This window comes from Loxodonta africana, chromosome 23 (genome assembly GCF_030014295.1).
Source record: "Loxodonta africana isolate mLoxAfr1 chromosome 23, mLoxAfr1.hap2, whole genome shotgun sequence".
Taxonomy (NCBI): domain Eukaryota; kingdom Metazoa; phylum Chordata; class Mammalia; order Proboscidea; family Elephantidae; genus Loxodonta; species Loxodonta africana.
The window spans coordinates 30339037-30627394 of NC_087364.1; the positions used below are offsets into that span (position 1 = coordinate 30339037).

Consider the following 288358-nt stretch of genomic DNA (forward strand, 5'->3'; position numbering starts at 1 on the left):
GCCTCATTAACATAACTGCCTCTAACCCTGCTTCATTAACATCATAGAGTTAGGATTTATAACATGTAGGAAAATCATATCAGATGACAAAATGGTGGACAATCACACAATACTGGGAATTGTGGCCTAGCCAAGTTTACACACAATCCATAACTCACATTGAGCTCAAACAGGTTGGAGTCTCGAAATCACATGTGAGATACCATCGGGCCAGGATGGTGGCAAGATGAGAGCTATTAAACGGCCATCACCCAGGAGGGAGAATGAACATGAGCATCGATTACAAACGACCCCACTCACCCTGCTTCTGTTGGAAGCCCCCTGCTTGTCTGAAAGCTGCTCTCCTGGCCTGCTGTGGAGGGCACACTGGACAGAGCTCCACTTGTGCCCATCACTTCAAAGTTTAGTGATCTTGTTAGCCCCCACATTCACCCTGATAGGCAGGCCAAGCAGGCGGTGTATGAATGGGTCAGCCTTGCTGTCTGCTGGGGTCGCCTTCTGAGGGAAATGCTATACCCTCAGCTCCGCTGTGCCATTGATGGGACCACCCCAGCCTCTAGCCACAGCTCAGACAACAATTCATACAGACCCAGGACTCACGAAAACACATGAGCTGTCCTGATTTTTTCAACTGGGAAAAACTGAAGTTCAGAGAGACTTAGGAGTTGCTTTAGGTCACTGTCGCTATGAGTCAGAATCGACTCAACTGCAACGGGTTTGTTTTGGTTTTGGTTTTAGGTCAGGATGGCGCAGGACCAAGCAGTGTTTTGTTCTGTTGTACATAAGGTTGCTATGAGTCAGAACCGACTCCACGGCACCTAAAACAACAAAAACTTAGGCCACACCAGGATGTGGTAAATCTAAGAAATAGCTGGAAATGGCCATAATTAGTTAATAAGTGTAGTTAATAACTGGCAGATCCCAGACCGAAGCCCAGGTCCTTCTATGCAAAACCCAGACTCTTTGAGTCTACGCTGTGGCTGACCTACGGACCTTGGACACGTCTGCAGGGGCCCAAAGAATCAATCCTTGCTGCAAACAAAGGTAGTATTGCAGGGAGGTAGAGAAGGGAGGTGAGTGGAAACAAGGGAGGGAGCAGGAGTCAACACCCCCAAATTCAAGACAGACACAAAATTTCATCATCTAGATGCTGGAGCAGCAAGAGCTTGGTCTGGTCATGGTTGGGCTCGCCTCTGGTGAGGACCTTCTGTAAATACCAGAGAATACCTGTATTTTGAAAACACTCGCATCCTAGAAACCAGGATGATGGTATGAAAGACACTTGGTGGAGAGCATAGTGTGAAAGGGTGACCATGACCAGGGCCTCTCTGAATGGTGTGTGAGCTGAGCACTTCCTCCCTCTACAAGCTCTGTTGCATAGGAATCTAGTGGTTCTCAGACTTTAGCATGCACAAGACTCACTGGAGGATTGTGAAAAACAGATTCCTGAGCTCCATCCCCATGTACTCTGAGTCAGTAGTCAAGGTAGTTTATGAATTACATCTCTAACAGGCCCACAGGTAATGCCAGTGCACTAGGTGGCTCACTGAGAACCACGCCAGAGTTGTACAGTGAACAACCTATACAATCTTATACAACAGCCCAGATTATCACAAAAGCATCCTTAAAGAAAGTTTCCAGTCCTGCATATGGGCAACTAAACCAGACTGAGTAAATGACAGCACATATAGGCACAGATAAGTGTAAAAAAAAAGCCCAGTGTATGACCTACGTAATCCCAAAGGTGACTTGACTACTTCCATTTTAGGTTATTGATCATGTGACCCTTTTGACAAGCTTACTACAGAAATGATGGTGTGTCCTTCTCAGTGCAATGTATCCAGGGAAATATGATGGCAACCTAACTCACTACTGATGACTTAGACTGACCACTGGTTATGGTGATGTCAGCCAGATGTCTTCACTGTAAAGTTGGCAAATGACCGGGGCGGGGGGGATTAGCAAATGACGGGGAGAGATACTTTGTGACTGTGCAAATCCTGTTCTCAAACTTTCCCCTCTGATTTTAGCATCCATCAGTGGATTTTGTCTGCAGCAATTGCTTATGGCCAATTTTCTATTTCCCTCTTTCCTTATACATTTATTAATTGGATCATTCCTTCTCTTTAACTGCCATAGTTTTGTTGTTGGCTTGCTGTAGGCTTGCAGACAACAAAATCCCAGGTCTTTTTCTGATAAAATAGCTAGTTTGTAAATTTACGCTTTACAAAGTGCTTTCACTTATATTACCTCATCTGATTTACTCGCATCAACATCTGCCCTGAAAGGCTTCTGAGTTTCTGGCCCCTGCAATCGTCTTTCCACACCTAGCTTAAATGGAAAATCCAGCCTTGTCCTGGCTAAACTCATCTTGTTGATGGGGTACCAGCGCCCTAGACCATTCGAGATTGGAACGTTAAGTCTGTCATTTACTGTTATAACTTGGTGTCACCTGAAAATTAAGTAAACAGACTTTCTCAGTCATCATTCAAGACACTGGTAAAAAACATTGAACAGAACAGAACTAAATTTATATATTTTCAGTTTTAGTAGCACATTTACTGCTAATTGGACTGCCCAAAGATATAAAGAAACTTTGTAGTGGGCAGTATTATAAATTTTCTTACATGTATTATTTCCTAATTTTAAAGTCTATTTAACAAATTTTGAAGTCTATATTTAAGCAGATCACATGCTGAGCAGCTGATGGTAATTTCCTAATTAAGAGAGAATCGTATGTCTTCAGTTACTGCCTCTGGCATCTGTAATAGCCACCTTGTGATAAATGAAAAAAAAAAAACTCTTTGAAAACATGTATGTATCCTTAGCATAGAAAACAAATGCAGAGACAGCCTGCATTATCTTACCACTTCAGAATAATTACAGACCTACTATGTGCCTGGCAGAGCCCAGGTGGCACAGTGGTTAAGAGCTCAGCTGTTAACCAAAAAATTGGCAGTTTGATTCCACCAGCTGCTCCTTGGAAACTCTGTGGGGTAGTTCTACTCTGTCCTATAGGGTTGTTATGAGTCGGAATCGACTCAATGGCAATGGGTTTCATGGCCCTGGCAAACAGTAAGTGTTCAGCAGATGTTGAACTAATAAATGGGTGGATGAATGAATATAAAATGTAAAAGGTAAGAGGTGCAAAAGCACAGGTTTGTTTTTATTCCCTTTAAGGGAATAACAATTAAATTAATAGTGTACTGCTTAAAATTGCCCTGGCAGTAAACATACTATATAAGGTTTAGAAATGTTCCAGTAAGTAGGAAAAACAATGTCAACATCCCAGGTCGTCTGTCCTTGAGCAACAGTGTGCCTTCTGCTTCTGAGGCCCAGCCCCTCTCATACCTCCAATGTTAGGACACTGGTCCCAGTCACCATCATCACTCCTGGACTCCTGAGTGGGCTTCTCATTACTCTGTCTGCTATGCCCTTGTCTCCCAACAGTCTATTCCCAACACAGCAGCAAGAGTGATCACGATACAACGTAAGTCAAATCAGACCTCTCATCTGATAAAGACTCTCCAGTAGCTTCTACGTCACGCAAAGTAAACACCAAAGCACTTGCACAGTCCAAGAAGGCCCTCACAACATGGTCCCCATTACCTCTCTGACTCCTCTCCTGCTGGCCCTCAATTCAGCCGAGTTCCCTCTGCTAGGGACACTCTCTCTCCACTGAGAGGTACAGTTCCCTGTGATGGTTAAGATTGTGTGTCAGCTTGGCTGGGCAATGATTCTCAGTGTTTATATGTGATCACTCCCGTGATTAAATCTTCTGTGAGTAGCCAATCAGCTGAAAGGGAATTTCCTAGGAGGTGTGGCCTGCATCCAAATATAAGCAGACGTTCTAGCTTTTTTGCTTACTTTGGATCCTGCTGCTGCCTCCTGTTCATCTGACCCCTAGCTCTTGGGACTTGAGCTACCAGCTTATCTGCAGACCTTGGAATTCCTTGATCTTCACACCCTGAGAGTAGGAGCTCTGCTCTCCAACCTGCCAATCTCGGGTTTGCCAGCCCCCAGGGCTGCATGAATTAAGAGAAGCCTCTATCCTGATCCATGGAGTTGAAACGTTCCAGCCTCTACAATTGTGTGAGCTGTTTCCTTGATATAAATCTCTCTACCTGTATATATATATTTACATACTTTTTTGGTTTTGCTTCTTTAGAGAACCCAGCCTAAGATATTTTGTACCAAGAGTGGGGTGCTGCTCTAACAGATATCTAAAATGTGGAACTGGTTTTGAAACTGAATGGACTGGCTGCAACAGAGAAGTGGCAGCAGCAGAAAACCAGCAACAGTGGAGACCCAGCAGCAGCAGAACCAGGAGAACAGTGCCAGACAGCACTGGAGCCGACCCATGGAGCGAGGAAGCTGAGTGTCTGTGCACAGGAGGGTTTCTGGCAGAGTGTGGTGCCCCTGGGGACTTATTGGTGGAGCTAGGCTTGCTGACCCACAGAGCAGGAGTGAACTGAGTGCCTTCCTGCCAAAATTCACTGGCAGAGTAGGGTGCCTCCAGGCACTTATTGGTGGAGCTACAGAGCTTCGGAACACTTGCCCCAGCAGGGCAGATGTGGGCGTGAGGCCCGAGAAGCTGAGAGGCCAAGAAATCAGGAAGCAGAAGCTGAAGAGACAAGGAACAGCTGCCTCAGTTTCAAAAGCTATGGCCTGGACCTCTGGGGTTTCTAACTGAAGTTGCCTCTCAGATGGATAAGGAGAATGGTGCACCTAAAGCTGAGGGAGCAGAGTTGCTGTCCCAGTGGCCTGGAAGGCAGAGCTGAAGTCCAGGACTGAAGGGCCTCCACTCAGAATCTGGAAAGTGTGGCCAATACCTAGAGTCTGAAGGGCAGGGCTATTGTGTAAATGGTCTCAGAGAACAGAGGATTATTTTCAAAGCCTTGAAATGTAATGTGTTTTGCTGACTTGCTCAATGCCTGTTATGCCTCCTTTCCCTCCAATTTCTCCCATTTGTAATTGAAATATCTAGCTTGTGCCTGTTCTGCCATTGTACTTTGGAAGCAGTTAACTTGTAGTCTAGATTTCACAGATGAAGAGGAACTTTTGAATTTTGTAATTGAATTAATACTTTTCCTATAATATGATGGAGTGAATATGTTTTCCATGTGGCAAGGACATGAATTTTTGGGGCCAAAGGGTAGAATGTCATGGATTGAATTGTGTCCTCCCAAAATATCTGTCAACTTAACTGGGCTGTGAGTCCCAGAATTGTGTGATTATCCACCATTTTATGTGATTTCCATATGTGTTGTAAATCCTATCACTATGATGAAATGAGGTGGATTATTGGCAGTTATACTGATGAGATATATAAGATTAGATAGTGTCTTAAGCCAACCTCTTTGAGATTTAAAAGAGAAAAGTGAGCAGAGAGACAGGGGGACCTCACACCACCAAGAAAGCAGCACCAGGAGCAGAGCATGTCCTTTGGACCCGAGGTTCCTGTGCTGAGATGCCTCAGACCAAGACTGATGACAAGGACCTTCCTCCAGAGCCGACAGAGAAAGCCTTACCCTGAAGCCGGCGCCCTGAATTCAGACTTCTAGCCTACTAGACTGTGAGAGAATAAATTTGTCTTTGTTAAAGCTATCCACTTGGGGTATTTCTGTTGTAACAGCAATAGATGACTAAGACATGGCCCTTTGCATCTAGGCTGAAATTTCACCTTCTCAGTGGGGCCTTCCCTGACCACCCAATTCTAAATTGCAACACCTTCCTCCCACTTCATCTCCCCTCTCCAGTTTCATTTTTTCCCTAGCACTTGGCATCATCTCACATACTATACATTTTATTTATTTTGGTTATTGTCTTTATTTTCCCCATAGAACATTGGAAATTTTGAACTGTTTTATTCACTCCTCTTCCCTTAGCACCTAACATAGAGCCCCATATGCCTGACTATAGTAGGCACTTTAGAAATTGTTTTAATTCTCCTGGAATCCAGATGTCTGGGTTCATGGAGTTGGGGTGACCCACCCAGGCCATTTGCCCTTAGATGCCCTTTTGAACTTTGAACCTTTCAGGAACTGGCTTTCCTGGAGTCACTTTCAGGTCAAATATTAGCTTAGCGGAGATCTTTTTGCCTTAGGCATTGGGCTCTTTTGAAGAATTATCTATGTCCAATTAGTTTCAAGAAGCAGAAACTCCAGGGTCCAACTAGAAGCTGTGTCTTAGGAACTGAAAGGTGGGCCATTTAAACCCACCAGCCATTCCTTGGGAGAAAGATGTGGGAGTCTGCTTCCTTTAAGATTACAGCCTTGGAAACCCTATGGGGCGGTTCTACTCTGTCTTATAGGGTTGTTGTGTGTGGAATTGACTCCACAGCAATTTGGGCATGCCCTTAAAGACTGTTTTTACAGCTGACTGACCCTGAAGCCCTTCATGTGCCCTGACTCTATCTCCTGAGAAACCAGTGTGAAAAGAATTTACAATGACCTTCAGGAGACTACCCTGCCCAGACCTGGCCTATGTAACCTGTTTTCACTATCTGCTCTTCCGAGCTCCTTCCAGATACCTTCAGTCTGATACTACCCAATTTGTATCTTGTCTACCCACAATAAATATATTGTTACACTAGTTCCTGGTGTTTTTCTGTGCATTTGGGTTTTAACACACTCAGTAAACATTTGTTGGATAAATGAATTATATACTTCCATATTTATAAAGTATTTTTGAGCTGCTTACATTGGCTCTAGTGTTTATAGCTAAGCACCAGAAATTATGTCTAGTTCTGGGGTTAGCCAACATTAGTTAAATACCTATTTGGAAATAAGGGCTTTGCCTACATGAGATTTAGTTTTTCTGTTTTTTTCTCTTTAATTTCATCATTTCTTCTGCAAAAATACCTCAGAATATTCTGCAGTGGCTTTTTCCCAAGTAAAAATCAAACAAACAAATAAATGATAGTTAACAATAACAGGAAAAATAATTAAGCTTAAATCTTTGATAAGTATGTACCTCATTTTGATTTCTTAAAAATACTAGCAAGTTCTTCATGCTTATTGCATTGAAAGTAGAAAGTAGCTCTTGTGTAAATCCTCTTGAGAATGCAAAGAATAAAATGTTTGTCTTTCTAAGTTCCCTCTAAAAATCCTCCTGCTTGTGGAACACCATGGACACATAGAACAGAGGAGTTCCACGTTGTGGAACCTAGGGGCCTAGGATGACTAAATCTACTGATAAGAGGATAGGAAGGACAGTGTCCCATGGTATCTCTCTTTCTTCATAGAATAAATTGAAAATTAATTACAATATTCCATTCTTCATTACCTCGAGTGCATTCTTCAAAGGCTTCCCTTTAGACTGAAAAGCCTTTCATAGGTTAAAAATCACAAGATATGAAGCTGTAGAGAGTCTTGGAGCTGGTCTCATCCAATGATCTTATTTTATAGAATGGAGAAGATCAAAACCAAACCAAACCTATCTTTATTGAGTCGATTCAAACTCCTGGCAACCCCACATGTTACAGAGTAGAACTTTGTTCTATAGGATTTTCTTGGCTGTAATCTTTACAGAAGGAGATCGCCAGGCCTTTCTTTTGTGGCATCACTGGGTGGGTTTGAATCACCAACCCTTAGGGTAGTAGTCAAGTGCAAACCCTTTGCACCACCCAGGGACCTTAAGGAGAAGACAGGGTCCCACAAAGAACACAATTTTTCATCAGTTCATGATCCAACAAGCTCTTTTTTTATTATACTTTACATGAAACTTTGCAGAACAAACTAGTTTCTCATTAAACAGTTAGTATGCATATTGGCATGGGCTGCCAAAAGAACGAACAAATCTGTCTTAGAAGAAGTACAGCCAGAATGCTCCTTAGTGGCAAGGATGGTGAAACATACTTTGGACATGTTGTCAAGAGGGATCAGTCCCTGGAGAAGGACATCAGGCTTGGCAGAGTACAGGGTCAGCGGAAAAGAGGAAGACCCTCAATGAGGTGGATTGACACAGTGGCTGCAACAATGAGCTCAAGCATAACGATTGTAAGGATGGCTCAGGACCAGGCAGTGTTTCGTTCTTTTTGTGCACAGGGTCGCTATGAGTCGGAACCGACTCGACGGCACCTAACAACAAAAACAACACGTGTATTGTTTTGTGACATTGGTTAACAACTCCACGACATGTCAACACACTCCCTTCTCAGCCTTGGATTCCCTGTTACCAGCTTTCCTGTCCCCTCCTCCCTTCTAGTCCTTGCCCCTGGGCTGTTGTGCCCCTTTAGCCTCGTCTTGTTTTGTGGGACTGTCTACTCTTTGGTTGAAGGGTGTGATTCAACAAACTCTTATTAAGAAGCTACTGTTTGGTGTTCTGGACACTGGAGATACAGGAGTGAAAAAAACAAAGTCTCTGCTCTCAAGGAATTTCTATTCTGTTGGCAAAAATAGACAATGGAAAAATAAATGTGCAATGTCAGGTGATGATAAAATGATAGAAGTGGGTGGGTGAGATAACAACTACAGCAAGACTGGAATGAAGTGAGGACAAGGGCTGTGCAGATATCTCAGGAGGAGCATTCCGGTCAGGGGCAGAAATGTACTCAGTGTGTGTGAAATAGTATGAACCATCTGGGGCTGGGGAGATTGAGGAGGGAAGCAGGAGTCAATGGTCAATCCGGATAAGGAGTTTGTGTTTTATTGCAATAGACAGGGGAAGTCAAGGAAGCATTTACAGGGGAGAAACACTGCCTGGTTTATATTTGTAAAGGCTCACGCACGCAGGCTGCTGTGCGGAGACTAGAGCAAGGGGACCAGTCAAGAGACTATGGCAATCACCCAGGCAAAGGGTAATGAAAGCTTGATGAGAGTGGTTGCAGAGGAGATGGCGAGAAGTGAAAAATTCTGGATACTCCCTGAAAACACAGTCAGATGGATTTGCTGATGGAAATGTGGGATATGAGATAAAGAGAGGAGTCAAGGATGACTCCAAAGTTTTTGGCTTGAACAACTGGATAAATGAAGGGGTGGACACTGCAGGAGGAAAATAAGAATCTGTTTTGGATTTAAGTTTAAAACACTTGTTGTTAGTTTTTGTAGAGTCAGCTCTGACTCATGGTAACCTGATGTAAAACAGAAGTGAACATTTCCCAGTCCTGAAAACCATCTTCATGATCATCGATATGTTTGAGTCCATTGTTGTGGCCGCTGAATTTTCAGTGCCTTCCCTTCCAGCACTATATTGGACAATATCCTGTTGTAATTCATAGAATTTTCATTGGCTGACTTTCACAAGTAGATCACCAGGACTTTCTTCCTAAATCTGGAAGCTTTGCTGAAATATGACAACCATGGGTGACCCTGCTGGTATTTGAAATACCAGCGACATAGCTTCCAGTATCATAGCAACATGCAAGCCACCACAGTGCTACAAACTGGCAGATGAAGTTTGTCACACCATGACATTCAAATGCCCAAAAAGCAGTTACACGTATAATCTCGAGTTCAGGGGAGAGGTCAAAGCTGGAAGTATAAATTTGAGAGGCATCGGTGAGTAGATGGAAATCAAAGCCAAGGCAGCAGGTGTAGCTAGAGAGTAACTGTGAGGACTGAGCTCAGGGGCATCCCAACGTTTAGAGAACAGGAAAATGAAGAGTGTATTAGTAATCAATGCTGTATAACAAATCACCCCAAACTTGTGGTTTAAGATACCAATATTCATTTATCATCTCATGATTTCTGTGAGTTTGGAGATGGACGACTTGGCTGGGAGCCCTGGCTCAGATTTCTCATAAAGATGCAGTCAGCTAGGACTGCAGACATCTGAAGGCTTGCCTAGGACTGGGGGATCCACTTCTTAGGTGGCTCACTCACATGTCTAACAAGCTGGTTCTGGTTATTGGTGGGAGGCCTCAGTTCCTCTCCAAGTGGACCTCTCCATGGGGCTGCTTAAGTGTCCTCATGACAAGGCAGCTAACTTCCCCTACAGCAAGCAACCCAAAAGAATAGGCTGCAGTACCTTTTTTGACCTAGCCTTAGAAGTCACACACCATCATTTCTGCCATATTCTAATGGTCACAGAAACCCTGGCAGTGTAGTGGTTAAGTGCTACTGCTGCTAAGCAAAAGGTCAGCAGTTCGAATCTGCGAGGTGCTTCTTGGAAACCCTGTGGGGCAGTTCTACTCTGTCCTGTAGGGTCGCTATGAGTCAGAATTGACTTGAGGGCAGTGGGTTTGGTTTTAGTTTTCAATAATGGTCACGGGGCCAGCCGTGATTCAGTGTGGGAGGATGCTTTGCTACACAAGCGCATAAAGTCCAGGAAGCTGGCTACCACAGGGAGCATCCAGCAAAGGGGACTGAGAAGGAGCAGACAGTGAGGTAGGAGTACAACGAAAAGAATATGACAACCCAGAAGTGAAGTAAAACAAGGGGGCAACTGATCAGTGGTGTTAAATGCTGCTGAGTTAGATGAGAATGAAGAGTTGGATTGGATTTGGCAGCTTGGATGTCACTGGTGACCATCCACATTCAGGATGGCTGAAATGGCAGCAATGACAGAACTGCTTTTCAATTTCCTGCCCAAATGCAGTTGTTTCAAAAATGAGTATCTTCACAAATTTGAGCGGGCAAATTACCATAGCTATTCTCACTGTCAGACCATAAGCCTTTTGACCTCTCAGGTATAACACCAGTACAAGGAAGATGTGGTGCTGCTAAGAACAAAACAGAAACAGATATTTATTGAGTATCTATTTTGTGCCAGATGATATGTTTAATGCTTTCCCGTACATTTTCCTCTGTTAATGATCACAAATTCCCTGTAATATTGGTATATTGTCCTCACTTTGGGCGGTGGCAGTACAGTGGTAGAATTCTTGCCTTCCATGCGGGATCCCTGGCCAATGTACCTCATGCATGACCACCATCCATCTGTCCGTGGAGGCTTCTGCATTGTTATGATGCTAAACAGATTTCAGCAGACCTTCCGGACTAAGACCAACTACGAAGAAAGGCCTTGCAATCTACTGATGAAAATCAGTCAAAGAAAACCTTATGGATCACAACAGTCTGATCTGTCACCAGTCATGGGGATGGCGCAGGACTAGGCAGCGTTTTGTTCTGTTGTGTAGGGCGTGTCCAAGAGTCTGGGCAGACTCAAAGGCAACTATCAACAATAGCCCCACTTTGCGGATGTGGAAGGTGAAACTCAGAGATATGAAGTAAATTTCTGAATATCACAAATTAGTAAAAGAGCTGGGATCAAACCTATTCATTTATTCATTCAAACCCCCTTTTTATTCGGTGACTACATTTTACCATGTACTAAACAAAAATCAAACCTGTTTTGTGGAGTTGATTCCAACTCATAGGGAGCCTAAACGACAGAGTAGAACTGCCCCATAGGATTTCCAAGGAGCAGCTGGTGGATTAGCAGCTGAGTTCTTAACCACTGCACCACCAGGGCTCCTTAAAGAGAAACAGAAAGGGAGAAACAGTAGTCAACCAGTCGTAATTATGAGCTATGATCAGTGCTATGAAGAAAAAGCACAGGGAACTATGAGCACATGTAAAGGTGCCGTCCTCTGGGGAGTCAGGAAGGCTTCTCTGAGGAGGTGACATTTGAGCTGACACTGAAATACGTGCAGAAATTTGCCAGTTAAGGAGCGGATAAGCTCTCTGTCTGGTTCCAGAAAGTTTTTTCTCTCCAGTACATCCCTGTCACCCTCGGCAAAATCTTGAACCGTGTTTGAGTCTTTCACAAAGAAAAGTTAACTTTACGTCCTAGAGTTTACGTGTATTTAAACAGTACACATTTGTCGCTGTGACTTGCTCTCCAGAAGAGCAACGGGTGGCAAGCTGCCCCAGTTCTCGCCTCCCTCCTCACTCGCAGCGATCTATCCACTTGCTCCTCCAGTCCTTGCACCAGTGCTTCTCCCTGGACCACACCTGAAGCTGCGGCCAACTCTAAAGAAAGGTCCTTTGCACCTGGGAGCTGAAGTGTTGTTAGGGAGTAAGGGTCACATACTGTGGGCGTGGGGGCACCCTATGGCCGAGAGAGCCGGAGCCCTCTCCGCCAACCCCTCCGCTGATCCTGGCCGGTTGCTAGGCGCTGAAGGTGGAGCTTGCAGCGCGGCGCTGACAGACTGGCAGCCAGGACACGGCTCCGCCCTGCTCGCGGTCTCCGCCCCGCTGCCGCCCTCTCCGAGCGGGCCACCACACCTGGGGACTTTCAAAGCGTCCATCCAGAGGTGGAACTTTCTTACCTCTCGAGGCTTCTCTGCCTAAAATAAGAATGGCTTTATGGATTTTGTCAAGAAACCCATCACTAATAATAGGAGTGATTCGATTTTGGAGCACGCTTTTTCCAACACCGGGCGCCTTGAACCACAGAACGTCCCATACAAACGAAATGCTACATGGAAGCACGCTTTGTAAAGAGAAGAAGAGGCTCGGGTGGGGTCTAGAGGGGCGGCAGCCTGTCCCCACGGCTCCGGACCTCCCCCGGCCACCCCAGGGTCGAAATGCCGCGGGGCCGGACCGGGCTGGGATCGCGCGCGGCAAGGCTTCCAGCGGACACCTAAAGGAGGGATGGGCTAGAGGCAAAAGTAACAAACATGGCCCGAGCCACCTCCGCCATCGCACGGATAGAAGACCCCCGGTCCCGGGCTGGGGAGGGCGGTGGACGCGGGCCTGGCGGCCGCAGGGCCCTTTAATCCTCATATTGGGAGTCTCCACTAGATGAAGATCTCGGCTGAAGTTCATCCACCAATTCCAGCTCCACCCCAGCTCCTTGTGTGGCCTCTGGCAAGTCATTCATTCACTCACCAACTGTTCACTAGACCTTCCTGGGGCCTAGCCACTGTTGTAGGCGCCCCCTGGTAGGGACACTCGAATGACTTCCACCCCCTAACCCCGTCCCAGAGTGCTCAGGAGCCACTTGGTGAGTCCTAAAGCTACCCAGTATGACAGAAGATTTGAGTTACATCTCAAACACCCTGGAATCTTACCATTTCAGTGATACAGAAACGCACCATCACCTCGCTGACATCTAATCCATTGCCGTCGAGTAGATTCCTACTCACAGCGACCCTATAAGACAGAGAAGAACTGCCGCTTAGGGTTTCCAAGGAGCCGCTTGTGGATTAGAATTGCCAACCTTTTGGTTAGCAACGGAATGCTTAATCACTGCGCCACCAGGGCTCCATGTATATGTGCATGTACATGCATATCCATATGTATATGTATAGAGCCCTGGTGGCCCAGTGGTTAAGACCTATGGCTGCTAACAAAAAGGTCGGGTTCCGCAGTTGGAATTCATCAGCTGCTCCTTGGAAACCCTATTAGGGCAGTTCTATTCTGTCCTATAGGGTCGCTATGAGTCCCAATTGACTCAATGGCAACGGATTATAGGTATATAGTTGGCGGTTTGAACCCACCCAGTGGCTGTGTGAGAGAGGCCAGGTGATCTGCTTCAGTAAAGAGTATAACCTAGAAAACCCTATGGTGCAGTTCTACTCTGTCAAAGTCACATGAGGTCACTCTGAATAAAAATTGACTCAGCAGCACCTAACAACAAATATATGTACACTCATGCCCGGCATAACATCCATTCAGGCAACGTCGGACCCTGTATGGTCCCATAAGGTTATAATAGAGTCAAGAAATCCCAAACTGGACACAGTGAACAGAACCGGATGTGGCAAATACAACAGTTTCCTGGTGGCTATTTCAACACAGGTACACTACAGTATCTTATATAGCTTTGCTAAGTACAGGCAGCCTTCGGGTTACAAACATCTGACTTATGTACAACCCATAGTTAATAACCAACCCCTGTAAAGCCAATTATATTAAAAATTCAAGGTACATACAATGGGTTGTAATAACAAATGGGCACTGCTTTTTGATGCACACCAAAAGATTATTGTTACTGTATTATTACATTAAAGATGTTTTAGTGTATCTGGAAGTGTTTCTTTAGTTGTTTTATGCATAGAAATTCAACTATATACTAGTTATTAAGACAAACATTTGACTAACTGATGTTAGATACAAACTGTACCTAACTGTCCCGATTTACACACAAATGAGACTTAAAGACAGATTTAGGAACAGAACTCATTCATAATCCACAGATTGCCTGTATATACCATGGTGTTCGCAAAACGTCCAAATCACATAACACCCTTTTTAGCAGAATGTATCGTGATGCTAAGCAAAGCATGACTATACATATATATATATTTTTTCTTCTGTACATCTCCCACCAAAATGAAGCAGCAGTATAATAGTCCATCTTCACAGGACCTCCAGGTAATAGAGGATCAGATACCACTCTTACCACTGCCTCCACCCTTCTACTCCTCTCATGTTGTTGTTGTTAGCTACCATGGAGTTGGCCCCCAACTTGTGGCACCCCTGTACCCAACAGAAAAAAAGCTGCTTAGTCCTGTGCCATCCCCGTGATAGGCTGAGGATAGGACCGTTGTGATCCATAGGGTTTTTTTGTTTGTTTAATAATATTTTATTGTGCTTTTTTTGTGGTGAAGGTTTACACAGCAGTTTAAGTTCCCGTTCAACAATTTCTGCACAAATTGTTCAGTGACTGAGGTTACGTTCTTCACAATTAGTGAGTGTTCTTATTATTTTGGTTCTGGTTATTCAGTTTCCATTAATCTAGTTTCCTGATCCCTTATATTCTCATCTTTGTTTTTAGGTAATTGTTGACCTTTTGGTGATTTTTTAAAAGAGTACAGTACTCACAGGTAATATTCATTATTTTGTGAGCCAATCTGCTCTTTTGTCTAAAAGGTTACCTCAGAGGCTAGTTTTGTTTCCAGGTTTAAAGAGTATCTCAGGGCAATTGTCTCAGGGAGTCCTCCAATCTCTATCAATCCAGTAAGTTTTATTTTCTTTTTTTAGGAATTTAATGCTCTGTTCCACATTTTTCTCCCATTCTATCAGGGTTCATCTATTGTGGCTCTGATCAGAATGGTTGGTAGTTGTAGTCAGGCACCATCTAGTTCTTCTGGTTTCAGGGTAGATGAGGCCATGGTTTGTGTAGACTATTTGTCCCATAGACTGGTTTCTTATTTGAGTCTTTCATTTCTTTTCTTCTGTTTTGCTCTGGATGAGTAGACACCAATAGCTGTATCTTAGACGGCCACTTACATGCTTTTAAGACCTCAGATGCTATTCACCAAACTAGGATGTAGAATATAATTTTATGAACTATATTATGCCAATTGGCAGAGATGTCCCACTAGACTATGGTCCTAATCCTTCAAACCCAGAAATCCAATCCCTTAAGGTATTTGGTTAGGTACAGGGTTTTCATTGGCTGATTTCTGAAAGTAGATCACCAGGCCTTTTTCCCCAGTCTGTCTTAGTCTGGAAGTGCCACTGAAACCTGCTCAGCATCATAACAACACACAAGCCTCCGCTGACGGTTGAGTGGTGGCTTCAAATGAGGTGCACTGGTCAGAAGTCGAACCTAGGTCTCCTGCATGGAAGGCAAGAGTTCTGCCACTGGACCACCACTGCCTTGCACCCGTTTCACAGAGGGATTGAATCTGAAGCTAATAAAGCCTAAGTAACCTTCAAGCCTCTCCTGTGCCTGGGCTCCTTCCAAGGCCCTTAGAGGACCTGTAGTAATACATTTACATGGTCAGGTGCTTTTGGAAAATTTGCAAAAGTAAGGTATTTTATCTACAATTAACCAAAACCCCATCTCTTTTCCCACTCTGAAGTAAATATTCACTTTTAATTGAATTCACTTCCCCCCCAAAATTTACTTTCATACCTAATTTTATATTCATGCTTTTGTATTAGAAGCCCTAACGGCACAATGGTTAAGTGCTCTGCTGCTAACTGAAAGGTAGGTGGTTTGAACACATCAGCAGCTCTGTCGAAGAAAAGACCTGTCAATCTGTTCTTGTAAAGATTACAGCTTAGGAAGCCCTATGGGGCAGTTTTTCTGTGACATACAGGGTCACTATGAGTTGAAATTGACTCAACAGTGCACAACAACAACATCAACAACTTTTGTATTATTTTTCTTAAAGAGCTTCAGGCTCCACAAGATGAGGCTCCACCCCTGACCCCACTGCCTCTTTTGCTCAAACAGCCTCTGAGTTGACTCTTGGGAACCTGGCAAGTGGAAACTCCTCTGTATCCACTCCCATGGCGGATATGCCTCTCCAGTCTAGAACTTAGTCCAGAACTCTTCAGACTGTCTAAGAACCCACATGGGCAGAGGGCCTACAGCAGGGGCAGCATATCCAGTCATTGCCTGGAATGTTTCTGACAGGGAGTGAAGGGAGAGTGAAATTTTAGGGCCCTGAAAAATATACTTTTCCTTGTCATCTGTATTGGTTTCCTATTGCTACTGTAACAAATGACCATAGTGGCATAAAAAAAAAAAAACACAAATTAATTATTGTACAGTTCTGGAGGTTAGGTATCTGAAATGGGTCTTACTGGGCTAAAAGCAAGGTGTTGGCAGGGCTGCATCCTTCTTGGAGATTCCACAGGAGAATCCATTTCCTTGCCTTTTCCAGCTTCTAGAGGTCACCTGCATGCCTTGGCTTATAGCCTTTTTCCTCCGTCTTCAAAGCCTTCTCATTCTGTCCTTCTTTTCTGTCTCCCACTTCCATTTATAATAACCCTTATATTATTGGACCCACCCAGATAATCCACAATAATTTTTCCATCTTTTTTTTTTTTTTTTACTATTTTATTGTGTTTTTGGTGAAAATTTACACAGTAAATTAGGTTCTCATTTAACAATTTCTATACATATTGTTTACTCAACAGCAGTGGGCTCGAGTGGGCTGGATACATATTGTTTAACAACATGGGTTACATTTTCCACATTGTGTTAACATTCTCATTATTTTTGTTCTGGTTGTTCCATTTCCATTAATCTGGCTTCTCTGTACCTTCCCCCCCCACCCCCATCTTTGCTTTAGGATAAATGTTGACTGGTTTCATACAGATGATTTAAAAAAATTTTTTTTTTATTGTGCTTTAAGTGGAAGTTTACAAATCAAGTCAGTCTCTCATACGAAAACTTATATACCCAGCCCAGTGCCGTCGAGTCGATTCCGACTCATAGCGACCCTATACACCTTGCTATATACTCCTAGTTGCTCTCCCTCTAATAAGACAGCACACTCCATTCCCTCCACTCTCTCTTTTCGTGTCCATTCGGCCAACTTGTGCCCCCTCTGCCCTCTCATCTCTTCTCCAGACAGGAGCTGCCCACAAAGTCTCATGTGTCTACTTGATCCAAGGAGCTCACTCTTCACCAGTATCATTTTCTGTCTCATAGTCCAGTCCAATCCCTGTCTGAAGAGTTGGCTTCGGGAATGGTTCTTGTCTTGGGCTAACAGAAGGTCTGGGGACCATGACCTCTGAGGTCCTTCTGGTCTCAGTCAGGCCATTAAGCCTGGTCTTTGTACAAGAATTTAGGGTCTGCATCCTACTGCTCTCCTGCTCCCTCAGGGGCTCTCTGTTATGTTCCCTGTCAGGGCAGGTACCAGTTATCTTTGGACCCCAGTTGTGGGTGGCTGGGTGATCTGAGTGGATCCACCAGTCCTTAGGCCCCTGATGTGGGTAGGTAAAGACTCTGTTTAATAGGCAAAGTGGTGTCAAACATCAAACAGCCACCTCTCCACCACACAGCTGAAACAGTTGCAGTCTGCCAACAAGGGCCTATTCTCCTGAAATAGGCCCACACAGGTCCCCGCAGGGTGGAAAAGTATCAAAGTCCACAGAGCATTTATGCCTGGACGGGAGCCACTTCTGTCATGAGCTCCCCAGGTTAGTGGAGACGGCAGATTATCTTTTCCCCAATTGTGAATTTATTCCTTCCCCAAGGCTGGGAGACTGGCTCAGGTCACACAACAGTACCTATTTCAAAAAAAAAAAAAAATCTCAGGCCCAGGGAAATCAACAGCCATTGAAGATGGCTTCAGGACAGTGGGCCGGTAAAATATACTCAAGTATTTGGCTTTTGCGAAAAGCACTGTTCTCTGGATCAGGAGGTGTGAGTAGGCTTTGCGGCTGGCTGTTTTTCCCTGAGGAAACTGCTACTGAATGCTACCACCAGCCTGCCGCAGTCGTCCCTGGGAATGGTGCCTGAGGGTTCCCGGTGGTTCAGGTCCAGCAACTCCTCTCTGCTTCTGAATCATCTCTCCCTCCGCCTGCTACTCAGTCTGTTTTCTAACTTTACCTTTGCTATTCAGGGCTTCTAGCTTGTCATAAAAGTAATCTTTTCACTTGTTTTTCTGGTCTTGGGTGTAAGAGGGTTCACCGGAAGCATCTGACTACTCTACCATCTTGGCCCCACCTCATATAAATGATTTTAAGATAATCTTTCCATCTTAAAATCAGCTGATGAGAAAACTTCATTCCATCTGCAACCTTGCTGTGCGACATAATGTATCCATAAGTTCTAGAAGTTAGGATGTGGACATTTTTGGAGGGGGGCATTATTCTACCTGCCCCATCATCCAAAGAACCAAAGTAGGGTCTGGCTCAGGAAGGGAAAATGGAGGCAACCTTAATTTCCGTAGGCCCCAAACAATGTGATATAACTTCTCAGAAAGTTGGCATTTGGTTTCATCTTGTTTTGCTTGGCTTGATTTCAGTCTTGATTTCTGGGTTCTGTTCTGGATTATCACTTGTCAGACAAGTCACCTGGTGTGTGAAGTGTTTATCATTATTAGCAAAGAAGTTGAAATGTTTTTGATTGCCTGGTTAACTTTATACAATGATTCCTAATTGTGTTTAGAATATACATGTTAATCCTGTGACCTCTTCTTTCTCAGTGCTTTCAACTGGTTTTGTAAGAACAACACCCAATCCCAACCCCATAGCCCAGGCAGGCAGTGTAGGTAGAGATACTGCTTTTCTTGTGTCTTTTTCTTTTCTTTCCCCTCTCCCTGTCTATCCCTTTTCTTTCCTTTATTCAATTCCCAGCTTTTAGTCAACTCTTCTAGTCTCCTCATCCTAGTTAAGATGTAGAGTTGTGTACCTTGTGCTTCAGCATCTGAAAAGTGTATGGTTGAATTTGAATTCCATCACTAGCAAGCTGTTGGACCTTGTACAAGTGACCTGACATCTCCAGCCTTAATATTTTCCAAATGTAAACACAGGGTAATAACTCTACTTCTTGTGGTTGCCACCTGATTAAACAGCTCAGCACACAGAAAAGTGGAGGCAGCACAGCCTCGTCAGGATTGGAGGAAGACTAATTAATAACTTGCAATATGCAGATCACACAACTTTCTTGCTGAAAGCCAAGAAGACTTGAAGCACTTACTGATGAAAAGCAAAGACTACAGCCTTCAGTACGGATTACACCTCAACACAAAAAAAAAAAAAAATTTTTTTTTTTTAAGAAAACAAAAATCCTCACAACTGGACCAATAAGAAACATCATGATAAACGGAGGAAAGATTGAAATTGTCAAGGATTTCATTTTACTTGGATCCATAATCAACACTCAGCAGTCAAGAACTCAAATGACGCATTGCATTGGGCAAATTTGCTGCAAAAACCCTCTTTAAAAGTGTTAAAAAGCACTTTTAAAGAGGGCTTTTTAACACTAAGGTGTGCCTGACCTGAGCCATGGTGTTTTCAATCGCCCCATGTGCATGTGAAAGCTGGACCATGAATAAGGAAAACCAAAGAAGAACTGATGCCTTTGAATTACAGTGTTGGTAAAGATACTGAATATACCATGGACTGCCAGGAGAAGGAACAAATCTGTCTTGGAAGAAGTATAGCCAGAGTGCTCCTTAGAAGCGAGGATGGCAAGACGTTGTCTGTCTTAATCATCTAATGCTGCCATAACAGAAATGCCACAAGTGGATGGCTTTAACAAAGAGAGGTTTATTTTCTCACAGTAAAGTAGGCTAAAAGTCCAAATTCAGGGCATCAGCTCCAGGGAAATACTTTCTCATTCTGTCTGCCTTCTCATCAATCTTCCCCCAGACTAGGAGCTTATTTGCACAGGAACCCTCGTCCAGAGGATGCGCTCTGTTCACCGCACTGCTTTCTTGGTGGTATGAGGTCCCCCTCTCTGCTCGCTTCCTTTTCCTTTTTATCTCTTGAGAGGTAAAAGGTGGTGCAGGCCACACACCAGGGAAACTCCCTTTACATTGGATCGGGAATGTGACCTGGGTAAGGGTGATGTTACAATCACACCCTAATCCTCTTTAGCATAAAATTACGATCACAAAATGGAGAACAACCACAGAATACTAGGAATCATGGTCTAACCAAGTTGATACACCCTTTTTTGACACCATCTTACGTACTTTGGACATGTTATCAGGAGGGACCAGTTCCTGGAGAACGACATCATGCTTGGTAAAGTAGAGGATCAGTGAAAAAGAGGAAGACCCTCAATGAGATGGATTGACACAGTGGCTGCAACAACGGGCCCAAACATAGCAATGATTGTGAGGATGGCGAAGGACTGGGCAATGTTTCATTCTGTTGTACGTAGGGTCACTATGGGTCAGAACTGATTTAACAAATTTGGAAAGTGATTTTAACATTACTAAAAAAAGTTGTTAGAAACTAATTGTTTCCCCACAAAAATTTGCCCTATTAAATGTTAACTGCAAGACTATATCCTCTATTGCACCCTTTATTAGACAGGGTTGTGGCTGGATTGGATAAGACACAAAACAGCTGATAAAAAATACTAAGGTTTTATAATTCATCCATTAGGTAAATCCAGCCAAGGTTGAAGATAGCTCTTTCCTGTTTGTGTTAAAGACCTCGTGAAATTGAAGTTTGTTTTTAATTGTCTTTAAAAGTCTCTGTCTCGAAGACAACTCATCAGACATGAAAGGAACTGGACAGTGGGTAGGAAAGAGATGCTGATGAAGAGTGAGCTATTTGTATCAGGTGGACACTTGAGACTGTGTTGGCATCTCCTGTCTGGAGGAGGGATGGGAGGATAGAGAGAGTTGGAAGCTGGCAAAATTGTCACGAGAGACTGGAAGGGCTGACTCATTAGGGGGAGAGCAAGAGGGAGTACGGAGTAAGGTGTATATAAACTTATATGTGACAGTTTGACTTGATTTGCAAAAGTTCACTTGAAGCTCAATAAAAGTTAATAAAAAAAAAAATCATCTTGTGAAGCATCCTCTATAAAAGCTGCTTGGGGCATTGTGTTGCTTTTCTAGGTTCACAATTGTATAGATCAAGTGAAGGACCTCCAGAGTATATGTTAAAAATACACACTAAGCTTAGCTCAGACATCCAAGCCACTATATATGACGTTGACTGGGATAAGACCAATAGCTAACAATTGCCTAACCTCTGGTTTGCTGTATCACCTTTTGAGTAAGTCATTTATTAGTACCCTATATATTACAGGGGTAGGAGATGGGAACTGTTGGCATTACTGCCTGGAAGTAGAAAAAGAACCAGTGAGGAGTGTTCGCCATTGTTCCTCGGTACTCCCAATGGGCTGGAATTGAATATGTCTGGCACATAGCAGGCACTTAATCCTTAATCTTAATTGAGTTGATTCAGACTCATAGAGACCATATAGGGCAGAGTAAAACTGCCCCATAGGGTTTCCGAGGAGTGCCTCATGGATTCAAACTGCCGACGTTTTGGTTAGCAGCCGTAGCTCTTAACTACTACGCCACCAGGTTTTCCAGGCACTTAATAGTAATCAAATTGGTGAACGAATGAATGAAACCTTGGATTCTGCTTCACCACCTAAACTTCATCTGATGCAGACTGGAGCATCAAAGAATATGATATTAGAGAAGCTTATTCCCTTGGGAGAGCTGGCTAATTCTTCTTCTCTCTCTGCTTTTTTTTTTTTTTTTTTTTTGTTATGGTGAAAATATTCCAACAAAACATGCACCAATTCGACAGTTTCTACGTGTACAATTAAATGACATTGATTAAACTCTTCATGTTGCACTACCCCACCACTATCTTTTTTCAAATCATTCCACTACCTTTAACATAAACTCAGTGCCCTCCAAGCAAAAGCTCCCTTTCCCCCTCCTTTATACCCCTGATAACCACTAATAAACTTGGCTTTTATACATTTGTTTATTTCATATAAATGAGGTCATGCAGTATTTGTCCTTTTGTGTCTGACTTACTTTGTTCAGCACGATGTCGTCAAGGTTTGTCCATGTTGTAGCATGTATCAGGACTTCACTTCTCTTTATGGATGAGTAGCATTCCATTGTGCATATGTACCACATTTCATTTATTCATTCACCTGTTGACTGACATTTCAGTTGTTTCTACATTATAGTTATTGTGAAAAGTACTGCAATGAAGACTGGTGTATAGGTTTCTGTTTGCATTCCTGCTTTCACTTCTTTTGGGTATAGGAAGTCCCCAGATTATGAACAAGTTCCATTCCTAAATCTGCCTTTAAGTTGAATTTGTACTCAAGTCAGGACAGTTAGGTAATGGTCCCTTTCTAACGTCAGTTAGTCAAATCTTTGTCTTAGTATATAGCATTTAGTAAAACGTTAAAGAAATATTTACAGATACGCTAAAATATTTTTAACATAATAATACAGTAATAATAACAATAACATTTTAGTCAAAAAGTAGGGCTCTTTGTTTTTACAAACCATTGTATGTACTTTGAATTCTTAATATAATTGGCTTTATCCAGTTGGTTCTTAAACTACGGGTTGTATGGAAATCAGACGTTTGTAACCCAGGAACTGCTTGTATATAACAAGCATTGGGATTGCCAAGTTATACATAGTTCCATGTTCAACCTTTTAAAGAAATGTCAAATTGTTTTGCAGAGGCAGGACCAAGATGGCAGAATAGCCAGACTCTTCTGGTGATCCCTCTTAAACCAAAGACCCCAAAAAACAAGTGAAAAGATTATATTAATAACAAGCTAGGAGCCCTGAACATCAAAGTCAAAGTTAGAAAATGGATTAGGTGGCAGGGGGAGGGAGAGACAGTTTAGAACTGGAGAGCAGTTACCAGACCTGAATCACCAATATCCCTAAGGCACAATTCCTGTGAGTGGCTGTGGAGGTCTGGTAGTAGAGTTAGGCTGCAGTTTCCTCATGGAGAAACAGCCAACCACACAGCCTACTCACACCTCCAGAACCAGAGAAGGATGGCACTCTCAGAAAAAGCTAAGTACTTGATTATATTTTACTGTGCCCCACCCCCCCACCCCCAAGCTAGCTTCAGTGGCTGTCGATTCCCTGGGCCTGAGATACACACTGCTAAGCACTCTGAGCCATTCTCCCGGCCTTGCAGAAGGAATAAATCCACAATTGGGGAAAAGATAATTTGCTAGCTCACTAACCTGGGGATCTTAGTGCAGAAGCAGCTCCTGTCCAGGCGTAAACGGTCCGTGGACTTTGAATACCTTTCCCCCCTGCATAGATGTGTGTGGGCATATTTCAGGAGAATAGGCCCTTGTTGGAAGACTGCAACTATTTCAGCAGTTGTGGAGAGGTGGGTGTTTGATGTTTGACACCACTTTGCCTATTAAACAGGGTCCTCACCTACCCACAACTGGGGCCTAAGGACTGATAGCTCCACTCAGGTCACCCAACCACCCACGACAGGGATCCAAGGATAACTGGTACCTTCCAGTCCTTACAACCCAAAGCATTGAGTGCCCATGGTCTGTCTGCAGAGCCCACCCCCCTGTACATTCTAGGGACCAGGGATGTGCTTTCTTCACAAACACTCGGGGGGTGGTTGTCAGCCCCCTGCCTTGTTCAGAGCATGATCCCCTGCTGCAGCCAGATACCAGTACCTACACCCATCACCCCTGCCCCTCTAAGTCTGTGTGAAAGTGCCTGTACCACACACTTGATGACCAGCTATCTGGACATCTAAGCTGAATCCATACAAAAAAAGTGAATGGACTTCTAGACTCATATACCTGATAACAGGTCCAGGCATCTGGTGACAAGACATTAGAGCTTAAAAGGCAAAAATAACCAAGCTAGCTTACTCAAACAACCTATCTGGGCATATGAAAACAAAACAAAGAAGCTACGATACAGTAAGCAAACATAAAATAAACTAAAACAATAACTTCTAGATGGCTTTGAGACAACAGTCAATATCAAATCACATAAAGAAGCAGACCATGGTCTCTTCAACAAGCTCTCAAAACAAAAAATCAAGGGATCTTCTTGGTGAAGGTGCATTCCTGGAATTACCAGAGGCAGAATACAAAAGATTAATATACAGAACTCTTCAAGACATCAGGAATGAGATCAGGAAATATGTAGAAAAAGCTAAGGAACACACAGATAAAGCAGTTGAAAAATTGAAAAGGTTATTCAAGAACATAATGAAAAATTTAATAAGCTTCAAGAATCCATAGAGAGACAGCAATCAGAATTTCAGAAGGTTAACAACAAAATTACAGAATTAGACAACTCAATAGAAAGTCAGAGGAGCAGAATTGAGCAAGTGGAAGGCAGAATTGGTGAGACTGAAGATAAAGCACTCGACACCAATGTATTTGAAGAAAAATCAGATAAAAGAATTAAAAAAAATGAAGAAACCTTAAGAATTATGTGGGACTCTATCAAGAGAAATAACCTATGAGTCATGGGAGTACCAGAACAGGGAGTGATAACAGAAAATACAGAGAGAGTTGTTGAAGATTTGTTGGCAGAAAATTTCTCTATCCAAATGCTCATTGTACTCTACATAAGGTAGATCTGAAAACAAAGTCACCAAGACATATTATAATCAAACTTGCCAAAACCAAACACAAAGAGCGAATTTTAAGTGTGGTTAGGGCTAAACAAAAACTCACCTACAAAGGAGAGTCAAAAAGAATAAGCTCAGATTACTTGGCAGAAGCCATGCAAGCAAGAAGGCAACGGGATGACTTATATAAAGCATTAAAGGAAAAAAAATGCCAACCAAGAATCATATAAGCAGCAAAAATGTCTCTCAAATATGAAGGTGAAGTTAGGACATTTCCAGATAAACAGAAGTTTAGGGAGTTGGTAAAAACCAAACCAAAACTATAAGAAATACTAAAAGGAGTTCTTTGGTTAGAAAATCAAATAATATCAGGTATCAACCCAAGACTAGAACACTGGACAGAGCAATCAGAAGTCAATCTATACAGGAAAATCACAAAAATAAATAAAGATAAAAGAAAGAAAGAAAGAAAAAAAAACCCAAAACAGGGAAACAGCGATGTCATTACGTAAAAGAAGACAACATTAAAACAATAAAGATGGACTAAGAAATGTAGTCATAGATCCTTCATACAGAGAGGAAGACAAGGCAATACAAAGAAATAAAAGTTAGGTTTAAACTTAGAACAATTTGGGTAAATATTAAGGTAACCACAAAGGAGACTAACAACCCTACTCATCAAAATAAAACCCAAGAAAAAAATAGAGACTTAGCAGAAACAAAATCAACAATGATGAATAACAGGAAAACACAATATATAAAGGTAAACTGCGCAACACAAAAAATTGAGTGGGAAAAAGAAACTGTCAACAAAACACAAGAAAAGACATTAAAATGACAACACTGAACTCATGCCTATCCATAATTACACTGAATGTAGATGGTACAAATGCACCAAAAAAGAAACAGAGACTGGCAGAATGGATAAAAAAAAAATCTGTCTATATTCTGCCTACAAGAGACATACCTTAGACTTAGAGACACAAACAAAGTAAAACTCAAAGGATAGAAAAAATACATCAAGCACACAACAATCAAAAAAGGGCAGGAGTGGCAATATTAATTTCTGACAAAGTAGACTTTAAAGTTAAATCCACCACAAAGAATAAGGAAGGACACTACATAATGATTAAAGGGACAATATACCAGGAGGATATAACCATATTAAATATTTATGCACCCAATGACAGAGCTGCAAGATACATAAAACAAACTCTAACAGCATTAAAAAGAGAGATAGACAGCTCCACAATTATAGTAGGAGACTTCAACACACCACTTTTGGTGAAGGACAGAACATCCAGAATGAAGCTCAATAAACACAGGGAAGAGCTAAATGCCACCATCAACCAACTTGACCTCATAGACATATACAGAACACTTCACTTGACAACAAGCAAGTATACTTTCTTTTCTAGTGCACATAGAACATTCTCTAGAATAGACCACATATTAGGTCATAAAGCAAGCCTTAGCAGAATCCAAAACATCAAAATACTACAAAGCATCTTCTCTGATCATAAGGCCATAAAAGCGGAAATCAATAACAGAAAAAGCAGGGAAAAGAAATCAAACACTTGGAAACTGAACAATACCCTGATCAAAAAAGACTGGATTATAGAAGACAGTAAGGAAGGAACAAAGAAATTCATAGAATCCAGTGAGAATAAAAACACTTCCTACCAGAAACTTTGGGACACAGAGAAAGCAGTGCTCAGAGGCCAATTTATATCAATAAATGCACACATCCAAAAAGAAGAAAGGGCCAAAATCAAATAAATGTCCCTACGATTTGAACAAACAGAAAGAGAGCAACAAAAATGCTCAGACGCCAGAAGATAGCAAGTAATAAAAACTGGAAATAGACAACAGAAAAACAATTGAAAAAGTTAACAAGACAAAAAGTTGGGTCTTTGAAAAAATTAACAAAATTGATAAACCATTGGCCAAACTGAGAAAGAAAAACAGGAGAGGAGGCAAATACCCAAATAAGAAATGAGATGGGCGATACTACCACAGACCCAAATGAAATTAAAAGAATCATATCGGATTGCTATGAAAAATTGTACCCCAACAAATCTGAAAACCTACGAGAAATAGATGAATTCCTAGAAACACACCACCTACCTAAACTAATACAAACAGAGGTAGAACAACTAAATAGTCCCATACCAAAAGAAGAGGTTGAAAAGGTAATCAAAAAACTCCCAACGACAACAACAAAAAAGCCCTGGCCTGGACAGCTTCACTGCAGAGTTCTATCAAACTTTCAGAGAAGAGTTAACACCACTACTACTAAAGGTATTTCAGAGCATAGAAAAGGAAAGAATACTCCCAAACTCGTTCTATGAAGCCACCATATATATCCCCGATACCAAAACCAGGTAAAGACACCACAAAAAAAGAAAATGACACACCTATATCCCTCATGAACATAAATGCAAAAATCCTGAACAAAATTCTAACCAATAGAATTTAACAACATATCAAAATAATAACTCACCATCACCAAGTAGGATTCATACCAGGTATGCAGGGATGGTACAACATTAGGAAAACAATGTATTTCATCATATAAATAAAACAAAAGACAAGAACCACATGATCTTATCAATTGATGCAGAAAAGGCATTTGACAAAGTTCAACACCCATTCATGATAAAAACTCTCAGCAAAATAGGAATAGAAGGAATTCTCCTCAACGTAATAAATGGCATTTATACAAAGCTAACAGCCAACATCATCCTAAGTGGAGAGAGTCTGAAACCATTCCCCAAGAGATCAGGAACCAGACAAGGACACCCTTTATCACCATTCTTATTCAACATTGTACTGGAGGTCCTACCCAGAGCAATTAGGCTAGATAAAGAAATAAAGGACACCCAGATTGGTAAGGAAGAAGTCAAAGTATCTCTATTTGCAGATGACATGATCTTATACACAGAAAACCCTAAAGAATCCCCAAGAAAACTATGGAAACTAATAGAAGAGTTAAGCAGAGTATAGGATTCAAGATAAACATACAAAAATCAGTTGGATTCCTCTACACCAACAAAAAGAACATTGAAGAGGAAATCCCCAAATCAATACCATTTACTGTAGCCACCAAGAAAATGAAATACTTAGGAATAAGTCTTGCCAGAGATGTAAAAGATCTATACAAAGAAAACTAGAAGACACTGCTGCAAGAAACCAAAAGAGACCTACGTAAGTGGAAAAACATACCTTGCTCATGGATAGGAAGGCTTAACATTGTAAAAATGTCTATCCTACCAAAAGTGATCTACAGATACAATGCAATTCCGATCTAAATTCCAACCACATTTTTTAATGAGGTAGAGAAACAAATCACCAACTTCATATGGAAGGGAGAGAGGCCCTGGATAAGTTCAGCATTACTGGAAAAGAAGAACAAAATGGGAGGCCTCATTTTACTTGATTTTAGAACATATTGTACCACCACAGTAGTCAAAACAGCCTGGTACTGGTACAACAACAGATACATGGACCGATGCAAAAGAATTGATAATCCAGGCATAAATCCATCCACACATGAGCAGCTATATATTTGACAAAGGCCCAAAGTCAGTTAATGGGGAAAAGATAGTCTGTTTAACAAATGGTGCTGGCATAACTGGATATCCATCTGCAAAAAAATGAAACAAGACCCATACCTCATTCTATGCACAAAAACCAACTCAAAATAGATCAAAGACCTAAATATAAAATCTAAAACGATAAAAATCATGGAAGAAAAAATAGGGACAATGTTAGCAGCCCTCATACATGGCATAAACAGCATGCAAAACATTGCTAACAATGCAGAAGAGAAACTAGATAACTGGGAGCTCCTAAAAATCAAACACCTATGCTCATCCAAAGACTTCACCAAAAGATTACCTACAGACTGGGAAAAAGTTTTTAGCTATAACATTTCCAATCAGTGTCTGATTTCTAAAATCTACATGATACTGCAATAACTCAACTGCAAAAAGACAAGTAAGCCAATTAAAAAATGGGCAAAAGATATGAACAGGTACTTCACTAAAGAAGACATTCAGGTAGCTAAGCGATACATGAGGAAATGCTCACAATCCTTAGCCATTAGAGAAATGCAAATCAAAACTACAATGAGATTCCATCTCACTCCAACAAGGCTGGCATTAATCCAAAATACACAAAACAATAAATGTTGGAGAGGTTGTGGAGACACTGGAACACTTATACACTGAAAATTGATTTGGCGTTTCCTTAAAAAGCTAGAAATAGAACTACCATATGATCCAGCAATCCCACTCCTTGCAATATATCCTAGAGAAATAGGAGCCTTTATACAAACAGATAGATGCACATGCATGTTCATTGTAGCACTGTTTACAATAGCAAAAAGATGGAAGCAACGAAGGTGCCCATCAACAGATGAATGGATAAATAAATCATGGTATATTCGCACAATGGAATACTACGCATCGATAAAGAACAATGATGAATCGATGAAACATTTCATAACATGGAGGAATCTGTAAGGCATTATGGTGAGTGCAATTAGTCAGTTGCAAAAGGACAAATATTGTATGAGACCTCTATTGTAAGAACTCGAGAAATGGTTTAAACAGAGAAGAAAATATTCTTTGTTGGTTACGGAAGTAGGGAGGGAGAGAGGGAGGGGGAGAGGTTTTCACTAATTAGATAGTAGATAAGAACTATTTTAGGTAAAGAGAAAGACAACACACAATTCAGGAGAGGTCAGAACAACTGGACTAAACCAAAAGTAAAGAAGTTTCCTGAATAAACTGAACACTTTGAAGGCCAGCGTAGCAGGGGCGGGTGTTTGGGGACCATGGTTTCAGGGGACATCTAAGTCAATTGGCATAATAAAATTGATTAAGAAAACATTCTGCATCCCACTTTGGAGAGTGGCATCTGGGGTCTTAAACGCTAGCAAGTGGCCATCTAAGATGCCTCTATTGGTCTCAACCCACTTGGAGCAAAGGAGAATGAAGAACACCAAGGGCACAAGGTAATTACGAGTCCAAGAGACAGAAAGGGCCACATAAATGAGAGACTCCATCAGCCTGAGACCAGAAGAACTAGATGGTTCCCAGCTACAACCGATGACTGCCCTGACAGGGAACACAACAGAGAACCCCTGAGGGAGCAGGAGAGCAGTGGGATGTAGACCCCAAATTCTCATAAAAAGACCAGACTTAATGGTCTGACTGAGACTAGAAGGTCCCCAAGACAGGAACCATTCCCAAAGCCAACTCTTCAGACAGGGATTGGACTACACTATGGGATAGAAAATGATACCGGTGAGGATTGAGCTTCTTGGATCAAGTAGACACATGAGACTATGTGGGCATCTCCTGTCTGGAGGGGAGATAAGAGGGCAGAGGGGGTTGGAAGCTGGCTGAATGGACACAAAAAGAGAGAGCAAAGGGAAGGAGTGTGCTGTCTCAGTGGGAGAGCAACTAGGAGTATATAAAAAAAGGTACCCCCCCAAAAAATTGACAAAAAAAATATAGCAGGGTGTATATAAATTTTTGTATGAGAGACTGACTTGATTTGTAAACCTTCACTTATACACAACAAAAATTTTTTTTAAAAAAGTGCTTTCCATAGTTGCTGTACCATTTTGCATTCCCACCAATAGTGGATGAGGGTTCTAATTTCTCCACATTCTCACCAGCACCTGCTGTTTTTCTTTTTTAAATCATACCACTCCAATGGGAGTGATGTGGTATCTTATTGTAGTTTTGATTTGCATCTCCCTAAAATTTTTTTTTTTTTTAATGGCTGCTAGGAAACCCTGGTGGCATAGTGGTTAAGAGCTACATCTCCTAACCATAAAGGTCGGCAGTTCAAATCCACCAGGTGCTCCTTGGAAACATATGGGGCAGTTCTGCCCTGTCCTTTAGGGTCGCTATGAGTTGGAATCGACTCGATGGCAAGGGGTAATGACTACTTAGCAAAAGGTTGGCAGTTCAAATTCACCAGCCACTCCTTGGAAACCCTATGTGGCAGTTGCACTTTGTCCTATAGGGTTGCTACGAGTCGGAATCAACTTGACAGCAACGAGTTTGGTTTTGGTTTAATGGCTGATGAAAGAACCCTTGTGGTGCAGTGGTTAAGCACTTGGCTGCCAACCCAAAGGTTGGCAATTCGAACCTACCAGCTGCTCCTTGGGAGACAGATGTGGCCATTTGCTTCCGTAAAGATTACAGCCTTGGAAACTGTATGGGGCAGCTTTATTCTGTCCTAGAGAGTCACTGTGAGTCAGAATAGACTTGTCAGAAATGGGTTTGGTTTTGAATGGCTAAGGATGCTGAACATCTTTTCATGTACTTGTTGGCCATTTGAATATCTACTTTGGTGAAATGCTTGTTCAAGTCTTTTGCCCGTTTGTTTGGTTGGATTGTTTGTCTTTTTGTCTTTAAGATGTAGGAGTTTTATATATATATTGGATTGGATATTAAGCCCTTGTCAGATGTATGATTCCCAAAATTTTCTTCCAATCTGTAGGTTTGTCTCTTCACTTTTTTAAAAAAAGTTTTTTGTGCTTTAAATGAAAGTTTACAAATCAAGTCTGTCTCTCATACAAAAATTTGTATACACCTTGCTATATACTGCTAGTTGCTCTACCCCTAATGAGACAGCACTCTCCTTCTCTCCACCCTGTATTCCCCGTGTCCATTTGGCCAGCTTCTGTCCCCCTCTGCCTTCTCATGCCCCTCCAGACAGGAGCTGCCCACGTATTCTCACGTGTCCACTTGAGCCAAGAAGCTCACTCCTCACCAGTATAATTTTCTACCCACAGTCCGGTCCAATCCCTGTCTGAAAAGTTGGCTTTGGGAATGGTTCCATGTCTCTTCACTTTTTGATAAAGTCCTTTGATTAGCAAAGTATTTAATTTTTATGGGGTCCAAGTTATCTATTTTGTTCTTTGCTGCTTACAGTTTTGTTGTTATTTCTTTATCAGCTTTTTTGATATATAATTTAAGTTTTGACAGATGTAGATGCCCATGTAGCCATCACCACAATCAAAACATTCCATTACCCCAAAGGGTTCCCTTGTGCTCTTTCCCAACCAAGCTCCCTTCACCCCCAGCCCCAGGCAATCACTGATCTGCTTCCTGACACTATAGATTCGTCTTTTCTGGAATTTCATATAAAAGGGATCATACGGTATGAACTCTCCTGTGTGCAGCCTTTTTTTGCTCAACATAATGTTTTTGAGATTCACCCCTGTTGCTGCAGTTTCGATGGTTTGATTCTTCTTATTCTGAATGTGCCATTGTTTGTCCATTTACCTGTTAATGAAAATTTGGGTTGTTTACATTTGGAACTATTATGAATAAAGCTCTTATGAACATTTGTGTACAAGTCTTTGTGTAGATTATTCTTTCAGTTCTAAGAGTGGCTGGGTTGTATGCTAAGTGCATATTTAACTGTTTAAAGAAATTGCTAATTGTTTACCAAAGTTGTTATATAACTTTGCATATCCACCAGCAGAATAAGAGAGTTTCAACTAGAGCTGGCTAATCCTTGGTAAATAACACAAATGTGGAAGATAATATATATTTATTGAAAATAGAGGAATCATGAAACATATACAAAGATATCTCAGTATTTTTACTTGCTATTTTGATATGATTACTTATTTCATTTGGCAGTTAAGCAGTGGAAAAGGAAAACCCAGAATCACCTTTTGGAAACCCCAGTGTGTCAGTCATTTGTTGCCACAATAATGCTGTATAACAAACATTGGCATAGAACAATAAAAATTGTTTTGTTTATAAAATTTCAGGGCTGGGCTTATCTGGGCTGGACTCACTTGGGCTCAGTTGGGCCTTGGTCCTTTGGTTAACAAAAGCATTTGATTTTTGCAAAGTCCAAGTTACCTATTTTGTTTGTCAGGCAGATTTTTTTTTTTTTTTTTTTCCTGTTGGCTGAACTCACTCACATGACTGAGTTAGCTGGCTTTTGGCTGATCTAGGATGCCTCTGCTGGAAGAGACTGGGGTGACTCCACTCTGTTCCCATGTGTCTTACTCAGGGTTCTCTACAGAAACAGAACCCTGCCATATGTGTTTGTGTATGTGGGGCATGTTCAAAGTACATAGGACAGGCAACATGGTAGAGACTCTCCTACTTTGGTGAGTAGCGTCTGGAGTCTTAAGAGCTTGTGAGTGGCCATCTAAGATACTATTGCTCTGTACTCATATGGAGCATAAGAGAAAGAAATCTGTTGCTGCTGAGTCAATTCCGACTCACAGCAACCCTATAGGGCAGAGTAGAATTGCCCCATGGGGTTTCCAAGGAGCACCTGGTAGATTCGAACTGCTGACTTTTTGATTAGCAGCCAAGTTCTTAACAACTATGACATCAAGGTTTCCAAAGAGGCAGAAGGAAATCAAAAACTCAAAGAAAAAACTATTATTCTACAGGAGACTAGAAGAACTAGATGATGCCCAGTTACCACCAACGATAATTCTGACCAAGGTCGTGATAGATTGTTCCAGATAGAATGGGAGAAAAAATGCACAACAAATCTCAAATTCCTAAAGAAGGCCAGACTTACTGAACTGGTAGAGACTAGAGGATCCCCCAAGACTATTGCCTTGAGATACCCTTTAAACTTGGAGCTGAACCCACTCCTGGAGATCACCTTTCAGCCCAATAACAGTTTGGCTCATAAAATAAACAATAGCACTGGTGAGTACCGTACTTCTTTAAATAATCATCTATATGAGACCAAACAGTCAATATTTACCACAAAGCAAAGACAAGAAGGTAAGGGGGTGGGGAGTAGAGAACTAGATTAATGGAAACAGAACAACCAGAATGGATATAATGAAAATGCTGACACACTATGAAAAATGTAGCCAACATCACTGAACAATGTGTATACCAAAAAAAAAAAACCAAACCCATTGCCTTCGAGTCAATTCTGACTGATAGCGACCCTATAGAAATGCCCCAAATTTTCATTAACAGGTGAATGGACAATGGCACATTCAGAAAAAAAAGGATCAAACTACTGAACCTGCAGCAACAAGGACGAATACAAGTGTGACTCTCAAAAGTGTTATGTTGAGCAAAAGAAAGCCAGACACAGGAGAGTTCGTTTTACTTCTTTGTGATATTAATGATATTGTTCCATAATTTCCACATTCTGTTGCATCACCTTTCTTTGAAATGGGCGTAAATACAGATCTCTTCCAGTCAGTTGGCCAGGTAGCTGTCTTCCAAATTTCTTGGCATTGCACCCATTTGTTGAAACATCTCAATTGGTATTCCATCAATTCCTGGAGCCTTGTTTTTTCCCAATGCCTTCAGTGCAGCTTGGACTTCTTCCTTCAGTGCCATCAGTTCTTGATTTTTATGCTGCCTCCTGAAATGGTTGAACATTGACCAATTCTTTTTGGTACAGTGACTGTGTATTCCCTCCATCTTCATTTGATGCTTCCTGGGTCATTCCATATTTTGTCCATAGAATCCTTCAGTATTGCAACTCGAGGCTTGAGTTTTTTTTCTTCAATTCATTCAGCTTGAGAAATGCTGAGCGTGTTCTTTCCTTTTGGTTTTCTAACTCTAGGTCTTGGCACATGTCATTGTAATACTTTGTCTTCTCAAGCAGCCCTTTGAAATCTTTTGTTCAGCTCTTTTACTTCATCATTTCTTCCATTCACTTTAGCTATTCTTTATTCAAGAGCAAGTTTCAGAGTCTCTTCTGACATCCGGTTTGGTCTTTTTTTTTTTTTTGTCTTCTTAATAACCTTTTGTTTTCTTTTGTATGATGTCTTGATGTCATTCCACAGCTCATAGGATCTTTGGTCATTAGTGTTCAATGCATCAAATCTATTCTTGAGAAAGTCTCTAAGTTCAAGTGAGATATGCTCAAGTTCATACTTTGGCTCTTGTGAAATCATTTTAATATTGTGTATAGTTGCGTAGTATTCCATTGAATGTATGTACCACAATTTGTTTATCCATTCAGCCATTGATGGGCATTTAAGTTGTTTCCATATTTTTGCTATTGTGAATAATGCTACAATCAACATAGGTGTGCCTATGTCTATTCCTGTCAGTGCTATTAGATCTCTAGGGTATATAAGTAGTAGTGAGATTGGTGGATCTTATGGTATTTCTATTTCTAGCTTTTTGAGGAAGCACCATTCCATTTTCCATAGTGGCTGTACCATTTTACAATCCCACCAGCAGTGTATAAGAGTTCCCACCTCCCCACAACCTTGCCAACTTTTGTTGTTTTCTGTTTTTTGATCATTGCCATTTTTGCAGGAGTGAAATGGTATCTCATTGTAGTTTTGATTTTCTTCTCTCTTTAAGAGCTAATGATCACGAGCATCTTTTCTTGTTTTTTAACCTCCTAAATATCCTCTTTGGTGAACTGTCAGTTCATGTTCTTTGCCCATTTTTTGATTGCATTATTTGTCTTTTTGTTGTTGAGTTGTTGAAGTCTCCATCATCTTTTGAACTCCATTATGGTGGTAAAAAGTTAGTTGTCCAACATAAGTCTAATTGTTTTCCTTTGTAGTTAATCTGTCTTTCCCTAAGAGTTGTTTTCTTTTTTTTGGTGGTCAACATTTTAACTATAATGAAATCAGGTGTGGATTTCTTGTTAGGATTTCTGTTTCCTAAATGTGAGAATTGCTGCCTTTCATCAATTCTGGAAAATTCTTGCCCTTTATTTCCTCAAATATTGCCTTTTTTCTCCTGGAATGCTGTGGTGGTTACTGTTATGCATCAACTTGACTATACCGTGATTCCCAGTGTTGTGGCAAACATTGGAATGGTTGCTTTTCCGTAATGTAATATGAAATAATCAGTTTCCATGATATATGTGGTCTGATAAGAGCAGACAATCTGTTGAATGAGGAGTTTCTTTGGAGTGTGTTCTGCCTCCAGTATATAAATGGATATTCTGGCAAAGCTTGCTCTCTCTTTCTCTCTCAATCCTGCACTCTTCTCGTCACCTGACTTCTGGTTCTTGGGATGTAAGCCAGCATAGGTCTCCAGCCTGCCTCGACCTACAGATCTCAGATTTACCAGCCACTGCAACTCCATGAGCCAGCAGAGGTCTCCAGCCTGCTGCCTGAACAATGGGTTTGGGACTTGACAGTCCCCACAACTGCATGAGTCATTTCCTTGAGATATGTTTCTCTCTATGTCTCACTGGTTTTACTCCTCTAGACAACCCAGACTATGGGAAACACCAATTAAATTCACGTTGGATATTTTCACAGCAACTCTTATATCTTCTCCTCATCTCTTTGTCTCTCTAAATGGTTTCCTGGGTAATTTCCTTGGTTCTATTTTATCTTCTAGTTTATTTCTAGCTGTGCCTAAATCTGCTATTGGAAACCCTAGTGGTGAAATGGTTAATTGCCACAGCTGCTAACCAAAAGGTCTGCAGTTCAAATCCACCATGCATTCCTTGGAAACTCTATGGGGCAGTTCTACTCTGTCCTGTAGGGTCACTATGAGTCCGAATCAACTTGACAACAGGTTTTGTTTTGTTTAATCTGCTATTTGGAACCCCGGTGGCTAAGTGGTTAAACAGCTACTAACCCAAAGGTCAGTTGTTCGAACTCATCAACCACTCCGAGGGACAAAGATGTCACAGTCTGCTTCTATAGAGAATGCAGCCTTGGAAACCCCATGGAGCAGTTCTATTCTGTCCTATAGGGTTGCTACGAGTTGGAATCAGGTTTTTAATCTGCTATTTAAACAAGGCATTGAGTTTCTGACTTCTATCAGTACAGTTTTTAGTTCTGAAAGTTCCATTTTCTTTATTTTCTAATCTTCCAAATCAAGTTTGTCATATTTTCATCCCATTTTATTTCTTTGAACATTTATTTTATGCCCTTCATACATAAATTTCAGTATCTTCAATTTTCATGGATGTGCTTCTGTAATTTTTAAAATTTCTGCTGACTCTCATTCTTTTCTGTGCATTCAGTGATGTGTTTGTGAGCTTTTGATCTTTAGAACTTTATCTGTTGGAGTTCTTTGAGGTCCACTTTTTGTTCTATATATTTTTTTTTTTTGTTTGTGCTTTAAGTGACAGTTTACAATTCAAGTCAGTTTCTCATACAAAAACTTAAACACACTTTGTTATGTGACCCTAGTTACTCTCCCTGCAATTTGACAGCACAGTCCTTCTCTCCACCCTGTATTTCCCATGTCCATTCAACTTGCTCCTGTTCCCGTTTGCCTTTTCATCTTGCCTCCAAACAGGGGCTGCCAACATAGTCTCATGTGTCTACATGAGCTAAGAAGAACACTCCTCACCAGTATCATTTTATGTCTTATAGTCTAGTCTAATCTTTGTCTGAAGAGTTGGCTTTGAGAATGGTTTTAGTTTTGGGCTAACAGAGAGTCCAGAGGCCATGACCTCTGGGGTCCCTCCAGTCTCAGTCAGACCATTACAGACCATTAAGTCTGGTCTTTTTACTAGAATTTGAGGTCTGCATTCCATTTTTCTCCTGCTCCATCAGGGATTCTCTGTTGTGTTCCCTGCCAGGGCAGTCTTTGGTGGTAGCTGGGCATCATCTAGTTCTTCCAGTTTCAAGCTGATGGAGTCTCTGGTTTATGTTGCCCTTTCTCTCTCTTGGGCTCATATTGTCCTTGTGTCTTTGGTGCTCTTCATTGTCCTTTGCTCCAGGTGGATTGAGACTAACTGATGCATTTTAGACGGCCACTTGCTAGCTTTTAAGACCCCAGATGCCACTCACCAAAGTGGGATGCAGAACATTTTCTTAATATACTTTGTTATACCAATTGACCTGTATGTCCCCTGAAACCATGGTCACCTGACCCCTGCCCCTGTTACTCTGTCCCTCAAAGTGTTTGGCTGTATTAAGGAAACTTCTTAGCTTTTGGATTAGTCCAGTTGTGCTGACTTCCCCAGTAGTGTTTGCTGTCCTTCCTTTCACCTAAAACAATTCTTGCTTACTATCTAATTAGTGAATTCCCCTGTCCTTCCCCACCTTCGTAACCATCAAAGAATGTTTTCTTCTGTGTTTAAACCTTTTCTTGAGTTCTTCCAATAGTGGTCTCATACAATATTTGTCCTTTTGCAACTGACTAATTTCGCTCAGCGTAATGCCTTCCAGATTCCTCCACGTCATGAGATGTTTCATGGATTCATTGTTGTTCTTTATCGTTTTGTAGTTTTCCACTGTGTGAATATACCATAATTTGTTTATCCATTCATCTGTTGATGAGCATCTTGGTTGTTTCCATCTTTTTCCTATTGTAAACAGTGCTGCAATGAACGTAGGTGTGCATATATCTATTCATGTGAAGGCTTTTATTTCTCTAGGATATATTCCAAGGAGTGGGATTGCTGGATCGTATGGTAGTTCTATTTCTAGCTTTCCAAGGAAGTGTCAAATCAAATTCCAAAGTGGTTGTGCCATTTTACATTCCCACTAGCACTGTATAAGTAAGTGTTCCAGTCTCTCCACAACCTCTCCAACATTTACTATCTTCTGTCTTTTTGAATTAATGCCAGCCTTGTTGGGGTGAGATGGTATCTCATTGTAGTTTTGATTTGCATTTCTCTAATGGCTAATGATTATGAACATTTCCTCATGTATCTGTTACCTGCCTGAATGTCTTCTTTGGTCAAGTGCCTGTTCATATTCTTTGCCCGTTTTTTAATTGGATGATTTGTCTTTTTGTTCTTGAGATTTTGCAGTGTGTTGTAGATTTTAGCCTATAGGGTCATTGTGAGTTGGAATCGACTCGATGGCAGTGGGCTTGGTTTTAGGTTTTTTTTTTTTTTTGGAGATTTTAGAGATTATATGCTAGTTGGATTTGCCATAGCCAAAAAATTTTTCCCATTCTGTTGGTTGCCTTTTTACTCTTTTGGTAAAGTCTTTGGATGAGGATAAGTGCTTGATTTTTAGTAGCTTCCAGTTATCTAGTTTCTCTTCTGGTGTTTGTGCATTCTTAGTAATGTTTCGTACACTGTTTATGCCATGTATTAGGGCTCCTAGCATGGTCCCTATTTTTCCCTCCATGCTTTTTATCATTTTAGATCTTGATCCATTTTGAGTTAGTTTTTGTGCATAGTGTGAGGTATGGGCCTTATTTCATTTTTTTTTTTTTTTTTTTGCATATGAATATCCAGTTATGCCAGCATCATTTGTTAAAGAGATTGTCTTTTCCCTGTTTAATGGACTTTGGGCTTTGTGAAATATCAGCTGCTCATAGGTGAACAAATTTATGTCTAGGTTCTGAATTCTGTTCCATTGGTCTATGTTTCTGTTGTTGAATGAGTACCAGGTTGTTCTGACTACTGTGGCTGTATAATAGTTCCTAAAATCAGGTAGAGTGAGACCTCCCACTTTGTTCTTTTTCAGTAATGCTTTACTTATTGGGGCCTCTTCCCTTTCTACATGAAGTTGGTGATTCGTTTCTCCATGTTATTAAAAAATGGCATTGGGATTTGGATTCCAAATGCATTGTACCTGTGGGTCGATGTAGAATAGACATTTTCACAATGTTGAGTCTTCCTATCAACGAGCAAGGTATTTTTTCCACTTATGTAGGTCTCTTTTGGTTTCTTGCAGTAGTGTCTTGTAGTTTTCTTTGTATAGGTCTTTTACAACTCTGGTTAGATTTATTCCTAAGTATTTTAACTTCTTGGGAGCTATTGTAAATGGTATTGATTTGATGATTTCTTCTTCACTGTCTCTTTGTTGGTGTAGAGGAATCTAACTGATTTTTGTATGTTTATCTTGTATCCTGATACTTTGCTGAACTCTTCTATTAGTTCCAGTAGTTTTCTTGTGTATTCTTTAGGGTTTTCTGTGTATCAGATCATATCATCTGCAAATAGAGATACTTTTACTTCTTCCTTACCAATTTGGATTCCCTTTATTTCTCTTTCTAGCCTAGTTGCTCTGGCTAGCACCTCCAACACAATGTTGAATAAGAGTGGTGATAAAGGGCATCCTTGTCTGGCTCCCGTTCTCAAGGGGAATGTTTTCAGGCTGTCTCCATTTAGGATGATGTTGGCTGTTGGCTTTTTATAAATGCCCATTATTATGTTCAGGAATTTCTCTTCTATTTCTATTTGGCTGAGAGTTTTTATCATGAATTGGTTTTGTATTTTGTCAAATGCTTTTTCTCCACCAATTGATAGGATCATGTGGTTCTTGTCTTTTGTTTTATTTATGTGGTGGATTACATTGATTGTTTTTCTAATGTCGAGCCATCCCTGCATACCTGGTAGGAACCCTACTTGGTCATGGTGAATTATTTTTTTGCTATGTTGTTGAATTCTATTGGATAGAATTTTGTTGAGGATTTTTGCATCTAAGTTCATGAGGATATAAGTCTGTAATTTTCTTTTTTTGTGGTGTCTTTAGCTGGTTTTGGTATTAGGGATATGCTGGCTTCATAGAATGAGTTTGGGAGTATTCTGTCCTTTTCTATGCTCTGAAATACCTTTAGTAGTAGTGGTGTTAACTCTTCTCTAAAAGTTTGGTAGAACTCTTCAGTGAAGCCATTGGGCCAGGGCTTTTTGTTGTTGTTGTTGTTGGGAGTTTTTTGATTACCTTTTCAATCTCTTTTGTTATAGGTTTATTTAGGTGTTCTACCTCTGTTTGTGTTAGTTTAGATAGGTAGTGTGTTTCTAGAAATTTGTCCATTTCATCTAAGCTTTCAAATTTGTTAGAGTACAGTTTTTCATAGTATTGTCATTATTCTTTTAATTTCAGTTCAGTCTGTTGTGATATCACCCATCTCATTTCTTATTTGGGTTATTTGCTTCCTCACCTGTTTTTCTTTTGTTACTTGGCCAAAGGTTTATCAATTTTGTTAATCTTTTCAAACAACTTGCTTTTGGCCTTTGTAACTCTTTGAATTGTATTCCTATTCTCTATTTCATTTAATTCTGCTCTAATCTTTATTATCTGCTCTCTTCTAGTGCCCAAGAGTTTCTTTTACTATTCTCTTCCTATTTGTTCAAGTTCTTTGGTTAATTCTTTAATTTTGGCCCTTTCTTCTTTTGGATGTGTGCCTTTATTGCTATAAATTGACCTCTGAGCACTGTTTTTGCTGTGTCCCAAAGGTTCTGGTAAGATGTGTTTTCATTTTCATTTGATTCTATGAATTTCTTTATTCCGTCCTTAATTTATTCTATAACCCAATGGTTTTTGAGCAAAGTGTTGTTCAGTTTCCATGTGTTTGATTTTTTTCCTTGCTTTTTCTGTTATTGATTTCTACTTTTATGGCTTTATGGTCAGGAAAGATGCTTTGTATTGTTTCGATGTTTTGAATTCTGTTAAAGCTTGCTTATGGCCTGACATTGGGACTATTCTGGAGAATGTTCCATGTACGTTGGAAAAGAAAGTATACTTGGCTGCTGTTGGGTGGAGTGTTCTGTGTATGTCTATGAGGCTAAGTTGGTTGATTGTGGCATTTAGATCTTCTGTATCTTTACTGAGCTTCTTTCTAGATGTTCTGTTCTTCACCCAAAGTGGTGTGTTGAAGTCTCCTACTTTTTTGTGGAGCTGTCTGTCTCTCTTTTCAATGCTGTCAGAATTTGTTTTATGTACTTTGGACACTTGTCATTGGGTGTGTAAATATTTATTATAGTTGTGTCCTCCTGGTGTAATTTTCCTTTAATCATTAGAGCCCTTCCTTATCCTTTGTGGTGGATTTTACTTTAAAGTCTATTTTGTCAGAAATTAATATTGCCACTCCTACTCTTGTTTTATTGTTGTTCGCTTGATATATTTTTTCCATTCTTTGAGTTTGTTTGTGTCTTTAAATCTAAAGTGTGTCTCCTGTAGGCAGCATATAAACAGGTCATGTTTTTTCATCCATTCTGCCACTTTCTGTATCCTTATTTATGCATTTAGTCCATTTACATTCAGCATAATTATGGGTAGTTATGAGTTCAGTGGAAACCCTGGTGGCTTAGTGGGTAAGTGCTACTGCTGCTAACCAAAAGATTGGTGGTTCAAATGTACCAGGCACTCCTTGGAAACTCTATGGGGCAGTTCTACTCTGTCCTATAGGGCTGCTATGAGTCAGAATCGACTTGACGGCAACGGGTTTGATTTGGTTTTGGGTTATGAGTTCAGTGCTGTCTTTTTGCTGTCTTTTTTTTTTTTTTTATGTTGTTGACAGTTTCTTTGTTGCACTTAATTTTCTGTGCTGAGTCGTTTTTCTTTATATATTGTATTTTCCCTTTTTTTCATTGTTGTTGATTTTGTATTTCCTGAGTCTTTATGTCTTTCTTTTTTTTAATGTGTATGATTGTTAGTTTCCTTCATGGTTACCTTAATATTTACCCCTATTTTTCTAAGTTTAAACCAATCTTTTATTTCTTTATATTGCCTTGACTTCCTCTCCCTATGAAAGATCTATCACTATGTTTTTAGTCCCTCTTTTTGTTTTAATGTTGTCATCTTTTACATAATGATGTCTCTGTTTTCCTGTTTTGAGCATTTTAGCTTTATTTTTGTGATTTCCCTACTTGGGTTAATATTTGGTTGTTTTGTTCTATTTTCTAGTTTTGGGTTGTTATCTGATGTTATTGACTTTCTAACCGGAGGACTCCCTTTAGTATGTCTTGTAATTTTGGTTTGGATTTTACAAATTCCCTAAACTTCTGAATGCCTAGAAAAATGTCCTAATTTCGCCAATCATATTTGAGAGACAGTTTTGCTGGATATATAATCCTTGGTTGGCAATTGTTTTCATTCAAGCCTTTATATATGTCATCCCATTGCCTTCTTGCCTGCATGGTTTCTGCTGAGTAGTCCAAGCTTAGTCTTATTAACTCTCCTTTGTAGGTGACTTTTTGTTTACCCCTAGCTGCTCTTAAAATTTTCTCTTTATCTTTGATTTTGGTGAGTTTGATTATAACGTGTCTTGGTGACTTTCTTTTGGGATCTACCCTGTGTGGGGTTCAATGAGCATCTTGGATAGATATCTTTTCACCTTTCATCATATCAGCGAAGTTTTCTGCCAGGAAATCTTCAACAATTCTCTCTGTATTTTCACTTATCTACCCCCACCCCCCCACCCCATTCTGGTACTCCAGTCACTAGTAGGTTATTCCTCCTGATAGAGTCCCACATAATTCTTAGGATTTCTTCATTTTTTAAAAACTCTTTTATCTGATGTTTCCTCAAATATATTTGTGCCAAGTTCTTTATCTTCAATCTCACTAATTCTGAATTCCATTGCCTCAATTCTGCTCCTATGACTTTCTAGTGAATTGCATAATTCTGAAATTTTACTGTTAATATTCTGAATTTTGTTTGCTGCGTCTCTATGGATTCTTGTAGCCTATTAACTTTGTCATTATGCTCTTGTCTAATCTACTTAAGTTCCTCTAATTCTTTGTCTGTGTGTTCCTTGGCTTGTTCTCTGTTTTGCCTGATCTCCTTCCTGATCTCTTGAAGAGTTCTGTGTATTAATCTTTTATATGCTACCTCTGGTAACTCCAGCAAGTTGTCTTCATCCAGAAGATTCCTTGATTCTTTCCTTTGGGAGCTTGCTGAAGCCTTCTTGATCCGCCTTTTTATAGGATTTGATATTGACTGTTGTATCTGAGCCATCAATAAGTTATTGTATTTCTTATTATTTTATTTTTGCTTACTATGTCCTAGCTTCTTGTTTTGTTTTGCTTTGCTTTGATAGGCCCAAATAGGCTGCTCGAGTGAGCTATCTTGATTACTGGTGCCTTTGAAGTTCTAACTTCCTGTCACCAGGTGGTTAGAGCTGTTACTAGTTATGTGAGCCCAGGAGTCCGTTCACTTTTCTTGTATGGATTCAGCTCAGGTGTCCAGATAGTCACCAAGTGTGTGGTGCAGGCTCTTACCTACAGTCCTAGATGAGCAGGGGTGATTGGTATAGGCACAGGTATCTGAGTGCAGTAGGGGGTCATGCACTGAGCAAGGCAAAGGGCTGACAACTGCCCCTGAGTGTCTGTGAGGAAAGTGTGTCCCTGTTCCCTAGAGTACATATGTGGGTGGGTTTTGCATCTGGACTATGGTCACCCAATGCTGTTGGCTGTAAGGACTGGGAGGCACCACTTATTTTTGGACCCCTCTTGTGGGTGGCTAGGTGTCATGGGTAGAGCCACCAGTCTTCAGGCCCCTGATGTGGATAGGTGAGGACCCTGCCTACTAGTCAGAGTGGTGTCAAACGACACGTACTTGCCTCTCCACCACATAGCTGAAACAGTTGAAATTAGACCTCAGGTATATACCTTGTTATATTTGTGCTAATGAGGGCCTATACTGTTGAAATGGCCCCACACAGGTCTACGTGGGATGAAAGGATTTCAAAGTCCGTGGACCCCTTCTGTCTATGCCTAGGCAAAGGAGCTGTTTCTGCCCTGAGTTCCTACTTAGGGGAGCTGGCAGATTATTTTTTTCTTTTTTGTTAATTTGTTCCCTCTCCAAGGCCAGGAGAATGGCTCAGGGTGAGGGCAGGGTCCTTCTTCCGACCCACGGCATACAGCCAGTTGGGACCCAGTGCAGAGCCGGAACGGAACAGGTAAGTGGGTGAGAGGTTTTTCCCAAAGGGGAACTTTTGGATTGTGGTAGGTTAAACGCGAGTAATTAGTGTTTGCCAATTGTGGGCCGATTCTCGCTTGTTCTGGAGGGTTGAGCAGACTTTCCACTATTTGGCTCCTCTGATGTGGAAAACGCTTCCACGCATCCCAAACACCTCTGCTTGCCTCATTGCACCCAAGGCAGTGGTGGAATAGGCTTGCGGGGTGCTGGTTCCCACCAGGTCAGGTCTGGCAACTCCTCACTGCTTCTGAACCATTTTTTCCTCCCCGTGCTGTTCAGTCTGATTCCTCAACTTTGCCTTTGATGTTCAGGGCTCCTAGACTGTCATATATAATCAATTCACTTGTTTTTTCAGGTCTTTGTTTTAAAAGGGACCACAGGAAGCGCCTGACTACTCTGCCATCTTAGCCTTGCCTCCTGTTCTATATTTTTTGCTTAGGTTTTTTCAAGATATTCAAATAGTGTAAATTCTGATCCCGTACCATGTGAATGAGGTTGTGGTTTGGATTTCTCAGTAGAGAGTGAAATAAAAATCCTTTCCATCCTGAAACAGCTTGCATTCTAGTGGAACAAGACAGACAAAAAGAAATAAACATAGAAATAAGAAAATGACATACTTAAAATCTGGTAAGTGCATGGAAAAAAGAAAACGTAGAGCAGAGTAAGGGGAATTAAGAGTCTAGTGAGTTGGGGAATGTTTCACAGTATTTAATGGATTCAATAGGATAGAGCTCACTGAAAAAGTGACATTTGAGCAAAGCCTTAAAGGAGGTGAGGGATATCTCAGTGAAGGGTGTGCCTCCCATGGTCAAGGAGGTCATTGGCTTGAGCAATAGTAGTCAATAAGGTTGGAGAGGTAAGGTGCTGGGGAGGTCCAGGTTCCATTTCGTCTAATAAGGCATTGTAAAAACTTTGTTTTTTTGCTCCAAGTGAAATGGGAGAAAATTTCAGGGTTTGAGCAGAGTAGTGATATGACCTGACTTACAAAAAGCCCACTGTTTCTTCTGTGTTGAGAATAGACTATCAGGGTGCAAGGGCAGAAGCAGGAAGACCACTTAGGTGACTATTGCAGAAATTCATGCTACAGACTATGGTGGCTCAGACCAGAGGTAGCAATTGAGGTGATGTGAAGCAGCCAGGTTCTGGATATAACTGAAAAATAAAGCCGACAGAACATCCTGTCAGATTCCACATGCAAAATGGAGAGAGAAAAGGAGTTAAGGATAAATTCAAGCTTCAGATTTCATGGTCTTGTGGGGCACTGGAGCCAAAGGTAAAGTCCAGGGCATCCCAAAGGAAAGCACCCTCAGCTTAAAAATTAGGACAAAAAAAAAAAGTTAGAAATTCCCCTCCCCCTTCAAATACTGCAGGAAACCTTGCCAGTGTTAACCTTGGTGTGAGTGGGAAGGGGGCATCCTGCCAGGACAACTTGTACCCACAAGCCAGTGCTCATGCAGATTTGTAGCCTAATTCACATGAGCTGGGTGAACAAAAACACTTCAAACCGAGAGTTGGGTTTCAGGTCTCCCAAAGTGGGAGGAGGAGCTGCAAACCCTCTCTGAGGACTCTACCATCATCCCTCATCCCAAAGAATCCCAATAATCTGCCAGTCAGCAGCTATTGAGGAAATAATGGTCCATTTCCCTTTTGACAGCAGTAAAAATTCATTTTTTAGTTTACCTTTACACAGGACACAGATAAAACGCATTGCATGCACAAAGAAAGAAGGCCCCAAAGTGAGAATGAGCAGGACAAAAAGTAAACAAACAAAAAACACACCAAGACATATTATAGTGAAAATACAGTAAAACCTTTGAAAACCAGCACCTGCGTAAGACAAAAACCTGTCAGAGAAGGAAAACTCAAATATTTTCCACTAGTAGAGAGTGATAGAAAAGTGATAAGACTGTACCCTGTTTAAGGCAGAAAACTTGCAACACCCAGAAGAACAAGGCAGTCTGGTTGAGTTCTGGCTCTCATAGGCTTCACTATACAAACACCAAAGCATGAAGAAAAACATAAAACGTATTTAATATCTCACCACCCAGAGATGACCTCTGTTAACATTTTGACGTATTTTCTCTGAGGAATTTTCTAAGTGTGTACTTATACAAAATGAGAATCATAATGTATATTTATCCTGATTTTTTTTATTTAATATATTATGAATATTTCTCCATGTTAATAAATTTTAAGGGCTTCATAGTACTCCACCATACAAGCATATCTTTAAGTAGATTCCAATTATTGGACATTTATTTCCAGTTTTTGACTAATATAAATAATGCCTGTTGTATATCAATCTTTTCCACATCACGTATTATTCCCTTGGGACAGATTCCTGGAAGTAGGATTACTGGGTTTAGACTTTTTGATGCATATTGCCAAGCTGCTTTGCAAAAAGACTGTACTGATATATTCTCCGATCCACAGTTCACAAGAGCAACTATCTCACTGCAGGTCAAGTCTTCTCACCTAAATTTATCATTGTTATTAGCTGCCATCCGCTGCTCAACTCATGGCAGCCCCATTCACAATAGAACAAAAAGCTGCCAGCCCTGCACTGTTCCCATGGTTGGTTGTAGTTGGAAATGTTGTGATCCACAGGGTTTTCATTCCCTGATTTTCAGAAGTAGATCACCAGGCCTTTCTTCCTAGGCCATCTTAGCCTGGAAGTTCTGCTGAAGTCTGTTCAACAGCATAGCAACACACAAGCCTCCAAGACAGACGGGTGGTGGCTGCACACTAAGTGCATTGTCCAGGAATGGAATCCGGGTCTCTCACTACCACTAAATGACCACTGTCTCTAACCACCTAAGTTTACCCAGGTAAATTCAGGATAGTTTGGTGGGCTTACTTCCCAAATGTTAATTGACTTCCATTTATGCATCTATCCAAAAGCAAAATACTCCAATGCTTATAAACTAGTACAAGAATACCACTTCACATCTTACTTAGGAACAAATCCCTCGGTAACACAGAAAGAGGAGAATTTGAAAATCCTTTTGCTTATTTTTAAGGTTTTGCTTATCTGCTTTCGGGAAAGGCTACGTTTCATTTACTTGAACAAAACATTTTAAAATGCAGTTGTCATCTATTCTATCTCCAAGAGCTGGACAGTGTGTTTTATAATACATGGTGACCTTAGTTCATATCACGTGGTGAAAGATAATTTATCCACGTTAGAGCCTCTAATCAAAGCCTATAATCTCGTTTCCACATTTCTTTCTGGTATATCCTACTTGACCCTGCTAACTGACGCACTTTTATTGTGCTGGTTAAAATGACAAGGGATTGAGCAGAAACAAAAGTTAGGTCTGAGAATTGTTTGTATAAAACATGCCCTGTCCAGCTGTACAGCTACATGAACAGAAATATCTGGGATCCAGCCAAAGCCACCAGATGGAAAACTCTGACTTCCAAAATGTATTCCTGTGCTTTTTTAATATACCACGATTCACCCAGGTTGAAAGAGAAAAGTTCGTCTTTTCACAGTAATACCAGGTATAGCTACCTAGGTGTTGTTACCTGCCAATGAATCACCCCTGATTCATGGTGACCTCTCCTACAACAGAACAAAACTACGTAGTCCTGCACCATCCTTATGATTTGTTGCAGATTGGGCAATTGTGATCCCTAGGGTTTTCATTGGTTGATTTTCGGAAGTAGATTGCCAGGCCTTTCTTCCTAGTCCATCTTAGCTTAGAAGCTTCACTGAAATCTGGTCAGCATCAGAGCAACACACAAGCCTCCATTGACAGATGGGTGGTGGCTGCACATGAGGTGTATTGGCTTGGAATCAAATTCAGGTCTCCCACATGGAAGGCAAGCTAGCTAGGTAGACAGCTCTAAAATCCAGGGGTTAGCAAACTTCTCTGAAAAGGGCTGGATAATAAATATATCAGGTTTTGCCAGCGAGGTGGTCTCTGTTGCAGCTACTCAAGTCGGCCATTATTGCTTGAAAGCAGCTATAGATAATACATAAACGAACGGGTGTGTCTGTGTTCCAACAGAAATTTACTGAAAAAGGCAGGGGTGGGATTTGGTCCACAGGCAGCCAGTTTGCCAATCCTTGCTTATAATCTAACAGCTAAGCTTCACCCAACTTTTAAAACCTTCAAATCTGTTACTAGACTCAGGCCTTTGGGGCAGCTGGTATTTGAACCTTGCCCATTATTTTAAGTGTTCAGTAATATCTGGTCAAATGAATGACCATGAATGAAAGAAGAATATTGTTTTCCCATTTCTGGCAAGAAGATTCACAAAAGCTTTTTTGCGCCTTTTAATCACAGACTTGCATGGACATATTTCATTCTTAACAAATATAAAATTAGTCTTAATAACAGCAATGAATTTGTTAATAACAGCAACAAAAAAAGAAAAACAGAAAGGCAGCCCCTTCCCAATGACCTTATACTTAAAAAAATGTTTAAGGGTGTGTAGTAAACTATGGAAACCCTGGTGGTGTAGTGGTTAAGAGCTATGGCTGCTAACCAAAAGGTCGGCGGTTCGAATCTACTAGGCACTTCTTGGAAACCATATGGGGCAGTTCTACTCTATCCTACAGGGTCACTATGAGTCGGAATCAACTTGACAGCAACAGGTTTGATTTTTTTTTTTTTTTGGTTTTTTAGTAAACTATAGAAATACTTTGGGTAATTGAAAATCCTAGAAGGAACTATGTAAAAGCACTTAAGATACATCAGTGAAAAAGTGGAATATAAAAATGATTGTATTTGTATATAAACAATATGTGCATATGGATAAAGAACAGGTGGAAGAAAAACACTGCTATGCTACGATGGTGAAATTTCAGATATTTTGTTGTCTTAAAACGTTTCCGCTTTATGATTACTATTTTATTCTTCACTGCTTTTACAAAACAGTCTTATCCACAATGTTAAAAAATATGAAGCAGGATATTTCGCAAAATGAATGAGAATCATCCAGAAAGCTGTTATTTAGAAATCCAGTAAATATTTAATCACTTTCTACCATCTCTGGCATGAAACTGTAACATCTTTTCTTCAGGCTTTTAGTTTCCTGCAGTTCACTGGAAGGTGTTTCCCTCGGTTTTTCACTATAGAGTGTCAGTGTGTAGCTGTAGTGCTCTGCTGTGTTGACACCTGATTTTTTCAGACATTGAATTTGGTAGGATAGAGAAGCTTCTGGCCAAAATCATGAGACTGGGGGAAAAGTAGAAAGAGATTTTAAACAATTCTCATTCTGAAGAATCGGCACTTCATAGGAAAGCCTGAGCAAAGCTCACCTAGGTTTTGAAGGCTTCTAGAATTTACCACAGACTTGAGATTTCAATTATAAAATAAACCGATTTCCTTTTTGGTTGACACTCAAACAAAGGAATCCAAATATTGTCAAAGAGAAAATCCTTTTCTTCTTTCATACAGTGGGGAAAAGTAAAGTTGTAAACGACGCCTACCCATTGTTATTGTTGTTGAGTCAATTTCAGCTCATAGCGACACCACGTGTGCAGAGTGGAACCACTTCACAGGGTTTTCAAGGCTGTGATCTTTCAGAAGCAGATCGCCAGGCCTATCTTCTGAGGTGCTCACTGTTTGCACCACCCAAGGACCCAAAGGAACAAGTTCAAGTGTGTTCAGACAAACTCATGAAACAAAAGATTATACTTATTTTTTTCTATATCCAATTTCATTTATTAAAATGTAAGCATGAGTTTTAACAAGAAAATGTTGCTGTTGTTTTTAGTTGTCATAGAATTAGCTCTAACTCATGGTGACCTTCTGTATAACAGAATGAAATGTCGCCTGGTCCTGCGTCACCTTCATAATCGTTGGTATATTTGAGTCCTTTGTTTCAACTACTGTGACAATCTATCTCACTGAAGCTTTCCCTCAATTTAATTGGCCCTCTACTTTACCAACATGATGTCCTTTCCTAGTGATTTGTCTTTCCTGATGACCTGTCCAAAGTAAGCAAGCTGAAGTCTTGCTTACTTTGGACCATACTTGCTTCTAAGGAACATTCTGGTTGTATTTCTTCTAAGACTGATTTGTTCATTCTTTTGGCAATACATAATATATTCAATATTCTTCGCCAACATCACAGTTCAAAAGCATCAATTCTTCTGCATTCCATTTTCATTATCCAAATTTCATATGCATATGAGGCAATTGAAAAGACCATGGGTTGAGTCAGGCACACCTTAGTCATCAAAGTGAAATCTTTGCTTTTTAAAACTTTAAAGAGCTCTTTTATAGCAGATTTGCCCAGTGACGTACATTGTTTGATTTTTTAACTGTTGCTTCCATGGATATTAATTGTTCCAAGTAAGGATTTTGTTTTCTTCAAGTTCAGGTTTAATCCATATGTCATCTTCGACTTTCATCAATAAGTGCCTCAAGTTCGTCTTCATTTTCAGCAAGCAAAGTTGTGTCGTTCATCTATTGCAGGTTGTTAGCGCATCTTCCTCTAATCTGGCTTCTCATATTATTTGTTCAGCATACAGATTGAATAAGTAAAGTGAAAGAATACAACCCAGCTCTAAGCCTTTTCCAATTTTGAACCACGCAGTACCCCCTTGTTCTGTTTGAACAACTGACTCTTGATCCGTGTATAGGTTCCTCATGAGCACAATTAAATGTTCTGGAATTCCCATTCTTCATAATGTTATCCATAATTGTTAGGATCCACGCAAATGCCATCCGTCAGTTTTTTGTATTGTAGTTGATTGCGTGTTGCTATAATGCTGGAAGCTGTGCCATGGGTATTTCAAATACCAGCAAAGTAAATTGGCGAAAAGGTTTCAGCATAGCTTCCAGACAAAGATAGACTAGGAACACAGGCCTGGCTACCAACATCCAAAAATTAGCCAGTGAAAAAACCCTTTAAGTAGCCTTCTTCACAAGCTTTTCAATATCGTTAGTTTTACATGTGTGTTCCTTATAGATAGCCACAAATGCATTACAGCCATCTGGTGGTGGCTCATCAGCTGCAATCTGTTGAAACATTTGAATAATCAGAGAGAAAGCAAACTCTAAGTGATTGATGTGCAAATTGTCTAGGATTAAACTCTAATAAGAGTAATCTCATTCTGTTTGCTTAGAAATTGCTAATTCCTGTACAGTTTCCAAAAACTGCCAAAATTTCTCATTGCTTTCTTCTGCCATAAAATCACTCATGAGGTGGTTTAGTGGTTCTCAAACTGTGTCGCCTAGTACAGTCTCACCTGGGAGGGCCTGATGCCCAGCCCACCAAAAAACCAAACCCTTTGCCACCAAGTTGATTCCGACTCATAGCCGCCCTGTAGGACAGAGTAGAACTGCCCCACAGGGTTTCCAAGGAGCGGATTATACTTGTTTACGTGCAGAATTTTTCCCTTCAGATTTAGGAAAAAGGGCATAATTTTACTTTTGCTATTTTCCAACTGAAGAATTTTGTAAAACTTGTCAACTTCCTATACAATAATAGTAACAATGGCTGCTATGCCTGAGTACCTGCTATGTGCCAGATACTTTCACCTACTCCAAAGCCAGTCCTCACCACTATAATCAGACACGGGGGGGCGCGGGGGGGGGGGTGGGGGTGGGTCAGGCAGCCAGTTGCTAGGACGCCAATCTCCAGAAATGTCCCAGGACAGAGAAAGCTGTACTTGGCAGCATCCCTCTCAGCAAGAGTAGACACTTGATAAACTACCTGGGAGGTAAGGTCCCCAGGGGAAATTCTAAACCATAGTGGGCAGCTATGGTTGGGTGGCCCTTGGGCTGTGTGACATGTGCTGATGTGAAGCCATCAGGGAGTTCCACTCTCTTTGCAGGGCTTCCTGTCTCACCAACTCCGTTCCCACTCCCAGGTCAGTATCTCTTTCAAATTAAAATCGAGCAGATGATAAGGAGCACTGAGTTTCTGTTAAGCATGAAGAAAAGATTTCGGAACAAATAGTGGCAATGGTTGTACAACATGGTGAACATAATTCATGTCACTGAATTGTACATGTAAAACATGTTGCAATAGCAAATGCTTTGTTATATATATTTTTACAATAAAAAAATTGCATAGATGTTTAAAGAATATTATTATTTCTTAAAATAATTTTTATTGTGCTTTAAGTGAAAGTGTACAAATCAAGTCAGTCTCACACAAAAACCCATATATACCTTGCTACACACTCCCAATTACTCTCCCCTAATGAGACAGCCCGCTCTATTCCTCCACTCTCTCTTTTCGTGTCTACTTCACCAGCTTCTAACCCCCTCTAGCCTCTCATCTCCCCTCCAGGCAGGAGATGCCAACATAGTCTCAAGTGTCCACCTGATCCAAGAAGCTCACTCCTCACCAGCATCGCTCTCCAACCCATTGTCCAGTCCAATCCATGTCTGAAGAGTTGGCATTGGGAATGGTTCCTGTCCTGGGCCATCAGAAGGTCTGGGGGCCATGACCACTGGGGTCCTTCTAGTCTCAGTCAGACCATTAAGCCTGGTCTTATGAGAATTTGGGGTCTGCATCCCACTGCTCTCCTGCTCCCTCAGGAGTTCTCTGTTGTGTTCCCCGTCAGGGCAGTCATCGGTTGTATCCAGGAACCATCTAGTTCTTCTCTTCTCAGGATGATGTAGCCGCTGGTTCATTTGGCCCTTTCTGTCTCTTGGGCTCGTAATTGCCTTGTGTCCTTGGTGTTCTTCATCCTCCTTTGATCCAGGTGGGTTGAGACCAATTGATGCATCTTAGATGGCTGCTTGCTAGCGTTTAAGACCCCAGACGCTACTCTTCAAAGTGGGATGCAGAATGTTTTCTTAATAGATTTTATTATGCCAATTGGCTTAGATGTCCCCTGAAACCATGGTTCCCAGACCCCTCCCCCTGCTACGGTGGCCTTTGAAGCATTCAGTTTATTCAGGAAACTTCTTTGCTTTTGGCTTAGTCCAATTGTGCTGACCTCCCCTGTATTGTGTGCTGTCTTTCCCTTCACCTAAAGTGGTTCTTACCTACTATCTAATTAGTGAATGTGCCTCTCCCACCCTCCCTCCCTCCCCCGTCTCCTAACCACAAAAGAATGTTTTCTTCTCAGTCTAAACTATTTCTCAAGTTCTTATAATAGTGGTCTTATACAATACTTGTCCTTTTGCAACTGACTGATTTCACTCAGCATAATGCCTTCCAGGTTCCCCCATGTTATGAAATGTTTCACAGATTCCTCCCTGTTCTTTATCGATGCGTAGCATTCCATTGTGTGAATATACCATAATTTATTTATCCATTCATCCATTGATGGGCACCTTGGTTGCTTCCATCTTTTTGCTATTGTAAACAGTGCTGCAATAAACATGGGTGTGCATATATCTGTGTAAAGGCTCTTATTTCTCCAGGATATATTCCAAGGAGTGGGATTGCTGGTTCGTGTATGGTAGTTCTATTTCTAGCTTTTTAAGGAAGTGCCAAATCGATTTCCAAAGTGGTTGTACCATTTGACATTCCCACCAGCAGTGTAAAAGTGTTCCAATCTCTCCACAGCCTCTCCAACATTTATTATTTTGTGTTTTTGGATTAATGCCAGCCTTGTTGGAGTGAGATGAAATCTCATTGTAGTTTTGATCTGCATTTCTCTAATGGCTAATGATCATGAACATTTCCTCATGTATCTGTTAGCTACCTGAATGTCTTCTTTAGTGAAGTGTCTGTTCAGATCTTTTGCCCATTTTTAATTGGATTATTTGTATTTTGCCAGTTGAGTTTTTGCAGTATCATGTAAATTTTAGAGATCAGGCGCTGATCAGAAATGTCATGGCTAAAAACTTTTTCCCAGTCTGTAGGTAGTCTTTTTACTCTTTCGGTGAAGTCTTTGGATGAGCATAAGTGTTTGATTTTTAGGAGCTCCCAGTTATCTACTTTTTCTTCTACATACTTTATAATGTTTTGTATACTGTTTATGGCATGTATTAGGGCTCCTAATGTTGTCCCTATTTTTTCTTCCATGATCTTTATCGTTTTGTATTTTACATTTAGGTCTTTGATCCATTTTGAGTTAGTTTTTGTGCATGGAGTGAGGTATGGGTCTTGTTTCATTTTTTTGCAGATGGATATCCAGTTATGCCAGCACCATTTGTTAAAAAGACTGTCTTTCCCCCCACTTAACTGTTTTGGGGCCTTTGTCAAATATCAACCTCTCATATGTGGATGGATTTATGTCTGGATTTTCAATTCTGTTCCATTGGTCCATGTATCTGTTGTTGTACCAGTACCAGGCTGTTTTGACTACTGTGGTTGTATAATAGCTTCTAAAATCAGGTAAAGTAAGGCCTCCCACTTGTTCTTTTTCAGTAATGCCTTATTTATCTGGGGCCTCTTTCCCTTCCATATGAAATTGGTGATTTGTTTCTCCATCTCATTAAAGAATGTCCTTGGGGATTTTGATTGGAATTCCATTAAATGTATAGATCAGTTTTGGTAGAACAGACATTTTTATAATGTTAAGTCTTCCTATCCACGAGCAAGGTATGTTCTTCCACTTATGTAAGTCTCTTTTGGTTTCTTGCAGAAGTTTACTGTAGTTTTCTTTGTATAAGTCTTTTACATCTGTGGTAAGATTTATTCCTAAGTATTTTATCTTCTTGGGGGCTGCTGTCAATGGCATTGATTTGGTGATTTCCCCTTCAATGTTCTTTTTTTTGGTGTAGAGGAGTCCAACTGATTTTGTATGTTTATGTTTTATCCTGATACTCTGCTGAACTCTTCTATTAGTTTCAGTAGTTTTCTGGAGAATTCCTTAGGGTTTTCTGTGTATAAGATCATGTCATCTGCAAATACAGATACTTTTACTTCTTCCTTGCCAATCTGGATGCCCTTTATTTCTTTATCTAGCCTAATTGCTCTGGCTAGGACTTCCAGCACAATGTTGAATAAGAGTGGTGATAAAAGGCATCCTTGTCTGGTTCCTGATCTCAAGGGGAATGTATTCAGGCTCTCTCCATTTAGGGTGATGTTGGCTGTTGGCTTTGTATAAATGCCCTTTATTATGTTGAGAAATTTTCCTTCTATTCCTATTTTGCTGAGAGTTTTTATCATGAATGAGTGTTGAACTTTGTCAAATGCCTTTTCTGCATCAATTGATAAAGTCATGTGATTCTTGTCTTTTGTTTTGTTTATGTGGTGGATTACATGAATTGTTTTTCTAATGTTGAACCATCCCTGCATACCTGGTATGAATCCCACTTGGTCATGGTGAATTATTTTTTTGCTATGTTGTTGAATTCTATTGGCTAGAATTTTGTTGAGGATTTTTGCATCTACATTCATGAGGGATATAGGTCTATAATTTTCTTTTCTTGTGGTGTCTTTACCTGGTTTTGGTAGCAGGGATATGGTGGCTTCATAGAATGAGTTTGGTAGTATTCTGTCCTTTTCTATGCTCTGTAATGCCTTTAGTAGTAGTGGCGTTAAGTTTTCTCTGAAAGTTTGGTAGAACTCTGCAGTGAAGCCTTCAGACCAGGGCTTTTTTTGGGGGGCTATGGGTCTATTTATTTGTTCTCCCTCTGTTTGTGTTAGTTTAGACAGGTAGTGTGTTTCTAGGAATTCATCCATTTCTTCTAGGTTTTCAAATTTGTTTGAGTATAGTTTTTCATAGTAATCTGATATGATTCTTTTAATTTCTGTTGGGTCTGTTGTAATACGCCCATCTCATTTCCTATTCAGGTTATTTGCTTCCTCTTCTGTTTTTCTTTCGTCAGTTTGGCCAGTGGTTTATCAATTTTGTTCATTTTTTCAAAAAACCAGCTTTTGGTCTTGTTAATTTTCAATTGTTTTTCTGTTTTCTGTTTCATTTAGTTCAGCTCTAATTTTTATTATTTGTTTTCTTCTGGTGCCTGTGGGTTTCTTTTGTTGCTCTCTTTCTATTCATTCAAGTTGTAGGGATAATTCTTTGATTTTGGTCCTTTCTTTTTTTGGATGTCTGCATTTATTGATATAAATGGGCCTCTGAGCACCGCTTTTGCTGTGTCCCAAAGGTTCTGATAAGAAGTGTTTTCATTCTCATTGGATTCTCTGAATTTCTTTATTCCATCCTTAATGTCTTCTATACTCCAGTCTTTTTGGAGCAGGGTATTGTTCAGTTTCCAAGTGTTTGATTTCTTTTCCCTGTTATTGATTTCCACTTTTATGGCTTTATGGTCAGAGAAGATGCTTTGTAATATTTCAGTGTTTTGAATTCTGCTAAGGCTTGCTTTATGACCTAATACGTGGTCTATTCTAGAGATTGTTCCATGTGCACTAGAAAAGAAAGTATACTTGATTGCTGTTGGGTGCAGTGTTCTGTATATATCTATGAGGTCAAGTTGGTTGATTGTGGCATTTAGATCCTCCGTGTCTTTATTGAGCTTCTTTCTGGATGTCCTGTCCTTCACCAAAAGTGGTGTGTTGAAGTCTCCTACTAGTATTGTGTAGCTGTCTATCTCACTTTTCAATGCTGATAGACTCTGTCACTGGGTGCATAAATATTTAATATGGTTATATCTTCTTGGTGTATTGTCTCTTTAATCATTATATAGTGTCCTTCCTTATCCTTTCTGATGGATTTAACTTTAAAGTCTATTTTGTTAGAAATTAATATTGCCAGTCCTGTTCTTTTTTATTGTTCTTTGCTTGATGTATTTTTTTCCATCCTTTGAGTTTTAGTTTGTTTGTGTCTCTAAGTGTAAGATGCGTCTCTTGTAGGCAGTATATAGACGGATCTTGTTTTTTTAATCCATTCTGCCACTCTCTGTCTCTTTATTGGTGCATTTAGTCCATTTACATTCAGGGTAATTATGGATAGGTATGAATTTAGTGCTGTCATTCTGATGTCTTTTTTTGTGTGTTGACAGTTTCTTTTTCCCACTTGATTTTATGTGCTGAGTAGATTTTCTTTATATATTGTCCTTTCCTCATATTTGTTGTTGTTGATTTTGTTTCTTCTGAGTCTGTATTTTTCCCTTGTATTTTATTTTGATGAGTAGGATAGTGTGTCTCCTTTGTGGTTACCTTATTGTTTACCCCTATTTTTCTAAATTTAAAACTTTTATTTCTTTGTATCGCCGTATCTTTCTCTCCATATGGAAGGTGTATGATTACATTTAAAGAATATAATTAAAAAAGAACCAAACCCATTGGCGTTGAGTCGATTCCAACTCATATGAACCCTTTATGACAGAGCAGAACTGCCCCATAGAGTTTCCAAGGAGCACCTGGTGGATTCGAAGTGCCGACCTTTTGGTTAGCAGCCATACCTCTTAACCACTATGCCACCAGGGTCTCCTAGTATTTTAAAGAGCCCACCCATCCACCAGCACAGCTCAAAAGATGAGGTGATTTTCCTATTTAAAATGGCTGTGGTTTATAGTGGAGTGCCTGGGTGGGGCAAATGGTTAAGCACCCAGCTGCTGACCAAAAGGTTGTAGGTTCAAGTCCATTCAGAATTGTCTTGGAAGAAAGGCCTGGTGATCTTCTTTGGAAAAGCAACCATTGAAAATCCTGTAGAGCACAGTTCTACCCTGACCCACATGGGGTCGCAATGATTTGAAATTGACACCATGTTGAAATCGACACCACAGCAAATGGTTTGGCTTTTTTTGGTGGTTCATAGTGTGGAACTAACCAGAGTAGGACTGAGGGATGGCTTTGTTATTCTGTGCCTATAGTCCTTGTCTCTAAAAATGGATGTATTTAGCCTCATAAAACCCCAAATGCCTAAATGTCTTAATCTTTACAAACCCTCCCTCTCCCCAGTAAAAAATAGGGAAAGAGGCAGCCAGAGGCAAACACTGTGACAGCCATACCAGACAGTCCCCTGCTGACCCTGGGTCCTGTACAGAGGGATGGAGGTAGGGAGCATCCCACTGAACCCTGCTGGAATTGAGAGTTGCAGAGGGCAGTGCCTCAAATTGTGCTGCTGGAATGCGGAGTGCTGAGCTGGCTAGGGTCAAAGGACTGCTTATCTGAACTCCCAAAGCTGTGCGTTGCTTGTGCATGGCTCTTTCAGGTGCAGAGGTCATTGAGGGCCTGCAGTTGGGAACGGATGCTGCCAATCACCTTCCCAGAGCCTCCTGGACACTCAGTGCAGTGCCCGGCTGAAGTCAGGGGAGGTGCAGATCCCTGAAAGAACTCCACGTTCTTTCCCTTTTACTACGTTGCCTCCATTTCTTTCCTAAATACCACTGAGACAAATCTGTTCACAGCAGGAAACCTCCCAGTCACACTAGCTGATGGGGATGACACTCTCTTCTGAAACCCCCTCACACACATGTTCTCTATCACCTGCTTTGACCCTTTTTCCTTGTAACAATGGCGTGGGGACTGTGTCTGACCTCCTCCAACCCCATGAGGGGGGAGAAGAACCAAGATCAACATCACGAGGCTGACTCCTGCGAGACAGAGGCCACACAAGCCTTCTGTCTTTGCCATCTTGACTAATTCTGACGCCAACTGTCCATCACACAGCACTCTCTACTTCTCTGCTAGGTTCAGTAATTCATTGCAATGGCCACACAGAACTCACAGACCATACTCATAATTATGGGGTTTTTATTAGGGAAGTAACAAGTCACTACTCAGGCTCAGAAACACTCAGGATACAGTTGTTTCATCAGGAAAGCCTCTTCTCAACCATGCTCACAGGCCACACCTCTCTCTGGCCCTAAGCCTCTCTGCAAAGGCACTCAGCTTTCTCTCTCCACGGACTGGGAAGCCCACTATGCAGTCTCCTGCTGCTGGTCTCTCCTGCCACTGTTTCTCACCATCTTCAGGGTTACAGCTTGCGCTCTATCTCCTGGTTCCAGGAGCTTCTCAGTGCAGGGATTCCAGGTCCAAAGGACACACTTTCCACTTTGGCTGTTCCTCCTTGGTGGTGGTTGGATACTCCTCTCTTCTCTGGAATTGGCTGTCTCTTAAGGCAAAACTGACCAATCCCCTTGGTGGGTCACAATTACCCTATCACACAGTCCTGCCCAATCACCTGGGTGGCTGTTACAAGACCATGGCTAGAAAGGCCAAACACAAAAGTCCTTCTTGAGTAAGTCTCTGCTAAGAAGTTATAGCTCCCCAGTGAGACTGTGGCTCTCTTCTGCAAACTTCCTGAGGACATGCTGCTTGGGTGCCTTCTGCGCTTCCAGCATGGTAACGTGCTGCAGAATAAGCATTTAACACAGCATTTGTTAAATTGAATTAAATGTCACAGCTTTATGAATGCAATTTAGAGATAAACTAACTTACAGCAATGGGGCAACGATGTTTTAGTGGTAGAATTCTCACCTTTCTCAACTAGATTTGATTCCTGGCCAATGTACCTCATGTGCAGCCACCACCCATCTGTCAGTAGAGGCTTGCCTGTTGCTATGATGATGAACAGGTTTCAGTGCAGTTTCCAGACTAAGACAGCCTAGGAAGAAAGTCCTGGTGCTCTGCTTCTGAAAATCAGCCAATGAAAACCCTATGGGTCACAATGGTCTGAACAGCAACTGATAATGGGAATGGCACAGGATCAGGCAGCATTTCATTCCATTGTGTGTGGGGCCCCCATGAGTCAGGAGCAAACTCGATGGCAGCTAGTAAGAATAATTTACAGCAATAACAGATAAGGAAACAGGAATATGTATAGAGTGTTCACAAGATGCCAGCATTCTCAAATTTGGCAAGTGTCCACTTCACCAATTCAAAGTTGTTCCCATGATCACATGACAAACACCCAGTTCCAGCTCTCTATGAAACTCTTCCTAACCTCCTCTCTTATCAAACCGACCTAATCGTGCACTTCTTGTTCTACCACTACACATCGTATTACAAAACAATGAGTCCATTCCGACTCACAGCCACCCTATCGGACAGAGTAGAACTGCCCCATAGGGTTTCCAAGGAGTGGGTGGTGGATTCAAACTACCGACCTTTTGGTTCTGTTGAACTCTTAACCACTGAGCCATTTATTTTTACCTGGCTGTCTTTTTATCCTGTTAGATTGTGTACCCTTTTGAGAGAATATTATTCATCTTAGTTTTTCCAGTGGCTAGCAGGGCTGATACATTGCGGATTCTCAAATAATTCCTAGAATGACATCTAACATGTCCTTTCAGCCAGTAATGAATGTTGTTACAGATTGAATTGTGTCCTTCCCAAAATATGTATTGGAATTCTAACCCCATACCTGTGGATATAATCCTGTTCAGAAATAGGGCTTTCTTTGTTATATTAGTCAGCCATGAGTAGGGTAGGTTCTAAACCTAATCACTTCTGAGTATGAAGAGAGCAGATGAGACACACACACACACACAAGGAAGAAAAAATACCATGTGAGGATCATCAAGGAGCCAAGGAACACGTGGGGCTACTGACAAAGGAATTGACACTTCTGAGACCTGTGTCTTGGTTACCTCGTGCTGCCATAACAGAAATACCACAAGTGGATGGCTTTAACAAAGAAAAAATTATTTTCTCACAGTCTAGTAGGTTACAAGTCCAAATTCAGGGCCTTGGCTCCAGGTGAAGGCTTTCTCTCTCTGTTGGCTCTGGAGGAAGGTCCTTGTCCTTAATCTTGCCCTGTTCAAGGAGCTTCTCAGGTACAGGGACCCAGTGTCCAAAGAACGTGCTCTGCTCCTGGTGCTGTCTTCTTGGCAATATGAGGTCCCCAAGTCTCTGCTTGCCTCTTTCCTTTCATCTCTTAAAAGATAAAAGGTGGGGCAGGCCACAACCCAGGGAAACTCCCTTTACATTGGGTCAGGGAGGTGACCTGAGTAAGGGTAGTGTTACAATCCCACCCTAATCCTCTTAACATAAAATTATACTCACAAAATGGAGGACAACCACACAATACTGGGAATCGTGGCCTAACCAAGTTGATACACACATTTTTGGGGGGGACATATTCAACCCATGACAACCTGATTTGGACTTCTAGGCTTCATAACTGTGAGAAAATAAATCTCTGTTCTTTAAAGCCACCCACATATGGTATTTCTTTTATAGCAGCACTAGGAAAATAAGACAAATGCCATATTGTTGACATATATATGTATTTCCCTCTGGGTGTGAAATAATGACTGAAACAAAGGAAGCAAGGTAGTGGTCCTTTAGTGAGTAAAACAAAGCTAGAGAGGTTAGATAACTTTGGCATGGTAACTAATAAATAAAATGAAATCCCCAATACATCTCATTCTCAAGCTAATATTTACTCGCAGATGTTAATATTGCAAGTCATCAGGCACAAATTAATGTTTTCTAGCAGCGATCCATATTTCAAATGCACTACTTTTATTAAATTAAAAAGTTTTAAGTAGTACATTTACATCATTAAAAAATAAAATACCAAAAATAGTAGTCTCCTGTCCCACTCTCAGTTCCTCTCCCATTGCTCCCCAAAGGCAACAACTTTATCTCATTTAGCTCTTTCTTCTGATCATTATAGCCATATCCCTAAATATATTTGTACTGCATTTTGATGAGTTTTAATTTTTTTAGTATCATCTATTGACTTCTGACTATAGAACTAGCTCTCCTACATACACCTCACATATCCATTCAAACATATTTTCCCTCTGCTATTGTCCCAATACTGCTATACCATGTTGTTGTTAGGTGCTGTCGAGTCAGTTCTGACTCATAGTGACCTTATGCACAACAGAACGAAACACTGCGCCATCCTCACAATCGTTGTTATGCTTGAGCTCATTGTTGTAGCCACTGTGTCAATCCACCTCGTTGAGGGTCTTCCTCTTTTCTGCTGGCCCTGTACTCTGCCAAGCATATCCTTCTCCAGAGACTAATCCCTCCTGACAACATGTCCAAAGTATGTAAGACGCAGTCTCGCCATCTCTGTCTCTAAGGAGCATTCTGGCCGCACTTCTTCCAAGACAGATTTGTTCATTTTTTTGGCAGTCCATGGTATATTCAATATTCTTTGCCAACACCACAATTCAAAGGTGTCAACTCTTCTTTGTCTTCCTTATCCATTGTTCAGCTTTCACATGCATATGATGTGATTGAAAATACCATGGCTTGGGTCAGGCACACCTTAGTCTTCAGGGTGACATCTTTGCTCTTCAACACTTTGAAGAGGTCCTTTGCAGCAGATTTGCCCAATGCAATGCATCTTTTGATTTCTTGACTGCTGCTTGCATGGCTGTTGATTGTGGATCCAAGTAAAATGAAATCCTTGATAACTTCAATCTTTTTTCCATTTATCATGATGTTGCTTATTGGTCCAGTTGTGAGGATTTTTGTTTTATGTTGAGGTGTAATCCATACTGAAGGCTGTGGTCTTTGATCTTCATTAGTAAGTGCTTCAAGTCCTCTTCACTTTCAGCAAGCGAGGTTGTGTCATCTGCATAACGCAGGTTGTTAATGAGTCTTCCTCCAATCCTGATGCCCCGTTCTTCTTCATATAGTCCAGCTTCTTGTATTATCTGCTCAGCATACAGATTAAATAGGTATGGTAAAAGAATACAACCCTGGCGCACACCTTTCCTGACTTTAAACCAATCAGTATCCCCTTGTTCTGTCCGAACAACTGCCTCTTGATCTATGTAAAGGTTCCTCATGAGCACAATTAAGTTTTCCGAAACTACCATTCTTCGCAGTGTTATCCATAGTTTGTTATGATCCACACAGTCGAATGCCTTTGCATAGTCAATAAAACACAGGTAAACATCCTTCTGGTATTCTCTGCTTTCAGCCAAGATCCATCTGACATCAGCAATAATATCCCTGGTTCCACATCCTCTTCTGAAACCGGCCTGAATTTCTGGCAGTTCCCTGTCGATATACTGCTGCAGCCGTTTTTGAATAATCTTCAGCAAAATTTTGCTTGTGTGTGATATTAACGATATTATTCTATAATTTCCACATTCAGTTGGATCACCTTTCTTGGGAATAGGCATAAATATGGATCTCTTCCAATCAATTGGCCAGGAAGCTGTCTTCCATATTTCTTGGCATAGACGAGTGAGCCTCTAGCGCTGCATCTGTTTGTTGAAACATCTCAATTGATATTTCATCAATTCCTGAAGCCTTGTTTTTCACCAATGCCTTCAGAGCAGCTTGGATTTCTTCCTTCAGTAGCATCCATTCCTGATCATATGCCACCTCTTGAAATGGTTGAATATCGACTAATTCTTTTTGGTATAATGACTCTGTGTATTCCTTCCATCTTCTTTTGATGCTTACTGTGTCATTTAATATTTTCCCCATGGGATCCTTCACTGTTGCAACTCGAGGCTTGAATTTTTTCTTCAGTTCTTTCAGCTTGAGAAACGCTGAGCATGTTCTTCCCTTTTGGTTTTCCATCTCCAGCCCTTTGCACATGTCATCATAATACTTTACTTTGTCTTCTCAAGAGGCCCTTTGAAATCTTCTGTTCAGTTCTTCTACTTCATCAATTCTTCCTTTTGCTTTAGCTGCTTGACGTTCAAGAGCAAGTTTCAGAGTCTCCTCTGACATCCATCTTGGTCTTTTCTTTTTTTCCTGTCTTTTCAGTGACCTCTTGCTTTCTTCATGGGTGATGTCCTTGATGTCATTCCACAACTCGTCTGGTATTCGGTCACTAGTATTCAGTGCGTCAAATCTATTCTTGAGATGGTCTCTAAATTCAGGTGGGATATATACTCAAGGTCATATTTTGGCTCTCACGGACTTGCTCAGATTTTCTTCAGTTTCAGCTTGAACTTGCATATGAGCAATTGATGGTCTGTTCCACAGTCGGTCCCTGGCCTTGTTCTGACTGATGATATTGAGCGTTTCCATCATCTCTTTCCACAGATGTAGTCAATCTGATTTCTGTGTGTTCCATCTGGCGAGGTCCATGTGTATAGTTGCCATTTATGTTGGTGAAAGAAGGTATTTGCAATGAAGAAGTCGTTGGTCTTGCAAAATTCTATCATTCGATCTCTGGCATTTTTTCTGTCACCAAGGCCATATTTTCCAATTACTGATCCTTCTTCTTGTTTCCAACTTTCACGTTCCAATCACCAGTAATTATCAAGGCATCTTGATTGCATGTTCGATCAACTTCAGACTGCAGCAGCTGATAAAAATCTTCTACTTCTTCATCTTTGGCCCTAGTGGTTGGTGCATAAATTTGAATAATAGTTGTATTAACTGGTCTTCCTTGTAGGCGTATGGATATTATTCTATTACTGACAGCATTGTACTTCTGGATAAATCTTGAAATGTTCTTTTTGACAATGAATGCATCACAATTCCTCTTCAAGCTGTCATTCCTGGCATAGTAGACTACATGATTGTCTGATTCAAAATGGCCAATACCAGTCCATTTCAGCTCACTAATGCCTAGGATATTGATGTTTATGGGTCCCATTTCATTTTTGACGATTTCCAATTTTCCTAGATTCATACTTCGTACATTCCAGGTTCTGATTATTAATGGCTGTTTATAGCTGTTTCTTCTCATTTTGAGTCATGCCACATCAGCAAATGAAGGTCCCAGAAGCTTTACTCCATCCACGTCATTAAGGTTGACTCCACTTTGAGGAGGCAGCTCTCCCCCAGTCATCTTTTGAGTGCCTTCCAACCTGGGGGACTCTTCTTCCAGCACTATATCAGACAATGTTCCACTGCTATTCATAAGGTTTTCACTGGCTAATTATTTTCAGAAGTAGACTGCCAGGTTCTTCTTCCTAGTCTATCTTAGTCTGGAAGCTCAGCTGAAACCCGTCCTCCACGGGTGACCCTGCTGGTATCTGAATACCGGTGGCATAGCTTCCAGCATCACAACACACAAGCCCCCACAGTACGACAAACTGACAGACACGTGGGGGTTGGTGGAGAGTTCCAGGAGGTCCTGAAGGTGGGGCCGATGGGTAGAAAGCCCCACTCCCCTGAGGTGTCAGTGAAACTTGCTAGAAAGCTGACCACTGGGGTCTTTCTGGTAGCTTTGCCGTGAAAACAAGTAAAACCTGAAGACAAAGGGAAGCCCCTTCCTCTTGTGTACCCCTAGTGCCTTCTACTGACAAGGTTTATGATGATGAACATTATGACAGCTGGGTATTTGGTCAATATACACGTGATACCCTGCAGGAATTTTGATGGGTTTGAGGTTTCTTTTTGTTTCAGTATGCCTTTCACCAGGTACTTGTTTATACTGGTAAGCAAACTGAAGTCATCCATGCTTGGCCCATGACTATTTTATCCTCTGAAGACGAAACTTTTTTATAGTGGCAGATGCCCTGATGGCTCTTAAGTGTCTGACTCATGCCCACTGTGTTAAAGTTATTTGTATATTTGTGACCGAGATTTTTTAGTAAATTAAATGTTCACACACAGTCTCTGGTGATGTAGGATTAAGCACTGGACTGCTAACTGAAAGGCGGTCGGTTTAAACCCACCAGCTGCTCTGTGGGAGAAAGTAGTGGCAGTCTGCTTCCATAAAGATTACAGCCTCGGGAACCCTATGGACAGTTCTACTGTGTCCTATAGAGTCCCTATGAGTCAGAATCAACTCGATGGCAGTGGGTTTGTTTTTTGGACACCATGTCTAGATTGAGTTAGAGAAGACTGGCAACAAAGTACATGAATAGCACACAGAGGTATATTACAAGTCCATTAGTAGAGAGAGTTGTCAATGAGGGTCGATGGGAAGGCCACCCAGAGGGACAAGCTCAACCAGTAGGTGGGGAGCAAGCCAGGGAGTAATGCAGGGGCCGCAGCCTGTACTGGGGTTTTGGGCATTGCTCAATACATTGCCCATGAGTTTGTGGGTTTGGTTGGTTTGAATCATGTGCAGTGAGAATTTCTGGGGGCCTGGGAAATTGGGGCATAAGGTGAGGAACATGTTATCTAAACAAGCAGCCGAGGGTGGGGGTGGTTGAATGGGTGACTTATCTGTGTGGGACAGGGGCAGAAGAGGAGCTGAAGAGAGCAACTAAGATGCACGCTGTTTTAGTTATCTAGTGCTGCTCTAATAGAAATACCACAAGTGGATGGCTTTAACAAAGAGAAATTTATTATCTTGCAGTCTACTATGCTACAAATCCAAATTCAGGGCGTCAGCTCCCAGGGAAGACTTTCTCTTGTCGGCTCTGCAGGAAGGTCCTTGTTATCAATCTTCCCCTGGTCAAGGAGCTTCTCAGTGCAGGGACCCTGGGTCCAAAGGACACACTATTCTCCTGGCTGGTGGTATGGGGTCCCCCATATCTCTCTTCTTGCTTCTCTCTTTTATATCTCAAAAGAGATTGGCTGAAGACACAATCCAATCTTGTAGATTGAGTCCTGCCTCATTAACATAACTGCCACCAATCCATCTCATCAGCATCATGGAGATAGGATTTACAACACATAGGGCAATTGTATTAGATGACAAAATGATGGACAGTCACACAGTACAGGGAATCATGGTCCAGGCAAATTGAAGCACATATTTTTGGGGGACACAATTAAGTTCATGATAGATGCCAAGGCAGCAAATATGTAAGCCACAAATTGGCTGTATAAAAGAATCTAAGAGGTAATCTTTCTGGTCATTTGCATATCTGAGAATGTCTTTAGTCTAAACTCACTCTTGATTTGGCTAGATATAGAATTATAGGATTAAAATGATATTTCCTTAGAATTTTAAAGGCATTGCACCATTATTTTCTGACTTCTGGCATTGTTGTTTAAAAGCCGGATAACTCCATGAACAACTGTCATGGCAAAGGCCATGAGACCAGGAGAACTGAATGATGCCTGGCTACCATTACTGAACATTTTGATCAAAGATTCTATAGAAGAGTTCTGACCAAAAGGGAGGCAATGCAGAACAGAATTTCAAATTCTCATGGACTCCAGACCTTCTGGAGCCAACGGGGCTGGATGAACCCCTGGAACTATCGCCCCGAGATAATCTTTAAACTTTAAACCAAAAATATCCCCTGAAGTCTTCTTAAAACCAAACATTAGTTTAGCTTAACTAGTAAGAGATAAAAGCTCTTTCAAGAACTACCTAAATGGGATCAAAGTGACAACAGCAACTTGAAAGATTAGATAATAGCCTTAGGGGGCAGTGAGTTTGTGTTAATGGAGAGAAAGACTCAGAAGAGGGTGAGAATGGTTGCATAACCTGAAGAATGTAATCAATGTCACTAAATAGTACATGTAGAAACTGTTGGATTGGTATATGTTTTGCTGTGCATATTCTCAGCAAACACAAATTAAAGGAAAAAAATCTGATTCCTGATCCTTTGTATGTGATCTGATTTTTTTCTTTCTTTCTTCCTCTGTGGAACCCTTTAGGATCTTTTCTTCATTATATAGATTTTTGAAATTTCACAGTGAGGTGTCTTGATCTCGATGTTTTTATATCAATTATTCTTGGTACCCCTGAGCCCTTTCAATTTGGATAATGATCTTCTCCAGTTTTGGAAACTTTTTCTTTCTTATTTCTTTGCCATTTTCCTCCTCTGAACTTTGTTTCCTCTTTCTGGAACGTTAATTGATGTTGAATCACCTGGGTTAAACCTCTCATTTTCTTCTCTCTTATTTCTCTCCCCCCACCTTTTCTTTTTGTTCTTCCAGTGAGATTGTCATTAATCTTTTACTGAAAGTATTATTTCTGCCATCGTACTTTTAATAGTTTTCTTGTTTAATATTCCTTTTAGTAGCCTCTGATTCTTGTTTCCTGGATATGTTTGAGTATCAATCCTACTTTTGTAAAGTTTTCTTTTATCTCCTACTGTGTTTCCTTCTCCTATCTTCCTTTAGCTTTGATCTGCATATTTCATGTTGAAGGCTTCCCTCAAATGTCTAATTATTATTTGAGAGAGATAAAAAAAACTGAATGAAAGCTCTGTGGGCATAAGTATGGTTTTCTGACTGTTGGAGTTCACTGTAAATTAATTGCACAAGATTATGATGTCAATTGTTGTTGTTAGTTGCTGGTGAGTCAGCTCTGACTCATTAATGACTTTACATATAACAGAATGAAATGTTGCTCCGTCCTGTGCCATCTTCATGATCGTTGGAATGTTTAAATCCATTTTTGTAGCTATTGTGTCACTCCATCTCATGAAGGGCTTCCCTTATTTTTTGCTGACCCTGTACCAAACACAATGTCCTTTTCTAGTGATTCGTCTTTTCTGATGTTAAGTAAGCTGAAGTCTTGCCAGTGATGTCAGTAACTGTAGGTATTTTGTCTTTTATCTTGGGATAGTATATTTCCCCAGAGAGAAATCCTCAAATCTTCTGACAAACAGGATATAAGCCTGGCCTCAAGCATCCTGGGAGCCAAGGGCTGGGGTTCTCACTTTCAGTATGCAGATTTTCATAAATCTTCCTATTTTCAAAACAGTATTTACTCCTGCCTGGTATCTCCGAGGCCCAATCCTCTCTGTTTCACCCTCTCTAGAAAATAAACCTCCAGACTTCTATGGGTGTGAGAAAGGCTGCATAGACCTGGGGAGGGGATCTGGAAAGGGCTACGTGGCTCTCCTTACAGATTTCTAAGCAATTTTTCTACACTCACAGTATTTGGTACCTCTGATTCTGATACTTTTTGAGGTTCTGGAACATAAATCACTAGGCTTTAGGTAGCTTTTATTTTTGAAGACGTTTAATTTCCAAGGCAATATAGTGTAATGTAGTGATTGAGAGCAGATTTTGGAGCCAGACTGCCTGTTGGAATACCAGTTTTATCTCTTACTAGCTGGTAAACAGAGTCCCTGGATGGTGCAAATGGCTAACACACTTAGCAGCTAACTAAAAGGTTGGAGGTTTGAGTCCACCCAGAGGCACCTCAGAAGAAAGCCTTGATGATCTACTTCTGAAAAATCTGTCATTGAAAACCCTATGGAGTTCTACTCTGACACACATGGAATCACACAGCAACTGGTTTAGCTAGTGAGCTTGGGCAAGTTATTAAACCTTTTTGTGCCTGTTCTTCATATGCAAGATAGGGATAATAATAAAACTACCCCATAATACTTATAGCAGGGGTCAGCACACTAAGGTCCATAGGACAAATCTGGCCCATGATTTTTTTTTATTGCCTGTGAGCCAAGAATGGTTTTTACATTTTTAAAGGGCTGTAAAAAAACACAACAGCAAACACACAAATGACATGCAACAGAACTTAAATGCCCACAACCTAAAATACTATCTGACATTTTACAGAAAGTTTTCTAACCCTTGGCTTATAGGGTAGTTGTATTAACTGAGTAAATAAGTACAGGTAAAGCACTAGAACAAAATAAGGTCACTAACTCAATCATTTATTCCCCAGGTTGGAGATACATATTTTATATATGTAATGGAGCTTCTCAGTACATCTATGGCATTCAAGGCCACTGAGATCACATAAGAAATCCAAAGGAGGGGGTGGGGCTAAGATAGCAGAGGAGTCAGATGCTTCTGGTGGTCCCTCTTACAACAAAGCCCCCACAAAACAAGTGAATCCATTATATACATGACAAGCGAGGAACCCTGAGTATCAAAGGCAAAGTTAAGAAATCGGACTGAGTGATGGGGAGGAAGAGATGGTGCAGAAGCAGCAAGGAGTTGCCAAGTCAGCAGCAGTGCCTCAGCCTCTCTTCTCCTGGGGCAGGGTTGGCAGTAGTGTTTGGGGAGCAGCTGATTCAGCAAAAGAAGATAAGTGAGGTGTCGCAGCCCCAAACCCTGGTGCGACAGTGGGAGGGACCGAGTCAGGGCACAATCTACACACGCCTCTGGAATCTGAGATAAAGCAGCACTCTTGGCACAAAATAAGTGATTTTGTCTAATTTACTGGGCAGATCTAATAGCTCCTCCTTTTGAAAGAACTCTCTCCTATCTATTGGATCCCTCCTCCCTCTGCCCCAACTGGCTTCATTAACAGTTGATTTCCCTGGGCCTGAGATAGGTCCTGCTGTGCTCCCTGAGCCATTCACCTGGCCTTGGAGAAGGAACAAGTTAACAAATGGGGGAAAAATACTCTGCAAACTCCCCTAATCTGGAAACTCAGAGCAGAAGCAGCTCCAGTACAGGCACAAGGGGTCCAAAGACTTTGTGTTTCACCCCTGCATAGATCCAGGTAGCCCCATTACAGCAGAGAGGATCTGGCTGTTATATTGCAATGGCCAATCTGTTTGAGGTCTGACTGTAACTGTTCCAGCTGTGCAGTGGAGAGGTAGGTTTTTGAAGTTCGATACTGCCAGCCTCTTAAACAGGGCCCCCACCTACCCACAGCAGGGGGCTGAAGACTGGTGGCTCCACCCACACCTCGCCACCCATGACAGGGGTCCAAAGATAAGTGGTGCGTACCAGTCCTTATAGTTAAAAGCATTGGATGCCTATGGTATGGCTGCAGAGCCCACCCACCACAGCACCCTAGAGAACAGGGATGTGCCTTCCTCACAGACATTTGGGGGCAGGTTGTCAGCCCCCTGCCTTCCTCAGAGTGTGACCCCCTGCTGCTACCAGAAACCTGTGCATACACCAATCACCACTGCTCCTCTAAGATCATAGGTGAGAGCTTGCACCACACACTAGGTGACCGACTACCAGGACACCTGAACTGAATCTCTATTAGAATAGTGAATGGACTGTTAGGCTCATATACCTGGTAAAAGCTCTAGCCATCTGGTAACAGGATATAAGCTACCTCACTTTAGTAGCCTATTTGGGTATATTAAAACAAAACAAAGCAAGAAGCTAGGACATGGTGAACAAACAAAATAAATTAATACAGTAACTTATGGATGGCTTGGAGACAAGAGTCAATATCAAATCACATAAAGAAGCAGGCCATGATTGTGTCAAACTCCCAAAACAAAAAATCAAGGACTCTTCCAGATGAAGATGTGTTCCTGGAATTATCAGATGTAGAATACAAAAGATTAATATACACAACTCTTCAAGACATCGGGAAGGAGATCAGGCAAAACACAGAACAGGCCAAGGAGCACACACAGATAAAGCAGTTGAGGAAATTACGAATATTCAAGAACATAATGAAAAGTTTAATAGGCTGCAAGAATCCACAGAAAGACAGCAACTAGAAATTCAGAAGATTAACAATAAAATTTCAGAATTTGCTTAGTAGAAAGTCAGCGGAGCAGAATTGAGGAGCTGGAAGTCCGAATTAGTGAGATTGAAGATAAAATGCGTGGCAAAAATTTATTCGAAGAAAAATCAGGTAAAAGAATTAAAAAAAATGAAGAAACACTAAAAATCATGTGGGAGTCTATCAAGAATAACCTACAATGATTGGAGTACCAGAACAGGTAAGGATCACAGAAAATACAGAGAGAATTGTTGAAGATTTGTTGGCAGAAAATTTCCCTGACATCGTGAAAGATGAAAGGATATCTATCCAAGATGCTCATCGAACACCACAAAAGGTAGATCCCAAAATACAGTCACCAAGACATATTATAATAAAACTTGCCAAAACCAAAGATAAAGAGAGAATTTTAAGAGTGGCCAGGGATAAGCAAAAGTCACCTACAAAGGAGAATCAATAAGAATAAGCTCGGGCTATTAGGCAGAAACCATGCAGGCAAGAAAGAAATGGGATGACATACACAAAGCAATGAAGGAGAAAAATTGCCAGCCAAGAATCATATGTTCAACAAAACTGTCTCTTAAATAAGATGGTGAAATTAGGACATTTCCAGATAAACAGAAGCATACGGAATTAGCAAAAACCAAAATAAAACTACAAGAAATATGAAACGGTATTCTCTGGTTAGAAAATCAATAATACCAATATCAACCCAACACTAAAACACAGGACAGAGCAAACAGATATCACAAAAATAAATCAAGATAAAAAAAACACTCAAAACAGAGAAACAGTGATGTCATTATGTAAAGATGACAACATTAAATTAATAAAGAGGGACTAAATGGTCAAAGATCTTCCCTATGGAGAGGAAATCAAGGCGATATACAATGATACAAGTTAGGTTTAAACTTAGAAAAATAGGGGTAAATATTAAGGTAATGACAAAGGAGATTAACAATCATACATATCAAAATAAAATGCCAGAAAAACATAAAGACTGAGCAAAAACAAAATGAACAATGAAAAAGAGGAAAACAGATTTACAAAGAAAAACTACTCAGCACAAAAAATAAATGGAAAAATGAAACTGTCAACAACATACACAAAAAGACAGGAAAATGACAGCACTAAACTCATACCTATCTATAAACACGCTGAATGTAAACAGACTAAAAGCACCAATAAAGAGACAGAGTTGCAGAATGAATAAAAAAACATGATCCATCTATAAGCCGCCTACAAGGGACACACCTTGGACTGAAAGACACAAACTAAAACTCAAAGGATGGAAAAAAAAATGTATACCAAGCAAACAACAATCAAAAAAAGGCAGGAGTGGCTATACTAATTTCTGACAAAACAGACTTAAAACTTAAACCTACCACAAAGGACTAGGAAAGATACTATATAATGATTAAAGAGACAATATACCAGGAAGATATTTCCATATTAAATATTTATGCCCCAATGACAGGGCTGCAAGATACATAAACTCCAACAGCATTGAAAAGCGAGATAGACATCTCCACAATAATAGTAGAAGACTTCAACACACCACTTTCAGTGAAGGGCAGAACATCCAAAAATAAGCTCAATAAAGACATGGAAGAGCTAAATGCCACAATCAACCAACTTGACCTCATAGACATATACAGAACACTCCACCCAACAGCATCTAGGTATACTTTCTTTTCTAGTGCGCATGGAACATTCTCTAGAATCGACCACATATTAGGCCACAAAGCAAGCCTTAACAGAATCCAAAATATTAAAGTATTACAAAGCATCTTCTCTGACCATAAAGCCATAAAACCAGAATAACAGAAAAATCAGGGAAATCAAATACATGGGAATTGAACAACACTTTGCTCAAAAACGATTAAGAATGGAATAAAGAAATTCATAGAGTCCAATGAGAATGAAAACACTTCCTATCAGAACCTTTGGGACACAACTAAAGCAATGCTCAGAGGTCAATTTATATCAAAAAATGCACACATCCAAAAAGAAGGGCCAAAATCAAAGAATTATCCTTACAACTTGAACAAATAGAGAGCAAAAAGAAAACCTCAGGCACCAGAAGAAAGCAAATAATAAATATTAGAGCAGAATCAGAGAACAGAAAAACAATTGAGTTAACAAGCCCCAAAGCTGGTTCATTGAAAAGATTAACAAAATCAATAAACCACTGGCCAGACTGACAAAAGAAAAACAGGAGAGGAAAAAAATAACCCAAATAAAAAATGATATGGGCAATACCACAACAGAGCCAACTGAAATTAAAAGAATTATAAAAGAATACTATGAAAAACTGTACAAATTTGAAAACCTAGAAAAAATGCACAAATTTCTAGAAATATATTACCTACTTAAATTAACACAGAGACAGAACAATTAAATAAACCCATAACAGAAGAAGAGATTGAAAAATTAATTTAAAACTCCCAACAAAAAAAGCCCTGGCCCTGATGGCTTCACTGGAGAATTCTACCAAACTTTCAGAGAAGAGTTAACACCACTACTACTAAAGGTATTTCAGAGCATACAAAAGGACGGAATATCCCCAAACTCATTTTATGAAGCCAGCATATCCCTGATACCAAAACCAGGAAAAGACTCCACACAGAAAAAAAGAAAATTACAGACCAATATCCCTGAAGGCACTGGGTTGCTGGGTGATCCCTGATGAACTTAGACACAAAAATCCTCAACAAAATTGGTTGCTGGGTCATCCCTGATGAACTTAGACACAAAAATCCTCAACAAAATTCTAGCCAATAGAATTCAACAACATAGCAAAAAAATAAGTCATCACGACCAAGTGGGATTCATACCAGGTTTGCAGGATGGTTCAACATTAGAAAAACAATCCATGTAACCCATCACATACATAAAACAAAAGACAAGAACCACATGATCTTATCAATAGATGCAGAAAAGGCATTTGACAAAGCTTGACACCCATTCATGATAAAAACTCTAAGCAAAATAGGAATAGAAGGAAAATTCCTCAACATTATAAAGGGCATTTTTGCAAAGCCAACAGCCAGCATCATTCTAAATGGAGAGAGACTGAAAGCATTCCCTTTGAGAACAGGAACCAGACAAGGATGCCCTTTATCACCACTCTTATTCAACATTATGCTGGAGATCCTAGCCAGAGCTTTTAGGCAAGATAAAGAAATAAAGGGTATCCAAATTGGAAAAGAAGTAAAGGTACCTCTATTTGCAGATGACATGATCTTATACACAGAAAAACCTAAAGAATCCTCAAGAAAACTACTGAAACTAATAGAAGAGTTTAGCAGAGTATCAGGATACAAGGTAAACATACATAAATCAGTTGGATTCCTCTACACCAACAAACAGAATGCCAAAGAGGAACTCACCAAATCAATATCATTTACAATATCATTTACAATAGCCCCTAAGAAGACAAAATACTTTGGAATAAATCTAACCAGAGACGTAAAAGACCTACAAAGAAAACTACAAGACCCTACTGCAAGAAACCAAAAGAGACCTATGTAAGTGGAAAAACATACCTTGCTCGTGGATAGGAAGACTCAACGTTGTAAAAATGTCTATTCTACCCAAAGCGATCTGTAGATACAATGCAATCCTGATCCCAATACCAGTGACATTTTTTAATGAGATGGAGAAACAAATCACCAACTTTATATGGAAGGGTAAGAGGCCCCAGATAAGAAAAGCATTACTGAAAAAGAAGAACCAAGTTGGAGGCCTCACACTACCTGATTTTAGAACATCTTGTACCACCACAGTAGTCAAAACAGGTACTGGTACAACAGCAGATACATAGACCAATGGAACAGAATTGAGAACCTAAACATAAATCCAACCACATATGAGCAGCTCATATTTGAGAAAGGCCCAAAGTCTATTAAACGGGGAAAAGCCAGCCTCTTTAACAAATTGTGTTGGTATAACTGGATATCCATCTGCAAAAAATGAAACAAGACCCATACCTCACACCATGCACAAAAACCAACTGAAAATGGATCAAACACCTAAATATAAAATCTAAAATGATAAAAATCATGGAAGAAAAAACAGGGACAATGCTAGGAGCCCTAATATATGGCATAAACACTATAGAAGACATTACTAACAATGTACAAAGACCAGAAGAGAAATTAGATAACTGGGAGCTCCTAAAAGTCAAACACCTATGCTCATCCAAAACTTCACCAAAGGAGTAAAAAGATTACCTACAGATTGGGAAAAAGTTTTTAGGCATGACATTTCCAATCAGCATCTGATCTATAAAATCTACATGATACTGCAAAAAGTCAACAACAAAAAGACAAATAACCCAATTAAAAAACAGGCAAAGGTTACGAACAGGCACTTTACCAAAGACGACATTCAGGTTGCTAACAGATACATGAGGAAAGGCTCACGATCATTAGCTATTAGAGAAATGCAAATCAAAACTACAATGAAATTCCATCTTACTCCAACAAGGGTGCCATTAATCAAAAACACCCAAAATAATAAATGTTGGAGAAGTTGTGGAGAGACTGGAACACCTATACACTGCTGGTGGGAATGTAAAATGGTACAGCCACTTCAGAAATCAATTTGGCATTTCCTTAAAAAGCTAGAAATAGAACTACCATGGCACCCAGCAATTCCACTCCTTGGAATATATCCTAAAGAAATAAGAGCCTTCACACAAACAGATATATACACTCGCATGTTCACTGCAGCACTGTTTACAACAGCAAAAAGATGGAAGCAACCAAGGTGCCCATCAACAGGTGAATGGATAAATTATGGTATACTCACAAAATGGAATACTGTGCAACGATTAAGAACAATGATGAATCTGTGAAACATTTCATAACATGGAGGAATCTGGAAGCCATTATGCTGAGTGAAATTACTCAATTGCAAAAGGACAAATAGTGTACGAGACCACTATTATAAGAACTCTAGATAAAGTTTAAACACAGAAGAAAATATTCTTTGATGGTTACGAGGGTGAGGAGGGAGGGAGACAGATATTCACTAACTAAATAGTAGAGAAAATTTTTTTTAGGTGAAGGGAAGGGCAACACATAACACAGGGATAGACAGTACAACTGGACTAAACCAAAAGTACTTTCCTGAATACAACCAAAAGCTTCGAAGGCCAGAGCATCAGGGACGGGGGTCTGGGGACCATGGTTTTAGGAGGCATCTAGATCAGTTAGCTTAACAAAATGTATTAAAAAAATGTTCTGCATTCCACTTTGGTGAAAGGTGTCTGGGGTCTTAAACAACAGCAAGCAGCCATCTAAGATGCATAAATTTGTCTCAAACCACCTGGAGCAAAGGAGAATGAAGAACACCAAAGACACAACGTAAATACAAGCCCAAGAGACAGAAAGAGCCACATAAACCAGAGAGACTCCATCAGCCTGAGACTGGAAAAACTAGATGGTGCCTGGCTAGCACTGATCACTGCCCTGACAGAGAATATAACAGAGAGTCCCTGATGGAGCAGAACAGTTGGATGCAGATCTTAAATTCTCATAAAAAGACCAGGCTTAATGGTCTCACTGAGACTGGAGGGACCCTGACGGTCATGGTCCCTAGACCTTTTGATAGCCCAAGATTGGAACCATTTCCAAAACGAACTCTACAGACAGGGATTGGCCTGGACTATGATACACAATGATGCTGATGAGTGAACTTTATGATCCAAGTAGACACATGAGACTACATGGGTGACTCCTGTCTGGCGGTGAGATGAGAAGGAAGAGGGTGACAGGAGCTGGTTGAATAGACATGGGGAATACAGGGTGGAGAGGGAGAACGTGCTGTCTCATTAAGGGGAGAGCAGCTGGGAGTGCACAGCTTTTTGTGTGAGAGACTGTCTTGATTTGTAAACTTCCACCTAAAGCACACACACACACAAAAGAACTCCAAAGGATTAAGTTAAATAAAAGAGAACTAAAAACTGAGCTCTGGGGGCACTTCAACTCAGGTCAGTGGATAAGGAGGGTATCAGTAAAGAACACTGAGAAGAAGAGGTAAACGAAAAAAAAAAATGAAGTAGGAGAAAAATCAGAGGAATGTAGAACACTAGAAATTAAGTTTAAAAAAAAATTCAAAAAGGAGGAAGTGATTAGTGCTAAATGTTCATAATAAATTAGGTGTATTGCTGACTAAGAATTGCCCACTGGATTTAACAACACACAAGCCATGAGTGACATTAACAAAAGCAGTTACTGGAATGAGACAAAATACTTGTAAAGAAAATGGCAAGAGAGGAACTAGACAGTGAGAGCTTTCTCCTGGATTCTGCTACAAAGGGGAGGAAAGCAATGGGGCAGTAGGGAAGTAGTGTTAAAAGGGTTTTTCTAAAAAATGAGATCAACAATGGCATATTTGTATGGTAATGAGACCAATCCTTATACTTACAAGCAGGTGGATGTGATCAATGGAAGTTTGTTTTAAAACTTGCATCAGTTTTGTTTTTCATTGAAGTAGGGGGCAAGATAAGCAATTTAAGCAGGAGTTGGCAAACTACAGGCTGCAGGCCAAGTCTTAGCTGCTGCCTTTTTTTTTAAATTGTACTTTAGATGAAGGATTACAGAACTAGTTTCTCATTAAACAGTAGTACACATATTGTTTTGAGGCATTGGTTAACAAGCCCATGACATGTCAACACTCTCCCTTCTTGACCGTGGGTTCCCTATTACCAGCTTTCCTGTCCCCACCTGTTCTCATCCTTGCCCCTGGGTTGGTGTGCCCATTTAGTCCCACTTTGTTTCATGGGCCTAATATTTGGCTGAAGGGTGAACCTCAGGAATGACTTCATTACTGAGCAACAAGAGTGTTTGGGGGGCCATATTCTTGGAGTTTCTCCAGTCTCTGTCAGACCAGTCTTTTTTTTTTTTTTTAGTGAATTAAAATTTTGTTCCACATTTTTGTCCAGTTCTGCCTGAGGCACTATATTGTGACCCTGTCAGAGCAGTTAGTGGTGGTAGCTGGGCACCATCTTATTGTGGTGGACTCAGTCTGGTGGAGGCTGTGGTACTTGTGGTCTAGTCCTTTGCACTAATCTTTCTCGTGTCTGGTTTTCTTCATTCTTTCCTGCTCCAGATGCGGTGAGACCAGTGGAGTATCTTAAGATGGCCACTCACAAGCTTTCAAGACCCCAGATGCTACTCACCAAAGAACACTTGCTTTTTAAACTATGTCAGTTGAGCTACATGTTCTCCAAGACCATGGTCCCCAGAGCCCTCAGCCCAGTAATTGGTCCCTCAGGGAGTTTGGATGTGTCTATGGAGCTTCCATGACCTCGCCTTGTACAAGTTGTGCTGGCTTCCCCAATATTGTGTTCTGTCTTACTCTTCACCAAAATTATCACGTATCTATTGTCTATTTAGTGTTTTTCCCTCCTACTCCTCCCCTGCCTTGTAACCATTGAAGATTTTTTGTATGTAAACATTTTTATAGTAATGGTCTCATACGATATTTGTCCTTTTGTGACTTCTTTCATTTGGCATAATGCCCTCCTATTCACTGCCTTTTTTGTATGGCACACTAGCTAAGAGTGGTTTTCACATTTTTAAACGGTTGAAAAAAATCAAAAGAATTGTATTTGGTGACACATCAAAATTACATGAGATTCAAGCTCCAGTGTCCATAGTTCTATTGGAACACAGCCACACTCACTTGTTACTGTATTGTCTATGGTGGCTTTTGTGCTACAGTGGCAGAATTGGGCAATTGTGACAGAGACCATATGTGACGCTCTCAACTTTGCAAAGCTGCACACTACAAATCACTGTGATGCAGTTATGACAGTGTTTGAGTGCCATGCGTTTTGCCATATACCATTTTTTTTTTTTTTTTTACCAGTGTATGACCATCATGCCAAAACAAGAAAAACCCGTACCAAACCAAACCTGTTGCCATTGAGTCGACTCTGACTCACAGCGACCCTATAGGACAGGGTAGAACTGTCCCAACAGGACAGGGTAGAATCGCTCCATAGGGTTTCCAAGGCTGTAATCTTCACAGAAGCAGACTGCCACATCTTTCTCCTGTGGAGCAGCTGGTGGGTTCATTGGGTTTAAACCACCAAACTTTTGGTTAGCAGCTGAGCTCTTAACCACTGCACCACCATTGCCAATTTCTGTAAATTTTGTCAGATATAGAAGCTGAATATCCTGACTTGCCGTACCACACAGCAGTTGGATGACTTAGCAGTAATAGTTTTACTGTGATTTTTTTAAAGCTCAGGGCCAGATTTTTTAAGCTTTTGAAATTTGCTGTTGTTAGACTTGATGTTTCCTAATGAATTCAGCCTAAAATTACAACGCAAAAAAGTCCTTATACGCAAAACTCATACTGCAATAAATTCATTTCCAAGAACTAATGTTTGAATCACAAGTGATGTTATGCTACTTTATATATACATGTCCCATGCTGCCAAAAGTTAAAGGAGGCGAGCTCTCCATCCCACACAAATTTACAACAGATATATTTTCCAAGCTACAGTACCAGTTTTTCAGACCTTGATCCAAGTGCAAAGGTAATTTCATATTTCAAAATCCACTTAACCGTGCATTGAGAAGGAAACCCTACAGGGCAATTCTACTTTGTCCTACAGGGGTAGCCGTGAGTTGGAATCGACTTGATGGCAACAGGTTCAGGTGCACTGAGGAATTATAAAAAATTATAAAAAAGTGTACTCTATTTTGAATTTTGTCAATAAAAATCGTGGACATTTGTTTTCTCTGGTTATATAAATACCTACAAAATACCCCCGGTTTTGCTCTTGGTCCGCAAAGACTAAAATATTTACTCTCTGGTCTCAAAGAAAAAGTTTGCTGAAAACTGAGCTTGTGGGGGAGGAAGTGTTAGAGATTTGAGGAGAGAGAAGGAACGAAATAGTAATTTAGCAGGGTGAGACATGAATACACGATAGCAGCATTGTTCATGTTTATGAATTTACAATGAGAACAATCAGCTTTCCTCTAAGCCCATTCAACTCCACAGACGTGGGTTGGAATAGGCAGAGTAAGTGCTTTAAGTGTTATTATTAGCTCTAAGCAGAATTTCCATTTCCAAAAAGTTCCCAGGCGATGCTAATGCTGCTGGTTAGGGACCAATTCAGAGAACCACTAGTAGAGAAGTAGGTCTCAAAATTTATAAGAATTCATAAGAATCATCTGGGGATCTTGTTAACATGTAGATTCTGATTCAGTATATCTGGGGGCTGGACGACTCGACAGCACTGGGTTTCTTTGGTGGGGGCTGGAAATGCAAATTCTCAGCAGAGGTTCAAACAGGAAAGAAACAGAAACCCTGCTGCTAAGTCAGTTTCCACTTAATCATTATCTAAAATTTTGCTGTATGTTCACTGGTTACTTTTGTCTCTGGGTGTTTATACCCAAAAACCCCAGGGCCGTCGTGTTTTATACTCTTGTTTTTTCCTTTACTGTCCTTTTAACAGGGTTTTCGAGGGACGCATGTATTCAATCTGCCAGATGTAGGCATTCAATCTGCTAAATAGAACTCACCAATTTAAAATTGACATTTATAAATACCCTTATTTTTGCACCCACTTTAAGCAAGGTTTTAATGACTATTGAAACTTGAGCATCACAACTCGTTTGTTTACAGAAAAACTACTTGAAAGGCAACTTATTGAAACAACTTTCCAATATAAGTTCAATATGCCATGAATCTGGAGGTCTTTCTAATTTAACTTAATTTCCAACCTGGATTTGTGGTTCCTCGGGAAGAGTCAGGTATACAATTATCACTTTATTTGGGACAATCTAGCTTTTTAACTGTGCGTTTGCACTCATTTATTTGAAAAATAGCTTAAATTTGCTTAGTGAGAAAATGCTACCATCACTTCAAGATGGTTTGTATGAGGAACAACAGTAACTCTACCTCTCATGGATTCTACCTTCAAAATATATCTTCAATCTATTCACTCATCTCCAGTTCCACTACTGCCTTTATCCAAGCTAGTATCTTTAACCAGACTGATCCGATAGCCTCCTGACCAAAATATATCTACAATCTATTCCCTTTTACCACCACCTTATCAAAGACAGTATTGTTAGCTGAGATACTGTAACTCTTGCCCTCTCCACCTTATAGCCAAGTGGTTTATTTTAAAATTGTTAGACATCACTTTCTTCACACAAAACAATAAGTTCACCTTGCATTTGAGATAAAACCTATAATCCATAACATGGCTTGCACACCCTGCATCAGCCTTTTATTTCAAGCCAATGTCCCCTTCCCTCACAAAAACATTACTTTATCAAGCCTCCTTGAGCATTAAAACCTTCAGAAGGGTTGGTGTTCAGTAGGCCGAGAACATACCTCTCCAGGTCTCCTTCAGTTCTCAGCTTAATAGGACTTTTCCAATTCCCAGATCTAAATTAGTAGTTCATTATATTCTCAGCACCGTGTTTGCTCTTTTTACATGTATTACAACAAATTATATATTTGTCTTTGTTTAATGTGTTCTTCTCTACCACTCTCTAAACTTCTCTTATGTCTTCTGTTCATTAACATATATCCAGGACTTAGTGCAGTTTATGCCATGTTTAATGAACAATTGCTGTATCAATGAAAAGAAGTCCAGGGCTGACTGGGATAGAAATTGGATGGATTATCCATTTTATGTCTATCACAGTAAAAGGGACAGCAAATTGATGATGGAACACGTATGTGCTTTCAGATATAAAGACCTACCCATTTGGATCACAATTTACTAGTTGTCTGATCCTGGGCATTTACTCATCTTTAAATTGGGGATAATAATACCAACAATACCTCATGTGTTGGCACCGTAAGCACTCCAATAACTATAGCTATTATTCCCACTGCCAACTCTTGGCTGGAGGGGAACATCTGAAACTTACAGAAAACAGGCATAGAAACAGGACTCTTTCAAATAATTCACCAAATTAATTGTGACTAGCTACTTAGCAACATTATGGCAGAACAAAACGCATGGGTCCCAGTAGTTTCCATCTCTCTAGACATCAATGTTCATGAAATTAAGAAAGTGGTGTTTGAAAATAAAATTGGAGGCACATACTAGTATCAAATCCTTCTGGTGTTTCTTAGTGTGATCTGTGATCATGAAACACCTTCAAAGAACCTCCTAGGGGAAGACAGCAAAACTTTAACAGAAAACCGTAAAAAAATATACAGGTAGTCCCCAGTGTTACACTGAACTGCACTTAGCTTTTTTTTTGTATGTCTTATCTTTAGTAATATGCACCACATACAATGTTGTGATACATAATTTGCTGATGTCATCGTATCTGTAAGCTTATATGTAACATTCCTAATCCCCAAAAGTGAGTATCAGATTTATAAAAATACTGAAAATATAAGGCAATAATAATGAAAATTGAAAAAAAAAAAAAACAACAACAACAACAAAAAAAACTATTCGACTTACATCAGAGCCAAGTTACAACAGGGTCATCGGAATGCAACCCTGTTGTAAGTCAGGGACTACCTGTATTTTATATAGCCACTTGTTGAGTATGAAGCAAATTTCATTGAAAAACAAACCTTTATTATGCTCTAACCTGTTCAATTCTATTCATTTAAAAGAAAAAAAAAATGCTAGTGATCCAACTTATGCACTGTAGGTCTTTAGGTTTTTTACTCAAGTGTTAAAAATGCAGCCCTCTGGGACCCACCCCACATCTACTAAATCTGTCTCTGGGGGCAGGGGGTGGGGGGATGTACCTTAAAACAAACTGTCACAAGTGATTTTTAAGCGTTTGTATTTTGAGCACCACTAGAAACCTTTAAGCCTGAGATCCCAGTCCCCCTGACCCTCACAAATGGAAGAACTTAAGAGGTAAGAGTATGCAGGGCAAGTCAGGCACATAGGCAGCCCCATATAGACAGACACATGAGAGACACTCTCAAAAGCACACCAAAAAATAGGCATTTCTTCATGGATAATAGGTTATATTTCCAATATCTTCAAAGTTTCTAAATTTAAAAGTATTTATAATCATTGATTCATTCAACATTAACTCCTGTGCCAGAAACTTTTCTAGGTGTGTGGGATACAGCAGGAAGAAAATAAATTCCCTATCTCCATGAGTTCCAATAAAATATGTTCTGCTCTTTAAGAGCAAGGTAGCTGATTAAAAATTGAATTGGAAAACAACAATAACCTCTTAAGATTTTTGAGTCTTCAATGTGTATGTATACATACATACATGTTGTGTGCCACAGAGTCGATTCTGACTCATGGTGACTCTACAGGACAAAACAGAACTGCTTCATAGTTTCCTAGGCCGTAAATCTTGGGAGCAGATCGTCTCTTCTCCTGTGGAGCTGCTGATGGGCTCAAACCACTGACCCTTTGATTAGCAGCTGAGCACTTAACCATTGCACCACCAGGGCTCCTATACACACACGCATATATTTTCAGTTGTCATAGTGACCCCATCGTGTCAGAGTAGAACTGTGCTCATAGGGTTGTCAACAGTTGATTTTTCCAGAGTAGATCACAAGGGCTCTCTTTTGAGGTGCCTCTGGGTGGACTCAAACCCATCAGTTAGCAGCCAAGCATGTTAACTGTTTGTACCAGACAGGGACTCCAAACTGGTAGATGTTCACTACTATTTTTCAATTTTCACCTATCCCTGCATTCTAAAAGTGGCTGGTACCTCTCCCTTTCCAGAATGGGAAACACTGTTGTAACAAAATCTGGAACTGCATGTAATCACAAGACACATGAGCTGGTCTCATTAAGAATAGCATCTTGGATAAATTACTTGACCTCAGTCATTAGTCCCTTTACCTGTATGCTACTAGTTAAGGAGCCCTGGTTAAGAGCTTAGCTGTTAAGTGAAAACTTGGCAGTTGAACCCATACAGCTGCTCTGTGGGAGAAAAACACAGTGTACATGCTTCTGTAAAGATTACACCACAAATTCCAACTCCAGTGACCCTGTCAGGCAGAGAAGAACTTCCCTACTGGGTTTCCTAGGCTGTAGTCTTCACAGAAGCAGACTGCCACATCATTCTCTCCTGTAAAAAGATTATAGCCTAGAAAACTCTATATGGGGCAGTTCTATCACATAGGTTGCTGAGTTGAAAACCGACTCAATGGCAACTACCAGTGATTGTGCTCAAACAGTTGTCATCTAACAACTCCAACTTTCCATCATACTTCCATTTCTCCCCAAATAGACCAAGTCCTTTAGAGAAGGGGATAGGTTTTACATCTTCTTGTAGTCCCAGTACCTAGGTTAGTACCTGAAAGAATAGTCGGTTAAGTACTTGTTGAATGAATAAACGTCTGGCTCCATGACATGACTGCAGCTGTTCATTAAGGTATATTGCATTTATGAATACTTATAACGCAGCAAATTGGAGCAAAATAGAAAGCGTAAGAAAACAAAGTTATTTTAAGTGCTTCAGAATTCAATAATGACTCAATACTGCCACTGATATTAATGCCTGTTCTAGGCATTCCATGCATTTTTCTTAAAACCTAATATGCAAAATTTTCAGAAAACTTTCAGTTATTTTTATCAAAACTAAGCAAAAAAAAAAAAAAAAAAATCAGCTTTCTTACACAGATCCACAATTCCTTATCCACAATTCTCAAACGCAAAAAACTCTGAGAAACTAGTTTTTTTCTTAAGTTTGTGACAAAAAGGAACCTGAACTATATACATAAGGCTATCTACAGACTTAATACAGTTAGTATATCTGATATACTGCTGCAAAATATTGATGTTTGATTATGGGATGTTGCTCTGGCTCCACTGAAGGTTAATACATAATCATGGGGAGGTCCTGAATTTTGAAGCCCCAAGGGTTTCAGATAAGGGATTAGAGTATACTTATAGTAGTATAAGGAGCCCTGGTGGCACAGTGGTTAAGTGTGCAGCTGCTAACCAAAAGGTCAGCACTTCAAATCCACCAGCCAACTCCTTGGAAACCCTATGGGCAGTTCTACTCTGTCCTATGGGGTAGCTATGAGATGGAATTGGCTCGACAGCAATGGGTATAGTAAAAAATAAAACCAATTAAAGCTTCATGCTATATACTATCACTGTAAGCTGACATCAATTTAGAACCACAACTATGTAATCAAAATGTAAAGGTTTCATCTTGCTTACTGGGTTAAAAGTAAGTACACTCATGACTTAGAAAATATTTGAGATTCTATTTCCAAAAGCAATGGCTATTAAAAAAAAAAAATCCTTAGTGGTTTAAATTAAAAACACACACACACACCTATATTATATTGAACCTTGTAACCATCCATACTAGGTAACCGAGAAGTTGGATTACTCACCTTGATTCAATGTGATTTAATACATTTTAGAATTATCTTTAATGCATAGTGAGAGTGCTTGCTATTTTTTAACAACTCCTGTATTCAATAGTGTCATCAAAATGGTACCATTAAAGTATCAGAAATTGCTCTACTGACCATTTCTTACAGAGCTAAAATTAATGTTAAAAAGGCTATAGGAATCTAATGTTTTACATAATCACAGGTGTTGATAATACTCTCTATGAAACCTACTCTAGATCATAATAGCCTGTTAAGGCATCTCTGAGGGTATACAACCTTCTCTGCTCTGAACTATTTTGAATATAGTCTTTGCATGTTCCCTAGGAGTTTAATGAATGGATTTATCTTATTTACCTCAAAATGTTGTAAGCTTCTAGAACACCAGTGTCTTCCTAATGTTCTTTTCCTCCCTAACTACCATTGTTAGCAATATGCAATAAATGTTTGTTTTAAGCTTTCTCATAATAAATTTTCATGTACCAAATTTATTTCTGAGGAGTTACAGAAATAGGACTTTTAAAATTTCTGGTCTAATACACTCTCAGTGTTCAGGCTATTTAAGAAAAGATCTTTTCCCTTGACAAGAAAATGTGTTTCTAGATATATCTTAAGGATTCAAACTTAAATCTATAAATTTTACTAAGTCTTCTAAGTATAACTATTGAAGTGCTCAATTTGAAACTCCAGAATCAGAAATCAAGGCAATGCCTTCATCTTACAGATAAAGAAATTGAAGCCTGGAGAGAAGATAGTCTAAGGTGCTGGAAAGAAAAATTAATATTAGGTCATTGCTCTTTTTATATCACTACAACAGAAAATAAGCTTAGTTAGAATTTGTATCTCTTATCCTCACTCTACGATTATGATGATTTCCTGTGGTGGAAATACAGGTAGCATCAGAAGCCTGTATTTGGTTCTACTTTTAATCTTCATTTACATCATAAACCTTGGATTTTCAAAGACCTAAGTTTATGAACTTGCTTAACTCGGTAATTAATTAGAACACCATCTACACAGATTTTAGGTACGACTTTTTCTAGTCAAGTTTTTGTTGCAAAGCAGGGGAATCACGACCATTCTTATTTTGTGTGTTCCTCTAATACTTAGTTTCCAAGTAAAGAAAAAAAAAAAAAAAAAAAAAGGTACAGTTTGGGATACAACTTTAGGAGTTTCTACTCTCAGACCCTGACTGACATAGCTAGCCTGCTCTGGACATCAACTTTTAAATTTATAAAATTGTTAGTATTTCATCATTTCAAGAATAATTCGCCCAGAAACAACAAAAAAGTACTTGAAGAATTATCAGGGGAAAACACCATTAAAATCAATCTAAGCCTAAGAACACAGTAGAATGTAACAATTCAGATTCAAATAACTTCTCTAAAAATTGAATAAGGGGCTTATTAAGGGGGAAAATCCAAAAGTAATTTAAATAAATTTATTATTCAAAAATATTTTCATGTACATTTTCATGAGTGTTTTGTTCGAAGGAAACGAGATTATCCTACAGTCAGTGTTCACTTAGAACATAAGTGACATGTATAATGATACATTTTGGAAATAACTGTCAAAATAAAAATGTAAATTTTTATAGTGATTTTAAACTGCAAGATATTTAAAATCTCAGATAAATGGACCCATGATGGGGAAGCGTAAACAAAAATCTGCAATTTTATGACTTCTCCATTACTGTACTGTATTTAATACTATACATAAACAACTTACCCCATTCCTAAATCGCAACTGGCCAGGACCAAGGATAATTCAATCGGAAAAACTGTGACATTTAAATGCATAATATGCATCCTCTCCCCCAATATATTTAATATACTGATAACAACTCTATATAATTAAAGAAAAACATGAACTACTATTAAACAAGTAGTATTTTTATGAAAAAAAAAAAAAGTTGAGCACTTTCTTACCTTAAAAGCCTAAAGAAATGTGCTAACGAAGATTTAATTTGCCTGGGAAATCCACTTTCTCAATATGGATAAAAATTTTTTCATTAGCTCATTTTGAATGGCAAAATCTCCAAAAGAGAAAAATATAGCATCTCCAATAGATATCTCAAAACAATAAAGTTATACTTACAGGACGCTATAATCAGAAATCACCAAAAAACAAAAAGTATCTATTATTTCACTGTCCTTTTTCTCAGCAGTCAGCCACGACCATACAAACTAAATATATCCAGAAGTTAATGAAATGTGTTCTGGGCGAAATGTTTCACAGGGCAACACAATTCTCATAAAACAGATTTTTCTTTCCCTCTGAGAATCAAGTTAATCAACCCTTGGACTGCAATCAAGATAAAATGTGTAAATCTTGAATCATGTCAAGATCAAAACTACACAGACATTTCCTTTTAAAAGTGCTACAATTTACAAGTAAAAGAAATGTAAATAGCAAGGTGTTTAAATCATAGTACCATGTTAGAAATTTATGGTGCTTGGTAAAATATACAATAACTGATATTTGGAAAAAAACTGCATTGCTCTTGATGGAATATAGCACCACTGTAAAGATTAAAAAACGGTTAGAGTTAACCACCTTTTAATCAACAATATGCACTTCTAAGAAAAGTGCTTAAAGACGTAGTATTGAAAAAAGAGAAGTCTGAGATGTATTTTAAATATGCTACCCACTTTTCTTCATTAAAGAGACGATGAGCAATTTACTTTAGTAAGGTAATATCAGATTTGCTACTGTCTGATTATTAGCCAAAAATTATAAAATCTATTTAAGGGGCAGAAAAGTTATTCAAACTTGTTATAAAACAAGTTAGAACAGTATAAAGTAATTTTCTATGCCAAAAACATTTCAGATACTTATTGCTTAAATATACACCGATTACACCTGTGAAATTTTCCAAACCATGAACGAGAAAATTTCTTTTGTGGCTAACATTCATTCTAAGGGAGAAGGCAATATCTAAATGACGTGTAGACACTGCATAGCCATGGTGGAAAACAGACTGATTTTCATGAATTTTTAAAAACTGATGTCACCATGGTGGTTCGGGAACTAGGAACAACATGATTACATACATGCTACATGAAGTTAGCCATAAGATTTATAATATGTGGCTAGCATTTTTGCTCAGTCTTTTTAGAAAGTAGGATTTTAAATAAATTTCCTTATTCTAGAAGATCTGAATGGATAAACTGCTATGCAGAAGCACAAAGCCTTTTTTTTTAAAGCAATCTTCTATAACAATTATTTTTTAAAAACCAAACAATTTAACATCAAATGTAATTTCCTTTGAGATATACTTTAACCATCAGTTTCTTTGTTCTTCAATCACCTGAGATATCAGAATTATTACACTGGCAATCTTCATAGTAAGATGTGATAATACCTTACTTAAAGTAGCTTGAGTTTCTATAATAACTATTTCAGGAGTGGCATTTCTAAAAATAATTTTATTCAATGTATGAATCAGTCATATTTGAGGACAGGCATGAGAATTCTAATAAAAAACTGGTAAAGTTTTATAATATTCTACTCAGGTAATATTGCAGCATGAGCCATATGCTAAAGACAAAAAAATAAAGAAAAGTCAAACCTCTGTAACTGAAGATTTCAGATACTTAAGGTTGATATGGGGAGGAAAAAAAGGATTTTATACTTTCATCAGACATTTTTACAAAGAAAATGTCTTGATGATCATGTTTTCAACTTATAGTCATTCTTTATATATATATACATATATATACACACACACACATATATATACATATACATATATATACTTATAGGGGTGATGCAGAAAGCCACAAATGAAAAAAAAAAAAAAAGACACTAAGGTTTTAATATGAGAACAAAAAGTTGTTTTCATCAGTATAGATTCACATTACAGTACACCAATATTGACAGCATTCTCTTGTCTATTTTTGGTACAGAAGATGGTATTCTCTACATAACCTTGTAAGGCTTCAGTAACTAAAACATAAAACAAAACAACAAAAATAACAAACAAACAAAAAAAAAACCCCAACCTATTAGTTTACAGTTTATTTTTAAAATTCTGAAAGACACTGCAAGTTCTAAACTTTTAGTAGTGCTACCCATACACAACCATCTGGTTAAGAACCAGTAAGAGAGTCCCCTTTCAAGAAAGCTTTGCAACAGCAGGGTTGTGCAATATGGATGTTTCTTACTATGAGAAAAAAATTACACATGGCACATTCTCATTCATATTTTGTAATGTAAAAAGTTACAAACATACCTAATCAAATAAATAATAATAATAATAATTAAAAAAAAAAAAAAAAAAAAACCCTTTGTATTTGTTAAGTATCCTAAAACCACTACATAGAATAATGGCAACTTTCACTCACAGATTATTTACATGGTAATACCCCATTTGGGTACACTGCTACAAAACTCAAAACAGAAGGAGTAAACTTGAAATGTTTTCTGTAATAAAGATCTAGCAGCATGACTAGCTAATGCTGTTTCATCCTGGTTGTTTCCAAAACATTCCATTCTAGTCTGTGTCTTCATCCAGTTCGTAATTGTCTTTATCATAAATATCTTTTACTAAAAGAACCCGTACAAGCATATTTTCCAAGGTGTTTCGGTCCAGTGAAGTAGACGTGTACCAGACAGGGCTATCTGTAGAACTAGAGCATTCTGGTTGCAAATAAAAAACATCCGTTCTCTGGTTAAGATTCTGTGGACTTTGGGGGAGAGGAGGAGAGAAAAGAAGAAAGCCAAATCACAGTAAAAAAATCACAGTACATACATAAAATTTCCCACAAATTTTCCTCTTTCAAGAGTAATTCTGATCCCACTGATTACATTATGTAGTTAAACCATATGCCTCACCGTTATTATTTTTAAAGTTCATTTCCATGCTAAAAGAATTATTTCCCTACCATGATTTAAACTTTGTATTTTACTGAATCTACCATCAATTAGAAGTTACACTCTTGTCCACAGGGTCGCTATAAGTTGGAACCGACTCCATGGCACCTAACAACAACTATTATTTTTTTATTTTTTAATAATTTTTATTGAGCTTTAAGTGAACGTTTACAAGCTTATATACACCTTACTCCATACTCCCACTTACTCTCTCCCCCTAATGAGTCAGCCCTTCCAGTCTCTCCTTTCGTGACAATTTTGCCAGTTTCTAACCCTCTCTACCCTCCTATCTCCCCTCCAGACAGGAGATGCCAACACAGTCTCAAGTGTCCACCTGATACAAGTAGCTCACTCTTCATCAGCATCTCTCTCCAACCCATTGTCCAGTCCCTTCCATGTCTGATGAACAACTATTACTTTAATGTTACTGCTAAACAAGTAAAACACTGCCAATTACCACTTTAAGATGAACCCCAAATTTCAGAGATATTAAAATGTAAGTCTTAGAACTGATGATATATGATAGTACGTAAAATTACTTACAGCATGACATGATAGACTATTTAAAACATACCAACAAAATAATACTGAGATAGGAATTTCCAACTAACAAATAGTTACTACTACTGGAAGACCCTGATATTGTTGCAGCCTAAGGAGCTACCCCAAACCATGGTCAGAAATATTGCTATAATACTGTATGTGACATTGTTTTTATAGGTTCTTGGAGGGTTTCCTGGGGATCTAACTATAGTTTATAAAATCTTTTAGATAATGAAATACGCTGAGTCCATACTAATCTCTTGAAAGTTGGAGAGCATTTAAATAAAATAACAGACAAGCATAAAATAATCTATGGTCCCAAAACATTTCATTAGATTAAAAAAATTCTTCTAATGTTTTTTGGTCTCAGACTGGGGAAAACAGCAGTGATACAGGTGAAAAGCATAATACAGGTAGTCCCTGACTTACAACAGGGCTCCGTTCCAATGATTCCGTCTTAAGTCGGTTTTGACATAAATACCGTTTTTTTTTTTTTTAAGCTTTCCTTATTATTGCCTTTATTAGTAGTATTTTTATAAGTCTGATCTTTGTCTTTTGGGGTTGGAAACATTACATATAAACTTACAGATATATTTTAATACATACATACTACTAACAATAAGATGTACCAAAAAAAACCAAGACAAAATAAAACGAAATAAACAAAAAACACAAAGATGGTCATTAAGTGCACTTCGTGGTTAACTTGAGTATGTCATAAGTCGGGGACAACCTGTGCTTTCAGAACACTCTTGAATCTTTCTTTCAAAACTTCTTAAAGGATTATTTTCTAAGTACTTCATTCATCTCCATCAATCTACTCTATCTTTGAATGTATCTTTACACCACGGGTTAACAAAGTATAGCCTGCCACCTGTTTGTGTGAATAAAGTTTTATTTTAACACAACCATGCCCGTTCAATTACATATAGTATATAGCTGCTTTCTGTCTACAACAGCCAAATTGAGTAGTTATAATAGAGATTCTATAGCCTATCAAACTAAGAAACTAAAAAAAATTTACTCTCTACCCTTTAGGAGTCCCTGGGCGGCACAAACAGTTAAGCACTTGACTATCAGCAAAAACGTTGGTGGTTTGAACCCACCCCACAGGTGTCTTGGGAGACACGTCTGCCAATCTGCCTCTGAAAGGCCAGACTTGAAAACCCTATGGAGCAGTTCTACTCTGCACACATGGGGTCACCAAGTGTCGGAATCAACTCATCGGCAACTAACATCATCATCTGACCCTTTACAGAAAAAGTTGTGGCCCCTGCTTTACCCAGTCATTGGAATCATTGTACTTTTTAAACATATACTTGAATTCTAAAGTAAAAACTATAAGCTGGATATTTTATAATAATGGAACTAAAAAAGTTATAACCAGATGGACTTGGATAACTGAAGAACGAGGGAAATCTGAAAAAAATATCAGTGAAAAAAAACATTGCCTCTTGGTAATGGTAAATTTGAAACAATCAACTTATACTACCACGTGTTAACAAAAAAAATTAGTATCATTAACACTTACCTTTTAGACAAGTAGCATTCAAACATTTTCACAGGACATCTAGAAGGATTGGCTGTGTTTTCAATTTGTTCAAATACTGGCTCATCATCTTCATGTTTTCTTTTACCAGCAGTAATTTTATCTTAAAAAATAAAAGTTGAATAAACCTCATGTGATCAATTTTCAAGCAAGAGAGCTTTATTCACTCCTAGTATCTGTTATACCAAAGAATGGAAATAGGTATCTTTCAGAGTTCTAAGTTGTGGCTCTTGGTAACTCGTAATTTTTCAAACAAAACAAACTGAGATGTTTTAAGAAGATAGAGGTTGCCTTATTTTATCAAAAGAACAGTTTTTAGGCTCTGAACAAATGATCCAGGAGGTCCCCAGTAAGGCAAGGTGTAGATATCCCTGCCACAGACAACACCAAAATAAAATCTGTTACACTACCTTCATTATCTGTTCCACATAAAGAAGACACTTGGTATCGAAGACATGCTTTGTTTTCCATCGTTAAAGGATTTTTTTTCCAATGCCTAAACACAGTGCCAAAGGAAAGTCTTAAGTGTTGTTCTACTGTTTTCAGGCCAAAATACTTAGTGTTAAAGTAGAACAAGGTGTTCAGAAGAGCTACTGGAGAGTGTGATCCTAGTTGTTTTATCCTCCAGAGATAATCTTCTTCAACTCGAGAGAATATTGATCCTTAAACAGAGAGAACTATTTTAAAAGAATTATAATAAATAAGACATATTTCATTTAATCACCTCAAAAAAACCAAACCCACTGCCATCGAGTAGATTCCAGCTCATAGCGACCCTACAGGACAGAGTAGAACTGCCTGTAGAGTTTCCAAGGAGCGCCTGGCAGATTTGAACTGCCAACCTTTTGGTTAGCAGCCTAGCACTTAACCACTACGCCACCAGGGGGTCCAATTTAACCACATAAAAAAGTTAATTCAAGAACAATCCTTTATCAATCCTCTATTCACAGCAGGAAAACTGGAATGAATTTCAGAATTGCCTGTGCAGCTCTCTAGGGAGGATACCAGGCCATTCACACCAGACTAACACCTCTGGAGTAAGGAACTCGATGTTTATTTCTTAAGTACTCCAGTGCAGATTCTGATGTAAATTTCTCTTAAACCACTATTCAAGATATATGAGGAAAATATGTGAAAGTGAATGGAAACCACCCATCTTTTCAGGCTTCTTACAGATTTAAATCCCTTCCTGATAATTGTCTGCTTTTTCTACTAAAGAACAGAAGTAGGTCACATTTCTTAAAGTTCTCCATAAACACTGGTTATTGAGCAGATTTATTTCTAATTAAACAAAACATGAACAGATGAGAGCTCATAAATTAAATACTCTAAAAAATATGATATCTAATTAAAATTTTTCTCATTTAACATACTTCAATGAGAAAAACTGGAACATACTTCTGCAAAAATAAAAATGCCAGTATGAAATTAGCAACAACTTTATTTAAAAATTTATTTTCCCTAATTACAATATACATTCAATTTAGTTTATATTATTTTGTACACCTTACAGTAAAATACTGTTAAGATTCACAATAAAAGAGCATTACCATCTGGAAGTATGCTTGGTTGCCAACTCCTAAGTATTTTATTCAATTCTTGCTCAAATGTCTGGTATCCTGGATCAATAAATATATTGTCTTTTCGATTACTCCCACACAAGTACTGTAAATGAAGGAAAAAAATTTTTTTGAATGAAAAACACCTAAACAGTGAGTATATTAGTTGCACTCCGTATTTCTCAAGAAAAATAAAGCTTTTCGGCTGTACCTAACCTACTCCACACCCCTAAAAAAAAAACAAAAACAAATTTTTTTGAGAATTATGTCTAAGAAAAGAAAGTAAACTAAATACAAGAAGAGAGATTACTGGCTTTACCTACATGTCTAGAAATCATGAAGAATAAAATTACCAATTAATCTCTTGGTTAAAAAATTCAAAGCTGAAATACACACCTAAAAATCCAGAATGTGCAAACTAGCTAAAAATCTTCAGCCAGACAAGGAACAAAGCAAATGACCACACAGGAAATGGAGAAAACAAATTTAAATTTTAAATTAACAGTAATTAAATTATTAATACTGAAGAAAAAGTCATAAGGATGAGATAAAAATGTTAATCTGTAGCAGACTGAAGCTCCTTTTTTAGCATTCTTTGTTAGCCTATGGCTCTTTTCTCCTTATTGTCTCTTTATATGCTTAACTCTCTCCCTGTGTGCCAATACAAATTTATGAATCTTAAAACTTACTGTGACAAACTGTGACAGTGAGGGTGTTAAAGAAAGGCACAATCACTAAAGTTTGCAAAGTCCACCTCCACTGGGTTTTAAAAATAAAATATGCAAAAGTAAAATGCATGACACAATAGAATTTATTGTTAATAAATATTAAGGAAGGAAGAATTGGGAGTATACTGTTCTAAGGTTCTTATACTTCACGTGAAGTGGTATATTATTACTTGAAGGCAAACTGATTAAAGATGTATATTATAAATCCTAGGGCAATGACTAAAGTTTTTAAAAGATGTGTGTGTGTGTGTGCATGTGTATATACACCCATACATGGATGATACATACATAAAAAGCCCTGGTGGTACAATGGTTTAGCGCTTGGCTGCTAACTGCAAGTTTGGCAGTTCAAATTCACCCAGTGGCTCTGTGGGAGAAAGGCCTGAAGATCTGCTTCCATAAAGATTACAGCCTAGAAAACCCTGCGGGGCAGTTCTATTCTGTCACATGGAGTTGCTGAGTCAAAACAGACTCAACAGCACCAAATGACAACAGCACACACACATATATGCCATATTACTGTTGCTGTTTATTTCCCATTAAAGGCTGTTTCAACTTACAAACACCTGATTTAAACATATATGACTGCGCTTTCACAAAAGCCCTTACAACCAATGGAAACCTATGGAAGAAAAAACAATCTTTAGGATAGCCTGTGGTTTCAAAAGCACAAGAAAAGGAGAATCTATCAAATACATCAACAACCTAGAGAAAGCAACTGTAGGAAAAACAGGCCCATTTAAGTAACAGAAATCTTAATCAAAAAGTATCTTCAGGACTCCACAAGAAAACTGCTGGAACTAACAGAAGAATTTAGCAACACTGCATGATACAAGATCGACACCAAAAAATCAGATGGGTTCCTCTACACTAACGAAGACTACTCCGAAAAAGGAATCAAGAAAACAATACCATTTGCAACAGCCCCCAAATCAATAAAATACCTAGGGATTAACCTAACCAGGGACATAAAAGATTTATACGATAAGAAGTATAAAACACTACAACAAGAGACCAAGAGACATAAAAAATGGAAAGACATCCTGTGCTCATGAATTAAAAAAACCCCAAACTCGTTGCCATCAAGTTGATTGTGACTCACAGCAGGCCTACAGAACAGAGCAGAACTGTCCCCCATAAGGTTTCCAAGGAGTGGCTGGTGGAACCAACTGCTGACCTTTTGGTTAGCAGGTGTAGCACTTAACCACTACAACACCAGGGCTCACGAATAGCAAAGATTAATATAGTCAATACTATATGTCAGTATACTACAAAGGTCAACATACTATATATGTCAACATATGTCAGTACTATTTAAAGTTATCTACAGATTCAACGCAATTCCAATACAAATCCCAACAACATTCTTTACTGGAATGGAAAAACTGATGACCAACTTCATATAGAAAGGAAAGAAACCCCAAATAGCAAAAGCAATACTGAAGAAAAAAGAACAAAGAAGCAGTCCTCGCACTCCCTGATATCAAAAAATACTATACAGTCACTGTAATAAAAACAGCCTGGTACTGGTTCAATGACAGACACATAGACCAATAGAACAGAATTGAAAACTCTGAACTAAACGCAAACATCTATGGACAATTGATCTTCAATGAGCAGTAAAAGAACATCCAGTGGGGCAAAGACAGTCTTTTTAATAAATGGTACTGGCAAAACTGGATATCCACCTGCAGAAAATTGAAAATATGACCTATACCTTATGTCAAACCCAAAAACTAACTCGAAATGGATCAAAGATCCAAATGTCAAACCTCAAACCATAAAATTCCTGCAAGAAAACTGGGATCTAATCTTCTGTAAAAATTAGATAACAAGCATTACAACAAATGCATGAATAGAAGAAGACCAAACAGTTAACGTCATAAAAACTATAAACTTCTGCTTACCAAAAGACATTATCAAGGGAGACAAGGCCAAGATAGTGGAGTAGTCAGACGCTTCCAGTGATCGCTCTTACAACAAAGACCCAAAAAACAAGTAAAACGATTATATATATGACAAGCTAGGATCCCTAAACCCCAAAGGCAAAGTTAGGAAATTGTACTGAACTGCAGGGGGAGGGAATGACAGTTCAGAAGCGGCGAGGAGTTGCCAGACCTGACTTGGCGGGAACTGGCGGTAGCATTCGGGACACTGTTTCCTCATGGAGAGATAGTGAGCCACAGTCTACTCACACCTCTGGAACCAGAGAAAAACAGTACTCTCAGCAAAAGCTAAGTACTTCCGTTTATTTTACTGTGCCCACAGCCCTCACGGCGGCTTCAGTAGCTGTCAATTTCCCTGGGCCTGAAATAGGCACTGCTGCGCACCCTGAGCCATTCTCCTGGCCTTGGAGAAGGAATAAATTAACAACTGGGGGAAAAGATAACCTGCCAACTCCACTAAGCTGGGAAGCTCAGGACAGAACCAGCTCCTGGCTAGGCAAAATGGTCCGTGGACATTTAATACCTTTCACCCCTGCATGGATCTGTGTGGGCCATTTCAGCAGATTAGGCCCTTGCTGGAAGACTGTAATGGTGTATGTGCTTTAGATTTGACTTCAATGTTAAAGCTGTATGGTGGAGAGGTGGGTTTTTAATGTTTGCCATCACTTGCTCATTAAACAGGGTCATCACCTACCCAACTGCAACAGGGGTCCAAGGATAAGAGGTGCCTCCCAGACATTACAACCAAAAGCACTGGGTGCCCATGGTCTGGCTGCAGAACCCACACACCTGTGCACTCTAGGGAACAAGGATGTGTTTTCCTCACACTCAGCCCCTCGCATTGTTAGAGCATGATCCCCTGCTGCAACCAGATACCTTTTCCTACACCAATCAACCCTTCTCCTCTAAGACAGCAGAACAGAGCCTGCACCACACACTTCATGACCAACTACCTGGACACCTGAGCTGAATCCATACAACAAAAGTGAATGGACTCCTACGTTCACATACCAGGTAATAGCTCTAGCCATCTGACAACAACGTTAGAGTGTCAAAGGCGCAAATAATCAAGCTAGCACATTCAATCAGCCTATTTGGGCATATCGAAAACAAAACAAAGCAAGGAGCTAGGATACAGTAAGCAAACGTAAAATTAGTACAGTAACTTATAGATGGCTCAGAGACAACAGTCAATATCAAACCACATAAAGAAGCAGACCACGGACACTGCAACAAGCTCTCAAAACAAAGAATCAAGGAATCTTCCAGATGAAGATATCTCCTGGAATTACCAGATGTAGAATACAAAGGATTAATATACAGAACTCTTCAAGAGAGGAAGGAGATCAGACAACAGGCAGAACAAGCCAAGGAACACACATAAAGCAGCTGAAGAAATTAAAAAGGTTATTCAAGAACATACTGAAATATTTAATAGGCTGCAAAAATCCATAGAGAGAAAGCCATCAAAAATTCCGAGGATTAACAATGAAATTTCAGAATGAGAAAACTCAGTAGAAAGTCAGAGGGCAGAATTGAGGCAATAGAAGGCAGAAGTAGTGAGACTGAAGATAAAACACTTGGCACCAATATATTTGAAGAAAAATCAGATAAAAGAATTAAAAAAAATGAAGAACCCCTAAGAATCATGTGGGACTCTATCAAGAGAAATAATCTATGAGTGACTAGAGTAACAGAACAGGGAAGCATAATAGAAAATACAAACAGAATTGTTGAAGATTTGTTGCCAGAAAACTTCGCTGGTATCAAGAAAGGTGAGAAGATATCTATCCAAGATGCTCATCGAACTCCACATAAGGTAGACCTCAAAAGAAAGTCACCAAGACATATTATAATCAAATTTGCCAAAACCAAAGATAAAGAGAGAATTTTAAAAGAGGTTAGGGATAAAAGAAAAGTCACCTACAAAAGAAAGTCAATAAGAATAAGCTGGGACTACTTGGCAGAAACCATGCAGGCAAGAAGGCAATGGGATGACTTATATAAAAAGCACTGAAAGAAAAAAACTGCCAGCCAAGCATCATATATATCCAGCGAAACTGTCTCTCAAATATGAAGGAGGGACACAGCAAAAGCAGTGCTCAGAGGCCAATTTATATCGATAAATGCACACATACAAAAAGAAGAAAGAGACAAAATCAGAGAACTGTCCCTACAACTTGAACAAATACAAAGTGAACAACAAAAGAATCCATCAGGCACCAGAAGAAAACAAATAATAAAAATTAGAGCTGAACTAAATGAATTAGAGAACAGAAAAACAATTGAAAGAATTAACAAAGTCAAAAGCTGGTTCTTTGAAAAAATTAACAAAATTGATAAACCATTGGTTAGACTGACTAAAGAAATACAGGAAAGAAAACAAATAACCTGAATAAGAAACGAGAAGGACCACATCACAACAGAACCAAATGAAATTAAAAGAATCATTTCAGATTATTATGAAAAATTGTACTCTAACAAATTTGAAAACCTAGAAGAAATGGATGAATTCCTGGAAAAACACTACCTACCTAAACTAACACATTCAGAAGTAGAACAACTAAATAGACCCATAACAAAAAAAGAGATTGAAACGGTAATCAAAAAACTCCCAACAAAAAAAAGCCCTGGCCCGGATGGCTTCACTGCAGAGTTCTACCAAACTTTCAGAGAAGAGTTAACACCACTACTACTGAAGGTATTTCAAAGCATGGAAAAGGACGGAATACTACCCAACTCATTCTACGAAGCCACCATCTCCCTGATACCAAAACCAGGTAAAGACATTACAAAAAAAGAAAATTATAGACTTATATCCCTCATGAACATAGATGCAAAAATCCTCAACAAAATTCTAGCCAATAGAATCCAACAACACATCAAAAAAATAATTCACCATGATCAAGTGGGATTTATACCAGGTATACAAGGCTGGTTTAATATCAGAAAAGCCATTAATGTAATCCATCACATAAATAAAACAAAAGACAAAAACCACATGATCTTATCAATTGATGCAGAAAAGGCATTTGACAAAGTCCAGCACCCATTTATGATAAAAACTCTTACCAAAATAGGAATTGAAGGAAAATTCCTTAACATAATAAAGGGCATCTATGCAAAGCCAACAGCCAATATCACTCTAAATGGAGAGAACCTGAAAGCATTTCCCTTGACAACGGGAACCAGACAAGGATGCCCTTTATCACCACTCTTATTCAACATCGTGCTTGAAGTCCTAGCCAGGGCAATTAGGCTAGACAAAGAAATAAAAGGTATCCAGATTGGCAAGGAGGAAGTAAAGTTATCACTATTTGCAGATGACATGATCTTATACACAGAAAACCCTAAGGAATCCTCCAGAAAACTACTGAAACTAATAGAAGAGTTTGGCAGAGTCTCAGGTTATAAAATAAACATACAAAAATCACTTGGATTCCTCTACATCAACAAAAAGAACACCGAAGAGGAAATCACCAAATCAATACCATTCACAGTAGCCCCCAAAAAGATAAGATACTTAGGAATAAATCTTACCAAGGATGGAAAAGACCTATACAAAGAAAACTACAAAGCTCTACTACAAGAAATTCAAAAGGACATGCTTAAGTGGAAAAACATACCTTGCTCATGGATAGGAAGACTTAACATAGTAAAAATGTCTATTCTACCAAAAACCATCTATACATATAACGCACTTCCGATCCAAATTCCAATGTCATATTTTAAGGGGATAGAGAAACAAATCACCAATTTCATATGGAAGGGAAAGAAGCCTCGGATAAGCAAAGCATTACTGAAAAGGAAGAAGAAAGTGGGAGGCCACACTCTACCTGATTTCAGAAGCTATTATACAGCCACAGTAGTCAAAACAGCCTGGTACTGGTACAACAACAGGCACATAGACCAATGGAACAGAATTGAGAACCCAGATATAAATCCATCCACGTATGAGCCGCTGATATTTGACAAAGGCCCAGTGTCAGTTAATTGGAGAAAAGATAGCCTTTTTAACAAATGGTGCTGGCATAACTGGATATCCATTTGCAAAAAAATGAAACAGGACCCATACCTCACACCATGCACAAAAACTAACTCCAAGTGGATCAAAGACCTAAACATAAAGACTAAAACGATAAAGATCATGGAAGAAAAAATTGGGACAACCCTAGGAGCCCTAATACAAGGCATAAACAGAATACAAAACATTACCAAAAATGACAAAGAGAAACCAGATAACTGGGAGCTCCTAAAAATCAAACACCTATGCTCACCTAAAGACTTCACCAAAAGAGTAAAAAGACCACCTACAGACTGGGAAACAATTTTCAGCTATGACATGTCCGACCAGCGCCTGATCACTAAAATCTACTCTGTCAAAACTCAACCACAAAAAGACAAACAACCCAATCAAGAAGTGGGCAAAGGATATGAACACACATTTCACTAAAGAAGATATTCAGGCAGCCAACAGATACCTGAGAAAATGCTCTCGATCATTAGCCATTAGAGAAATGCAAATTAAAACTATGATGAGATTCCATCTCACACCAACAAGGCTGGCATTAATCCAAAAAACACAAAATAATAAATGTTGGAGAGGCTGCGGAGAGACTGGAACTCTTATACACTGCTGGTGGGAATGTAAAATGGTACAACCACTTTGGAAATCTATCTGGCGTTATCTTAAACAGTTAGAAATAGAACTACCATACAACCCAGAAATCCCACTCCTCGGAATATACCCTAGAGAAACAAGAGCCTTCACACAAACAGATATATGCACACCCATGTTTATTGCAGCTCTGTTTCCAATAGCAAAAAGCTAGAAGCAACCAAGGTGTCCATCAACGGATGAATGGGTAAATAAATTGTGGTATATTCACACAATGGAATACTACGCATCGATAAAGAATAGTGACGAATCTGTGAAACATTTCATAACATGGAGGAACCTGGAAGGCATTATGCTGAGCGAAATTAGCCAGAGGCAAAAGGACAAATATTGTATAAGACCACTATTATAAGATCTTGAGAAATAGTAAAAACTGAGAAGAACACATACTTTTGTGGTTACGAGGGGGGGAGGGAGGGGGGGAGGGAGGGAGAGGGTTTTTTATTGATTAATTAGTAGATAAGAACTGCTTTAGGTGAAGGGAAGGACAATGCTCAATACATGGAAGGTCAGCTCAATTGGACTGGGCCAAAAGCAAAGAAGTTTCCCGGATAAAATGAATGCTTCAAAGGTCAGCAGAGCAAGGGCGGGGGTTTGGGGACCATGGTTTGAGGGGACTTCTAAGTCAATTGGCAAAATAATTCTAGTATGAAAACATTCTGCATCCCACTTTGAAATGTGGCGTCTGGGGTCTTAAATGCTAACAAGCGGCCATCCAAGATTCATCAATTGGTCTCAACCCACCTGGAGCAAAGGAAAATGAAGAACACCAAGGTCACATGACAACTAGGAGCCCAAGAGACAGAAAGGCCCACATGAACCAGAGACCTACATCATCCTAAGACCAGAAGAACTAGTTGGTGCCCGGCCACGATCGATGACTGCCCTGACAGGGAGCACAACAGAGAACCCCTGAGGGAGCAGGAGATCAGTGGGATGCAGACCCCAAATTCTCATAAAAAGACCAGACGTAATGGTCTGACTGAGACTAGAGGAATCCTGGCGGTCATGGTCCCCAGACCTTCTGTTGGCACAGGACAGGAACCATCCCCGAAGACAACTCATCAGACATGAAAGGGACTGGTCAGTGGGTGGAAGAGAGATGCTGATGAAGAGTGAGCTAATTATATCAGGTGGACACTTGAGACTGTGTTGGCATCTCCTGTCTGGAGGGGGGATGGGAGGATAGAGAGAGAGGGAAGCTAGCAAAATTGTCACGAAAGGAGAGACTGAAACGGCTGACTCAATAGGGGGAGAGCAAGTGGGAGTACGGAGTAAGATGTATGTAAACTTATATGTGACAGACTGACTTGATTTGTAAACGTTCATTTGAAGCTTAATAAAAGTTAATAAAAAAAAAAATATGAAGGAAAAATGAGGACATTTCCAGATAAACGGAAGTTTAGGAAATCTGTAAAAACCAAACCAAAACTACAAGAAATACCAATGGAGTTCTCTGATTAGAAAATAACTAATATCAGACATTAACCCAAGGCTGGAACACAGGATGGAGCAACCAGGTATCAACACAGATAGGGATATAACAAAAATAAATCAAGATAAAAAAATGCACAAAACGGGCAAACAGTGATTTCATTACGTAAAAGATGACAACATTAAAACAATGAACAGGGACTGAAAAATGTAGTCATAGGTCTTTTATATGGAGAGGAGCTTGAGGCGACATAAAGAAGAAAAAGTTTGGTCTAAATGTAGAAAAATAGGGGTAAATGTTAAGGTAACCAAAAAGTAGACTAATAATTCTACACATCAAAATAAATATAAGAAAAACATAAAGACTCAACAAATACAAAAGCAACAACAATAAAAAAGAGGAAAAGATATGATGAAAAACTACTCAGCACTAAAAATTAAGTGGAAAAAAGAAACTGTCAGCAACACACACAAAAAGACATCAAATGACTGCACTAAACTCATACCTATCCATAATTATGCTGAATGTAAATGGGCTAAATGCACCAATAAACAGAGAGTGGCAGAACGGATTAAAAAAACACAACCCATCTATATACTGCCTATAAGAGACACACCTTAAAGACACAAACAAAAACTCAAAGGATGGAAAAAAATTATCAAGCAAACAACAACGAAAATGCCAGAGCATTTAGGCTAGGTAAAGGAATAAAGGGCATACAGATTGGTAAGGAAGAAGTAAAAGAATCTCTATTTGCAGATGACATGATCTTACACACAGACAACCATAAGGAATCCTCCAGAAAACTACTGAAACTAGTCAAAGAGTTCAGCGGAGTATCGGGATACAAGATAAACATACAAAAATCAGTTGGATTCCTCTACACCAACAAAAAGAATGTCAAAGAGGAAATCATCAAATCAATATCATTTACAGTAGCCCCCAAGAAGATAAAATACTTAGGAATAAATCTAACCAGAAACATAAAAGACCTATAAAAAGAAAACTACAAGACACTACTCCAAGAAACCGAAAGAGACTTACTAAGTGGAAAAACATACCTCGCTCATGGACAGGAAGACTTAACATTGAAAAAATGTCTATTCCACCAAAAGGTATCTATAGATACAATGCAATTCCAATCCAAATTCCAATGACATATTTTAATGAGATAGAGAAACAAATCACCAACTACATACGGAAGGGAAAGAGGCCCTAGATAAGTAAAGCATTACCGAAAAAGAAGAACTAAGTGGGAGGCCTCACACTACCTGATTTTAGAACACCTTATAACGCCACAGTAGTCAGAATAGCCTGGTACTGGTACAACAATAGATACATAGGCCAAAGGAACAGAGTTGAGAATCCAGACATAAATCCATCCACATATAAGCAGCTGATATTTGACAAAGGCACAAAGTCAGTTAAATGGGCGAAAAGACAAATGGTGCTGACATAACCGGATATCCATCTCCAAAAAAAAAAATGAAACAAGACCCATACCTCACACCATGCACAAAAACCAACTCAAAATGGATCAAACACCTAAATATAAAATCTACAATGATAAAAACAACAAAAAAAACAAAACCCAAATACGTCAAGTTGACTCCGACTCATAGCAACCCTATAGGACAGAGGAGAACTGTCCCACAGAGTTCCCAAGGAGTGTCAGGAGGATTTGTACTGCCAACCTCATGGTTAGCAGCCAAAGCACTTAAGCACTATGCCACCAGAGTTTCCAAAATGATAAAAATCATGGACGAAAAAATAGGGACAATGCTAGGAGCCCTAATACATGGCATAAACAGCATATAAAACATTACTAACAATGCACAAACACCAGAAGAGAAAGTAGATAATGGGGAGCTCCTAAAAATCACTTATGCTCATCCAAAGACTTTATCAAAAGAGTAAAAAGATTACCTACAGAACGGGAAAAATTTTTTGCTATGACATTTCTGATTACTCTCTGATCTCTAAATCTACATGATACTGCAAAAACTCAATAGAAAGACAAATAATCCAATTAAAAAATGAAAAAAAGGATATGAACAGGTACCTCACCAAAGAAGACATTCAGGCAGCTAAGAGATACGTGAGGAAATGCTCACGATCATTAGCCATTAGAGAAATGCAAATCAAAACCACAATGAGATTCCATCTTACTCCAACAAGGCTGGCATTAATCCAAAAAACACAAAACAATTAATGTTGGAGAGGTCGTAGAGAAACTGGAACACTTTACACTGCTGGTGGGAATGTAAAATGGTACAACCACTTTGGAAATCGATTTGGCGCCTCCTTTAAAAATTAGAAATAGAACTACCATACGATCCAGCAATCCCACTCCCTGGAATATATCCTAGAAAAATAAGAGCCTTTACACAAACAGATATATGCACACCCATGTTCACTGCAGCATTGTTTACAATAGCAAGAAGATGGAAGCAACCAAGGTGCCCATCAACAGATGAACGGATAAATAATTATATATTCACACAATGGAACACTTTGCACCGATGACAAATCTGTGAAACATCTCATACCATAGAAGAATCTGGAAGGCATTATGCTGAGTGAAATTGGTCAACTGCAAAAGAACAAAGATTGTATGAGACTACTATTATAAGAGCTCAAGAAATAATTTAAACACAGAAGAAAATATTCTTTGATGGTTACGAGGGTCGGGGGGGAGGGGTATTGTCTAATTAGGTAGTAGACAAGAACTATTTTAGATGAAGGGAAAGACAATACACAATACAGGAGAGGTCAGTATAACTGGAGTAAGCCAAAAGCAAAGAAGTTTCCTGAATACAATCAAACGCTTTCAGGAGCGGGGGTCTGGGGACCATGGTTTCAGGGGACATCTAGGTCAACTGGCATAATAAAAGGTATTAGGAAAACATTCTGAATCCCACTTTGGTGAGTGACGGATAGGGTCCTAAACACTAGTAAGTGGCCATCTAAGACGCATCGCTCAGTCTCAACCCTCCTGGAGCAAAGGAGAATGAAGAATACCAAAGATGCAAGGTAACTGGAAGCCCAACAGACAGAAAGGGCCGCATAAATCAGCCTGATACCAGAAGAACTAGATGGTGCCAGCTACAACTGATGACTGCCCTGACAGGGAACACAACAGAGACTTCCTGATGGAGCAGGTGAGCAGTAGGAAAAAGCAAAATTAAACACACTGCCGATGAGTCGATTTCAACTCATAACAAGCCTACAGGACAGAGTAGAACTGCCCCATAGAGTTTCCAAGGAGTGTGTGGAGGATTTGAACTGCCAACCTCTTGGTTAGCAGGTGTAGCACTTAACCACTACGCCACCAGGGTTTCTGAGCAGTGGGATGAAGACTTCAAATTCTCATAAAAAGATCAGACTTAATGGTCTGACTGATGCTAGAATGACCCTGGAGATTACGGTTCCCAGACTTTCTGTAAGCCTAAGTGTGGAACCATTCCCAAAGCCAACTCTTCAGACAGAGATTGGACTGGAGTATAAGATAGAAAATGATACTGGTGAGGAGTGAGCTTCTTGGCTCAAGTGGACATATGAGAGTATAGGTAGCTCCCATCTGGAGGGCAGATGAGAAGGCACAGGGTGACAGAAGCTGGCTGAATGGACATGGGGAATACAGGGTACAGACAAGGAGTGTGTTGTCTCATTAGGGGGAGAGCGACTAGGAGTACATAAAAAAACAAGGTATATATAAATTTTTGTATGAGAGACTGACTTGATTTGTAAACTTTCACTTAAAACACACACAAAATATCTAAAACTAAAAAACAAGGGAAAAAAAGACTATCAAAAGAGTAAAAAAAGAAACTACAGACTGGCAAAATTTTTCAGAAAAGACGTATCAGTTAAGGTTCTAATCTCCAAAATTTACAGAAAACTTCAACAACTCAACAACAAAAGGACAAACAACCCAATATTAAAATGGGCAAGGGACATGAACGGAAAGTTCACCAAAGAAGACATCGAAGTATCCAACAAACACATGAAATGATACTCATGATCATTAGCCATTAAACCAAAACCAAACCAAACCCAGGGCCATTGAGTTGATTCCAACTCATAGTGACCCTATAGGACAGAGTAGAACTGCCCCATAGGGCTTCCAAGGAGTGCCTGGCGGGTTAGAACTGCTGACCCTTTGGTTAGCAGCTGTAGCACTTAACCACTAAGCCACCAGCATTTCCCATTAGCCATTAGATGGATGCAAATCAAAACTATAATGAGACACAATCTCGTTCCTCCTAAAATGGCACTGATTAAAAAAATACACACACACACACAGAACAACATATGCTGGTGAGGATGTGGGGAGGCTGGAGCCCTTAACCATTGCTGGTGGGACTGTAAAATAGTACAAACACTATGGAAAACGGTCAGGAGCTTTCTCAAAATACTAAAAATAGAGTTGCCTGCCCATCCAGCAACCATTCCTATGAATATACCCCAAAGACCTAAAACCACTGACACGACCAGATATATGTACTCGTATGTTCACTGCAACTTTATTCACAATAGCAAAACAATGGAAACAACTAAAGGGCCCATCAACGGATGAATGAGTAAGCAAATTGTGGTACACAGACATAATGGAATACACTGTTCAACCATAAGGTACAATGATGAGTCCAGGAAACATAACATGATGGACCGGAAGGCATAATGCTAAGTGAAATACATCAAGTATATGAGGATAAATATTGTATGATCCCTTTTTTAATACAAAAACAAGAACAGATAAACTTAGAGACACCAATATTCATTGGTGGTTGCCCAGGAGAAGGAGGGCAGGGGGAGTTAAGTACACTTTAGAATTTAGAGGCTTACTACGTTTGGTGATGGGAAATGTGGCTCTGTGTGCGTAAGTAGCAAGCACAGCACAACCATAGTAAAGATGAGTGCTTTAGCATAAATAGAAGGGTATAGACATAATTAAAGAGAATGCTGACAAAATGTGATAAACGTAACTAATGTCAATAAATAATTTATCTGGAAATTTGTTAAGAAAAAATTCATTGGGGGATATCCAATTTTGCAACAATAGTAGTAACTGCAAAATGTGTATTTGGTTACACAGATATATATATATAAGTACACACAAATATGTACAGGTAGTTATATACGAATAACTGTAAGCATATGTATATATATGTTCGTGTGTACTGCATATATTTTCAAGCATAAAATAAACCACACAGGGGACACAGTTATGGATACTTTCTAGACACAACCGAACACATCATGGGATTGGTCTACTAGGTTTAAAGGCTTAGAACCATAGTCTCATGGGACAGCTCAGTCCACTGGCTTAATATGGTCCATAAAGACATCCTAGTTTGATAAGTAGCATCTGGGGTCTTAAAAGCTTGCAAGTGGCCATCTAAGACACAACTATTGGTCTTCACCAGTCTGAAACTAAAGAGTAAGACCAAAGACTCAAAGAAGAAACCACTCCATAAACTAACGATTAGTCTACATGAATTACAACATCACCTACTTTGAGACCAGAAGAACTAGACGGTGCCCAGCTACCACTACTGACTGTTCCGACTAGGGATCGAATAGATGGTTCTGGATAGAATGGGAGAAAAACGTAGAACAAAACTCAAATTTCTAAAAACAGGCCAACCTTACTGGACCAGTAGAGACTAGACGAATCCCTGAGACTATTGTCCTGAGATCTCTTTAAAATTGGAACTCAAACCACTCCCAGAGGTCACCTTTCAGTCACTGACAGATTGGCTCATAAAATATATAACATCACCCGTGAGTACCGTGCTCCTCAAAATAATCATCTAGATGAAATCAAACGGTTAACATTCACCCCAGACCAATAATGAGAAAGCTTCAAGGGACAGGGATGCTAAATTAATGGAAAGAGAACAACCAAAATGGAAATAATGAGCATGCTATATCACTAAGAACGTAACCAATGTCACTGAACGATATGTATAAAAATTGTTAAATGAGAATGTAATTTCCTGTGTAAACTTTCACCAAAAACATATACAAACACACACAAAACATCTTCATGGACTCCTCACCCATTTCTGATGGGAATGTAAAATGGTACAGCCACTACGGAAAACAGTTTGGCAATTCCTCAAAAAGAGAAACAGAACTATCATATAACCCTGCAACTCCACTCCTAGGTATATACCCAAACGAAATGAAACAGGAATACAAACAGATACCTGTACACTAATGTTCACTGCAGCACTATTTACAATATCCAAAAGGTGGATGCTGGAGAGACAGGTATGCTACATTATATCAACTGTCCTCCCTGACCATCTCTCCCTAGCTGCTGCTGACGTAATAGGTACTAATGGACATAAAGTTAGTGCTTTAGGGGGAGATGACTGCTCTCTGAAGAAAGTCAGAACTCTGTTAACATACCTCAGTGGGATAAAGGAGGCAGGGCTATTCTCTGGTGCCAGTAAATCTAAATCACTTTGAACAGGGGCACTAAATGATGCCCATTGCCTACAGGGCGCTTGCCACTTTTATTACCCCCCTTTACCTTATATTGCCCCCTTCTGTTACCTCTTCCCCTACCTGCTTTCTGTGCATGCTATTTAGCATGTAGACATGGCTGTCCGATTAGTATTTAATCCTAGAAGACAGGAACTTAGTGTTCTCCTTCCAAGATGTGAATTGGGACACACGTGGATGCGATCTAACCCTGTGGATGAGGAGCCTAACTTCAGGGAACTCAGGCTCATGATGATGTGTGCTGTTCTACTCACGCCTGTCTATTCTGTAGTAAATGCCAGTGGATCATGCCATTAGAAGTGTCTAGTCTGTGCTCTGATCCAAAGGGTCTTTCACTAAGAACTTGTAAATACAGTGACATTGCGGTGAAAACAACCTAAAAGTCCATCAACAGATGAATGGATAATTGTAATGTGGTACAGACATACAATGAAATATTAATCAGCCATAAAGAGAAAGAAAGTCCTGACGCATGCCACAACATCGATGAACCTTGAAAACATTATGCCGTCTTAACAACAGAAAGAGAACCCAATCAAAAAGTGGACTTGAACAGACCAAAATTTCACCAAAGAGAATTTCATAAAATGGCCAAAAAGCACATGAAAAGATACTCAATGTCATTAAAAAAAAAAAAAACTAAACCAAACCAAACCTTGTTACTGTTGCGTCGATTCTGACTCACAGGGACCCTATAAGCAGAGCAGAACTGCCCTATAGAGTTTCCAAGGCTGTAAATTTTTACAGAAACAGATTGCTACTACCTTTCTCCTGTGGAACAGCTGGTAAGTTTGAACAACTGACCTTTCAATTAGCAGCCAAGCACTTAAACACTGCATCACCAGGGCTCCTATTAGCCATTAGAGAAATAAAAATTAACACTACAATAAGATTAAGATTTCACTCCCACAATGATGGCTAAAATTAAAAAACAAACAAATGTTGGTGAGGCTATGGAGAAATTGGAACTCTTATCCATTGCTGGTGAGAATGTAAAATGGTACTGCCACTGCTGACAACACTTTGAAGGTTCCTCAAAAACTTAAACATAGAACTAGGATATAACACAGCAATTCCACTCCTAGGTATATATCCAAGAGACTTGGGTGCAGCAATGCAGTCAATGTTCATTGCAGCACTATTCACAATAAACAAAAAGTGAAAATAACCTAAACGCCCATCGAGTGCATGGCTAACCAAATCATGGTATATATACACAACAGGACATTACTCAGCCATAAAGAGAAATGAAGTCCTGATACATGCCACGACATGGATGAACCTTGAAAACATTATGCTAACTAAAATATGTCAATCACAAAAGGATAAATACATGATCTCACTTATATTAAGTAACAATATGCAAATGTATAGAGAAAAATTTTATTAGTGATTACCAGCGGTGGAAGGGAAGGCAAAAGGAAGAACCACTGTTTAGAAAGCACTGAATTCCTGTGTTATGGTGATGGGAAATTTGGCAACGATTATGGGTGATGGTTGCACATGATTAATGTAACTGATATTAATTAACAGCACACCTGAAAAATGTTAAGTTGGCAAATGTTAGTTTTACACACACACACAACTTACAACAGTAAAAAAAAAAAAAATTAAAACATGCCTGAGTGAAATAAGTTAGTCACAAAATGACAAATATTGTGTGAACCCAAAAACATGAAATAGGCAAATGCTTAGAGACCAAAGTTACCCTGGTGGGAGGTATGGGAAAGAGGGAATCACTGCATAGGGGACACTGAGTTTCTGTTTAATAGTGGCAGAATAATTTGGAAATTGATAGTGCTAACAGTTGTACAACATGATGAATGTAATCAATGTCACTGAATTGTACATGTAAAAATTGCTAAACTGGCAAATGTTTTGTTATATGTATTTGTACCACCATTTAAACAAAAAGTATCTTCACAAAAAGTTTTCAGTTATAGAATTATTTTAATTAGTAAGTGTCTGCTTTTAAAAATATAAACTCATTAAAAAAATAAAAACAGGTAGAATTGAATAATATAGTTTACTTAACACAATATACCCAAAACAAATAATTTTAACATTTAATCATATAAAAATTATTAATGAGGTATTTTACATTTTTTTATTTCATATAAACTCTTCAAAATCCGGTGTGTACTTTGCATTCAGGGCACTTATTTCAGACTAGCTGCATTTTAATGGCTCTGTTTTCTTATGGATAAAAAATGCTTTGAAAGGCAAAGCAGCACATTGCTAGAAATCTATTTACTTAAAAAGAAATTCTTGTATTGGCATTTGAGAAAAATATAAAGTACCACATAAAATACTTCTATTTTATATATACATATATATAAAAAATATATATATACACATGCATATATATACACACGTGCACATATATACTATACATATATAAACCAAACCAAACTCACTGCCCTTGAGTCAATTACCAACTCATAGCGACCCCATAGGACAGAGCAGAACTGCCCCACAGAGTTTCCAAGGAGCGCCTGGTGGATTTGAACTGCCGACCTTTTGGTTAGCTGCTGTAGCTCTTAACCACTATGCCACCAGGGTTTATATATATGTATGTTCAGAGTGTTATCAAGTTTGCTTAAATATTGCCACTAAAAGGGGAACTACGCGTTGTCAAAGAATGCTTTGGAGAGCCAGCTAAGGAAGAAACCTATCACGTCTAACAACAATACACACAATTTATAAAATTAAAATGATATTGAGAATATAAGACGTTCACCATTTGAAGTTTACTGTTGTTTCTTGTTGTTAGATGCTCTCAAGTCGGATCCGACTCATAGCGACCCTATGCACAACAGAACGAAACGCTGCCTGGTCTTGCGTCATCCTTACAATCATTGTTATGCTTGACCTCCTTGTTGCAGCCACTGTGTCAATCTACCTCACTGCGGATCTTCCTCTTTTCTGCTGACCCTGTACTTCGTCAAGCATGATGTCCTTCTCCAGGGACTGATCCCTCCTGACAACATGTCCAAAGTATGTAAAATGCAGTCTCACCATCCTTGCTTCTAAGGAGCATTCTGGTTGAACTTCTTCTAAGACAGGTTTGTTTGTTCTTTTGGCAATCCATGGTTATATTCAATATTCTTCACCAACACCACAATTCAAAGGTGTCAATTCTTCGGTCTTCCTTATTCATTGTCCAGCTGTCACATGCAGATAATGTGATTGAAAATACTACGGGTTGAGTCAGGCACGCCTCAGTCTTCAAGGTGACGTCTTTGTTCTTCAACACACTTTAAAAGAGGTCCTTTGCAGCAGGTTTACCTAGTGCAATGTGTCTTTTGATTTCTTGACTGCTGCTTGCATGGCTGTTGATTGTGGATCCAAGTAAAATGAAATCCTTGACAACTTCGATCTTTTTTCCTTTCATCATGATGTTGCTCATCGGTCCAGTTGTGAGGATTTTTACTTTATGTTGAGGTGCAATCCATACTGAAGGCTGTGGTCTTTGATCTTCATTAGTAAGCACTTCAAGTCCTCTTCACTTTCAGCAAGCAAGTTTGTGTCATCTGCATAATGCAGGTCGTTAATGAGTCTTCCTCCAATCCTGATGACCGGTTCTTCTTCGTATAATCTAGTTTCTTAGATTATTTGCTCGGCATACAGATTAATTAGGTATGGTGAAAGAATACAACCCTGACGCATACCTTTCCTGACTTTAAACCAATCAGTATTCCCTTGTTCTGTCTGAACAACTGCCTCTTGATCTATGTAAGGGCTCCTCGTGAGCACAATTAAGTTTCCCGAAACTCCCATTCTTCACGATGTTATCCATCATTTGTTATGATCCACACAGCTGAATGCCTTTGCATAGTCAATAAAACACAGGTAAACATTCTTCTGGTATTCTCTGCTTTCAGCCAGGATCCATCTGACATCAGCAATGATATCCCTGGTTCCACATCCTCTTCTGAAACCGGCCTGAATTTCTGGCAGTTCCCTGTCCATATACTGCTGCAGCCGTTTTTCAATGATCTTCAGCAAAATTTTGCTTGCATGTGATATTAATGATATTGTTCTATAATTTCCACATTCGGTTGGATCACCTTTCTTGGGAACAGGCATAAATATGGATCTCTTCTAGTCAGCTGGCCAGGAAGCTGTCTTCCGTATTTCTTGGCATAGACGAGTGAGCACCTCCAGTGCTGCATCTGCTGAAACATCTCAATTAATACTCTCTCAATTTCTGGAGCCTTGTTTTTTGCCAATGGCTTCACGGCAGCTTGGATTTCTTCCCTCAGTACCATCAGTTCCTGATCATATGCTACCTCCTGAAATGGCTGAATATTGACTAATTCTTTTTGGTATAATGACTCTGTGTATCCCTTCCACATTCTTTTGATGCTTCCTGTGTTGTTTAATATTCTCCCCACAGAATCCTTCACTATTGCAACTTGAGGCTTGAATTTTTTCTTCATTTCTTTCAGCTTGAGAAATGCCGAGCATATTCTTCCCTTTTGGTTTTCCATCTCCAGCTTTTTGCCCACGTCATTATATTACTTTGTCTTCTCGAGACGCCCTTTGAACTCTTCTGTTCAATTCTTTTACTTCATCAATTCTTCCTTTGTCAATCATTTAGCACAGTGTCTAGTCCAGCATTTGTATGTCCAGGAAATCTAGCATAAAACAGGCACTTAACCAATATTTGCTGAATGAAAAATCACCAAAACTCTGAATCTACCACATCACTGTTACATAGAAAATAAAGCAAATTCTTAAGGCCTTTCTGAATCAATGAAAGGTTAAACAGGTTTAGAAATGTTATATGTATTTTAATAGAATTTTAATTCTCTGAAAACTATCCATTTACACAGATCTCAAATTAGCAAGCCATGTAAGTGAGCTTACTACATTTTTTAATTTAGTAAATGGATATCGTAGTTTTCAAAGAATAAATTCTTCTGGAAGACCTGTATGTAAAAAATAAAAATCTTGGGAAAATGACAAATAAAGGGTTACTACCTAGAACAAGGAATTCTCACAAACTGAAAAGGATAAACAACCTACTAGACAAAGGGATAATTCACAGAAAAGCAAAACCAAATAGCCAAGAAACAGGAAGAGATCCTCAGTCCCTTTGGAAAGCAATCTGGTGATGTATTTCAAAAGCAAAAATATACTTTTCTTATGATCCAGTAATACCCTTGGCAGGAATCTTATCTCATAGAAATAGAAGCACCAGTATGTAAGGATAATTACACAAGATTTAGGGGGAAAGAGGGAAGGAGAGTGCACAAGTCTGTTTATAAAGGCAAAATTCTATAAAGTAAAGGGAATGTCCATCATTGTGGTAATGACTAAATTCACTATGTTACCTCATACAATGAAATGTTACAGTTAAGTCTGTTCCAGCTGACTTAGAGGGATTGCCACAATGTACTGTAAAGTACGAGGTGGGGGAAGAATAATATATAATACCGTTGCCAAAAATTCTCATATATTTTTTATGAACATGTCAAAAGATACAGACGTATGCATATAGTTAGCTGTGACAGGGTAAGGGATGAAGGAAAAAGGGTACCCATAATGCCACTCATGCTAAATTTGCTGTGAGGGGCATGTGGTCACATATGTGATTGCATATGAAAGGATGATCACATAATGTTAATGATGGCTATTTTAGGATTGTGAGATTTCATACGATTTTCCCTATCATGTGAATATTTAATAAGAGCAATCATTCCTTATATAATCGGGAAAAAAATCAGCTCTTTTCTTTGTGAAGGAGGGGAAAAATGCTGTGCTCCCTTCTTTATACAGTACCAATTAAAAGTCCATAATTATATTTAATTTCTCAATATACAAAACAGAAGTGACTATTTACTTCTCTAACATTTCTAAGACTTGGTCCTGAAAACTAAGGATGTTATTCCCTCTATAGACATATCTAAGAGAATTATAGTTCCTCTTTAATATTACCTTATTCTCAGATGTAAACAAAACCAATAAATGTACTGACAGAAAAACATGTACGCTGTTCCAAAAATATCTTCTAGTTTTGTACATATCCTTGAAGAAATAAACAGCACTGATTTCTGGAAAGTATATTTTTCGTAACTTTACACCAAGTTTTAGGATTTTTTTAAAGCTGCTTACAAATATACAGTCTTCAAAAACAAAGTCAAGTATGTGAACGTACATCCAATGATGAGAACAAATAGCAAAATAAAAAAAAAAATTTTTTTTTTTTTTTGGGAAACATTTATCAGTACATACAGAACCTATTTAAAGACATAATTATCATTGATTACCCAATCCATTTAGTTCTCAAACCTTTAACAGTATTTGGAGTTCATATCAGAACTCCATTCGATAAAAAACAATTGGGGACTGAACTTCCTGTAATGGGGTTATGAGGAGGTCAGCCAATTTCCTTTATTTAAATTAAGGAAAATGAAAACACAACATACCATAACTTGTGGACTGCAGCTAAAGTAGTTCTTAGATGGAAATTTATAGCTTTAAATGCTTTCTAGAACAGATGAAAGGTCTATAATCAATGATCTAAGCTTACATCTTAAGAAGCTTGGGAAAAAAGCAAACTAAGAAAGGAAATAATAAAGATCAGAGACTCAATGAAACTAAAAGCTGGTTCTTTGAAAACATCAATAAAATAAAACTGATAAACCTTTACCTAGAACAGGGGTCTAGGCAAACTATGGCCTGGTCCTATTGGGCCCAATCTCATCAGCCACATTACAGACTGTAAGCTAAGTTTTTTGTTTTTTTTTTTAAACAATAATTAATGGCTATATTTTAAGTGGTTATATAAATGGTTATACAATATCCTAGATTTTTACCTCTCTGGCTGCAAAGCCTAAAATATTTATTATCTTGTCCCTTAAGTTTTAAAAAGTTTGCTGATCCTTGAGCTAGACTGTTCAAGAAATGAAAAGACACAAATTTCTAATACTAGAACTAAAAGAAAGATGAGTACATCCTATAGACACTAAAAGAGTAATAAGGGAATATTATCAATTTATGCTAACAAATTTGATGAAATGCATAAATTTCTTAAAGGGTAAAACTGCCAAATTTGATTCAACAAGAAACAGAAAACCTAAATAGCCTTATAGCAACTAGAGCAATTGATTCAGTAACTAAAAACCAACCTCCCCACCCCACCTTGCAAAAAATAATCCCAGGGCTGATATGGTTTCAGAGGTACATTTTATCAAACATTTAAGGAATAAGCAATACTAATTCTCACAAGCTCTTTCAGAAAATAGGAGAAAAAACACTTCAAACTCATTTCATGAGGCCAGTATTACCCTAACAAGGAGCCCGAGTGGCGCAATGGTCTAAGCGCTCAGTTGCCAATTGAAAGGTCAATGGTTCAAGCTCACCAGCCACTGTGAGAGAAAGATGTGACAGTTTGCTTCTGATAAAAGACTACCACCTTGGAAACCCTTATGGGGCAGTTCTACTCTTTCCCATAAGCTCAGTGAGTTGGTAACAACTCCGTGACAAGTTTTTTTTTTTTTTTTTTAATACTACAAATGCCACAAGAACAGCTGAAACAGCAAAAAGTATTTGAATTTAGAGAAAACTGGAAGAATAGAGATGGGTGGGGTAGAGAACCACTTTATTTTGTTGTAAGCCTTTTACAACTCTTCGACTTTAAAAAGCTATGTCATCTAGATACTAATTTTCAAGAACACTTGTTTTTAATATGAACTTTTATACAGAGCCCCAAAACATGACAAAAAAAGTAAAGTGGGGATAAAACAAGAGCCTGGAGAATACATACACTCAAAAGTCATAGAAAATTGCAGATGTAGGTCTACTGCATAAAAGGCACAATAATCATCTAATTCAATGAGTGCCTACTGTGTGTGGACAGCATGGTACAAGATATAAGAGAAAACTCTACCTCCTGTTTGGTCTTAAGGGGACTTACATGTAGTTCATTCTGAAATTAGAGAATTGAGCCTATTTCACTTGTATCTGGCACAGCTTCTCAATGCCATTCCTACTCTATTACTACCACATATAAAAAATATATATCTTACATAATATTCCTGGAGGGGTCTGGGGAAGCACCTCGTACCTGTTTAGAAACAGTAACAATTCAATCTTCTATGGATGTGTATTAACAATAAGTATAAGAAGTAAAAGCACCCTGAGTGGAGTAAACGGTTCTGCTCTTGACTAGCCAAAAGGTTGGTGGTGCTAACCCACCCAGAGGTGACTTAGAAGACAGGCCTGGCAATCTGCTTGCAAAAGGTCAAAGCCTTGAAAACCCTATGAAACAGTTCTACTCTGCACATATGGGGTCATCACGAGTCGGAAATCTACTCAACGGCAACTAACGACCACAACGGCATAATAAACAAACACTTTATAATAATTCAACAGCTTCGTAACTCTTCAGGTTCGGTTTTAATGTTAAATGAGTTTTCATGGCAAACTAAAAGGGTAAAAAACAGCTTTTGGTTTTCAGTGGTTTTTGGGCTCTTGGAATGGCAGACCCATATCACCATCTAAGTATGAGGCTCAAAATGCATAGAAATCTGTCAAAAAACAATACACAAAAGAAAAGTTAAAACTATTATATTTCTTTTAGGTTGCTACTGTAAAATATGTGATTACTCTTGAATACATGGTAATTTGCAGCCACGCTATTTCCCCACTAGTATTTATATAATCTTAGACAAGATTTCTATCTTGAAGAAAATGTACACAAAGTACAAAATAAGACAATTCTAGTTTTCTTCTGTAATTGTGTCTAACACCTGTTAACAGCATTAAATTTTAGGCCTATAAACAAAACTCTAGAAAAAGATCACCCCTTATCATCCATCAAACTTAGAAATACCTAGAATGTGAAACTGTAATCCTTTCTGACTTGGGCTCAAGCCTGTAAAATTTGTTTCCGACAAACTAAAGGTTATTATGAAAAAGACTCACTCAGATTCATAAACGTGTGGCTGAAGTTTACCTAAAACTCCAAAACAATGAATGGCTTTTATGAGATGACTTCAAAGAACTACTGAGCAGTTACACTATTTAACAACTTAGGAACACAACTCTGGTGTAAGTGAAACCAGACCTACTATTCTGAGAAATATTTGTCTGTTTATACACAGATCAGCATGGACCTATAGGCATATATAGCTACAGATCATGTCTCATAATGTGAAATAGTTTGCAAATGGTAAGGAGGGAATGATGTCACTCTGATTATCATCCATGATTTTTTTTTTTTAAAGCATATTCACGCTTTCTATCACTTTATCACCAAGTAATAAGAGTTGGAAAAAAAAAGTATCGCAACACAGCTGAATGCAGGAAGCAAAGAAGGAATATTTGCTAATTAAAACACTCACCTCCTCTTGGCTCAAGTTAGTCACATAATCAATCTTACCAAAAAAAAACCAAACCCAGTACCGTCGAGTCGATTCCAACAGACTTATTATAGCCAACCTTGCTATATTTTGCCCTTGTTCCTATAATTCAGGAGCCAATACCCTTTCTTATAGCTCCTTCCATTAATCTACCTAAACACATTTTAATACTGCATACTATAGTATATATGCTACAGCAAATACATGTTTGTTAAGCCAATTACAAGAGATGCATGAATTTTGAGTGGTGTGTCCCTAACACCTTATTTTTCCCATAAATTCTTTTTGTTTTGGTAAACAATTTTGGAGAACTTAAGGATTTTCAGGAACATATACATATTGTATTATAGCAGAAACACCTATATAATACAAAGCAGCTAAGAAAATCCTTTACAATATCCTCCTATTTCCAGATTAAATTCCTCATTGCCTTTCTTAGTAAACCAACAAATCACTGTTTCATAAAGCTTCTCTTAATATTCTTGAAGCATAACATTTTTTTCTCTCCAAGAACTACTACAACCACTTTTCACAATAATGTTGTTGTTAGTCGCAGAAGAGATGATTCTGATTCATGGTGACCCCATGTGTGCACAGGAGAACTGCTTCATAGGGTTTTCAAGGCTGTGACCTTTTGGAAGCAGATCACCAGGCCTGTCTCTCAAGATATTTCTGGGTGGGTTCAAACCACCAACTTTTATGCTAGTAGTCGAGCACTTGTTTAAATCAGGGACTCCTTTCATATTAATACTATATTCTAAAGCAACTGTCAAATTACAAACCTCCTGTATTCCAAGGCAAAGATAATAAATGCTGTCAGGTGCATAATTCTCTCCATTTGGGCGTCGGATCTCATTGACAAAATGGGCCAACCCATAGTTAAGCTCAGCCGTGGAATGAGAGAGAAGATCCTCTTTTAACTTTACTGATTTAGCTATAAATAAATAAAATAAAATAAATTAGTAATTGTTATTATTTACTGCCCTTTTTATTTAAGGTTAAGAAACTTTCTGAAATTAATTTATTACATATAAGAACTTTAAAGTAAAATAAAATGCATTCTTAGCAATCAGTTTTAAACACCTTCCACCTACATTTATGTTTTTGAACTTAAAGATGGCTAATAACAAAATCTTGATTTTAAATAGGAATTAGGAGAAATTAAAACACTTACGAGATTTTAGTTCATCTAATACCAGGAGATCTTCATCAAGTTGCCTAGTTTTGACCCAGTGTTTCCATGCATTTACACCATATGTGTACTTGAAAGGAAAGCTGCATTCTGAATTGTCAGAACTATCATCATGAGACTGGTATCCTGATACAGCTTTTCTCTTTGGTCCCTATTAATAAAACAGCATTGTAAAATCTTTTTTTAAGCCTACCACTATCTCCTTCCTCTATGAAAACCATCTCTTGACAAATGCAAATTAAAAGTGTATTAATATTTACATGCTTAGAACTGGGTGGTATTTCTGAATCTGAGAGTAGTTAGTTACCTATAACATTTCCTGAAATGGTACACAGGCACATAAATCATTCTGTACAACAAAAACATACTATATTCTGTTTTGAGTCATTTATGATGGGAAAATAATCAAATACAGATATTAATCAGTTAATAAGCTGAAATAAAATGGTTCTAAACATAAGGGAGAAACTGAAGAACATTTCCATGAATCCACCTTACAGGGAACGAACACTCACTTCTTTTCACTTTCTTCATGTATTTTTAGCAGTATGAAAGTTTTTAATTTTGATGTAGTCCAATTTACATAGGTTTTTCTTTTGTTCTTGTGCTTCTGGTATTGTATTTAAGGAATCATGCCTAAACCACGATTGTGAAGATTTACATCTATTTTTTTTTCTCAGAGTTTTATAGTTTTACCTCTTTAAGGTCTATGATCCATTTTGAGATAACCTGCATATGGTGTGAGTTAGGAGTCCAACTTCATTCTATTGCATGTGCTCACCCTCTTTTTCAGTTTTCTTTGTTTAGTTTTTGGGAAATTTGTGAAAGCTATCTTTCTTAAGGTTTCTTCTCATCTTTGATGTTGAAAATTAGAAATGTAGGTTGATAAAATATTAAAACAATTACACCTGCTAATACATCTAGGGAAACCCTGGTGGCGTAGTGGTTAAGCGCTACGGCTGCTAACCAAAAGGTCAGCAGTTCGAATCCGCCAGATGCTCCTTGGAAACTCTATCAGGCAGTTCTACTCTGCCCTGTAGGGTCATTATGAGTTGGAATTGACTCGATAGCAGCGGGTTTTTTAATACGTTTAGATTTTGTCTACCTGAATGATCACACTGGCCGTATGGTCTATGTGTTGGCATGCTTAGTAGAGCCCAGATACAAAAATAATCTACATATGTCAATGCTGTTTAATAAACTCATCAAAAATAATGTCTAAATAAACAGCTCCCTAGAAAACATCCATGATTCTTTTCAAAAGAATTACATTTACTTTTTTATCAGTTGCTTTCTATTTCAACCTTGTATCAAAGCAAATTAAAAAAAAAAAAAAAATCAAGTGGTGATAATATTCACTTTTTCTATGACGCGACAACTAAATCTGAGATATTTTTGATATTTAGAAATAATTTACCTCTTAAAGTCTTTTTCAACTTGGAAAAAAAATATCTTCTCACATTCTCAGGAACATCAGAACATCACTGTATCCTTACTCTATGCCTAAACAGAGATATTAGGTAGATCCAAGAATACTATTAAATTTTGTACCTTTTTCTTAGATCGAGGTCTGGGCTGTTCCTCATATTCTTCTCCAAAAACAGGTGGTAATAAAAACTCATTTTCCATATCAAGCTCCTCAGCCGCTGGAAATCAAATTAGGATAACTTTTATTTCAATTATAATAGCACGGGCTTATGTTACATAAATGCAGAGAACAAAGAACTAGTCACAGAATGTAAATACCCATGTATAGATAACCTGTGCTGGGGTGAGGAGTGAAGATTTGCTTTGTCTATAGGGTCGCTATGAGTCAGAATCGACTCGACAGCAATGGGTTTAACATGGTCTATGAGATTTGATAAACTCTGTTCCAACTCTTAAAAAACATTATGCATATATTAGCAACAAAAAGACAACCCAATCAAAAAAAATGGGCAAAAGATCTGAACAGACATTTCATCAAATAGGAAATTCAAACGGCCAACAATCACATGAAAAGATGCTCAGCATCATTAGCCATTAAAAAAAAAAAAAAAAGCCCGCTGTTATCGATTTATTCCAACTCACGGCGACCCTATGGGACAGGGTAGAACTGCGCCATAGGGTTTCCAAGAAGGAGCTGGTGGATTCAAACTGCCAACTTTCTGGTTAACAGCTTTTAACCACTATGACACCAGGGCTCCTTCAGTAGCCATTAAACCAAACCCGTTGCTGTTCAGTCGATTCTGACACATAGCGACCCTATAGGACACAGTAGAAATTCCCCATAGAGTTTCCAAGGAGCACCTGGCGGATCTGAACTGCCGAGCTTTAGGTTAACAGCCGTAACACTTAACCACTACGCCACCAGGGTTTCCTCAGTAGCCATTAGGGAGATGCAAATCAAAACCACAAGCTACCACCTCGCCCCTAACAGGTTGACAATGATCTTTTTTTAAAAAAAAAAAAAGGGGAAAAACAAAAGGTTTTGGCAAGGTTGTGAAAAAACTAGAACCCTCATCCATTGCTGGTGGAAACATAAAATGGGACAACCATTGTGGAAAATAGTTTGGCAGGTCCTCAAAAAGTCGAACATAGAACTACGACAAGACCCAGCAATCCCAACCTTAGGTATATGAAAACCAAACCAAACCAACACTTTATGAAAAGCGCTGCAATGCATGTTGGTGTAAAGGTTTCTGTTTGAGTTCCTGCTTTCAATTCTGGGTACATACACCTGAGATTGGAGCCCATGTGGCACAGTGGTTAAGAACTCAGCTGATAACCAAAAGGTCAGCTCTTTAAATCCACCAGCTGCTCCTTGGAAACCCCATGTGGCAGTTCTACTCCGTCCTATAGAGTCACTATGAGTAGAAATTGACTCAATGGCAACGGGTTTTGGTTTACAGGTGGGAAGCAGGGGGAAAGAGGGAATTCTGGCTGCGGGAGCATTGAGTTTATGTTAATTTAGAAAAGAATAGTAAGAATGGTTTCACAACATGAAAAATACAGTCTATGTCCCTGAATTATACATGTAGAAATTGTTGAATTGGCATATATTTTGACCAAAATAAAACATTATGTATAACAAACATTAATATAGAATTTGCATGGACATGTGTGGTATCAGCAAAAGTATCAAAACCTGAAATTCAATTAAAAGATCTAATTGGTCTCAATATAAACATTTTGCTCTACTAAACCTTTTTAAAAAAACAAAATGTTTTATATTCTACTCAATTTGTTCACAAGCCAATGATAGATTCAGAAAAAAAATAAAATACATATTTCTTTTATCACAAAATACCTGAAAATAACTTTCTTCCTTTCAAAGTGAATGCAATTTTCAAAAAGGTCTTAAGAAAGGTCTTAAGAAAAATGCTACTAATATTTTTCAAAAAAAATTTAAAAACCCAGACACAATCATTTCTTAATTTTTTCCTGTATCTTCAAAACTTCCTACAATAAATTAACCTTCAGAAAGCTTTTTAAGGTTCTAAGAAATTCTGACAACCCTACAATTCAATCCAATTCTGTACTTCATTTCAGAAACTATTGAGTTTTATTTGACTAATGGAAAAACTAAATTAAGAAAAATAAAGGCAATGTCACAAACACTAAATGCTTAACTACAGTTATGACTCTGTAAATTCTATAACCATAGTTTCACAACGAAAAATTAATGTTTTATTTCAGTACCTCTGGGAAAATCTATTTCGATATCCAAATCTGGTTCATATGGTACATCAGGCATGTTGGATTGTGTCTCTGAGTCAGAGTTCTTCAAGATATCTGAACCAATGATATCTGTTTCAATAATTACACCTGTAATCAATCCATAATATCATTAGAAATCATAATAGAAAACCTCAATTGTTATGGTTGTGTGCTGTCAAGCTGATTCCGACTCATAGTGACTCTATAGGACAGAGCAGAACTACCCCACAGGGATTCCACGTAGTGGGGTGGATTTCAACAGCCTGAGCTCTTAACCACTTTGCCACCAGGGCTCCAATATCATTAGAAATCATAATAGACATCCTTCAGACAAAGATTAGACAGGCCCATAAAACAAAACAAGACTAAAAGGGCACACCAGCCCAGGGGCAAGGACTAGAAGGCAGGAAGAGACAGAAAAGCTGGTAATAGGGAACCCAAGTTTGAGAAGTGGTGAGTGTTGATGTGTCATGGGGTTGGTAACCAATGTCATAAAGCAGTATGTGTACTAATTGTTTAATAAGAAGCTAGTTTGTTCTAGAAACCTTCACCTAAAGTACCAAAAAAAAAAAAAAGAAAAATCAAATGACACATTGCACTGGGCAAATCTGCTGCTGCAAAAGAACTCTTTAAAGTGTTCAAAAAGCAAAGATGTCACCTTGAAGGCTAAGGTGCACCTAACACAAGCCATGGTGTTTTCAGTCGCCTCATATGCTGGACAATGAATAAGGAAGACCAAAGAATTGACACCACTGAATTATAGTACTGGTGAATAATATTGACTATACCATGGACTGCCAGAAGAACAAACAAATCTGTCTTGCAAGAAGTGCAGCCAGAATGCTCCTTAGAATCAAGAATGGCGAGACTTCATCTCACATACTTTGGACATACTATCAGGAGGGATCAGTCCCTGGAGAGGGACATCATGCTTGGTAAAATAGAGGGTCAGCATAAAAGAGGAAGACCTTCAACAAGATGGGTTGACATAGCAGTTCCAACAATGGTCTCGAGCATAATGATTGTGAGGATGATGCAAGATCGGGCAGTGTTTTGTTCTCCTGTACATGGAAACAACTCAACAGCACTTAACAATAACATGCCTTCATTCTTTACAAAATAAATTTGTCCAAGCTTAAAAAAAAAAAAGAAATCACAATAGAAAACCCTAATAGAATCCTTATTTTGTCTGGCCGAAAGAAGTCATTTAATTGTAAATGCAAGAAAAGGGCAACTATTAAACAAGTCATAAAAGAAAAGACATATAGCATCTTGTAAACTACTATAATTTTTATAACTGTAATTGGAATAATCATGAGTACACCAAAACTTTCAATCCTATAAATTTTGACTGGCTCCCTTTCAAAAGTTAAAAAATGTGTTTTGATCGTAGAACAGCTCTGGTATGCAGAATATTTCTAAAAGTAATTTCTTGTCAGAAATAAACGAGGGTGGGTAACTGCAATTTTCAACATTTTTTTTGGAATCTGAATTCCACACCATGTAATACAAATGGCTTCTAATGTATTTATCTGTTACTTTCAAACTGTCTCAATTGTAACCCACAGTAAGAAATATATATATTTTATCCAGTACACAGTACAGGAAGAGCCTTGTGCAGTGGTTAAAGCACGTGACCACTAACTGAAAGACTGGCAGTTCAAACCCACCAGCTGCTTCATGGGAGACAGATGTGGCAGTCTGCTTCTATAAAAATTTACAGCCTTACGAACCCTGTGGGGCAATTCTACTCTGGTTGCTATGAGTCGGAACTGAGTCAACAGCAACAGGTTTGGTTTGGTTGGACACAGTACAGGATGGTGGTGGGAGACAGACCATCATAGATACATACACACACATTGGAACATTTAAAAAATATTTCAAAATTTTCAAATTTCAAAAAACAATACTTACCTTTTCTGACAGAAATCTTCTAAAAAACATCTAATTTTTTTTAAAACAAAAAATACCAGTCGCAATCCACTAAATTAATTTCACAATTTCCTAACAGCACTTCACAAACATCATCACATTATGAAATACATAGAAAATAATAGTGTTTTTATTATACTCTAGGGTAAAGGGAATTAGGCAGCTCATGGCAAAATAGGGCTTTGTGTGTCATCATAAGGTAAATACTCTAGGGCACTTAACAACCCATTCACAATATACTCATCATAGTATATCATTTGGCAAGCAGTGTCCTAACAGGTTATAGTAAACCTTGGTTTAGATAATGCAAATTAGTTTATTAGTATAAGCAAACAGCCAAAATTAAGGGGTAACTATAAAATAATAGTTTGAATCATTATCAAAGCCTGTAACTACTTTTGTATCTGTGCTACTCCATTAAGAATAATTTCGAGTTGATTTTATGAGTCAAATCCTGTTACAATGAAATCTTAAAAGAGACTACCCAAATTTCTGTTGGAAAAAAACAGCACGTGGCTAAAAGCAGCATGGATCTTTTAGTATAAAATACATTTTTGTTGCAATATTTCCCACACTCCCATATCAAGTTAAAGCACAATGATGTGTCCTGGAGAGAACAGTTAACAATTAGCAACAGTTATAAAAAAATCAATGATATACTTATTCGTAAGGGAATACAGTATAGCTTACTGCTGATGTTGGCAGTTTCTGGTTTTCCCTCATCTTCATTCACCGTATCTGTCATTGTAAGCAACTCTGTATCAAGAGGATCTGAGGAAACTTTGCTTTTTATCTCCTCAATTGCTACAGGGATCTTCTCACTGCTCTCCAATGGGGCAGGTAGAAAAACAGGAACTGGCACCTAATTAACCAAAGTATTTACTTTTAAGATTGACCATACATTAGAAGATATTCTTCCAAATCAAAAATTACTGACGCAGGATCTACTTTATTATACGATATTGGATAAAAGCTTTGAAAAAAATAATATATCCAAACTAAGACGTCAACTGTGACAGGGGAAAGCCCAAATTATAAGCTGCTACCTTTTGAAATAAGAGTTAAGTTTTGAGGTGGTTCTGCTCCAGATTACATTACAACACTCATGCTCTGACACTGTGTCCTGAGTATTACATGAGATTTGGAAAGAAATAATGTAATATTTTATATGAAACTGTTACGTTTCAGTTCTAAACCTTATGGCTTCACAAGCATTTTTTTCAAAAACGAACTCAAGTATGAAACACAACATGCACAAGGCAGACAGCTTGCTAAACTTCTATCTCAATGATGAGCATACACCTGATAAATGACAAAACATAAAACCTGATAAAACAAAATCATGATAACAGAGATTCAACCAAACCTAAGTCACTTGTTGAAGAAAGGCAACTCACTAAGCTAGTAATTGCAATACAATCACTGTTTTCCCACTTGTGCCTGAAATATTTTAAAGTGAAAAAGAGCTTGAAATCTGACTTACAGGAACAGGAACTGTAGTAGGAACAGGAATATTCTGACTGTACATGTGCATAGGTACTGGGATATACACAGGCACAGGAATAGGCACTGGAACATATTCTGTCTTCCAATTATCATCTAAAAATATAAAATACATGTATTTAAGGAACAATGTTAACTGTTACTCATATATAACTGCTCAAAGTTAAAAGTAATTTGGTAACAAAGAAAAATACTTAAGTGCCTCCATTTAAAGAAAAATCTGTTGTCACAAGATTTGGTAACTTCAAAACAAAACAAACAAAAAAATCTAAGTAGCAGGGGCTCAAACTTAAAACCGCTTTAAAAACGTATAGTTCTACACACCCATCAAACTCCTCTCACCTCCTCCTCAAAAGCCTTACTTAATCAATTAGAATACACCCACCATTATAAATTCGATGAAAATACATATTTAAATTATTTCACCTCATTCTGACAGGCAGGAAACAGAATTAGCTTTACTGATCACACTTAAAGAGATGATTTTCTTAGAACACCATTTTTAGCAAGGTCTTAGCCACAAAGAAAGTTCTGATACAGTATTTTCTCACTTTTGACATACGATTTATACTCTAGGCCTTCACTGGAAGACTGACTTATCTTAAATATGATTTAAAATGAAATGCTGGATTCTCTAGGTAATATCTAAAATTATATAAGGAAAAGCAACAGAAAATGACAAATTGACAAAACAAATCTATTCTGTAACCTATTATTTGAAAAAGCTATGGATTTTATTAAGGGAAATGTTAAATATAATGAAGTACGTAAGTCAAATTTTCCTAAGTTACCTGTCTGACAAGATTTGGTCTGCATGTGAGGTTTACAGTAAGTGGCTTTTGTCATTGTTAAAGGTTTGCAAAGGACTGCTTTGTTCTTCATCTCTTTGTTGGGTGTTGGAGAAGGGGGTGGTGCTGAACCCTATAGAGAAGCAAAGAGAAAACACTGTATTTTTGTCTCTAATTTTCATCACTTCTTGGTACTAACATTTGGTTTCTAAAATCGTGAGCATGGAATACACAAAAGCTCAGAGAACTTAACTCAATATTCTACTATTAACTATGTTTGCCACAGTCTTAATCAATGTCCTAAGTACTGACAAAGCAGTAGTAATTATCTGCTATACAGATTTGTGTCGCCTTCAAAGTATAACCCACTGCCATCGAGTCGATTCCAACTCATAGCAACCCCATTGAGTTTCCAGGGCTGTAAATCTCTACGGAAGCAGGCTGCCGCATCTTTCTCCCACAGAGCCACTGGTAGTTTCAAACAGCCAACCTTTCAGTTAGTAGTCGACTGCTTTACCCACTGCACCACCAGCACTCCTCAAAAGATAGCATCAATTAGAAAAAATATGAAAAGAGAACTTTCACTTTTAAGTACAAAGTCAAAGTTATTAACTTGAACTGCAAAAATAACTAGGATCGTGTAAATTTATCTGCAGTTATTATGACTTTTGGATACTCTAAAAACCCAGTGCCGTCGAGTCGATTCCGACTCACAGCGCAGAGTAGAAATGCCCCACAGAGTTTCCAAGGAGCACCTGGTGGATTCGAACTGCCGAACCTTTGGTTAGCAGCCGTAGCACTTAACCTCTACACCACCAGGGTTTGGATACTCTAGAGCTCCTTTTATTGGATAAACAGATGGTTGTTGTTGCTGTTAGGTGCCTTCTGGTACATTTTTGCCTCACAGAGATCCTATGTAACAGAGTAGAACTGCCTGTTGGCGTAGTGGTTCAGAGCTACGGCTGCTAACCAAAGGGTCAGCAGTTCGAATCCACCAGGTGCTCCTTTAAAACTCTACGAGGCAGTTCTACTCTGTCCTATAGGGTCGCTGTGAGTCAGAACTGACTTGACGGCAACCTTTAACCTTCAATCCTTAATGGAACAGGCTGTCAGGTCTTTCTCCCCCAGAGCTACCGGGTGGGTTCAAACAGCTAATTTTTCTGTTAGCAGCCAAGAGCTTAACCGCTGCACCCCTAAGGCTCCTTATAAACAAATTAAACGGTACTAAATTTGAAAAGGAGCCCTAGTGGCACAGTAGTTAAGAGTTTGGCTGCTAACCAACAGACCAGCAGTTGAAATCCACCAGGAGGTCCTTGGAAACCCTATGGGGCAGTTCTACCCTATCCTATAGGGTCACTATGAGTCGAAATCGACTTGATGACAACGGATTTTTGGTTTGGAAATTTGAAAAGGTAGGAAAAACTACAAAAAGAATTACCAAATTTACCAAAAATATCATCAAGCTTTAAATTGTGTATTCCATGACCCAATAATTACACATTTAGAAACACCCTATAGATACAATCTCTCAAATGTTTTATGATGTTCACTGCAGTATTATTTGTAACTGCAAAATAAATAAATAAATAAAATCTGGAATAAGCTAAAAGCAGAAAGCTGAAGATTTGTCCTTAAGGGGCTTAGGATAAGGTGTTTTCCATACCACCTACTGATATGGGAAAAAGCAGATACAGTATAATAATACTTGAATAAAGCACTTATTACTTAAAAAACTTGTATGCATTTTTAAAGGCTTACAAAAAATTATTTATAGTAGATATTGCACTAGTTACAAATACAATAAAGGGCTGGTACTAGAAAGATCTTATTCCAGATTCATCAGGATTTCAAAAAACATAATTAAGCACCTGTAAGAAAGAGGAAGATTCCTGAACAAGGAGCTAGGGAACTGGGTTGCAACACTCCTGCTGTGTGACAATGGGCAAGTCACTCAACTTCACGTGCCTCAATATTCTCATTTGTAAAATGGGAAGAATAACTTTGCAAACATTTATTGAGTACCTACTATACACCAAGCATTGAATAAGTTTGGTCTGAACCGGAAAATACTCTGCTATCCTCAGATTAGAAGGAGGGAGTCCCAAATCATTTACGTCCCTGGATTACTCAGTATTTTACCCTCCTGCCATTCTGCAAATATTACTTCATGTCAATTAAACTATGCCACCTGGTGAAAACCTACACTTGATTCCCATATCTTTCTGTTTTAGAATGCTTTATATACCACTTGAAATGCATAATCTATACCTATTTATGCTGAACACTGAAAAAGAACTCAAGATGATGAAAATAATGACAAAACTACCATTTGTCGATTAAATAATATACGAGGTACTGTACAAACCACCAAATCTTATTTTATCCTCATAGCACCGCAAGAGGGAGGACTTTTTATTTTTATTACTGTAATTTTATGGTTGAGGAAACTGAGACTCAAAACTTACACAACTTGCCAAGGGTCACAAAGCTAAAATTTTTGAAGTCAAGTTCAACTACATTCAACTGATGCCAAATCCTACGTTCATAACTGCTGTACATACTCCTTGATGAAGTCTGGGACACAACAGCTACCACTTGTTTAGTACTTACTATGTGACAACCCTGAGGTAAGTACTATTTTCATCCCCATTTTACAGATAAGGAAGCTCAAACAAAGAATGTGAAGTAATTCGTCCAAAGTTTGACAGCTGTGAAGTGGAGCCAACATAACCCTATAGACAGAAGCATCACACCGTTCCTCCACAGGAAAAGACCCGAGAAACTAAGTAAAACAAACATCAATATTGGAACCTTAAGCATCAAATAGGAAACGCTGGAGGTGTACTGGTAAAGAGCTATGGCTGCTAACCAAAACTTCAGCTCTTCGAATCCACCAGGTGCTCCCTGGAAACCCTATGGGGCAGTTCTACTCTGTCCTAATCTACTCAATGGCAAAGGATTTGGTGTTCGGAAGCATCAAACAAAGAGATAAAGAACTCATCCAAGCACCAAATGGAATGAGAAACTGACAGAGAACAGAGCAGGAGGATAAAATGTGAGCAGAGGGTCCCTATCACTTAATGCAGCATGGATTTGCCATCTGTCAGAGATCGGCAGGCAGGGGGAATGGGAAAGCAATTTCATGGAGGTCCCAGCAGGAGACAGAGGCCCCAGTAACTAGCCATAGATGCTTTACTACTCCTCACCCTTCATCTCCCTGCTTGGCCTCCGCTGCTTCCCAGCAGGCCGAGTGACAGCGGCCCAGAAGGCACTGGCTCCATGCCATGTGGACTCGCACCACCCAAACCGGTAGGCTCCTACAGTGCCACTGTTGTTGTTGCTGGTGTTGCTTGTTCGGCTTCCTTTGTTTTCTTCCCTGCCTCTTACCTCCTCCCCCTCCTTTGTCTCGAACACCTGGCTCCCTGTGCCATCTTTCCTTCTTCTCCACAGGCTGTGAAGCACTGCTCGGCTGCCTTGGGAACTGCTTCCCTGGTCTGTGCTGCAGCACTGGTGGGATCCCTGGGGCTTTTTTGTTTGTTTTCTTTTTCTTGGCTTAGGAGGCCCTTCCCCAATCTGTGCAGCTGCACCGATGAGATGAGGCACTTTCTTGGTCTATGCAACCTTTCCAGTGGGATCCCTGGAGGCTTTTTCTTTTTTTTTCTTCTTCTTCTTTCCTTTTTGTCTCTCTTCATTTCTCAGTTTCAAGTCTCTCTACTTACTTTCTTTTCCCGTCTCCTGAAAACACGGCACTGTGTGCCATCTCTGCCCCATATAGGTGGGCTACACTGCGTGGCTTCGGAGCCACTTCCTCGGTCTGTGCAGCCATGCCAATGGGATCGCTGGGGTCTTTCTTTACTTATTTTTTTTTATCTTTCCCTTTTTGTTTTTCATTTCTCAGTTTCTCATCTCTCTGCTTTCCTTCTTTTTCTGTCTCCCAAATGCCTGGCACTATGTGCCCTCTCCGCCTCTTCAAGATGGGCTGTGCCCCGGGTCCTGGAAGTCACTTCCCCAGTCGCAGGTGGTATCCCTGGGGCATTTCTTTTTTGTCTTATTTTTATTTTCGTTTCTTTTTTCCTTTATCTTCATTTCTCAGTTTCTCGTCTCTCCACTTCAACTGCAAGCTCACTCAAGAACTTTTTGTTCCTATGTTGTTGTTGTTTTTTTTTTTTTGGCTTCTGTTTCTTCTCTCTCTCTCCTATTTCATACCCATCTTAGCTTCACACATCGCAACCTCCCCCTTTCCTCTTGCCTACCTGCACCGAGCAGCACAGGCATGGTCTACCGGAACCTGCCCGGAACTGACCCCTGGACCGCCCTGTCGGCCCCAGTATGTACCACAAACAACCCTTCCCAGTCCCTCACCTTCAGCTGGACCTGCCCTGCTTCACTGTAGCTGAGCGACTAGCCCTGCCCATTGGACAAGAAAGGGAAAAGTATCGTGCCCAAGGATGAGCAAACAACAAAGAACGCACAGCCTGCCTGCTCAGACATAACCCAACAAAAATTTTTAAAAAAGGACAAAACAATCGGATCTACAATCAATAATTGAAGAATATAACTACTGAATGTCCTGAAGACAGGAGACAATAGCAAAACATATTTAAAAAAAACAGGACAGGATGCTTCCAGTAGGAATAAAAAAACAGACAACTTTCTAGCAGAAGGAAAAGCACTACAACCACCTGCTAGAGAATTCAAGTATCTAATAGTCAGAGCTATCCAAGAGTTGAGGCAAAAACCAGACAAAAATGAGGAAAAAATAGACAAATTCTTAGAAAACCCAGACAAATTCAAGGAAAATACAGACAAAACTACGGAAGAATTCAGGACAATAACACAGGAACAAAATGTCAAAATAAACTACTAGAAATTATACAGAAACAACAATTAGAAATCTACAAGATAAACAACAATATTTCAGAATTGGATGCTGTCAGAGAAGGTCTGACGAGCAGGTGTGAAACAACAGAAAACCCAGAAGACTCCACAAGAACACTACTGGAACTAATAAAAAGACTCAGCAGAGTAGCAGGATACAAGATAAACATACAAAAATCACTTGGATTCCTATATGCCAATAAAGAGAACTTTGAAAACGAAAACAATACCATTTATAATAGCCCCTAAAAAAATAAAATACTTAGGAATAAATCTAACCAGGGATGTAAAAGACGTAAACAAAGAAAACTACAAAACACTACTGTAAGAAACCAAAAGAGATCTACATAAATGGAAAAACATACCATGTTCATGGACAGGTAGACTCAACATTGTGAAAATGACAATTCTACCCAAAGTATCTTACAACAATGCAATCCCAATCCAAATACCAATAACATTCTTTAAAGAGATGGAAAATCTAACCATTAACTTTATATGGAACAGGAAGAAGCCAAGACTAAGTAAAGCACTACTGAAGAAGAAAAAAATAGGACTCGCACTACCTGACCTCAGAACCTACTATACAGCTACAGTAGTCAAAACACCCTAGTATAGGTACAACACGTCATAAAACAATATGTGTACTGTTTAATGAGAAGCTCGTCTGTTCTATACACCTTCACCTAAAGTACAATAAAAAAAATTATATATCTAAATTCTCATCTCTTGAAGATTATGGGTAGATAAATACAAGATTCCAAAGCTTACATGGAACAAATGAGAGAGGACTTTATAGGACAAAAGGTAATAGTATCAATGGCAACTCATTTACCTTTCCCTAACAATACTCCCTACATCCTTCTGTTTGTCCTATAATGTGGTTCAATTGCCACAAAAGGGAAAAAAAAAAAAAGTATATAATATTATGCTGGTGTTTAAGTGGTCTTTTGAAGCCCTTTATCAAAAGCTTAACATCTTTGACACGAGGTTTGGAGTTGCCTTATGGCTGCAAAGGTTAACAAAACAGGAAGAGATCATGTTCTTCAGCATGTATGAAAGTTCTTGGTATTAAAATGGGGTAATTCAGCAAAATACTTTTGTATTATGTCACTTAAAAAACGTATTTGCACAAGATGAGGAGAGCTGGTTGGGGGGACAGGGAGAAGCAAGAGAAAAAGTACAGCTTACTTTTCCAGGATATTGTTCAACTATAAACATCAAAAATAAAATTGATCTTAATAAATTAAAAAACATTCATCTTTCATCTACATCAGTGATCCTCAACTCTTGTTACATATTAGAATCACCCAAGGAACTTGGAAAAAATACAGAATTTCTGTGGTTGGGACCCAGACATCAGTAGATTCTGAAAACTTCCAAAATGATTCAAATATCCAGTCAGGCAGAACTAAGAATCACTAATCTGTCCTTATCTACCACAAGAGCTAGGCTCACTAACTTTCTATAACATGTCCACAAATGACTAACAGCTTCTCTTGGATAAGGATGCCAGAAATACCAGGTTTTCAACATTGCTAATTATTGTTAGACTTATCATAGAGACAGCAAGTGGCGCCTCACTGCTTTTCTAAGTGTGGCAAAAGCATTGTTTCTTCTCTTAAACGTCATTACACAGAAATGGCCACTTTAAAACTCCAGAAGTCTTTACATGCTAACATAAAAGCAGAATTTGATGTATTACACAAAAAGAAAGGAAAAATGGGCTAAATTTCAAGAAGGGGGGCACACCAGAAGTACTTCTCAAGTTTAAGAAGTCATAAATCTTACCCCCAGCATAGATAAATCAACATGGATACATATACAGAGAAGTGCATAAAGCCATTTAAAATCGGACCCAGCCTATCCTTTCAGCCTCATTTCCCATTAATTCACCACAGATCCCCTTAAACTCTGGTCACACTAAAACACCTGTAGTTTTGTCAAAGATGCATGTACTTTGCAAACTATTATTATTCCTCCTACTTTTCACCCCTGTCTACCTGGACAGCTTCTTCTCAACTGTTCACAAAGTAGGCTTATTCACAACCTTAAATCAAGTAATAAGTATTTATTTACAGTAGATATATCTATCTCCCATAATAATGTGTGTAGAGACTATAGTAATTCATCTATATATTCCTCAGTATGTTTTTGAAAGTACCTGGTATTAACATCAGATAATCCAGCTGAATACTTTCACTGTCTCAGCAGAAGAAAATAAGAACTCTTCTATTATTATAATCAGATTAAACTGTCATAATTATTTTCTTACCCCCCCAAGTTACAGTGCCACTTAATCAAAATAAAAATTTTACACTTCACTTAAACAATACTTACTGTCATTTTGGTTCGGGACGTCTGACAACCCTGATCTAAAAACATAAACAAATTTTTAAAAAGACAAGTTATCGCTTTCTTCAGAATTTTCTAAACCTGTATTTCTCATTTTATTAAACTTTAATATAGTTATTAATATAAGCATTTGAAGTAAAGCATCTCAAATTTGAGTAGAAAGTGCTGAAATACAAACCTAAATAAGTGGAATTAACTCTCTTCTCATCTTACCACCTCAGAAAATATACATTGCTCTCGTGGCAATCCTATGTTCTTTGATTTAAGTCTTAAAAAACAACAAAGGTCATAGTTCCCAGAGGTTTTTGTTGTTGCTCCCATCTACTTCCAACACATACAATTTGGTAAAATGGTTTTCATTTAAAAATGCAGACGACACATGAAAGGCAGATGATTTCTTTTTTTAGAGTTTTTGTAATTTTAATGACCTTCTCTTCAATTCCACCTAGAACCTATTTTTTTAACTAGCAGTAAAATTTAAAAAGGGAATAAAGTAAAAAAAAAAAATGCACCTGTAAGAATTATCTCATTTCAGTATCATATGGGATACTCCCACCCAGAAAAACTATGGAATTTAAATTGCTGTTAAACTAACTCCAAAATCAACTATTCACTATCACTGCTTTATATTCAGAAGCAAGGAAAAAAGACTGCTATAGAAGTTTTTCAAGTCACCACCTGAAGTATTACATACCATAGTGTAAGTTTTCAGGTCCCTTCTGAGTTGTCATGTTGGGTTCATTTTGCTGACAGTAGAAACGTAGTAAGCAATGTTGATCACAGAAATGTTTCATTTCTCCACGCCACTGTACTCGCTCTTTAAGAGTTCCTTGAGATTTACAACAGTCACACCTTGCAGCCTTACGGAATGAAAAAGGAAAGTTTCAGACATTTCAAATTAGAAAGCTTAAAAATTCAAACATGTACAAGGATTTTGAAAGATATGCAACACTTTTATCTATGATTATTTCCAAATGTGATAAAACAATGTCTGATAAAGAAGAAAATTATAATACAAATCATATACATGAAATAAAATCCACAAGAAATAAAACTGAAAAACTGGAGCAATTGACAACAAATCTTTCTGTACTTACCAAAAGTCAAAGACCAACATTACAAAGATGGAACCAATAAAAGTGAACACTGATAGACCAAATTGATACATATTTCAATTTTTAAGTTATTTTGAGGGCCATAACAATACACTGGTAGAAGTCTACAATCACATTACATTGAAAATTTCTGATTGATAAAAAGATTTCCCAGACTCAACTCATGGCTTATATAATCGATTAAAGAAATTGAAAAAGACCACAGTAATTCTGAAGCTCTTATGGTGAGAAATTTACAGATGTTAAATTGAAGTATTTTTGTTTCTTAACAGTTTAATAAATTTAAAGAGCTTTAAAAAAATACACTGATTCAATATAAAGATTCCAGGTTCACGTTTTAAAACACTCAATGTCTAATTACTTAAAAAAAAAAACGCTATACCTTAAGATAGCAAGTTTGACCTACGTCTAAGAAAAGAATCAGCCCTAACCATACCATAACAATATGCAAAAATAACCATTAAAATTCATATAGTTATACTTCCTGATGGTCAACGAATAACCTAGGGACAGATTTTCATTTTTTAGGGATCTCATTTTCCCTAGACTTTTGCCCATTTTCACTACTTCTTAATATCTTAATCAGTGAGTGAGCCAAAAATATACATGATTAAGTTCAACTATAGCACCTTTCAAAATTAAGTTTCTGATCTAGTTAAGAATAGAAATAAATTACTATGATTTTTAAAATCATCCTCAGTCTTCACTAACTTAGAAATTTTGATAATGCAAATATTAAGTTTTTTGTGTTTTATAATTGTGGCTGTGAATTTTGCTCATTACTCTAAATAATCTAGAGTGCTATACTATGAATTTTGAGATCTCTCACTTTGTATTTCAAGAGGAGTCCTATAGATAAATACAATGTCAAAACCCATAGTCAAGAATATTAACAAATGATTATGTTGGTAAACAGGTTTTATATAGTAAACATACCCCAAAGTTAGAACACAGGCTCTTTTTTTTCTCCAGGTCAGGTATTTCTCCTGCTGAATAAATGTTAAATGAATGAAGCAAAATTACACTATAAATGACTATTAATTGATGCCACTATCACATCTCTTGTAAAAAAAAAAAAAAAAACTTGTGAATTCAAATACTATATTGCTAGTAGGATGTGCCAATGTCTATTAGTAACAGCACTTAATATCAACGTAGGTGAAATTTTGTCAATAATGACAAAAAAATCCCTGCACAAAATTCTCACCAGCCAAAGATGTTCTTTAAAATAAACACAGACCTGTTCTAGGTTTCAATTTCCTTTTCCACTTTTATAAAGTCCGAGAAGAAACAAAGCACAGAGTAAGAAAATGGAAGCTTAACATTCTATTCAATGAACCTAATCAGTGCAGGAACTGAGCTAAAGAAAAGTTGCTGTAGCCTAAATACCTCGTTCATTGAGAGCCTGTAATAAAAGTCCAGAACTTTGTATCTACTCTCTACAGAACTCACAACAGTCCTGCAAACTGGGTACTGGAAGCAAAGATACAAAAAAGTTAAGAGACTTCTCTAAAGACAAATATTAAAAACGCAGCAATAGGATTCAAAGGAGACAACTAAGTCAAAACTGGGCTTTATCTTGTACACCAAGTTATAAAGACCATAGAAAGACAAAATGAATTTACATAATTGAATGGAGAATAAAAATCCTAGTAAAAGTAAAATGCTACAAAAGGAGGTTCTTAATATCTAAAACCCAAATCAATGTGTATAAAATTCATTCAAATGACTGTATGTACTGACTTCTTAGTGCATGGTAGTATTTCCATTTACACAATAATTTAGAAGGCCAAGGGCATAAAACCAAACACAGTCCACCCAGAAAATCTGAACAATTAAATCACTTCATTATTCTTTAATTACAGACACTTGGTTTTTATATTATACTTGAAGCTCCTTTCCTCCAGAAGAATTTGCAAATGGCATAAAAATACATGCATTTATTTTCAGGCTGAAAGGATAATAGGTGAGAACTCAATACTACTTCTAAGCCTAACGCTATAATAAAAAATTTGGAGGTTGTGAAACTTCTTTTTTAATTCTTTTAAAGCAACTCTTGCAAACTTCCAGCTCACTGCAATTGAGCTAAAATGTGATGGCCAATTTAAAAACATCACAAATGACCACCATTCCTTACCAACACCCCTCACCCCACCTCCAGTTGAGAGCACTTAAGAAAGCTTAACATTTCTCCAGCATTAGAACTGAAGTGTGGCATAAGTCTCCGGTTCAAAAATACTGCATCATTATCACCTACTTCTAAGTTTTCTTGTCGCTGTCGTAAATCAAGGATTGCAATGTTATTTAAACAAAAACAAAAACAATAACTGGTTCAAACAACCTAAATAATAGGCAGGTACTAAACTTTGATTCAAATAGTCCTGATCCAACCTTTCAGGTAATACAGGAATCTCTTATTCAATAACCGACAGTTATTCTACCTGTAGTTCCCTGGAGAGTCCAGTGACTCATTTTTGGTTGATACATATCCTTGTAACATTCCCATCCACTTATGTTCCCTATTTCACTAAACAAACCTAATTTTGCAGGGTGAGGGAGACTATGAATATGAATGAATTAGGGGAATTTTACAGATACTTTTAAAAGGAATTCTTTATGACTTCTCAATGTCTTTCTGAGTACTTTAAGGTGATTTACTACCCACCCCCCTCCCCTCCAAAAGAATGCAGTGATAAAAACAGTAGGTGACAGAAAACTATACAAACATTTAAGTTACAGGAATTTTTCAGTTACCTAAACATTTAAATCAACAGTATTGGATATTATCTTTTGAAAAGTAATTTCAAAAATAAAGAATTTTTAAAAAACACATTATATCTAGTGATTTATAGGTTTAAAAAAAATTATAAAAGTCCAATAATATTTTGCATTCAGCTTTCCTTTCAGACCTTTGTAATAAAATGTAAGTACTAATTTGATTAAAGACCATAAGTCTTAGTATTAAATTATTACACGGCATTTGCATTAAAGAATTTAATACTGTCACCATTCACTACTGGTTTGTAAAACCAATCAAAACCTGTGTTAATAAATTTTGTAGTCTGAAGTAATAAATTTTAGGAAAAAATGAGATCAACTAAGTAGTGTGAAGTATTATTTGGAAACAAAGGGCCTTTGAAATATCTTCACCATAAATGAGTATCTTCCATTATTATTCCATTACAATCCTTTTAAACTTATTGAGATTAAAAAAAAAAAAAAATCCTCCCACCTGGTTTTACATATTGCCTGGAAACATTTACTTTGAAGAAAAGTAAAACCTATTTCCTTCTAAAAAGTTATCTGGTAGAAGAAAAAAAACATTAATTTTATTCTCATTTTTTGCTTGTATGAGGTCAACATTTCAAAACCTAATTTAGAGATGATAGTATTCAGTAAATCTCCATTTGAAATCCAGAAACAAGACATTATATGGACCACAAAAAAATTATTCAAAACGTCTTGTTAAATAAAAGAAACATACACAGGAATTTAAAAATCTTAATATTAAATACAATTTTGAAAGTTATTTATACTCTAGGTAATCTCTCAATTTACAGGGTAAAGATACAGAAAGGTGAAAATAAAATTTATGTGCTCTACTGTTTATGAATACTCACACAATCAGATTGGCTAGCTTATGTTTTTGAATTCTCCTTAATGAGATACTCTTTTTAAAGAGATTAAAATTCTCCCTCTCCCCTCAAATAAACTAGACTGACTTGTAAGGGTCACATTTTTTAATGGACTAAAATCTAAAATTTTGAATACTTACATAAAAAAGACAAACTGTAGACATGGAAAGAATATCAAAAAGCCATAATTAGTCTGGGCTCATTTACCACATTTTCAAGATGACGGTGAGATTGGTAGTAAATGGAAGGAACTCAGGAGATGTGTAAAGAAATACAGTTTGACTCAGGTAAAAGCACACAATACAAAAACTTACTCTTTGAAATATAATAGCTGCCTCCACAGAGAAGCCAAACATCAATCAGGAAAGGGTAAGCAACTCTATTCTTCAGTCTTTGAAGGTTTTATTGTGTATTGTGTTACCGTACAGAAAATATTATCATTGTTACTTGCTTTGCAAATTCCTATCATTTGACAAAAATGTTCTTACATTTATTCCTCAGATTTGTGTAATATGTAATGATATTGTGTACATTATACAAACATTTGTAGAGTTTACAATAAGACAAGGAATAAAATAAAAATGTATTTATAACGTTTAGAATACTGACATTAAAAATAACTAATTACCTGGATATTTAACTAATATATCCCAAAATATACTGCTTCACTTAATTTTCATTATTGAACAGAGCAAAATAAGAACATTAGATACAATTATCCTTTAAAACAAGTAGTAAAATGGAACAAATGATGACATCTAGAATAAAGTGTTTTTGCCACGGAGCACTTCTCTGCTTCCCCAAAAAAGAAAAACCAACAGATTTCTCTATTTTAATTATAAATAAATCAGGAAGTATTCTTTCCATGTAAAAAGCCAGACAGAGAAGTACATTCAGTGCATTACAAACAGAAAACTAAATCCTCCAAAAGATTATTAAAATATATTCAAGTTTGGAATTCATAATTACAAATTATGCATAAATCTGTACAATAAAATAATGACGAGGAAATCATCATTTTCACATGGAACAATGTTTCAAACAATTAAAATATGTGATAAAAAGGAGGGCAGGTAGTAAGAATAAAGTGAATTTCCAAATTGTAAGTCAGTAAATACCTTTACTATTTTGAGATTATCCAAACCAAATTTTCAAAACTAAAATCCGCTAGACTATGGAGAGAAAGCTGTATTTGTGTGCTGAACTAAAATTGAGCACTTAAAGCAACCAAAGTAACATTTTCTAAGTGATTTCTCAAGAAGTTACTCTCTAAAATAATAAAACAGATTTTTGAACAAAATATTGGTTTAAACCATGAACATGTTAGAGGGCTAGTATATCTGTGTTGCCAAATTTCCAAAATTCAAATACTAATTTTAAGTCAGAAGCAAAGTAAAATAACAAAGCAACTTTTAAAAAGTACATCAAACCCTTCAGCCTCAATTATTTTACCTCTGACACCTCAGAAAGGATCTTCCTCAGCATACCTCTAGAATGGCATATTTCAAGAACTCCACATTATTTTTGTTTTTAAAAAAAAAAAAGTTAATTTTTCAGCTGCAGACATTCAAGAACAACACCCAAAATACCTGCAATTCTTCAATTAGTACCATTTTAATACTAATCACTTTTATTACATGGATTAAATAATATTCTCCATATTTCAACCTTGTTACTGTTTGTTTCATTAGAGGCAGTCATAATTTTAAAGTCATAATAGTATCTGTCCTTCATATGGTTTAGAACTGCATCCATAATGAAGCTTTAGTATTAAGATGGCTTTCTATGTTATTGACAGAGGAATTAATGACTCTTTCCTGGGTAATATCTGATTACCAAAAGTTCAAAGTTATACTTATTTCTTATCTAGAAAGCAGCTAATGCTGGGACCAAAAGGGATTTACCTGGGCTTTTTAAAAAAGTAGATCTGAATAAGATAGACACATATACAAACTACATCTGCAGTTTCAAAATAAATGTTTTTGATATCCATTTAGTGTTCTTTCACTTTGAAAGTCTCCAAAAATCCACAATTAAAAAGGCAAAAACAAAAAACTTTATAAATCATCCCAACTATTCAAAAAATGCTAACGTTCAAGGCTGAGAAAGTAGTCATCAAAAATATTTCTATTAAGTAAAATCAAGACGGAATGAATTTTAAAGAAATAATCCATTTTGTTAAACCACCTTGTTGGAAAAAAAAAAAAAAAAAAACAGGTATATCCTAGTCTTTGGTAATTCCTAAATTACAAAGCAAAAAAAAAAAATGCTGCTTCAAGTTAACAATAAACTTAAATGACAAAATAATTTTTATGCATAGTATAATCAGGGCTAAGCCTAATACGTGTACATTTTAAAAATAAATATGAGCTAATATATTTGTAATGGTAAAACTACAAGATTGGTTAAAGTAGCTGCTGTAATAAAAATTTTTGAGTTTACTTGCCTTGTAGTACCAATCCTGAAATTTTTTACAGCATTCTTCACTGCAGAAATCTCTCACAACACCATCAAGTTCTTTTGTTGCTCCCTTCTTACATAGCTGAGAGCAATAGTTGCAAGTGACACATCTCAATCCTAAACGTCTTGCAAAATCCTGTTTATACAATAGTTTGCAGCCTGAAAAATATAAGTTTAAATATTAAAGCAACACATCAAAAACTAATTTTTGAGTTGAACCACATCTTATAGATGAAATAGGTCATCAATAACTTTAATCCACATATAAAGTCCTCTTTCTCTCCTAATCAAAACTATGATATAATCAAAAGGCATCTGTAAAAAATAGGAACCGTATATGGAATAGTGTATTAGATAACATGAGTTTAAATAACTAATGTTCTCAGACATTAAAATCCAGTAATGTCTTTGAAATATTTTATTTGTTCTATTTAAATATAATCTTAAGTATCATAAACACATCACAAATAGGCATTTTTGGAGAAATAAATCAATACAGACGGCTGAGAGGCACTAACTAAAATCATAAACCAGTTGCCATTGAGTCAATTTCGACTCATGGCGACCCCACGTATGTCAGAATAGAACTATGTTCCAAAGGGTTCCATATGGCTGATTCTTCAGAAGCAGATCACCAGGCCTTTCTTTTGAGTTGCCTCTGAGTGAACGTGAACCTCCAACCTTTTGGTTAGCAGCCGAGCACATTAACCATTCACAGTTCCCAGGGACTTTCAGCCAAAATTTCCTGCCTTACTTTTGTCATCCTACATAAAACTTAAGAGGAAGTAAAACTGGTTTATTGATTTATTCTGAGAAAACATCTTCTTATTCTATTCCTTTATATTTTTAATTAAATATCTAATAAAATATTTAAAATATTTCTTATACCTATTTATAAATGTAAACCTCCTCTACCAATGTAGTTTTAAATGATCTTTCCCATCTGTGAACAGGAAGTGCAACTGTTTTCTATATAATTTATTTGGCAATCATTTATGTACTGTCCTATGACTTCTTTTTTTCCTTTATATTTAAAAACTTTTTTAAATTGTACTTTTATTAGTTTTATCTAACTAGATTTTAATGATAGTATTAGGTATTATGTTTTCTAATTTCTGACAGCTTCCAGCAGAGAACTAGGCGTCATTAGAGAAAGCATAAAATAAGTTATGTAACAGGAAAAAAGACACACATCCTTTTTTAACCCCTTATTACCCATTTAAATTTATGAGTCCCTGCCCTATAAATGAAAAGTATGTTGTTGAATGCCAATTGTCTACTTGCTGTTAATTTTCTATTAATTTTGGTAAAATTTATGTAATTCAAATGGTAGAGGATCAATGCTATGGACGTGAGGCATCAACATCAATACACTCAGTAAAATAGTCATCGCACAAAAGTTAAGGTGTGAGTTAAATTAATTCAGAACCAACCTTTTCAATTAAAATGATAAGATCTGTCACTTCATTATAGCTTTGATCTTAAGTAACAGTAAACATGGTTACCTTTCATTCTAGGTGAAATGTTGTACCAATCACCTAGCTTAAATAGGTATGCCTTGTTTTACAATCAATACCCTCTTAAACCATAAATTCGCTATACATACCAAATATATAAACAAGGCACTAATCAGATGGACCAATAATCTTTGGATCTCACTGTCTTTCTCTAATCGCTGGCATTAAGATTTCTAATCTTCCTCCTGTCCTGAACTAAAAATCCATAGGAAAAAAATTCCTAATTGAAAAACAACAGGTGACAGTAGTAGGAAGGAAAGCAGTGAGTTCAGTGTCTGGGGCAAAAGGAAGAATAGAAAATGAAAGCTAACTTAGAATAAGAATGTGAAACTTGGAGAGAGTAATAATAACAAGAGTTCAAACACCATAGCTACAATGCTGGTTCCCATCTCTGGAGAAGCAGACTCAGAACTAGAGTTTACTTCTGTAGTCTGCTGCTTGGCACCAAAGCAGCAAAACTGTAGATGGGAAAAAAGGAAATTCTTGAATGTACTGAAAGAGAATCCAATATTCCCCTGGCATTCCAAATCAAATAACTAAAAGTATCTTCCCACTGTAGTACTGCTGCATGTGATTTATTTTTCTGGTATATCGAACACCTTTGTAGACTAGGCAGTAAGCCAGGCAGGGAATATATACAAGGTGGACTCTATGGAAAAAAAATCCCAATCTACTTAGAAAACCAACTTTCAGACCACAATTTGCTTGTATGTTAGAAATGACATGGTATAACAATGCTTTTATTTTATTCTTAAAACTCTGTTGTAATGGAAAAATAGGTCACCAAAATTTCTTGAGATAAAACAACTTGAGGCCCAGAGGTCTACAAATATATATAAAATAACGAAGCAAATCAACAGAAAAGCAAACTCAATTTTTTTTTGTTAAAATACATTAAAATCTGGACATTACATTTTCAACTCCATTTTTGTTAAACTATGTTAAAATCTGGACATATATATATTTTAAAATTTTGGCAAAAAATAACAAATATTAATAAAAAGTATGAACAACACTGTATATATACACTTGCCTTCACTACAGAAAGGTCTCTTAACGCCAGAGAAATTTACTGTTTCATGAAGAGTCTTCTCCTCTTGACAGTATTCGCAATATGTAACTATGCAATGCAACTTCTTATAGTCATCTGAACAAGTTTTGCTGCAGAACTGATGCACTTTGTTCTAAATGCACAATGGGAACCTTGGTAAGTATGTGACAAGCACCTCAAGAACAAATTTAAGAAATAGCCAAGCCACTATTACAGCAAAGTATAACACATTAACCTATTTATGTGATGATACTGGTGGATACATTTCCTATGGGCCACACCTAGTTTAACCAATTCATTGCTAAATTCAGACACAGCTCCACAAAATTCAATACCATTAACTACCCTAAAATTACTCAGTAAAAGAGTGGAAGTATCACTAAAACAAAATGGCAGCCTGGTGTTGCTAACAGAATTGGAGAAATGGAAAGAAATGATAGAAGATACAACATAGGTAAGCTATAGGTAGATGAGAATTATGATATTAATAACATTTTCACTTAAAAATAACTACTCCAAAATATTTCCAATAGTTCAGAAAGAAATTCTTTGTTAAGTATAGTCAATAAGGCACAGTAACATTCCTATCGCGGCTTAAAAGTAACAGACCTATTATGAATGAAGTATACCCTGGTGGTGTAGTAGTTAAGGGCTACGGCTGCTAACTTAAAAGCTGGCAATTCAAATCTACCAGGCATTCCGGAGAAATCCTATGGAGCAGTTCTACTCTGTCCTACAGGGTCACTATGAGTTGGAATTGACTCAATGGCAACAGGTTTGGTTTGGTTTATACAATTTGCTGCTATCACATGTGTGTTGCTAAGCTCTCTTGAATGGAATGGTTAATGGTTATTCAGTTATCTTTTTAGTTATAGTTTCAAAAACCCACAATAGCTAAAGCTGATTTTCAAATACTGAGCCAAACAGCTGCAAACTTCCCTCCTACTATGGAGACGGAAACCCTGGTGGCGTAGTGGTTAAGCGCTATGGCTGCAAACCAAAGGGTCGGCAGTTTGAATCTGCCAGGCACTCCTTGGAAACTCTATGGGGCAGTTCTACTCTGTCCTATAGGGTCACTACGAGTCGGATTCGACTTGATGGCACTGGGTTTGGTTTGGTATTATGGAAACATGGTCTAAACCATCTACCAAGCCACTACCAATGATTTCTGAAGATCAAGGTAAGAAAGGTAAAAGAGTCTAAGAAGCATCTCAAATGATAAGGGCAACATCAGTGACCACTGCTAGCCACAGAGTAAGAAGCAAGAGGTCCCTGAATTGTCAATCACCTGAAGGACAGGCTCAACTCTCATATAGAGTGGTGTTTCTTAACTGCTTCCAACACTTAACCTGCATGTAAAGAGAGGAACAAACTAGTTAAGAGTATAAAAGCAGGGTAGTACTGACATGGAGATGGTGAATAAAGAATTTATTTTCATCTAGTATTATCAAAATTCAGCTATGCAGGATAGTAATTCTATGTGCTTATGGATTTCTTTCCTGAATCCCTCATAATTCCTTCGTTCCCCCTTAATGGGGCTTCAACATTCTTCTAATCATAAAATGTTAAATGACGATGACGTAAATGACTAACAAATCCTAATCTGTAGAAGTAGCGGGCAATGCAAAAAATTACTGTTCACAGATAATTTTTATAAGGGAAAGGAAAAATATTGTGTAAACAGATGCTCTAGATATGTAGCTCATACTAAACAAAGTGGCCTTCTGTGCACTATATGAACATAATACATGAGAGTATGATTTCAAAAATATTTTGACCTGAAAAGAAAGAGAATCTTTGTTGGCTTCCCCTTCCCATAAAGTAATACAATCACCATAAAATCTGAAAAGCTAATTCCCATCCACTAAGAAGAAGTTTCCCAAATAGAAATGCTATCGTTATTTTATTAGACTTTCAATTTTATCTCTAAATAAAATGCATAACAAAACATGACTTGCCTCCCATTCCAGGATTTCTGGCTTTGAACAAAAGGAATTTTTGCAGTAATTGCATTTCAACTGGATATCACTTGGAGCCACAAATTGGCCATTTGGAGATGACTGCATACTTAGAGCCTAAAACAAAGAACAAAACGTAGTGGGCCTGATATGTACTTTAAAATGCTTCTTTGTGACTACTGTCAAATATCTACCATATCTAAAATAACTATGATCTTGCTTAAGTATTTCCTCAGCACATAAAACCATATTTCTGAGTTTTGTCTTTAAAAATTATTCTAGTATAAAGAAGACTTAAACTAATATATTAATTATGTTATATTAAGTTTATGAGATTGAAATTAATTTTTTACTACAGGATAATTACTATTTTTTCAAATAAATTAATAAAGAAAAATCATATAGTTCAATTATGATTCCTACACTTTACAAGAAAATATAAGCAAATAACAATGAGGTTGGTTGTACAAGTTCTGAACTAGTTAATAAAAGTTGAAAAAAAAAAAAAAACTAGCCCCTAGTGCTCTTTCCAATGTACCACCAACTATCTAATTTACAGTACTAATGGTACGTCCCACACAAGTCATTCACATCCTTTTTATTTCAAGCCCACCAGTGAAAATAGGCAACAACAGCTTTTTAATAATCGATCAGTTCTTCAAGTTAGAATGTAAATGTTGGTTTCTTTAAATAGATTTACAGACTGATATTCATACCAGGAATTTACTGCCAGTTTCATTACATTTTTTAAAGTAACAATAATTTAAAGAGCATATATGGACTTCAAGTTTTTTTTCCATCATTTAACCTGAGTGGTAAGTATGCTGGTATTTAATAATCATTCTTTAAACCATATTACACACACACACACACACACAAGATTACATGTAATCTTCTCAATGTATGAAATAGTTAAGAAAAAATTGTTCAAGGTGCAGTAAAAGGAAAAACAATTTTCAAAAGCTCTGCAAACGCTATAAAACACAAGTAAAATTTGTGAAAAAATAAAACACAGATTTACAGTAGTAACTATCAGATGAGTAACTTTTTAAAATAAAACCCCGCACCGTTACCCTTAATTTTCCAAAACTTTGAACCCCATTAAATGTTTCCTATTATTCTAAAACAAATGGAATACTATCCTAATAACTTTTAAAGGGAAAAGCATCTAAGATATAAAGTTCAAGATAACTAAAATAAAGAGAAATAAGAATATGCTGCTTCATTTTTTTTCAACTTTGTATTATTTACATGCAGAGTTACAAGTAATGAGCCTGGCTGCATGCTTATCTGGAGGTATTCTTTAAAATTAAGAGCCTAAATGAAATATTTAAAAAAAATTATGCACATATACGACAGTGCTTGGCTGTTAACCAAAAGGTCAGTGGTTTGAACCCACCAGCTGCTCCTCAAGAGAAAAGATCTGGTGGTCTGCTCCTTTAAAGATTACAGCCAAGAAAACCCTCGGGCAGTTCTACTCTGTCCTACAGGTATACTATGAGTTGGAATTGACTCATCAGCACCCAACAATGAAGACAACACAACATGAACAGTCTCATCAAGTCATGGGCAATACAAGTTTCAATTAAATGAAACAAGGCGTTACAAACATTTTCAATTAACAGTTCAGTTGACCCAACTACATCAAAAAGGAATAAAGGTCCAAATTCAAGGTCTGACAAGAAACACGCCAAAGACATGGAGTCTCTCTTCTAACTAACTTATCATTATTCCTTAATTTCTAGTTGAAGAAAAGCCAACAACTCAGAAGCAATATCTACCACTATAAGAATTTATCATTGGTCAAAATTTCAACTTCCCCAAACAAAAGTTTAGTCTTGAATGGGATTTATCACCTAAGTTCAGCCTAGGATATAATTATTAAAAACAACATTAGCCTGGCTGAATTCAAAACTGCCTTGATTTAGATGTTAGTAAGTATTAAAATAACTATTACGACATACAACACAGTGCCTAGAACATAGTAGAATTTTTGGATGAATGAATTCATGGACCATGGCTTTATGCAATAGTTTGAATCTTGGTATTGTAATATCCTGGAATTTTTACACAGAGCAAGGAAACCTATTCATACCATCTAACTAATGCTTGAACATCTAATTATTCCCTCCTCGTGGTCAACCTGATTTAAGTTTGAACATATCCAGAAATATTATCATCTCCCGAATCTATCCATATTCCAACTTTAAAGAACTATGTCAGATAGTACTTGTCTACATTTACCAAAATGAAAAATGTTTCCCTAAAACTCACTCTCACTAGTTCTGTATAAAATTAGGGCCTACTATAACAAGTCTAAGCCCACTTTACATGGCAAATTTCTTATATATGAAGAAAGCATTTACGTTTCTCTTCACTATGCTAAATATACCTAGATCCTCCTTTATCCATTTATCAGAAAGAGTTCCCCTTACAATTTGAATTTTATTTGAAACTCACTTACTAAGAAAATGCTACATACACATCAGTCACTAAGATCAACTATGCTTAAAATTTATTTACTTTTTCTTCAAAGTCTATCATAAATAAAAATTTAAAAGTCAATTTGATTATCCATGCAAAATAAGAAGCTGGTACCAAGTATGTCTTCCACGACTCTATTATAATCTCCATCCTCCAACTTGACCCTCAATAAAGTATGTAAAAGCTAACACAAAAATAAAGATATAGCATATTACACTATTTTCTGTGTGTATTTTATTGGGGGTAAAGTATGCAAAATAAATAACAAACCTGAAATTTAGCCACACAACTGGAATTGCAAAAGTTATACAGTTTTCCATCAGGCATTGTGGCTTGGTATTGAGGTAAAGAGTTTCGCTTACAAAAATGGCAAATAATTCCCAAACCTAGGAGAGAAAAAGTGTATATCCAATTTCTTTATAAAGTAATGGAACAAAAACCCAACTGACCTCAGAAATTTATTTTTTTAATGAAAGCTCCTGAAAACTATTATTTTCTAAGATTATTTTCACTTCGAAAAACACTGATTTAAGAGAACAGTCTAGTATTATGTCTCTAAAAAATACAACTAAGATTTAAATAATGTTTGAAATAATAATTTTAGCTAGCAGCATATATACAGAGAGAATTTCCCCAAAACTTTAGCAAATTAAATATGGAATGATCTCCAAACAGGAAAACCAGTTTGCATTAATTAAAAAATATATAATATAATAATAAAAAATAAAAGCACTTGAAAACAAGCATAAAAATCTTTGGATAAGGAAAGAGTACGTGTTTACTAAAGAAATTAGTCATGTTACTAATTGTTGTTAACTTTTCAAATACCTAAAACTTACTTTGTGATTTTGCATATTTTGTCTTGTGACTGTTCATGCAAGCAGTTGAACAGTATGGCTCCATATATCCATTAGGACCTATGCACTGAGTCATATCAAAAAACCTGCACTGTGTTCGGCAGCCAGTACAAGTAGTCAGTTTTCCACATTTCTAAAATTTGAAATATAAGACAATATAGTTAAGAAAACCACAGTTAGAAAAACAATTCTATTTTTTGCTACATCCTTTGCCTCCGCAAAACAATTCTGTTAATCCACTAAAGCAGCTTCTAAAAATTTACAGTCAGAACATCTAGATGCAAACTGTTTAGTAACTACTGCTAAATTAGCATAAAAAAAACTAACCATCAGGTTAAGTCTCCTTCAAAAACAGAATGTTCTTCTTTATTAATTTAGTTTAATAGAATGCCTAAGTATAGGTAGGAAACCCTAGTGGCATAGTGGTTAAGAGCTGTGGTTGCTAACCAAAAGGTGAGGTGAGCAGTTTGAATCCACCAGGCACTCCTTGGAAACTGTATGGGGCAGTTCTATTCTGTCCTATAGGGTTGCTCTGAGTCAGAACTGACTTGAAGGCAATGGGTTAGGGGTTAAGTATTAAAAAAAAACCAATAATCAAGGAAAGGCATAGTATTTTCGGTTTACAATGAGGACTCATTTCTTTGTCAACTAACAGAGGAAATTAAATGGAATTACAAAATATTCTAATATATAGCTATAAGTCAAACGACAAGTACTTCAAAAGAATAACTTGAAAATGTTAAATACTTATTCCATTAAGTGGCTATGTTCCAAACACTTTCGGAACTTCTCTTAAAACTGATTTCTCAACTATTCACTGCATTTAAACCTCTCATTCAAAATGATTTTTGGCTATTAACTGAAGTTAATAATCAATAGATAATAAAAGTTAATCGTCCTGCCAAGGTTGAATATTTGTCCACACTGACGTTATTCAAAGATATGAAATAAAGGATATAAAGACCAGGGGAGGTATTTTGAAAAATCTAGGACAAACACAGTATCACTGAAATACATACAGACTTAAACAAAGATGAAATTTAGATGAACTGGTTTGTGTTAAAAAATTAACTTGATAGTCACAATTAGCAATCAAACCTAAGGAGAAGCAAGCCTTTAAGTGTAACTTGTACTTGAGTCTTCTGAGGTTACATAATTCCATTATAATCGGTTAAATCAAACATCACATTTCTTGTTGCAAAAGAACTGTATCCATTTTTCCCACCTGATGTTGAGATTATTTTACTCGTCTTTTTACCCCAGAGCATCTAGCACAATACAAGGATATAAGAAGGCCTCAAAATGGTTCATGAAATTGATGAATAACAGACGTCTAAACATATGACAATCAGGCTAAAAGTAACACATAAAATGAATAGCCTACAGAGGAACATTTCATGAATGCCACAGGATCTCAGAAAATGAAATAAATTTTAAGTAAAAACAATAACCAAAATCAAATAACACCAACATCAAAAAAAAAAAAAAAAAAAACTTTCTCAGCATCCAGCAAATAGAACAGACATGAGAAACCATAGGTATATATGTGCCAGGGTTATATATGTTATATTCATTCTGATAGCCATTTAAAAAAAAAAAAAAAAATCCCTCCTATACCCTTATTTGCTCAAATGTCACCTGAAAGCAGCTCTGAGAAGTTTTACTTTTCAAGTGAAATTCAACTCATTTTTCAATCTCTGACACACACCAAAAGAAATACTTATTAACAGCAAAAGAATGTTAACAGGAGGGGAAAGGGGGAGGGGGAAGGTAGGAAGTTATTGCTTAAGGGGTCCTGAGTTTCTATTTGGAGTCACGAAAAACTTTTGAGGATGGATAGTGATGGTCACACAACATAGTGAGTGTGATTAATGTCACCGATTTGTGTACTTAAAAATGGTGAAAAGGACTAAATTTTTGTTATATTTATTTTACCACAATAAAATAAATTTAATGTTAATAAGAAACAAAACTGGCTGCAAACTCATTATGTCTAATTATACTTTTACCAATCTCACAAGGACACTAGAATAGAATGCTGTTTTGTGTTTGAAATGACAACATGTTTTCCTGAAGCCTATTTGATAGCTTAAATTTTTATACTGAGAAAGCACAAAAGAAACAGATCAATGGAACAATGGAAGATGAAATAATGTTTAAAACCTTGCACCACAGTATAAATTAGGAATACTAAAAAATACTCAAAACACCAGCCACTGTGTTGCAGAATTACAAAGAGAAAAATAAACCAAACCCCACTAGATGTATGCAGGAAGCATCTATGTGTAGGTATAGAGAATTCTTTCGCTGATGTAAATGATGTCTAACCATATGACAGGTCATTCCTCTTAGATGAGTATTTTTTTTTTTTTTTAACTTATTGGGAACCTTCTTCAAGTTGATTGAGTTACTCCACCACTTGCATTTGCGATCCTGACACCGATTTTATTAGCAGAACATTTAGATAATAGTTTTAAGATGTGTCTACAAAACGTACACCAGTTGAATTGGGTCATGTAACCAAGGACCTAAGCAACTGGTCCAAACTAACAGACACTTTTATCTGAAGAGAATAAGAAAGTACTATGAGAAATACAGAATCATTAATATTGAGAATACTTCAACAGTGTCACTTTTATCACTACCACTCCTTCAAAAAAAGAAAAAAAGACCCATTTAATGAAGGAACATTAGCAAAAGGAAATAAACATTCACACCAAGTTTGCTCTGCCTCTTATGGAAACAAATTATCATACTTAATTTTACAAAGACCTTTCTAAACATCTTATAAATATGCATTAAATGATTTAAAGAAATGAAAAAAATAAACCTACATACGACTTCAGTGAAAAAGAATGAGGTACAACTGAAACAAGATACTGGTAAAGAAAAACGTAAATATGCTAGGGAGTTTGTGGCAAAGTGGCTCGTTTTCAGTTTATTCATCAAAAAAAGATAACATTTCAATTTTAACCAATTCTGCATGAATAACAAAATTAACCATCATGTGATTTAAAAACTCCCCTCTAATTTTTACTTTTACATATAAGTCATACATTTCATTTAGTACATTTTTACCAAACCATTAGGCCACATGGAAAGGTACTTAAGAGAGAGGCTTGATGAACTTGTTGCTGAAAATCTAAGAAATGGAGCACCAGCAAATAATCTACACATAACCTGCTTCCTAGTTAATTCCAATACAACTTAAAGCAGGTGTCCTTAACATGGGTCCATGATATTGCATAGGAAAAAATTATATCTTTATATTCACTAATATCTAACTGAAATACAGCATTCTTTCTTTGTGAATGGAGGTAACTAATCACAGTAGTTTTAGTAGAACTTGTGACCTTGTCAAAAATAAAAATCTCCAATTTTTTATATCACTGGTGTTGCAGATAACTTCAATATATCATTTATGCTCAACACTACTTCAAAATTATAGTTATTAGCCATTGCATCTCATTATTTAACACACTAATAACAAAGAACATATACTCCTATCTCAAAATTAAAAAAAATTTTAACTTTATTTTGATGTAACTGGTTCTCTTTGCAATCACAAGTATTTTATTTTATGCATTTAATAACATTATTCTGAGGATAGGTCTTTCCATATTACCAAAGGGGTCTAAAACCCAGAAATAATTAAGGATCCTAATTAAAGGAAATAGTGATAAAACCTTAATAAATGACACAATACTGTACTAGTTTTTACACTAAATTTTAAGAGATCGTCGGGTACAAATTACTTCATTTATTCAATAAAATCCTCGAAGTATCTCTTCATGTTACAAGATCTGTTCGTGCACAGCAAAAAGGTCTGAAATTTTTTACTTTTGTTGTCTGCTGTTGTATAGTTTATAATTTTTCTTTTAACAACACATACATTACTTTTGTAATTTAAACAACTTTTAAAAATTAACAATGGATGGTAAAACTAGGAAAGTTTGCTGAGCAACAGAATATTTACATAGTATCATATATCCCCCTCCACAAACTTACTAGAAATAAAGGGGAAAATAACAATTTTACCCCGCAGAAACCTGACAGACGCCCCTGAATCAAGTGATCCAAGTTAACATACAGTAGTGGGAATGACAGATATCATGGTACCAAGCTATGAGGTACCAAGAAGGACCCAACGTCATTTATGAGGTATGCATGCCAAAATATGCATAATCTCCATCTAACTCTGAAGAAATATGAGACCAACCCAAACTGAGAGACAGTCTACAAAACACAAATGACCTATAGTATTAAAAAAAATGTCAAGGTCATGAAAGACAAAGATTGGGGAACTGTTCCAAATCAAAATAAACAGGACTTCTGATTGGAGCTATGATAGACAAATAGTGACTTGAATAAAGGCACTTCTGTAACAACTGGAAAAGGGGCACACATCGGACAACATGTTATACATGCCTGTGCACCTAAGAAAAGGGAAACAAATGAAGTAAGCTCTATTATGGCCCCAGGTTATTGCCTGGAGGCAGTTTCTAGGCCATAGGACAGGCAGGAGGAACCCAAATAAGAGTTTATCAGTTTCTCAAAGTTGAGGAGAGAGATAAGAGCTAAAGGAAACCAGGACAGCTAGAATTGGTGGAACAGAGTACTGTAAATGAGAGAAGTATGCACACACACACACACACACACAAAGCTCTAGGAATCTGAAGTGAAGTAAAAACAAAACAAAACAAGCTGCCACCAGGTCCATTCTGATTCACGGCAACCCTATGTGTGGAGTAGAACTACATTCCATCCGGTTTTAAAGGCTGTAACCTTTCAAAACAAGACTGACAGGCCTTTCTTCCAAAGTGCCTCTGGGTGGCTTCAAATGGGCAACCTCCCGGCTGATAGTCAAGCACTTAACTGTGCCACCCAGAAACCCATAAGCATTTGGCTGAGAAGAGATCTTTGTGTGTATGTAAGAGGAAATTATCTGAGGCCAGAGAAAAAACCACAGAACTACAGGAAAGCAATAGGCTGAACAATTACCAAGGCACACCGAGGGCTGGAAACAGTTTGTGTTCACATCTGTCAGTGTAAATGACCCTATAATACAGACAGCCATCAAGTAGAGTACTCAGAAGGTACTAAAACCCATTGCCATTGAGTCGATTCCAACTCACAGCAAATTTACAGGACAGAGTAGAACTACCCCATAGGGTTTTCCAAGGAGCAGCTGCTGGATTCAAACTGCTTACCTTCTGGTTAGCAGCCAATCACCACAGTAGTACCAAAAACCAAAACCAAGCCCAATGCTGTCGAGTTGATTTTAACTCATAGATACTTCATAGGACAGAGTAGAACTGCCTCATGGGGTTTTCCAAGAAGAGCCTGGTAGATTTGGACCGCTGACCTTTGGGTTAGCAGCCACAGCTCTTAACCACTACACCACCAGGGTTTCCACCACCATAGTAAAAAAAAAAAAAAAATAGTGGGAATAAATTGTTGTTGTTAGCTGCTATTGGGCTGGCTCTCACTCATGGTGACTTGATATGTAACAGACCAAAGGGCTTCCCCAACCTATTTTCATGATTGTTGGTATGTTTGAGCCCCTCGTTGTGGTTATTGTGTTAATCCGTCTTCATTGAGGGTTTCCCTTGTTATCATTGGAACTTTATCAAACATGATGTCCTTTTCTAGCGATTAGTCCGTAAGCAAGTCGAAGTCTCACCATTCTCACTTCTAAGGAAGATTCTGGTTATATTTCTTCTAAGGCTGACTTGTTTGTTCAGTCTTCCTGTAGTACCCCTTCCTTTCCTGCACATTTCCTCTCTGCCTTTTTAGCCCACATCGGAAACATGAAGAACTACAAGCAGATGATGGGGTGGGACCTCTGAAGCTTTGCCTGACCCAGCTGGTGATACTTCACCCATCTGTCAACAAGTGGGTTGCAACTGTACCTTAGCCCAGAACAAACTGCATGCCAGTCTCTGCCCAGTCCTGCTTCTCCTTATGCAACCCCTGTGCCTGTGGACACTCACAGATAGTGTACCCAGGTGAGACCGGTTGTAGCCAGGGGACCTCAAGGGTGGTGGCTGAAGGGCTAAGGGAAGGGGTTAATATGGGAGCTGGAGGAGTGGGACTGTTTGTGTTTAATCTTCATGATGGGGGGCAGGGGATATGGGCTGCCGGTCAGAAAGAATGACACAGTGCTGCCAACTTAGATATGAAAACCACTTGATTATACCTCTACTTCTTATGTCATGCAGAAACTGTTTTAATATTCTAACTTTTAATTTCTTTACCACAATAAAAATTCACTGAACACCAAAAAAAAAAAAAAAAAAAGATGCTCATTAGGGAAATCAAAATCAAAATCGCAATGAGATACCAATTTACACCCACTACCAGTTGCCCTCAGGGAGTACCTGGGTGGCACAGTTAAGTGCCAAAAGTTGGTGGCTTGAATCCACCCAGAGGTACCTCGTAAGAAAAGGACTGGTGATCTACTTCGAAAAGATCAAAGCCTCTGAAAACCCTACGGAGCACAGTTCAACTCTCACACACATAGGGTCATCATAAGTTGGAATCAACTTTACAGCAACAGGGTTTTTTTTTTAATCAATTGCCCTCAAGTCAATTCTGACTAATGGCAATCCCATGTGTGTCAGAGTAAAACTGTGTTCCATAGGGATTTCAATGGTTAATTTTTTTGGAAGTATATCACGAGGCCTTTCTTCCATGGTACCTCTGGGTAAACTCAAATATTCAACCTTTCTGTTAGTAGCACAGCACATTAACTGTTTGCACCACCCAGGACTCCACACACCCAATAGAATGGGTATTATCAGAAAAATGGAAAGTAAGTGTTGGCGAGGACGTGGAGAAACTGGATGGAGCCTTTGTACATTGCTGATGGGACTGTAAAATTGTGCATCTGCTGTGGAGAACAGTTTAGCAGTTTTTCAAAAAGTTAAACATAGTATTATTACCATATGACCGAGCAATTCCACTAATAGGTATACACCCAAAATAATTGAAAGCAGAGGATCAAACAGATACTTGTATACCTCTGCTCACTGCAGCATTATTGACAATAGGTAAAAGGCAGGAAACCAAGTGTCCATCAACAAATAAATGGATAAACAAAATGTGGTACATACATACAATGGAATATTATTCAGCTATAAAGAGAAATAAAAGTCTGATACATGCTATAACATGGGTGAACCTTGAAAACGTTATGCTGAGTAAAATCCTGACACAAAAAAGACAAATTTTGTATGATCCCACTTAGATGGAATATCTACAATAGGCAACTGCACAGCAAAAAAATTTATTAGTGGTTTCCCAGGGGCTGAGGGGAAGAGGGAATAGGAGTCACTGTTGAAGTGGTATTCAGTTTCTGTTTGGGGTGATGTAAAATTTTGGAAATGGACAGTGGTGATGGTAGAACAACATGGTAAATGTGACTGTCACAGAAGATTATTAAAATAGCAAAATTTTGTTTTAACAGACATTTTGCCACAATAAATTTTCTTTATAAAAACGGGACTTTTATACCCTATAGTTAAATGCCTACTGTGTACTGAACACCAAAAAATGATCTTAAAATAGTTTTCTAAGAACATAAATACCTGAAGACAAATGGACATATCACTAGAAAATGCTCACATGAAATTATAAAGTTTGTCTATGTCTAAGAGATAAAACTAAGTAAGAAAATATTCATTCTCACAAATTCTAAGTTTACAAATTTTAATATACCTCAAAATGCAAAGGACTTTTCAGATACATAATAAAGACAGTAGCCCTGCTTGGAAATGTTGGGGCCTTAATCCCTGCTGCATCTCTGCTTACCTCAGGCTGCATTAAGAAAGAGTCCTGCATGTGATCTCGGACCTCCTTCAGGAAGCTTGGATGGCTACCTACCTAAAAAAGATTTTAGAAAGACTTTTTAGGATGTATACAGAAAGACTACTAGATAGAAAGGTTAGCAAGCAATCTGTAAAAGTTAATTCTCAATTGTCTACTTTGTGACTTACAAACTTTAAAATATTAGGCACTTTCACGCCACCTTTTTAAAATGCCAGTCTGCCCAGTCCCCATAATTTTTTTGCCCAATTTACAGAAGAGTTATCAAATAATTTTAATTACCTAGAAAAAATGATTTAATGATAGCAGTAACAGAATAATGAGGCAAGGAATTAAAAATAGATTTGATTTCAGGCCCTAATTAGGCCCTGAAAAAAATCACTTATTTCTCGTAGATGATCTAATGTACTCTAAGATCTCATCAAGTCTACCAAAGTATAATCCTTATAATGAAATCTTAAAGCATTAACTTAAGTCACTTGGAGATTATCATCATTGGCAAAATGGGTTGTTGTGAGAGAACCTTTTTAAAGCACATATGATAGCTTCCAAGGAGCCCCAGTGGTACACTCGGCTGCTATTCTAAAGGCTGGCAGTATGAACCCACCCAGAGGCTCTACAGGAGAAAGATGTGGTGATTAGCTTCCATGAAGATTACAGTCTAGAAAACACTATGGGGCAGTTCTACTCTGTCACATGTGGGCAGTGTAAGTCAGAACTAACTTGACGGCACCTAACAACAACAACATGATAGTTTACAGCGTATAACACAAATTTTACATCCTTGCTCCTTCCTTAAAATTTCAAAAGACGTACTTCCTGATTTCCATTAAAGTAAAAATACTATGCTGAAAAAGGTAAATTATTGAAAGACAAGTGTTAAGCATTATACAGTCTCCACTGCCAGGATCTAGTTTAATTACTCCAAAAACTAACTGAGAAATGAAGACCTAGATAAACAAGGACAGCCAAAGTCAAATGTTAGAGACAAGGGTAAAAAAGAAAAACAAACAAAGATCACCATATAATTTTAGTTTCTAAGTTGCAAGGAAAAGACATTAATTATAGCCTATAGCATCTAGTTTAGCAATCTCCAAACATGTCTGGTTGTGAGTCTTATCAGTAAAAATTTATGCATGGACTCCCCACCTATTTATTATTTTGAAGAATGGAAGACGAAGCATTATTTTAAAATAATTCTTATTTTATTTAGTGAGAACATGAACATTTTTTTAAATCAACTACAAGTGGAATCATTTCTTTAAATACTGGTCTAATAACTAACTTAATACAGTAAATTTGAGATTCTAAGTTCAATTTATTTTGATACTTGGTCTTAACAGCTGTATCAGCTGAAGATTCCTCACAAAGGTTCACTGATTCAAAAGTAAGGATATCATTTTCCTGTTCTCGGATATTCCTGTTTTTCTATCATAGTCACCATCATGCAAAGGGTTTGTTTGTTTCCTAATGTGGCTAGTAAATTTCCATCTCCCTCTACTATCAATCAATTGTTCTTACAAGCTAATTAGAAGGCGTTTGATTTTTCTTTTCACTAAAAAACAATACAAACCCACTGCCGTAAAGTCAATTCCAACTCGTAGCGACCCTACAGAACACAGTAGCACTGCCCCATAGTTTCCAATGAGCACCTGGCGTATTCAAATTGCCAACCTCTTGGTTAGCAGCTATAACACCGCCAGGGTTTCACCAAAGCGGTTCAAAACTAATGAGATGCTTCATTTGGCCAAATATAAAACAGATTAGAAAACATCTCCCGACTATTTATAATAAAATCATGTAACGATGGAAAATTTTCCAAACACTCTTTTCAAAAGTTTCTTTCAATAAACACAACATTTCTCACTGTTAATAAGCCATATTTACCTTTCTACTACATACATTAATTTTGCCAAAATATCTGCTGGGTAAGCTCGTATCACAATAAAAGCTCGGCCATGTTCTCTTGTGCAAGAAATACTATTCAGTATCGAAGTTCTATTTCTTTCAAAAACTTCTCTATGAAAACCAATAAATGTGCATGTGTATAAAGATTTTCATGATCACCAATAAGCCACATCATGATAAATGGAGAAAAGATCGAAGCTGTCAAGGATTTCATCTTGCTTGGATCCACAATCAACGCCCATGGAAGCAGCAGTCAAAAATCAAATGATGCATTCATTAGGCAAATCTGCTTCAACAGGTCTCTTTGAAGTGTCAAAAAGCAAAGACGTAACTTTAAGGACTAAGGTCTGACTGACCCAAGCCATGGTGCTTTCAATTGGCTCATATGCATGTGAAAGCTGGACAATGAACAAATAAGACCAAAGAAGAACTGATGCCTTTGAATTATGGTGATGGCAAAGCACACTGAATATACCATGGACTGCCAGAAGAATGAACAACTCCGTCTTGGAAGAAGTACAGCCAGAATGCTCATTAGAAGCAAGGATGGCAAGCCTCTATCTTACACACTCTGGAGGAACCAGTCCCTGGAGAAGGACATCAAGCTTGGTATAGAGTCAGCAAAAAAGAGGAAGACCTTCCAGGAGATGGACTGACACAGTGGCTGCGACAGTAGGTTCAAGCATAACAATGACTGTGTGGATGGCTCAGGACCAGGCAGTATTTCATTCTGTTGTACATGGGGTCGCTATACGTCAGAACCAGCTCAGTGGCACCTAACAACAACAACAACAACCATGCTAAGGCTCAGTTGCCTCATCTGTAAAATGAAAAAAAAAAAATAGTTGCTCATGTAATGCTTATAATGACTATGAAGTAGTAATCTCTCAAAAACTAGTAGCTATTATTCTATTACAAAAAATCTCTCTAAAGCAATCATTTATTACTTCTTGATATAGGACCAAGTCTGCTTCTTTTAAATTACCTCCCAGCCCTGTAATTTAATAAAGACTCAACAAATATTTGCTTACAAGAAAAAAAAAAAAAGATTTTCATGGTCACAACCCCTTTTATTGGTAAATACTCTTTTATATTTCAAAAGGTCTTGTTTTTTACAAAGCTAATCATGTAGATGATAACATAAGACTGAAAGGTGAAGAGAAGAAAACAGACCAGGTAGGGATATCAGGACACAAGGTATCAGTGGAAAGTTCCCTGGCTTTTCTTTTTGCCTCATATATCTTCAACTTAAGAGTTGAAGAAACACAACCCAGAAACATCAATGGATCCAGACCAAAAGAGCCCCAAGAAAAGCCTGTTCTCTTAAGCAAAAGGACCAGGAAAGGAGCAAATGCAAATTAAAACCACAATGCGATATAACTACAGACCTATCAAAATAACTGAAATAAAAAACAATGACAACACTAAATGCTCGCAAAGATGCGGAAAAACTCATACATTGCTGGAATGCAAAATGGTACAACTACTCTGGAAAAATCTGCCAAATTTTTAAAAAACTAAACATAAACTACCATATTGACCCAGCAATAGCACTGCTAGATATTTATGCCAGAGAAATGAAAACTTATGTTCACACAAAAAGCCCAGATGTCCCTAAATGGTTAAACTGTGGTACACACACAGCATGGAAATATTCCCAAAAAGGAACAAATTCATGCACACAACAACTCTGATAAATTTCCAGAGAAGTATGCTGAATGAAAAAAAAGCCAATCCCAAAAGGTTACAGATTATATGATTACATTTATATAACATTCTTGAAATGATAAAATTATGGACATGGAAAAAAGTCATCAGGGGTTAAGTGGGGAGAGGAAAGAGGGCTGCAGGAAATTTGAGGTGGCCTTAAAACGGAAACATGAGGGGTTCTTGTAATGGAAGTGTTACATTTTGACTCTACTAATATAAATATCCTGACGGTGATATTGTACTATAGTTTTGCAGGATGTTACCATTAGGAGAAAATGGGTAAAGGGCACATATGATCTATTTATTCCTTATAAATGCATATGAATCTATAGCTATCTCCAAAAAGAAAAAAAGTTTAATTTAAATAAACATGACCATTTCTCCCTTGGAAGCCCCTGACAGTTTTCTCATTATTAAAAGAAAAAACACTATGCCCTATCTTTATATTAATATATGCCTGAGAACAGCTCTTTGGGTTCAAACCACCAACCTTTTGGTTAGCAGCTGAGCAAATAATCACCGTGCCACCAGGGCTTCTTTGCAATTCAGTACAATCCAGAAAATGTGTCCTATATTGATAGGATTTTTTAAGAGGATTACAGAAAGTTCAATTTAATTGTAGCAGAACATAAAAATCACAGGAGATTTCAGAATCATTTTTTAAGACAAAATTATCACATTTCTATAAGGATTTGGGAATTACAGCCAATATGAATTGAGATAATTCAAGGCAGTTCGATCATTTGATTTCTGCTCTAGTATTTGCATTCTGAGTACTGGCTTCTTAGTTTTAATTACCTAAAATAAAAATGCCATTTGTTTGAATCAGATAAAGACTTTCTTCTATGAATTATTTACTAAACATTCATTTGATATCCTTTGCACAAGATACTAACTTAAGAATATAACTCCATGGCATAATATAACAAAACTCTTTACAAGAATCTTGACCTAAGCAGTCAAGAGGGGAGGGGAGAATCGGAGGAGGGTCTTCTTAATAACTGAAAGTACACCAAATTTCATAGTTTGACTTCGCTCCCACCACACCTTGGGTTCACCGCTTGTCTTAGGCTGGGTTCTCTAGAGAAGCAAAACCAGTAAAGCGTATAAATATATAGAGATTTATATCAAGCAATCGGCTCACACAATTGTAGAGGCTGAAACGTCCCAAGTCCGTGGATCAGGACGGAGGCTTCCTCTTGATTCATGTAGCCGCAAGGGCTGGCAAATTCAAGATTGGCAGGTTGGAGAGCAGGACTCTCACTCTCAGGCTGTGAAGATCTACAAATTTCAAGATCTGCAGATAAGCTGATAGCTCAAGTCCCAAAAAACCGGAGGTCAGATGAATAGGAGGCAGTGCAGAATCCAGAGTGAGCAAAAAAGCCACAATGTCTGCTTATATTTGGATGCAGGCCACATCCCCAAGGAAACTCCCTTCCAACTGATTGGCTAGTCACAGCAGATTCCATCATGGGAGCGATCATGTATAAACACTGAGAATCATGGCCCAGCCAAGCTGACACACAATCTTAACCATCACACTGCACTGACCATATTCTCTAATCAATGTGTACTTACTATATACCATCTTACGTGTGATCAAAAGCAGCCAGATTAATCAGAGAAAGCATTAAAAAATAATAAAATTTAAAGAGTGCACTTTGTGTTGCAATTCTATAGTAGGTGAGAAAAAAAATCAGAGGACACACCTTGGAAAAACCAGGAATAACAAAAAACTGGAAAAAGTCAAACAACATTTTGGTTGAACAAAAATGATCACTTTGAGAGGACAAGGATTCTATGAAAATATGGTATAAGTACATTATTACATTATAAAGAAGGCTCCACAGATAAAAGAAAAAAATTTTCCCAAAAAAGGCAGTACACAAATGAACAAAGAAGAGTGACAGAGAATTCACAGAAAAAGAACTACAGGTATCCTGGGATACATGAAAAACGTCTCAATTGCCCTTATTAATAACAAGTAAAACTAGGGGCATGGATGTCTAAGGATATAAGGTATTAGTAGTCTCAATAATTTTTTTTGTTTTTAATGGGTTCAACTGCTATAAGGCAGTTTAGCAATACTTATTAAAAACCTTAAAATTCTACACACCCCAGACCCAGCAATTATCTGTTGCCGTCAAGTTGATTCCAACTCATAACAACACTACAAGACAAAGTATAACTGCCCCACTGGGTTTCCAAGGAGTGGCTGGTAGATTTGAACTGCCAGCATTTTAGTTAGCAGCCTGAGCTCTAAACCACCGTGCCACCAGGGCTCCACCCACCAATTAACCCACCAATTAGGCACCTCAAATTTCTACCTAATGAAATCAACAAATATTCAGGATAGAAAATCAACAAATATACAGGATAGTATACTAAAGCATTGTTCATAGTAACAAAATGTTAGTAATAGCCCAAATGTCCAATAATTAGTTCAAAAACCAATTAAGAAATAACCTTACATTCAAATAATAGGATATTACATATTTTACGTATTTTTTAAAAAGCTGGTGCTAACTTGACAATAAAAAGACAACCCAACCAAAAAACGGGCAGAGGACTTGAACAGACATTTCAACAGAGGATATTAAAGTATCCAATGAGCACATGAAAAGATGCCCAACAACATTAGCCATTACAGAGATGCAAATCAAAACCCTAACGAGTCACCACCTCACCCCCACTAGAAGGGCAACGATCAGAAAAAAAAAAAAAGGGCAAACAACAGGTATTGGCTAGATTACGGAAAAACTATAACCCTCATCCACTGCTGTTAAAAATATGGAAAAATGTTTACTACAGCCACTGTGGAAAACAGTTCGGCAGTTCCTCAAAAAGATGAACATAATCACTATGGCAAATATAATTTTGAAACAACAGAAACAAAAATATAGGCACAGGTATGCTGCTGTTGTTAGGTGCTGTCGAGTCAGTTCCGACTCATAGAGACCCTATGCACGACAGAGGGAAACACTGCCCAGTCCTGCGTCATCCTCACAATTGATGCTATGCTTGAGCCCAGTGTTGTAACCACTGTGTCAATCCAACTCATTGAGCGTCTTCCTCTTTTTCACTGACCCTCTGCTTTACCAAACATGATTTCCTTCTCCAGGGACTGATCCCTCCTGATATCATGTCCAAAGTATGTAAGACGTAGTCTTGCCATCCTTGCTTTTAAGGAGGATTCTAGCTATACTTCTTCCAAGAGATTTGTTCATTGTTTTGGTAGTCCAATATTCTTTGCCAACACCATAATTCAAAGGTGTCAATTCTTCTTCGGTCTTCCTTCTTCATTGCCCAGCTTTTGCATGCGTATGAGGCGACTGAAAACACCAAGGTTTGGGTCAGGTGCACCTCAGTCCTCAAGGTGACATCTTTGTTTTTCAACACTCTAAGAGGTCTGTTGCAGCCGATTTGCCCAATGCAATGTGACTTTTGATTTCTTGACTGCTGCTTCCATGGATGTTGATTGTGGATCCTAGTAAAATGAAATCCTTGACAACCTCAATCTTTTCTGTTTATCATGCTGTTGCTTACTGGTCCAGTTGTGAGGATTTCTGGTTTCTCTATGTTGAGGTGTAATCCATACTGAAGGCTGTGCAGAGGTATATACATATATATGTGGATATATATCTGTACAGGTACGTATATACTCATATACGTGTATATATATATAGGTGTATGTGCATGCATACTCATGTATGTGACTGTATTCACGTACATTAATATATATAATAAAGCACATGGGGGCACAGTTACAGACACTTCTTAGACATAACCAAATACCTGACAGGTTTGGTTTCCTCGGTTTGAAGGATTAGGGCCATAGTCTTGTGGGGCATCTGGGTCAACGGGTAAAATACAGTTCATAAGTTTATGTTCTACATCCTAGTATGGTGAGTAGTATCTGGAGACTTAAAGGCTTGTGGAAGATTATCTAAGATACAACTATTGGTCTCTGTGCATCCAGAGCAAAAGAGAAAGAAGGAAACCAAAGTTTCAAAGAAGAAACCAGTCTACAAGACTAATAGTCTACAAGAACTACAGCCTCATCTACCTTGAGACTAAAGAACTAGATGGTGCCCAGCTACCATTACCAGCCATTCTGATCTGGGCCACAATAGACTGACCTTGATAAAATGGGAGAAAAATGTGGAACAGAACCTCAAATTCCTAAGAAGAAAAACAAATACAGACTTCCTGAACCGGTTGAGACTACTGGCCTGAGATAATATAAACCTTGAACTGAAACTAATCCCTGAAGTGACTGTTTAGCTACGTAACAGATTAGCTCACAAAATGAACACTATCACCCATGAGGATTTTGCTCCTTTAAGAAAAATCACTTATATGAGTCCATACACTCAACAACTATTTTAAAACAAAGATGAAAATGTAAGGGGACAGGGAAATTAGATTAATGGAAATGAAACAACCAGGACGAAAATACTGAAAATGTTTACACATTGTGAAAAACTTAACCAATGTCACTGAATAATTTGTATAGACATTGTTGAATGGGAACCTACATTACTGTGTGAACTTTCACCAAAAACAGTAAAATATTATTTAAGAAAAAAAAAAAAAAGGTGGAACAGAGAACTACCAAATGGCCCAGCAATCCCAATCCTAAGTACATACCCAAAAGAACAGGAGCACAAATGGAAATCTGTATGCTAGAACTGACTGCCATGCTTTCGACAATATCCAAAAAGTAGAAATAAACCTAAATGCACAACCACAAATGAATGACTAAAAAAAATGTGGTACATACATACAATGAAATACTACTTAACCATAAAGAGAAATTAAGTTCTGATGCATGCCAAAACATGGCTGAACCTAGAAAACATTATGCTGAGCAAAATAAGTCAGTCACTAAAGGACAAATATTGCATGACCTCATTTACATGAGGTAAGCAAATATATAGTAACCAAAGCTTATTAGTGGTTACCACGGGTGGGAGAGAGGGGGAAAGGGGAAGATTTTGTTTAGGGAGCACTGAGTTTATCCTGGAACCCTAGTGGCACAGTAGTTAAGAGCTACGGCAAGCTACAGGTGCTAACCAAAAGGTCAGCAGGTCAAATCTACCAGCTGCTCCTTGGAAACCTTATGTGGCAGTTCTACTCTGTCCTACAGGGTCACTATGAGTCAGAATCGACTTACAGCAATGGGTTTGGTTTTGGGTTTCTTTTGGAGTTTATGTTAAGGAGCCCTGGTGGTACGTACAATGGTTAAGCACTCGGCTGCTAACTGAAAGGGTGGCAGTTCAAACCCACCAGATGCTCCTCGGGAGGGAGGTGGTGGTAGTCGGCTTTTGCAAAGAGTATAGCCTTAGAAACTCTAAAAGACAGCTCTACCCTGTCCTACAGGGACACTATGAGTTGGAATTGACTCAACAGCCATGGATCTGGTTTGCTTTTGGAGTTTATGTTAACGGCAGTAGAATAATTTGGAAAAGAACAGCAACAAAGATTGCACAACATGAAGAATGTAATCACTGTCACTGAATTATATGTGTGGAAACTGTTGAACTCGTAAAGGTTTTGCTTGTGTATACTTTCACTGCAACTAAAAAAATAACTACAGATTTCTGGCCAACATGGCGCCATAGACAGAAGCACCACGCCGTCCCTCTACTGCAAAGACCCAAGAAACTAAGTAAAAGAGACAAACGTCATCCCTAGAACCTGAAGTTTCAAACGAAGATATAAAGAACTCAGCCAAGCACCAAATGGAATAAGAAACTGACAAAGGACAGAGAGTGAGAAGAGATATCTGTGGAGGGCTCCATCGCTAACGCAGCACGGATCCACCATCTTGAACTCCTGTCAGGGATCAACAGACAGGGAGCAGATGAAAGCAGCTTCGCTGAACTCCCAGCAGGTGGCAAAGCACCCAGTAACCAGTAATCCATGCTTCCCCACCCCCTAGTCTCTCCCCGCTGCTCTATGTCCAAGCTTGCTGGCTGGCTGCTGTGGCTCGGACAGCTGGGAAGTACAACATCCGTGCTGCTTGGGTTTGCCCCACCCACGTTGGAGATCAGGAGACAGGAGTACAGGAAAGCAGCTTCATTAAGTTCCCTGCAGGAAACAGAGCATCTGGTAACAAGCGATATACGCTCTTCTAATCCCCCCTCTTTCCTCTCCCCTTCAGCCTCCTCTACTTCCCACCAGCCTCAGTCCCTTGGCTGGGAGGCAACTGCTTTGGCCTCAGGCTACTTGGATTTGCCCTGCCCACGATGGCTGGGCTCCTGAGCTGGTGTTGGTTCTTTCTGTATCTTCTGGCTTCTTCCGTGCCTCCTACCACCTCCCCCTCCTTTCTCTGGAACACCTGGCTCCATGTGCCATCTTTGCTTCTTCTTGAAAGGCTATAAAGCCATACTTCACTGGGTAACCTCTCCCTGGGCCAGTGATACCATGCTGGTGGGATCCCTGGGGTTTTTTTTTTGCCTTGTTTTGTTTTCTTTTTCTTTTCACACTTTGGGACACCCTTCTAGCCAGGTGGCACTGCACGGCTTAGGAGCCACTGCCGTAATCTGCGCAGCTGCTTAGGTGGGATCCCTGTGGGCACTTCTTTTTTTTTTCTTTTCTCTCCTTTTTCCCTTTCTGTCTTCACTCATCTCTCTACACTTATCTTCTTTTCCTGTCTCCCGAATACCTTGTGCTGTGTGGCATCTATACCTCCTCTAGCCAGGCTATACCGTACAGCCTGGGAACCACTTCCCTGGTTCTAGCAGCCCCACGATTGGGACTCCGGGATTTCTGGGGGATTTCCTTTTCTCTTTTTGAAATTTTTAAGTATTTTTTTTCTTTCTTTCTTTTTTCCTTTTTGCTTTTTTCCATTTCTCGGTTTCTTTTCTCTCCACTCCAACGGCAAACTCCCTTAGCACTCTTTTTTCTTTGCTTTTAACTCCTGTTTCTCTCTCCTCTTTCCCATCCCCCTATTAGCGCCACAACCTCCGCCCTCTTTTCTGTCTACCTGCACCACACACTGACCATCACACCCCCAAGCAACACAGGCACAGTCTACTGAAAGCTGCCCAGCACTGATTCCTGACCTGCCCTGTTGGCCCTAATATGTTCCACAAACAACCCATCCCAGCCCCTCCCCTTCAGCTGGACCTGCCCTGCTGCACCATACTTGATTGACTGGCCCTGCCCATTGAATAAGGAGGCGAAAAATATTGTGACTGCAGATGAGCAAACAAAGAAAGCACAGCCCAGCTACTCAGATATAACCAAATAAAACAAAAAAGGAGGATGAAACAAATCTACAATAAAGAAACAAAGAAAATAACTACTGAACGTCCCAAAGACAGCAGACAACATCAAAACGTATTAAAAAACAGGACAAGATGGTTCCAGTAAGCGTCCAAAATAAAATACCAGATGACCTGCCAGTAGAAGAAAAGGCATTAGAACTACCTGACAGGGAATTCAAATCTCTAATATTCACAGCAATCCAAGACTTGAAGTAAAAAGCAGACAAAAATGAGGAAAAAAATAGATAAATTTATGGAAAATGCAGACAAATTCATGGAAAATACAGACAAGAAAAAATGAAACAATACAGGAACAAAATGCCAAAATAAACCCACACCTAAAAATCATACAAAAACAATACTTAGAAATCCAAAAGATAAACAAGATTTCAGAAATGGACAATGTCACAGAAGGGCTGGGAAGCAGGTTTGAAACAATGAAGACCGAATCAGTGAAACTGAAGACAAACACATGGATACAACTCTGAGGAAAAATCAGAAAAAAGAACAAAGAAAAATGAAGAAACCCTGAGAATTATGTGGGATACAATAAAAAGAAAAAATTTGCCAGTGATCGGAGTTCCAGAATAGGGCAAGAAAATGGAAAAGAGAAGATCATTAAAGAGTTGCTGACAGAAAACTTCCCTAATGTCATGAATGATGAAAGGCTGACCATCCAGAAGCTCAACAAACCCCATATAGGATAGACCTCAAAAGAAAAACACCAAGGCATATCATTACCACACTCACTAAAACCAAAGACAAAGAAAAAATCCTGCGAGCAGCTCGAGAAAAACAAAAAGTCACATACAGAGAGGAAACAATAAGACTAAACTCTGATTATTTGGCAGAAAACACACAGGGAAGAAGGCAATGGAATGACATATAAAACCTTGAAAGAAAAAAACTGCCATCTAAGAATAATATATCCTGCAAAACTCTCATTCAAATATGATGGTGAAATTTGGACATTTCCAGATAAAGAGAAATTAAAGGAATATGTACAAAACCAAACTTACAAGAATTATTAAAGGGAGTCCTTCAGTCTGAGAACAAACACATGAGACCACAGCCTGAATCTAGGACGCAAGACTGTACCAGCCAGATACCAACCTAGGAAATGAACTCTCAAGGACTATCTAAAACCAAAACACCTGCTACACAGAACCAGAGAGGTTAATCTGTAAATGACAACAACATCAGAACAATACAAGAGAGAATAAACAGTACAGGCACAGAACTATCTAATGGAGACAAAAGCAGGTGATACCAAGTAATAACAGACTGGTTCAAACCTAGGAAGACAAGGGTAAATTTCAAGGTAACCACAAAGAAAGTTAACAAACCTACTCATTAAAATAAAGAAGAAAAAACATAAAGTCTCAATAAAAACAAACTCTACAAAAACAAAAGAAATGAAAAAGTAATCCACAAACAAAAGGAACTCAGCACAGGAGAGTAAGAGGAACAAAGAAAATGTTAGCACCACTAAAAAAAAAAAAGCACTGCAAAATGACAACAATAAACTAACACCTATGAATAATTACACCAAATGTAAATGGCCTAAATGCACCCATAAAGAGACACAGAATGACAGTATGGATAAAAAAAACAGTATGCATCGATATGCTATCTACAAGAAACACACTTTAGAAACAAAGATGTAAATTTATTAAAAATCAATGGATGGAAAAAAAATATATCAAGCAGACAGCTACCAAAGAAGAGCAGGAGAGGCAATAATCTCAGATAAGACAGACTTTAAAACAAAATCCACCATAAAAGACAAAGAAGGGCACTATATAATGATAAAAGGACGATCCATCACGAAGACAACCATAATAAATGTCTACGCACCCAATGACAAGGCTCCAAAATATATAAAACAAACTCTTAATAGCACTGCAAACAAATTGACAGTTCCACAACAACAGCAGAAGACTTCAACATACCACTCATGGTAAAGGACAGAACATCTAGAAAGAAACTCAACAGATAGAGAAGAGCTAAAGAGCACAATCAGCCAATCTGACCTCATAGACACATAGAACACTCCACCCAACAGGTGCAAAGCACACATTCTTTCCCAACGCACATGGAACGTTCTCCAGAATAGACCACATCTTAGGCCACATGGCAACTCTCAACAAAATCCAAAACACTGAGATAATACAAAGTATCTCTCTGACCATAATGCCATCCAAGTAGGAATTAACAGGAAGAGTAAGGAAAAAAAAAACCAGTTACATGGAAATGGATTAACACCCTGCTTAAAGACCACTGGGTAACAGAAGAAATCAAAGATGGAATCAAGCTCCCAGAATCAAACAAGAATGAAAACACATCATACCAAAACCTCTGGGACACAGTAAAGGCAGTCCTCAGAGGTCAATTTATAGCATTAGATGCATACATCAAAAATGAATAGACAAAATCAAAACATTAGTTACACAACTTAAACAAATAGAAAGAGAACAGCAAAAGAAGCCCACAGCCACCAAAAGAAAGGAAATGATAAAGATCAGAGCAGAAATAAATGAAATAGAGAATAGAAAAATAGAAAGGGTCAAGAAAAGCAAAAGTTGGCTCTTTGAAAGGATTAACAAAATTGACAAACCACTGGCCAAACTGACAAAAGAAAAACAGGAGAGAATACAAAAAAACCCAAATAAGAAACAAAATGGGGGACATTACAATACACACAACAGAAATAAAAACGATCATAACAGAGTACTATGAAAAACTATATACCAACAAATTTGAAAACCTGGAGGAAATGGACAAATTTCTAGAGACATACTACCTACCCAAACTAACACAAAATGACGTTGACAATCTGAACAGACCCATAACAAGAGACTGAAAAGGTAATTAAAAAAAAAAACTCCCAACCAAAAAAAGCCCTGGCAGAGAATGCTACGGAACATTCAGAGAAGAGTTTACACCAGTACTACTCAAGCTAGTTCTGAACATAGAAAAGGAAGCAATACTTCTGAATTCATTCTATGAATCCAGCATAACCCCGATACCAAAACCAGGCAAAGAAACCACAAAAAAAGAAAATTACACACCTGTATCTCTCATGAATATAGATGTAAAAATTCTCAACAAAATTCCAACCAACAGAACTCAGCATCAAAAAAAATAATACACCATGACCAAGCAGGATTCATACCAGGTATGAAGGGATGGTTCAACATAAGAAAATTAATAAATGTAATCCACCACATAAATAAAAGGAGAGAAAACAATCAGGTGATCATCTCAATCGACGCAGAACAGGCATTCGACAAAGTCCAACACCCATTCCTGATAAAAACTCTCAATAAAAGAGGTATAGAAGGGAAATTTCTCAACATAATAAACGGCATTTATGTAAAACCAATGGCCAGCATCATCCTCAATGGAGAGGCTGAAAACACTCCCCTTGAGAACTGGAACAAGATAAGGATCTCCTTTATCATCGCTCCTGTTTAACATTGTGTTGGAATTCTTAGCTAGAGCAATAAGGCAAGAAACAGAAATAATGGGCATCCAAACTGGTAATGAAGAAGTTAAACTCTCCCTATTTGTGGATGATATGATACTAAGAAAACCCAAAAGACTCCACCAGAAAACTACTGGAACTAATAGAAAGATTCAGCAGAGCGCAGGATACAAGATCAACATATAAAAATCAGTTGGATTCCTAGACACCAATAAAGAGAACGATGAAAAGGAAATCAGGAATAACATTTATAATAGCCCCTAAAAAAATAAATACTTGGGAATAAATCTAATCAGGGATGTAAATGACCTATACAAAGAAAATACAAAACACTACTGCAAGAAACCAAAAGAGATCTACATAAATGGAAAAACATACCATGCTCATGGGTAGGTAGACTCATCATTGTGAAAATGACAATTCCACCCAAAGCAATTTACAAATACAATGCAAAACCGATCCAAATACCAACAACATTTTTAAAAGAAATGGAAAAACTTATGATTAACTTTATATGGGAAGAGAAGGGGCCCCCGGATAAGTAAAAGCACTACTGAAGAAAAAGAATAAAGTAGGGGGACTCACACTACCTGACCTCAGAACCTAGTATGCGGCTACAGTAGTGAAAACAGCCTGGTAGTGGTACAATGACAGATACATTGACCAGCAGAACAGACTTGAGAACCCAGATGTAAATCCATCTACCTATGGTCGCCTGATCTTCGACAAGGGCCCAAAGTCTATCAAATGGGGAAAAGACAGTCTTTTTAACAAATAGTGCTGGCAAAACTGGATGTACCTCTGCAAAAAAAGGAAACAGGACCCATAACTCACACCATATATAAAAACTAACTCAAAATGGATCAAAGACCTAAATATAAAGCCAAAAACTATGAAGTTCACAGAAGAAAAACAGGATGAATGCTAGAGGCCCTAATACACAGCATTAACAGGATACAAATCATAACCACCAACACACAAACTCCAGAGGATAAACTAGATAACTGGGATCTTCTAAAAATTAAACACATGTTCAGCAAAAGACTTCATCAAAAGAATAAAAACGGAACCTACAGACTGGGAAAAAATTGGGGGCTATTATAAACCAAACAAAGGTCTAATCTCTAAAATCTGCAAGAAAATCCAACACCTCTACAACAAAAAGACAATCCAATTTAAAAAATGGGCAAAGGAAATAAAGAGACACTTCACCAAAGAAGACATTCAAGCAGCCAATAGACACATGAGGAAATGCTCACGATCTCTACCCACCAGAGAAATGCAAATCAAAACCACACTGAGATACAACCTCACCCCAGCATTACTGGCATGAAACAATAAAACAGAAAATAACAAATGTTGGAGAGGCTGCAGGGAGATCAGAACTCTTATGCACTGCTGGTGGGAATGCAAAATGATACAACAATTTTGAAAATGATATGGCACTTCCTTAGAAAGCTAGAAAAAGAAATACCATATGATCCAGCAATCCCACTCCTAGGAATATATCCTAGAGAAATAAGAGTCATTACATGTATAGATATATGGACACCCATGTTCACTGCAGCATTATTCACAATAGCAAAAAGATGGAAACAACCTAGATGCCCATCAACAGATGAATGGATAAACTGTGGTACATACACACAATGGAGTATTACGCAATGCTGAAGAACAGTGATGAATCTGTGAAGCATCACATAACGTGGATGCATCTGGAGGACATTATGATGAATGAAATTAGTCAATCACGGAAGGACAAATACTGTATGAGACCACTACTGTAAAAACTCATGAAAGGGTTTACATACAAAAAAGAAACAATCTTTGATGCGTTTCAGGGTGGGGAGGGGTGGGGATGGAAAAACACTTAATAGATAATAGATAAGTGGTAACTTTGGTGAAGGGTAAGACAGTACACAATACTGGGGAAGCCAGCACAGCCTGTACAGTGCATGGTAGCTCCATAGACACACCCGAACTCCCTGAGGGACTGAATTGCTGGGCTGAGCGGACCATGGTCTGAGAGAACACCTAGCTCAAATGGCGTAAAAGATTTTATTAAGAAAATGTTCCACATTCTACTTTGGTGAGTAGTATCTGAGGTCTTAAAAGCCTGTGAGAGGTAATCTAGGACACTCCACTGGTCTCAACCCTTCGAGAGCAAGGAAGAATGAAGAAAACTAAAGACAAAAGGGAAAGACTGGTCCAAAGGACTAATGGACCACATCTACTACTGTCTCCACTAGATTGAGTCCATTACAACTAGATGGTAACCGGCTACCATCACTGACTGCTGTGACAGGGATTATAATAGAGGTCCCGGACACAGGCTCATGGGACAAAACAAGACTGCAGGGGCACACCAGCCCTCAGGCAGGGACTGAAAAGTAGGAGGAAACAAGAAAGCTGGTAATAGGGAACCCAGGGTTGAGAAGGGAGAGTGCTGACATGTCGTGGGGTTGTTAACCAATGTCATAGAACAATGTGTGTATTAATTGTTTGATGAGAAAACTAGTTTGTTCTGTAAACCTTCATCTAAAGTTCAAATAAATAAATAGCTCTATGTATTACAGCAAAAATTCTCTTGTCACATTAAAAAACAAATTGAGAACAGAAAAAAATTTTTTTTAAACATTTTGGGTTTTTATGTCCATAGAAATCTAGAAAATTACAATAGTTACCTTTCTGGAGTAAGACTGAGTTGGCAATTTCATTTTCTTCTCTACTCATATACATAATGTTTCTTGTTTTATATTAAGAATATATATTTCTATGATAAAATGAACTAAAAGCAAAAAAAAAAAGACCCTTACTTACACATCTATGGAAAAGAATACATTAAGAATGTATACTCCACTACCATACAACCCAGAAACCCCACTACTCGGAATATACCCTAGAGAAATAAGAGCCTTTACACCAACAGATATATGGACACCCATGTTTATTGCAGCACTGTTTACAATAGCAAAAAGCTGGAAGCAACCAAGGTGCCCATCAACGCGTGAATGGTTAAATAAATTATGGTATATTCACACAATGGAATACTACACATCGATAAAGAACAGTGAGGAATCTGCGAAACATTTCATAACATGGAGGAACCTGGAAGACATTATGCTGAGTGAAATTAGTCAGATGCAAAAGGACAAATATTGTATAAGACCACTATTATAAGATCTTGAGAAATAGTATAAACTGAAAAGAACACATTCTTTTGTGGTTATGAGAGGGGGAGGGAAGGAGGGTTGGAGAGGGTTATTTACTGATTAGATAGTAGGTAAGAACTACTTTAGGTGAAGGGAAGGACAATAGTCAATACATGGAAGGTCAGCTCAACTGGACTGGACCAAAAGCAAAGAAGTTTCCGGGATAAACTGAATGCTTCAAAGGTCAGCAGAGCAAGGGCAGGGACTTGGGGACTATGGCTTAAGCGGACTTCTAAGTCAATTGGCAAAATAAATTCTATTAAGAAAACATTCTGCATCCCACTTTGAAGTGTGGCGTCTGGGGTCTTAAATGCTAACAAGCGGCCATCTAAGATGCATCAATTGGTCTCAACCCACCTGGATCAAAGGAGAACGAAGAACACCAAGGTCACACGGTAACTATGAGCCCAAGAGACAGAAAGGCCCACATGAACTAGAGACTTACATCATCCTGAGACCAGAAGAACTAGACGGTGCCTGCCCACAACCGATGACTGCCCTGACAGGGAGCACAACAGAGAGCCCCTGAGGGAGCAGGAGAACAGTGGGATGCAGACCCCAAATTCTCCTAGAAAGACCAGACTTAATGGTCTGACTGAGACTAGAAGAATCCTGGCGGTCATGGTCCCCAAACCTTCTGCTGGCCCAGGACAGGAACCATTCCCGAAGACAACTCATCAGACATGGAAGGGACTGGACCAATGGGTTGGAGAGAGATGCTGATGAAGAGTGAGCTACTTGTATCAGGTGGACACTTGAGACTGTGTTGGCATCTCCTGTCTGGAGGGGAGATGGGAGGGTAGAGAGGGTTAGAAACTGGCAAAACGGTGTCGAAAGCAGAGACTGGAAAGAGGGAGCGGGCTGACTCATTAGGGGGAGAGTAAATGGGAGCATGCAGCAAGGTGTATATAAGTTTACATGTGACAGACTGACTTGATTTGTAAACCTTCACTTAAAGCACAATAAAAATTATAAAAATAAAAAGAATGTATACTCCACACCCACTAGAATGGCTTTAACAAAAAAACAGAAAATAACAGGTGTTCGTGTGGTTGTGGAGAAATTGGAACACTCGTCCATTGCTGGTGGGAATGTAAAATGGTATAGCTACTGTGGAAAACAGTTTAATGGTTTCTCAAAAAGTTCAACATAAAACTACCATATGACCCAGCAACCCCAAACCTAGGTATATACTCAGAAGTGAAAGCAGGAACACGAACAGGAGCCTATACGCCAATGCTCAGTATAGCATTATTCACAATAGCCAGAAAGTAGAAACAATCCAAACATCCATCAACAGATAAATGAACATTATACTGAGTGAAACAAGTTAAATATGAAAGGACAAATATTCTATCACCCTATTTATATGAAATCTCTAGAAGAGTCAAATGCAGAAATGGAAAGTAAATTACTGGTTACTAGCTAAGGGTTGGGGCCGTAGGGAGTTACTGCTTAATGGGTACTAAGTTTACCTTGGGGTGATGAAAAAGTTTTAGAAATAAATAATGGTGATGGCAGAAGGTTTGGGGACCATGACCGCCGGGATTCTTCTAGTCTCAGTCAGACCATTAAGTCTGGTCTTTTTATGAGAATTTGGCATCTGCATACCACTGTTCCCCTGCTCCCTCAGGGGTTCTCTGTTGTGCTCCCTGTCAGGGCAGTCATCGGTTGTGGCCAGGCACCATCTAGTTCTGCTGGTCTCAGGATGATGTAAGTCTCATAATTAATGCCACTGAAATGCACACTTAAAAGTGACCAAAATGGCAAATTTTGTTATATATACTTCACTTCAATAAAGATAAAAATTTTAAGCATACTGTAAATTTAGTTAATGTCTCTGAATTGAATACTTAAAAATGGTTAAAATGGCAAATTCTATGCTATGTATATATTTACAATTAAAAAAGCAAAACTATCTCCTCTTCCCACAAAATGGAGGAAGGAATCACAAATTTCCCACAACTCACAGAGGGGCAGAATGTAAAATTAATGGATTAATAATTTAAAAATGGAACTTTTTCCTTTGAAACTACATTGCTCTCTAATAACTTAGAAGTTATTTTCTTCCTTTTTATGCTCTGGAACAGTTTAAACAACACTGAAACTACCTGGTCTGAGTTTTATGGAATTACCCTCTGAAACCATCTGAGCCCGGTTCTTTTTGTGGGGTAGTTCTTCGATAACTTAGGAGCCCTGGTGGTACAGCGGTTAAGCGCTTGGCTGCTAACCGAAAGGTCAGTAGTTTGAATCTATCAGCCCCTCCTCAAGAGAAAGATGGGACAGAAAGATTACAGCCTTAGAAACCCTATGGGGCAGTTCTACTCTGTCCTAGAAGGTGGGTCACTAGGAGTCAGAATGGACTTGAAGGCAATCTGTTTGGTTAGGTTCCTTTGATAACTCCCTCTATTTCTTCTGCGAAAATTGGTCTACTTAAACGGTATCTTTTCTACAGTCAATTTAGGTAAATTATATTTTCATAGAAAATTATTCATTTAATCTAGGCTTTCAAAATTTTTATATATGGTTGTACAAAGCAGACCCTTTTGATTGAGATTATTCAATTTCCTCTGCTGTGATTGTCATTTCTTGTTTTGTGTATTTGTGTTTTTTTTTTAACCTCTTCCTGACTGGATTACTTATTGGTTTATGCAGTTTTTAAAAAAACTGATTGTCCAAAGAATCAGCATATTGAATTTTTCTTTTATTTTTAATATTTCTGGTTCCTAATTCATTAATTTCTACTTTTATCATTATTATTGCCTTTCCTCTCTTTTCTTTTAATTTACTTTGTTTTCCCAATTTTTTGAGTTTAATACTTAATTAATTTTTCAGTTTTATCATGTTAATTAACTATATGAATTTTTCTGAGCATTTTCACAAAGCAAATATAACCCTCATACCTTAAAGACTATACCTAAGGAAGGGGTAAGGAAATTATGGGCAAATCTCATTTATTCCTATTGGCAGAAAGATACTGAATAAAATATTAGCAATCAGAACCAAAAACCAAACCCAGTGCCACTGAGTCGATTCTGACTCACGGCAATCCCATGTGTTTCAGAAGAGACCTGTGCGTATGGTTTTCCATGGCTATAATCTTAAGGAAGCAGATTACCATGCCTTTCTTCCACATGCCACTGGGTGGAATCAAACCACCAACCTTTCTTTTAGGAGCTGAGCACAAACCATTTGTGCCACCCTATAACCTCCAGCAATCAGAACAGACACACTTTAAATATAATAGTGACCAAACTAAACCCAATGCCATCGAGTCGATTCTGACTTATAGCAAACCTACAGGACAGAACAGAACTGCCCCACAGAGTTTCCAAGAAGTGCCTAGTGGATTCGAACTGCCCACTTTTTAGTTAGCAGCCATAGCTCTTAACCATTACACCACCAGTGTTTCCTAACAGTGACCAGGTATGACTTATTCCAGTAATGCAAGGATGGTTCAATACTAGGAAATCCATTAATATAATTCACATATTTATGTATCTATGAGAGAAAAAAAAAAATCATACAATCACCTCTCTAGACACTGAAAAGACCTTCAATGAGACAACTCATTTCTGATAAAACACTTAATAAAATAGAAATCAATGGATACTTTTTTAACATGATAAAACATGTTTATACCTCAACCCTAAACTCAGCATCTAATGTAATGAGGAAGAACTAAAGGTATTCCCATTGGAATAAGAAGGTGCCTACTATCTCCACTATTTAAAATTGTATTAAGAGTTATCAGGAAACACCCTCAGGCAAGAGAAAACAATAACAGGTAAGAGAATTGTAAAGGAAGATCATTTGCAGGTGATATTTTGCAGGTGATATGGATGTTGTAGAATATCAACCAAGAATGATGATTCAGTTTAATAGCAAGTATTCAAAATCACTGGGCAAAACGGTAAAGTAATTTCAATTAATGAATTTAAAACAAGATAGATATTTGGGAGCAAATAAAATTTGATCCATACCTAAACTAGATGTCAGAATAAATTCCAAACAGACTACAGATGTAAATGATAAATTAAAACTTCATAGATATTAGAAGAAAACTTGAAAAGTACTTCTTTATAACAGTGTATGATGCAAAATCAAAAGCAAAATAACACTACCCAGAGGGAGAGGGGAAAAGAGAGTCTTAGCTTACGAGGATGCTGAGTTCCTGTTAACGGTGGTAGAATAATTTGAAAATGAATACTGGTGATGGTTGCACAACATGATGAATGAAACCAATGTCACTGAATTGTACATGTAAAAAGTGTTGCACTGGCAAATGTTTTGTTATGTATATATATTACTGTAAGAAACAAGAAACACCATATTCATCCATAGCTATACACAGCTATGCATGAATCTCACAAACACAGTGCTCAAAGTAGCCAGATTCATGTATTACATATTAATTCCATTTACATACAGTTTATAAACAACTCAAACTATGATGTCAGAAGTCAAAGACAGTGGCAATCTTTGGGTAGGTGAAGGGGACACTCATTGGGAGAGAGTACAACAGGTTGAATGAACTAGTAATACTTAGTTTCTTGAACTAGGTCCTTAAAAATCAAGACAAAAGACACAGATTTTATCTTTACTGTAACACTAAGAGATAGGTATTACTATTTCACCAACTTTACAGATGATGAAACTAACGGAAGACGCAGGGAAGTTAAATAATTTACCCAAGGCACACAAGTGATACTAACTGGTAGTGCCAGAATTTTAGCCCAGGCAGACTAACTAAAGCCAGCACCCTCAACAAACTTTTTAGGTATCAGAAGATAATAAATGCAAAATCACCACCAATAACAAAGAGTACGGTGAGTCTTAGTGATTACAATAAGTCTGATCCTTTCCATCACCCATATGTGTAAGACCTTTAAGTATGCTACCACAATGTAAGCCCTAAGAAGGCAGGGACTATTTCTGTTCTACTTCCCACTATTATTCCTAGAAACTAGCACAAACTAGCCTGGAACACAATACTTGCTAGGTAAATAATTATTGCAGGAACAAATTAAAGATTCATTTTGTATATTAAAGTGTTTGATCATTAGGAAAAAATATGAGACAACAAAAGCCCCAATAGGAAAACAGGTAAAGACATGAATAAAAAGTTCACAGAAAAGGAATGATATGGACAAAAAGCTCTGAAACATGATAAACTCTTCATCATCATTCCTAATAAAATACCTATTAAAAATACACAGAGATACCATTTTCAGCAACCAGACCACTTTGTTAATATTCTGTTGGCGAAGTGGTGGAGAAATAAGACACTGAAGGGAATATAAAACGGTATAACATATTCATTTACCTTTGGCCAAATAATCCTACTTCTAAGCATCTACCCTGAAAACATACCTCCACAAACACAGAGTAAACTATATGCAAGGTTATTCATCATCCATTAATCATAATAGCAAAAGAATGGAAACAATCCAAATGCCATCAACAGCGGACTAACTGAATAAAATGTGGTACAGCCCAGTGATGTCTGATATGTGTTTAACCACCAGCTCTGAGGAAGAGCCTGATTTGTAACATTCACCATAGAAAGATTTCCAACATGACTAATTTCAGGCTACCAAAATGACACTGAACATAGAACTGGGAAGAGACACAGAGAAGTACATGATTATATAGTATTTCTCTCATACAACTATGATAGACATAAATAACACTAAGAGTCCACAGATAATATTAAAGTGTAGTAAAATAATTCTGAAGTAATGAGTTTGGAGCATTTATTATCTGTTTTAAATATAATTTAACTCTAAGTTTTTAGAATTTATTTTTTAATAATGGTTGTGTTTAATACTCAGTTTACAAAATTACTGAAAATTTAACTATGCAACCATAAAAAAAGGGTAAAGACAATCTCTATATATTGATAGGGACTGATTTCCGGAATACACTGTGAAGTAAAAAAAAAAAAAAGCAGCCCTCTATATGTATTATGCTTTTTGTTCAAAAAAAAAAGGAAAAGAAGAATGAATTATGAATTTCCTTATTTTTGTTTTTCAAAAAGAAACAGGGAACAAACACTAACAATGAAAATGACTATCTATAAAGGATGGGAATGAACCAAAAGTGGAGAATAGAAATGGGAGCAGGACTTCTCTGAGTATCTTTTCATGTTATTTTACTTTTCAACCACATATATAAATTAAAAAAATAACGTAAGCCAAACCTAAAAGAGAAAGCCTTAAAAGTGAAATTAACATTAAAATTCAAATATAAGATAATTGCTCCCAAGCTAAGCTTTAACCGTTTGAAAAATCCTAGTTGCAACCCCTCGACACTTGATAAAAAGAAGAAAATTCAAGAGAAATCAGTAAAATCACAAGTTTATTTCCAATTGTCTATGCATACTTCAGTATTCTTTTGTGGTCGGTCACATCTGTAATATGAAGACACTGATGGAGTTAAATCATATCCCGTTATAAATCTGGCTAATAAATGCTGTTACAGTAAAACTATTAAAGCACTTTAAAACACTTTCAAAAGAACAGAACATTTGGTCAGAACATGAATTACCTGTTTATATTCACTGACACAACTCTGACAGCAAAATCTTTTCTGCTGACCATCAATCACCAGAACATTATTTCCAGCACCTTTGCTTGGTAAGTACTCTCCACATTGTTCACAGCAATTCATTATTAAACCATTTGCCATTCTGTATCTATTAAAGCAGTGGTCACTGCACAACTTGTGAGTCATATTTTTAAAGCTAACTTCATGGCGAATCTAAAAGAAAAGCAATAAAAAAAAAAAAAAAACCACATCACTACGTCAAGCAGCTAAATAAACTAGGTCCTCCAACAAAAACATCAATGCCCCAATAATTTTTCTGTGGAAAGCATGTTTCCAGAGACAAAGCACATTTCATTATTATTTGCACTGCTTTTATACACAAAAAGAAGCACAAGGCAGTTAAAAAGGATCAAGGAAAAAAAAACAGCAATGACATCAGGACAAACTTCTCTAAAGGTACCTAAAACTAATAGAAAATAACCTGGTTTGGTTAGTTTTAACAGACTGATAATCTTTTGACAAATCCAAAAGGAACTATAAATATATTGCCCTAGAAAAGGGAGGACATGGAGTCAATATTACAAACAATTAGAATAGGGATACACAGATTCTTTTTTCTGAATAATGCTAAGAGTTCAAACCATACAAACAGTGTGAAATTATCAAAATATATTCCCTTCACTTGTTCTATTTCTCAGCAAGGTTATTTACCATCTTTCCTGTGTAGTCAGCCTGATTTAAAAAATAAGTATATTAGCAGACAAAAATCAACCACAATACTACAGTATTGCCTGTTGAGTACTTCCAACCGCAGGAAAAAAGAGGCGATCAATATTATATTTTAACTTTTCCTAAATCTTTCTACCTGTGGAAAAACGAGACTACATAATAGGCATTTCTAAGATGGTTTTTAAGTATCCTCACTTTTAAGGAAACACATATTGATGAAAGAGTATATATATAAGCATGTAATAGCTATTAAATAAAAATTTAAATACTCCTATTAGAACTAAGTGATAAAGTACAAAATACAAACCTCTGTTAGTTTACCACAGATGGTACATCTTGATTTATTTAGAACTCCTTTAGTAGGATTCTGTTTGTCTTCATAGAGAGACAGACAAGATGTACTACAGAACTCCTGGAAGGACTCACTTGAATCCACTTGAGCAACAATGGTTCCTTTCATTGTTGTTATATCTCTGAGAAATAAGAGGTACAATACAAAGTTAAAACCATTTAAAAGAAATAAAATATCAAGAGTATTATACTAATTAACATTTTTCATTTGTCCAAAAATTTAAACCTGGGAATCAAATATCATTTTTGTATTTAGTAAATCACTATCACCATTTAGAAACTCTTGGCAATAAAATATGGAAGCACGAGATTAAGAAGCAAATATATTTTAATATTAAATCTTTATCACTACTTATCTTCAAACTAAATAATACAAGCTTTCAGATCTTAGGAACACTGGCGGAGAAAAAAAAAAGCTGTTATTAATTATACTGAGTTAATGTTAAGGACTAATTTACTGAATATAAATATATAACATTTAAATAGCATACATGAGCTTTGCACATCACTAGAGTATAACATACATTCATTCCAGAAAGGATTATTTAGTTTAAATGTACCTCCCACTCTCCCAAATAATGCTGCCCAAAATTCTGAACAGCTCTCAAGTTGCAACGAGAAATGTCAGAAAAAAACAGTACCAATGACCTTTGAAGTTTTCCTTTAATTTGATGTTTCAGGATTCTATATTCAGTATGCAAATTTAGATTATAAAGCAATCCAAAAATTGCATAACAATTGTTTTGAATGTATTAAATTTGAATGTATTAAACATGTACAGAGCACTAAGCCCTTTTCAGAGTTCCAAGATCTAAAAATTGCTTCACACACTTGGGTAATCCAAAAGATGGTACAGAAAGTCCACCTTGCATATACTATACTATATTCCCACTATTTTTAAAACCAGTGAGGCCATAACTAAAAATGGCAGGATAGAGTACCCTATCTCTGCAAAGCTGGAAAAACTGGTATCTAAGACTTCTAACAGTGAGTACTCTAATGACTTAGTAACAAACATTAAAAAAACACATAAAAAATCCAAAGACTTATCAATTTTAAATTATACTTATCTCAAGATAATGCAAAATTTGACCTATTTTAGTGTCAACTCTAGAGGCCCTAATACACAGCATTAACAGGGTACAAACCATAACAAACAATACACAAATTCCAAAATATAAGCTAGATAACTGGGATCTTCCAAAAATTAAACACGTATGCTCATCAAAAGACTTCCCCAAAAGAGAAAAAAAAAAAAAAAAAACCTATAGACTGGGAAAAAATTTTTGGCTGTTACAAATCTGACAAAGGTCTAATCTCTGAAAACTACAGGAAAATCCAACACCTCTACAACAAAAAGACATATAATTCAATTAAAAAATGGGCAAAGGAAATGAACAGACACTTCACCAAAGAAGACACTCAAGAGGCTAACTGACATGAGGAAATGCTCACCATCACTAGCCATTAGAGAAATGCAAATCAAAACCACAATGAGATACATCTCACCCCCAGCATTACTGGCATAAATCAAAATAACAGAAAATAACAAATGTTGAGGAGGCTGCAGGGAGGTTAGAACTCTTATGCACTGCTGGTGGGAATGCAAAGTGGTACAACCATTTTGGAAAACAATATGGTACTTCCTTAGAAACCTACTAATGGAAATATCATATGATCCAGCAACCCCACTTCTAAGAAAATATCCTAGAGAAATAAGAGCCACCACACAGACTTATGCACACACATGTCCACTGCAGCACTGTTCACAATGGCAAAAAGATGCAAACAACCTAGACGCCCAAGAACAAATGAATGGATAAACAAACTATGTTACACACACAATGGATAAAGAACAATGATGAATCTGTGAAGCATCTCACAACATCGATGAATCTGGAGGGTATCCTGCCGAGTGAAATAAGTCAATCACGAACGGACAAATATTGCATGAGATCACTACTATAAAAACTCACGAAAAGGTTTATACACAAAAAGAAACAATCCTTGGTGGTGACGAAGGGGTGGTGGGGATGGAAGTACACTGAATAGATAATAGATAAGTGGTACCTTTCGTGAAAGGTAAGACAGTACATAACACTGGGGAAGCCAGCACAATTGTCCAAGGCAAGGTCATGGAAGCTCCACAGACACATCTAAACTCCCTGAGGGACCGAATTACTGGGCTGAGGGCTGTGAGGACAACGGTCTTGGGGAACATCTAGATCAACTGGCATAAGTTTATAAAGAAAATGTTCTACACTCTACTTTGGTGAGCAGTGTTTGGGGTCTTAAAAGCCTGTTGAGCGGCCAACTAAGATACTCCACTGGTCTCACCCCTTCGGGAGCAACGACAAATGTAGAAAACTGAAGACATAAGGGAAAGATTAGTCCAAAGGACTAATGGACCACAACTACCACAACCTCCACCAGACTGAGTCCAGTATAAAAACAGATGGTGCCCAGCTACCACCACAGACTGCTCTCACATGGATCACAACAGAGGGTCCTGAACAGAGCTAGAGAAAAATGAACAAAATTCTAACTCACAAAAAAATGCCAGACTTACTGGCATGACAGAGGCTACAGAAACCCACACAGTATGTCCTCTGGGACACCCTTTTAGCTCAGTAATGAAGCTACTCCTGAGGCTCAACCTTCATCCAAAGATTAGACAGACCCATAAAACAAAACAAGGCTAAAGGGGCACACCAGCCCAGGCACTGGGACCAAAAGAAAGGAGGGGCAGGAAAGCTGGGAATAGGGAACCCAAGGTCAAGAAGGAGAGAAAGATGACATGTCATGGGTGGTTACCAATGTCATAAAATAATATGTGTACAAACTGTTAAATGAGAAGCTAGTCTTTTTAAACCTTCATCTAAAGTACAGTTTAAAAAAATAAAAACTTTGACCTATTTTCAATTCTGAATCATAGCAATCCTATACAACACAGTAGAACTGCCCCATAGGGTTTCCAAAGAGCAGCTGGTGGATTCAAACTGCCAACTTTTTGGTTAGCAGCTGAGCTCTTTAATCACTATGCTACCAGGGCTCCAATACAGAATTAGTCATATACAAAATAAATTCTTATAATTAATAATGCAAATAAGCATGTGTTTTTATAAATTCAAATAGTCCAATGGAGGTTACAGAAGTAATTACTTACAAGAGGCCCTGGTGACGCAGTGGTCAAGAGCTTGGCTGCTAACCAAAAGGTCTGCAGCTCAAATCCACCAGTCACTCCTTGGAAATCCTACAGGACAGTCCTACTCTGTCCTATAGGGTAGCTATGAGTTAGAACTCAACCCAAGGGCAATGGGTTTCGTTTTTTTGTTTTTTTGTATCCATCAATCCCAAACCCTAACCAAATTCGAAACCCTATAATTCATAAGTCGCCTGGGCTTGATGAAGAATCTCCAAAACCATTAAAAATTTGGGTTGGCTTCAAGACTAAAAAGACTAACCAATTTTTAAAATATAGCTCACATTTAAGACTGATATTAACAATTTTTTTAAAAACTTTATACCAGTATTCAACCATATGGAAGATATAAGCCTTACTTTTTACACATAACACAGAGTTTCTTTGGAGCAGGCTTGTGAGAGAAGGAAGAAAGGCAGGTGGTAGAACAAAACAGGTGAGCAGATCCTTTTCGTTGATAAGCTGTTTGTCCCTTCTGCAAAGGTTTTTTGCAGTTTGCACATGTGACTTTAACTGGTTTAGTGGGCTGCTGCTGGGCAGAAGGCTGGAAAATCTGCTTAGGAAGTGAGGCGACTGGTGATAAAGAATCCACTCCAGGTTGTTTCTGATTACGGGGAAATGAAGCTGACTGGGAGATCCAAGAATCTTAAAAACAAAATGTACAAGATAGGGTAAGAAAACAGGTTTATTTATACAAATTAAAATTTATATCAGAGAAATAGTTTTAACTTCCCACTCTGCACAAGTCTAAGAAGTTAACAAGGCACCAGTATAGCAGAGAAATAAAGTCACAAATTTTGGAGTAAGAATAGCTGGTTCAAATCCCAGCTCCATCAGTTAATAGATTGGGTAAATTACTTAAATGCTGTGCCTCATTCTTCTCTAAACTGAAAACACTACTAATCTCATAAGAATGACAGCACCTAAATGCAAAACTACATGCAATAAAGCATATAATGACCAGCCTACGGTAAGTACTAAAAAAATGCTAGCCACTGGTTATTACCAACCAAGAAGTAGCCATGAATTTACAGAGTATTACTTTAAGTAAGAAATAGATACATGCACATAAAATTATAACCAAATATTGACAATGCAGAACCTTTGAGAAATACGACAGGCCAACAAAGTTCATGTGCTATTTATTTTCAAAACATATTTTTAAGAACAGCTTTTCCAAATATACTCAGTTCTACAGCCTCTATACCATATAATACCACAGAAGTTACCAGCAAAGTGTTACACAGAAATGAAGGTATTAAACCAATGTATGCAAACTAATCCAATATCTAGAGTACAATTTCAACACAGATATTCATCTTCTCCTCTTTAATACTAGCTCCCTTTGTACTTAGTAAGAAGTCTACAGCTTACTGCAATCATTAATGTTTCACAGAGCTGTCACTACAGCATCAATACCATAACCTATTTTCATTTTCCTTCTAATTTCTATTACTGTGGTCTCTCAATATTTTTTTTCTTTCCCTTTCTGGTTTCTTCTGAATTTTGAACTTACAGAGGAAGTACAGATTTAGAGTGTCTGGTGCATATCTAACAAGAGCTGGGGAAATCATCTTTACCTTGAAAGCCCTGAAGGCAGTTTCCTGGTTGTGAGTCATTCCGCCGACCTAATGATTTCACAGAGCTACATACGCTGCTATTTAGATTTGATCATACTCCATTTAAAACAAAAAGAAATTACACACTTTATATAGAGTAAGCAACGAACATCCTGGAATTCATTTATCCTGCCAACTCCAGACTTTTATAAAAAGGTTAAAAATACTATTCAACGAGGGGAGGGGGGGAATCACTAAAGTAGCATGAAGGTATTTCAATCAAAAATTATGTTTGAACATACGCCAGAAGGGATAGTATTTTGCAATACAAATATGGCTCCTTAGGATTTTCAACTTTGAGACTTATCATTTGAATCTATATTTAAAGGATGCTATTTAAAGCTTAACAGCATCTGTTAACTTGATTTTGAAACTGCAACTTTTTAAAATTCAATTTAGCTTTAAACCAAACCAAACCCATTGCCATCGAGTAGATTTCGACACACAGCAACCCTATAGGACAGAGTATGACTGCCCCACAGTGTTTCCAAGGAACGCCTGATGCATTCAAATTTAGTTTTAAGCCCTGTATAAATAATGTTTAATGACTCCCCTTATCTGTATTTCCAGCTCACAAATTTCCCCTACTATCAAATTTTCACCTCTCCCAATAGATACACACACACGCACACACACATAATTTAGGAATAGAGATGGCAGAATCCTTTTGTATAACCCTCCATTTTATACAAGAGAAAACAAGGGATAGCAGTTTAAGTAATCTGTTCGAGTCACAATTAATCCAAGACCTAAAAAGCCATGATTTTTATAACTCTTAATCTGTTAGTAGTTGTTCTATCACAAATAAAACAGCACATTAATGCAAGGGCAAATTCAAGTCAGGTTTGTCTGCTTAGTTTTCCTTGTGTAAGAATTTTAGTAATCAGGAGCACAGAATTCTTACAATGACATATAATCATTTTTATCAATCAATATTCCTAAGGAAATACATGTCACAAAATATACATACATATAAGAATATTCTGACATTTCCGATCAGCGTCTCATCTCTAAAATCTACATGATACTGCAAAAACTCAACTACAAAAAGACAAATAACCCAAATAAAAAATGGGCAAAAGATATGAATAGACACTTCACTAAAGAAGACATTCAGGTAGCTAACAGATACATGAGGAAATGTTCACAATCACTAGCCACTGGAGAAATGCAGATTAAAACTACAATGAGATTTCATCTCACTCCAACAAGGCTGGCATTAATCCAAAAAAACACAAAATAATAAATGTTGGAGAGGCTGTGGAGAGATTATAACACTTATACACTGCTGGTGGGAATGTCAAATGGTACAACCACTTTGGAAATCGATTTGGCGCTTCCTTAAAAAGCTAGAAATAGAACTACCATACCGTCCAGCAATCCCATGCCTCGGAATATATCCTAGAGAAATAAGAGCCTTTACAAGAACAGATATATGCACACCCGTGTTTATGGCAGCACTGTTTACAATAGCAAAAAGATGGAAGCCACCAAGGTGCCCATCAATGGATGAATGGATAAATAAATTATGCTATATTCACACAGTGGAATACTACACATCGATAAAGAACAGTGAGGAATCTGCGAAACATTTCATAACATACAGGAACCTGGAAGGCATTATGCTGAGTGAAATTAGTTGCAAAAGGACAAATATTGTATAAAGAACTTGAGAAATAGTTTAAACTGAGAAGAAAACATTCTTTTGTGGTTACGAGAGGAGGGAGGGTGGGAGAGGGGTATTCACTAATTAGTTGGTAGATAAGAACTGCTTTAGGTAAAGGCAAAGACAACACACAATGGGGGGAGGTCAGCACAACTGGACTACACCAAAAGCGAAGAAGTTTCCTGAATAAACTGAATGCTTCGAAGGCCAGTGTAGCAGGGCAGGGGTTTGGGGACCATGATTTCAGGGGACATCTAAGTCAATTGGCATAATAAAATCTATTAAGAAAACATTCTGCATCCCACTTTGAAGACTGGCACCTGGAGTCTTACGTGCTAGCAAGCAGCCATCTAAGATGCATCAATTGGTCTCAACCCATCTGGATCAAAGGAGAATGAAGAACACCAAGGACACAAGGTAATTACAAGCCCAAGAGACAGAAAGGGCCACAAAAATCAGAAAGGGCCACAAAAATCAGAGACTACATCATCCTGAGACCAGAAGAACTAGATGGTGTCCGGCTACAACCGATGACTGCCCTGACACGGAATGTAACAGAGAACCCCTGAGAGAGCTGGAGAGCAGTGGGATGCAGACCCCAAATTCTCGTAAAAGGCCAGACTTAATGGTCTGACTGAAACTAGAAGGACCCCAGTGGTCATGGCCCCCAGGCCTTCTGTTGGCCCAGAACAGGAACCATTCCTGAAGCCAACTCTTCGGACATGGATTGGACTGGACAATGGGTTGGAGAGGGATGCTGGTGAGGAGTGCGCTTCTTGGATCAGGTGGACACTTTAGACTATGTTGGCATCTCCTGACTGGAGGGAAGATGAGAGGGTAGGGGGGGTTAGAAGCTCATGAAATGGACACGAAAAGAGAGTGGAGGGAGAGAGCGGGCTGTCTCATTAGGGGGAGAGTAACTGGGAGTATGTAGCAAGGTGTACGTAAGTTTTTATGTGAGAGACTGACTTGATTTGTAAACTTTCACTTAAAGCACAATATAAATTATAAAAAAAGAATATTCTTTTCTTTAATTGTGCTTTCAGTTTACAATTCAAGTCAGTTTGTCATACAAAAACTTATACACACATTGTTATGTGACCCTAGATGCTCTCCCTAGAGGAGCACACTCCTCCTCTCCACCTTGTATTTCCTGTGTCCATTCAACCAGCTCCTGTCCCCTTCTGCCTTCTTATCTTGCCTCAGGACAAGAGCCGCCCACATAGTCTCATGTATCTACTTGAGCTAAGAAGCACATTCCTCACCAGTATCATTTTATGTCTTACAGTCTAATCTTTTTCTGGAGCATTGGCTTCGGAAATGATTTTAGTTTTGGGCTAACAGAGTCTGGGGGCCATGTCCTCTGGGGTCCCTCTGTTTTCAGTCAGACCGTTAGGTCTGGTTTTTTTAACTAGGATTTGAGTTCTGCTCCCTGCTTTTCTCCTGCTCCATCAGGGACTCTCTGTTGTGTTCCCTGTCAGGGTAGTCACCAGTGGTAGCCGAGCACCGTCTAGTTCTTCCAGTCTCAGGCTGATGCAGTCTCTGGTTTATGTGGCCCTTTCTGTCTCTAGGGTTCTTATTTTCCTTGTGTCTTTGGTGTTCTTCATGCTCCTTTGCTCCAGGTGGGTTGAGACCAATTGATTGCTAGCTTTTAAGACCCCAGATGCCACTCACCAAAGTTGGATGCAGAACGTTTTCTTAATATACTTTGTTATGCCAATTGACCTAGATATTCCTTGAAACCATGGTCCCCAGACCCTCACCCCTTCTACTCTGTCCCTCAAAATGTTTGGCTGTATTCAGGAAACTTCTTAGTTTTGGGTTTAGTCAGGTTGTGCTGATTTCCCCTGTACTGCGTGTTGACCTTCCCTTCTCCTAAAATAATTCTTGTCTACCAATATGTATAAGAATATCCTTAAGAAGAGTTACTTGAGGAGAAGAAAACTGGAACTACACTAAATAATCAACAAATTTCACACGATATCACTGCTGATGTCAGATGGATGCTGGCTGAAAGCAAAGAATACCAGAAGGATGTTTACCTGTGTTTTATTAACTATGCAAACGCACTCAACTGTGTGGATAATATATTATGGATAACATTGCCAAGAATGGGAACTCCAGAACACTTAATTGTGCTCACGAGGAACCTGTACTTAGACCAAGAGGCAGTCATTCGAACAGAATAAAGGGATACTGTGTGGTTTAAAGTCGAAAAGGTATGCATCGAGGTTGTATCCTTTCACCATACTTACTCAATCTGTATTCTAAGCAAACAACCTGAGAAGCTGGACTACATGAAGAAGAACGGGGCACCAGGATTGGAGGAAGACTCACTCACGACCTGCGCTGCACAGGTGACGCAACTTTGCTTGCTGAAAGTTAAGAGGACTTGAAGCACTTACTGATAAAGATCAAAGACTATATATAGCCTTCAATATGGATTACACCTCAACATAAGGAAAACAAAAATTCTCCTAACTGGACCAGGAAACAACATCATGATAAACAAAGAGAACAGTGAAGCTGTTAAAGATTTCATCTTACTTGGATCCACAATCAATGCCCATGGAAGCAGAAGTCAAGAACTCAAAGGACATATTACATTAGGCAAATCTGCTGCAAAAGATCTCTTTAAAGTGTTAAAAAGCAAAGATGTCACTTTAAGGACGAAGGCGTGCCTGACCCAAGCTATGGTGTTTTCAATCACCTCATATGCATGAGAAAGCTAGATGATGACTAAGGAAGACCCAAACAGAGCTGATGCCTTCGATGAGTTATGGTGTTGGCGAAGGTTAGTGAATATACCACGGACTACCAGAAGAACAAACAAATCTGTCTTGGAAGAAGTACAGTCAGAATGCTCCTTAGAAGCGAGGATGGCAAAACTTAGTCTCACATACTTTGGACATGTTATCAGAAGGGCCCAGTTCCTGGAGAAAGACATCTTGCTTAGCAGAGGATCAGTGAGAAATAGAAGACCCTCAGTGAAATGGACTGACACAGTGGCTACAACAATAGGCTCAAACATAACAACAATTATGATGGCAGCACAGGATTGGGCAGTATTTTGTTCTGTTGTACACAGGGTCATTATGAGTCAGAGCTGACTCAACAGCACCTAACAATAACAACATATTTAATATGGCTGAAAGTTCAACTGTCAGGTATTTAAAAGGACGGTAAGCAGGGACAGGTTGCAAAACTATATTTCTAAGTACCATTAATTAACTGATTTTCAGTGGTGAGACTGAATGTTATTTTCTTTTTACTTTGGTTTCTAATGTAACTATGAGAAAGGCAAAAAGGTTGTTTTAAAACTAAGTTGAGCATCATCATTTTTTAAACTTTTGTGTCAGCTCAAAAGATACAATAAAAGATACTTTAATACACTGCTGTTGCTGTTGTTAGTTGCCAGTGAATTGATTCCATGGCAACCTTAATGTGGATAGAGCAGAACTGCTCCATAGGGCTTTCAAGGTTGTGATCTTTTGGAAGCAGATCTCCAGGCCTGTCTTCCAAAGTGCCTCTGGATGGGTTCAAATTGTCAAGCTTCCAAGCTGGCAGTCAAGCGCTTAACCATTTGCCCCACCCAGGGACTCCAATATACAGCTAATAACAGTAAATTGGTAAGAACTTTCTGGAGAGCAACATGACAATACTTTTCTAGAACTTAAAGACGCTCACGCAAACACATCTAGATACTACCACCACCCCCTACCCAATATATACACACACAAAAACATGTACCCACAATTACATATACATATTTGAGGGTGGAAACCCTGGTGGTGTAGTGGTTAAGTGCTATGGCTGCTAACCAAAGGGATGGCAGTTCGAATCCACCAGGCGCTCCCTGGAAACTCTATGGGGTCCTATAGAGTCCTACAGGATCACTATGAGTCACAATCGACTCCACGGCACCGGGTTTGGTTTTGGTTATTTGAGGGTGGGGGTGGTTTAGGAGGAAAGAGAAAGTTGCAAAACTGAGTAATAAGGAAGACATTTCTTTTAAAACTGGCATAAACCAGATATAGTTTTTAAACCAAATTATTTGAGGGGGGAGTCTGCCTAGCAACTTCACTTCTAGAAATATACTCTAAGGAAAAAATAAGAAAATCAAAGATGTTCACCATAGATCTATAATAGAAAAGTATGGGAAACAATATGGAAGCCAAATACTCATTTTGCAGCCATTAAAACTTGTATGTAGTATTTGAGAAAATTCAACACCCTTTCATGACAAAAACATTCAACAAGATAGGAATAGAAGGGAAATGCCTCAATACAATAAAGCGAATTTATGAAAAATCTACAGCTAACATCCCACTCAATGGAGAAAGACTGACAGCTGTCTCATTAAGATCAAAAACAAGACAGGGATCCCCATTCTCACCACTGCTATTCAACATAGTCTAGAAGTCCTAGCCGGAGCAATTATGTGAGGGGGAAACACCAACAAGTTATGCAAATCGAGAACAAAGAAGTAAAACTATCCCTTTTCTCTAAATATATGATCCTATACATAGAAAACTCCAAAGAATCCACAAGAAAGCTATTAGAACTAATAAATGAATTCAGCAAGGTGGCAGGGAATGTAGTCAATTCATAAAAATGAGTCCAGCTGCTACACATCGGCAATGAGCAAGCAGAAGAGGAAATTAAAGAAACGTTACATTTACAAAGCATCTAAAAGAATAAAGTACTTATGAATAAATTTACCCAGGAAAGTGAAAGACTTGTACACAGAAAACTATAGAACATTACTAAAAGAAATCAAAGACAACCTAAAAAACTGAAGGACATTCTATGTTTACGGACTGGAAGGTTTAACATAGTTAAGATGTCAATACTACACAAAGCAATCTATAAATTCAATGCAATCCCCATCAAAATTCCAACAGCCTTTTTTACAGAAACAGAAATGACAATCCTCCAATTTATACAGAAGGGTAAGGAACCTGGAATAGCTAAAGCAATCTTGAAGAGGAATAAAATAGGACTCACATTTCCTGATTTCAAAGCACACTATAAAATTAATTAAAACAGTAATTAACACAGCCTGGTACTGCTATAACAATATACATACAGACCAATGGAATAAAACCGAAAGTCCAGAAAAAAATCCATACATCTATGGCCAACTGATTTTCAACAAGGGTGCTAAATCCATTCAATGCGGGAAAGACAGTCTCTTCAATAAACAGGGCTGGGAAAATTGATTTCCATTTGCAGAAGAATGAATCAGGATCCAAGTCTCACACCATACACAAAAACTAATTCAAAATGGATCAAGAGCCTAAATATAAAAACTAAATTCATAACATTATTAGAAGAAAATATAGGGGCCAGGTTATAGGGCCTAGTTTTTAACGATAACCAGGTATGATAACAAAAGCACAAGCAGCAAAAGACAAAATAGATAAATGAAACCTCATAAAAATTAAACATTTTTGTTCACCAAAGGACTTTATCAACAAAGTGAAAAGATAACCTACAGATTGGGAGAAAATTTTTGAGATTCATATATCTGGTAAGGATCCAATATCCAAAATTTATATTTAAAAAAAGTCTACAGTTTAACAAAAAGACAAACAGCCATCAAAAAATGGGCAGAGGGCTTGGACATTTCACTAAAGAGGATATTCAAACGGTCAACAAGCACATATAAATGTCATGAGCCATTACAAAGACGCAAATCAAAACGGCAAGATACCACCTCATCTCTATTAAAATGGCAATGATTAAAAAAAAGGGAAACGACAGGTGTTGGTGAGGTTGTGTAGAAACTGGACCCCTCATCCATTGCTAGTGGGAATATAGAATGGTATAGACACTGTGGAAAAGTTTGGGGGTTCCTCAAAAATTTGAACAACCCCACTCCTAAGTATACACCCAGAAGCAGTAACAGCAAGAATGCAAACAGAAACTGTACACCAATCTTCACTGCAGCCCTTGTCATGATGGCCAAAAACTGGCAACAACCTAAATGTCCACCCACAGATAAATGGATAAACAAAATGTGGTATATATATACCCAGTGGAATACTACTCAGCCATGAAAAGAAATGAAGCCCTGATACATGCCACAACATGGATGAACCTTGAAAACACGCTGACCGAAATAAGTCTGACACAAGAGAATATCGTGGTAATATCACTTACAGGAAATAAGCAAGTATACAGACACCAAAGATATCAGTGGTTACCAGGCGTGGGAGGGAGGCTGAAGAGAGAGTTTTTGCTTATGGGATACTGAGTTTATGTTAACAGCAGTAAAATAATTTGGAAAACCATAGTGAGAATGGTTTCACAACCTGAAGAATGTAATCAATGTCACTGAATTGTACCTGTAGCAATTGTTGAAATGGCTATGTTTTGTTATGTACATCTTCACCACAATTTAGAAACAAAACAACAAAAAACCCGTATGGATCATAACAATTCAACCTCATTGTACCTGTGGTTGTCATGAGTCAGGGGCTGGCTCTTGCAAGCCAACAACACCAACAAAAACTCTTGTGTGTAAGTAATTTAAATGGCATGAGAAAACACAATTTAATATGAAGTTGGGAAAAAAAGGAAGCAAACTATATAATGATGCATTTCCACTAGGTTAAAAAATACAAAGAAAAAAGACTGGAAACAGACACCCAAAATATTAACAATGGTTATCTTTTGTTATTGAGACTATACAGGACTTTCCCCATCATTTTTAATTAGATTTTTCCAAACATTCTTCAATAATTAAGCATTACTCTTTTTTTTATTTCTTATAACCAGAAAAAGAGTAAATAAAAAAGAATAATCACCTGCATTTCGCAGAGTACTCTATACTACCTAGGTGTTAGTTACTCTTCATTCCCCACAATTCCTAGGCTGATAAAGTTGTTAATGGGCCTAAAATGACTGAAGAACGAGACACAGACACAGAGAGATAGAAGAGAGAGACGGAAGCAGACAAACAGGCTCAGATGAGGGGATAGTAAGAGACAGGCACAGGCACAGTCATGAAAAAGCCACAAACTTCTTATAATTTCCTTATTTTAATGTTTTCACAGATCGAGGCTGCCTGCATAAAAGTTTTTCAAATAACCAAAAAGTGTAGCAACTTTCAAAAATGAAAATAATAAAAAGCTGACTAAAAACTAAAATCAGAAATAGTGTAAACAAAACATACACATGCAGGGAAAGTAAAAATAAATCTAAACGTAACTATTATACAATGTTACTTTGTTCCTTAAGTTTGCAATTTTCTCTTCCGTTTTCCAATTTTCACATTACCAGTAAAAGATATCAGCAAAAAATGAGTAATACATAAGAAATAAGATGTCTAATTGCCAGACAATGACGGTGACTGTATCTTTATACAGAAATCATTAATTTTCTAATAACTCCAAGTGGAATACTATACATGGTTTTATGTCTCTTTTCTTATTAGTTAATATTTCAAGCTTAAGACAAAGTCAGTAAAATTAAAATATTTCACTAGCAGATAGCACTAATTACCACAATGGGGGGAAAAAATCAGCCCAAAGTGTAAATTCATTTACATGGGTAAAATACCACTTACTGCTTACCAGGATTATGATGAGTTGCAGATTCTCCATTCTGAAATACATCTCCTGTCACATTCATTCTACCAGGATTAAAAGGTCCTACTCCAGTCTTGGTCTGTGAAGTTAAAGATGGGGTGTACGTTTGTATATTAACACCAAAATTACTTGACTGCAGTCCGTTAGAGACATCTCCCAAGTTGGTATTCTGCAGTGATGTTACATGTGTAATCATTAAGTTCATATCACGCCCATCAGTATTTTCTAATTGGCCATCATTCACAGAGCTCACACCTGTTTCTAAGGTTGTAACATTAGCAATCTGAATTTCAGAGTCTGGTTCTGTGGTAATACCACTATTACCCATTCCTGCATTTACCTTACTTCTCGAAAAACTGGAAGTGGAGAAACCCACATCAGTGGTTCTGTTTTTAGTTTCAAGAGGTCTCCGTTCAATAAAATTGGAGGAATTTTTCTCTTGTCCTTGATTTATTTCCATGTCCTCTTCATCATCAATGATAATTGTTTCACTTACACTTCCCTTCTGAGAAGCCAATTCTTTCGAGGAAGAAAGAGTTTTAGAATCATTTCCTTGTAGTTCTTCATTTTTTGATGATGTAAATGTTATAGTTCTTTGATCAGCCACCACTGGTGCAGAAGGTGGGGGAGGTTGTACAGGTTCAATAAAAACAACATCGTCATCATCTTCCACTGATGAGTTTTGAAATTTACTAGATCTAGAGACTAATGGATTAGGTGGACCACTAAACGTATTTCCTACATTCGTCAGACTAGTTGCCATGGTGGTAGCCCCTAACAAAACAGGAGTCTGTTCAGTCAATTCCAATCCTCCCACTGAACCTGTGTCCATGCCAAAGAACCTGTTAGGGAGATGAGAAAAAGAGAAAGAATAAAAATTTCAGTATGACTTTTTTTAAGTTACCTTCACTGAAACAGTTTAAAAAAAAAAAAATGAACTTTTACATTCTTTTATATTCTAAATGAGAATAATTCTTACAAAAAAAATATATTTTTACAACGTCCAGAAAAACATTTGATATCTGTTATCTTTTCATTCATTAATCATTTAATATACTTTATATGTTAACTTCTGCAATGTAAAAATGTTTTAATACCCAATATTCAGTAACCATATGAAGTACATTCTCACCACCACAAGCTCCTTTTTAGGGTACACTATTGGAGCCCTGGTGGCACAGTGGTTAAGAACTTGGCTGCTAACCAAAGGTCAGCAGTTCAAATCCACCAGCTGCTCCTCTTTGAAACCCTATGGGGCAGTTTTATTCTTTCCCACAGGGTCACTATGAGTCAGAATCAACTCGATGGCAACAGATTTTTGTTTTATTTACCCTACAAATTATAACATCAAAATATAGATAAACTGTTAATGGATTTGAACTAGAAAATAACCAATATCTAGGCAAAAATAATCCCTTCACATCTATCCCACTTATCTACTATACTGAATAAAACATGTCATCCCAAATTTCCCTATCCTCTTTTTTTAATCCCTTTTTCTCATAATCCTGAAAATCTGAAATCTTTCTGACCCTATCCTTTTTTATAAAAAAAAAAAAAAAATTTTTTTTTTTTTTATGCTGTGTGCTTTCTATCCATAAAGTAGGCTGAATAATGGTCCCCAAAGGTTTAAATGTTTCCTTGTATGAAAAAGGGTCTTTGGCCTTGATGCAATCACAAATGCCCTTATAAAATGATGGCAGAGGGAAATTACAGGCAGAAGAGGAGGAGAAGACAACATGACCACAGAGGCAGAGATTGGAGTGATGTAGCCAAGAAATGACGACAGCCACCAGAACCTGGAAGAGGCAAGAACAGTTTCTCCCCTGCAGCCTCCAAAGGAAGTGTGGCCCTGCTGACACCTAGATTTCAGCTCAGTGAAAATTATTTCAGACTTCAGACCTCTGGAACTGTGAGAGAATAAATTTGTTGTTTTAGGTCACCAAGTTTATGGTAATTTGTTACAGCAGCCACAGGAAACCAATACAATCTACTTCTCAGTAAAATCTTCAAAACAACCTTTCAAATAGGTATAATTTTTGTCCCATTTTAATTTTTAAGGAAATTGTGGCTTGAAGATGCTAATTTACCCAAAGTCACACACAACTAGAATGCCTACCTAGATCTCTACAATTAAAGTACCCAAACTCTCAACTGCTCTGCTATATTCAATTAATACTTTCTGAATACCTACCATATGCTAAGCTATGCTGAAGGATAAAGAGCCAGAAAAGAAAATAACTTCCAGAACAATATTCTGGAGCAGATGGAGAAGATGAGGCCAACCGTACAGGTGGAAGTAGAACTAATCTTGAACAGGAGTCACCTTACTCTGAGACTAGAAAGGAAAAAAAATAAAGGATGAGTACTCGACGGCACTGGGTTGGGTTGTTTATATATTGTAGGTAAATTTGTAGATGGGAAGCTGAAGTAGTTAACAATACAGTGAACAGCAGTCTTAAAGGCTGATTTAAGAAGACTCACTACTTCATATATATTGCTATTTATATTGTTATAAAGAGCTTCTGGAAGAATAAAAAGACTAACATAAATAATTCCCACTTTGGCAGATGGGTGAAAGAGGTGGGGAAATTTTTCATGGTATATTTTTTCACATTTTCTTAATTTTTGAACCACATGGTTTTTTCTTTTTGTTTTGTTTTTACCTATTTTTAATACCATATTAATTAAAATAAAAAATGACTAGATAACTGTTTTAGATTAGGTGATCAGAAAAGACTTCCTTCAGCAGGTGACATTTACACTAAAAAGTGAAATTAACAAGATCCATTTGTGGAAAACTGGGAGAAGGTATTCCAGGCAAAGAAAACAACTCCTGCAAAAGCCTTGCGGGAATGAGATTGGCTAATTCCAGCAACAGAATAAAGGCCAACGTGGCTGGAACAACGTTGGTAGTTAAGGGGGAAGAGTGACATGAGGTAGAGAAATAAATAGAGAACAACTCACTACGTCCAAAGTAACTGACTAATTTACTTTCAACAAAGGTTTATTAAGCACCTATATGCACAAGACAAAGTTTTTAGGCACTTGGAAAAATCAGTAAACAGGTAGACATCATTGCCCTCAGAAAGCATAGGTTCTAACGGTGGGAGTTCGGATTTTACTGTAACAGGAACACTGTAGTGTTTTCAGCAAAGGGCTGACATAATCTCACTTACGTTTTGAATAGATCACTCAGGCTGCTATGTGAGAAATGGACTGTAAGCGGGCAACACTGGAAACCAAGAAACCAATTAGATGGCTGGTGTAATGTGCTAGGTGAGTGATGATGGTAGCTTCAACAACAGTGGCGAAAGGAGATGGAAAAGAGTAAACAGATAAGGGATTTTTTTTTTTTTTAAAGGCAGACTTTACTGACATGAAGTTTTCCAAGATAATACTGTTGAGTGGAAAAAAGCTACAAAACACAGAGTATTAATACAATCGCATGCATACACAAAATACCTACACACACACATACACAATATTTTTCCTACTAAAGTACTGATTGAAGTAATTTGCTAGGAGGGGCAGGAAATGTGGGTAGAGGATCTGGTCAACAAAATACACTTTAGGTTCCACTTTAATCTAGGAAGACTTCAGGCAGCTAAGTACCCGACTAGATAATAGGAAAAATCAGAAGTCAGTAATGAAAGATATATAGCTGACAAAGAATAGTTCCGAGGTGTCTTTTACGTGCTCTGGAATACTGCTCAGCCTTAAAGAAAAACAAAGTCCTGATACATGCTACAACAGGAATGAACCTTGAAGACATTATGCTGAGTAAATAAGTCAATCACAAAAGAACATTATATGGTCTCATTTATTATGAAATGAAAAGAATAAGCAAATATATAAAAAAAAACCAATGGTTATTAGTAGTTAGCAGGCGGGGGGAGGGGGACAGATGAAGAATCATTCTCTGGAAGCACTAATTTCTATGGTGGTGGTGGTGGTGGAAAAATTGGCATAGACTAAGGGTAATGGATACACTACTCGACTTTTGTAGCTGGTATCACTCAACTGTACACCGGGGGGGAAAAAGTACAAAATGGCAAATTGAATGTTATATATAATTTTACAACAAAAATGGTAACCAAAAAAAAAAAAAGGCTGTAGCTGTTGGTTCCAACTCATATGATACCACATAGCATACTGTACTACATAAGTACAATAAATACCTCATAGGGAATAGCTTCCTTGGGTTCAAAGGTTTAGGGTCATGGTTTTGTGGGTCTCTTCAGTTAGCTGGCCTAATATTGTAGAGTTTCTGCTCTACCTCCTAGTTCAGTGAGTTGTACCTGTGGTCTTAAAAGGCCGTGAGCATCCATCCAAGATATGATAATTGGTCTTTATTCACCTGGAATAACAGATGAAGAAGATCCAGGAATCAGAGAAGGAAATGGACCACAGGTCTAACTGCCTTTATGAATTACTACCTCCTTTGTCATGAGACCAGAAGAAATGGATGGTGCCAGGCTATCATTACTGAACACTTTGATCAAGGGCCTAATGGCTGGACCTTATTCAAAACGAGTAAAAAATGTGGAACAGAACTTCAAATTCTTATTGGAAACCTGATTTACTGGATACACTGAGACTGGAGGAACCCCTGAACCTATTGCCCAGGAAGAACTTTTAAGCCTTGAACCAAATCTATCCCATAGAGTCATCTTCAACTAAACAATTTAGCTCACTTAATAAAGAAATACTTATATGAGATTAAATGGACAACAGCAACTCTAAAACACAGACAAGAACTTTAAGGGGCAGAGTCCAAGAGTAGAGAAACAATATGCACAGAGACAGGAAAAATGGTGACACAATGTAAAGTATGTAATCATTGTCAATGAACCGTAAATGTAAGAAATTTTAAATGGGTATTTTTGTTGTGTATATTTTCACCAAAAGTAAAATCTAAAACATTAAATAAAAAGATAGTTCCAAGGGGTTATCAATATCCAAATTCTTAAGAATGACATAAAATAAGCACTTTTCACAAACATCAAATAGGGATATTCCAACTTTTTTAAGAAACACTGTAGATAGACTATAAGTAACTTATATCTTACTCATTGTTGATTCTCTAGGACCTAAAACAGAATAAGTTCTCATGTTTGAGGGAAGGCCAGAAGTCAAAGTCACTATGTTCACTTTAACTGCCAGAGTTATTCTTAAATAATATCACTATTTGTCAACCTATACGATCTAGTCCTTTATTTTATATACATGCATTATTCTGACCATTAAGCATCCTAGCTAAACCAAGCTCTAACATCAGGAGCGCACTATTTCTCATCCACATCATAATGAATGTGAAATGTTTTCGATAACTTATACAATGTTTTATAGGGTACAAGGGTTTTATTTTATTCTAATTGTGTCAATAAGCCCTTTGAGTTAGGTAAAACATGTATTAGTTCTATTTTTTTCTACAATAAAATAGTAGCTCAGATATAGCTCAGATACGCTAATTAAAACTGCCAAAGGTCCTGAAGCAATATCAAGATTCAAAGATTCAATTCCAAAACCTGTCTTCTTTCCTCTCAGAGCAAGAGCTGTGTGTGCCCATTTGTGTCAGGATGGAAGACATGCTACATTTGGAAAATGGCAAAAGATGTATTTATACCTACTTTTAAAAAATGAATAATTCTACTTAAATACTTCCTTGTTGTGGTTGGTTGCCATCAAGTTCGCTCTGACTCACAGCAATCTTATGTATAACAAAAGGAAACATTGCTCAGTTCCATGCCACCTTCATAATCATGGGTATGCCTGAGTTCACTGTTTTGGCTATTGTGTCTATCTCATCTCCCTCATTTTCCCTCACCTTCTACTTTACCAACCTCTATTTGGAAACCCTGGTGGTGTAGTGATTAAGTGCTACAGCTGCTAACCAAAAGGCTGGCAATTCAGATTCACCGGGCGCTCCTTGGAAACTCTATGGGGCAGTTCTACTCTGTCCCACAGGGTCGCTGAGTTGGAATCGACTTGATGGCCATGGGTTTCGGGTTTTTTTTTTTTTTTTTTTGGTTTAAGGGGTATTACCTGTTTTACCCAAAGATCTAAAAGTTACCACTTACATTACAAGGCATTTAAAATATATTAAAACACGTACACTCTTACTCTGAAACAGCTCTTCAATAAGCAAGATTTATTTATAGTAAAAACAAAAGAAAGCTTCAGATAAGGTCTTCTGTTATTAATTTTAAATAAACATCAAAAATTTTAATATTACTGCTACAGAAAATTTAAGGTTTAATGAAAATGTACTGAATAACATTTTATTCAAAATCTTCACAAATAATTCTATTAAATTATAAAAGAAAATGTAAGTATAATAATTCAGTAATAGTTAACATTTAGTTAATGCTTATTATAGGCCAAACATTCATGTAAGTCAAACATTACAGCAACCCCATGAAGTAGAATCATTCTTACCTCTATTTTACAAATTAAATAAACAAACCAATCCTCAAAAGGTAAGTAAACTGCCAACTAGACTTAACAGATATATACAGAACACTCCACCCAAAAAGAACACAATATTCATACTACTCCAGTACATATGAATCATTCTCCAAGACAGACCAATTTTAGGTCACAAGTCCTGATAAACTTAAAAAGACTGAAATCGTACAAAGTATTTTCTCTGATCACAATGAAGCTAGAAATTAGTAACAGAAAATACACAAACATATGGAAATTAAACACACTCTTAAACTGTCAATGGGTTGAGGAACAAATCACAAATTTCTAAAGAGTCAAATGAAAATGAAAGTAAAACATACCAAAACTTACAGGATGCGGTGAAGGCAGTACTCAGAGGTAAACGTATAGTTACAAATGGCTACCTAAAAAAAGAAAGAAGTCAAATTAACAGCCTGACTCAACAACTCCAGGAACTAGAAAGACTGGAGCAAACCAAGCCTAAACCTACCAGAGAGGAAGTAAGACAGATCAGTGAGGAAATAAATAAAATAAAAAACAGAAAAACAATAGAGCAAATGGATAAATCTAGAAGATGGTTCTTTGAAAAGATCGATAAAACTGACAAACCTTTAGCTAGACTGACAGAGAAAAGAGATACAAATAACCAAAATAAAAATGAAAGAGAGGACACTGCAACTGGCCCAACAGAAATAAAGAGAATTACGACAGATTATTAAGAACTATATAGCAACAAACTGGATAACCTAGATGAAATGGACAAATTCTTAGACACACACACGACCTACCCAAACCGACTCAACAGTCTATTAGGTAAGTCTCAGCAGACACATAGCAAGTGAAGAGATGAAATCCGTGATCACAAAGAGTCCTGGACCAGATGGTTTCGCTAGGGAATTCTACCAAACATTTAAAGAACTAACACCAATACTGTTTAAACTCTTCCAAAAGATAGAGAAGGAGGGAAAACTCCCTGATTCATTCTGTGAAGCAAACACAACCCTATTACCCAAATCAAACACACCACAAGAAAACTACAGCCCATATCTCTTATGAATATAGATGCAAAAATTCTCAACAAAATACTAGCAAACAGAATCCAATAGCACATTAAAAGAGTCATACATCATGACCAAGTGGGGCTTATTCCAGGAATGCAGGGATGGTTTGATATTAGAAAATGAATCAACGTAACACATCAACAGAACAAAGGAAAAGAACCACAAGATCATCTCTAAGGATGCAGGAAAAGCATTTGATAAAATCCAACACCCTTTCTTCATTAAAACCCTAAAGAAGATTAGAAGAGAAATTCCTCAATATGATTCAGGGCATATATGAAGAGCCAACAGCCAACATTATATTTAATGGAGAATTTGTGCCTATTCCCCAGAGTTTCAATAAGTTCCTATTTATTTTTTAAGCTTCTCTATGATATTCAATCATCATAAATCATAAATGCTTTCACTTTTATTTGGTCTTTATTTTTGATTCCGTGAATGTCCATTAGCACAATAGCTGATGCTCTCATGAAGAAACAGTAAAAAAGCAGTAGCTAAAATAGAAATGTTGAGAAATTCATGGTAACAAAAGATCAGAAGTTGCTAAGAAAAGCTTATGAACCTCGAAAATAATAAAATCACAAGGAAAGAATTTCAAAGACCTTAAACAAAAATTTTCATTATTTTCTCACCTATAATTCAAATTAGGACAGCTTTCTAGGTCCCAGAAAAGTTAAAAAGGTTAAGATGAAGTCTTTCCTATAGCAGCAAGGGGTATTAGTCAATATGTGTTCATGGCACTTACAGTTCTAAGTCAATATGAAAAATTTAAAAATGAAAGAATGGAAAGTCTTAATAGGAATAGATGGATTTATAAATATATATAAAATATAAATCCAAAACATACCATCAAACTTAATGGGATACACTTAAAGCATTACCATTAAAGTCAGGAATAAGAGAATGATATTCTTTATCATTACAATATAGCACTGTTCTGGAAGTACTAGCCAATGCAATGACATAAATAAGAAGATTAAAAAATCTAAAAGAAGGAAAATTACCATTATATGCAAAGTATATGATTCTTTACCTGAAAGACCCAAGAGAATTATCTGAAAAGCTACTATAAGCAATAAGATAATTTAGGGAAGTGACTGGGTACAAAATGTACAAAATGTAGAAATTAGTAGCCAATTGAAGAGAGATGTACAATTTTGCTTCCATACAAAGGCCCACTAAGCTTACAGTAAACAAAATAAACAAACAAAAAACACCAAACCCACTGCCATCAATTCTGACTCAGAGCAACCCCACAGAACAGAGTAAAACTGCCCCACAGGGTTTCCAAGGAGCAGCTGGTGGATTTGAACTGCTGACCTTTTGGTTAGCAGGGGAGCTCTTAACCACTGAGCCACCCGAGAGAGTGAGAGAGACAAACCCACAAGGACAGGGAGTATGGGATAATTCAATAGCAACAAAATTCTGGAAGCTGAAAAAAGGTAAACCCTGTACCCAAATAGAGGTCTGATTTACAGAAGAGAATCCTCAAAAGGTTCAGAAACCAGCAGCATCATGCTTATCTTCTGCAAACGGGATACGTTCCTCAAATAGCTAAACGAAGAAAACTTATTGAAAACTATTTGGAATGCAGTTATCTAAATTTCCTTTCACATCTAAACAAGTCTTAAAGTTTAATTTGTGAAGACAGTACAAGAATGATTCTGGACAGGGGGATGCCATGCATAGTATAGAGCCTGGGTGCCTTGTTGTGTGCAAGGCAGTTCGAACACATAGAGACTCATAATGGCCCTACAGGACAAAGCAGAACTGCCCCATAGTTTCCTAGGCTATAGTCTTTATGGAAGCAGATAACCAGGATTTCAAACCAACAATCTTTCAGTTAGCAGCTGAGTGCTTAACTGTTGAGCCACCAGGGCTCCTTTACCGGCTGCCATGAGTCGACTATGACTGACAGCAACTCCATGTGTTTCAGAGTACAACTGGGCACCACAGAGTTTTCGATGGCTGTGATCTCTGTAATCTTTAAGGGAGCAGACTGCTATACCTTTCTTTTGTGGGGCAGTTGGTGGGTTCAAATCATCGACCTTTTGGTTAGCAGCCCAGCACTTTAACCACTGCGCCAAATTTAAATCAGGTGTATTAAATGAACCTATGCTTATTTAGTGTTGACAGTAAGACCCACCCACCTCATCCCCCAGGTCAAACACCTACTCTCCAGGCAGGAAAATGGAAGACTGGGAAACATGATTAGGTTAAAACGAAAGATGTAAAAATACTAAAAACAATACTGCTTATTTCCCAAGAAATGCCCTCCCAGATCACCTACAATGGAATGTGAAGTCAACAAGCACCCCTGGCCCCCAAGGTCTAAGAATATTAAATAAGCTTTTAGATCTCCATTCTCAATCATGAACACACAATCAAGGATTACCTGATACCTGAGAAAAGATAGGGATAAAAGCAAACAAAAATTCAATTTGTAAATGATGGTAAACACGCAGGGAAAAAATTCTTGGGAAAATCATTAGTATCTTCAAAGAGATAAAAGATATATGCATGAAACAAGAAGAGAATATTTAAATAATATTTAAAGGAGGAAAAACACTCCACATTAAAAATGAGATGGCAGAAACTTAAAATTCTATAGCTCAAAATACCATTTTCTACTAAATGGAACCTAAGCTCCTTGGAAAAATGGCTTACTGCAAGAAATGCAGAAGATGAGCCCAGAACATTTTGTTATACTAGCCAGTGCCAGCACCGTCGAGTCGATTCTGACTCATAGCGACCCTACAGGACATACTAGATAGCAAAAAAGCTATCAAAGACAACTAAGATTGCCTTAAATGGCCTCCCAAGCCAACCTGAATAGGCTCTGTCTAACCGGCCAAAGATGAGGTAATTTGAACATCAATAGTAACAACTGTGATGAATTTAAACATATCAAATATATTTAAATCCATGACTTCCTCATGATAAAAAACTCAATGACACTAACACCAAAAACAAACCTAATTTGATAAGAATTTAAATAACATAAAAACACTCATTTTCTCCTAAATTAATCTATAAAATTACTTTCTTTCCAATAAAAATATCAACAGGATTTTTAACTCAATAAACTGATCTTCAAATTCATATGGAAAAATAAACAAGCAAGCACCAACAGGAAAATTCTGGGGGAAAAAAAAGATGAGTAAACTTGGGAGGTGCTGCCGTTCAACAACCCCAAGAGTGCAGAGTAGAACTGCTCCATAAGGTTTTCAAGACTGTGACCTTTTGGAAGCAGATTGCCAGACCTGTCTTCCAAGGTGCCTCTGGGTGAGTTTAAACTGCCAACCTTTCAGCTAGTAGTCCAGTATTTAACCATTTGTGCCACCCAGGGACTCCAAGAAGGAACTAGTATATGACAATGCTACAATAATGAAAACAGTGAGGTACAGAACAAGGAAGGCAAAACAGACTAGCAAGTGTGAAACAGATTCACATATATATCAAAAAATGTAGTATACAATGAAGAGTTTAAATAAGACGAATTTTTCAGTAAACATTATTAAAACAAGTCCATGGGAAAATATTACTCTGGATCCCTGTCTCATGTCAAAATAAAATGCAATATATAAATATTTAAATATAAAAAGTAATAAAGTAGAAAAATTAGATTTTTAAAAATTTTTAATAATTTGAGTTGAGAGGGCCCTTCCAAATATGACATAAAAAAGAGAAGACATCGTATGGGGGAAAAAAACAATGATAAACTGGGAAAAAAGTATTTGCAACTGACATTCCTAAGAAAATGAAGACAAAATATAAACAGAGCTCTTATAATCAATGAGATAAAACCAACAATCCAACAGAATAAGGGACCAAAAAAAAAAGTGCTATCACAAAAAGGGGAGACATATTAATAGCTCTTTAAAATATATGAAAGATTCATATCCTAGAGCAATAAGAGCTGTCACACAAATAGATATATGCACACCCATGTTCGCTACAGCACTGTTCACAATAGCAAAAAGATGGAAACAACCTAGGTGCCCATCAACAGATGAATGGATAAACAAAGTATGGTACATATACACAATAGACTACTACATAATGGTAAAGAACAATGATGAAGCCTCAAAACATCTCACAACACAGATGAATCTGGAAGACATTATGCTGAGTGAAATTAGTCAGTCACAAAAGGACAAATACTATATGAGACCACTATTGTAAGAACTCAAGAAAAGACGATGACTGCCCTGACAGGGAACACAACAGAGGACCCTTGAGGGAGAGCAGGGCAGCAGTGGGACGCAGACCTCAAATTCTCATCAAAAGACCAGACTTAAAGGTCTGACTGACGACTAGAAGGACCCCAGAGGTCCACCAATGAACACCCTGACAGGGAACACAACAAAGAGTCCCTGACAGAGCAGGACAAAAGTGGGTACAGAATTCAAATTCTAGAAAAAAAACCAGGCTTAATGTTCTGAGACTAGAGGAACCCCAGAAGACATGGCCCCTGGACTCTGCTAACCCAGAACTAAAACCATTCCCGAAGACAACTCTTCAGACAAAGTTTAGACTGGGCTATAAGACATAAAATGATACTCATGAAGAGTGTGCTTCTTAGTTCAAACAGATACAGGAGACTAAATGGGCAGTTCCTGTTAGAGGCAAGATGAGAAGGCAGAAAGGGACAGAAGCTGGATGAATGGACACAGGAAGTTCAGGTTGGAAAGGGGGAGTGTGCTGTCAAATTATAGGGCTAGCAACTAGGATCACATAACAATATGTGTATAAATTTTTGTATGAGAAACTAACTTGAGCTGTAAACTTTCACCTAAAGCACAATTAAAAAAAAAAAAAAGAAAGAAATTCTCAGGGACATGCAAACTTAAACTACAAAGGGACCCCAATTTTTACTTAGATTGATAAAGGTCAAAATGTTTAACAACACCCCATGTAATACAAGTTTCATACTGTAAACTGGTGTAATTGATACAACATCTACAGAGAGCAACTAAAAAAGAAAAATGTATTTGACCAAGCAATTCCATTTCTAGGCAACCATCCTACAGATTTTTTATATATTTCAATTAACGAACTATACAAGGATATACACTGTGACATTGAAAGACTGAAACAACTAAATGTCTTTCAACAGACAGCTGGTAAAATGAATAACAGACATACAATGAAATACTACGCATGCTTGGAGAAACAGGCAGCTCTAAATGTACTTACATACTAACACGGAACAACTGCCAATCTAAATGAAGTACAAAAAAGCAAAGGGACACACACACACACACATATATACATATAGAATATCTCTGGATAAATACCCTAGAAAATTATGAAGAGTCTCTAGGAAAGAGATTTGTGTGAATGGGTTAGGAAGAAAGGGAAGTCTTCTCACTGTCATTTACCTTCTTGCTCTCTGTACCACTTAAAGTTGGTGTGTATACTGCTGCATGTTTAAAGCTGCATGTATACTGGGGTTTGATCAGAGTTTCAGTGAATTTAGAGATTAATGTGGAGACAAAAAAATTTAGTAGTTTTCCATTACTGATTCCTCCCATTCAAACATATGGCCTTCAGGTTTTCTTGTAAGTCTTACGGTATTTTTTTTTTTTTTTTAGAAGTCCTGCATATTTCTTGTTATAGCTATCCCTACTTCTTCCAATAATGAAATGGATTATCCCCCATTACATTAAAAAATGTTTACATATTAAAGAAACACCATAAATAAGGTTTAAAAATGTACCAACTAAACATATTTATTTTGTAACAGATACACAAAGAATTGGTAAGAATACATTAGCAAGAACACAGACCAAACTAACAAAAATTTAAGTATTTGATAATATTCAGTGTTGGACTACGGGGAAACTGGTAGAAATGTAGTGGGTATAGTGAGTAGTACAATGGGGGACAACTTGGCAGTATTCTACTAAATGTGTACTATGCATATATTGACGCAGAAATTCCCATTCTCAGAATCTCCTCTAAGGAAATACACATGAACCCAGTGAAGTAACTACAAGTGCATTCCCTCCACTTTATCTATAATAAAAAATTAGAAATATAAACTCTGTTATATGTGTACTGTGTGTCATGAATTGAACTGTATCCCCCCCAAAAATGTGTCAACTTTGTAGGCCATGATTCTCAGTATTGTACGGTTGTCCTCCATTTTGTGATCTGATGTAATTATCCACTGTGGTAAGTGTTGGGTATATGCTGAATAACAGCCTTACAAAAGGGTGTAACTCAAGTAACGCCCTTGCTTAAGTCACAGCTTTTACCTTACAAGAGATAAAAGGAAAAAACAACCAAAGAGGGGTGGGACCTCCCTACCACCAAGAAAGAAGAGCCAAAAGCAGAGTGCATCCTTTGGACCTGAGGTCCCTGGCTGAGAATTTCCTAGAACAGGGAAAGACTAATGCCAAGACACATGGATTATCTCCAAGGAATACCAGGCCCACAGATGTTGAAAGGAGACAAGGGCCTTCCCCTAGAGGCAAAAGAGAGAAAACCTTCCTCTAGAGCTGGTGCCCTGAATTCAGACTTCTAGCCTCCTAAACTGTGAAAAAATTAATTTGTTTGTTAAAGCCATCTACTTTTGGTATTTTTGTTATGGCAGCACTAGATAACTAAGACACCATGAAACACAGAAACACAGTAAGATATCAAAGACATACCACTAAATGAACAAAAGCAAGGTGCAAAAAGATAACTACATGAAATTAGCGTTCAATTCTTACATAATACTTACATAATACATTAGCATGTGCCCAGAAAAGATCTTCAAGTAATACGTATTGTCTTAGTTATCTAGTGCTGCTGTAACAGAAATGCAAGTGGATGACTTTAACAAACAGAAACTTACTCTCTCACAATTTAGGAGGCTAGAACTCCAAATTCAGGGCTCCAGCTCTAGAGGAGGCTTTTTCTCTCTGTCTGCTCTGGGGATGGTCCTTCTCATCAATCTTCCCCTGGTCTAGGAGCTTCTCAGCACAGGGACCCCAGGTCCAAAAGACACACTACACTCCTGGCTCTTCCTGCTTGGTGGTAATGAGGTTCCACTTCTCTTTGCTCACTTCTGTCTTTCAAATCTCAAAGTACTCTAGATAAGACCTAATCCTGTAGATTGTGTCCTGCCTCATTAAAATAACTGCCTCTAATCCTGCCTCATCAATATCATAGACATAAGGATTTACAACACATAGGATAATTATATCACACTACAAAATGGAGGACAACTACACAATACTAGGAAACATGGCACAGCCAAGTTGATAAAAATTTGGGGGGGGGGGCGACACAATTCAATCCATAATATGCACTACATTGATAATACTATTCAGCTCTGGAGAAGTGAGGCAAGTGACCAGGCGACCAATGACAGATGACATAACATATAGATTATGCCCTCATGCTGCTTACAATCTACTCACAATTTTTTTTTTTTTTTTAGCCTCTTTATCAGGTATCTAAAACAATGTCCATTCCGGCTTTAGAAGCTGATAGAAAGCATTTAATTCAGCTGCTAAAAATCCATGCAAGGCTAGATGGTCTAAACAAAATTCCCTTTTCATCTAATAAATAAATTCACTCAGGTTTATCTACAAGGAGTAGAATTTCTAGGGATAAAGAATAATCTCTTTTCTCCCATAAGACCAAATTTAACACAAGGTACTTTCAAGTAATTTTTTAACTTTCTTTGGGGATCTCATTCACTCCCATGATTTTAAATACTACCTCAATACCCCAGACTCCTAAATTTATCTCAATCGAAAGGTTTCAAAATTCCAAACTGCCTACTCTCTATGTCTAGTTATTTTAACTGGCTCTTTCATCCGTATCTGCACCTCTTCCAGATCTTTACCTTTTCAGTAAGTTACGTATCTAGATACTCTTACCAGAAATCTGGAGATCATCCTCAATTTCTTCTTTCTTCATCTACCATCAAAGTCCTATTTATTCTACTTCCAAAGTAATTCCTGAAACTGTCATTTTTATCTAAACCCACCAATACTCGTCTAGCCCTGGAAATCCACCATCGATTTTCTGCTGGATTACTGCTATTACCTACGTAATCCTCAAATATAGCTAGAGGTCTTTTAAAAAGTTAAATCAAGTATGTCACTCATTTTTTGCATGGTTTTCCAGTATACTTGCAAGAAAACCTAAGATTCTTCCCAGGACCTACAAGATTCCTGCCTGATTTGATCCCTGACTACACTCCAGACTTACTTTCAGCACTACTCTTTCCTACCCTGCTCATTAAGCTTCTGTTAAACTAAGTCTTTTACTTCCTGGAAGGAGCAAACCTCCTTGTCTCAGAGCCTGCGTACATGTTCTTTCTGTGCCTGAAAGGTACTTTTCCACACTTATCTTTCTTGTTGTTAGGCGGTGTTGAGTCGGTTCCAAAACTGACACTGCCCGATCCTCCACCATCCTCACAATCACTGCTACGTTTGAACCCATTGTTGCAGCCACTGTGTCAACCCATATTGTTGAGTCTTCCTCTTTTTCACTGACCCTCTATTTTACCAAGCATGATGTCCTTCTCCAGGGACTGATCCTGATAACATGTCCAAAGTACATGAGACCAAGTCTCACCATTCTCACTTCTAAGGAGCATTCTGGAAGTACTTCTTCCAAGACAGATTTGTTTGTTCTTCTGGCAGTCTATGGTATATGTACATTCAATATTCTTCGCCAACAGCAAAATTCAAAGGCACCAATTCTTCCTCAGTCTTCCTCATTCATTGTTCAGCTTTCACATGCATATCAGTGACTGAAAACACCATGGCTTGTGTAAGGCGCACATTAGTCCCTGAAGTGATGTCTTTGCTTTTTTAACCCTTTCAAGAGGTCTTTTGCAGAATATTTGCCCAATGCACTACATCCTTTGACTTCTTTACTGCTGCTTTCACAGAAACTGACTGTGGATCCAAGTAAAATGAAATCCTTGAAACTTCAATATTTTCTCCGTTTATCACGAGGTTGCTTATTGGTCCAGCTGTGAACATTTTTGTTTTCTTTATGTTGAGGCGTAATTCATAGTGAAGGCTGTAGTCTTTGATTTTCATCAGTAAGTGCTTCAAGTCCTCTTCACTTTCAGCAAACAAGGTCTTGTCATCTGTATACCATGGGTTGTTAATGAGCAAATGAGTAATTTATAAGGATCAGCACAAAGCTGGTTCCTATGGGATAGAGGATAAAGATGGCCCAATGTCCAACTTTTCCAAATTGCTGTACCACTCCGTCATCTCTAACATCAACTCCTCCTCCTCCTCTCACTACTCTTCCTCCCATCTTTGGGTTCTGTAATTTGCTGCCTCACAGAACTCACAAACTGTATCAAGAAAATGGCTCACACAGTTGTAGAGGCTGGTAGCACCCAAATTCGTGAATCAAGTGTAGGCTTCTTTCAACCCACATGGCTGTAGGAGCTGACGAACCCAAATCAGCAGGTCACATGACAGATGGCTGCTCACAAGGCTGCAGAAGCTGGTGAATCAGGTCAGATGATAGGCTACTGGCCCACGGGGCTACATAAGCCAGAGAATCCCAGAATCAACAAGCCAAATGGCAGGCCACTGGCTCAAGTCCCAAGGACTGGAGATTAGACGATCATGAACTGGACCCAGGGCACACCCATGTATATTCCTTGGATGTAGGCCACACCTCAGAGAAGGGCATTAACTTGAATAAGGGTGGAACTTGAGTCACATCCTCCTGCAAGGCTGTGACTCAAGATACACCCCACACAAATCCTGCCTCATTAACATCTAGAGGTTAGAATTTACAACACATAAAATGAAGGACAACCATACAATACTGGGTATCATAGCCTAGCCAAGCTGACACATAGCCCCAACCATCACAGGTTCCATGTACCTTATCTGCATAGTCCCACTCAATCACTGTGTGTGAATCACAAAGACCATGCCTAAAAGGCCATATTAAGTAATTCACTGCACCACAGTGAGTCTTCCTCCATTCACAATGTTATGTCCTTCTTCATACAGTCCAGCTTCTCCGATTATATGCTTAGCATACGGATTGAACATACAGTGAAAGGACACAACCCTGACACACACCTTTCTGAATTTTAAACCATGCAGTATCCCCTTGTTCTGTTTGAACGACTGCCTCTTGGTCTGTGTACAGATTCCACATGAGCACAATTAAGTGCTCTGGAATTCCCATTCTTAACCAACATTATCCATAATTTGTTATGATCCACACAGTCGAATGCCTTTGCACAGCCAATAAACCACAGGTAAACATCTTTCCGGTATTCTCTGCTTTCAGCCAAGATCCATCTGACATCAGCAATGATAACCCTCATTCCATGTCTTCTTCTAAATCCAGACTGAATTATCTTTCTAGTCTCTGCTTAAATGTCACTCCCTCAAAGATCCTGCCCCGTCAAACACTCCACTGACTCATTCCCAGTCTAAATTAGGTCCTCTGTTTACACCCTCATATCATCATACACCTTTCCCTGGCTGTGCTTATCCAATCTGTAATTATGTTTGCTAATTTATTTTTAATCCGTATCTCCCAATAGACTATACGCTTCATGAGGACAGAGACTTGTGTTCTTATTGCTTATCACTATGTATCCTGAACTTACCATAGTTACTAGTCAAAAAATGTTTACCGAATATTTTCCTCTAAAAAAAAAAAAAAGGAAATATGAATAACCTTTCTGAGGTCCCCGTCTCCAAGTTCTAGTTCTACCCCTCCCTCCCTCTTCCAGTGTGCCCTAGAACAAGTCAGTTCATCCCTGGGCCTCAATTTCTCCATTACAAAACAGGAAATTAGAATAATTTTTTTAAAAGATGAAACAAGACAAAATATGTCTTTGGTCACAATTTTTTGTATTACGGTGAAATTTGTGAGAAGCAGAACTCAATGGGATTGCCTCATTTTTCTGGGTCACACAAACTTTTCTCCTTGTGTGACCCAGTCTCACCACTTTTCTATCACTCCTTTTGGAAGAAAATATTTGAGTTTTCCTCCTCTAACATTTTCTGGCTTTCACAAGTTTTACTGTACTTCTATAATCCATATGGGAAGCCCTGGGTGGCACAAATGGTTAAGCGCTCAGCTACTTAACTGAAAGGATGGCAGAGATGCCTTGGAAGAAAGGCCTGCCAGTCTACTTCCAAAGAAAACCCTAAGGAGTGCAGTTATACTCTGAAACATATGGGGTTGCCATGAGTTGGAATCCACTTGATGGCAACTGGTTTGGTTTCAAACTACACAGTACAATAGCCTGATCTTAGTCTTTAATAAAAAGTTATTATACCCTATCCTTTTACTCCCCTTAACCAAAGAAACTAAATAAACCCACTTTCTTCTCCAAAGATATTTTAAAAACTACAATACAAACCTCAACCACATGTTACTTTGAAAACAAATGTTCAAAACATTCTTTTTTTCTTACGACCATTTGCTATTCCAAATCTGTGACCTGGGAGTAATGACTGCTTCTGATACTAAATTTTCCCTGAAGTTTAAACATGATAGAGTAGAGAGATAGCTTTAAAAAGATATTACCTTCCCTAAGATCTATCTGTTTCGTAAGACTTGAAACTCAACTCTTCCGTTAAATGACAAATTTTGACACTACCCTTCCCCAGAGATATGTTCTTCAGGTGTGTTTTGCTGTTTTCTCTTAAAAACCGGGGAAAAACAGAACATGGAGAATACAAAAGAAGACCTGTGTTTTTTTATCCCTTAAAAGACAAATTTCAGAAAGTAGACAATCTTATCATTTGCAATTCACTGCAGTTTTTATTTTTAAATGATCTAATAAATTTCAAAGTACCTTTAAATGAACTTCAAGCAAAGAAGGCACTCAACAAGTCTTATTGTATTTATCCCTTTTATTTATGCCCCCTATTCAATTTCTTCATGCCTCAAGTTCTACTTTTTTCTCTGAATTTAATCAAACGTCTAATATGATAATAACAGTAACCACAATTTATATAAAAGACATGCTTGGTACCACATCACAACTACTTTGGAATATGTACTATACATCTTATATATATACATATACTATTATAACCCCATTTTGCAGATAAGTAAACCATTCCGTCAAAGTGAGTAACTTTCCTATGGCACACAGCTATTAAGTGGCAAACTCAGAGTTTTTACCTAAAATCCACATACTTTTTATCATGCCACATTGTTCTTCAATCAAATAGAATTGGGAAGTATGAACTGGTCTGATACACTGACCACTATTATCCAAACATAGATCAGATGAAGACTTCTGCAAACAAGTCTGTGTTGTTGTTGGGCGTCAACTCATAGTGACCCCATGTGACACATTAGAATGGCCCCATAGGGTTTTCTTGGCTGTAATCTTTACAGAAGCAAATTACCAAGTCTTTCTCCCGCAGAGGTGCTAGGTAGGTTTGAACAGCCAACCTTTCTGTTAGCAGGCAATCACTTAACTACTGTACCACCAGGGCTCCTTGCAAACAAGTATTTAAAAAAAAAAAAACTGCTGCCACTGAGTCAGTTCAGACTCGCAGAAACCCTACAGACAGAGCAGAACTGCCCCATAGGGCTTGCAAGGCTATAATCTTTACGGAAGCAGACTGGTACATCTTTCTTCTGAAGACTGGCTGGTGGGTTCAAACCACCGATCTCTGGCTTGGCAGCCAAGAACCTAACCACTGCGCAGCCAAGGCTCCTACAACAACATCAGTTGATTCTTTCAAGTAATGAAATGTTCAATTCTCAGCTAAATCATACAGCAAAACAAGAACCACATTTTAGTATTATTTAACAGAACCACTGCTTTCCATCGGTATACATGTATTGACGCTACAGAAAAGTGCTGACTGTATACTTCTCATGAGTCGGGATTACTCATTAGCAACTGACAACATTTCTCATCTCCAAATGTCTATTAAACATAACCAATTATCAAGTTTCCCCTACCAACATCACAACTAAGAACAAAGAAAAAACAAATTCTCATAAAGGTACACCTTTTGTGAAAATGTGATGATAAAATAACTATCACTTTTCTATTTGAAAGGTCTGGTCCTTATTATATTTGAATGGTTTAATGCCTGAAAGGAACTTTAAACTCACTGGAGAAAAGAGTTATACTCATTCAAGTTCTAGTGTATAGGAAACAATTACAGACTGAAATTGTACACTAACACACTGAAAAAGAGAATATAATATTTTTAATTTCTACAGGCCCTGTTAAGTCTTAAAACACGGCAGCAAAAAATCTAATTGAACTGTGGTTCTCTTATTTTTAGAAAAGAGTACTCGATAAGCTTCAAGCATTTCATTTTTGTTTACACATTGTTCTCTAAGTAGTAAAATTACATAAGCTGAAAAGATTCTAATCCTGGTTTTTTTCACTATATGTGTAAAAAAAAAAAAAGTATATTAAGTTCTTTAAAGTAGTCTACCATGGCTACTTAGCCTCAGTTCTGTAATCAAATTGTTTAAGTACAAATCCTTGCTCTACCAAACACTATTAACCAGAAAACCCATTGCCACCATGTCAATTCCGACCCATAGTGACCCTACAGGACAGAGCAGAACTGTCCCATGGAGTTTCCAAGGAGCGGCTGGTGGATTCAAACTGCCAACTTTTTGGTTAACAGCCAAGCTCCAAACAGCTGAGTATATTCCCTCCTCTGCAGTTCAGGAAGAGAAACAGTATATACCTCACCAGTTTTCATGAGGATAAATTACTTAATACATGTTAAAAAATGAATGTAGGCATGTGTTGATCATTTTACAATGCAGGTAAAGTGATGGGCACATGGAGGTTCAGTATACTACTCTCACTCAGAAAATTAAGATTCAATAATAAACTTTTTAAAAAGTTTGAAATTGCACTGGCATACAATAACACTCAATAAATGATATTTTCATTACTCTGCTGGTTACTTGCAAAGATTAAAGGAGATAATACATGACAGTGTCCTGCACTGTGCCTAGAATAGTAAGAATTTAACGTAAGTTGTCATTTGACATCATCCTTCATAATCGGTATTCAGCATGTATTTGTCATTGGATTAGCTATCTTTTGATCATTTTGGACTTAATACTTAAGCATAAGTTACCACACTTATGACCAAGAAGACAGAGATCTGCAAGTTATAATGGTATCAACTCTCAATGGGCTCACAAAATACAATATGTCCAGAGTGCTGACTTCACTGATAGCTTGTTACTAGTTTCAGCTGAATGAAAGAAAATTTGACAGGTTTTTATCTTACTGTCTAGCTGATTACAGTACTGTCTTAATAAATTACAAGCATTAGATGGTAATTCTCAGTTAACACATTTAAGAACGACTCTTAAGTGAAGACAAATCCACATATTAGATGGACAACTGAGAGTATAAGAAGTAGGCTCCGTGCCCTTTTCCATAAACCTAAGACATGAATGAGATCTAACAACTCATGAACCCAAAGATTCAAAATTTGTTTCTCAAATCAGAAACAAAAATTAATGTTTCTATTTTTCTAATCCTTTCCATCACTGATTGTAAAAGGAGAATCAGACACAAACAAAAAATTAAGTCGTTTAATTTTTCTAATCCCTTAAATCAATTATCCATCGCAAAGGGAGAAAAAATGTTAAAAAGAAATAACTTCAACTCCCACTCTGGAACTCTAGAGGGCACCAGAAATATGCCCTCCTTCCCAGCACCCCTCCTCCTGGGTAAGGAGAGCAGCTGCAGGAACCCATCGTCTGGTTGCTGAGGTTGGTATTGCAGCAGGAGCAATGTCTGCAGCGATGCAAACAGCAGCGCCCACTGCAAGCTGCCTTACCAGCCATCACCCGGGCTTTGCCCCGGGGGCAGCTGCCATCCAAGGGAAAGCCCCTCCCCCTCAAAGCAACGGGGAGGGGCAAATCCCACTACTGAACTCTACAACGTGACGACGTCCACTAAAAATCAACAAATTCGAGGTAAAGGACTCACAATGGGAATGTTCTCCTCCTTACTTTCCACCAAAGATGCACCAAACAGGGTTGAGGAGATTTCTGGTCCTGGGTAAGAGGAAAGATGAAATATAGATCAAGAACAGCCAACCAGGTGGTAGCACGAAACCCTTTTCACCAGGAGGAGGCAGAGAAGGGAATAAGAGGTCAAGGATGTTCGGCCCTTTTATTATTACCCTCCACCCCACACCCCACGGTACCCTCCTATGTAAAGTGCAGCACACGACGTAAAATACATATTGGGGTTAAAAACCACGTTAAAGGCAAAATCTAGAAGGGGGTGCTGGAGGGCACCAAGCTTGCTCCTGGGGAAAGAAGGGGGGAAGGGCACGACGTAGCCCCGACGCCAGGAGGGGATTGTGTATTCCCCCCCCCTAAATTTGCCCACCCAGCATCTTCCACGACACTCTAGGAACCAATTCCGAGGTAAGGGGCGGGGGGAGGAATTCACGTCTCCACCGGGCCGATAATCCCCATATCTGCCCCAAGCAGTTGCCCTGGGCCTAAGGTTTGCCCCCCCTGCAGTCGGCGACCGGCAGCGCTGCCTCCTCGTCCGCCATTAGAGACCCAGCCAAACAATACGTGAGGACCGAGAGCGGCGCAGCACAGCGCCAGTGAGGAGCTGAGCAAAGCGGGGACCCGGCAGGGAGGAGGCGGCAGCCTTCGCCCCGAAAACTTGGGGACCGCTGGCTACGGAAGAGGCTGGGAGCGCAGCCCGGAGAGCGGGAGCGCGAACAGAGGCGCCCCTCCCCCGCCTACCCCCGCAGGAAAGAAAGGAAAAATACCTCAGCGACCTCCCCACGGCCGCAGCCCCGGGCCACCCCCGCCCCGAGCGACCCCCGCCTCACCCAGCCCTCCCGGCCTCGGCCTCGCCCTTGCCGCCCTTCGGGCCGCCCGGAGAGGCGCCGGTGACATGAGCGGCTCCCGGAGGAGCCCCCGAGGCCCCTGCGCGGCAGCGGCGACGGTGACCGCGCCGCTGGGCATTAATCCCGGGTGGGTGGGAGGCTCCGGAGACTGCCCTCACCCATCTCCGCCTCCCCAGCCGCCTCCGCCTCCGCCTCCTCCTTCGGAGGCTGCGCTGCTCCCAGCCACCCCCATTATCAGCGGACCTGGACTGGAAGACAGTGGGGCAAACCTCACCCGGTTCTGGCTGCGGCTCCGCGGAGCGAACCTCCCCTCCCCCGGCCCACCCCCCTTCGATAACAAGCACAACTCCGCTCGGTCCAGTCCCGGGTTTAGCGCTGGTGAGGAGGAGGAGGAGGAGGCGGTGGCGGCACAGCCGAGCCCGTGGAGGCCCCGCCTCCGCACCCTCATTGGCTGGCGGTGAAGACGGGCCGCGGCACTCCCGGCACGTCAATTGGCTCGATCTGCCTTCCTTCAGGACCCCCCTCGATGAGGTGGTCCAAAGGGCTGTCCATCAGACACAGGCCACACCCCTCAGCCTTTCCATTCCACTCCCCACCGCCCCGTCCCTTCCCGGGCTGTCCCCTCCCCTCTGTATCCCGCCCCCATTCCACTGGGGCCGTCTGGGTCAGGCGGTCCCAAGCCTCGATGCCCCCTCTGCACCAGCTGCGGGCTGGCTCTCGGGGGCACTAACGGGCTCCCAAAGCCAAGGACAGCCCGAGAGACCGAGGCTGGAGCTGTCCTCCGTCGCTCGGGCCTGGGCACGCAGGCCGCTATAGCGGCCCAGAACGACTCTGCCCGAGGAGAGACCCAGCCTCGATGCCCCGAACGCCCTACCAGTCCTTTCCTTGGAGCCCCTGCAGGCGAGGGGCACGGTGGGGAAAACCTGGCGTCAGGCCGAATGAGGAACACAGGCCGAGGGCGTGGTGGGGTCCTGGGTACTCCGAGAAGAGTGGGAACCCTTCCACCCTCGCCTCGCCCCGTGGGGCAGAGTCCTCCACTCTCGTCATGGCTGCAGCAGGAGGAGACGACGTCCTCCATTTTGTCGGGACGCTGTGGGAACTTGGGACTAGTTCAACGCCAAGCCCCGTGGGGCTAGGGAGCTCGTTCCCGAGAACTCCCACCTGGGCTCCACCTTTCGGCCGGGGTAGCCGCCCCTGCCTCGAGGGTCGGCCCCTGAGGGGCCGAGGAGGGCAGGCGCGCTGGTGGAAGGACCCAGACGCCGCTCCCGCCTCCATCAACCAAGATGGAGGAAACTGCGGGCTCCCCTGGAGCTAGGCTCCCTTGTTGGAGGGGCTCCACTTAACCCTGCGTGTCCTTTTGCCCTGCCGACTTCCTCCCTCGCAGCCTCTGTCAAGTGGCCTCCCCCAGCCTCCACCCATCCTCCCAACAGCCTTCCACGGTCTCCTGGTCCTCAAGGTTGGTGGAAGCGCCATCGCTTCGCCACACCTGGGCCATCAGCCCTGCGGGAGGCGCCCCTCGCCCAGCAGCCGGAGGCAAGACGCAGGCCGCCGTTCACCCTGCGTAGATTGAGCGCAGATCCCGTCGACGATGGGCTCTCTTTTTTGTTCATCGTCTACACCTGCATCTTGGGCGGACATAATGGTGCTGTACGTTGGGCAAGATTCCACGTAGCGATTAAAAACATGCCTCTGTCGTCTCACCCTAGCGGTTGTTAGTGGGATTGCAACTGATGGTGTTGGGGAAATAAATGGATAGATGGTAAGGCTTCCCAATTGTAGGACTGCCTGACGCCGCCGCCTGTTAATAAATGGAGATGTGATGTTACAATTTAAAGTGCATTTGTGATAACATGGAGTTTTTAATGAAGTTAATCATCCATGAAGGACTCTATAAAGACTGATGTGTAAAGTCTAATAATAAGTGCCATTTACAGAGCATAATCTAGAAATTCACATTCGTTAGCTCATTATGAATACAAATTAATGTGAGACTATAGACTATTAAGTAGTCCTTACACCTGGGACAAAATACCGTAAGTATACTGCTCTTTTTTTTTAATTGCCAAAATCCACAACTCATATTTGCGCACAGCTTTTATACAATAGTATCTTTTTTCTGCAGATAAATTTCTTGCAATTGTAAAATGTTTCATTTTTCAATAAAATAAAATATCCTTGTAAATCTTATATTACACAATACTGTTTTACCTTGACATAATTTACATCAACTTCACAACAGAAACATCCTCTCACTATTTAAATAAGTTCAAGGCAATACTGTAATAATTCAGTGAAAAAAAACTTGCACCATCCCTTTTCCGTTACCATGTACTATTGCATAGCTTCAGCTCACTGAGTTTGTAGTAGGAAGAATTGAGTAGAGATTTGTTATGGATTGAATTGTGTCCCGCAAAAAATATGTGTTGTAAATCTCACCTCTGTGCCGGTGTTTATAATCCCATTTGGGAATGGGTTGTCTTTGTTAATGAGACAGGATTAGTGTAGGGTGTGTCTTGAGCCAATCTCTCTCTTTTTTTTTTTTTTAATTGTGCTTTAAGTGAAAGTTTACAGTTCAAGTTAGTGTCTCACACAAAAATTTATACACATTGTTACGTGACCCTAGTTGTTTTCCCTATAATGTGACAGCACACTCCTCTTTTCCACCCTGGATTTCCTGTGTCCATTCAACAGGCTCTTGTCCCTTTCTGCCTTCTCACCTTGCCTCTGGACAGGAGCTGCCCGTTTAGTCTCCTTTATCTACTTGAACTAAGAAGCACACTCTTCACGAGTATCATTTTAAGAAGCACACTCTTCACGAGTATCATTTTATGTCTTATAGTCCGGTCTAATCTTGGTCTGAAGAGTTGACTTCGGGAATGACTTTAGTTTTCAGCTAACAAAGAGCCCAAGGGCCATGTCTTCCGGAGTCCTTTCAGTCTCAGTCAGACTGTTAAGTCTGGTCATTTTACGTGAATCTGAATTCTGCCCCACACTTTTCTCCTGCACTGTCAGGGACTCTCTGTTGTGTTCCCTGTCAGGGCAGTCATTGGTGGTAGCTGGGCATCATCTAGTTCTTCTGGTCTCAGGCTGATGGAGGTTCTGGTTTGTGTGGCCCTTTCTGTCTTTTGGGCTAATATTTTCTTGATGTCTTTGGTGTTCTTCACTGTTGTTTGCTCCAGGTGCTTTGGGACCAATTGATGCATCTTAGATGGCCGCTTGCTAGCTTTTAAGAGCCAATCTCTTTTGAGATATAAAAGAGATTAAACAAGCAATCAAAAGATGCAGAGATGGGGAAACAGATGCCAAGCCACCTTCATCATCCAGGAACAGATGTCAAGCCAGCTTGACAACCCTGGAACAAAGTTCAAAAGAGACAAAGGCCTTCCTCCAGAGCCGACAGAGAGAAAGCCTTCCCTGAGAGCTGGCACTCTGAATTCGGACTTCTAGCCTCATAAGCTATGATAAAATAAATTTCTGTTTGTTAAAACCACCCATGTGTGGTATTTCTGTTACAGTAGCACTAGATAACTGGCACAAGATTCTATAAAATAAACTCTGTCATAGACTTAAATGATAGATTGAGTGGCCACATGCTGTTCAATTTGAGAAAACTTTATACTGCTGGTGAAAATGGTTAATGTTACCAAGGCATCTGGTTCTCTGTTTTTGGTTGCTGGAGTCGATTACCGCTCGTGACAACCCTGTGTGTGGAGTAGAACTGCTCCATAGTGTTTTCAAGGCTGTGAACTTTTGGAAGCAGATCACCAGGCCTTTCTTCTGGGGTGCCTCTTAGGAGATTAGAACCACCAGCTTTTCAACTACTAGTCAAGTGTTTAACCATTTGCGCCACCTAGGGACTCCTCTCAAAAATCAGACATAAAAAATCCCATGGAGCACAATTCCACTCTGATACAGATGGGATCACCATGAGTAGAAATAGACTCATCAGTAACTGGTAGGTTGGTTATACTGCTACCAATACCCTGGCATTTTTGCTGTTTTTATAATTGATTAGCAACAGCGATAGCAATCACAGTAGTTTTTTTTTTTTTTAATTTCTTCGTTCAGGTCCATATGTCCATGAAAACATTCACAGATTTGCTGCAATGATATTAAGGATAAGTTTTAGTTGAGAGTTTAGAACTACAAAAAAAAAAATGTGTTTATGTCATAATTTAATTTGTTGCCACCACTGGTACAGTATACTCAATGCATGCTCAAAATTTAAATAAAAATGTTGCTTAATTTTACGTAAAGTACCTTTAAATATTAGAATGTTCATAGCATTATTCATAATTGCAAAAAGGTGAAAACAACCCACATGTCCATAAACTGATAAATGGATAAACTGTAGAATAGCTATATAATTAAATATTATTTAGCCATAAAAAGGAATGAAGTTCTGATACATGCTAGACATGGATGAACCTTGAAACCATTATACTAAGTAAAAGACGCTAGTCACAAAAGATCACACATGATACCATTTATATGAAATGTCCTGAACAGGCAAATCTATAGAGACAGAAAATAGATTAGTTGTTGCCTAGGACTTGGGAAGTGGGGATTGGGGCAAGATAGCTAAAGGATAAGTGGTTTCTTTTTAGAGTGACAAAAATGTTTTAAAATTGATTATAGTTATAATTGCATAACACTGAATATTCAAAAAAAGCATTGAATTGTACACTATAAATGGGTGAATTATATGGTATGTGAATTACATCTCAAAGCTTGCTAAATAAATATGTATATATATACATATCTATTACATATGTATATATAGGTATGTGTATATATATGTACATGTATGTGTGTGTATGTGTGTGCATGTGTGTGTGTGTATATATATATATAGTCTTCTCATCCCTTGAGGTCCCAGTGATTCCAGCAAACCACTTTTCACTTTTGTGTCTTATTATGAACTTTCCCTTCTTCCAAATTCCTGTGGCTTTAAAAATTCTTGCTGCTGTATTCTTAATAAAGATTGATATTCACTCTTCCTTGCCTGGCTCAAGCTGGAATATGGGGTCCATCATGTCCTGCATTTTATCTCCTTGTGGCATAGCATACCCAAGTGCCATCTAAGTTTCAGAGATAATCCCTGGAGAACAGAAGCAAATTTTAAAAGAGAAAATGTATTACATGATTTCTGAGCTTATTTCCAGCAATAAAATTCTATGATTTTATAAAACCATAAACTGAAAATAATTTTTTTGAAGGCTTAATATCCACCCAATTAATGGCTGCTTATATTATCGAATATTTATTGGGTTTCTGTACTAGGTTCAAAGAGATTACAACCTAAAACAAAGCAAGCCTAACAGTTTTGAGTTATAGCATACCTTTTTAAAATGTTTTTTCTATTTCCAAAGGAAATAAATATACTTTATTTCAGTAAAAAACAGCAACTTGGAAACCCTGAAAAGTGCAAAGGGAAATAAATTACCAATAATCCTACCACCCAAGCATAACTATTGTTAACATTTTGATGTATAGCCTTTTAATATGTTTCCACTTGCAGGATTTTTTTAAAACATTTATATCACTCCACCAAAACATTTTTGTCTTTTATGTGGCATAAAAGTGAAGAAGAAAATTTGTAAAGAACTGGTGCTATCTAGAAGAATAACTTTGAAAATGGGGCCATCATCATCTTCATTTTGGTTTTATCAGATGATTTATAGCCATTGAGTCGATTCTGACTCTTAGCGACCCTATAGGACAGAGCAGAACTGCCCCATAGGGTTTCCAAGGCTGTAATCCTCTTGGAAGCAGACTGCCAAGCAGACTGCCACATCTTTCTCCTACGGGTCAGCTAGTGGATTTGAACCTCTGACCTTTTGGTTAGCAGCCAAGTGCTTAACTACTGCACTATCAGGGCTCAGATACGTAAAAGGATTGTAAGAAGTGATGCATACTTGGAGAGCAGTATGTAGTTATACTGGTGGCTTAGTGGTTAAGTGCTATGGCTGCTAACCTAAAAGGTCGGCAGTTCGAATCCACCAGCTGCTTCTAGGAAACCCTATGGGGTAGTTCTACTCTGTCCTACAGGGTTGTTACGAGTCGGAATTGACTGGACGGCAATGGGTGTTTTGGTTTTTCTGCCCCTAAAACGTGAGTAAGAAGTCAAATCCAAGAATCCACCCTTGGAATAGACGGGATACTTGTAACAGCTACATGAGACATATTTATTATATGAAGTGATAGAAAACAGTTTTTGTGAAAAACGGTTTTGAAACAACACATCTATAGTGGAAAAAACTAATTTTAGATCAAACCGTCATTCTTAAATGTAATAAAGAAAAAAGAATTTGTAATCAATGTTACTTTAGAGTTATCAAACTTAATGAGAGTTAGAAAATATCACCAACTGGTATTTTACTGCGATAATAAAGATTAGTCATTGTTATTAACATAGTGTGGAACTTTTGTTAAGATCATTGTTGTTGATTTATTACACAAATATTAACCGAGAGTCTAAGTTATGCCAGGTATTGTGATAAATGCTAGGGATATAACTGTGAATAAGACATATTTAGTCATCACCCTCATGAAATGTATACTCTTTACTAGACTAAAAAAAAAAAAAAAAAAACCCTAGGAAGAGCCAATTAACATGGAATCACCAAAATGAATACAATAATTACACTTGAGTCCTAGACAGGATCTAAACAGAGTCCCATTATAGAAAATGACAGTGGAGACCTACACTAAGGATCTGGAAGATCTTTCTGAGGAAGTGGGATTTATATTGAGATCTAATAAGGGAAAAACCATTACAAAACCCAGGGGAATAATGTTCTGGGTAGCAGGAAAAGTAAGAATTAAACTTGTCCAGGAATTGGAAAAAAGTAGATAGGGGTGGAGGGTACTAGATCAAGGGAAAGAGTGACTCCAGATGAGGTCAAAGAGCTGGGCAGGAGTACGTTCACATAGGGGTTATAGGCCATGCTAAAGAGTATGGATTTTATTCTAGTGTGTTAAGAAGCCATAGTTTTGTTTTTTTTTTAACCAAACACTATTTTTTTTTTAATTTTTATTGTGCTTTAAGTGAAAGTTTACAAATCATGTCAGTCTCTATACAAAAATTTATATACACCTTGCTATATACTCCTAGTTGCTCTCCCCGTAATGACACAGCACACTCCTTCTTTCCACTCTCTATTTTCATGTCCATTCGGCCAGCTTCTGACCCTCTATTTACCCTCCTCTCTCCTCCAGACAGGAGCTGCTCACATAGTCTCATGTGTCTACTTGATCCAAGAAGCTCATTCCTCACCAGTGTCATTTTCTATCCCACAGTCCAGTCCAATCCCTGTCTGAAGAGTTGGCTTTGGGAATGGTTGCTGTCTCGGGCTAACAGAAGGTCTGGGGACCAAGATCACCAGGATCCTTCTAGTCTCAGTCAGACCGTTAACTCTGGTCTTTTTATGAGAATTTGAGGTCTGTATCCCACTGCTCTCCTGCTCCCTCAGGGGTTCTCTGTTTTGTTCCCTGTCAGGGCAGTCATCGGCTGTAGCCAGGCACCATCTAGTTCTTCTGGTCTCAGGCTGATGGAGGCTCTGGTTTATGTGGCCCTTTCTGTCTCTTGGGCTCATAATTACCTTGTATCTTTGGTGTTCTTCATTCTCCTTTGCTCCAAGTGGGTTGAGACTAATTGATGCATCTTAGACGGCCGCGTGCTAGTGTTTAAGACCCCAGAAGCCATCTCCAAAGTGAGATGCAGAATGTTTTCTTAACAGATTTTATTATGCCAATTGACTTAGATGTCCCCTGAAACATGGACCCCAAACCCCAACCCTGCTACTGTGGCCTTTGAAGTGTTCAGTTTATTCAGGAGACTTCTTTGCTTTTGGTTTAGTCAAGTTGTGCTGACCTCTCCTGTATTGTGTCTTGTCTTCCCTTTCACCTAAAATAGTTCTCGTCTACTTTCTAATTAGTGAAAACCCCTCTTCTTCCCTCCCTCCCTAGTCTCATAACCATCAAAGAATACTTTTCTTCTCTGTTCGAACTATTTCTCGAGTTCTTATAATAGTAATCTCATACAATATTTGTCCTTTTATGACTGAATAATTACACTCAGCATAATGTCTTCCAGATTCCTCCATCTTATAAAATGTTCCACGGATTCATCACTGTTCTTTATCAATGCATAGTATTCCATTGTGTGCATATACCTTAATTTATCCATTCATCCACTGATGGGCACCTTGGTGGCTTCCATCTTTTTGCTATTGTAAACAGTGCTGCAATGAACATGGGAGTGCATATATCTGTTCATGTAAAGGCTCTTATTTCTCTAGTATATATTCCAAGGAGTGGGATTGCTGGATCGTATGGTAGCTCCATTTCTAGCTTTTTAAGGAACCACGAAATCAATTTCCGAAGTGGTTGTACCATTTGACATTCCCACCAGCAGTGTATAAGTGTTCCAGTCTCTCCGCAGCCTCTCCAACATTTATTATTTTGTGTTTTTTTTTTTTTTTTTGACTAATGACAGCCTTGTTGGAGTGAGATGGAATCTCATTGTATTTGCGTTTCTCTAATGGCTAATGATCGTGAGCATTTTCTCAGGTATCTGTTAGCTACCTGAATATCTTCTTCAGTGAAGTGCCTGTTCATAACCTTTCCCCATTTTTTGTTTTGGTTATTTGTCTCTTTGTAGTTGATTTTTTGCAGTATCATGTAGATTTTAGTGATCAGACACTGATCGGAAATGTCAGAGATAAAAACTTTTTCCCAGTCTGTAGGTAATCTTTTTACTCTTTTGGTGAAGTCTTTGGATGAGCATAGGTGTTTGATTTTTAGGAACTCCCAGTTATCTAGTTTCTCTTCGGCACTGTTAGTAACATTTTGCATACTGTTTATGCCATGTATTAGGGCTCCTTGCATTGTCCCTATTTTTCCTTCCATAATCTTTATTGTTTTAAATTTTATATTTACGTCTTTGATCCATTTTTAGTTCGTTTTTGTCCATGGCGTGAGGTATGGGTCTTGTTTCATTTTTTTTGCAGATGGATATCCAGTTATACAAGCACCATTTGTTAAAGAGACTGCCTTTTCCCCATTTAACAGATTTGGGCCTTTGTCAAATATAAACTGCTCATATGTGGATGGATTTATGTCTGGATCCTCAATTCTGTTCCATTGGTCTATGTATCTGTTGTTGTACCCGTACCAGTACCAGGCTGTTTTGACTACTGTGGTGGTATAATAGATTCTAAAATCAGGTAGAGTGAGGCCTCCCATTTTGTTCTTCTTCTTCAGTAATGCTTTTCTTATCTGGGTCCTTTTCGCTTCCATATGAAGTTGGCGATTTGTTTCTCCATCTCATTAAAAAATGTCATTGGAATTTGGATCAGAATTGCATTGTAGCTATAGGTCACTTTTGGTAGAATAGACATTTTTACAATATTAAGTCTCCCTATCCATGAGCAAGGTATATTTTTTCACTTATGTAGGTCTCTTTGGTTTCTTACTATCTTGTAGTTTTCTTTGTATAGGTCTTTTATGTCTCTGGTAAGATTTATTCCTAAGTATTTTATCTTCTGGGGGGCTACCGTAAATGGTATGGATTTGGTGATTTCCTCTTCGATGTTCTTTTTGTTGGTGTAGAGGAATCCAACTGATTTTTGGATGTTTATCTTGTACCCTGATACTTTGCTGAACTCACCTATTAGCTTCAGTAGTTTTCTTGAGGATTCTTCAGGGTTTTACCCTACTAAGATCATGTAGTAGGGTAAAAGTCCAAATTCAGGGTGTCAGCTAAAGTGAAGTCTTTCCCTCTCTGTTGGCTCTGGAGAAGGTCCTTGTCATTAACCTTCCCCTGACATAGGAGCTCCTCTGTGCATGAACCCTGGGTTCAAAGGACATGCTCTGCTCCCGGTACTGCTTTCTTGGTGGTATGAAGCCCTCAGCTCTCTGCTTGCTTCCTTTTCCTTTTATCTCTCTAAGACAAAAGGTGCTACAGGCCACACCCCATGGAAATTCCCTTTCCATTGCATCAGGGATGTGACCTGAGCAAGGGTTTTATATCCCACCCTAATCCTCTTAAACTACAAGCAGAGATTTTGATTTATAACACAAAGGAAAATCACAAAATGGAGGACAACCACACAATACTGGGAATCATGGCCTAACCAAGTTGACATATTTGGGGGACACAATTTGATCCAAGATAGTCACCTACAAAGGAGAGTCAATAAGACTAAACTCTAACACTCAGCAGAAACCATGAAGGCAAGAAGACAATGGGATGACATATATAAAGCCTTGAAGGAAAAAAAAATTATATCCAGCTATACTGTCTCTCAAATATGAAGGTGAAATTAGCCATTTCCAAATAAACAGAAATTAAGGGAGTTTGGAATAACCAAACCAAAATTACAAGAAATACTAAAGGGACCCCTCTGGCTAGAGAATCAGTAACATCAGATAACAACCCAAGACTAGAACACAGGACAGAGCAATCAGATATCAACCCAGATAAGGAAGTCACAAAGATAAGTCAAAGCTAAAATACTGAAAATAGGGAAACAAAGACTTCAATATGTAAAGGACGACAACATTAAAACAAAAAAGAGGGACTAAATAGTGTAGTCATGGTATTTTTATACTGAGAGGAAGTTAAGGTGATATCAAGAAATAAAAGACTGTTTTAAACTTACAAAAAACAGAGGTAAATTTAAAGGTAACCAGAAACGAAACTAAGAAATCTACACATCAAAATAAAAAAGAAGAAAAACATAAAGACTGAGCAAATGAAAAATCAACAACAATGAAAAAGGGGAGAAGAAAATACAGAAAAAAAAATGACTCAGCACAGAAAATTAAGTGGAAAAAAAAAAAAAACTGTCAACACTACACACGCACACAAATACATCAAAATGACAGCACTAAACTCGTACCTATCAATAATTACACTGAATGAAATGGACTAACTGCACCAATAAAGAGACAGAGAGTGGCAGAACGGATTTAAAAAAAAAAAAAAAGATCTGTCTATATGTTCCCTATAAGAGACACACCTTAGATTCAAAGACACAAACAAAATAAAACTCAAAGCATGGGAAAAAAATATGTCAAGCAAACGGCAATCAAAAAAGAGCAGGAGTGACAATATTAATCTCTGACAAAATAGACTTTAAAGCTAAATCAACCACAAAGGATAAGGAAGGACACTATATAATGATTAAAGGGCCAATACACCAGGAGTACATAACCATAACAAATATTTACACAACCAACACCAGGGCTCCAAAATACATAAAACAAACTCTAATAGCATTGAAAACAGAACTAGACAGCTCCAGTATAATAGTAGGAAACTTCAATAAACCACTTTCGGGGCGAAGAACAGAATATCTAGAAAGAAGCTCAATAAAGACACGGAAGATCTAAATGCCAAAATCAACCAACTTGATCTCATAGACATACACAGAACACTCCACCCAACAGCAACCAAGTATACTTTCTTTTCCAATGCACATGGAAAATTCGACAGAATAGACCACATATGAGGCCACAAAGTGAGTCTTAACAGAATCTAAAACATCGAAATACTACAAAGCATCTTTTCTGGCCATAATGCCATAAAAGTAGAAATCAATAACAGTAAAAACAAGGAAAAAAAACAAGTAGGTGGAAACTGAACAACACTTGCTCAAAAACTACTGGGTTATAGATGAAATCAGGGATGGAATAAAGAAATTCTTAGAATCAAGTGAGAATGAAAACACATCCTACCAGAACCTTTGGGACACAGCAAAAGCAGTGCTCAGAGGGCAATTTATGGAAATAAATTCACACTTCCTAAAGGAAGGGCCAAAATCAAAACATTAACTCTACAACTTGAACAAAAAGAAAGAGAGCAGCAAAAGGAGCCCTGAGGCACCAGAATAAAGGAATAATAAAAATTAGAGCAGAAATAAATGAAATACAGAATAGGAAAACAATTGAAAGAGTCAACAAGACCAAAAGCTGGTTCTTTGAAGAGATCAATAAAACCACTGGTCAAACTGACAAAAGAAAAACAGGAGAGGAAGCAAAATAACCTGAATAAGGAATGAGATGGGTGATATCACAACAGACCCGACTGAAATTAAAAGAATCATAACAGAATACTATGAAAAATTGTATTCCAACAAATTTGATAACCCAGAGGAAATGGACAAATTTCTGGAAACACACTACATACCTAAACTAATGCAAAAAGAGGTAGAACAACTAAGTAAACCTATAACAAAAGAAGAGATTGAAGAGGTAATAATAATAATAATAATAAAACTCCCAAGAAAAAAACCACTGGACCTGATAGCTTCACTGGAGAATTCTACCAAACTTTCAGGAAACTGTTAACACCAGTACTACTAAAGTTATTTCAGAGCATAGAAATTGATGGAATACTCCAAAGTATTTCTGTGAAGCTAGCTAGCATAACCCTGAAACCAAAACCAGGAAAAGACACCATAAAAAAAGAAAATTACAGACCAATATCTCCCAAGAACACAGATGCAAAAATCCTCAACAAAACTCTAGGCAATAGAATTTAGCAATGTAACAACAACAAAAAATCATCATGGCCAAGTGGAATTCACACCAGGTTTGCAGGGATGGTTCAACATTAGAAAAGCGATCAATGCAATTAATCAAATAAATAAAACAAAAGATAAGAACCACATGATCCTATCAATTGATGCAGAAAAGGCATTTGACAAAATCAACACCCATTCATGATAAAAATTGTCAGCAAAATAGAAGTAGAAGGGAAATTCCTCCATATAGTAAAGGGCATTTATGCAAAGCCAACAGCCAACATCATCCTAAATGGAGAGAGACTGAAAGCATTCCCCTTGAGAACAGGAACCAGACAAGGATGCCCTTTACCACCACTTTTATTCAACATTGTGCTGGAGGTCCTACCCAGAGCAATTATACAAGAAAAAAATAATAATAAAGGGCATCCAAACTGGTAAGGAAGAAGTAAAATTTTACCTATTTGTTGTTGACACGATATTATACACAGAAAACTCTAAAGAATCCATGAGAAAACTACTGAAACGAATAGAAGAGTTCAGCAAAGTATTAGGATATAAGATAAACATACAAAAATCAGTTGGATTCCCCTATGCCAACAAAGAGAACTTCAAAAAGGGAGTCACCAAATCAACACCATTTACAATAGCCCACAAGAAGATAAAATACTTAGGGATAAGTGTAATTAGAGACGTAAAAGACCTATACAAAGAAAACTACAAGACTCTACTGTAAGAAACGAAAAGAGACCTACATAAGTGGAAAAACATACCTAGCTCATGAATAGGAAGACTCAACATTGTGAAAATGTCAATTCTATGCAAAGCTATCTATAGATACAACACAATCCTGATCCATATTCCGATGACATATTTTAACAAGAAGGAGAAACAAATCACCAACTTCATATGGAAAGGGGAGAGGTCCCAGATAAGTAAACCATTATTGAAGAAGAAGAACAAAGTGGGAGGCCTCACACTACCTGATTTTAGAACCTATTAAGCTCCCACAGAAGTCAAAACATCCTGGTACTGATATAACAACAGATACATAGACCAGTGGAACAGAATTGAAAACCCAGATGTAAATTCATCCACCTATGAGCAGTTGGTATTTGACAAAGGCCCAAAGTCTGGGGAAAAGACAGCCTCTTTAGCAAACAGTGGTAGAGTAACTGGATATCCATCTGCAAAAAAATGAAACAAGACCCATATCTCGCACCATGTACAAAAACTAATTCAAAATGGATAAAAAACCTAAATGTAAAATTTAAAATGATAAAGATCATGGAAGAAAAAATAGGGACAATGCTAAAAGCCCTAATACATGGCACGACCAGAATACAAACCATAAGTAACAATGCGCTAACACCAGAAGAGTTACTAGATAACTGGGAACTCCTAAAAATCAAACACTCATGATCATCAAAAGACTTCACCAAAAGAGTAAAAAGACAACGTACAGATGGGAAAAAATTTTTGGCTACAGCATAACTGATAAGGATCTAATCTTCAAAATCTACAAGGTGCTGCAGCACCTCAACAACAAAAAAACAAATACCCGAATTAAAAAATGGGCAAAGATTATGAACAGGCACTTCACCAAAGAAGACATTCGGGCAGCTAATGGATACATGAGGAAATGCTCAAGATCATTAACCATTAGAAAAATGCAAATCAAAACTACAATGAGATCCCATCTCACCCCAACAAGGCTGGCAGTAATTCAAAAAACACAAAATAATGTTGGAGAGGTTGTGGAGAGACTGGAACACTTATGTACTTCTGGTGGAAATGCAAAATGGTACAACTACTTTGAAAATAGATCTGGCGCTCCCTTGAAAAGCTAGAAATAGAAATACCACACAATCCACCAATCCCACTCCTTGGAATATATCCTAGAGAAATAAGAGCTGCCACACGAATAGATACATGCACATCCATGTTCTTTGCAGCACTGTTCACAATAGCAAAAAGATGGAAACAACCTAGGTGCCCATCAACAGACGAATGGATAAAAAAATTATGGTACACACACACAATAAAATACAATGAAATGGTAAAGAACAACCATGAACCCATGAAATATCTCACAACGTGGATGAATCTGGAAGGCATTAATGCTGAGTGAAATTAGTCAGGCGCAAAAGGACAAATATTGTATAAGACCAATATTTTAAGAACTCAAGAAAAGATTGAAACACAAAAGAGAACATTCTTTGATGGTTATGAGAGTGGGGAGGGAGAGAGAGGAGAATTCACTAACTAGATTGTAGACAAGGATCATCTTCCTTGAAGGGAAGGACAACACACAATACAGGAGAATTCAGCACAACTAGACTAAACCAAAAGCTAAGAAGTTTCCTAAACACAACCAAACACTTTGAGGGACAGAGTAGCTGGGGCTGGCATCTGGGGACCACGGTTTCAAGGAACATCTAGGTCAATTGGTATAACAAAGTTTATTCAGAAAAAGTTCTGCATCCCACTTTGGCAAGTGCCATGTGGGGTCCTAAAAGCTAGGAAGCGGCCATCTAAGATGCATGAGTTGGTCCCATCCCACCTGGAGCAAAGGAGAATGAAGAACACCAAAGACGCAAGGAAAATAACAGCCCAAGAGACAAAAGGGCCACATAAAACAGAGACTTCATCAGCCTGAGACCAGAAGAACTAGATGGTGCCTGGCTACCACGAGTGACTGCCCTGACAGGGAACACAACACAGAGTCCCTGACAGAGAAAACTCAGATTCACATAAAAAGATCAGACTTAATGGTCTGACTGGGACTGTAGGAACCTTTGAAGCCATGGTCTCTGGATGCTCTGTTAACCCAGAACTAAAAACATTCCCAAAGCCCAGTCTTCAGACAAAGATTAGACTCAACTATAAAACATACAATAATACTTGTGAAAAGTGTGCTTCTTAATTCAAGCAGATAATGAGCGGCTCCTGTCTGGAGGCAGGATGAGAAGGCAGAAAGGGACAGGAGCTGATTGGATGGACACGGGAAACACGGAGTGGAAATGGAGAGTTTGGTGTCACATTATAGAGATTGCAACTAGTTCACATAACAGTATGTGTATAAATCTTTGTATGAGAAATTAAGCTGAGAAGTAAACTTTCACCTAAAGCAAAAGGAAGAAAAAAGAATTCAAACGATGTATTGCATTGGGGAAATCTACTGCAAAAGACCTGAGAGTTGAAAAGCAAAGATGTCACTTTCCGGTCAAGGTGTGCCTGACCCAAGCCACGATATTTTCAATCACCTCGTATGCACGCAAAAGCTGGAAAATGAATAAAGAATACCAAAGAAGAATTGATGCCTTTGAATTATAGTGTTGGTGAAAAATATTGAGCATACCATGGACTGTTCAAAGAAAGAAAAACCTGTCTTGGAAGAAATATGGCCAGAGTGTTCCCTGCAGGTGAGCATGGTGAAGCTTCTCTCACGTTCTTTGAACATGTTATCTGTAGGGACCAGTCCCCGGAGAAGGACATCATGCTTGTTAAAGTAGAGGTTCAGCAAAAAAAAGAAGACCCCCAATGAGATGGATTGACACAGTAGATGCAACAATGGGCTCAAACATTACAATGATTGTGAGGATGGCATATGACTGGGGAGTGTTTCATTCTGTTGTACATAGTGTCACCATGAGTCAAAACTGACTCGAGGGCACTTAACAACATTAAAAAAAAAAAAAACAAACCTGTGGTCATTGTGTTGATTCCAACTCATAGTGACCCTATAGGACAGAGTACAACTGCCCCATAGAGTTTCCAAAGAGCACCTGGTAGATTTGAACTGCCAACCTTTTGGTTACCAGCCATAGCACTTAACTAATAAGCCACCAGTGTTTCCCAACAACATACGTGCACATCAAAAAAAAAGGAGCTGTGAAAGATCTGAGTCTGTAGTACTTCCTGAAAGTGTTCTAATTCAGATTCTACCGAGGCTGCTAATGGCCCCCATTCGTCTAAACGATAAAGTCCAAAGTTCTTTTCACTGCCCCCAGTATTTCACAATTTGACCCATTAGTCCAGCCTCTCTTCTCCTCTCATTCCCTTCAAATAAACAGCCTACATTCTAGATGCATTGGACTATTTACTCTTCCCCAGCCACTCTATGCACTTTTAACAGATACTGCCTTTGTGCTAATTCCTCAAAATTGTGCTTAAAACTGATCTGCCTGGGAAGTCCATAAGGTTTACAACCACATCCTTCTCCCACTTCACAACAAAAGGCAAGCATCTCGCATACCTTGCACCTAATTAAGATATGGTGCCTCCTGGTGGAAAGCCTTCAGGTGCCTATCAAAAGGACGGGTTGAAATACTGGCCTAGATTTGAATATAAGTGAATGTCATGGATTGAATTGTGTCCCCTCACCCCAAATATCTGTCAACTTAGCTGGGCCATGAGGCCCAGTATTGTGTGATTGTCCACCGTTTTATGTGATTTCCCTATGTGTTGTAAATCTTATCACTATGATGAAATGAGATGGATTAGTGGCAGTTATATTGATGAGATATACAAGATTAGATAGTGTCTTAAGCCAGTCTCTTTGAGATGTAAAAGAGAGAAGTGAGCAGAGAGACAGGGGACCTCATACCACCAAGAAAGCAGCACCAGGAGCAGAGTGCGTCCTTTGGACCTGAGGTTCCCAAGCTGAGATGCTCCCAGACTAAGGGAAGATTGATGACAAGAGCCTTCGATGGGCTTGCCAACCCAAGGAGCAAGAGAGTCCAGTGCCTTCCAGCCAAAGTTTACTGGCTGAGTGGGGTGCCTCCAAGCACTTATTGGTGGAGCTACAGAGCTTTAGAGCACTTGCCCCAGCAGGGCAGATGCGGGCATGAGGCCCAAGGGCCGAGAGGCCACAGGAAGCAGAAGCTGAAGAGACAAGGAACACAGGAAGCCAAGCTGCCTCAGTCTCAAAATGTATGACCTGGGTCTCTGGGGTTTCAAAGGGTGGAGCCATGGCCTCTGGTGTTTCTAAGTGAAGTTGCCACTGAGATGGAGTAGAAGAATGGTGCACTTAAAGATGAGGGAGCAGAGTTGCTGTTCCAGTGGGCCTGGAAGGTGGAGCTGGAGCCCAGGGCTGAGAAGCTTCCACTCAGAAGCCCAGAAAGTGCGGACAATACCTAGAGTCTGGAGGGCAGGGCAATTAAGTAAATTCTCTGAGAGAACAGAGGATTATTTTCACGCCTTGAGGGCTAATGTGATGTGTCCTGTGGTACGTGTTATGCCTTATTTCCCTCCAATTTCTCCCATTTGTAGTGGAAATGTCTATCGTGTGCCTGTTCTGCCATGGTACTTTGGAAGCAGATAACCCGTATTCTAGATTTCACAGATGAAGAGGAGTTTTTGAATTTTGGACTTGGAATTGAATTAAGACTTTTGCTATGATAAGATGGCATGAATATATTTTACATGTGGCAAGGACATGAATTTTGCGGGGCACAGCGTGTCCTTTGAAACTGAGGTTCCTGAGCTGAGGTGCTCACAGACCAAGGGAAGACTGATGACAAGGACATTCCTCCAGAGCCAACAGAGAAAGCCGTCCCCCGGAGCTGACGCCCTGAATTTGAACTCATGGACAGTGAGAGAATAAATTTCCCTTTGTTAAAACCATCCACTTGTGGTTATAGCAGCACTAGATGACTAAAAGTGTGAATGACTCTAATGACTGGATAACAAATTATTTTGCACATCACCTTGTTTTCAATCTTTTGTTTTCAACAAAATTGAAGGAAGATCTAATTGAGCTGTCAGCGGACAGATCTTTAAAACAACTTTTTATAATAGATGACTATATAATTTTTAATATATAATTCAAGTCCAAAGAATTGAAAATAATTGAGTGACAGCATTAAACAAAACTCCTTACATTTTCACCTACTTACTATGTTAACAAGCTTCCAGATTCATCCAATTTGTGAGATGTTTCACGAATTCATCGTTGTTCTTTATCATTGCGTAGTATTCCATCGTGTGAATATATCATGATTTGTTTATCCATTCTTCCATTGATGGGCACCTCGGTTTTTTTTTCCATCTTTTTGCTATTCTGAACAGTGCTACAGTGAACATAGGTATGCATATATCTATTTGTGTGACCGCTCTTATTTCTCCAGGATGTATTCCATGTAGTGGGATTGCTACCTCTATTTCTGGCTTTTGAGGGAAAGGCCAAATCGAATTCCAAAGTGGTTGTACCATTTTACATTTCCACCAGCAGGGTATCAGTGTTCCAGTCTAGCCACAACCTCTCCAACATTTATTATTTTGTGTTTTTGGATTAATGCCAGCCTTATTGGGGTGAGATGGTATCTCATTGTAGTTTTGAGTTGCATTTCTGTAAAGGCTATGATCATGAGCATTTTTTCATGTATCTGTTAGCCACCTGAATGTCCTCTGTGCCTGTTCATATCATTTGCCCATTTTTTAATTGGGTTATTTGTCTTTTGTTGCTAGGGTTTTGCAGTATCTTATTTTTTGTAGATTTTAGAGATAAGATGCTGATTGGATTTGTTGTAGCAAAAATTTTTTCCCAGTCTGTAGGCTGTCTTTTTACTCATTTGGTGAAGTCTTTGGATGACCATAAGTGTTTGATTTTTAGGAGCTCCCAGTTATCTAGTTTCTCTTCTGGTGTTTGTGCATTGTTAGTAATGTTTTCTATACCGTTTATTGCATATATTAGGGCTCCTAGTGTTGTCCCTCTTTTTTCCTCCAAGATTTTTATTGTTTTAGATTTTATATTTAGGTCTTTGGTTAATTTGGGGTTAGTTTTTGTGCATGGTGTGAGGTATGGGTCTTCTTTCATTTGTTTGCAGATGGATATCCAGTTATGACAGCACCATTTGTTAAAGAGACTGTCTTTTCCCCCATTTAATGGACATTGGGCCTTTGTCAAATATGAGCTACTCATAAGTGGCTGGATTTATGTCTGGATTCTCAATTCTGTTCCATTGGTCTATGTATCTGTTGTTGTATGAATACCAGGTTGTTTTGACTACTGTGACAGCAAAACAGATTCTAAAATCAGGTAGTGTGAGGCCTCCCACTTTGTTCTTTTTTTCAGTAATGCTTTACTTGTCTGGGGCCTCTTCTTTTTCAATATGAAGTTGGTGATTTGTTTCTTCATCTCATGAAAGAATGCTCTTGGAATTTGGATTGGAATTGTATTGTATCTATAGATCGCTTTGGGTAAAATAGACATTTTCACAAAGTTGTGTCTTCCTATCCATGAGCAAGGTATGTTTTTCCACTTCTGTAGCTCTCTTTTGGTTTCTTACAGTAGTGTCTTGTAGTTCTCTTTGCAAAGGTCTTTTATGTCTCTGGTTAGATTTATTCTTAAGTATTTTATCTTCTTGGGGGCTATGGTAAATGGTATTGATTTGGTGATTTCCTCTTTAATGTTCTCTTTGTTGGTGTAGAGGAATCCAACTGATTTTTGTAAGCTTATCTTGTACCCTGATACTTTGCTGAACTCTTCTATTACTTCCAGTAGTTTTCTTGCAGATTTTTTTAGGGTTTTCTGTGTATAAGATCATGTCAACCACAAATAGAAACACTTTTACTTCTTCCTTACCAATCTGGATACCCTTTATTTCTTTTTCTAGCTTAATTTCTCTGGCTATGAGCTCCAGCGCAACGTTGAATATGAGTGGAGATAAAGGGCATCATTTTCTGGTTCCTGTTCCAAGGGAAGTGCTTTCAGACTCTCTCTATTTAGAATGATGTTGGCTGTTGGCATTGCATAAATGCCCTTTGTTATGATGAGGCATTTCCTTTCTATTCCTATTTTGCTGAGAGTTTTTACCATGAATGGGTGTTGGACTTTGTCAAATGCCTTTTCTGCATCAATTGATAAGATCACGTGGTTCTTGTCTTTTGTTTTATTTACATGATTGATTACATTGATTGTATACCTAATGTTGAACCATCCCTGCATGCATGGTATGAATCCCACTTGGTCATGGTGAATTACTATTATTATTATTTTTTTTGGTATGTTGTTGAATTCTATTGCCTAGAATTTTGTTGAGGATTTTTGTGTCTATGTTCATGAGGGATATTGGTCTGTAATTTCTATCCTTCTGGTGTCTTTACCTGGTTTTGGTATCAGGGATATGCTGGCTTCATAGAATGAGTTTAGGAGTATTCCATCCTCTTCTATGCTCTGAAATAGTTTTAGTAGTAGTGGTGTTAACTATTCTCTTAAAGTTTCGTAGAACTCTCCAGTGAAGAAGCCATCTGGGACAGGGATTTTTTGGGGGAGTTTTTAAATTACCTTTTCAATCTCTTCCTTTGTTACGTGCCTATTTAGTTGTTCTACCTCTGTTTGTGTTAGTTTAGGTAGGTAATGTGTTTCTAGAAATTTGTCCATTTCTCCTAGGTTTTCCAATTTGTTAGAGTACAATTTTTTCATGGTAATCTGATATGATTCTTTTAATTTCAGTTGGGTCTGTTGTGATGTTGCCCATTTCATTTCTAATTTGGGTTATTTGCTTCCTCTCCTCTTTTTCTTTTGTCAGTTTGCCCAATAATTTATGAATTTTGCTGATTTTTTCAAAGAACCAGCATTTGGTCTTGTTAATTCTTTCAATTGTTTTTATGTTCTCCATTTCATTTAATTCCTTTCTAATTTTTATTATTTGCTTTCCTCTGGTGCCTGGGGGTTTCTTCTATTGCTCTCTTTCTATTTTTTTAGGTTGTAGGGGTAATTCTTTGATTTTGGCCCTTTCTTCTTTTTGGATGTGTGCATTTATTGACATAAATTGACCTCTGAGCACTGCTTTTGCTGTGTCCCAAAGGTTCTGCTGCGAAGTGTTTTCATTCTCATTGGATTCTATGAATTTCTTTATTCCATCCTTAATGTCTTCTATAACCCAGTTGTTTTTGAGCAGGGTATTCCTCAGTTTCCAAGTGTTTGATTTCTTTTCCCTGCTTTTTCTGTTATTGATTTCTTCTTTTATGGCTTTATGGTTAGAAAAGATGCTTTGTAATATTTCGATGTTTTGGACTCTGCTAAGGCTTGTTTTATGACCTAACATGTGTCTTCTAGAGAATATTCCACGTGCACTGGAAAGGAAGTGTGCTTGGCTGCTGTTGGGAGGTGTGTTCTGTATATGTCTATGACGTCAAGTTGATCGATTGTGGCCTTTAGACGTTCCGTTTCTTTATTGAGCTTCTTTCTGGATGTTCTGTCCTTCACCAAAATTGGTGTGTTGAAATCTCCTACTATTATTGTGGAGCTATCTCACTTTTCAATGTTGTTAGAGTTTTGTTTTTTTTTTAATTTATTTTGCAGCACTGTCACTAGGTGCATAAATATTTAATATGGTCATATCCTCCCAGTATATCGTCCCTTTAATCATTATATAGTGTCCTTCCTTATCCTTTGTGGTGGATTTAACTTAAAGTCTAATATGTCAGAAATTAAAATTGCCACTCCTGCTCTTTTTTGATTGTAGTTTGCTTGATATATTTTTTTCCATCCTTTGAGTTTTAGTTTGTCTTTAAGTCTAAAATGTATCTCTTGTAGGCAGCATATACACAGATCATGGTTCCCCCCGCCACCCATCCTGCCATTCTCTGTCTCTTTTTTGGTGCATTTAGTGCGTTTACATTCAGTGTAATTACGGATGGGTATGAGTTTAGTGCTGTCATTTTGATGTCTTTTTTGTGTGTTGTTGACTGTTTCTTTTTCTCATTCAATTTTTTTTCTCTGAGTAGTTTATCTTTGTGTATTGTCTTTTCCTCTTATTTGTTGTTGTTGATTTTGTTTTTGCTGAGTCTTTATTTTTTTCTTTTAATTTATTTTGATGTTAGTCTCCTTTTTGGTTACCTTAATATTTACCCCTATTTTTCTAAGTTTAAACGTAATTTAGCTCTTTATATAGCCTTGAATTCCTCTCCGTATGAAAGATCTATGACTACATTTTTCGTCCCTCTTTATTGCTTTAATGTTGTCATCTTTTACATAATGACATTGCTGTTTCCCTGTTTTGAGGATTTTTTTTATCTTGATTTATTTTTGTGATTTCTCTGTCTTGGTTGACATCTAGTTGCTCTGTCCTGTGTTCTTGTCTTGGGTTGATATTTGATATTATTGATTTTCTCACCAGAGAACTTCCTTTAGAACTTTCTTGTATTTTGGTTTGGTTTTTATGAATTCCCTAAAACTTCTGGTTTTTTTTGGAAATGTCCTAATTTCACCTTCATATTTGAGAGACAGTATTGCTGGATATATGATTCTTGGCTGCTGACTTTTTCCTTCAATGCTTTATATAAGTCATCTCATTGCCTTCTTGCCTGCATGGTATATGCTGACTAGTCCCAGCTTCTTTTTTTTTTTTAATAATTTTTATTGTGCTTTAAGTGAAAGTTTACAAATCAAGTCAGTCTATCACACAAAAACCCATAAACGTCTTGCTACACACTCCCACTTACTCTCCCCTAATGAGTCAGGCCGCACTCTCCCTCTACTCTCTCTTTTTGTGTCCATTTCGCCAGCTTCTAACCCCCTCCACCCTCTCATCTCCCCTCCAGGCAGGAGATGCCAACATAGTCTCAAGTGTCAACCTGATCTAAGGAGCTCACTCCTCACCAGCATCCCCCTCCAAAACATTGTCCAGTCCAATCCATCTCTGAAGGGTTGGCTTCGGGAATGGTTCCTGTCCTGGGGCGACAGAAGGTCTGGGGGCCATGACCATCGGGGTCCTTCTAGTCTCACTCAGACCATTAAGTCTGGTCTTATGAGAATTTGGGGTCTGCATCCCACTGCTTTCCTGCTCCCTCAGGGGTTCTCTGTTGTGTTCTCTGTTAGGGCAGTCATCGTTTGTAGCCAGGCACCATCTAGTTCTTCTGGTCTCAGGATGATGTAGTCCCTGGTTCATGTGGCCCTTTCTGTCTTTTGGGCTCGTATCACCTTGTGTCCTTGGTGTTTTTCATTCTCCTTTGATCCAGGTTGGTTGAGACGAATTGATGCATCTTAGATGGCTGCTTGCTAGCGTCTAAGACCCCAGATGCCACTCTTCAAAGTGGAATGCAGAATGTTTTCTTAATAGATTTTATTATGCCAATTGACTTAGATGTCCCCTGAAACCATGGTCCCCAGACCCCTACCCCTGCTATGCTGGCCTTCGAAGTATTCAGTTTATTTAGGAAACTTCCTTGCTTTTGGTTTAGTCCAGCAGTGCTGACCTCCCCTGTATTGTGTGCTGTCTTTCCCTTCACCTAAGGTAGTTCTTATCTACAATCTAATAAGTGAATGTCCCCCTCCCACTCTCCCTTCCTCCTTGTTCTCGTAACCACGAAAGAATGTTTTCTCCTCAGTTTAAACTATTTCTCAAGTTCTTATAATAGTGGTCTTATACAATACTTGTCCTTTTGCAACTGACTAATTTCACTCAGCATAATGCCTTCCAGGTTTCTCCATGTTATGAAATGTTTCACAGATTCCTCACTGTTCTTTATTGATGCATAGTATTCCATTGTGTGAATATACCATAATTTGTTTATCCATTCATCCACTGATGGGCACCTTGGTGGCTTCCACGTTTTTGCTTTTGTAAATAGTGCTGCAATAAACATCGGTGTGGGTATATCTGTTCATGTAAAGGCTCTTATTTCTCTAGGGTATATTCCAAGGAGTGGGATTGCTGGATCGTATGGTAGTTCTATTTTAAGCTTTTTAAGGAAGTGCCAAATCAATTTCCAAAGTGGTTGTACCATTTGACGTTCCCACCAGCAGTGTATAAGTGTTCCAGTCTCTCCGCAGCCTCTCCAACATTTATTATTTTGTGTTTTTTGGATTAATGCCAGACTTGTTGGAGTGAGATGAAATTTCATTGTAGGTTTGATCTGCATTTCTCTAATGGCTAATGATTATGAACATTTCCTCATATATCTGTTAGCTACCTGAATGTCTTCTTTAGTGATGTGTTTATTCATATCTTTTGCCCATTTTTTAATAGGGTTATTTGTCTTTTTGTAGTTGAGTTTTTGCAGTATCATGTAGATTTTAGAGATCAGGCACTGTTTGGAAACGTCATAACTAAAAACTTTTTCCCAGTCTGCAGGTAGTCTTTTTACTCTTTTGGTGAAGTCTTTGGATGAGCATATGTATTTGATTTTTAGGAGCTCCCAGTTATCTAGTTTTTCTTCTACATTCTCTATAATGTTTTGTATATTGTTTATGCCATGTATTAGGGCTCCTAATGTTGTCCCTATTTTTTCTTCCATGATCTTTATCGTTTTGTATTTTACATTTAGGTCTTTGATCCATTTTGAGTTAGTTTTTGTGCATGGAGTGCGGTATGGGTCTTGTTTCATTTTTTTGCAGATGGATATCCAGTTATGCCAGCACCATTTGTTAAAAAGACTGTCTTTTCCCCCGCTTAACTGTTTTGGGGCGTTTGTCAAATATCAACCGCTCATATGTGGATGGATTTATGTCTGGATTCTCAATTCTGTTCCATTGGTCCATGTATCTATTGTTGTACCAGTACCAGGCTGTTTTGACTACTGCAGCGGTATAATAGCTTCTAAAATCAGGCAAAGTAAGGCCTCCCACTTTGTTCTTCTTTTTCAGTAATGCCTTATTTATCTGGGGCCTCTTTCTCTTCCATATGAAATTGGTGATTTGTTTCTCCATCTCATTAAAGAATGTCCTTGGGGATTTTGATTGGAATTGCATTAAATGTATAGATCACTTTTGGTCGAATAGACTTTTTTATAATGTTAAGTCTTCCTATCCAGGAGCAAGGTATGTTTTTCCACTTATGTAAGCCTCTTTTGGTTTCTTGCATAAGTGTTCTGTAGTTTTCTTTATATAAGTCTCTTACATCTCTGGTAAGATTTCTTCCTGTTTTATCTTCTTGGGGGCTACTGTAAATGGCATTGATTTGGTGATTTCCTCTTCGATGTTCTTTTTGTTGGTGTAGAGGAATCCAAATGATTTTTGTATGTTTATCTTTTATCCCAATACTCTGCTGAACTCTTCTATTAGTTTCAGTAGTTTTCTGGAGGATTCCTTAGGGTTTTCTGTGTATAAGATCATGTCATCTGCAAATAGAGATACTTTGACTTCCTCCTTGCCAATCTGGATGCCCTTTATTTCTTTATCTAGCCTAATTGCTCTGGCTAGGACTTCCAGCACAATGTTGAACACCAGCTTATTTTTATTGACCCTCCTTTGTAGGTGACATTTCATTTACCCAGAGCTCCTCTTAAAGTTCTCTCTTTATCTTTGGTTTTGTCAAGTTTGATTATAATATGTCTTGGTGACTTTATTTTGAGATCTACCTTATGTGGAGTTCGATGAGAATCTTGGATAGATATCGTCTCACCTTTCATGATATCAGGGAAGTTTTTTGCCAATAAATTTTCAACAATTCTCTCTGTATTTTCTGTGCTCCCTCTCTGTTCTGGTCTCTCATAAGTTATTTCTCTTGATAGAGCCCCACACAATTCTTAGGGTTTCTTAATTTTTTTTTTAATTCTTTTATCTGATTTTTCATTTATTGGTGCCAAGTGTTTTATCTTAAATCTCTCTAATTCTGCCTTCCATTTCCTCAATTCTGCTCCTCTGAGTTTCTATTGAGTTGTCTAGTTCTGTAATTTTATTGTTAATCTTCTGAATTTCTGATTGCTCTCTCTATTAATTCTTGCAGCCTATTAAATTCTTCATTATGTTCTTGAATAACATTTTTAATTTCTCCAACTGCTTTATCTTTGTTTTCCTTGGCTTGTTCTGCTTTTTGTCTGATCTTTTTCCTGATGTTTTTAAGAGTTCTGTATATTAATATTTTGGATTCTGTGTCTGGTAATTTCAGCAAGACACGTTCCTCCAGAGGACTCCTTGATTTTTTGTTTTGAGAGCTTGTTGGAGCAATCATGATCTGCTTCTTTACGTGATTTGATATTGACTGTTCTCTCTGAGCCATCTATAAGTTATCATATTAATTTATTTTATGTTTGTTTACTGTATCCTAGCTTCTTGCTTTGTTTGGTTTTGATGTTCCCAAATAAGCTGCTTGAATGAGCTAGCTTGATTATTTTCACCTTTGAAGCTCTAACATCTTGTCACCAGATGGCTAGAGCTGTTACCAGGTCCATGAGCCTAGGAGTCCGTTCACTTTTCTTGTATGGATTCAGCTCAGGTGTCCAGGTAGTTGGTCATCAAGTGTGTGGTATTGGCTTTGTCCTACAGTCTTAGAGGGGCACGAGTAGTTCGTGTAAGCACAGGTATTTAGTTGCAGCAGGGGGTCACACTCTGAACAAGGCAGGTAGCTGACAACTGTCCCCTGAGTGTCTGTGAAGAAAGTGCATCTATGTTCCCTAGAGTGCACAGGTGGGTGGGCTCTGTAGCTGGACCATGGGCACCCATTGCTTTTGGTTGTAAGGATGGGCGGTACCACTTTTCCTTGGACCCCTGTTGCGGGTGGCTAGGTGACATAAGTGGAGCCACCAGTCCTTAGGCACCTGATGTGGGTAGGTGAGGACCCTTTTTAATAGGCAGAGTGGTGTCAGACATTAAAAACCTACCTCTCCACCACGCAGCTGAAACAGTTGCAGTCTGCCAACAAGGGCCTATTCTCCTGAAATGGGCTCACACAGGTCCATGCAGGGGGGAAAGTATTCAAAATCTGTAGCACATTTTTTCCTGGACAGGGGCTGCTTCTGTCCTGAGCTCCCCAGCTTAGTGGAGCTGACAGATTATCTTTCGCTCCAACTGTGCATTTATTCCTTCTCCAAGGCCAGGAGAATAGCTCAGAGCACTCGGTAGAACCTATTTCTGGCCCAGACAGCCAGTGAAGCCAGCTTGGGGGATGGAGGCGAGGTGAAATATATGCAGGTACTTAGCTTTTGCAGAGAGCACTGTTCTTCTCTGGTTCCAGAGGTATGAGTAGGCTTTGTGGCTTGTTGACTCTCCCTGAGGAAACTGTGCTTGGAACCCTACCGCCAGCCCTGCTGTGGTCACTCCAGGGATTGTGCCTGAGGGTTCTCACCAAGTCAGGTCTGGCAGCTCCTCGCCCGTGTCTGAACTGTCCCTCTCTCCACCTGCTGCTCAGTCTGTTTTCTAACTTTGCCTTTGATGTTCAGGGCTCCTAGCTTGTCATATACATAATCATTTCACTTGTTTTTTCAGATCTTTGTTGTAAGAAGGATCACTGGAAGTGTCTGACTACTCTGCCATCTTGTCCTGCCACCTACATTTAAGTTTTTGACACAATTAGCATAATGGGTCAAAGATAAATTTTACAGTTTAAGTCATACGCAAATTTTTGTTACGGAGTAAAGTAATAGTATTATACTGGGATAAGCATATTTCTGGGGAAAGTGGAATGGAAATAAACCAAAAACCTAAACCCATTGCCGTCAAGTCAATTCTGATTCATAGTGACCCATAGGACAGAGTAAAACTGTCCCATGGTGTTTCCAAGGCTGTAATCTTTCTGGGAGCAGACTGCTGCATCTTACTCCTGTGAAGGATCTAGTGGGTTTGAACAGCTGAACTTTCAGTTAGAGGCCGATCTCTTAACTGTGCCATCGGGTCTCCTGGAATGGAGCTACAATAAGAGGAAAAGGGACAATGTAAAATTTCTTGTTAAAAATTTCTTGTTCATGTAATTAAAAAAATTTTTTTTAATTATTTGATTTGTAAAAAATTTTCTCATATAGGTCATGTATGAAAGTTTACAGTGGGAATAGGTTATAATATTTCTCTAGAAAAAATATACCTTTTAATCCCATAGTGCACTCAAAAAATTTCTCTAGGTTGTACCTAGAGAAATTAAATTCAAGCCACATGAATGTTCCAGAGGTATATGGAATATAGTCTAGTGGGCTTTGTAGGTTCCCCGTTATGGAAACTCCAGGAAATCTAAATAGAGAGTCTTTTGTAGACAAACTAATAGATGTAAACTCTTCTGCTATTGTTGTTTTGGGGAAAAAACTTGAGGCTACTATTATAATCTCTAAAAATAGAGAAAATAAGGAAGTTGGCATGGTTGTTATTTCAGCTTAATTTTAATGTAATAAATATCAGATCATATAACAAGCGGCCTCAGTTAAATGTAAACTAAGGGAAAGAGTTTACTTTGAATGCTCCAAATTCTGAATAGATTAATCACCCTTCTTCTCTCCATCACTGGGTAGAAGAGATGAACTGTTTAACATCCTTTCCAACTCACATTCAACATTAAAGATGAACTCTATTGTTCTTCATCCCACCACTTCCTTTTCCTTCCTTTCTTTCTTTTAAATGTAGCTAGTAAGATGTGAATGGAAGTCCTCTTCACATTATTCCAAGTCCAGACTATTAATGGCATGTCATTATATATTGTTTCTATGCTTACATACATGTTTATATAACATTTATATTTCAAATACATATAATACAATTGTTATTCATTTCACTCTCACTTTTGACTTTTTCACTTAAAAATATGTTATAGACATCATTCCAGATCAGTACAGACAGGTTCATCTCATTCTTTTTAATTGTTGCATAGTAACTTCTAGTACTAATATAATTATACAAATCCTTCATTTGTAAGATAATAATAACTACCTCATAGGGGATAATGAGAGTTAAATGAGTTAATATATGCAAAGTGCTTAATTCACTGCTGACTAACATTGTTGTGTGCCATTGAGTTGATTGCAACTCATACCGATCCTATAGGACAGAGTATAACTGCCCCATAAGGTTTACAAGGCTATAATCTCTATGAAAGCAGACTGCCACATCTTTCTCCTGCAGAGCAGGCTGGTGGGTTCAAACTGCCAACCTTTTGGTTAGCCACTAAGGGCATAATGTTGTGTCACCAGGTTCCTTGGTGGCTAATAGGAAGCACTATGTAAGTATTTGGGAAATAAAGTATGTGTAGATCCATCTCTTTTTTTTTTTTTTTTTTGATGGCTGCAAAATAGGGATTCCATACTATGTAAATTACCTAATTTGTAATTATTTCTATATTTATAAATACTTAGTGTATTTTCATTTTATTGCTATCACAAATTCGGGTGCAATAGGCATCCTCAAACTAAATTTAAATATCATTTTTGACTTATCAAATAGTTACACACAAAAAAGAAAAATTGTTAACAATCTGTGCTAATGAAGTATGTATGAGAGTTACTCTTACAGACTGATAACTGGAGTGTAAATTAGGAAATTATTAGAAGTATCTGTTAAAATTAAAATATCTATACACTGCGATCTATTATCCCACATAGCAGGTGTACGCAGAAATGGGTACATATTCTACAGCATACAGGTACATTTTAATTTAACAAAATATTCAGATAAGTATTAGATTTTATCTACTAGATTTAAAAAAACCCCAAACCAAACCCACTGCCGTCGAATCAATTCCAACTCATAGCGACCCTGTAAGACAGAGTAGAACTGCCCCATAGAGTTTCCAAGGAGTGCCTGGTGGATTTGAACTGCCGACCTCTTGGTTAGCAGCTGTAGCACTTAACCACTATGCCACCAGAGTTTCCATTAAATTAAAATACTTATGAAAATAATTTTAAAGCTAATCCAAATATTTATTTACCGCTTTTGAAAAGTACAACACTGCCTTAAGCCATTTGGAACCCGTACGTTATTTAATTTTTTAAAAGGCTGGATTTTTCATTGAAAATTTAATTATATTCCATATAAATGAAGCTATATACTACCTTAAAATATAACCAAATGTCATTAGAAGATCCAACTGAAAAATTATTTAATTAGAAAATCTTGACAATCTCTGAATGGGGATCAAATTCTAAATTAGTTGGTTTGTAATTCGGTATACTGTGACAACTGAAATCCAGAATTACTATACACTTTTTAGTAGACTATTTTTATTCAACAATCCATTTACAATAGTAACCCTTTACAACAGTAAGTGTATAAAATTGTAGCAATTAGTAAATGCAAGGAAAGAACCAATGGAAAACATCCTTTAGTTGACTGCACATCCATTCTTTTTCTGGTTTTGGGCTCTTCTTTTGAAAAATTGTGTACTTTTTTTCTGAGTTAGAAAAGCCCTCATCTCTAAAAATAGGTTTCCAAATAATACGATCCATAGTTAAGTGAGCAGACAAAATAAAATGTTTTGTATACCAAAGCCTCAAAATGTTGTTCTAAAGTCCATGCTATGAGATTATTTTATACAGTAATTTACCATATAACATGATCCTTTAATCTGGGCAAAGTCTGAAACAACCCTGCTTATAATGAAGTCTGCTCTTTAGAAAAGAGCACTCTCATGGATTGAATTATGTCCCCCAAAAGATATGTGTATCAATTTGGCTGGGCCATGATTTCCAGTATTGTGTGGTTGTCCTTCATTTTATATTAAAGAGGATTAGGGTGGAATTGTAACACCCTTTCCTAGGTCACATTCCTGATTCAATGTAAAGGGAGTTTCGCTGGGGTGTGGTCTGCACCACCTTTTATCTCTCAAGAGATAAAAAGGAAATGGAAGCAAGCAGAGATTTGGGGACCTAATACCACCAAGAAAGCAGTGCTGGGCGCAGAATGCGTCCTTTAGACCTGGGGCCCCTGCATGAGAAGCTCCTAGTCCAGGGGAAGATTGATAAGAAGGCCGACAGAGAAAGAAAGCCTTCCTCTGGAACTGATGCCCTGAATTTGGACTTTTAGCCTACTTGACTGTGAGGAAATAAATATCTCTTTGTTAAAGCCATCCAACTTGTGATATTTCTGTTATAGCAGCTCTAGATGACTAAGACAAGTATATAGAAAGATTCTTCTAATATTTATATATTTCACCTGTTATGTGATGGATTTAAAGAATTAATTAAAAGGTCTAGAAGATCTTTTCAGTTTCCAATACATGTAAAGATCTTGAAAGTCATCTCTCCCACCCTCACAACAAGAAAAAAGCTGAACAAGCTAAAAATCAACAACTTTGGTTTAGGTACATTAGAGAATTGAGGTTATTAGACAAATTAACACTCCAGAAACTGGAGAGACAGGAGAGTACAGAGGATGCAGATTGGCTAACCTAAACCAAAAGCCAGCAACTGGTAGGAATACTTAAACAGTAATGTTGGGGGAATTGCTGAAGGCTGAGCGTGGACTACCTGCAGAGTTAAAAACTTCTGAGGGCCTACTTTAAGGAGAGGGTGCCTAGGCTTTCATGGGTTTTCCCTCCAGAAGCACCATCGTGTCCTCACAGTAAAGATCAGAGAAAAATCCCCTCCTGTTTGGCCAATGGGGAGGGGAAAAGAACCATTTTGAAATAAGCCCGTAGCTTTCTTCACAAAAAAAGTCTTATCCAGCAAGGGAAAAGACTTCACCAGAGCACACCCAACTAGAAGAAAGGGAAATTAGCCAACTCCAGCCAAAAGCTAACAAGCACTTTTAAATATCAAAGTCCAGGGGCACAGATGCATTAAAAGACTGAGACCTAATCATAAGATTATAAACTGTTTCCTTCCTTCCATACCTTGCCGTTACATTAAATAGGACTCCTGTATAGTAACAGTGGAGTACAGATGAAATAACCACAAGACTTATATTCTATTAAAGAAGAAGTATCTAGGGAAAACCAAAGACAACGAGGGAGGGACAAAGAACGACATTAGGGGAAATTGAACCCTCTGAAAACTACAGCTGCAGAAGACAGCAAACACAACCTAACTGGGGCTATCTACCTCGGTTCTGATTACCTCATACATCATATCCAGCATTCAAGAAAAAATTACAAGGCATGCTAACAAACAAGAAAAAACACAATCTGAAGAGACAAAACAAACATCAGAACCTGATTCAAATATGGCAGAGGTTTTGGTATTACCAGAAATTTAACATAACTGAGAGATTTAATGAAAAAAATGGACAATGTGAAAGAACAGATGGGTAATGTGAACAGAGAAATGGAAATTCTAAGAAAGGAGCTAAAGGAAATGCTAGAAATCAAAAATAACAACAGAATGCAGGGAGTTTATGTTAATGAAGGAGGAACAACTCAGAAAAGGAGGGTGAGAATGGATGCACAACTTGAAGAACGTAATCAATGTCACTAAATTGTATATGTAGAAACTGTTGAATTGGTGTATGTTTTACTATGTATATTCTCAACAATAACAACAACGAAATAAATGAAATTTAGAAAAAAACCAACAGAAATGAATTCTTTAATGGGCCCATCAGTACACTAGACACAACAGAGGAAAGAAGCTTGAAGATAGGTAATACAAATTTCCCAAACGTAAATGTGAAGGAAAAAACAATGAAAAATATAGAAGAAAATATCCAATAACCATGAGAAAATTACAAAAAGTATAACATACACGTGATGGGAATAGCATAGAAGAAAGAATAGAAGAAATATTTGAAGTAATAATAGTTAAGAATTTTCCAAACTTAATAATAGACACCAAATTCACAACTCCAGAAATCTCACAGAACACCAAGCAGGATAAACATCAAAAAAATCTACACCAAGGTGTATCATATTTAAATTGCAGAAAACCAAAGACAAAGAGAAAATATTAAGTCAGAGGGGAAAAAAACTCACTTAACCCATAGAGGATGAAGAATGAGAATTACATCTAGTGTCTCATTAAAAATCATGTGTTATGGATTGAATTGTGTCCCCCCAAAATATGTGTTAACCTCTATGCCTGTGGTTATTATTCCGTTTGAGAATGGGTTGTCATTGTGATGTTAATGATATAGGATTAGGGTAGAGTGTGTCTTAAGCAAATCTCTTTTGAGATATAAAAGAGATTAAAAAGTAAGCTGGAGAAGCAGAGTTGGGGAAAGAGAGACGACAAGCCACATGAGGATCTCCCAAGAGCAGAAGCCCAGAAGAGACAAGGACCTTCGCCCAGAGCCAACAGAGAGAGGAAGCCTTCCAGTAGAGCCAGAACCCTGAGTTCAGACTCCTAGTCTCTAAACTGTGACAAAATAAATTTCTGTTTGTAAACACTTGTGATGTTTCTGTTATAGCAGCACTAGATAACTAAGACAGAATTTGGCACCCCAGAAGTGGGAGTGCTGCTCTAACAAATACCTAAAGTGTGGACGTGGCTTGGGAACTGGGTAATGGGTAGAGGCTGGAAGAGTTTTAAAGTGCCTAATAGCGAAAACCTAGATATCTTGAAGGGACTGTTGGTAAAATTATGGCTATCAAAGGCAATTCTGGTAAGGGCTCAGAAGGAAGTGAGGAGAGATATAGAGAAAGTCTCTATCATCTTAGAAATTACATATGGTGCCAGCGACAGAGTCGCTAGAAACGGATGTTAAATGTTCTTCTAGTGGGGCTTTAAAAGGTAGTGATGAACATGTGATTGGACAATGGGGAAGAGTAATGCTTTTTATGCAGTGGCAAAAACTTGTCTGAATTACGTTCAAATGTTTGGTAGAAGCAGAAATATGTAAGTGATGAATTTAGATATCTGGCTGAGGAGATTTCTAAGCAAGATCTTAAAGGGGCCACATGGTTTCTCCTTGCCACTTATAGGAAAAGGTGAGAGGAAAGAGGACTTAAAAATGAACTGTGCAAAATGGAAACAAAACTTAAAGATCTGGAAAACACTGTTGTCCAAACTAAGGACACATGTCCCAGAATTTTCACAAAGAACGAGGTCCCACAATCATTTGCTAAAAAGATTAAGCCTGTGACTAGTGGATTTAACCAACTAGCACAGCCAAAAACCCATTAGCTCAGACTGAAGGGAACAGGGAAAGAACAAAAGGAAAAAATGCTGTCTGCCTCTTGGCATTCTACAGGCAAGAAACAGGCCACAGGAGGTACATCTCTTATCCTCCAAGAAAAGTAAAGAACTATTTCTGGAGCAGCTCGGAAATCAGCAGAACTGTTGGAGGGAGCATAGGAAGTAGATCTGCCTCCGTCTCAAAGGATAAGGCCATGGCTTCTGGGGTCTGAAAGGGTGGGGCCATGGCTTCTGGAGTGTTAAAGGTAGAGCCATGGCCTCCTAGGTTTCAGAGTCATCAAATCTTCACCAACTCTATTCTGGAGTGTGGGCTGCCATTCATTTTGGCCAAGAAGATGGGACCACTGCTCAAAGCTGAGGGGGTGTGGCTACCTTGCCCAAGGGCAGAAGAATGGGGCCTGCTGGGACCAAGGGTGTGGGGGTGCCACTGAGATAGACTGGGAGAATGGGGCCACCCAAAGTCGAGGGTGTAGAGTTGCTGTCCCAGTGGGCCTAGAATGTAGGGCTGAAGCCCAGGGTCAAGGGTCCTCCACCCAGAATCCAGAGTGCATGGCCAGCACCCAGAGTCTGGAAGGCAAGGCCATTGCCCAAATAGTCTCGGAGAGCAGAGGATTATCCAATGTAAATTGTTTTGCTGGGTTTTGGACTTAGTTGGTGCCCATGATCTCTTCTTTCCCTCCAATTTCTCCCGTTTGTAATGGAAATGTATACCTTCTGCCTGTTCTACCATTGTACTTTGAAAACAGATAACTTGCAGTCTAGATTTCACAGGTTCACAGATGAAAAGGAATTTTGCCCCGGGATGGAGTATGCCCAAAGTCTCACCCATAATTGATTTAGATGATTCAGAATATGTGATTTTGGACTTTGAGTTAAGACTTTTGGTATTATGTGATGGGGTAAACATGTTTTACAGGTGGCAAGGGCATGAATTTTGGGGGGCAAAAGGGTACAATATTATGGATTTAATTGTGTCCCTCAGAAGTCTGTATTGTAAATCTTAACTTCTATGACTGTGAGTTTTTTTTTTTTTTTATGCCTGTGGTTATAATCCCATTTGGGAATGGGTTGTCTTCATTATGTTAATGAGACAGGATTAATATAGCCAACAGAAAGAGAAAGACTTCCCCTAGAGCCAGCAGCCTGAATTCAGACTGCTAGCCTCCTAAACTGTGATTAAATAAGTTTTTGTTAAAGCCACCCACCTGTGGTATTTCTGTTATAGCGGCACTAAATAACAAAGACACCACACAGCAAGAAAAGAATGGAATAAAACATTTGAAGTGTTGAAAAAAAAATTACCAAACATCAAATTCTGTACAAATGAAATTATCCTACAAAAGTGAAGGAGAAGTAAAGACTTTTTCAGACCAAAAAAAAAAACACCTGAAGGAATTTGTCACCAGAAGACTTGCCTTGCAAAAAATGTTAAAAGAAGCTGTCTTAGTTATCTAGTGCTGCTATAACAGAAACACCACAAGTGGGTGACTTTAACAGAAATTTATTCTCTCACAGTTTAGGAGGCTGAAGTGCAAAATCAGGATGCCACCTCCAGGGGAAGGCTTTCTCTTTCTGTTGGCTCCGGGAAAAGGTCTTTGTCATCAATCTCCCCCTAGGTCTAGGAGTTTCTCAGCACAGGGACCCCATGTCCAAAGGATAAACTCTGCTCTTGGCTTTTCTCCTTGAGGGTAGGAGGTCCTTCTCTTTCTGCTAGCTCCTCTCTCCTTTTATCACTTGTAAGATAAACGGAGATGGTGGTCTAGCCCCAGGGAAAGCCCCTTTATATCAGATCAGGGCTGTGTTGCATCCCACCCCAATTCTCTTTAACATAACCTAATCTTGCCTCATTAACCACAGGCAGAGATTAGAGTTTACAACACGTAGAAGAATTACATCAGGTAACAAAATGGAGGGTAAGTACACAATACTGGGAATCATGGCCTAGCCAAGTTGACACATACTTTGGGCGGACACAATTCAATCCATGACAGAAGCTCTTCCAAGAAAAGGAAAGTGATATAGGTCAGAAACTCAGATCTACAAGAAGGGAATAAATATATGAATGTAAAATAAAATATTTCTCTTATTTCTATTTGATCTAATAAATAGTAACAACAGCAACAACGTATTAGGTGATTACAGCATATGCATAAGTTAAATGAATGGCAGAATTTTTATAAGGGATGGGTGGAGGAATTGAGAATACTCTGTTACAACGTATGTGCACTACCCATGAAGCTGTATAGTGTTATTTGAAAGTGGACTTAGAGCGGTTGTAAATGTATATTGAAAATTTAAGGGAAACCACTAAGAATTAAAAAAAAAAGAAAGTATAACTGATATGCTAAGAGAAGAGAAAAAATTGAATCAAATAAAATGCTCAATTAAAACTAGAGAAGGCAGAAAAAGAGAGGAAAAATACGAAAAGAAACAAAGAACAAGTGCAATAAACTGAAAACACAAACGTGATAGATATTAGTCCAAGTATAACAATAGTCATTTTAAATGTAAGTGGTCCAAGTAGGCCAATTAAAAGACAGGGACTGTCAGAGTGGATAAAAAAATAATAAAACCAAACCAAACCCATTGCTGACAAGTAGATTGCAACTCATAGTGACCCTACAGGACAGAGTAGAAATGCCCCATAGGGTTTCCAAGGAACAGCTGGTGGATTTGAACTAACTTTTTGGTTAGCAGCCATAGCCCTTAACCACTGTACCACTAGGGTCAAGTGTGTATTACCTATAAGAAACCCACTTTAAATATAAAGACACAAAGAGATTAGACACAAAGGATCTATATGAGAAAAGCTACAAAACTCTGATGAAAGAAATCAAAGATCTAAATAAATGTAGAAATATTACATGTTCATGCATAGGAAGACGCAATATCATTAAGATGCCAGTTCTCACCAACTTGATCTACATATTCAGCAGAACCCCAATCAAAATCCCAGCAAGTAACAGCAGAAAGCAAATTAGATACCTGGGGCCTCATAAAAATTAAACACTTATGCTCCTCAAAAGACTTTATCAAAAGAGTAACAAGACAACCTACACACTGGGAAAAATAATCTTCAAAAACAATATGCCCAACAGGGGCCTAATCTCTAAAATATACAGAAAACTTCAACAACTCAACAACAAAAAGACAAACAACACAATTGAAAAATGGGCAAAGCACCAACGAGGACATTAATACGACCAACAAACACGAAAAAATGCTCGCAAACATTAGCCATTGTTGTTGTTGTTATTAGGTGCCGTCGAGTTGGTTCCGACTCATAACGACCCTATGCACAACAGAATGAAACACTGCCTGGTCCTGAGCCATCCTTACAATCATTGTCATGTTTGAGCTCATTGTTACAGCCACTGTATCAATTGGACCACATTGAGGGTCTTCCTCTTTTCTGCTGACCCTGTACTCCGCCAAGCATAATGCCCTTCTTCAGGGACTGATCCCTCCTGACAACACGCCCGAAGTACGTAAGACTCAGTCTCGCCATCCTTGCTTCTAAGGAGCATTCTGGTTGTACTTCTTCTAAGACGGATTTATTCGTTATTTTCGCAGCCTGTGGTATACTCAATATTCTTTGCCAACACCGCAATTCAAAGGCATCAATTCTTCTTCAGTCTTCCTTATTTGTTGCCCAGCTTTCATACGCATATGATGCAATTGAAAATACCATGGCTTGGGTCGGGGCACCTTAGTCTTCAAGGTGACATCTTTGCTCTTCAACACTTTAAAGAGGTCCTTTGAAGCAGATTTACCCAATGCAATACGTCTTTTCATTTCTTGACTGCTGCTTCCATGGCTATTGACTGTGGGTCCAAGTAAAATGAAATCCTTGACAACTTCAGTCTTTTCTCTGTTTATCATGATGTTGCTCCTTGGTCCAGTTGTGAGGATTTTTATTTTCTTTATGTTGAGGTGCAATCCATGCTGAAGGCTGTGGTCTTTGATCTTCATCAGTAAGTGCTTCAAGCCCTCTTCACTTTTAGCAAGCAAGGTTGTGTCACCTGCATAATGCAGGTTGTTAATAAGTCATCCCCTAATCCCAATGCCCCGTACTTCTTCAAATAGTCCAGCTTCTCATATTATTTGCTCAGCATACAGATTGAATAGGTATGGTGAAAGAATACAACCCTGAAGCACACCTTTCCTGGCTTTAAACCAACCATTATTCCCTTGTTCTGTCCGAACAACTGCCTCTTGATCTATGTAAAGGTTCCTCATGAGCACAATTAAGTGTTCTGGAATTCGCATTCTTCACAATGTTATCCATAATTTGTTATGATCCATTAGCCGTTAGGGAGATGCAAACTAAAACTACAATCTCACCCCTGCTAAAATGGTACTGACTAAAAAAAACAGAAAGCAACAAATACTGGTGAGGATGAGGGGAGACTGGAATTCTTGTCCACTGCCGGTGGGACTGTAAAATGGCATAACCAGTATGGAAAACAGTATGGTGCTTCCTAAAAAAAACTAGAAGTAGAAATAGCTTATGATCCAGCAATCCCATTCCTGGGTGTATACCCTGGATGTCTAAGAAAAGAGACACCAACAGACACATGCACACCTATGTTCATTGTAGCATTATTCACAATAGCAAAAAGATGGAAACAACCTAAGTGCCAATCAATGGATGAATGGATAAACAAAATGTGGTACATACATACAATACACATAAAGAATAATGTAGTCATAAAGAATAATGATGAGTTCTTGAAACACGTTATAATGTGGGTGAATTTGGAGGACGTTATCCTGAGTGAAATAGTCAATCACCAAAGGATAAATACCGTACGATCGCCCTTTTGTGAGAAGATGAGAATAACTATATATACAGACAGCAGCGTCATTGGTGGTTACCAGGGATGGGTGGTGGGGTAAGGGAGCACCAAATGTGAGTGACGTGCACAGAGCTTGACCAAGGTAAATGATGTCACTAATAAATACACAAGACAAAAGTACATTTTTGGTAAAAGATAAGACACGTATAATTTTTTGCAACAACACCAACAACCAAAAAAATTGTGTGGGGTTACATATGCATGTATATTTGCATAAATAGGTATGGGTATATATATATGTGTGTGTACATATGTGTACGCATATAGAAGTATCTATATGTATACACATATAGATGTGTCTGTATGTATATGTGGATCCCTGGTGGCACAGTGATTAAAGAGCTTGGCTGCTAGCCAGGAGGTCAGCAGCTTGAATCCACCAGCCGCTCCTTGGAAACCCTATGCGGCAGTTCTACTCTGTTTTACAGGGTCACTATGAGTCTGAATTGATTCAACCACAGTGGGTTTCATTTTTTTTTAAATATATATATGTATATACAGGTATGTGTATACATGCGTATATATTCATATATGTAATAAACCACATAGGTGCACAGTTATGGATACTTCTGAGACATAACCAAACACCTCGCAAGTTTGGTTTTCTGGCTTTGAAGGTGTAGGACCACAGTCTTATGGGACAATTTGGTCAATTGGCATAATATAGTTCATAAATTTTATGTTCTACGTTCTAGCTTGGTGAGTAGTGTCTGGGGTCTTAAAAGCTTGTGAGCAGCAACGTAAGATACAACTGTTGATCTCTACTTGTCTAGAGCAAAAAAGAAACAAGGAAACCAAAGACTCAGAGAAGAAACTAGTCTACGGGACTAATTGTCTCCATGAACCACGGCCTCATCTACCCTGGAACCAGAAGAACCATTGGTGCTTGGCTACCACTCCCAACCATTCCAACAAGGGCCATAATAGATGGATCCTGACAGAACGGTAGAAAAATGTGGAGCAGAATCAATTTCTTAAAAAGTCCAGACTTACTGAACCGGTTCAGACTGAAGAACTCCCTGAGACTATAACCCGGAGATACTCTTTAAACCTTGAACTGAAACTAGCCTCTGAAGTGACCTTTTAACTAAATAACAGAGTGACTTATAAAATAAAGAATAAAACCCATGAGTTCTGCATTCCTTTAAAAAATCATAAAAAATTTCCCTAAAGTAAAGATGAGAAAGTAAGGAGATAGGGAAATTAGATTACTGGAAATGGAACAACCAGACAGAAGTAATAAGAATATTGACACATTGTGAAAAATGTAACTGAATAATTTGTGTAGAAATTGTTAAAGAGGAACCTAATCTGCTGTGTTAGCTCTCACCAAAAACACAATAAAATATATAAAAATTTTTTTAAATCTCACAAGTTATTTGGATTTGACAAACTGATTCTAAGTTTATGTAGAAAGGCAAAGACCCAGAATAGCCCACATAATACTTAAGAAGAAGACCAAAGTTGGATTGACACTACTTACTTTAATACTTACAATAAAGCTACATTAATCAATTTAGCACGGTAGTGTGAAAAGCGAAGACAAATTGATCAATGGAATAGAGAACACAGCAATAGAACCAGAGATATAGGGTCAACTTATCATCGACAATGGAACAAAGGCAATTCAATGGAGGTAGATGCTCTTGTCAACAAATGGTGCTAGGACGGTTGGATAACCACATGCAAAAAAAAAAAAAAAAAGAATATACACACAGTTCTTACAGCTTTTACAAAAATTAACTTCAAACGAATTTCAGACCTAAATGTGAATCACAAACTGAAAATGTTCTACAAAATAGCAAAAATAGAAAATGTATTTAGAAGATAGAAAACCTAAGTGACCTTCAGTTTGCTGGTGAGTTTTTACTACAACACCAAAAGCACAATCCATAAGAGAAAAAAATTGATACATTGGATGTTATTAAAATTTAAAAATTTCTGCTCTGTGGAAGACACTATTAAGAGAATGAAGAGACGGACAACAGACTGGGGAAAAAATAGGTGCAAAACACACAACTGATAAAGAACTTGTATCCAAAATACACAGAGAAATGTTAAAATTTAAACATAAGAAAACAAATAACTCAGTTAAAAAATTGGCAAAATACCAGAATAGACACCTCACCAAGGGATATACAGATGGTAAATAAGCATATAAAAAGATGATAAAAGTCATATGCCAAAGATGCTCAATAATAATAAGATACCACGATATATCTATTAGAATGGCTAATAGTCAAAAACTGACAATACCAAATGTTGGTGAGGATGCACAGCAACAGGAACTCTCATTCATTGCTGGTGGGAATGCAAAATGGTACAATAACTTTAGAAGAGTGGTAATTTCTTACAAAGCTAAACGTAGTCTAGTCATACAACCCAACAATCATGCCCTGAGATATTTACACAGCTGAGTTTAAAATTTAAGTCCAATGAAAATTTGCACACAAATGTTTATAGTAGCTTTATTCATAATCACCAAAAATTGGAAGCAACCAGGATGTCCTTCAATAGGAGAATGGATAAACAACTGTGGTACCTCCATACAATGGAATATTTTAAGTGATAAAAGAAATGATCTATCAAGCAAAAAAAAAAAAGTTATGGAGAAACCCTAAATACATATTACTAAGTAAAAAAAAGTCAGTCTGAAAAGGCTACATACTGTATGATTCCAACCATATGACATTTTGGAAAAGCAAAAGCATACAGACAATAACAAGATCAATGGTTGTCTGGGATTCAGGGGAGGAAGAGAAAGTAGGAATAAGCAAATCATAGGAGATTTGTAGGCTGAAACTGTGCTATACGATGCTATAATGGTGTATCTTAGTTATCTAGTGCTGCTGTAACAGAAATACCACAAGTGGATGGCTTTTACAGAAATTTTTTTCTCACAGTTTAGGAGGCTAGAAGACCAAGTTCAAGGAACCAGCACTAGGGGAAGGCTTTCTCAGTCTGTCATCGATGAAGGGAGATCCTTTTCTCTTCAGCTTCTGTTTCCTGGATCTTTGGAGATCTCCATGTGGCTTCTTATCTATCTCCCCCCATCTCTGTTTGCTTAATCTGCTCCTTTTATATCTTGTAAAAGATTGACTGAAGACATACCCTACACTATCCTGTCTCATTAACGTAACCTAGAACACATTCCCAAATGGGATTATAACCACAGGCATAGAGGTTAGAATCTACAACATATATTTTGGGGGGGCACAATTCAACCCATAACATTCTACCTTTTGGCCCCCCAAAATTCATGTCCTTGCCAATGGAAACACATTCACTCCATCACCTCATCCCAAAAGTCTTAAATCAACTCAAAGTCCAAAATCTCATCTTCTGAATCATCTAAATCAAATATGAGTGAGACTTTAGGCATATTCCATTCTAGGGCAAAATTCCTCTTTATCTGTGAACCTGTGAAATCTAGACTACAAGTTTTCTGTTTCCAAAGTATAATTGAGGAACAGGCACAAGGTAGATATTTCCATTACAAATGAAAGAAATTGGAGAGAAAAGGAATACAGGCACACCTTATTTTATTGTGCTTCTCAGATACTGAGTTTTTTACAAATTGGAGGTTTGTGGCAACCCTGCTTCAAGCAAGTCTATAGGTGCCATTTTTCCAACAGCATGTGCTCACTTTGTGTCTCTGTGTCATATTTTAATAATTCTTGCAATATTTCAAACTTTTTCATCATTATTATATCTGCCACGGTCATCAGTGATCTTTGATGTCACTATTGTAATTGTTTTGAGGGCGCCATGAACTGCACCCATCTAAGACAGCGAACTTAATCAATAAAGGCTGTGTGTGTTCTGACTACTCCACCAACCAGCTGTTCCCTGGTCTCTCTCCCTCTCCTCAGGCCTCCCTATTTCCTGAGACACACCAGTATTGAAGTTAGGCCAGTTAATAACCCTTCAATGGCCTCTCAGTGTTCAAATGTTCATTTTAAATCAAAAGCTAGAAATAATTAAGCTTAGTGAGAAAGGCATGTCGAAAGCTGAAATAGGTGAAAAGCGAGGCCTCTTGCAACACAGACAAGTTGTGAATACAGAGGAAAAGTTCTTGAAGGAAATTAAAAGTGCTATTCCAGTGAACACACAAATGGTAAAAAAAAGTGAAGTAGCCTTGTTGCTGATATGGAGAAATTTTAGTTGTCTGGATAGAAGACCAAACCAGCCACAACATTCCCTTATGCCAGAACCTAATCCAGAGCAAGGCCCTAACTCCTTCAATTCTCTGAAGGCTGAGAGAGGTGAGGAAGCTGCAGAAGAAAAGTCTAAAACTAGCAGAGGTTGGTTCATGAGGTTTAAGGAAAGAAGCTGTCACCACAACATAAAAGTGCAAGGTGACACAGCAAGTGCTGATGTAGGGAAAAAAAAAAAAAAATGTAGAAGCTGCAGCAAATCCAGAAGATCTAGCTATGATAATTGATGAACCTGACTATACTAAACAACAGATTTTCAGTGTAGATGAAACAGCTTTATATTGGAAGATGTCATCTAGGACTTTCATAGCTGGAGGGGTAAAGTCAATGCCTGGCTTCAAAGGTTCAAAGGACAGGAGGACTTTCTTGTTAGGCGATAATGCAGTGGGTGACTTGACAAAGTGGTTGCAACAATGAGCTCAAGCATAACAACAATTGTGAGGATGGTGCAGGACTGGGCAGTGTTTCGTTCTGTTGTACATAGGGTAGCTATGAGTTAGAATCAACTCGACAGTACCTAACAACAATAACAAACATTTCCATCATAGCTCTTGTGTGACCAATGCTTTTGAAGCCAATGCTCATTCACCGTTCTGAAAAACATAGGGCCCTTAAGAATTATACTAAATCTACTCTGCCCATGTTCTGCAAATGAAACAACAAAGCCTGGATGCCAGCACATCTGTTTACATCCTGGCTTACTGAATATTTTAAGCCCACTTTTGAGACCTACTGCTCAGAAAAAAATATTCCCTTCAAGAAATATTACTATTCATTGACAATACACCTGGTCACCCAAGAGTTCAGATGGAGATGTTTGTTTTTTTTAGGTACTGTTGAGTTCATTCTAACTCATAGCTACCCTACGTAAGACAGAATGAAACACTGCCCAGTCCTGCCCCATTCTCACAATTGTTATACTTGAGCCCATTGTTGTAGCCACTGTGTCAATCCACCCAGTTGAAGGCCTTTCTCTTTTTCACTGACCCTCTACCTAGTATGATGTCTTTCTCCAGGGACTGGTCCCTCCTGATAACATGCCCAAAGTATGTGAGATGAAGTTTTGTCATCCTTGCTTCTAAAGAGCATTCTGCCTGTACAAGACAGATTTTTTTCCTTCTTCTGGAAGTCCACAGTATATTCAATATTTTTTGCCAACACAATAATGCAAATGTATCAATTCTTCTTTGGTCTTCCTTATTCATTGTTCAGCTTTCGCATGCATATGAGGCAATTGAAAACACCATCGGTTGGGTCAGGTGCACCTTAGTTCTGAAAGAGACATTTTTGTTTTTTAACACTTCAAAGAGTTCTTTTGCAGAAAATTTGCCCAATGCAATGCATCCTTTGATTTCTTGACTGCTGCTTCCATGGGTGTTGATTGCAGAGCCAAGTAAAATGAAACCTTTGACAACTTCAATCTTTTCTGTTTATGTTGATGTTGCTTGTTGGTCCAGTTGTGAGGATTTTTGTTTTCTTCATGTTAATGTGTAATCTATACTGAAGGCTGTGATTTTTGATCTTCATCAATAAGTGCTTCAAGTCCTTTTGACAAACCGCAAGCAGAGTTGTGTCTTCTGCATATCTCAGGTTTTTAATGAGTCTTCCTCCAATCCTGATGCCCCGTTCTTCTTCATATAGTCCAGTTTCTCCGATTATTGCTCAGCATACAGATTGAATAAGTATGGTGAAAGGATACAACCCTAACGCACACCTTTCCTGACTTTAAACCTCGCAGTATCCCCTTGTTCTGTGCAAATGACTGTCTCTTGGTCTATGTACAGGTTCTATATGAGCACAATTAAGTGTTCTGGAATTTCTATTGTTCTCAGTGTTATCCATAATTTGTTATGATCCACACAATTGAATGCCTTTGCATAGTCAATAAAACACAGCTAAACATCTTTCTGGTATTCTTTGGTTTCAGCCAAGATCCATTTGAAATCAGCAATGATATCCCTCACTCCACAGCCTCTTCTGAATCTGGCTTGAATTTCTGCCAGTTCCATGTCCATGCACTGATGCAACCATTTTTGAATGATCTTCAGTAAAATTTTACTTATGTGTGATATTAGTGATATGGCTCAATAATGTCTTAATTATCTAGTGCTGCTCTAACAGAAATACCACAAGTGAATGGCTTTAAGGAAGAGAAGTTTATTTTCTCACAGTAAAGTAGCTTAAAAGTCCAAATTCAGCGTGTCAGCTCAAGGGGAGGCTTTCTCTCTCTATTGGCTCTAAAAGAAGGTTTTTCTTATCTTCCCCTGGACTAGGAGCTTCTCTGCACAGGAACCACAGTCTAAAGTATGCATTCTGCTTCCCATGCTTCTTTCTTGGTGGTAGAGGTCCCCCTCTCTCTATGCTTACTTCTCTCTTTTATAACTCAAGAGATTGCCTCAAGACACACTCCAATCTTGTAGACTGAGTCCTGCCTCACTAACACAACTGCTGCCCATCCTCCCTTATTAACATCATAGAGGCAGGATTTACAACATATAGGAAAATCATACAATACCGGGAATCACAGTCCAGCCAAACTGATACACACATTTTGGGGGGAACATAATTCAATCCATGACAAATAATTTCCACATGCTGTTGGATCACCTTTCTTTGGAATGGGCACAAATATGGATCTCTTCCAGTCAGTTTGCCAGGTAGCTTTCTTCCAAATTTCTTGGTGTAGACAAGTGAGCATTTCCAGTGTTACATCCCTTTTTTGAAACATCTTAATTGGTATTTCATCAGTTCCTGGAGAGTTGTTTTTCACCAATGTCTTCAGTGCAGCTTGGACTTCTTCCTTCAGCAACATTAGTTCTTGATTATATTCCATCTCAACTAATTTCGTTTTGGTAAAGGGACTCTGTGTACCCCTTCTATCTTCTTTTGATGCTTCCTGTGTCATTTAATATTTTCCCGATAGAATTCTTCAATATTGAACCATGAGGCTTAAATTTTTTTTTCTATTCTTTTAGCCTGAGAAATGCTGACAACGTTCTTCCCTTTTGGTTTTCTAACTCTAGGTCATTGCACATTTCATTATAATACTTTCTTTTGTCTTCTAGAGCTGCCCTTTGAAATCTTCTGTTCAGATCTTTTACTTCCTTTCTTCCTTTTGCTTTAACTACTCTATATTCAAAAGCAGGTTTCAGAGTCTCTTCTGACACCATTTTTGTCTTTTCTTTCTTTCCTATCTTTTTAATGACCTTTTGCTTTTTTTTTAATAATTGTTATTGTGCTTTAAGTGAAAGTTTACAAATCAAGTCAGTCTCTCACATAAAAACTTATGTACACCTTGCTACATACACCCAATTACTCTCCACCTAATGAGACAGTCTGCTCTCTCCATTCACTCTCTCTTTTCGTGTCCATTTTGCCAGCTTCTAATCCCCTCTACCCTCTCATCTCCACTCCAGGCAGGAGATGCCAACATGGTCTCAAGTGTCCACCTGATCCAAGAAGCTCACTCCTCACCAGCATCCCTCTCCAACCCATTGTCCAGTCCAATCCATGTCTGAAGAGTTGGCTTCAGGAATGGTTCCTGTCCTTGGCCTACAGAAGGTCTGGGGGCCATGACCACTGGGGTCCTTCTAGTCTCAGTCAGACCATTAAGCCTGGTCTTTTTATAAGAATTTGGGGTCTGCATCCCATTGTTCTCCTGCTCCCTCAGGGGTTCTCTGTTGTGCTCCCTGTCAGGACAGTCACCAGTTGTAGCCGGGCACCATCTAGTTCTTCTGGTCTCAGGATGATGTGGTCTCTGGTTTCTGTGGCCCTTTCTGTCTCTTGGGCTCATAATTACCTTGTGTCCTTGGTGTTCTTCATTCTCCTTTGATCCAGGCTGGTTGAGACGAATTGATGCATCTTAGATGGCTGCTTGCTAGCGTTTAAGACCCCAGAAGCCACTCTTCAAATTGGGATGCAGAATGTTTTCTTAATAGATTTTATTATGCCAATTGACATAGATGTCCCCTGAAATCATGGTCCACAAACGCCTACCCCTGCTACACTGACCTTTGAAGTATTCAGTTTATTCAGGAAACTTCTTTGCTTTTGATTTAGTACAGTTGTGCTGATGTCCCCCCTATTGTGTGGTATCTTTCCCTTCACCTAAAGTAGTCCTTATCTACCAACTAATTAGTGAATACCCCTCTCCCACCCTTCCACCCTCTCTCCTCTCGTAACATAAAAGAATGTTTTCTTCTCAGTTTAAACTATTTCTCAAGTTCTAATAATAGTGGTCTTATTCAATATTTGTCCTTTTGCAACTAATTTCACTCAGCATAATCCCTTCCAGGTTTCTCCATGTTATGAAATGTTTCACAGATTCCTCACTGTTCTTTATCAATGTGTAGTATTCCTTTGTGTGAATATAGCATAATTTATTTATCCATTCATCCATTGCTGGGCACCTTGGTTACTTCCATCTTTTTGCTGTTGTAAACAGTGCTGCAATAAACATGGGTGTCCATATATCTGTTCATGTAAAGGCTCTTATTTCTCTAGCATATATTCCAAGGAGTGGTGTTGCTGAATGGTATGGTAGTTCTATTTCTAGCTTTTTAAGGAAGCACCAAATCGATTTCCAAAGTGGTTGTGCCATTTGACATTCCCACCAGCAGTGTATAAGTGTTCCAGTCTCTCAGCAGCCTCTCCAACATTTATTATTTTGTGTTTTTTGGATTAATGCCAGACTTGTTGGAGTGAGATGAAATCTCATTGTAGTTTTGGTCTGTATTTCTCTAATGGCTAATGATTATGAACATTTCCTCACATATCTGTTAGCTACCTGAATATCAGAAGATATTAGTGAACTATCCATATCTTTTGCCCATTTTTTAATAGGGTTATTTGTCTTTTCGTAGTTGAGTTTTTGCAGTATCATGTAGATTTTAGAGTTTAGACGCTGATCAGAAATGTCATAGCTAAAAAATTTTTCCCAGTCTGTAGGAAGTCTTTTTACTCTTTTGGTGAAGTCTTTGGATGAGCATAAGTGTTTGATTTTTAGGAGCTCCCAGTTACCTAGTTTTCTTCCGTGTTCTTAATAATGTTTTGTATTCTGTTTATGCCATGTATTGGGGCTCCTAATGTTGTCCCTATTTTTTCTTCCATGATCTTTAACTTTTTAGATTTTATATTTAGGTCTTTGGTCCATTTTGAGCTTGTTTTTGTGCATGGAGTGAGGTATGGGTCTTGTTTCATTTTTATGCAGATGGATATCCAGTTACACCAGCATCATTTGTTAAAAGACTGTCTTTTCACCCATTTAACAGTTTTGGGGCCTTTGTCAAATATCAGCTGCTTTTATGTGGATGGATTTTTGTCTGGATTCTGAATTCTGTTCCATCGGTGTATGTGTCTGTTGTTGTACCAGTACCCGGCTGTTTTGACTACTGTGGCAGTATAATAGGTTCTAAAATCAGGTAAAGTAAGGCCTCCCACTTTGTTCTTCTTTTTCAGTAATGCCTTATTTATCCGGGGCCTCTTTCCCTTCCATATGAAGTTGGTGACTTGTTTCTCCATCTCATTAAAGAATGTCGTTGGGATTTGGATTGGAATTGCATTAAATGTATAGATCGCTTTTGGTAGAATAGACATTTTTATAATGTTAAGTCTTCCTATCCAGGAGCAAGGTACGTTTTTCCACTTATGTAAGCCTCTTTTGGTTTCTGGTAGCAGTGTACTGTAGTTTTCTTTGTATAAGTCTTTTACATCTCTGGTAAGACTTATTCCTAAGTACTTTATCTTCTTGGGGGCTACAGCCCTGTCATTGGGTGCATAAATATTTAACATGGTTTTATCTTCTTGGTGTATTCTCCCTTTAATCATTATATAGTGTCCTTCCTTATCCTTTCAGATGGATTTAACTTTAAAGTCTATTTTGTCAGAAATTAATATTGCCACTCCTGCTCTTTTTTGACTGTTGTTTGCTTGATATATTTTTCTCCATCCTTTGAGTTTTAGTTTGTTTGAGTCTCTAAGTCTAAGGTGTGTCTCTTGTACGCAGCATATAGATGGATCTCGTTTTTTAATCCGTTCGGCCACTCTCTGCCTCTTCATTGGTGCATTTAGTCCATTTACATTCAGGGTAATTATGGATAGGTATGAATTTAGTGCTATCATTTTGATGTCTGTTTTCATGTGTTGTTCACAGTTTCTTTTTCCCACTTAACTTTCTGTGCTGAGTAGATTATCTTTATGTATTGTCCTTTCCTCAATATTTGTTGCTGTTGATTTTGTTTCTGCTAAGTCTCTGTTTTTCTCTCGTGTTTTATTTTGATGAGTAGGATAGTTTGTCTCCTTTGTGGTTAACTTATTATTTACCCCTATTTTTCCAAATTTAAACCTAACTTTTATTTCTTTGTATCGCCGTATCTTCCTCTCCGTATAGAAGGTGTATGATTATATTTCTTAGTCCCTTTTTATTATTTTAATGTTGTCTTCTTTTATATAATAACATTGCTGTTACCCTATTTTGAGCTTTTTTTTTTTTTTTGGATTTCCCTGTCTGGGTTGACTTCTGGTTGCTCTGCCTAGTGTTCTCGTCTTGAGTTGATACCTGATATTATTGAATTTCTAACCAAGGAACTCCCTTTAGTATTTCTTGTAGTTTTGGTTTGGTTTTTACGAATTCCCTGAACTTCTGTTTATGTGGAAATGTCCTAATTTCACCTACATATTTAAGAGACAGTTTTGATGGATATACGAATCTTGGCTGGCAATTTTTTTCCTTCAATTTTTTAAATATGTCATCCCATTGCCTTCTTGCCTGCATGGTTTTTATCAAGTAGTCTGAGCTTATTCTTATTGGCTCTCCTTTAGGTGACTTTTCGTTTATCCCTCACTGCTCTTATAATTCTTTATTTATCTTTGGTCTTGGCAAGTTTGATTATAATATGTCTTGGTGATTCTCTTTCAAGATCTACCTTATGTGGAGTTCGATAAGCATCTTGTACAGATATCTTCTCATCTTTCACGATATCAGGGAAGTTTTCTGCCAAAAAAAATCTTCAACAATTCTCTTTGTATTTTCTGTTATCCCTCCCTGTTCTGGTACTCCAATCACTCGTAGGTTATTTCTCTTGATAAAATCCCACATGATTCTTAAGGTTTCTTCATTTTTTTTAATTCTTTTATCTGATTTTTCTTCAAATATATTAGTACCAAGTGATTTATCTTCGAGTTCAGGAATTCTAGCTTCTACTTGCTCAATTTTTCTCCATTGATTTTCTATTGAATTGTCTGCTTCTGTAATTTTATTGTTAATCTTCTGAATTTCTGATTGCTGCCTGTCTATGGATTTTTCCAGCTTATTAAACTTTTTATTATGTTCCTGAATAATCTTTCTAATTCCTTCAGTTGCTTTAGCTGTGTGTTCCTTGGCTTGTTCTGTTTATTATCTCATTTCCCTCCTGATGTCTTGAAGGGTTCTGTATATTAAACTTTTGTATTCTGCATCTGGTAATTCCAGGAATGCACTTTCATCTAGAAAATCCCTGGATTCTTTGTTTTGAGAGCCTGTTGAGATGATCATGATCTATTTCTTTATGTGACTTGATATCGACTGTTGTCTCTGAGCCATTTGTAAGTTATTGTATTAGTTTATGCTTGCTTACTGTGTCATAGCTGCTTGCTTTGTTTTGTTTTGGTACACCCCTGTGGGTTGCTTGAGTGAGCTAGCTTGATTATTTTCACCTTTGGAGCTCTGGTGTCCTGTCCCCAGAAGGCTAGAGCTGTTATCAGGTATATCAGTTTAGGAGTCCATTCAGTTTTCTTGTAAGAATTCAGCTCAGGTTTCCAGGTAGCTGATTATCAAGTGTGTGGTACAAGCTCTGTCCTACAGTCTTCGAGGGGTAGGGGTGATTGGCATATAAACTGGTATCTGACTGCAGCAGGGGGTCATGCTCTGAACAAGGCAGGGGGCTGAGAACCGACCCCTGAGTGTCTCTGAGGAAATCAAGTCCCTGTTCCCTACAGCATGCAGGTGGGTGGGTTCTGCAGACGGACCATGGGCACCCAAAGTTTTGGGTTGTAAGGACTGGGAGGTACCAGTTATCTTTGGACCCCTGTCACGGGTGGTTGGGTGACCTGTGTGGAGCTACCAGTCCTTAGGTCCCTGATGTGGGTAGGTGGGAACCTTGTTTAACAGGCAATGTCAAACATCAAACACCACCTCTCTACCACACAGCTGAAATGGTTGGAGTCTGCTAACAAGGGCCTATTGCCCTGAAATAGGTCCACACAGAAGGGAAAGGTGCTCAAAGTCCACAGATGGTTTATGCCTGGCCAGGATCTGCTTCTGTCCTGAGCTCCCCCAGTTAGTGGAGCTAGCAAATTATCTTTTCCCCAAAATGGAAATTTTTTCCTTCCCCAAGGCCAGGAGGATGGCTCTAGGTGCTCAACAGTGCGTATCTCAGGCCCAGGGAATTCAGCCACTGAAGCCAGTTTGCAGGTGGGGGGGATATGTTAAAATATACGTGAGTACTTAGCTTTTGCCAAGAGCGCCATTCTCCTCAGGTTCTGGAGGTGCGAGGAGGCTGTGTGGCTGGCTGCTTCACCCTAAGGAAACTGCGGCCGAATGCTACTAGCAGCCCACTGCTGCCACTCTGGGTATGGTGCCTGAGGGCTCCCCACGATTCAGGTCCAGTAGCTCCTCTCCGCTTCTGAACTGTCTCTTCCTCCCCCTGCCCCTCAGTTTGTTTTCTAAGCTTGCCTTTGAAGCTCAGGGCTACCAGCTTGTCACAAATATACTCATTTCACTTGTTTTTTTGGGTCATTTTTGTAAAGAGGGCTCGCTGGAAGCGTCTGTCTATTCTGCCATCTTGGCTCCACCCCTTTTGCTTTCTTGATGTATGATGTCCTTGATGTCATTCTACAACTCGTCTGGTCTTCGGTCATTAATGTTTAATGAGTCAAATTTGTTCTTAAGATGGTCTCTAAGTTCAGGGGGAATATACTCCAGGTCATACTTTGGCTCTCAGGGACTTGTTAAAATTTCTTCAGTTTCAACGTAAACTGCGTATAAGTAATTGATGGTCTATTCCATAGTTGGCCCCTGGCCTTTTTCTGACTGATGATATTGAATTTTTCCATCGTCTTTTTCCACAGATGCAGTCAATTTCATTCATGTGTATTCCATCTGACGAGATCCACCGTAATGGAGTCACCATTATGTTGTTGAAAAATGTATTTGTATTGAAGAAGTTGCTAGTCTTGCAAAAATCTGTCATGCTATCTCAGGCGTTGTTTTTATCACCAAAGCCATATTTTCCACCTACTGTTCCTTCTTCTTTGTTTACAACTTTTGCATTCCCATCACTAGTAATTATCAATGCATCCTTACTGCGTGTTTGGTCTATTTCATACTGCAGAAGTTAGTAAAAATCTTCAGTTTCCTCATCTTTGGCAATAGTGGTTGGTGGGTAAATTCAAAATAACTACAGTATTAACTAGTCACCCTTGTAGGCCTATAGGTATTATCCTATCAATGACAGCGTTGGACTTCAGGATAGATCTCTAAATGTTCTTTTTGATGACGAATGCAGCACAATTCTTCAATTTTTTATTCCCAGTATAATGTACCATATGATTTTCCAATTCAAAATAGCCAATACCAGTTCATTTCAGCTCACTAATGCCTAGGATATTGATGTTTATGCGTTCCATTCCATTTTTCACCACTTCTAATTTTTCTAGATTCATATTCAATGTTTCTTATTTTTTTTTTTTTACAGCTCAAGTTAAGTTCTCAAAAAAAAATTTAAACACATAGTGTTTTGTGACATTAGCTGCAATCCCCTCAATGTGACAACACATTCCTCCTTTCACACCAGGTTCCTTGTGTCCATTCAATCAGTTGCTGTCCCTTCCTGTCTTCTCATCCTGCCTCCAGACAGGAACCACCATTTGGCCTTGTGTATCTGATTTAACTAAGATGCACATTCCTCACATGCATTATTTTTTGTTTTAGAGTCCTGCATAATCTTTGCCTGAAGAGTGGGTTTCAAGACTAGTTTCAGGTCTGGGTTAACAGAGTGTCTGGGGTCCATAGTTTTGGGGGTTCCTCCAGTCTCTGACAGACCATTAAATCTGGTCTTTTTATGTGAATTTGAGTTCTGCTCCACACTTTTCTCCCTCTCCAGGCAGGACTCTCTGTTGTGTTCCCTGTCAGGACAGTCATTGGTGGTAGCTGGACACCATCTATTTCTTCTGGTCTCGGGCTGGTAGATTCTCTGGTTTATGGGGTCCTTTAGTCTCTTGGGTTAATATTTTCCTTGTGTCTTTTGTTTTCTTCATTCTCCTTTGCTCCAAGTGGGATGGAATGAATTGATGCATCTTAGGTGGCTGCTCACAAGCTTTTAAGACCCCAGATGCCACTTACAAAAGTGGGATACAGAACACTGTCTTAATAAACTTTGTTATGCCAACTGAAAAAAAAATCAAACCCTTTATCATCGAGTGGATTCTGACTCATAACGACCCCAAAGTAGAACTGCCCCATAGAGTTTCCAAGAAACATCTGGTGAATATGAACTGCTGACCTTTTAGTTAGCAGATGAAGCACTTACCCACTACGAAGAACAGGGCATCAGGATTGGAGGAAGACTCATTAACAACCTGTGTTATGCAGATGACACAACATTGCTTGCTGAAAGTGAAGTGGACTTGAAGCACTTAGTGATGAAGATCAAAGACTACAGTCTTCAGTATGGATTACACTTCAACATAAAGAAAACAAAAATCCTCACAACTGGACCTATAAGCCACATCACGATAAATGGAGAAAAGATTGAAGTTGTCAAGGATTTCATTTTACTTGGCTCCACAATCAACACCCATGGAAGCAGCAGTCAAGAAATCAAAAGATGCATTGCATTGGGTAAATCTGCTGCAAAGGACCTCTTTAAAGTGTTGAAAAGCAAAGATGTCACCTTGAAGACTAAGGTGCGCCTGACCCAAACCATAGTATTTTCAACTGCTTCATATGCATGTGAAAGCTGGACAATGAATAAGGAAGACTGAAGAAGAACTGATGCCTTTGAATTGTGGTGTTGGTGAAGAATTTTGAATATACCATGGACAGCCAAAAGGATGAGCAAATCTGTCTTGGAAGAAGTAGAGCCAGAATGCTCCTTAGAAGCTAGGATTGTGAGACTGTGCCTTACATAATTTGGACATTTTGTCAGGGGAGATCAGTACCTGGAGCAGGACATCATGCTTGGCCAAGTACAGAGTTAGTGGAAAAGAGGAAGACCCTCAACGAGATGGATTGACACAGTGGCTGCAACAATGGGCTCAAGCATAACAATGATTGTAATGGTGGTGCAGGACCCCGCGGTGTTTTCTGTGGTACGTAGGGTCACTATGAGTCAGAACCGACTCAACGGCACCTAACAACAAACATGCCTATCGAACTAGATGTTCGCCAAAACTATGGTCCTTAGGCCCCAGCCCCAGCTAGTCTGTCCCTCAAATTGTTTGGCTGTGTCCAGGAAACTTCTTAGTTTTTGGTTTAGTTCAGTTGTGCTGACTTCCCTTGTATTGTATGTTGTCCTTCCCTTCCCTGAAGTTGATCCTTGACTAGTTAGTGATTTTTCCTCCCTCTGCCTCCCCACACTCATAACCATCAAATAATGCTTTTTTCTGTGTTTCGCCCTTTTCTTGAGTTCTTATAATATCGGTCTCATACAATATTTGTCATTTTGCGACTAATTTCACTCAGCATAATGCCCTCCGGCTTCATCCATGTTGTAAGATATTTGACAGATTCATCATTGTTCTTTATCATTTTGTAGTATTCCGTTGTATGTATGTACCATAATTTGTATATTCATTCGTCTGTTGATGGGTATCTAGGTTGTTTCCATTTTTTTGCTATTGTGAACAATCCTGCAGTGAACCTGGTTGTGCATATATCTACACGTGTGATGGCTCTTATTTCTCTAGGGTTTTTTTTTATGTTCCTAGGAGTGGGATTGCTGGATCATATGATATTTCTATGTCTAGCTTTTTGAGGAAGCACCATACTGTTTTCAATAATGGTTGTGCCACTTTTCATTCCCACTAGCAGTGTGTAAGAGTTCCAATCTCTCCAACATTTATTATTTTGTGTTTTTTGAACTAGTGCCAGCCTTGTTGGAGTGAGATGGTATCTCATTGTAGTTTGGATTTGCATTTTTACAATGGCTAATGGTCCTGAACATTTCCTCGTGTGTCTGTTAGCCATCTGAATGTCTTCTTTGGTGAAGTGCCTATTCATATCCTTTGCCCATTTTTAATTGAATTGTGTTTTTATTGTTGAGGGTTGCAGTATCTTGTAGATTTTAGAGATTAGACCCTTATTGGATATGTCATAGCCAAAATTTTTTCCTAGTCTGCAGCTTCTATTTTTACTCTTTGGGTGAAGTCTTTGGATGAGCAGAAGCTTTTGATTTTTAGGAGCTCCCAGTTATCTAGTTTCTCTTCTGGTATTAATTATGGTTTGTATACTATTTATGCCATATGTTAGGGCCCCTAGCACTGTCTCTATTTTTTCTTCCATGGTATTTATTGTTTTTGATTTTGTATTTAGGTCTGTGATCCATTTTGGGTTAGTTTTTTGTACATAGTGTCAGGTACGGGTCTTGTTTCATTTTTTTGCAAGTGGATATCCAGTTATGCCAGCACCATTTGTTAAAGAGACTGTCTTTTCCTGATTTAACAGACTTGGGAACTTCGTCGAGTATCAGCTGCTCATAGGTGGATAAATTTACGTCTGGGTTCTCAGTTCTGTTCCATTGGTCCATGTATCTGTTGTACCAGTACCAGGCTGTTTTGACTACTGTGACAGTATAATAGGTTCTAAAATCAGGTAGTGTGAGGCCTCTAACTTTGTTGTTCTTCTTCAGTAATACTTTATTTATCTGGGGCCTTTTCCCTTTCCATATGAAGTTGATTTGTTTCTCCATCTCATTAAAAATAGCCATTGGAATTTGGATTGGAATGCATTGTATTTATAGATCTCTTTGGGTAGAATAGACATACTTACAATGTTGAGCCTTCCTATCCATGAGCAAGGTATGTTTTTCCACTTATGTGGGCCTCTTGGTTTCTTGCAGTAGTTTCTTATAGTTTTCTTTGTATAGGTCTTTTATGTCTCTGATTAGATTTGTTCCTAAGTATTTTATCTTTTTGGGGGGCTATTTTAAATGGTATTGATTTGGTGATTTCCTCTTCGACGTTCTCTTTGTTGGTGTAGGGGAATCCAACTGATTTTTGTATGTTTATCTTGTATCCTGATACTTTCCTGGAGTCTTCTATTAGTCTCAGTAGTTTTCTAGTGGATTCTTTGGGGTCTTCTCTATATGAGATTGCATCATGCAAATAAGGACACTTTTACTTCTTCCTGACTAAGCTGTATGTCATTTATTTCTTTTTCTGACCTTATTGCCCTGGAGAGAACCTCCCGTTCTTAAGGGGAATGTTTTCAGACTCTCTCCATTTAGGACGATGTTGGCTGTTGGCTTTGTATAAATGCCCTTTATTAAGTCAAGGAATTTCCCTTCTATTCCTATTTTGCTGAGAGTTTTTATCATGAATGGGTATTGGACATTGCCAAATACCTTTCCTGCATCAATTGATAAGATCATGTGGTTCTAATCTTTTGTTTTATTTATGTGATGGATTACATTGATTGATTTTCTAATGTTGAACTATCCCTGCATACCCGGTATGAATCCCACTTGGTCACGATGAATTATTTTTTGATAAGCTCTTGAATTCTATTGGCTAGAATTTTTTGAGGATTTTTGTGTCTATGTTCATGAGGGATATTCTTCTGCAGTTTTCTTTTTTTGTGGTGTCTTTACCTGGTTTTGGTATGAGGTTTATGCTGGCTTCATAGAATGAGTTCAGGGTATTCCTTCCTTTTCTATGCTCTGGAATACTTTTAGAAGACCACAAAGAATCCACTAGAAAACTAATGAGACTAATAGAAGACTCCAGCAAAGTATCAGGATACAAGATAAATATACAAAATTCAGTTGGATTCTCCTACACCAACAAAGAGAACGTTGAAGAGAAAATCACCAGAACTTTTCTGGAATTTTAGCAGAATTCTCCAGTGAAGCTGTCTGGGCCAGGGCTTTTTTTTGCTTAAAGTTTTTTGTATTATCTCTTCAATGTCTTCTTTTGTTACGGGTTTATTTAGCTTTTCTACCTCAGTTTGTGTTAGTTTAGGTAGGTAGTGCGTTTCTAGAAATTTGTCCATTTCCTCTAGGTTTTCAAATTTGTTGGAGTACAATTTTTCATCGTATTCTGTTATGATTCTTTTAATTTCAGTTGGGTCTGTTGTGATATCACCCATCTCATTTCTTATTTGGGTTATTCGCTTCTCTCTGTTTTTCTTTTGTCAGTTTGGCCCATGGTTTGTCGATTTTGTTGATCTTTTCAAAAAGCCAATTTTTTTTTTGTTGACTCTTTCAACTGTTCTTCGATTCTCTACTTCATTTATTTCTGCTCTAATCTTCATTATTTCCCTTTTTTTGGTGCCCGAGGACTTCTTTTGCTGCCATCTTTCAATTTGTTCAAGTTGTGTGATTATTGTTTTGATTTTGGTCCTTTCTTGTTTTGGAAGTGTGTATTTATTGCTATGTAAATTTCCCTCAGAGCACCGCTTTTGCTGTGTCCCAAATGTTCTGGTAGGATATATTTAATCTAAGAATTTGTTTAGTCTGACCTTGATTACTTCTATAACTCATAGTTTTTGAGCAAGGTGTTGTTCAGTTTCTGTGTATTTGATTTTTTTTTCCTTGCTGTTTCTATTATTGATATCTACTTCTATGGCATTATGACCAGAAAAGATGCTTCGTAATGTCTTTATGTTTTGGATTCTGTTAAGTCTTGCTTTGTCTGTGTGTTCCTTACCTTGGTCTGAGTTTTGCCTGATCTCCTCCCTAATCTCTTAGACAGCTCTGTATATTAGTCTTTTGTATTCTGACTCAGGTAACCCCATGAACTTATCTTCCTCTGGCAGGTTTTCTGGTTCTTTATTTTTCGGTTGCTGGAGCCATCTTGACCTGCTTCTTTATGTGATTTGATACTGAATGCTGTCTCTTAGCCATAAATAAGTTATTATATTTGTTTATTGTATATATTTTTAACTATGTCCTAGCTTTTTGTGGTCTTTTGTTTTGATATGCCCAAGTAGGCTGGGCATGTGAGCTACTTTGGTTACTGGCATCTCTGACGCTCTCATATCTTGCCTCCAGGTCGTTAGAGCAGCTACTAGGTGTGCAAGCCCACAATAATGTAAGATATTAATAATAGGAGAAACTGTGTGCAGGGGAGGCAGGAATGGGAGGTGGATATTAGAGTATAGTACTCTATGCACTATCTGCTCAATTATTCTGTAAATCTATAGTAAAAAATAGAGTCTATTAATTATTTTAAAAGTTCTAGAAGAGAGAAACAATTTCAAAAACCCTATTTTTGCTAGCTAGAGATCCCCCCATTAGAGCTAACAAATACAAATCATGCTTAGAATTTTAAAAACTCTCTTCATAAAACTAAAGACACAAGAGGAAGATTACGCCAAAGAACTAATGCACCACAACGACCACAGCTTCCACCAGACTGAGCCCCGTACAACTAGATGGTGCTTGGCTACCACCACTGACTGCTCTGACAGGGATCAAAATACAGGGCTCCAGACAGAGCTGGAGAAAAATGTAGGACAAAATTCTAACTCACAAAAAAAGACCAGGCTTACTGGCCTGACAGAGATTGGAGAAACCCCAGGAGTAAGGGCCCCAGACACACATTAGCTCAGTAGTGAAGTCACTCCTTCATCCAAATGTTAGAAAGACCCATAAACCTTCATCCAAAGGTTAGAAAGACCCATAAACCAAAATGAGACTAAAGGGGCACTCCGGCCCAGGGGCAAGGACTAGAAGGCAGGAGAGGACAAGAAAGCTGGTAATAGAGAACTCAAGGTTGAGAAGGGGAGAGTGTGGAGATGTCATGGGTTTGGTAACCAATGTCATAAAACAATATGTGTACTAACTGTTTAATGAGAAGCTAGTATGTTTTATGAACCTTCATCTAAATTACAATAATAATAAAAACTCTGTTCATAATGTTTTTTGAATACTAGCATAAAAGCTGAAAAAATTTGGAGGTGGGGCCAAGATGGCAGAGTAGTCAGGTGCTTCCTGTGATACCTCTGCAACAAAGACCTGAAAGAACAAGTGAATTGATTATATATAACAATCTAGGAGCCCTGAATATCAAAAGCAAAGCTGAGGAACTGGACTGAGCAGCGGGGAGAGGAAAGGCAGTTCAGAAGCAGTGAGGAGTTGCCAGACCTTACCCCACAGGAACCAGCACACTGCAGGCTGGATCTGCTGACATGAGTGTGGTAAGGCAAGCAGTGGCATTATGGACACATTTTCCACATCGGGAGAAATCAAGCAGTGGAGAGTCCACTCACACCTCCACATCAATGAAAAGCAGTGCACAACCAGCAAAAAAGTAGTTGTGTCTAATCTACCACATGGAGCAAAAAATACCTGCTTGGGAAAAAATCTCTCCTGTCTACCTGACTCCTTCCCACTGGGCACCAGGTCCTGAGTAGGCTTCAGTGATAGCCACTTTTCCTGGGCCAGAAGTAGGACCTGTCGTGTGCCCTGAAGCATTCTCCCAGCCATGACAAAGGAACAAATTAACAAACAGGAGAAAAAATAATCTGCTGGTTCCCCTACATCAGGAACGCAGGGCAGAAACAGTTCCTTTGCCTAGGCACAGGCATAAGGGGTCCACGGACTTTGAACACTTTTCATCCTTGCATAGACCTCTTTGGGGCCATTTCAACAGCATAGGCCCTCATTAACACTGTACATCAGGGTATATACCTGAAGTCTAACTTCAACTGTTTCAGCTCTATGGAGGAGATGCAGGTTAGTGACATTTGACACTACCTGCCTATTAAGCATAGTCCTCATCTACCCACATCAGGGGCCTGAGGACTGGTGGCTCCACCCATGCCACCTAGCCACCCACAACAGTGGCCCAAGAATAAGTGGTGCCTCCCAGCCCTTCAGCCAACAGCATTGGGTGTCTATAGCCTGGCTGCAAAACCCATCTGCCTACGCACTCTAGGGAAGTCAGATCTGCTTTCCTCACACACTTTCAGGGGCACTTGTCAGCCCCCTGCCTTTCTCAGTGTGTGACCCCCTACTGCAGCCAGATACCTGTGCCTATGCCAATCACCCCTGCTCATCTAAGACTGTAGGTGAGAACCTGCACCACATACTTGCTGATCAACTACCTGGACACCTAAGCTGAATCCATACAAGAAAAGTAAATGGGCTCCTGGGCTCATATACCTAGTAGCAGCTCTAACCACCTGGTGATAGTATGTTAGAGATTCAAAGGTGCAAATAATAAAACTAGCTCACTCGAGCAGCCTGTCTGGGCATATCAAAACAAAACAAGAAGTTAGGACACAGTAAGCAAACATAAAATAAATAAATATAATAACTTATTGACGGCTCAGAGACAATGATCGATATCAAATCATATAAAGAGGCAGACCATGATGGCTTCAGCAAGCTCCCAAAACAAAGAATCAAGAAACCTTCCAGGTGAAGATAACTTCTTGGTATTACCAGAGGTACAACACAAAAAATTAATGTACAAACTCTTCAAGAGATCAGGAAGGAGGTCTGGCAAAATGCAGAACGAGCTAAGAAAAACCCAGACAAAGCAACAGAGGAAATTAAGAAGACTATAGAAGAGCATAATGACAAATTTAAAAGACTGCAAGAATCCATAGAGAGACAGCAAACAGATATCCAGAAGATTAACAATAAAATTTCAGAATTAGACAACTCAACAGAAAGTCACAGAGGCAGAAATGAGAAAATTGAAGTCAGAAATAGTGAGACTGAAGATAAAGCACTCAACACCAACATATTTGAGGAAAATCAGTTAAAAGAATTTTTTACAAATGAGGAAACTCTAAGAATTATGTGGAACTCTATCAAGAGGAATAACCTATGAGTGATTGGAGTACCAAAACTGGGAGGGAGAACAGAAATACAGAGAGAATTGTTTAAGATTTCTTAGCAGAAAACTTCCCTGATATCGTGAAAGATGAGAAGATAGCTATCCAAAACACTCATTGAACCTCATACAAAGTAGATCCCAAAAGAAAGTCATCAAGACATATTATAATCAAACTTGCCAAAATCAAAGATAAACAGAGAATTTTAAGAGCAGCTCAGGTTAAACAAAAAGTTACCTTAAAAGGACAGTCAATAAGACTAAGGTCAGACTACTCAGCAGAAACAATGCAGTCAAGAAGTCAATGGGATGACATATATAAAGCACTGAAGGAAAAAAATTGACAGCCAAGAATTATATATCCAGCAAGACTGTCTCTCACATTAAAAAAAAAGGGCATTTCCAGATAAATAGAAGTTTCCCTAAACTTCTGTTTATCTGGACATGTCCTAATTTGCAAAGACCAAGCCAAAGTTACAAGAAATACTAAACGGGATGCTTCAGTTAGAAAATCAATGTAAGATGACAATCCAAGACAGAACAACCAGATATCAACCCAGAGAGGGAAATCACCAAAATAAATCAAAGCTAAAACACTCAAAACAGAAAAATAGAGATGTCATTATGTAAAAGATGACAACATTAAAACAAAAAAGAGGAACTAAAAAATGTAGTCATAGACATATCATATGGAGAGGAAACCAAGGTGATATCAAGAAATAAAAGACTGGTTTAAACTTAGAAAAATAGGAGTGACTATTTAGGTAACTATAAAGGAAACTAACAATCCTACATATGAAAATAACAAAGAAAAACGTAAAGTCTCAGCAAATACAAAAGCAACAACAATAAAAAAGAGATAAAGAAAACGTGTAAATAAAAACAACTCAGCACAGAAAATTAAGCAGAAAAAAAGTCAACAAACACACACACATAAAAGACATCAAAATGTCAGCACTGAACTCATACCTATCAGTAATTACGCGGAATATAAATCAACTAATTGAACCGATAAAGAGACAGAGAATGGTAGAAAGGATAAAAAAAAAAAAAAAAAGATCTGTCTATATACCGCCTATAAGAGACATACCTTAGACTTAAAGACACAAGCAAACTAAAACTCAAAGGATGGAAAACAATACACCAAGCAAACCACAATCAAAAAAGAGCAGGAGTGGCGTATTAATTTCTGACAAAATAGACTTTAAACTAAAATCCACCACAAAGGATGAGGAAGGACACTATGCAGTAATTAAAGGGTCAATACACCAGGAGGACATAACCATAATATTTACACACCCAATGACAGAGCTCCAAAATACATAAAACAAACTTTAAAGGCACTGGAAAGAGAGATAGACAGCTCCACAATAATAGTAGGTGACTTTAACACACCACTTTCAGTGAAGGACAGAACATCCAAAAATAAGCTCAATAAAGACACAGAAGATCTAACTGCAGCAATCAACCAACTTGACCTCACAGACATATACAAACACTCCACTTAATGGCATCCAAGTATACTTTCTTTTCCAATGTACATGGAACATTCTCCAGAAAAGACCACATGTTAGGCCATAAAGCAAGCTTTAACAGAATCCAAAACATCGAAATATTACAAAGCATCTTTTCTGGCCATAAAGCCATAAAAGTAGAAATCAATAACAGAAAAAGCAAGGAAAAAAAATCAAACACATAGAAACTGAATAATACCTTGCTCAAAAACTACTGGGTATAGGAGAAATTAAGGACAGAAAGAAGAAATTCATAGAATCAAATGAAAATGAAAACGCATCCCTCCACAACCTTTGGGACATAGGAAAGCTGTGATCAGAGGTAAATTTACAGCAATAAATGCACACATCCAAAAAGAAGCTGGGCCCCAAATCAAAGAATTATCCCTATAATGTGAACAAATAGAAAGTGAGCAGCAAAAGAAGACCTTGGGCAGAAGAAGAAAGCAAATAATAAAAGTTAGAGCCCAATTAAATGAACTAAAAAAATTAACAATTGAAAGAGTTAAGAAGACCAAAACCTGATTCTTTGAAAAGATCAAGAAAATTGATAAACCATTGGCCAAACTGACAAAAGAAAAACCAGAGAGGAAGCAAATAACCCAAATAAGAAATGGGATGGGTGATATCAACTGAAATTAAAAGAATCATAACAGAATACTATGAAAAAATGTACTCTAACAAATTTGTAAACTTACAGGAAATGGAAAACTTCTAGAAACTCACTACCTACTTAAACTAACAAAAACCGAGGTAGAATAACTAAATAAACCCATAACAAAGGAAGAGATTGAAAAGGTAATCAAAAAACTCCCAATAAAAAAAAGCCCTGGCCCTGATGGCTTCACTGGAGAATTCTAACAAACTTTCAGAAGACAGTTAACACCACTACTACTAAAGGTATTTCAGAACACGGAAATGGATAGAATACTCCCAAACTCATTCTATGAAGCCAGCATAACCCTGATAACAAAATGAGGTAAAGACACCACAAGAAAAAAATATTACATACCAATATCCCTCATGAACTTAGACAAAGAAAATTACAGACCTATATCCCTCATAAACATAGATGCAAAAATGGTCAACAAAATTCTAGTCAATAGAATTCGACAACATATCAAAAAAATAATTCCCCATGACCAAGTGGGATTCATACCAGGTATGCAGGGATGGTTCAACATTAGAAAAACAATTCATGCAATCCATCACATAAATAAAACAAAAGACAAGAATCACAAGATTTTATCAATTGATGCGGAAAAGGCATTTGACAAAGTTCAACACTCATTCATGATAAAAACTCTCAGCAAAATAGAAATAGAAGGAAAATTCCTCAACATAAAAAAGACATTTATACAAAGCCAGTAGCCAACAACATCCTAAATGAAGAGAGCCTGAAAGCACTCCCCCGAAACCGGGAACCAGACAAGGATGCTCTTTAGCACCACTCTTATTCAACATCGTGCTGGAGGTCCTAGCCAGAGCAATCAGGCAAGACAAAGAAATAAGGCACATCCAGATTGGCAAGGAAGAAGTAAAAGTATCTCTATTTGCAGATTACATGATGTTATACACAGAAAACCCTAAGGAATCCTCCAGAAAACTACTGAAACTAATAAAAGAGTTCGGCAGATTATCAGGATACAAGATAAACATACAAAAATCAGTCGGATTCCTCTACACCAACAAAAAGAACATCAAAGAGGAAGTCACTAAATCAATGCCATTTACAATAGCCCTCTAGAAGATAAAATACTTAGGAATAAACCTTACCAGAAATGTGAAAGAATTATACAAAGAAAACTACAGTACACTTCTGCAAGAAACCAAAAGAGACTTACATAAGCAGAAAAACATACCTTGCTTGTGGATAGGAAGACTTAACATTATAAAAATGTCTATTCTACCAAAAGCGATCTATACATTTAATGCAATTCCAATCAAAATCCCCAAGGACATTCTTTAATGAGATGGAGAAACAAGTCACCAACTTCATATGGAAGGGAAAGAGGCCCCGGATAAATAAGGCATTACTGAAAAAGAAGAACAAAGTGGGAGGCCTTACTTTACCTGATTTTAGAACCTATTATACCGCCACAGTAGTCAAAACAGCCGGGTACTGGTACAACAACAGACACATACACCGATGGAACAGAATTCAGAATCCAGACAAAAATCCATCCACATAAAAGCAGCTGATATTTGACAAAGGCCCCAAAACTGTTAAATGGTTGAAAAGACAGACTTTTTAACAAATGGTGCTGGCATAACTGGATATCCATCTGCAAAAAAATGAAACAAGACCCATACCTCACTCCATGCACAAAAACTAACTCAAAATGGATCAAAGACCTAAATGTAACATACAAAACGATAAAGATCATGGAAGAAAAAATAGGGACAACATTAGGAGCCCTAATACATGGCATAAACAATATACAAAACTTTATAAAGAACGTAGAAGAAAAACTAGATAACTGGGAGCTCCTAAAAATCAAATACATATGCTCATCCAAAGACTTCACCAAAAGAGTAAAAAGACTACCTACAGACTGGGAAAGAGTTTTTAGCTATGACATTTCCGATCAGCGCCTGATCTCTAAAATCTACATGATACTGCAAAAACTCAACTACAAAAAGACAAATAACCCTATTAAAAAATGGGCAAAAGATATGAATAAACACATCACTAAAGAAGACATTCGGGTAGCTAACATATATATGAGGAAATGTTCATGATCATTAGCCATTAGAGAAATGCAGATCAAAACTGCAATGAGATTTCATCTCACTCCAACAAGTCTGGCATTAATCCAAAAAACACAAAATAATAAATGCTGGAGAGGCTGCGGAGAGACTGGAACACTTATACACTGCTGGTGGGAACGTCAAATGGTACAACCACTTTGGAAGTTGATTTGGCACTTCCTTAAAAAGCTTGAAATAGAACTACCATACACGAACCAGCAATCCCACTCCTTGGAATATACCCTAGAGAAATAAGAGCCTTTACATGAACAGATATACGCACACCGATGTTTATTGCAGCACTGTTTACAAAAGCAAAAACGTGGAAGCCACCAAGGTGCCCATCAGTGGATGAATGGATAAACACATTATGGTATATTGACACAATGGAATACTATGCATCGATAAAGAACAGTGAGGAATCTGTGAAACATTTCATAACATGGAGAAACCTGGAAGGCATTATGCTGAGTGAAATTAGTCAGTTGCAAAAGGACAAATATTATATAAGGCCACTATTATAAGAACTTGAGAAACAGTTTAAACAGAGAAGAAAACATTCTCTGATGGTTAGAAGAGGGGGGAGGGAGGGAGGGTAGGAAAGGGGTATTCACTAATTAGATAGTAGATAAGAACTACTTTAGGTGATGGGAAAGACAACACACAATACAGGCGAGGTCAGCACTGCTGGACTAAGCCAAAAGCAAAGAAGTTTCCTGAATAAGCTGAATACTTTGAAGGCCAGCATAGCAGGGGCAGGGGTTTGGGGACCATAGTTTCAGGGGACATCTAAGTCAATTGGCATAATAAAATCTATTAAGAAAACATTCTGCATTCCACTTTGGAGAGTGGGGTCTGGGGTCTTAAATGCTAGCAAGCAGCCATCTAAGATACGTCAGTTGGTCTCAACCCAACTTGATCAAAGGAGGATGAAAAATACCAAGGACAGAGGTAATTAAGAGCCCAAGAGACAGAAAGGGCCACAGAAACCAGAGACTCCATTAGCCTGAGAGCAGAAGAACTAGATGGTGCCAGCTACAACCGATGACTGCTCTGACAGGGAACACAACAGAGAACCCCTGAGGGAGGAGGAGAGCAGTGCGACACAGACCTCAAATTCTCGTAAAAAGACCAGACTTAATGGTCTGACTGAGACTGGAAGGACCCCAGTGGTCATGGCCGCCAGACCTTCTGTTGGCCCAGGACAGGAACCATTCCCGAAGCCAACCCTTCAGAGATGGATTGGACTGGACAATGGGTTGGAGAGGGATCCTGGTGAGGAGTGAGCTTCTTGGATCAGGTGGACACTTGAGACTAAGTTCGCATCTCCTGCCTGGAGTGGAGATGAGAGGGTAGAGGGGGCTAGACACTGGAGAAGTGGACACGAAAAAGAGAGTGGAGAGACGGAGTGGGCTGTCTCATTAGGGGGAGAGCAACTGGGAGTATGTAGCAAGGCGTGTAGAAGTTTTTGTGTGAGATACTGTCTTGATTTGTAAACTTTCACTTAAAGCACAATAAAAAAAAAAAAAAGCTAGCAAGTGGCCATCTAAGATGCATCAGTTGGTCTCAACCCACCTGGAGCAAAGGAGAATAAAGGAAATTAAGAGCACAAGAGACAGAAAGGGCCACATAAACTGGAGACTCTAACAGCTTGAGACTGGAAGAACTAGATGGTGCCCGGTTACCACCAATGACTGCCCTGACAGGGAATACAGCAGAGAATCCCTAATAGAGCAGGAGAAAAGTGGGATGCAGAACTCAAATTCTAGTGAAAAGACCAGACTTAATGGTCTGCCCCAGAGGACATGGCTCCCGAACTCTCTGTTAGCCAAAACTAACCATCTCTGAAGCCAACTCTTCAGGGAAAGATTAGCCTGGACTATAAAATGATACTGGTGAGGAGTGTGCTTCTTAGCTGAAGCAGACACATGAGACTACGTGGGCAGCTCCCATCCAGACGCAAGATGTGAAGCCAGAGGGAGACAGGAGCTGGTTGAATGAACACAGGAAATACAGGGTGGAGAGGAGGAGTGTGCTGTCACATTATAGGGAGAGCAACTAGGGTCACATACCAATGTGTGTTCAAGTTTTTGTCTGAGAAAC

General features: G+C 38.3%; 1 protein-coding gene across 5 annotated transcripts; it reads right to left on the bottom strand.

Moving 5' to 3' along the window:
* Positions 1-78090: 78090 nt before the first annotated feature.
* Positions 78091-219803, bottom strand: ZMYM2 (zinc finger MYM-type containing 2). Of its 5 annotated transcripts, XM_023553104.2 has the most exons (26): positions 219746-219803; positions 204083-204135; positions 197622-198123; positions 197267-197360; positions 186761-187046; positions 183156-183321; positions 182120-182332; positions 157965-158036; positions 150135-150285; positions 149566-149681; positions 146812-146928; positions 144836-144986; positions 142272-142444; positions 135770-135935; positions 135061-135095; positions 127846-127975; positions 127035-127150; positions 126242-126413; positions 123602-123727; positions 121472-121566; positions 119903-120071; positions 119511-119662; positions 94046-94160; positions 92906-93157; positions 92478-92598; positions 78091-90216 (listed from the first exon to the last, which is right to left on the bottom strand). In XM_023553104.2, the coding sequence occupies exons 3-26, from the start codon at positions 198111-198113 to the stop codon at positions 90024-90026; spliced, it is 3873 nt and encodes a 1290-aa protein (XP_023408872.1). In that variant the 5' UTR covers positions 198114-198123; positions 204083-204135; positions 219746-219803; the 3' UTR covers positions 78091-90023. The 5 variants fall into 5 exon arrangements, with proteins under 5 accessions (XP_023408872.1, XP_023408871.1, XP_064131448.1 ...); XM_023553103.2 differs by having other exon boundaries at positions 197267-198123; XM_064275378.1 differs by lacking the exon at positions 157965-158036 and having other exon boundaries at positions 197267-198123.
* Between the last annotated feature and the right edge of the window lie 68555 nt (positions 219804-288358).

Bases quoted from the DNA above. Each gene is read 5' to 3' on its own strand.
- ZMYM2 (XM_023553103.2), bottom strand. From the start codon at position 198,113: ATGGACACAGGTTCAGTGGGAGGATTGGAATTGACTGAACAGACTCCT. The intron at 121,567-123,601 runs GTACTGAAATAA...TTTGATTTCCAG, and splicing joins CGAAATAGATTTTCCCAGAG to CGGCTGAGGAGCTTGATATG. The intron at 119,663-119,902 runs GTAAGTGTTTTA...ATTTATTTATAG, and splicing joins ATTAGATGAACTAAAATCTC to CTAAATCAGTAAAGTTAAAA.